This window comes from Cyanistes caeruleus, chromosome 1 (genome assembly GCF_971803275.1).
Source record: "Cyanistes caeruleus chromosome 1, bCyaCae1.hap1.1, whole genome shotgun sequence".
Lineage (NCBI taxonomy): Eukaryota > Metazoa > Chordata > Aves > Passeriformes > Paridae > Cyanistes > Cyanistes caeruleus.
The window spans coordinates 42,941,118-43,155,108 of NC_141701.1; the positions used below are offsets into that span (position 1 = coordinate 42,941,118).

The following is a 213,991-nucleotide window of genomic DNA, read 5'->3' on the forward strand; positions in this document are numbered from 1 at the left end:
CAGGTGGGATTTCTGCAGAAGACACCCGAGGCACAGCACGGGAACCCCGTGGCCCTCTTCATTTCAGCCACCTAAGCCGAAACCGGCACGTGTTTGGGTTGCGGTGGGTTTTGGGCTCCCCTCCCGCCCAGCGAGCGCCGAAGCTGGGGGCGGCTGCCGCTCGCTGCCCGCCGCAGCCGGGGTGCGATGCCGCGGCCACGGCCGGCCGAGCCCCGCCCGCCTGCGCTCCCCGGATCCGGCTTGCGCCCACGGTCCCGGAGGCGACGGGAGATGCGGGGAGCGCTGGAGGAGGGCGCCCCGGGCGAGCGCGGCTCCTCCGCTCCGCCGGGCGGGGGCCGGGCCGCGGGGGAGGCGGCGGAGGGGCTTCGTTCTCCGTTTCCGAAGGAAAGGCCGGCCCGGCAGCGGCCACGTGTCCCGCAGGGATCCCACCGGGCCCGCCGCGGCCCCGCCGGCCGGTGCGGCGCAAAGTGCGCGGTACCGCCGCTCCTGCTCCGCTCCGCGGGCGGGGTGGCGGAGGGGATGTCCGCCGGGGGCGCGGAGGCCGACAGCCCCCCGCCACGGCCCCGCGCGCGTTTCTTGCTCCAATAAGCAATAATTAGGTCCTCGGCTAATGAAATGTCAGCTGATCCCCTCGCTCCGTCTGCGCGCGGGGAGGCGGGGGGGGGCTGCGCCCGGAGACATCGCCATGGAAACGCTGCCCTCGCCTCTCTCCCCCCCGCCGCATCCCCCCCACCCCCCGTGGGCCCGGGCCGGGTGCGCGCCGTCCCCCGCGCCCCGCCGCGCCCGCGGAGGCGGGAGCATCCCGACATGGGACAGCGCTGCCCGTCACCGCGCCGCGCCGCCGTCGCCACAGAAACTTTTGTCCCGGCGGCCAATCAGGGCGCGGGGGGGGGCGCGGAGCGGCGCTGGGCCCGGCCCGGTGCGCCGCCGCCGCCAGCCCGGCGCGGAGCGCAGCGCGGAGCGGCGCGGCCGAGCGGAGCGCAGCGCGGCGGCGGCCCCGGCGCGCATCCCGCGGCCGGGCGCGGGCCGGACTCGTGCCCCAGCCGCGGAGGTGCCGCACGGCTGCGGAGCGGGGGCGCGGAGCCGGGCGCTGGATGGCGGAGGCGCGGGCGGGCGCGGCCGCGGAGAGGCGACGAGAGGAAGCGCCGCGGCGGAGCCTTCCCCCCCCGCGGAGGGGGTGTCCTGCCTGACGCGGCGGGGGAGACCGGGGGGAGCGCGGAGATCTCCGGCGTGAACTGAAGCTGTGGCAAAGGGAGGGGGATAAAAAAAAAAATCAGGATTTTTTTTTTTTTTCTTCTTCTTCCCCCTTTACAAAAAGGGGGTTTGTGCTCAGCATCCGCACGCAAACTTACTTGAATGCCTTGTAGCCAGTTTAGCCCAGAGACCAAAGGATACCCCGCACCCGAGGAGTCCTACATGTGTGAGCACCATCATTACACTGGCAGAGCAACGAGAGCCGCCTCCTTTCCTGTACCAACATCCTCCTGGGACTGATCTCTCCTCTGGTCCAATATCCAAGCCTATCTCATATATATGGGTTTTCCTTTTTTTTTTTTTCTTTTTTTTCTTTTTTTCCCCCTTCCGTCGGCTGGGATTGCTATGTAAATAAATAGAGGAAAATTCCTGAAAGGGCATATGAAAATTCAATGGGACTTAATATAAGGAAGTGAAATTCTCACAGATCATTTTTTAAAAATTAAAAATTATGTACTTTAAACGCGGATCGGATGCATTAGGCTTAGAAAATAGCAGGTAAGAACTTTCTTTCTTTCCAGTACCTTCATGCCCGGAGCGGGGATATCTGAAGCAAAGCCGCCCAGCCTTGGAATAAAGGGGGAGCAAAGAGACCAGTGTGCCCTTCAGTGCTTCCTCCATCCTGCGCGGCGAGGCGGCTTTGGGGAGAGGCACAGCCCGCCAGGACAGAAACAGAAAGCTCAGAAAGCCTTCGGAGAAGACAGCCGAGGGCTGCCGGGGCGGACTAGGGTGGGCTTTTTCTCTTTTTTCCGGTTTTTTTTTTTTTTTTTTTTTTTTTCCTCCACCTGCACTATCCAGGGTGAATCCGGGTGCAGTTGATGTATGGAAAAGAAGAAGGATCCGAGTCAATATTTTCTTTTTTCTTCGCTAAGCCGAGGGATAGGATTTTAATTATTTATCCACCCGAACCCTCTCTGGGTAAGACGCTGCTGGAGCCAGTGGGATAGTCCTGCCTTGCACAATTATTAAAGAGACTGATCACGTACTGTGGAAGGATAAGAGGAACCTCCACCAGATCCGTTTTTCCTCCTGTGAAAAAAAAAAAAAAATGAAGGAGAACATTGCCACACTATTGAATTGATTGCTGAGCCCCCCACCCATCCCCCTCCCGACCCCCTACCCCCCCGAGCCACCACCACCACAACAAAAAAAAAAAAAAAAAAAAGAAAGAAAGAAAAAAAAAAAAAAGAAAAAAAAAATCCGCTGGGATCTGCCTGCACCGGGACCTCCTTCGCTCCGGCTCGGAGGTGGATGCATTTTTCATGAGCGCTGGGTGAACAGGTGCAAAGTGCGGCGGGGCGGCCCGGCCCCGCACCCCGGCCCGCTTCGGGGCGGTGTGTGCGTGTCCGTGTGTCTGCCCGTGTCTGTGTGCGTGTCCGCGAGTGTGTGTGTGTGCGCCCCGGCGTGTGCATGTGTGCGTGTGTGTATTAGGAGATTATGGAGAGCAGCGACCGGGACATGTACCGCCAGTTTCAGGACTGGTGTCTCAGGACTTACGGGGACTCAGGAAAAACCAAGACGGTGACCCGTAAAAAATACGACCGGATCGTCCAGCTCCTGAACGGCTCCGAGTCGAGCTCCACGGATAATGCCAAATTCAAATTCTGGGTCAAATCTAAAGGCTTCCAGCTCGGCAACTCGGACGAGGTCAGTGGTGGTGCTGGAGGAGGGAAGCAAGTGCTGTACGTGCCAGTCAAAACCACGGTTAGTAGAGAATTGTCTTCCTTGTTCTATGTCGGCCGCTGCAGCCCGCTCCGGGAGCGAGAGGCGCAGGGGGAGCCGCAGCCACAGTTGGCTCCTTCCTCCCTCTTCCCCCAAGTCATCATCACCATGTTGCGTTTGCCTGTCACATTATACACCGCCGAGGTCTTTGTGGGTCCTTTTATTTAAAGCGATCGTGCGCACAACGCACCCCGCCGGGTCGGTGTCGTTCTCCTCCTCGTCCTCCTCGTCCTCCTCGTTCCCCCCCGTTCCCCCCGGGCCGCTGCGGCGGGGTTGGGGTGTGCTATTGTCCCGCCGCCGCTCCGGCCATTGTGCCGGGCCCCGCCGCCCCGGGCAGCGGCCCCCGCCGCCGGCGGGGCTGATGGATGGCGCACGGGGGTACCCTGCCTGGCACAAAGCCAGGCGCGGCGCCGGGCGGTGGTTCCCCGGGATATCTGTTGGGGGTTCATTTATTTATTTATTTTTCCATTAGTACTATTTTTATCCTTTTTTCCTTATTGTTATCCCGCAGCCCTGGCGCCGCCGCCGAGCGGCCACGAATGTGCCCGGCTTGGCTTGTGAAGCGCCGGCTGCGCTAGTAAGGGGCGGCGGGAGAGAGAGGATGCTCAACAAAGGGAGGACGGGGTTCCGCATGACCGAGGGAAGGGTGTATTTTGTGACACTTTCTGGGGTCGCAGGAGCCCCTCGGCACTCCGTTCGATGCGCTAGGGTAGCGTGGCATCCCCGGCAGGCGCTGGCGTTACGGGCTCGGCGCAGGTCTGACAGCGGGAGAGCTATTATGCTTGGTGGTGGCAGGAGCGACAGATTTTCCTATTTAAGAAGATGGGGACTGTTGGTTGCAAGTAGGTTTTGCCTATTGAACTCTTAATGTATCATTATTCTTACTTCTTATGCGCTGGGTCACGCAAGCTAAGCTTCTTTTGTCTGTGCGTGGGGCGGGTGTGGAGGGGGAGCCGAGAAAGGAAACCCGGCAATTAAAAATATTCCTGCCTGGGCATTTGGCTTGGATGAGCAATATTCTCTTTTTCTTTTCTTTTTTTTTCTTTTTTTTTTTTTTTTTTTTTTTTTCTGGAGTGGCAGCTTATCCGGACCTAACGGGAAGGCTGCTGGGTGGCGCAGCAAAGGGGGCTTCTTGGAAAGTATTCTGGGTTGGGTTGTGACGTAGGCTGCCGGGGAAATCTGCCTCTCTTTGCCTTGCTGAAGTCATAAACCTGGGCATTCCCAGGGGCTGGCTTGTATTTGCCCCCTTGTCATCAGCGCCGTCATGGCTGTGAGGAGGCAGAAGTGGGAAATTAATTTTAAGGAGATCTTCAATATGGAGATTTGAAGTAAAAGAGAAGCTCTGGACAGTTTTTTTCCTTCTCTATCATTTTTATTCACTGAAGTGTTTCAGGTCTGTCTATAGATTCAGATGATTTGGCAGATCTGTGTTTTACTGTTACAGGATTGATTGCTCATCTCTGAGCCCAGACAGTAACACAGATACAATTTATAACAAAAAGGTTGCCTAAAGCAGAAGTCTCCAATTACCTTAGTATTTTTAAATATCTCTTCTGCTCACTGAAATAATTATTTTGAAGGACCGATGGGCAAGATTGTTTATTCCCAAGACTGTCTTTTTCACTGCGAGTTCAAAACTGTAAGCAAATTCAGTATTTTTAAAAATGACATTGCCGACTTTATTAAATAAAGAGGATAACCTTAATTTTACGTGATGAAATTTAAAAATTAAGTGCTTTTCTGGTCCTCTGAAACACAAGACTCAGTGATGATCAGTTTGTTTATTTTCTCTCACCTTTGCTGGGCCATGAAAGTCGGGAGTTCCACCTTCTATTCTGTTTTCCATTTTAAGAACACAGAATCTATTTTTATTTTTATTTTTTCCCACAAGGGATTTCAGTGAGAGGTCGAGCATCTTGAAGGTCTTATGTACATTTGTGAGAATCCCACCTTTGGCTGTGAATGTCTCTGTTTGTCCATATATATGTATTTATATTCATCTAGGACTAACTCTCTTTAGATAGTTTAGCAACCAAGGAGGAATTCTAATAAAATTAGGACTGCTAATGAAATCAGGAAAGGAAAAGTTTGCATGACCTATCTGTAAACAATTCCTGAATATCTGTATATAACCTGAGCAATAGCATATAAACCTTTTTGGAAGAGGTCCTTTATGGAGGTACAATTTCCTCCTGCTGGCCATTAGAAATTTGCTGTCCAACATAAATGGGAAAAGGGGATGCTCAGCAACATTCGGCTCTGAAAAACAAATGCCAGCCCCTCCTAAACCCTTGAATCTGGTGTCACTATCCCACCACAAAAGGCAGAGGAGTATTTAAGCAGACCCACAGGGTGGCAGTGGTTTGTGTGAGCTACTGCCAGGGCCAGGGCAGCGCTGCCAGGCACTGAAGGCTCAGAAAGAACATGTTTGACAGAACAAGGATGCAGCCCCTGGCGCAGAGAAAGTCAGTGGCAAAGCTCCTATTGACTTCATGAGGTCTAGAATTTCACCCAGATGGCAATGATAAGTTACAGGGGGAAAAATTTGGATTATCATCAGACAATAATTTTTGGTAAGCCTTAAAACCCCATTTTCTCATTTCTTTAATTCTTAATTATTATTTAAGGGTTTATTAATTTGTGATAATTTTTTTTTTCCTCTCCCCTCTCTCATGGTTATCCCATACCTTTGGGCCTGTCCAGTCCTCAGAGAGAGCTCCAAATAGTAGCACAGCCCCAAACTGTGAATTTCTCCTTCATCCTCTCCCTCTTTTTGTCCATAGCTTGATCTCACCACAGGTAAAAGTAGTTTAAATTTAAAATTAATCATTGCATGAGCACTCCCTGTTCAATAACAAGATGGACGAAATTACAAGTTGGACTCTACAGTTACAAGCTGGTCAAAAATAAGCAAATATTCAAATACTTTGTTAGGAATTATTCTCTCCTTGAAGCTTTAAGATTTGCTGCTCAGCTTTGCTGTCAGCCAGAGATTTGCTCCTGATGGTGCTGTAATCCACTGCTGCTGGTAATTAGACATCATTACTGCTGCGTTAAAGGGAAAGAGAGAAGGAGAGAGGACAGGCTGGGGCTAATTAACTACTTGATTCTAATGAAAGAAAGAGAGCCTGATAGCAACTGGGAGGTTGCACCGGAACAGGTTAGATGTACAACACAGACTTAATTGAAGCAGGGTGTCTTGCAGTCTCACAGTAGCTCAGGCTTGGTCTACTTTCATATTCTGTGGGCAGTAGTGCACGAGGTATTATTCTGTTTTACCCTTGCCTGGTTGATAAGTAGCTCAAAATCTCAGGCCTGTCTTCAGTATCAAGTTTAAGCATGCCAGCGAGGAGAATGCATAGATGATTATGTGCTGGCTTAATCTATTTTACGGATATGGTCTCCTCAAGAGCAACAGGAACAAATCAATTTCTGAATGTTCACATCCCTCTGTGGCCTAGGAGATGCACTTTTGGTCACCAGGCAACAACATTCCCTGCAAAACAGCCATTTTAGGTCCAGAGCGGGACAACACACAATAAGGTATTCCTGCATGCTGAAGGTATTCCTGTATTCAACCTAGAAAGTATTTTACTTCTGCAACTTTTCAGATTATTTCTGTCACCACTGTAGGTTTTCTTTCATCAAGCCCAAGCTGCACTTTGTGAAAACAGTGAAATTATGCCTAGCCTAGACACTCTGTATAAATAAAACAGGCCAACAAATATGCCAAATGGTTGACACTGTCAGCTTTTAATAGTTGGTACTCACCAACCATAAGGAGGTATGGAACTGGTATCTCTAGTCAGATATCTTTTCTAGCTGTACACATGATTTTTATGGTGTGTTTTAGGAATTTATTTTCTGCATAATTTCTTTAGCTGGAGCTATTTATTGATTGGCAACTTGAAAACAAATTTGTTCTCGCCACTCTCTCTGGCTTGATGTTGTGCATGGACACAAATATGGACTGTAAAAAATTAGTCTTGATTTAAAAAGAAGTTATAAAATAATGGCCCAAGCTGTATCAGACTTTAAGCAGAATTTTCCATTAAAAAAGAGGGGCCAAGATGACTGCAGGATAGCTCTCAAATATAGAATTTACACAGTATTAGCAAACTAATGGAATATAACCTCAAAGGCCAAGTTCAGATTACTTTTATGTCATTACTAATTTGAAATGACTCCATTGAATTTAATGATAACGCAGACCTAATGTATGAATTTTCCTGTACTTTCTTTTATATTTTCCAACTATAAGAACAGAATGAACTTTCATTCTGAAACCAAATTTTATTTAGCTTAAATCTTTAGATCCTTCAGAAGGATCTGATACCTCATGGGTTGCTGCTAGCTGACCAGCAAGGCTTTCTGCAGGTGCAGGGCTGTACTACTGAACCTGATTACAGGATTTAAGGCTTAAAATTATAGACCAGTCAGCTCTAAGGAGCAGGCTATATCCCAACCCACCTCTTGTTCTGTTGGACATGAAGAATAGTAGATAGATACGTGAATTTATGTTCCTTTTCTTTTTATATAAATTACTTTGTTTATGAGCAATAGAAAAAACAGATCACAACATAAATAGCTTATAGATCAAAATTTATTGCTTTCAACTATCTTACAGTTAAAATTGTTCATTATTTTAGGGAATTTTCTGGCAATTTGAAAATAAGCATCTCCTTTTTTTTGCATTTCTCCCCATTTTTGTACCCACCAGTAGAAAAAAATGGATAGAAGTGTTTGTCAAATGTATATTGGTAGCTCTGTAGCCTACTGAACTGCCAGCAGATAATGGCAGTAAGTACCGCAGAAAGGTGATGCTGAGGGTGAGCTATAATTTACCCCAAGGTACGATGCTGCGGGAGTTTTACAGTCCCATTAAATGCACCTTCCAGGCTCAGGAGTGGTATTCAAACACTGCCTTATCTGCCCTGTTTTAACTGCCCACCACATTTTCCTTAACCCCTGCTCAGGTCTGCAGAGCTCTGTCTCCTCCCTTTACCCGCAGCCTCTGCCCTGCTGTTTGCAGACCTCCCGATGGAGTCAGTGAGGAGGGATGCTGGTGAATCAGAGAGAGAGTGCTGGAAAATGGTCACAGCAGATGGAACAAAACCCGTTTAGTTGGCAACTCTTAATGCAGGCATTCAGGGGAGTGTTCATGAATAAAGAGAATAACTCTGTCCTGGAATTAAAAAATGTTTAAGAGCCCATATGTAAGATGCCATTTCCACATGCATGTGTGAGAGAGGCAAAGGGACAGGAGGAGATGAGATTTCTTAGTAACAATGTTGAGTTGGAATTTTCCAACGAGAGCAGATTTTTATAAATTAAGTGTTTTAAGGTTAGAAAATGTTGACTTTACATTAGAAACATGAAATAGGATGTAGCAGTGTGCAAACAAAACGTAGTACTGATGTATCTATCCTTTATATACACACATAGTGAGAGACAGGATGACAAATTCAGCGCTACCACCTGGGCAAAGGCCAGACTTGCAGCTCAAAAGCCCAAATCTTTTCAATGGTCAGAAGTAAAACCTCACAGTTTGATTTTCATGCTTCTGTGAACCTTTGCTGAGAAGACTGAGGTGATAGTGAACTTGTTTTTTCTTTCTTCCCCTGAGTCTCTTGTCAGTGAAGCTGCATTGGATTTGGTCATGGTGCAGGGACTGTTGCTCAGATGCTCCAGCTCTGATTTTCTTTGGACACACCAAGTGCTGTTTCTGTGGCTACATAGCTATGTGATCAGTGGGAAATAAGTTGGAAGGCTAGGGGTAAAACGAGTTGTTAGGCATTGGTACAGCACGATGAGACTTTTTCGGATCTTTTTATGGAGAAACTTTCTTTCCCTATCCTCTGGGGTGATCACCATTGCTGTTGTTCAACTCTAGACTGAAAGGAGACAGGATCTGGGGAGACTACTCAGAGAGACTGCAGGTAGAGAGGGCTTCCCATGAACATGGGCCCTGGGGGAAGAAAGCTAGTGCCAGTGCTGGATCAGTGTGGGAGTTAATGATTCAAATTTCATTTTACACTACAAAAATAAATTAAAATTGGCTGACACTGAACTGTGAGTTTGTCTGCTGTTGAAAGGATGCAACTAACAGCTGTTAGGTTTGGTCTGAAGGAATCTATTTGGGTCCCAATCTTACCCAGTTATGCAGAATACACCTGTTGAGAGTTTGCTGGTAAAAGAAGAACAAAATAAGCAGGGCGTATAAATGAGGTAGATGTGGAGAAAGATCATGAGACAGCGTGGCAGGAAACACACTCTCCAGGAGGGAGGATCATACCAGATTCTGCAGCCTCCCATGCATCACAGAGCATCACAGGCATCTTCTGTTCCTTGCTGAGTAGGTTGACTGGTCAACACAGTCTCCAAAATTAGTAGAGCTTTACAGGATGTAAAAGATGTTTTTGTCTTGTATATGTAATTTTAAATACCTGCCAGAAGCCTCTCTGACTTTAGAACACTCAGGCAATGTTAGTTGGTGCAATGAGAGTTGTTTCCATTGTCCTGCAAGAGCACTGAAAGTGATCCTGGAGCTTGCTTAAATTACCCTTTTGTTCTCTTTAAATAGATGAGTCTCAAAACTTTACAGTTCCACTAACAAAGTATTTTTTAATGGTTTATTAATGTGCAATATCCAGGTAGGCATTGTCAATATACAGGAAAGACAATGCCACAGGTTATGGCATTGAGCATTTTTTCAGATGCGCATGGATTTTCTTAGTGATGATCAACTTGGTCACAGACAGTTTTACAGGCTTCTAACTGCTTATTCAATAACTCTGCAAGCTGCAAAACTTGACAGTTACTGTGTGCATCTGCTGGGATTACAGCCTAGTTGTTGAAATTGAAATGGGATGTTTGAAACATTTCCTTGTATATGTGGATACTCTTCAACTTAAGGGGCTATCTATAGAGAACAGTTTACTTAATAAAACTGATCTATGTTAGACTTAACCTCAAGAAGAGACTTTTTTTCAGAAACAAACACTCTGCATAGACTTGGAAGGACAATATTTATCAAATGACCTACTGCCTAGGATGAAACTCTTTCAACTTTTTTTTACTTGAGAGCCTGTAGTTGAACTCCTTAGGGAAACGAGAAGTTTTCTGTTTTATATTGATAGTAAAGTCTGTGTGTCTGAAGCTTTTGTACATTTTGTTACCCCAGAGATTTTAATACAAGATATGGATGCTTCAACATTTTGACTGTACTTAGAGAAAATTTATGTGGTGAGATCACTTGCACTTAAATGACTTATGAATCTCACTCACTGTAAAACTTCTAAATGAGTGTGACTTGTGATTGCTCTTTTTTTTGCCTCTGGACTTAGACATACCACTACGAATACTGCCAGGTGGAGTTTGTAGAAAACTTTTGTTCAAGGCAGATCCAGAGCTGAAGTAGCTGCCACTAAATCATGACCTATCTGTAGGGAAAAGCAGCATTGTGCTGGTATATGGGAAATCATGTTTAGCAATGGACTTTCACTACCCTGAGCTGATAGAAGAGGGGTAACAGGCAAGTCATTATACAAAGATTTAGATACAATGAGGGAAGACCAGCTAAGGTATGGCCAGAGGTTTCAGCAGACAGGAAAGGTGAGGACTATAAACATGTTTCCCAAAACTTTATTTTTTGGTGTTTATCTTTTCTGATGTGGGTGATAAAGAAGTATCTATCCTGGGTGATAAAATGGAATAATGGTCAGAAATAGAGAAATAAAAAAAAATAGGGGATATTAAATTGCAGCGCATCACCAGGACTTGCACAAATTCAAAACCATTAAAGAACTTAAGAATGAAGTAACTAAAATACTACTAAAATATACTATTTGCCACTATATATGACAATGATACAGCAGTATGGACAAAAATGTACTAGAAAGGGAAAATCTACTAGAAAGGTTAATAAAGATAGCTCATAGAAATAACAGACTAGCGGACCATATGTCAACACTAGGAAAAAAAAAATCAGTAAGAGTCATTAAAAATTATCTTAAGCGTAAATATGAACTGGACCAGGTTGGTGGAATTAGTTTGGATTTTGTGGCAGCTAATGATGTTCTTCTAACCTGTTGTGTTCAAGAATATTTCAGAAATTTTCAGGTGGAAGCTTTGTTTCTTGCTTCCTTCTGAAATGAAACCATCTGATACAGAATTTATTAAAACAGGGTTGCAGCTTTGGCTATGATGACAAATTAAAACTGATGAAGAACTGGGAAACCATAGCAAGTGTATAGAGCTGTACAATGCAGTTCAGTGTGAGTATGTACACACACACACACACACACACACACACACATATGTTTACATATATGCACCTAAAATTCAGGGAGGAGAAGGGTTTTCAACATTGGATGGAAATTAAAATTAATTAGGTTAAGTCAAAGAAAAATTGGGAGGTAAAATAGAAATAGCGTAACAAAGGGGAAAAAAGGGGAGAAATCAAGGCAGGCAGAATTCCCTACAGACCATTGCCAGATAATTTACATTTTATGCCATCACGATATTAGCTTTTTGAGAGGAAAGGAAGAATTGAAGCTTTTCAATCACATCTAAAATGTAAGGAATTATTGTAATATCTCAAGGGAAATATTTAGGAATGGTTTCAAACAAATCAATAAGTGTACCCAAAATGAGCATGGTAGGTGTAACAAAAATCAGCATTAGAAAAACTATAGAGAATAACACTGAACACTTAGTATTCTCATTAATTAAACAATATGTCCTTGGCTTTAATAGCATGCTTAGTGTATTTATCTAATCTCTAAAAGGTTGGAAGAGATGAAAGCTCCACGGAAGGTAACTAAGCTTATCAAAAAAAGGAGTACTTACATGAGAAGCAGTTTAAATTGTTATATCACCCAAAAAGATAAACATTAAGAGAAAAAATGCACAGCAGAAAACAGACGTGTAGAGAGGTAGAAGGAAAGTGAGAGAAATAGTGTGGTGTAAATTCTGGTGAACAGGAGAGAAAATTCAGTCACCACCCTTATAAATTCTATTTCATGTCCAAAGGCTCTTTTAACAACCATCTCAGAAGGTAAATTCAAAGCTAGGCCATTTTTATAAACCAAAGTGTTGGGAGTGGAGAGTCTGCACTGCTGTCCCTAGAGAAACCCTGACTGATTAATCCAAAATTTCTCCCAAGGATTTTACTGGAGCTCTGTGGCTCTCTTAAGGATGGAGCATGCTCTTTATATGTCAGTTCAGCTTTGCTGGAGGGAGCAGAAGTGAGGACAAGGTCATGTTCATGCCCTTCCTGCTCTGTGCCACTGGGAGGGAGGGCACTGGTGTGATGGCATGAACTGATTGCCTAGCTCTCACCTGGTGTCATGCAGCATCTCCCCAGGTGTTGTCCCACAGAGCCTCTGTCAGGGTTAGTCATGTTCCAGCCCATCCATTCTACACAAGAAAAGATTTGTGGGGCATCTTGAAATCCCAGCATCCTCCCATCCTCTTCCACTTTGTACTGAATTTTAGCACTGCTGGTGGTCTCAGGCTTCATGCTCTTGTTTCATGAATAGCTTAATAAGTTTTAGGTATGTCTTCTTAGGCTGGCTGATGCTATAGCAGTGGAAAATAAATTGGTCATTATTGCAGTAGGCACAGTATTTTGTTTAGGAATTTGTTTATTTACCAGTTACTGAGCTCTGAGACATCTTTTGCAGACTCGTTTGCAGGCTGGTACTGGATGGTTTGTTGGCCAGTTGGACTGTAGCAGTTTCTGTGGCTCCTTGCTGTGGTGATATCACTAGTTTGGAGGAAGGAGGGAGACAATCAAGTTTCTGAGGTCCAGCACTACCCTATGTGGACCAGTGCACGAGATTATTGTGGTTTAGACAGAATATTTGCAATGAGCTACCTCTGGTTCACAATTTAGTGCACTTGTGAGAAGGAATATGCTGCTTTCACCTCTGTATTTTCATTTACCTGTGTCAGCTTTTTGAGTAAGTGTATTTGTCAAAACTATTACCAAACCCTTAGTGTGGTGGGAAGAAAAGAGCACAACATTGCTAGAAAATTAATGACAAACATTAGAGAAATCAGCTCATTCAAATGATGACAATTTCTGAAAGACTTTTCTTTCTGACCAAGGGGACCAGGAAGCATGGCATATATATAATTAGATGACTTGTCCCATTGCATTTCTCAAGAAATAGCAGTGGGAAAGAAAAAAGAATATAGCTCTTTCCTTCCTCCCTAATCTAGACATAGTCATAGTTCTTTTTATGACATCTTTTGATAACCTTTATCTTTTTATATTCTGAGAGTTCAGTAAAGCCCCCCTGGCTATGGTTGCTGTAATACTGAGGTGTTTCATTTGTACTGAGCAAACAGTCAGCATTATTTTAATGAGTTCTATATTTGAATGCCAGCCATCCATCTAAAACCTGTAGTTCAGGCAGATCTCATCTATTTATCCCTTTTTGTGTCAATTTGGCCTTATCCAATGAGGAAATGGAATAGTAAATTCTGTATGAATGCAGCAGCAAAAACCAGAAGACTCAAAAAGACATTAATTGTAAACTTCTTGCACACTGACCCTGTGTTTTTTTGAAAAACTTACACAAATCCTGTGCCACATCTTACTAATGTAGAAGGCCTCATCATCATTGTTTTGGTGTAACTGAGAGTTGAACTGGCATATAGGGAGCTTTCAAATAGTTAAATTTGCATCTAAGCAAATTATAAAGCAATATAAATAAAGCTAGCTTTGGAAGTGAATATAGCTAGTTAAAATAAGACTACTTCTTTTTTAATTGCCCCTCTGTATTTCAAATTTCAGTATTATTCTCTTCATCCCAATTTTGGCAAGATACATCAGACTTCTAGGAAACTGTGGAACTGAAAATACTGTTTTACCTGTATTCCTAATTGAATTTTACATTTTGAACTGGAACCAAAAGGACCACTTTCAAAAGCTGAGTAGGAAAAAGCATTCCTAAACAGGAGAAAGCGGGTCAAATTTTATTAATAAGTAGAACATTTCAATTAATAGAATTTTAATGAGCTATGTATTTTTTTTTCTGCTGCTAATCTTTGAGCTTTAATGAATTTATAGGTAATTACAAGAATTCTTTTTTAATAAATTTCATTTTAATGGATGTAAAGTCAGGAAAATTTTCACATGTGCAGACTTCAAAAAATTCAAGAAATTTGCATTATCATTCTTGCTGTAATTTAAAAGCAGGCAAATAAGTAAAGTACAGTATAGATGATTAATTGATAATATTTTAAAGTAAATTAGTATTTTGTCTAATAGAGCCAAAAAAGTGAACCCACAGACCTACAAAAAAGCTGAAAAACTGTAGCTGAAGGAAGTTGGAAGGAGTTAAGCCAGTAACATTTGTGAGGCTTTGAAGGACCCATCCTATCATCCTAAATCATGCTGGGTGAAATCCCCTCCTGGAATATGACCAGCAGAAGGTCTGTGAATAACTTGTAAAAAAATTTTTGGCACAAAGGTTTTGCCCCTGTTTTGAAGACATATTGCAGCCCCTGACTCATGCTTGGGCTTTGCAATGGTCAGTGCCTGAGGGAGGAGTGCACCCACCAACCACTGCCCTGGGCACTCAATGCCTGATCAGCTGGTGTTGGTTGACTGCATAGCAGTGACTGAACTCTCAGTAGGATGCATTTAGATAATATATTTTTTTTTTTCTATTTGTGAAGAACAATTTATATATAAGTGCTATCTGGTTTTGCCAAGGTAAATTCCATTGTGCTAGAGACCCGTGCTTAACAAGCATATAGAGAAGTTTATAAAATGTGTAAAAATATCTAGAAAGGTTTAGTAACAGCAAGGCCAAATTCAGCTCTAAAATAACACGAGGGGCACCCTGCTTCCACTTCTTTGGTTATAATCTTCTGCAACATCAGAGTGCACTCAATGCAGTGCACTGTGCAGACAGCTCTCTGTGGTAGAAATCCCCAAGTTCCGATTGTTTAAGGAGGAATAAACCAAATCAGAAGAGGAGCTTGATTTCAATCCTTTAAGTCATACATATATTTAAGTCGAATAAAAGAGCATCTCTCACCAGGTAAACACACCCAACACATATATTCACCCTCAATTACACTGTTGAGGTTGGTTGTTTACTTGTTTTAAAGTAATCTCCCTTTTCCTTGGATATTGCATTAGGATATCTGCTATGAGGAGAACTCAGATTTCTTTCTCTTTTTCCTGTCTCTTTGAACTATATTTGCATTAGAGCAATCCTGCTTCTAATAAGACGGGAAGGAAAGTGAGATGAGAGAACAAATGGAGTGAAGTGTTAAAGCCAATCAAGTAAAAACAAACTTTGGCTTAATAGCTTCCTCTGAGCTGATCCTTAAAGCAAGAAAGTCAGCCTTGGAAGAGATGGAAGCTGAGAAAAGTAAAAGAAGCCTGGAGAACACATATTACACATTTCACAGTAATAATAAATAATAATAATAATAATAATAATAAAGCTAATGAAATAAAGCAGGGAAAAGACAGATGCTTTCTGTTAACTGGGTAATTAAACTACTTCTGATCTTCAAAAGTAGTATTTAAGCAGCTAGGCATACATGACAGCTACCTAAAAGCACGGAACAACCTTAAGATATTAACTGCATAACAAAACTGCCTTGAAAATGTGTGGAAGATGAAACAATTATTTTTTTTATTTTTTTTATTTTTTGCTGGGGGAAGGCACAGGGAAAAGCGTTTTCTCAAGGAAATTTGATATCAGTAGAATTTTGGATAAATGTCTATTCCCAACCATTTATCCATTTACTAAAAATTGGAGTCTATTAGTCAATAGTTAGCTCAATGAGTATCACAGCATGATGTAGCAAAAAGTAGCTAAGCAGAACATTGCTAGACACTAAAAAGTTTTAGGCACACAAATATGCAAACAATCAATATAAGTGCTAGATACACCTAGCACTTTGAATTTGGACATGTTTACCATTGTGTCAAAGCCCCAATATCTGTCTGATGCCCACAGTGTGTTTTCCTCAATCCTTGTCATTTGTCTTTACTGCTGCAGTATATTATTTACTAATAGGCAGAGAACATTTTTTTTTCTCCTGTGCTGCCTTTATTTCCAGACCTCAAGGCCTGCTGTTTCTCATTTTGAATTCCAATCCAGTGGCTGGTGCCAAGATTCAGATGTATGTTATCTGTGGCAGGAGGATCAGCCTTTATGTGGCATCAGTTGAACTGAACCACTCCCTGTGCTGGCTGCATTTTAATATTTTTAATCTTGCTTTGGAAGGCATGCTATTTTGGTGAGAAACCAAATGCATTCAAAGCTGCACACAACAGGAGATCTACAAATGTGTTTCTAAATCTAGGCTTCTGTAAAATTAAAAAGCCAAACCAAAACAACAACAACAAAAAAACCCCACTTAAACATACATAACTGGAGAATCTATTAGGTCCAGTCCACCCACAGCCATCTGGAACACTAAGTTATCTGTCGGATTTATCCAAACAAAACTTTGGACAAAACATGAGCAGAAATGAGGTGGAGAAGTTGAGCTGAAGTAATTTTTACGTAAATCTTTTAAAATGTCGAAGGCCAAGAAGGCCAGTTTTAAGAATTGCTGAACGGTATTACCATAATAATGTGAAATAGACCATTTTAAAGGCAAAAAGCTGTTCCCACTGAAGTCAATAGCAAAATCTCACTGACTACAATAGTAGTGGGATTGGTCTGCTAAGTAGAAAACCATGCTTTAAAAAAAATCAATACTTCAATTTTACAAGGTAATATGGATAACAGTATAGTTGCCTATTATCAGACCCCATAGTCTGTGGATTTTATCTCTCTAATAATGGCAAGGTTTAGCACCTATCTTATGAATCATTGAGAGGAAAGACATAAGCCATTTCAAAGCATTTCCCCTGGCCCAGCCGGGAAAGCTCTCCAGAGGCAGGACGCGCTGCACCGAGCGTGCCTCCATCAGCGCCGTGCAGCAAGGATTACTCTGAAATGAATGGCTGCCTCGCTTGGAAAGAAAAAAATAGCATTAATCGCTGTGGATCTCGGGGTAGCGTTTGATGCCCAGGGCTTCCATTCCAGCCCTTCGTACGTGCCAGCCATAGACAGAGATGCCCCGAAATGGGTCAGGTTATCGTCTCAAACCCCACCGAAAAAAATTCCAAACAAATCAGCGGACCTTTTTATTTTGTATTTTCATTTTCACGTTTCAAGCATTGCCGCGTTGTGATCCAAAATAGATCTCTATCCCATACGTTCATTTTTACGCCGAGGATATACATAGATGTTAACAGATCTAGAGACTTCGGGGAAGGGAGTTGAATTTTCCCCCTCCGGCCGCAGCAGGGCAGGCAGACCGCTGTGTGTTTATTCCCTGGAGTCCCCAGCGGGGGCTGCCAGGGTCTCTCGGCCGCGGGGCTGGCCGTGTGCGGGGAGCGGGGTGTCCCCGGGTGCGGCGGAGGCGCGGTGACCGCGGCTCCATGGGACATAATGAGCGCGGCGGCTCGGCAGACATGTCCCTCACCCCTCCCCCTGCAGCCATATGGTGCCGTAAACAGCCGTGCGGGGACGGGGTTTTGTTGTCGTTGTGTGCGTGTCCCCCGCCCCTTCTCCCCGCGGGCGTCCCCGGGGTGCGGCCGGGGCTCCCCAGCGCCTCTCCCCGGGCGCGCCTCGCCGGGGACGGGACGGGGAACGGGGGCGGCTGCGGAGGGACCATCTGCCGGGCCACCCCTCGGGGACCCGCGTCCCGGGGTCCCCCCTGGGGAAGCAGCGCGGCCGCGACGCCAGCTGGGTGCGGGGGCTGCCCCGGGAGGGGGCACAGCCCTCTCCCCTCTCCCAGCCCGCTGCCGGCTCCATTAATTGATGCAGGGCTCGGGCTGGCATTGAGGGCACGGGGGAGGGGGAGCGGGGAGAGGGTGCGGCTGTGCCGCCATCGGCTCCCCCCCGCCTGTTCCTATGGAAACAGAGCAATACCTCCGGGACACACACACACACACACGCACACACACACATATACACACACACATACACACACACACACACACACACACACACACACACACATACACCCGCTCCTCGCTCCTCGCTCCCACTCGCGGGCGGGGGGGCCCGGCCGGGCCCGGCCGCCGCGCCCTCGGCAGCGCCGTTCCCATGGCGACGGGCTGCGGCAGCACCTGTGCGGCCTCCGCCGCCCCTCGGCCCGCGGCCCCCGCCGCATCCCGGGCGGAGGGTTGAGCCAGCCCGCCGGGAAACGCCTGCGGGCCCAGGGCCGGGGGCGGATCTTGTGCCGCCGCGGTGGGCACGGACAGGCCCTGCGCAGCCATCAGCCTGCACCCGAGTGCAGGCAGGGAGTATTGTGAGGTGCAGTAAAACATCGTCTCCAGTGTATTTTCAGTGCGCTGAATGCCCTGTGCCTGCCCCGGCGTAGTGGTTGCTGCGGGCACGGGTAGCATTACACTGGAGATGGATGGGTGATAGAATAATGGAATGTTAAAGAATGTTAGGGAACCTAAAGATCATTTACTCCGAACACCCACCGCCATGGTCAGGGACACTTCCCCATGGACCAGGTTGCTCAAGGCCTTATCCAGACCGGCCTTGAAAACTGCCAGGGTTTGGGTGTCCTCAAACTCCCTGGGCAATCTATTCCCTTGCCTCACCACCCTCACAGTAAAGAATTTCTTGCTAAGACTTAACCTAAATTTCCCCTCTTTCAATTTGTACCCATTGCTTCTCATGCTGTCACTACAGTTCCTGATGGAAAGTCCCTCTCCAGCCTCCCTATAGCCTCCTTCAGGTACTGTGAGGTCTCCATGCAGCCTTCTCTTCTCCAGGCTGAGCAGCCCCAAGTTCCTCAGCCTGTCTTTGTAGGGGAGGTGCTCCAGTCCTCTTGTCAGCTTTGTGACCCTCCTCTGGACTTGCTGGTGATGCCCTCCTCTGTCCGAGGAGCTGTGTGGGCAGCCACGGATGGGTTTCAGCGCCAGCCAGCCCTGTTCCCGTGTTCCTGCGGATGGGTGCCGGGGTGTGTATGCAAGTGATACAGCTGGTACCTATTCCATCGTGGCTGTCTTGCACACCTGCAGTGCACTTGTGCCACGGCTGTGTAGCCTGCGGATAGCACAGGCCTCAGGAGCTATGAGCTTGACTTAAGGAAACCCTTGGCTTTGGAAACAAGCCCCAAATCTAAGAAAACACACTGTGATGCCACACAAGACCCTGCTGGCAGGGCTGCTCAGCAACACCACAGCTACAAATACTTGCTGTAAATAGTGATGTGTTGTGGTTGTGACCTGAGGTGCAGGGAATGGAAATAAAACCTTGTGCCACTGTCACTGCTGGTGTTCACCCCAGCACTTGAGACATGTCTTGCTACCAGCCCTGGTACTCTCTTACCCTGTCAAGGTGGCTGTATAGTATGTAGCATAGGATATAGTTACAGCTGTTGCTGAACATAGTGTTGCTCCATTCTTGGCCGTCAAAGGTATTACACTGGCTATTACAGGCAATAAAAACATTTGCATATGGTTGTGATAGGAAAACATGGACTTTGGCCCTTGATATGCAAATATTAGTATGATATATTTTCAGGCCAGGTCTGTCCCTCTGAGGAAGACTTGTGGGTCCCTTCTGCCATGTAGCTGATAGGGCAGGTCAGAAACTGGGGAGAGTGGGTAGATAGGAGGAATGTCTTTAGTCCCAAGTACTAGAAGAGGTTTCTCTTTTAGCCATAATGAGAAAACTTTTTATCAGCTGCACTAAACGATGGGTTGTGTGGCATAGAATACAGCTGGAGGACTCCTTTTGTCTTTAATAGAATGCTACTAAAAAGTTAGTAAAATATCTGACCAATGGTAATATCACAAACGAAAATAAAAATTTAATTACTTTATGAAAAACTAACCACAAAACTGTATCTGTATCCTAAAGATGCCAATGACAAAAAATATCAGGAATCTTTTTTTTTCTTTATAGATATAAAAAAGTATCTCAGAACTGGAGTCTTATCAGCTGTTACAATTTCATTGTGAGTCCCATGGTGTTTGTAATTTTTTCTTTAAAAATCCCATCTCCAGTCAAATGCTACTTTTGTGTTAAAAAAAACCCCTCATACAAAAATCCTTTAGCAATCCTCCACAGCTGTACAGAAAAGATTGTCTTAGCAACAACTCCCTGTCAGTTCTCAAAATCTCTCAAGGACCATGGGTATTTCATTATCAGCCTTTTGACTGACGGGTATATAAAGTGCAGGTAGTTAGTGTGGTTATGAAGACTTGATTTATTAATGGATAGTCTTGAATGTTTGAGAATGTCCACTTTAAACTCTGCAAATGTCTCAAGTGGACCCTGTAGACTTAGAAACCAGGAAATAAAAAAAAAAAAAGCAGGGATTTTTTTTTTCATAAATAGTAAGATTTTTCAGGGCAATTAAGTGATTTTCCATACCTTATTTAATTAATTCAAATATCAGTTAAGCAATTATCCTTAAAACAAAGTGAGAGAATGAAGGATATAATTTGAGTGGAATCCTTTCAACATAATGCCTAGTAAGCTCTTTGAAAAAAATTCAGAAGGTGCTCAAAATAACAAAACCAGACAAATTTAATTATAGAGATAGGAACACTGAATACATCTTAAATTATATAAAGCTCAGCCTCATAATAGGGGAGTCTAGAAGCTTCAGTTTCTGAAGTTTACGAATCAGGTTGCAAAAGCTTACCTCAAAAAAACTGTGTGAGTATGCTGCACCAGAAAGCAAGATCTGGAGGAGAGCATTCTGGTAAACTTGTTGAAGACCCTATTTCCCAGGTCCCATCTCACTGGGAGACATTCCCTCTGCTCTGCTGCAACACAGCAGCACAGGAGGACCAAATGTGAAAGCAGCATCAATGCCATTACTTTTTGTCCTCTTAATAGTAATAGGTTGACTTCTGGGGGACCAAAAATGCAAAATAAATTGCTACAGTAGCTACAGGATCAATAACTCACAAAGATTATTTCAGAGAATTGATAGAGCTTGAGTTATGGCATCCATTGGGTTGGTCACAATCATCACCCCAGTCTGACCAGCAGGTTGAGGGAGGTGACTCCACCCCTATGCTCTGCTCTCATGAGGCCCCACCTGGAGGGCTGTGTCCAGGACTGCAGTCCACAGCACAGAAAAGATGTGGAACTGTTGGGTGGGTCCAAAGGAGACACACAAAGATGACTGGGGAGCTGGAGCACCTCTCCTACAAAGACAGGCTGAGAGTTGGTGCTGTTCAGTCTGGAGAAGAGAAAGCTCCAGGAAGAGCTTATTGAAACCTTTCAGTAGTTGAAGGGTGCTTACAGGAAAGATGGGCAGTTTTCACCAGGTCTGCTGTGACAGAACAAGGGGCAATCTGTTTAAACTGAAAAAGGGTATATTTGGATTGGACAGAAGAAAGAGGTTTTTCACAATGAGGGTGGTGAGGCACTGGAAGAGATTGCCCAGGGCAGTATGAGTGTCCCATCCCCAGGAATGTTCAGGGCCAGGTTGTATGAGGCTTTGAGCAACTTGATATCTGGTAGAAGTTATCTCCATCCATGGAAGGGGGATTTGAACTAGAGTATCTTTAAGGTCCCTTCCAACACAAACCGTTCTGTGGTTCTGATTCTGTCTCTGTAACTCATGAGGCTCTGCATAACTGAGGTCTGGGAAGGATGAAAACAAACAATAGGATGCTCAACTGGACACTGTTGTCTTAATAGATGTTTTTTTTTTAATTTCAGTGAATATACAGGCTGAAACATACTGTGAATGGAGAAGGAATGTCTATAAACGTTGAGCAGAAACAAGGAGACAAAAAAAAAGGGGGGGAGAGGTAAAAAGTATCATCTGAGCAGAAAATCTAGTAGGAAAAAATGAAATAGAGCAATGCTTTCTGCATCAACATCCAAAATCTGAGTGAAATACAAAAAGATTTTTTTGGGGTATCATCAGAAATCCTAACATGTATTTGTAAAAAAAAAAAAAAAAAAGAGTAAAACAATGTTCCTGACCCCTGGGGGAGAGTGTAATGATGGCATTGTGTTGTGAAGTACTCTCAGATGGCAGGTTGCTGTTTAAAATGACTGAACAAGATGGAAAAAGGGCAGTAGTAGGGAACAGATAGATGGCATAAAACCCCAGATACAGAATGAAACCCCATCCTAAACTCATTGTATCCACTGGTGACAGCTACCTCAAGGGTCTGTTCATTTTCCTAGGCTACATTTAACAGCTTGCCATGTCAGTGAAATACTGTTGAATCAAATTGAATTTAATTTCATGTGTATACCCACATGAAAACCAAGCACACATATTTACCAGACATGCAGCTGTGCCTGTTGTCTCCCCAGAAAACAAATTTCAGGATACATGCAGAATACCCCCAATGAAAAGTTATGCTAGAAATGATTTGATTTGACAGGAAATTACTGTGTCATTTCCTTTTAAAGGCTGTAGCACACAAAATACAGTACTGTAATAGGCTATTTGCACAGAACAGAACAGGGCTTGCCTGTATGGTCTTTTTAAAAATCTTCTTTGTGATCCACACTGGTTTGGCTGTTGTAGACATACAATTTTGAATTTAGAGTTTACCTACAACTGGCCTTGTATGTGGTTTGGCTAGCAGATGTGATTAGTCAATAAAGTAATAACATTTTTCTTAGAACAGGCAAGGCTTGAATTATGTAGATGAAGTACATATTCAGTCCTCATAGATGTCTGTTGGTGCAAGTGCATCAAAGCCTTTTCAATCATTTTGGAGTGAGTGGCTGCTATAAAGTGCAAGCAAATGAGTGGGTGCAATGTATTTACAGAGACATGTGACACAAGAATTTCTACTACACTAGCGTCCTTGGTTTTACTAAATGTTTCACAAAACATGTGAACTCCTGCAGTGTGTCTTGGGAAATGCAGTCCAGGAAGACTCAAACCTGACATAAAGAAATGGTCAAAATTTGAGATAATCAAATTGCAGCTTCTTGTAGGTATAGCAGTATATCAGAAGATGCAGTTTAATGTTGAATCAATGCATAAAGTAACAAAATACACATTTGAAAATTCAGTCCTTGTTAATGTTTTGTTCAGCAGAATAAAAGCATTGTTGTTCAAGTTGTCAGCAAGACGAAAACAGGTGCTTGCTTTCCTTGTGAGATAATTTTGAAGCTTTATAACTGTAGCCATCTCTGATATGTATGTGAAACTCTGATCTCTGCGTTTGCTGAGGAATGAAAAGTGATGATTGTGTGTCCGTAGTCCTTTGCAGGCAAAGCATCATTGTGGAGAGAATAGGACAATTTGGAAGATTGATTCATAGTTTTTTAAAATCAATGTTACTCTGAGATTAGCTGTGTTGTTTAGAGCATGCTGTTAATATCTTCAGGCTTGTGATCCCTGTAGAGGCTTAAGGTCACTTAAGTTCACTTAAGAGTTGAACTTGATGATCCTTGTGGGTGTCTTCCAACTCAGAATATTCTGTGATTCTTCAATGGGATTTAAAATTATGCTATTATTTGTGAAGAAATGTGCTGAACCCCTTGTAAGGGAAGCTATTTTTGGTAGGAGATGAAATTGGGCTTATGGAATTGGGAGATAAGGTGGAAGCACGGCAGTGACATGACAAAGCCTTAGGGAGGTGATCACCTATTTCTCACAGCCACCGAGAGGCCCTTGCTAACTCCTTAGCAGATATGATCTAGTATGACAGAGGAACTTTATTCTCCAGTGAGTCCTAGAGAGGGTTAGTGTCATGCCTGTGCTCCAAGTGAAAATAACTAAGAAGCAGCAGCACACCAGTCTGCAAAGCTTTTGGCAGGCTCTTGGCATAGGCTCAGCCAAAGTTTCTGTGTTTACCTGTAGTAGTTTGCAAAATAGTGTCTCAGAGGCAGTGATGAAACCTACCTCAGATGAGTAATTTATGACAAGACAAGAAATTACATTATGAGCCACAGAAGACAATCCCTTTTTTGTCAGGGGTGACCATTTGATTTTTCTTTCATCTGTCCCTGATTTTCTGTAGTACTTTCCATCTCAAGAGATCCCATATGACAAATTTAAGCTAAACTGTCAATTACAACCAGCTCTGGGTTGGATGGCACACCTGTCTATCAAGCTGTACATCATGTGAATGTCATGAGAGGAAGAGAACTTTATTGTCATTACTGAGGGCATCCAAGTCCTATGTCCCATTGGCTTCATACAGCCAATATATCCAGAGAAGTGAGAAAATGCACAGGTCATTTAATACTGGTGAATTACAGTTTTGATACAGTTTGAACACAGTAGTTTAAACTAAGATATTGGGAGACAGCTCACCAAATTCTTCTGAACTTCACAAATAATGTAGTCATTATACTGTGTTTAAAATATAATTGAATTCTAATCCTATGTTTCAACTCTTCTTCCTGTTCTTATAAACAACTGAGGAACTTAAACTTTATTCTTTAAATAGAGAGAGAAAGTTTAAGTAAGGACGCATGCTCACAGAGAATTGTTAATATAGTGTTTGGTTCATGTTTTGAGCACAGAACTGTACTATTAATTACAAAGCTTTGTATAGTTTGCATATTACCCATTGTAGGTATAACAAAATAAGCATGAATTTTATTAGACAGAACAGACTATTTAATCTGGAGCTTTTCTTTCATCAACTGTACTATATGTATACTAATATTATATATCATATCATATATCATATATCATATATCACATATCACATCATATCTTATATAAACTTATGTGCAAAGCTTAGTGTATGGTAGTAAATTCATGGGCATGCCTGGATTAAGGCAGAGACTTGCAAACATCTCATTAATAGGGAGTCTTCAGCTTGCAAATTCCCTGTCTTTCATCATGCATCAGATGTTGGGCAAATCTGGTTACCTACTTATTCAAAACACCAGTTCTTGCAGAACTGTTGAGGTAATAATGGTCCCCTTGATTATTTGTCTGTTCCCTTAATTCTGTTGGAAATAGAATTGGGGTGGTGGGCAGCATCATTAGTGATCAGAAGTGGGATGTACCTTTTATCTACACTAAAGAGAAATTAGTTATAGAAATAGTATCTATAAAAATTAGGAAGCTGAATTTACTTAACAGACCAGAATTTGCAAAGTCAGTGTTGTAGTTAGCATTGTTTTGAACTGTTTGCTGCTCAGGTGTGCTCCAAATTTGATGCAGGAAAAGTTCTGAGTAAAAGTCATATAACTGGGCATCTAACCTCCTTTTACTATGATTTTACAGTCCAGACATTGTCCGTTTCAGTTTCAGAGCAACATTATAAAGGAAAATGAATCCATTTACTCTCCCATTTAATAATTGATGGTAGATGTGCATATAAGACTGCAAAAGATTTTAAAGAATATTCATACAGCTTTAGATAGAGCCTTTTGAAGAAGGGTGCTGCTATACAATAAAGGCCTGAATGAGGGACCCAACAAACATGAACTCATGGAATTTTACAGCCAGTGGCACAACTGACACAGATTTTGATTTCCAGCCCTCTGATGAGTGTTGGTGCCTGAGCATGCCTGACAGAACATGCACAGAGTCCCTGTGGAAATTGCTAGCCATAAATCTGTTTAAGCCCTGCAAGAAGTGTTTGGACTGCATGAAGAGCTGCAGATGGAATGAGAGTAGAGCTAGGGGTAGAAAAAGTAAAAGTAGCAGGGAAAATGCATTTTATCTTAGTGCTTCTGTAGAAGAACCAATGTCACTCCCACAAGCATTTAAGCAGAGTATTCTAGCTTCTTTAAGAAGGGTGTCAAAAAGGGCAAGGAAGACTTTGGTTCATATAATGCTTATTGCAAGTTTGATATACCTTGTTCAGGGAAAAACTGAGTTAACTGGGTCTTCAAAGAAGTCGAGGGGACTGTTTGAGGTCATTGTATCCTCGTAGTGCATAACCCTACAGGCCAAATAAGAGTTTAGTGGGCTTTCATGGAGGTCCATCATATGTAACATTAGCAAGTGTTTTCTATTATACCAACAGCTTCAATGTAATATCTGATACAGAAGTGTTTTCTTTCTAAAGGAGATTACCAAAACAATTCCCAAGGACTCCCTTTTTCAATCAGTGCCACCATTTTTATCTGAGGTTCTTTTTATATCTATTTCATTTACATCAGTGTAACAAAAATTAGTTGGCAAGGTGAAACTGTAGATGAGTGTTGAAGATTTCTCCTAAGCAAAGTCTGGCTAATATTGACTTCAGTGTACAGTAGCAGCATGTTTGTGCTGAATGGTGGTATGAACTCCCCATCTGCAGATGTCAGCTTCCGAACTATCACGCTGGTCAGGACTGAACATATGGTTGAGCAGTGTTTTTCAAAACTTGGTTCTGCTGGCAAGGATTGGCCTCTTCATGCTGTAGGCTTTGTTTATGGTTGAAGAAGGGAGGAAGAAGAAAAGGAAAAAAAGTGGTGTAAATAATCTGATTCTCTGAAATAGTGCTTCCTCACAGAAACACAAGTTTTTTTTTCCATCTGGCAATTGTTCTTTCCTAGGTTACCCAGGAGAGAAAAGTGTTGCAGGAGTGAAAAAAGTGATAGAATTGAGGAAATGTAATTTAACTAAAGAAAAACTCAACAAATAAGCTATTGAAGAGCCCCACATAAGTCTGCTGAGGTAATTTCATAAAACCTGATCTGTACACACACATACAAATATTAACAAAACTTTACAAAAAAAAAAGGAACATTCATTATTTACCAATTAATTTAGTTTGGTAATACTTTTGAGGGTACAAGCCTTCTCTTAGGTCTGAGGGAGGATGAAAATATTTCTGTTTTTTTCCTGTCTTTTTGGAAAGAAAAGTTTTACATCCCTCCATGAAGAATTTGCCTTAAGAACACAGTTAGATATTTGGCTCATGGCATTGCTAGCTACAGCAAAAACTTATTGCCAATATCTCTCATGATACTTACTGCTTATGTTTCAAACCTGGTAGAGAGATTGTATATCCAACATTTTGCCTGGTTTTTCTGGGTACTGTGCTGCTACATCTGAGAACCAACCCTAACCCCTACAGTTCCTAATTTGCTTATGTTTGTATGTCATCAGGGCTGACACAGAGCTGCCGCTGAGACCCCATACAGGTGGAAGTCAGTGACCCTGCATTCTGCTTGTACTGATATGACCCTGAGTCCCCAGTGGCCTCTGTCCCTGGCCAGCTAACATTACCTGTGCAATTACAGAGAGCCCTTTCATAATCCCTGCTCATTTGTCCTTGCAGAAATCTAGAGGGATCTCTGGTAGAGGTTGTTAATTTGTACTCCAGGAATGTTTAGTCTGGGAAGTACCTCTTTGCTCCCTGCAACAAGCAGCTTGGGAAGTATGTTGGCAGTGCAGTCAGAGAACCAGGCCATGTGTGGAACATGGGTACCCTGGGGACTCCTGTCCCCTTTGGCACTGGAGCTGGGGACAGTTGTCATCATTCTGCACTTGGCCTTGAAAGTGAGGCTCCTGTGCCAGTGCTTAGGCTGTATCAGCACCAAAGCTTTGTACGGGTTGTGCAAAGCCACTGATGTTTTCCATACCTTAAGCAGCCTGTACAGCACCAGTGCAGCTTAAAATCTGATCCCCGGTGTCTTTACTGATGATGTTAATGAGGTTACCAATTAATGGCACCTAATGGGCTGTTGTAGCAGTGGTTTTGGTGATGGAGACAGCTGTCCTCTGGGAGCTGTGCTGAGACCGTGAACTCATTTTGTATAAGCAAGTGAACAGCTGTTGCAGAATCATCGATGGAGAGATTAGATCACACATTTCATCTCCCTGCCACCCCAAGGCTATTCCTTGCCATAGACAGCAGGTTGAAGGAGGAAGTAACTTTAGGGACAAAAGCCCTTGCTGAAGTTGCAGGCAGAAACCTGGACACAAAAACACTATATACCATCAGCAGCCCTCTGATTCATCCTCTTTCCCCGACTTTTTGAAATATTTTACCAGTTAACTTGGATTTTGAAGCAATTTTTTTTATTTAGAAGTTTTGTCACTGTGTGGGGTTGATCTGTGGTGTGGTATGTTTTTGGCATCTCATTGCAGTATGTAACACTTGGCACTTGCACTTCACATTATGTATTAAAAAAGCTCCTTCTGCCAACACCCTTACATCAGAGGCTTACGAGTATTTGGACTATAATTTTGAAATATATATATTTAATATACATAATTTCACAGGCAGCACTTTGGGGTAATGAGTTCTTATTATTTAAGCTTCACTTTAGTGTTAGGTTACTTTTGGTGTACAGTAGTTGCATTTCATCAGTCTGAAAAAAGGTGGCATTATAGATCTACATTGCATTCCCCTAGTGCTTGAATACCTGTAAAGTATAACACACTTTAAATTATAATTGAGCCATTTTTCATTTTTGGAGCATGACAGATTGTTAAGAGTTAACATTTAATTAGTAGCTTGCCCATTTCTTTTTGCTGAGCTGATGACAATACCTGATCTTATAATTTAGGAAAAAAACCCTGAACATACTAAGCAGGCCCACACTAGGATTCACACCCATTCATTTTAAAACCCCCTACAGTAAAAAAAAAAAAATGATGAGAATTAGTTGATTTATCCTTTTACCCTTATTCAGGAAAAGCAAATCTTTTCGTGCTCAGCAGATACAAAGAACTGTCTATCTTGAGACTAAAGTAAAACTAAGTTTTGTATGTATTATAATTGCTACAAACTTTTGGAAACAAAGTTTCATGGAAATCACTGTGCAGTGTGCTGAGCTGTTGGAGTGGGGAGCTGAGGTCCCTTCCTTTTAAAACACTCACCAGGAGTAGCTGACCCTTCCAGATTAGCTGTGAGATTGAAAAGGCAGTTCCCCTGCCAAGCATTTAGCTTGGCATTGCAGTCTTCTCTGGAAAAGTCCTGGAGCAACTGTTTACAGCTTGGCAGACATAATTATCAGATAAAATGTATGAAGAGTAGAAAGACATGAAGAAGACCATGTCATTTCAGTATTCATACACTTAGTGGACACTTGTGCTTCAGTGAGTTGTTATCCTTCAATTTTTTTACTTAGTCTAATGGTGTGTTTACTGTTTTTTCAACAGCTGAAGAAATCTGTACACAGAAAGATTACCTCCAGCCTCAGAATATCTTATTTGAAACTTTTTTAGTGTCGTAGGAGAAATCTTATAGTTATCTTAATACTTATCTCTATATTCAGTTTTACTTTCAGTAAAAGAATAAAATGTTACTTTAATGGGATAAATTTTCACGCGCTTTCATCTTGTGGTAGAACTGAAATGTTGACAGCTTTTTAAGCTTAAAATCTGCAATTTCTTAGAATTCACAGTATTACAGAAAATTCTGGTAGAAAATCCTTATACCTAGATGAATCCTTTAATGAGCCATGAAGAAGGAATACATGCATTAAAACTTTGGTCATGAATGTGAACTTAAACAAAAAAAGTTCATTTATATTTGGCTCTCTGTTCAGTTACCCTTGATGAACAAGCTAGGTTTATTAGGTCTCAGCTGCTTACCAAACAGCGAGTTTGAAGAGGGCAAATGAAGTTTGCTGGATGTTTCCAGACCTGTCAGGAGTATTTAAAAAAAAAATTAACTTCAAAGCCAAAACTTAATTCTTTCTAATAGAATCCTAACCCATTAGAAAAGAGACAGTATCCTTCAAGGAACAGGAAATAATACAATTTGGTTATCAAAAAAAGAAATAGTTATTGCTGCTCTTAAAATATAAGCTTCAGAAAAAACTCTTTTGAAACATCCTAAGATCAGAAATTATTTTGAGGCAATTTTTCAAAATTAAGAATTTGTAAGTAAATTATAGTTAAGTTCAAGTTAATAAAAATTTTAATTCAAGAAATTGCTTTCTTTTACCATTTGCTGATTTTGTTTTTTTATTTCTGTTGTTATTATTACAAATTGACCATAATTTTTCAGCTTTAAAATGCAAACTGCTATTCCCCTGCAGGTGTTATATGTGCTCTTCCTCTGGCTCTGTCCAATTCTAGCTTTGGTTTGGAATTGTCACATACATTTCACTCAATACATGTAGTGCATGTAGTGCCTGGGTTACTTTTCCCCATACTAAAGTCAACAAACTTTTGTAGACAGAATAGAGCATTAATTTGATTTCTCTGTCAAAAAATAAAAGAAAAATGGCCAGCTGATAACAGACTGCATGTAATGATGGAAGCATCATCTGTTGTTTTAACATGATAAGTAGGCAGGAATTTGCTAGAGAGGAACACATGTAGAAGGAGTAATGTGGCAAATAAAGACTCTGAGAATAAGTGTTTGTTCAACTTCTTTTTGATCTCCTGAGTCACACCAGGGCCACATGAGCTAGATAGTTACATATATTTCTCATAATTTTGCATAATGTTCATCACAATATGTTTGTATGAAAAATCCAGTCTTGTTGCCTTATCAAGGAAGCTATGTCTGCCTTTTTATTGGCATTTTAATTTGGAAAATGAGTATGTCTTTGGAACAAAGCTCCTGACCATGCTTGCTGGGCTTTGTTTGACAGTGTAATACTTTTTCAGTATATAAACAGACCCCTTTTAGTGAAAGAAATCTGGAATTTGATAGACATGCACCTACTGGGTTGTGACCAGAACTGTGTCCATTGCAGAGGTCCAGGTTAGAGATATCCTGAAATGCTTATGGTGTGGCATGAGCTCCTTGGTATCATGTGCTTTGCCCCACAGATGTGCTGCTCCTGTGGTGCCCCGCTTGCTGAGGGAGATTCAGCCTGTGGCATTTGGTTAGCTTGCAGCTATGGACTTCACAGTGATGTCTGACCCAGCTTCTGACCCACTTTTGGTCAGAAGGATTGTGTAAATGTTTAAACATCAAAGGAAAAAAAATATCAGGTGCTGAGGGAAAAGTTTATTCAGACCTCAGTTAAGAAGCAACTCTTAACTGGAGTGAACTGCAACCAGGGCTCTGCCTGTCCTGTGTTCCTCACAGGGTTTCCTGCAATTCCTTCAAGGCTCTGAGTGCAGACATCTGTTTGAAATTACCTCTGGTTTCCCATGTCCATGCTTGTTTTTGGTAGGAGATGCAAGAGTCTTTACACGCACTACATTTTTTAGTTCAAGTATCTTTTGCACTCACACTGATCTCCCTTTTGCAGAGCCACAAAGTGGGTCAGACTGGGAGGAACCACTGTGGCCATCTGGTCCAATCTCTCTGCTCAAGCAGGGTCATCCTAAAGCACACAGCACAGGGCTGCATCCAGACGGTTCTTGAGTATCTCCAGTGAGGGAGACTCCACACCCTCTCTGGCCAATCTGTTCATATCATGAATGTGCATGGTCACTGCACAGTAGTTGTTCCTCATATTCAGGTGAAACTTCCTGTGCATCAGTTTCTGCCTCTTGCCATCCATATACACTTCTGAGGAAAGATAAGGAAGAAAAGTTTTTGCCCTTTAATATGTAAAGAGCATTAAATACTTATCTCAGAGACCACTGGCCAGGTTATTATCCTATTCATGCCAAAGGAACTTCTGAAAATACCTTTGAAAATATTTTGTGTATGATGAAATAATCTCTAGGCCTATTTTACCATGATTCAAGGAAGGACAGGTGACAGACCTTCCTTCTACAGGAAGCTGGCAAGTTGAGTTTCACAACTCATTCTCTCTACTTGCTACAGCTTTATTTAATGGTGCGAATGATCCACACCAGATGATGGCCTCACCTGAAACGACTCAGTGGGACAGCCTTTTTGGGTAGGATATTTTAGACTTAAATGGCACCCAGCATTCACCCCTCACTGGTTATGGACAGAGATTTGGCTTTGATGCTTTTCCTCTCATCTTGAACAGTTCAAGAGATAAAGGAGAAGGGGACTTCTGCTCACTATTGATTTTGTGTATTGGCTGTTTTGAACTCACCTATCAAACCAGTCCAGTAAGAGGACTTTCTGGCACCTACAGCTTTCATAACACACCAAAACTTTGTGTCTGTTGTTTAGTTTAATCTCTCATCTCAAAGGGTAAATTAATTTCCCATTTTATTTCACTTTTTTTAATTCTCTTTGTCTTCATGATCTATCTCTACAATTAATTTGACTTATTGCTGCCATGTCCTAGCTTATTTGTTTAGTTCTTGTAGTGTATGTTTTTTCTAAAGGGAGAATTTGTCAGCTGGAAATGGTTCTGGTGTGTATCTGTTTTAATATAACTCTGATTTTTCCTGTCTCCATCTGCTGGTAAAAAATGAGATTTGCTGTTCAAACATGATATAATGTGGAACAGAAACTGTAAATTTCAAATTTTGCTATTATAGACACTTTCCATTTGGAACTGGATAGAAGTGACCAGTTTATTTATTACTTAATAATAGCTTCAAAATACTAATAACTTTTGGTCTTTTGTGGATTTTCACTGTGCTGACAGGAATGAGTCAGATATTCAAATGGATGTACTCATAACCCAGGAGTTCAAATACATGGGCTGATTAAAGTAATTTGGTCATTTCTATGGGAGTAAGAGGCATTCTAAAACACTCATCCCTATTTTTAAATATCAATATTTTTTACAGTTATTGAACAAGCAGATAAAGGAAATAATGTACAATGGGATTTTCAATTGCTTATTTGTTTTCAATTATTTCTGCAGACAGAAATAATCTATAGGGTTCATGTTATACATCAACCACCATTGCTTCCTCCTAACATTTTCCATACAAAATTTTCCTATCTTGAACCCAGGGGGAGTAAAAAATCTACATACAATCATGTCAGGAGCTCATTATGAATGAACTAACAATGCATAGGGCTATGAACTAAACTTTTTGTTCATTAAGGGTACAGTGTTTCAGTCAGCAAAAGACTTTGCTTCTTATCCAGGGGAAATTCAAAATGTGATACAAGTCAGCAGAGGTGTGGGGACATAAATGTGCTTTAACTCTGCTGCTGTCTGAACAGATTATATGAGAAAAATGTTACACATCATATTTCTCCATTCAAAGCAGTCTTAGATTTATATGTGATTTATATGTGATTTATATTATGTAATGAAATATTTAGGTGCATTGTTAGTTGCATCTACTTCTAATGTTTTGTAGGTGCTTCTGGCTTTGATGCTTTTACAACAGAGGTTTTTATAGACCTGAACGTTTTCTATAAAACTACCAACCAAGACTTTCCTTTTATTTTCTATTTCCGTCTATCAAGTCTTTATAGGAATATTTTTCAAACACACAGTCAGGATGCCGATAGTTATATTCATTCACAAAGCAAGAGGGTGTTTTATGAAACCTATTTCCTCCTAGAAATTTCAACAGGAGATGGGGCAGCTATTCTCAAGCAAGCAATTACAAGCACTTTTGTTTCAGTGGCATTAATTTTAAAGGCTTGTATTAAATTTTTTTCTTCTCTGCAAAGTAACTATAAAAACGACAACCTTTTATTTAATAGGTATTTTTGCTGCTTAAGAGTTTTATCTATTCACTTTACTAGCAAACTTTCTTCCTTTCTTTACTCTGAAAAGCCCTGTAGATTCATCCTTAATAAAAGAGACTGCCTGTCTCCCCAACCATCCTGGTTCAAAGGGATCCTTAGCACTTTCTGGGTGGTACACAACTCTGTAAAATTCACTTCTGTTCAGAAATTTATTCTTTGTCTAGATATCTAAAAAACAAAAAAAGGAAACCAATCTCAGAGTACAAATGGATTTTGTAGTGCTGAAAATGAAAAGAAACATTTCTTTATTTGTATCCAAAGAGCATTGGAAGATCTCTGGATATACATAAACACAAAAGTAAACAGGAAAAACTGTAATGCAAAGAATAAAATGAAGTAACATCTCGCTGATAGAGATTGAAACCAGCCCATCAGCTATAAGGATGAATGTAGTCTGTCAGTGTCTGTCACACTGCTGGCCAGAGAGGCATCTGAGACAACTGGTTTAGGCCATGGCACAGCACACGTCAGTGATGGCTGTAAAGAGATGGATGAAATGGCCTGAAAGGTTTGAAAGTCTAAGTCCAATGCTTGAATTGAAGAATTCTGTGAGGCTTCCCTCTTAAGTAATTTTTGATAGTGAGGCTTGGACTTTTTCCATGCTGAATAAAAGTCCTAAAAATACCTCAGTGATTTATAAATATCCTCCTTTCTATTCCAGAGTTGTTACTGCCCATGTCACTTTGAAAGTGGTATTTAAGTTTCCTAGAGCTATCAAGAAGAAACTCAATTAATATCTAGTCTACCCAAGACAGGATTTGCTCATACTATTCCTGACAAATATTTGCCTAACCTGGTCTCAAAATCCTCCTGTGACACACATCCCACAGCCTCCCCAGGCAAACTATTACTGTACTGGACTATCCACATCAATAGTAAGTTTTTCCAAATGTCTGATGTAAATCTCTTGTGCTGTGGTTTAAGCCTATTACTTGTCCTGTCCCTTGTGGACAATTCACAGCCTTTCAGTCATGGGAATAGCATTACAATGCATTCTCTTATTCAGGTTTTTTTAGCCTTAGTTGAGGCTAAAAAACTGTCCCCTTAGGCACTGTGAAAATTTTTATCCAAAGCCAGCTTATAAAGCAGAGCTGCTTTCTTAATGCCTTTATAAAATAACAATTTTGGGATAAAAGTGTAGTATGACATATGGCCATAGAAAGCCTGATACAACTATGTCCACTTCAGAGACTTCATGGTTTAAATGGAGATTTGAGGTTTTATCATTTGCCCAGCTTTTTACCTATTGGGATGTCATCATGGAATATGAAAAGTGTCAGTAAGTAGCTACCTTATTCAAATTACTCATGTGGTGTATTACTTCTGCAGTTGAGGCTTGCAGCTCTGCCCAGCATTGTGTGTTGCTGGATGAACTGAACAGTTCACTCAGCACCTTGGCACCTTCTGCAGCACTGCAGGTGTTCTGAATCAAGGTCTACCTCATTGTCTTAGCACCAAGCAGGATGAAGCCAACTTAGTTATGTCCAATCTCCACTAGATAAAGTTACATATAGATACAATTAGATGTAGATATCGAATTATAGCCCTGCCTTCCTCTGAAGCAGTTTCTACTCTGTTTAAACCATTTCTTTCTTACCCTTTTTGGCTGAAAAGGTTGGGAAAGTTTGTATTAATTTTCTAGCACTTCGATTAGAAATCATGATAATTTGTGCAGACTTTACTTCTGTGTGTTTTTAGAAGTTCTAACAACACCTGTTGATTGAGTCAGCTACATGGAGAAATAACCCTTCAGGAGCACCCCCAGATCATACCTCCCAACCTTTGGGTGTCCATGTCTGAGGAGAGAGGTTGGAGGACCATTAGAGAGAGAGCACTGCACACTATTGCCACCAAAAGCAGAAAAATTAGTTTCATTTCTGAGTTCCTTCTTTAAATGTATTCATAATGTTTGCATGTGTCAGCTCTGCTGAGGTGGCATCTCAGGTTTTAAATTAATATTGGTGTAATGCATTTTTTTCTAATTAAAAAAGAGATCTCCCTCATAGGAAATTTCATAAAACAAAACTCATTAGTAATAAACAGATTAAATCTTTGTCAGTTAATCAACACTATAAACTTCTGAGTATTTGGAAAGCAGTGTGAGATAACACTGTCGTCATAGCGAGAGTGTTTGAAATCATCAGGGATCCCACTGTGCTGTTTGGGTGGTGAGAAAATAATGATTGAAGATGGGCTCCCCTACAGTGCTCACATGTGAATTCCCCTAAAGATTAAAGCTGCAAAGATTTGAATTTGATGTCAGACTTACCTCTAAAGCAATTTTTAAAAAAATAGTAGGCAATGGTGGTGGATAGTACCAAGCAAATTCATAATGATGCTTAAACAAAAACCCATCACAATGCCAGAAAGTTTTTGAGCTGGTGGTCAGTGACTGATCGTGGGCTGGGAGCTTTGCAGGTTTCTCAGAGCAACTGTTCCCAGTGGATCTGAGACTTTAACCTGTGGTGGAGATTGCCCTGCAAATTCCTCATGTTCTTCCATCTTGAAACCTCAACACAGTCATTTCCATCAGAACTGTGGCAGTCCTCTCATCACACATGTGCCAGGGTTCTGCCCAAGTCCAGCTGTCTCCCGGGGATAAAGGACACATTGGAAGAGACCATGTAGCTTTGGGCAGGGAAGTTGAAGAAAGTTGGGCAGAGTAGAGCAGGACAGGGCGTAACCTGTCTGGCTGGTAGTGTATCAACACCTCCTAACCCACTATCACTTGGAATAATGCACATTTAGAAGGTTATGCTCTAAAGGCATTGACTTTTTCTCCATTGCTACTAAGAACGTGTCATAGTTCCTTTATGTCACCCTGGGGGGTTCTTTGGAGCTGTTGGGATTATTTGGGTTCTTTCTTTGAAATATATGAAAAACTGAAGTGGGCTGGAATAAAAATAGGGGGAGTGAGAAAAATGAATCATGTTTGTCCACATACAGCAAACTTAGTGGAGTGGGTTAGCAAGAAGTTAGGATCAGGGGAAGGAAGTGGGAGTGTCATACATAATAACTACATTTTAATTTCTCATCTTTGTCTTTATTTGGTCACTGCAGCCATAATTGCATGTGTTTTGTCATAGAAGTGCCCATGTAAGTCAGTTGTTTTGTGGCATGAATTAAAAGAGCAGTAATGGTATTATAAAGTATACTCAGTTTGGAACACTGTTATTGCTTAAAATGCACAATGAATCTTAGGTTATACTGCTGGCTCCAAAGATCTAAATATGAATACAGTGTTGTAGTACAAGTGATTTGGCCATTCTTATTTTATTCTTCATATACTGGTGTTGTATTGCAAACTGCAACCTGCTTGATAGATGTTTATTCTGGAAAAACAAATGTCCCAGTTCCTGCTCCTTCATTAGAACTGAGTCCATAGGCAGCTGTAAAACAAACAAAACCTCATGTGGATGGTTCTGTTAAAAAGGCAGGAGCTGAACCACATTGGTTAATTTCCGAGATGTTAGGGGTTGCTTCTTTTCAGAAGTCTTTAGCTGCTGTGGCACTATCACTTTTGAAAATCAGATGCTAGGTGTTCTCACTTGTCCAGTTCTTCCCACTGGACATCTGTGTGCAAAAGTAGAAAATATTTAAAACATCCCTTCATTTTTCTCATATTGTAGTATGTCTTCATATAGTATGTCTTCAAGCAATTTTCACAGGGGCAAATTGTTTATAACAACTTCTTTTGTATTCATACTTGCAGTCATCTCTTTGAATTAAAACCTTTTATTAAACACCTTTATGAAATGTTAGGCACAGATTTGGTGGGAAGAGAATGAGAGAATAAAAGGGCTGTTACATCCTTACTAACAACCACATAATGCATTTTTGTGACATGCGTTTGGGACTGCTCCTGCCTTTGAATTGTGTTTGTGCATTTGGAGAAAGAAGCACAGATACTTTTTGTTTTGTTTCTTTAAATACTGGAGTGAAAGATCACTTCCTATCAGGAGGCCAAATGCCCTGGTTTGGAAAAATGGGATGCTTGCAAGGGTCTATGTGACCCTTCTGATCATACAGCTTTCCTACAATACTTTGTCTGTTATTTGCAGGATGGGTGATCTTCAGATATTAATGGGTCTTTAACTTCCTTCTAAAAAAGGACAATGTGTCTCATGATTATTATAATTTATCTATTCATCTTGTCTCCCTTACTTTTTCTGTTCTCTTTCTTTTTCTTTTCAGGATGGAGTAGGGGTAGATGAGAAGCTGTCTCTACGGCGGGTGGCCGTCGTAGAAGATTTCTTTGACATTATCTATTCCATGCATGTTGAAACTGGGCCCAATGGAGAACAAATCAGAAAACATGCTGGACAGAAGAGAACATATAAAGCAGTAAGTAAAAAAAAACAAACAGGTAAAAGTGAACATGCATCTCTGAAAATGTGAGTTATTTGGGTTTAATCACATGGCATGAGATTCGTGGGCATTTTTTTTTTCCAACTAGATTAGTACTGACACCCTCACTCTCAAATTGATTTCAGAGGTCTTTCATTAATGCATGAAACATGTTGTTTAGAAATCACATTTGCTGTGTAATAAGGGCCACATCCACTGACTTCACTAGAGATTCTCTGGTACAAGAAGAGAATTTGCTATTTCTATAATGGTTTCACAATTTTTCTAATAGCTCTGTATTAATTAAGTGCTATTAAATGGACAAAGTGTTAAAGAAGACTTAGAAGGAATTGTCACAACTTGGCTAAATGAATTGCTGTATTTTAGCATATAAATGAAGGTGCCTTATAGTTTATTGCCACAGACTAAGTAATACCTAATGGTTTAATGGTATAGAAACTTGTAAATGTCCTAAATTCAATGGGCTGGAAAACCACTAGGTACAATAAGGAAAGTGGTGAGGGGGCACCTTCCATACCTGCATAAACTGGCTGAGCAGAGAGAAAATATTATTTCTAAAATTTTAATTGCATCAGTACAGTCTTAAAATATCTATAAATAACTTTTGTGATTAGTGACACAAATATAACCCTTTGCTGCCTTATGGAGATCTAATGAAACATTTGCTGCACTTTCCCAAGATGCTTAAAATGCATGGTGTTGCCTGAATTCGGGTGACCAACTCTCCATGTGGGGCTGTGGTTGTGCCAGGCACACTCAGATGTTGATCCTGACCCCCCTGCCCAGCTGCTTCCAGATGCTGAAGCACCAGGGGCTGCCCCAGGGGGCAGAGCAGGGGTGCCCAGCCAGGGCCCATCACACACCCCTGGCCAGACTGCAGGGCATCCAAGGCATCTCTCCCCCAGCTCCCAGTGGGATGGAGCTGTGCAGGGAGCTGTGGACAGGACCCTGAGGTGACCTATCACCCCGAACACAGTTCTTCATCTTAAAAACAGCCTGCAGTTATGTGAGCTGTTTTTCATCAGAGGTCACCAGAACATGGGGAAGCTCTAGGTTTCTGTTTCAATTTTAAGAAACAGCTGTTTTTCCATTACTGTTTTTTTCACCAATATAGCAATCTTTTCTCTGTATCTGTGAATCCCTTCACAGATATTTTATTTATAGGCTATTTCACATGGTTTGTTGTGGGATAAGCTCTTGGCAAAATTTCTTGTAATTTGTTCCCAGAGGTATTGACCTTAAGACAGACATATGAAGACATCTTTCATCTGTGTGCGCTTTTGTAAGGCTTGGAGTGTTATTTCAGAGTGAACTAATGCAAACTCTCTACATTAATTTTCATCTGGCACCTCAGCCATTTTGATACTTTGTCTTCTCTTTCAGAAAGCATTAGAAAAGTGATATTTTCCATTGACCTTTCTCTTTTAATTTTGTTTTACCTCAATAGGCTGCTCAGAGGTATAGGTCACAAATGTCTTAGAAAAATATACAGCTATAAGGAATGTTGCCAGCTATAAATACAGTACTTCAAGTTACCATCCCACAAATGTGTGCCAAGTATAATATTTACTACTGTAAGAATCCCATGATTTCGGGTCAGATAAGAAATTTGTTTATTGTGAATAGCTTGAAAGACTAGTGTATCTTCAGTGAGAAGAACTACACCATAGTTTCATCTATTGTCAACTTTTATTGCAATTGAGACATGAGCCTGTTGCATCATTAGGGATGCCCAAATGTAAGTCTTTGTCATTATCAGTCTGCAATATTTGTGTATGCATTTAATTATATATTAATTTATCAAGGGCATTGAGTTGTCTTTCCCCATGACAGGATTCAGATATATAATTTTGAAAGATTTCCATATATTAAAAAAATGTAAAAAAGACTCCAGAAGAAACAAATTTCAATTCTTGTCCTCTATTCTGATGTAATGGTTAAATCAGGTTAAGTAAACAGGCATCAAACTCTACCAGACCATCCAGGGAAGTGCATGCTCCTTTACTGGACCTGTCCATGAAAATGCCTTTAGTAAAATTAAGAGCTGTAGTGTCAGTCTGTTCCAGGAAGCCACGCAGTATCTACCTCCTCTGTGGCACTGTAAGGAGGAAAAGGGTAATATCTCAGGTAACTGTCTCCCAAAACATTATACTCTAAAAGCTTTATAAATCAAACTGAAGTACTTTGGTGGGGTTTAATTTCATTAAGTGAATCTGGAACAAGATTAATTTAGTCTTGTTTCTTTATTCACATGTCAGAAGTGAATCATCCCTGAGATCTCTGCATGTATTTATCATGCATAAGTATTCACCAAATGGTTTGAGTGAAGAACTTTTATAGGAGATGTGGTTCACAAACTGTATGCTACAATTGCTATTTGTAATTCACCCCTGGCATATGGTCACATTGCTTCTGTTCTCTCACTGGATAACCAAAACCTTTTAACAGAGAAATTACGGGGAGAAAACACCACAATTTTGGCACAAAATTCCTGAACAAGTTCATAAATACTGTCATGGATTTTCAGTACCTACGTATTTCAGAAAAATTAATGGCACAGCCCTTGAGAATTGCAACATATTGATTTTAAGTAATTAATTTTCTTATATCCGTGTGAATCTCACTTTCAATAGTGAACTTGCTCCACTCAAAGTTTTGAATACGCTCAAGAATGATTGGAAGGGTAATTAAATTGTCAAAGGTGACTTAATTAACTACTGTTTGTGTTTACATAGAGTAACAAATGTGGTATAGCTAGAGCCTTTTTAATTTTTGATAGAGTCACCCTGGGTGCTAGAGTGCTAAAATACATCAGAATGTCTCTCTAAAAATGTATTCAGAACACTTGAAAAACTCAGGGAATCTGAACTGCCTTGTTTATGTTAACTGTGTGGAAATGCATGATATTTTTACAACTGATTGATTTATGTGGAACTTCCTACACTGGCGCTGTGCAGGAAGATAAATAGGATGTGGTACTTGAGACCTCTTAAAGAGCAGAGTACTGGAAAGAGCCTTTCTATTTTAATTGGGGCAGCAATTTATGAAGCTCAAACTTTCGGATTTTTGGAACAAACTGTCTAGATAAATTAGGAAAGCATCTGTCCTTCAATATTTAGGTTTAGAATAAGGTCCCGTTCTCTTCTCCTCTACACACTAAAAGACCAGAAGGGAGTTGTATAAACTTTCTGTATATGATGTGGGAGAGTAACCTTGAAAATATGCAGAACAGGAGGAGTGTCCTGTTTAACTGTCAGGTTTTGTGTTCATTTGGGATGCCTGACTTGTTTGCAAGGTACAATTGGTGTGCCGTGTTCCTTGCCAGCATAACTGTAGGTAGATCTATACCAGAAAATAACCCAGATGTGGCTTACATATGTAAAATTAAACCAAGAACTTTAAATCATATCCAAAGTATGCCAGACTGAAGGAATAATTAACATGGTGCTTTAAGTCTCAGGTATTTTCCCAGATCTCAGGGAAGTTTACAAGCAGGGAAAACATTGTAGGTCTTGATCTGAGAGATAATTCTCTCACAAAGACAGGATATGTGACACAAGGCCTGGCCAGGCCGGTGGCCCAGCAGGGGCACAGGTGACTAGGAAGATGCGGAAGGTGAAAAGAGCATGTTCCTCAGGGGAAGGCAACATAGTAATTCCCAAAGAGGTCCATGCTTGTCCTGCATTCCTCTGAGTCCTCTGCTGGGCCTCGCAGGAGGTGGAGTGAAATGCTGATGCAGGCACTGTTGTCAGGAGAAAGTACTGGGATCTCGCAGGGGTATCTGTGCCAGCAGTTGCTGCCACACCTCAGTGTCTAAGAGGAACTGCTTTGCTTTGGGGTAATACTTTTCACTCTGTGTTCTCAGAGAGTTATTTTTGTATAGGCATCCCACTCTGAAAGGAGAACTGTGGCATCAAACTGGGGATGGGGACGCAGGGGAGAGAAGTGTTCAGGAAAAGAACCCATCTGGTAGATTTGGGAAAGGCATGCAATAAGTGCATAGCAGGCTTTCCATGTCTTTGTAGAACTACATTTCTTGATTTAAACTATTCATCTGTGTCTACAACTTAAATACAAGTGCTGAGGGGTATATCAGAAGTGGGAGTAACTGGGAAAAGTTGTGGCTACAGTAGCAGCATGATGCAACAGGTTCAAGCTGTCAGGACAGCTCTGTGATTCAGTGCAAACTAGATAAAAAAAAGCCTTATTACACTTCTCAAGAAGCACAAATGGTCTGTGATGAGGCTGGCGACCTAAAACATCTGCGTTACCTCTCACACCCAGCCTGTAGGTACTGTCTACCCAGATGAAGTGATGAAGCCATATATTTCAGAATAAATTTGATTTTCCTTACTTAGTTTTAATATCCTTAAAAAGGTGTTAGATTTTCATTCATTTAAACAATTGAGGAGGTGCCTCACCTTTCTGTTATATCTGGATAGATTTTCCCACAACTAAGTGCATCATCTATCTGAGAGCTGTGTGTAAGTCTCATAGCTACCTTAAGCACCTTTAATTCTATGTACATATTCTACTTGAATATTTTAACTATGAAAGATGATCTAATATCTCCCTGTTGAGCCTGTGAGTCTCTGTGTAAAACCTTGAAACATTACAGCAGTGAACTTGAATTGTGAGTGAGGGTTGTCATGTCTGAGCAGGTGAAATGGGTTGGTTAATAAGACTCCCAACCCATGAATGAAAAAAGAGCTACTGAGCTGATGAGCTGGAAGAAGCAGGCTTGTAGAACATGGGGGAGGTACTAATGTGTCAAGGGAAAGTAGTTTGAGATAAGACTCTCATCAGATAGGTAGTACATAAATGTCTAACATCTGGGACATTAACAGGAGTCTTTTAGATGTGGGGCAATATCTGGGGTTTTGTGCCTCATCCAGCTGTTTCAGTGTTTAATGTTTCTTGATTTTGGATCAAGATTTTGAGTAGCTTCCCATCTCTCCCGTCAGCCTAATAAGAGTCTTTCTGAGACTGAGAAACAAGGGGTTACTCTTTTTCCCTCCCAAAACAGGAATGTGCTTCTGAGTCCCCTGTGAATATCACAATGAGTGTGTTTTCCTCAGGGAAATTTTTTGACAGGTTTCACTGTGAGATAACATCATCTCCTTCCTGATCAAGCAGCGCTAAAGTAGGTTTGGGGCTTGGCTGGTTTCTGTACAGGACAGACCTTGTCCTTGGGGAAGTGAAAGAACTTGAGCTTTGTGCAGGGCCCTTTAGCATGCTTAAATTCTTGCATCCACACCATTCTTGTGTGCATGACAAAGCAGCCAAGCCCCGTGCACTTTTACTCTATGATCTTGTTCCCGCTTCTTTGCAAAGGGTGACTGTTCAGTGTCCTGGCACTTGTCCCACTGGCAGGTGTTTCCCACCGCTTCCCTCACAGAAAGCAGCTTCTGCTGCATGGGGAGAGAAGGGAAGGGAGCTGTGAAGTGCAAGTTTAGCACATGAGGGAACAGCATTTCCCACAGTGTAGCGAGGTAGTGAGCTCTTGATAAAACTCCCAGCAGTGATAATCTGATTTCCTATGTCAGCCTCTATTTTGACCTCTTGCTGAGGAAAGGAGAGGGCTTCCCTTGGCTGGCTCATCCTCCTGTCATCAAGAAACCAATTTCTGCCACCTGGTTTGATGGCTGTGGGCCCAGGACAGATTATCATCTTCACTCTATCCCTATCTTTCTCTCTCTTTCCCTCCTCTTGGAGTCTTCTTTTGATCATCTTTTTCCCTCTTTACCCTCCTTTATTAAAAAAAAATAAAAACACAAGCAAAATCTCCATTCTGACACATTGTATCTTCCAGACTACACATACATCCCCCATGTTATTCTTTAGAGGTTAATAGGTTCACTTGCAAAATTTCACTCCCTCTCCTCACACTTGTCTTTCCTACTCTGCCATATGTGTCCTAAAATCTGCCTTTCAGTTTAGGACTTGTTAATTTTCCAAGCAAAAATTTAGCTCTGAAAGCTACATCATCACAACATCCCGGACTTAAATCATCTAAGTATGGGAGAGCATAAAGGAAACTTTGCTTGCTTTCTCTGCCTGTAGTGATGCAGTAGGACTGCAATAGGCTTCTCACAGACAATTAGGACAATCATTGCTTAGCTCCAATGTAAATCAGATTACATGCTCAGGTAGAGGATTACTTGCCTGTACTAGTTGTGCTCTTCATGGGATCCGATAAACAAGCCTAGACAGGCTTTCATTGCTGGGTCATGTTTTTGATGTAGTCATATATGTCAAAATATACCAAAGACTTTTTGTTAATGGTGAAGATCATAAAAACTTTGAAGCCACTCAGTTCAACTCATTTTCCTCTCAATTCAGAGTTAAAATCAAATATATGTAGATGTGCATGGGCTGTATTGTTAGGAAATGCTTGCTCCGTATCCTGTAATTTCTGAGGCTGAAACAAAACCTGTGTTTTTGCTTAATTTTTGCAGTTTTTGCTTAATGCTCTGGAAGTTCTGTTTCATCTCCATATATCTTTACAATGTAAAAAAGCATATGGCTATAATAGCTATACCTAGTACATAATGCCTAAACACAAACCTGCTAGAATCTGCTGGTTTTCTTATTTCTCCATGAATACATCCATGAATACATCTAGTTATGAGATAACACATCTCTACAAGCAGCAGAAGATATACTAATGTACAATAAAAACACTAAGAGTAAGGAATCCCATAAGGATATTTCTAGAGCTTATATATTTGAGAAAAATACACTCTTTTTTTTTTTTTTTTTAAATCAATCCAAGTAATTTTATCAGTATGGTAAGTCAGCAATCATTGGTCTTTGATTGGAATGGGCATGTGCATGAGAAGTTTCCTGTAAGTCATGCCCAAAAAATGCCAGTCTGATTTATCAGAATATGGATGTAAATAATGCAATATCCCCCACTTCTTTTTTCTGGCTTATTTTTTTCTTAAAATGTAAAAACATGTGCATCCTTTATTTTTCTTTTTTTTAATGGATTTCCAACAATCAAATATTCTTTTTTATAACACATCACTGAAAAAGATGGTCTGGCTACATTTTTTATTAGCTAATAGCCTTGAGAAGAGGGCTAGGAGCTGGGCTACTTAAGGCAATGAGAGGATACAGCATCAGCAAGGACTGAGTCATTACTTCCTTCTTTTGGATAGAATAAAAAACAGAAACAATTTTTCCTGATGAAATCAGACCACTCAGGTATTTCTGTATAATTACTTAGAAGGTGTCACAGACCTCCAGTTGTGCTCTGAAACACTTGCATGCAAGCCAGCTCTATGAATTATATCAGTCCAGTCTTGTGCACAACCTGGTAAACTATACTGAGAGCTGAACTATAGGATTTTATGTTCAGCCTTGTGCTAATTTGGTTGAGCATTTCTCAGCTACAGCTGGTTCAGAGCTTGGCCAGAACAAGCAAGTGGCTATCTGCATCTTGTAAAGGAGAGATGAAAGGCAAAAAAAGGGTTTGCACTATTGGGGGGGGAGACAATTCATAAGCTTTCTGGCAGTGCAAGCTGGAGAGACCTTTTCTGTATATTCAGGCAGCAAGAATAAGGAATGTTGTGGGTAATGCTCCTTATGAATCTCTTCTAATGTGACTCCTCTTGCGTTATGCCAGTTTATACAGGCTGAAGTCTAGGAATGTCAGTGATTGATTCAAATTATAAAATAAACAGGGGAGGAAGTTGGTGAAATCTGGAGTTATTTAGGGAAGGGCATCCTTAAAACTGTGTTGCAGTGGGAGGTTGGAGACACGAGCATCTGCTCTGTGGACAAATTTAGTCATAAAACCCAGTTCCCTTATAGTCAGTGGAGCATACCTATCAAATCTGGGCCTTAGCTTGCTTTCTCTCCATGGAGGAATTTCATCTTGTTTGAGCAGAACTGGAATTTTGACGGAGATGCTTGATTAGAATAAATGGAGCATTCCTATCAAATGCAGGGGACTAATGAATCCATTGGTAAGCTCCATTAATTTCAACACGGCGCTAAACATGTTAAATGTTATAAGAGAGAGGTTGCTGTGTATGTGCACTTTCCAATTTTTTCAATGCTAAATTCTAGCTGATTTTAGGTTCTTTTTTTAGTTTCCATAAAGCATGAATATAACCAGTGTTTTCATGTTTAGAAAGGTAAATAAGCATCTGTTCTGTGGGTATAAAAAACAGGAAAAAATAATCTAAAAATATATTTTCAGTAGGACCTCCCATTCAAAAGTGGCTTAATTTAGTGCCTTAATTTTCAGAAAAGTTGTTTCAGGCCCAGAAAAAAACCTTTGCCAATTTTCATCACAGAACAATATTTGCTTTTATGCTAATTCTCTTCTCCCTCCACAATAAGATTTCTGTTATATAGGAAAACAACAATAAACAGCCTAAAAACCAATGTTATAAACATGATGGTATATTTTGCATTTTCATTTTATAATGCATCATTTCTGTGTATTGACATGACACACATCACATCAACAAACACTAATTTAAACTCCACCTTGTTTTCAAAAATACTGGCACTAATAAATTTGGTCCATGGAGTTTTAGGAAATGTAAGATTCAAGACAGGTTAAGTAGGTGACAAGCCAAGTGGAAGAGTGTAAGAAAGTTAAAACTGACCATTCCTCCTCTTCTTAGAACCCTTGTGAGGGGCAGAAGTGATTTGGGCAATATGTAATCCCATTTACATCCAGTTAAATAGTGAACTTTCTGTAGCCACACTTTCATATACACCATCTCCATTCTTCTTCAATTCCTACTGAGACTTGTATCTCAGCATAGTGCTTGACAGGAAATCAAGTCCTGCTGTAGGTTTTACAGTAGGGGAGTACAAGCAGATTAACAACTCACCCTCTTAATTTCTCTTGCTGGGAATTGGTCTTTCTTTAGGGATTATCTCCATAGTAAGACAGCCACCATAGCTGGGAAAAAGGGGGCTAGAGATTCATTACAACACTTGCACTGGTCCATGTATATACATAAACATATATAAGGAATCACAGAAAAGCCATGGACTTGCCTTTTACTGGACTGAAAAAATCCAAGTTTGAATGTTTTCATCAAACTCCACCCATCTGATAAAGCTGCTCCACTATACCGGAGTGTAAGAGTTTCTGCTGATGTCTGGTTTGAATGTCCCAAGAGACCACTGTTATTGTCCCTGGTTATACACTATAAAGAGTTTTTCTCTACAGATTTTTATCTACCTTTCAGGCAGTGGTGGGCTACAATTAGATGTTTCTTTCCCTCATAACCTATATGAAAGAAATCTATCTCCCTCAACCTCTCCTTGACGGTTTCCTTTAGGTTCCAGCTGCTATGTTGGCCAGGCACAGAGCCATCTCCTGCTTCATAGTAGCCTTCTTGAAGTGTGGGGGGGAGCTGTGAACTGTGAGGGGAAACCTGGGCACATTATTCCAGCTGCTTTCTTACCAGCACTGAGTAGAGAGATAATTTTTCTTGATCTGCTGTCTATGCACTTAAAGCAGCCAGTAGGAGATGTTTGTCTGTGATCAGAGAGTATGCTGTTGGCTCATTTTCAGCTTGGCACCAACTTCCAGGTTCTTTTCAGCAAGGCAAAATGTCTTTAAAGACAGATGCATCCTTTAGGGTGGGGAGAATGCAATCTTTAAAACCAGTAACAATTGCTTCCTCCTCTCCCTTTCAAAACAGAAAAAAAATCCCTCTGGCGCCTGCTTGTGAGTGTGTGGTTAGAAACAATGATTTTGTTGAACCTGAGAAACAACTAAAATCTGTTGTTTCAAGATATTACCAGGTAAAGCAGAGTCTCTAAAATCAACTGGTTCACAAATTCTTCATTAGTAAAAATAGTGTAGGTTCTCCAAAGTACAAAACCACAAGCTTTTAAAGAATATTTTCACAAAACATTGAAGTACAAAGTTAAAACAGTAAGGCAACCTTCATTGCTGCTAATACATTAAGTCCTATATCTGTCTATGTGTTGCTACAACAGAAAACAAATAGAACACATAGGAAAAGTGCTTTCTTTTTTTTTGGTATTGGCTATTAAAAAAAGGTCTCTTCAACTTTTTTTGATACCATTCCACAGTGGGATAGCTGTTATGTATGAATCTTTTTGCTGGAAGGAATTTGAAATTAATTGTAAACAGGAAACAACCCCCCTTTTGATAAAGTGGAATTTTGTTCAGTACCAGCTGTTAGTAGCCATTAGATGATAAGTAGGCAGATTAGAGAGATGTTTCTTGAAATCCTACATAGTATGCAGAACATGCTTTCATTGTACTACCTGGCATTAAAAGATAATGTGCCTTATTTGGAAATATGATGATCAGGTCTATTAAATCATGCTCAATCAGCTTACATAATAACACCTATATTTTGTTATTAATTTCAGATTTCAGAGACCTATGCCTTCTTACCGAGAGAAGCGGTGACACGATTTCTAATGAGCTGCTCAGAGTGCCAGAAAAGAATGCATTTAAACCCAGATGGAGCAGATCATAAAGGTAGTTTTAGTGTCAAATAGTGGGATGTAAAGTAATTTTATTTCTAATATCCATTTATACTTTCTAAGCTTAAGTGAGGGTTCATATAAATTTGGTAGACTGTAACAGTTCAGTAAGTCAGATCATCTCATTTACTTAAGCTGGAAGGTAGTGAATCTTCTGCTTTCACTTAAGGATGAAGTGTAATGCCATCTACACCCTCAATAGAAAGATGATTTTATCTGGAGGAAATAATTTATTTTGCCATGGAAATATTTGTATGGGAGCTTAAGCATTGGGAACAGATAGGGTATATGGGCTGTATTCATTTAGGGTAGAAGAACTCATCAATTTTCAGGGTTTGATCTTGGTTTTCCATTTTCTTTGGGAGACTTCCATTGTACAGTTTACAAGCGTTTGGAAATGCAAAAGTTAGAGGTAAATGACATAACCATTTGACTTTGACTGCAGAGTAGGCTGACATAGCCTCCACAATTAACATATAATGCATAATAACTTTTTCTTTTGCAGATAATGGAAAACCTCCAACTTTGGTGACCAGTATGATTGATTACAACATGCCCATTACTATGGCTTATATGAAACACATGAAGCTACAGCTACTAAACTCACAGCAAGATGAGGTAAAACCTGAAATCTTTTAAGTTTGTTTTTCTGTTCTCCTGCGTTCATTTGTACTTGTCTTTGAGGGAAGCTGAAGTGAAGATGATTGTTGATCCCATCTTTATAATTTTGTTGTTAAAACAGTCAGTCTGAAGCCAAGGCAGGGTTGTTTTCAAGCAATCAGATTGAGAGAAACTATCATGAGTTTTGGCCCTCCTATGATTGGGGGTAGTGAGCTGTACTTTGAATTGCCTGAAGGTGCTCTTTCACTGGACCAGTGGAAAGAGTGGTGTGGGCAGTGTGTTCACTTCAGACTTGGTTCTGTGCACAGCAGTGACTTCCATTGGCTGCTTTTAGAAGCCAGTACCATCAACAAACAACTGAAATGACTGCCATGGTGTTCTCAAGGCTAGCAACCACTATGCAACACATTTTCCTACAGTGATGAAAGTCCTGGCAACATCTGTTGAAAACTTCAAGACAAAAAGCTTAATAATAAGAGTGGGAGTTGCTTTTTAAATTTTGAATAAAAAGGCAGAAAAAAAAAGGAGGAAAAGTAGACTGAGAATCAAACATCTTCATAGACAATTTGGCTTGAATTTTATTTATTTCTTCTCAAAGATTGTTTGCTTTCTCTGATTTATTCAGTTTTCCCAGATCTCAAGAAATGCTTCATCAGTTGACAGGCATATACCAAATTATTTGTAGTAACCTCATTTTACTAGAAGTTTGTTCATTTACCATTTAAGCTGCCAAAGAGAAACTCAACTATGTGCCAGACAAAAAACAGTTCTTCATTCTTTGTCTTCCTGTCCAGCTACTGGATATTTTTTAATATATTTTTTAATAAAGACAGCCTTCAGAAACAACCTTAGCAGCTGGATTATGTCAAGACCCTGACTGACTTCTTACTTGTACAGAGTCAACCAGATTTTTTTTCCCAATAAGTAGATATGGGCTGCTGGTAGAGATTTCATGAATTATTCAACAGTCCCTGGAATGGGGATTTCACCACTCTTCTAGAAATATCAGGATCCTTGTTTCAGTTCGGCCTTTTTTTTTTAATTGCAGAGGGTGTAGGGAGAGGTCCCCAACTCAAAGTTCTTAATGCATAAATACAGCCTGGTAATCTTTTCTTTCTATTGAGTCTCTTGATTATTTGAGGGATCTGGAAGTAGAGTGTAAAGTAACAGCAGAGAAGAGGCTTTATTCTGCAGTAGCCTTAAGAATTAAAGGACTCCTTGATTTCTACACCTTTTCCCTTTGAAAATTACTACTTCTACAGCAGGGTCAAGCACTCATGCTGGATCAGGACTCCATGCCACAGAGCTTCTGTAGCCTGAATGTTTTGGTGTAGCCTTTTTGGTCTGATGACTAAAATCTTTGTTAAACCAGCTTTTCATCTGACAAGCCAGTGGCAATGATATGGAGGCAGCAGGACTTAACTTTGCTTAGTGCTTCCCTGCCCAGCTCAGTTTTGCAGCTCTTTTATTACATGTTTTGTATATGAGATGTCTGCAGCAGTGGGTTTATGAAAGTGATTTCTTATATGTTTTAGTAATAATAACTTTTTTAGGGTAGAGTGGGCACAAGGAAAGTTCTCAAGACAATCCTTATGTCTTTTCTCAAAGCACAGTTCTGCCAAGGTTTTCTTCTTCCCCCTTGCTGTACATTTGTTGCCCTGAGAGCAAAATGACAGTGAAAATGTTATAGTACAAAGTAGCAAGACATCTGGTTCAAACTATTTCATGCACTTAAAACACAGGCTCGGATTTGTAGGGAAGATGTAATCAATCATATCTGTAGTCTTGTGTGGAACTGAGACAGGAGTAAACTTGAATCCCACTGCTAGCTAGCACAATGAATTCTGAGAGAGAATTTCTGAATTCTCTCCTCTTCAATTCCACATTTTTAAGCTGACACCATTGATGAGAGGGAAAGAGGCTCCATCTAAAATGAGAATCACCACTGTGTGGGAATTTAGAGCTGTACTGCAGAGGTTCTCAGTTTTTGCTCCCATGCCCATGTGTCCATGCAGATTCAGAAAGAGGTTTACACAGTTTGGGAAGTGAAGTGGAGGTATTCTGCAGTGCTGTGGGCAAACAGAGGCTGCCTATGTGTGTTTTCTAACTATGCAAGTGTCAGCCAGAGCTCCCTTCCTGTGAGCCCATCAAATTGCCTAACTTCAGAACTGAAATACGTAAGCTGATGCTTGCTAGTTCCTGCAGGATTCAATGAGAAATATCCCTGCTTTTTAACAGAGACACAGCAATCCAGAAGGTTTGGGGGAGTTTGTTTTCTTGTCTTGCTCTTTGAACAAGCAGAGTGCATTTTCTCTAAACCTCAGACCCATCTGGCTTGTGTCCCAGCCCTGTCTGTCTGGGGCAGGAGGCTGGTGGGCACCAGGGTTCACCTGTGAGGGCAGTGTTTGGGTGTTTGCTGCTGCTGTAACTGGGGTGCTCCTGCCTTATGTAAGGCAAGACAGACAGGTGCCTGTTAGAGAAGCCATCACTCTTCCATTTGTTTTTTAACAAAACCCTGAGAACAAGATGTTTTTTTCCGTGTTTGTTTGTTATTGTCCTGCTGTGGCAGTGCAGAACAGCATCACCTTGTGTGTTGTCCCACTCTTGCTCCTGACTGGCATTTGAAGTACTTCATCCTAATTTAACATGAGTCATTACTGCAGGGAACTTGCTTTCTGAAAACAAGAGAAATGTCCATGCAAGCTGGAAACATTGCTGAGACACAGTGGAGGAACTGATTAAAATGTCTAACACTCAGAAGGAAGCAAGCATCTATATTGATACCTGTAGTATCCACTTCACAACAAGTACACAGTAAATTATATTCTAGAGATTGCTGTTTTTCTAGGTCAGTTCTGGTGAACAACCCAGAAAAATAGTCAGAATCCTGTCTTGTCCTGTTTTGATAAAAAAATGTACAAAAACAATGAATTGGAAAAATATTTCAGACATTTTCAGGATGTACAAAACCATTTGCCATATTTTCCTTTAAGTTCTTTCAAGTACTTTTCCTCTTAACAGGATTAGCCATCTCAGAAAAGTTGTTACTGAAAATATATTGCCTTAGGTTTGTACATTGCCTTATCCATTTCCAGAGCAAGACTTGTGGATACTTAATTTCTAATCCATGAGTGGATGTGTGAACTTCAATGGGACTGAAGCAACTGAAGTCAAATATGTCTTTGAATATTTTCTGGACTACATCTAAAACTGTTTTCTTTCATAAATGGGGATAATGGTCAGGATTTTTACTTTTTGCCCTTTTATCATCCCTGTTAAATGCTCTGTAACTGGACTTGATGGATAAATCATATTAAAGATATAGAATGTAGAATAAAATTGCAGTGATTCTCTTGTGATCATGTTACTTTTATTTGCCTCTGACTGTCATGACCATGCTCAGAACTTTTATAGACTTTCTCCTTTTCATAGATGCTTCTTTTAACACAGTGTGTGACATCTTGTCAAGGGAATTTGATCATGGATTCTTACTAGGTCAGGTTGCCATTTGGAAATATCTTCCTGTGAGTCTTTATGGTTTATCCCCAGCCAGCAACTAAGAACCATGCAGTGGCTTGCTTACTCCTCTACCCACTCTGGTGGGATGGGGGAGAAAAGCAGAAAAAAGTGAAAACCCAGGGCCTGAGATGAGAAAAGTTTAATAATTTAAACAAAGTAAGATATACTACTACTACTACTACTACTACTGCCACTACTGGTACTACTAATTGTAATGAAATGAGAGACAGAGGAGGAATAAAACCCAAGAAAGAGATGTGATGCCAAATATAATTCCTTACCACTCACTGAATGATGCCCAGCCAGTCTTCCTGTAGTCAACTCCTTCCAGTTTATATACAGGGAACAATGCTCTGCAGTATGGAATATCCCTTTGGGCAGGGCAGGTCAGCTGTCCTGGCTGTTCTCTCTCCTGGCTTCTTGTGCACCTGCTCACTGGCAGAGCATGGGAAACTGGAAAGTCCTTGATTTAGAGTAAGCACTGCTTAGCAATCCCATACTAAATCCAAGCACAGCACTATACCTCCTACTAAGAAGAAAATTAACTATCCCAGCCAAAATCAGGACAGTGGTCATTCACAGGGTTACTGACTTCCATGTGGGAAACCTAAAGGATTCAGGCAGGGAATACAGGGATGTCTCCTCAGCCAATTTGAATAACAAGGGCTTGGTATGGGGTCTCTACTTACCAATTCTTTTCTGGAATATACTATGGAACTACTATGTAGTATCCTCATAGTTGAACAAATTACATTTGTCAGATTGTCATACCACATAAACCCTGTATTTTCATTCCTCTTCTTGATGTGCTCCTCATTTTCTCATATACAAAAATATTTAGCATGATTACACTCCACACTGGGTGTGAGTGAAACAAATGGGAAGAGAATGAGCTGCACATATAATGTGAACAGTGTACCATATTTTCTGACATGTCTCTTTTAATTTGCAGGATGAAAGTTCTATAGAAAGTGATGAGTTTGATATGAGCGACTCAACTAGAATGTCAGCTGTGAACTCTGACCTCAGCTCAAATCTGGAGGAGAGAATGCAAAGTCCTCAGAACCTCCAGGGCCAGCAGGATGGTAAGGTTCTCATTTTGTACAGAGAATGTGGCATTGCCTTGTCTTTTTTCCCATTCTGTGCTTTCATTTAGAATTTGCTTTTCTTCACAGAGTGTTTCATTATGTAATTTGAAATACATGTTCCCTATATCTCAGCATGAAAAAGAAATTAGGGTTTTATTTTGCAGGTTAATTTATTTGTTGCTTATGCAACAGGTGAGTTCTTAGATCACTATATGTTAAGTAGTATTGTCTTACTGTTTCTATATATATATATATATATCTGTAGTGTGACCATACACAGGCATAAAAGGAAATGAAACTCAAACCTTTCTGAAGCAACCCAGGAAGCTGAGAAAGTTGTTTTTACAAGGAGGGAGTGTCACCAAAGCTGGATAATTGGGAGATAGGAACAGGAATGTGGTATTCAGGAGAAAGGATGAAAACAAATTCCTACGGAGAAATAGAGGCAAAAGACAAGAAAATAGTGAGCGGCATTGCACATTTGAATGTTAATTGTTTCTTGTTTACAATACCAAACTACTTTTTGGTCAGAGATAAAACTGACTTTTTTTGCATTAAAGGTGCATAATTGTGTTTGATTTCAGCCCTTGTTATATAGCAAGTTAAATGAGTCTGGTTTGGAATGAACTTTCTTCTGGATAACGGAGCTCACAAATAGCCTGTCTACTACAGACTGTGACAGTGGCTCATGAGCAACACAGGAATGCACAACACCCAAAGTGCAGGTGTATTCTATTGCTGTTAGAAACAACACACTGGAGTTCTGTACTTTCTACTTGGGAATTTCCTGATCATGCATGCCAAATTGGAAGTGCTTTCTATATTTTTCTTGACCACTAAATAAATGGGATTTGATAGCTAACCTGGATGCTTTGCACCTGATGCATCATGGTCATTTGCTAGCTGGTAAGACATTTAGGTGACAATGGGTGTAGTGCATAGTGGCTGATAGGACCTGGTGATGGGTTGCATGTTCAGCTGGGTTGCTTTTCAAACAAAGGAAGGAGTAGGATGTCTGTGATAATTTGATAGGCCAGATTCCAACCACAACTGCCTTTTGTCTGAGTGCCCTCAAGCTATCACAATTTTTTTTCAACTTTCAACCTTATTTGTCTATATATGTTCACTAAAGGAGCAATTCTGATGCACATGGTGCAAGAAAATGTAGTTCAGTTTGCTGCTGAAGTTTGACTTTTCACAGGGATAATACATTACAGTAATACTGCTAATTTAGAGGTTTCAGGGATCCTTAGGAAGGTGCCATTTTTTAATGTATCTGGCTTTCACTGCAATATTAGGCTGTAGAAGTTTCACACATATAATTTCTTAATAATAATTGCATGCATGCATATGTCTGAAATAAAAATTATAGCTCAGTACAATAACCTGTGAAGAAATGCCTGTCATACACATCTTAACACCTGCTGCAACCAGACTCATGCCACATCTAATCATATTAGAACCTAAGTATGAATGATGAAATGCTGCAAATGTGTCACTTGCTATTTGAAATGTATGGGAAATAAATCCACTGTGGTCTTTGAACTTCAGACAGTGTGATCTTACAGTATGGCTTTAAATCTCCCAGCTTTCCTTCCCTTCCTCCCAGATGGTACTTGCTTACCTTCCTAAGGCAATCCTATTTTTTGCTGCTAAAGTCTTCTGGCTAAAGCATCTGCTGATAGAGAGGTTTGAAATAGCATCTCTGTTCCTGCTTCATTGTTTTCCTTTGCTAGCTGTTGTCAGGTAGCAAACCTAAGTGTGGCTAGTTATAGCAGCACTGCTGTTTCTGTTGCGGGAGAAGGGGCTGAAGGAGGAGCAGAAAGACATGAGAGAAGTGGGGGGAAGAGGAATGAGACGAGAGGGCAGGAAAAAAAAATTGGAAGAAAATAATCAATATAAGAGGTAGACGAAGGGAAGTTGGAACAGGAAGGGGGAAAAATAAAAGGGAATGTAAATTAATATAGCAGTACAATCTCTTTCGCTGTCACAAGGCTGCATTGTAAAATTTTGCAAATTTAATCCTTAATTATAGTGCACGTACACCAAAATCATCACCAAAGCATGAATCTGTGTCACAAGTGATTCTTGCTCCCTTCCCTCAAACATTCTGTATGTCTGTGAAAGTTTATGTCAGCCACCACATTCAGCCTATAGATAAAGACACTTGGCATTTGCCTCATCTGAGACGTGTTTGCTGCATCCTGGCAGGTGGAAACTTGCTGTTGCATAAGGTTGCCTGCGCACATGCAGTTGGAAATGGGGTCTGGGGGGGAATGGGACAGCACTGGTCTTCTGCTGCCCCAAGCATGCTTTCTTTGGGAAGATAATTTGCTGAAGGGAATCATTAGAAAACTGCTGCCAGGGGTGGGTTAAGGACAGCTCCAGTGTACCTAAAGGTGATGTGTTTAATCACTTTACTTACCTGGTTTTCCATGTGAGGTAGCATAAGAGTATTTTGGCACATCCCCTGTTGTTTTTTTCCTATGGATTTGAACTGATTTGGTACTAGTATGTAAACAGTCTGTGTACCCTAGAGGAATATAATGGTGAACTGGGCCATGCTACTGAGGATGGAGGGTCCTCTTCCAGCTCATTTTATCAGAGCATCAGAATTTTGACACTGTGTAAAATAAATATGATGCTTTCATAGCCTCACCCCTTGGGGCTGTACTTGCATCCTATTTAGACAGGCCTTTTTCTTTGGGAGTCCATTACAGGGCTCACGTTAGAAAATTTGACCTGAGGTTTCCCAATGTCTTCCAGCCCAATACTGTGTCCTGTTTCTTAGGTTGCTTGAACCTAAATAGAATAAAGGCAAGTATGAGAGCAAGTCACAGTGCCAGCTGAAAGCAATAGACTTCTTCACCTAGAAATGCCATGGTAGGTGAGAAAAATGCTGAGGAGGAAGGGCACAGGGACAGAAGGTGCATAATTGCTCAGAGTAGATGGTTGCTGGTACTGCACGAAAGTCCTGGGCTCTGCAAGTGGGCTGAGGCTTCATAATACTTGTACTAAGCTTATTAGGTGGAAAGGGTACAGGGAATTAAGGAAGTAATGAAAAGTGTGGAGAGTTAGTGAATCGTATCTATGGCACTGAACTTGCTGCAATACTACTAAGGACAGTTCCCACTTTAAATTAGCCTTTGTACACTTTTAAATAAGAGGGTCTTGAGTCACACCTGCTGGTGAATGGCTGAAAATAGTATCCTGAGCACCTGCAGGGCTGCTGCAAGATGGGGTAGGAGTTGGAAAAGGGCTGCTGCTCTTCCCTGGGGAGACAGAAAAGGAAAGGAGCTCTAATTTACAATTGGTTCAGTCCCCAGCTGGGAATGGGGTATGGCTCTCTACTTACCAGTGCCTCAGAGGTGCTTTCTCTAGCAGCCAGCTGGATAATAGAGCTGCAAATTGCTCATGTGTTCTGTTCTCTCTTGCTTGCCTCTTGCTTGCCCCTGTTTTCTTGCTTCCCTAGACATGGCACAGTTCTGTGTCCTAAGCTGGTTTTTTGGAGTGAGCACTGTGTGTAACTCATGTGCAGGCAAAGCTCCTACTTGAGAGATATCTTTAATTCTCCTTTATCTTAATAACGCTCTTGGGGCTCTGATGTTGCTGGATCAAACTCTTTTGCCCATCTCAGACCAGAGACAGCAGGGAAGATTTGTGAACTGAGGTGGAAATAAAGGAGGTTTTTTGTTTTTTAAGTTAAAGGTTCCTGTTAAAAAAAAAAAAAAAGATTTTTGTAGTGAAAACTTACCTCTAGGTAGATTTTCAAAGGAGCAGCAATAGTTTCTATCCTGAGTGAAAACAGGACTTTTGTTGCCCTTGCCTGTTAGCTGGAGCCCTGTGCAGAACAGCTGGGTGTGATTTCTGCTCACTGTGGTAGTTCATTAGTTACCAAGGCATGAGATATGTAGGGGGATGCTCTGACTAGTGAAAGTTAAGAACATGTACAACCCTAGAAGTGAGGAGAATTCAGTATAAATTTGACACTGCATTTTTTCTTGTTTGTTTATTTTTTACTATCAAGTGACCTGTCAAGTAAAAGTCAGGAATGAGACTGTTTGACTGTAACTCAGTGAAAGATGCAGGGCTGATTTATTTTCAGTATATCTCGCTGTACTGAGGTATAGCAGAACATATCAGGGATTAGATTTGATTTGGATGAGGGGCTGTATTCTCTTTAATCTAGTTTTTAGAAAATTGTAGTTATATGTTTATACATACATATTTATACACAACTGCCTCTCACAGGCACTGTGTGGAGACATATAGGAGTTTATAGGAGCTAACCATGACAAAATATGTCAGAAATTAATCTTTAATGGGGGTTATGCTGTCATTTTAGATGTAGAGATTAATAGGTTTTTTCTGGTTGTTTTTTTTTTCCCAATTTATAGAAAGCTGAGTAATAATATTGTAATGCAATGGAGGATTATGTCTTCAGTTAGTTTGTGATCACTTGGATGGTGTCAGTTCTCTTTCCTTGGCATGTTCAAATTGCCACATTTTATACAATATAGATGTAGGAAACCTGGCTGTTAACATTAACTGTTCCTTTCACTCATTTGTGTTGGTGACAGATACAAGTATTGGAGTCAGCCATCTAAATACCTGTTTTCTGCATCAAAGCTATAATCTCTACACAATGGCTTCATCTGGAATGAACATTAGCTGATTAAGTTGTCAAAACTGACTGTCTGTGCAGGAGTGCAGACTTGCTGTTGATTTTTCTCTCTGAACAAAGTCCAAGCCAAGAGTTTAATCCATCTTTGCATTCTGAACTTCTTGTACTGTTGTACTCCTTTCTGCTTTTGTCTTTATTCCACTGAAACCTGGACTCCCTGTCTTGAAACACTGACTTTTCTTTCTTCTCAAAGCAATTTAAGTTCAAGATATATGAGTCCAAGCACCAACTGCAGGCCACAGTGAGGACAGATTGGTGAAAGAGAATAATGGAGTAAATTGTCTCTGCTGTTGACAATGGCCCTGCTCTTGATCTTGAGTAAAGTGAGTGGTAGCGAAGCCAACATGAGAGCAGATGACTCCCAGCATTAAGTCCATGGCAGCCTTTTTGCGGGTAATTAAGAGTTTTCAGTGGAAATGTTATTTTTCATTAATTTATAAAATCAATTTACATCAAGAGTTATTGTGCTTTTAATTTTTGTTCAAGCACTGAAAGGTTTTACAAATGTCCTTGTTCTGTATGAGGTCTAAGTCCACTTGACTTCGGTGAAGGTTCACTAAAGGCTAGCCAAACTGTTTGCAGAGTTTAGGTATCTTTTACTAAAAACCTTCACTTCTTTAGACTTCAAAACAAAGCACCTGACATTTCTGTGGTATATGGGATAGACTGAAATTACCATATGAAGTCATAAAGCCTTAATAAAAATATTAAAAATAAAATAAAAATAGTCTGCCAATTTTCCTAGATGCCACCTCATATACTTTTAGAGAGCCTTTTCATTTTAAGGAACTTTTGTGACTTGACTGGTTTTATTTGCCATCTGTAGATCCATATCAACAAAGCTAAGTGCTATTAAAGTTGTTTATAATGTTTATACAAGACACTGAGCATGCAAATTAATAAGCATTTTACTTATGAGAAAAAGGTAATTTTTGCTTAATAAGGAGGGTTTGGGCTGATTAAGAATGTTGGCTTATAAAGAGGATAGGAAAAAACGTTGCTATTTTTTTTTTTTTGGTGAAGTGGCAGACCATTTGAAATTACATTTGTGCTAGGACCAGATGATCTGACAATTTTGTGATATATTCAGACTTTCCAGTCTTGTTCAAGCCACTGAAATTTGCAGCATTTTGTGAAATAATCTCACTTCTTATCACTCAGAGTGAAATGATAAATACTAGTTTTCTGAAGGTGAAAATCTAAGATACCTTCCTGTCTTGGGGCAGTAGAAAAGGAGCACAGATGTGACATACAGAAGCAAAGGTTTCTGTCTCTACAGCTGTTGATCTGCCATCTTTTGCAATCACCAGCTTTCTTACTGACTACAGCAAAAGACAGTGCAGTCACACATACAAGTTTCTGAGTAAGTCTATGGGCTGCACTGAAGTGTGTCACAGATGTCAAAATCACAGAGGTTTCCTTAGACAGGGAGTTAGTTATAATATGTTGCTCTGTCTGAGAAAATCAGTATCATCTTCACCTAAGCAGAGTCAAAGTGTACCTGAGAAGCTGGCATGTGATGCTATTTTGCTTCAGTGGAGCTACACCTGGAGCGATTTAGCTCATCAGATTTGGTTTGATGGATTATTATATGCATAAACCAATGCATTGTAGTTGGAAGGTGTCCCTGCTTGTATAAGGGGTGGTGCAACTAGATGATCTTTAAGGTCCGTTCCACCCAAAACATTCTATGATTCTGAGATTTAAGAAAGACGAGGAAAATGGTGAAACAGGACCAGAAAGTCAGAGAGTTTTGGAAATCTAGTTCCAGTGATGTTTTAATGGCTTATTTAGAAATGATACCCTATCAGTGCAAAAGGCACTACGAGTGACACTAATGACACTTGAGCAGTGCTACAATATCACTGACAGTGAATTTTACTGAGCCTGGGCAAGAGCTTGAAATGTTGCTGCAGCTGCATTAGAAACTTTCAGCCCTTAACATCGTTAAGGAGAACTGGGTGGAAATTTCAGCAAATCAAGTATTTTAATGGACTGGCTGCTGACAAGGCAGCTGCTGTGTGCATTGTCATCAGAATACTGAGCTGGTACATGAGGCACTTCTATTGTGTGAGAGATGAAAATCTTCCTTTGACTCTATACACAATTCAAATTTGTTCAGAATTAATCATCAGCGTTTCTCAATGGAGAGCACTCCTTCCTTCCTCCTGGACCTACCTAATCATACAAGGTCTCAAACTGGGATTGGGACATGAGCACCCATCTCACTGAAGCATAGCAAATGGATTGCTTTTATAACTGACTCTTTTACTACGTAGAGTTACTGTATTTACATTTGCTAGTTGCAAGCATCTTGTGAGGTGGTTTTAGTGAAAATCTTCCCCCTGCTCCATGTTACATCTATGTATCTTATTCCATTTCATAATAACTTGTGGGATTTTTTGTGACATGTCTCTGTTTGTTTCTTATCTTATACTATAATTTGCTTTATAAGAGATAATAAGAGACTGAAATATCATTAAACATGAATTATGCATTGAGCAGACTCTGCTAGAGTCTGAGTGGTCTGTTACAACCAGAGAACAATCTCGTTTCCCGCACCACCCTCCCAGCTGCACAACTGTCACTTTCTATTACGCTTGCCTTGAACAATTGAGTGTGGCTTGTAATGACAATAATTGCCTCAAAATTGTTTGTCATGTTTGCCTTGTTAGCAACAAACTACTAACTGTTGGTTACAATCAGGTTCTCAGCTATTACTCCATAATTACATCAGGGAATACAGCAGCCAATAATAGCTGAGAAATTAGAATTATCTTTTCACAAGTAATGCTAAAATGCTTGCAGACCATTCACTCTATTCACAGCCGCTCATTTTTACATCAGCAATCTAGTGGTAAGTGAAGCCTGCCCCTGTATAAAAGGCTAGCTGCAGACCTGTATCCTTTTGCATCTTCAGAACAGTTGTGTTCATGTTGTACATGTCCTGTAACAATAGGTATTTCACTTTGGCAATATTACTACCCATCAAGTTATCTCTCCCTCATGCACGTACTGAAGGCAGTCTGCTTTTGATTTTGGTGTGCAAATCTTTGTAACTAAGCTTAGCTGGATTTCTGAAAGTGTTGTTTGGTTTGGGTCGATATCCTTTGGTTTTTTCTCCTATCTTAGCATATCTCAGGCTGTTCCCTCCTATTTCTCTTTAGCATCAAATAAAAGGAGGGGCATTCTGCTACAGAGATTTAGTTTTGCTTTCCAGTAAAGGCACTTTATCCATTTTATCCTTTCATATGTACCAACTGACTTTAGCAGAGGCTATGTGCATGGATTTCTTGATTTAATTTGTTTACTTCCTTATAGTAGAAGCAGAGGTTTTTTCATAGTTACTGTTAAAATGCATGCTAGGTATTGACTCACATTTCTTTTTCCTATTACATAAATAATAGAATAATACAATAGACCACTTTTTTCAGGAAAAGGAATGTAAAAGAATGTGCTTTAAAGAAATTTAGTTTAGCCATTGATTCTTCACTGTGTTGTATTTTAATTAAGGAAGCTGTTAATTAATTTTTTTCTGGACAGAAAATTCCCTGGAGACATTGGGCTGTCTTGTGAAAGATATTTTTAATAGATATTTCTTTGAAGCATTTATTGTTTAATAAAATATTTGTAGTGCTGAATGTTTAAAATTAGTATTTTTTAAAACCAAATGCAAATAATTCTATTACAAGAAAAAATGAGTATTTTTTCAGGAGTATAGTGTTTTGTAACATTAAAATACATAGGAAGTGTTATATATTTTCCTAAAATTTGTGAAGAGGTGTTTTCAAGTAATTGGTTTACTGTTACTAGATAGTCACCATATTTCTTGTCCTTCTCTGGTGCTTATTAATAACAGGACAGAAGAAAGGGTGGAATCATCCTGAAAGTTTTGGGACAGGGCTGAACTCCAAGTATTCCTGAACACTGATAGCCTGGTTCATGAGAAAGATAGTAGAGTTTGTTTGTAGGCTGACTGGAGACAGAAAGATACAAGAACGATTAAACTTAGCATCAACACAGATTAGAATATAGCTTGACTCCTTTTACAGGTTTTTTTAGCACTTGGTGACTGGTTAGCAGCCTGCTGGGAGGTGTGTGAGGCTCAGGCAGTCTCTCCACTGCTGCATGCCAGGTGGACACTGAGCATTTCTGACCACTGCAGGAGTAACCTTCCAGACTGACAGACAGACTGACAGACTTCAGTAACTACTCAGACCCACTCTGGGAAAAGATGTGGAGGAGCACACTATTTAATTACTTTTGTAGGTTCTGCTATGTGTGATGCTGAGAAACCAGTCCAGAACCTCAGTTGTAAATGTTGGCATTACTAATAGAATAAATGAAGACAATAGCTAAATGTATGTAATATACAACTTTCAGACTTAAGTGCACAGAACTGAAGAGAAATTGATGCCTTAAGTCAGCTCCAAGAAACTTTGCTCCACTTTCATCAGGACACTGAATGTGGATTTCCAGCAGAAAGATTGCCTTGAGATCAGTCTCTACTGCAGAGGTTCCTGCTTATAGCTCCATCTGTGTGTTTAAAGTCTTCCCTCAATGCTTCAGTTTAACTTCAGTGTTTTACAAGCTTCCTTTGTTGTGACATAAATCAAGGAGTCAGTTTAATGGATCTCTGGAGGACTAGTGACTGCTTCTACTGAACTTCTTGCTGTTCTGATATCCCGTGTGCTTTACTTGATAGAGTTCCCTAAGCAGAAGGCAGAGTGGTCCTTGTTAATAACCATCCAAGATCCCTGCTACAAACTGTTAAATGTTTGTAAAATTAGTAATTCATTCTGACTGGAAGGTGGAGTTCAAACCTCGATGCTTAGCTTTTTGTACTCTGAAATTTGAATTTTGATTAAGCATAAACATTGGGAAGGAGATTTGAACAAGATCATAAACCAGAAAAAAACCATATGATTCACTAGCAGCTTTTAAATAAGGCAATAATAATAGATACTTTGGGGCAATAATGTATTAGAAAATTTTATTTTTTGCCTTAAGAAACTATAATAAAACTATAATATCAGCAGACTAATCTTAGGAGCGATAATTGCTATTACTAGTTTCATAGGAAAAGAAATTAGGAGATGCAAACTGGGAATAGTTTTTTTTCCTCTGCTAAAACAAAATAGAGAGATGACATTTCAGTTACACAAAGTTACTGTTCCAAGGAGAACCAAAAAATGAAGTATAATAAAATTTTAATGACTTAACTGGTGAAGACATACAGTGAGTTTGTTATGTCACACTATTTAAGTGTCTTGTGAATGGTTATTGTGAAGGGAGCTGATGCTGCAAGCTGTCAAAGAGAGAATGACAAGACAGAACTACATGATGTGGGAAATCTTAATGTGAATTACTTGGAGTGGAAGAAATAAGCCCTCTTCAAAAGGAGGTGGTACAGATAGTGAGAGCAGCAGTGTATTCTAGAGAGCAAGAAAGTAAGCAGAACCAACCAGTGCTTTCAATTCAGTTTTAAGCGATCTTGCCTGTGTATAAAGAAGATGTAATTCTTAGTAATAGTCCTTGAATAGTTTACAGGTCATAAATATTTTAGGATTTCTGTCTGTTTAAAACCAATTGGTAAAAAATTTAAAATTTAAAAAATTTAAATCCGTCCATCTTTTAAAAGATGGACTGGTAACTGTCCAAGGATTGTATTTGTATCAGAAGTTTAAAAGAACTTTGACTTTTAGTGACTTGGTTTTCAGATATTTTGTCCAACATGATCATCTCCAAAATACATGGATGCAATGAATATCTAACTGAAATAAATTATGAGAATTCCTATGAACTCCAGTGGAGACAGTTTCACCCTGCATATTTTCATAATAGGTACTTCGTAGCTGAATGAATTCTGAAGTAGTTAATGTGGGCACTGCAATTGCTACTGTCTCTGTAATTAAACCATCAGTGCAATTTATGCAGTGATGATAAACTTTAATTCAGCAAGTTAGCCAAGCTCTGCTCCTGTATCTTCCTTTCTTCTTTCTGCTACATTTCTGAAGTTCTCTACTAGTTATGTGTGCTCTCTAGGAACTGTTCATCAACTGGAGCAGGCTATAATCCCTGGTTATTCCTGTAAGACTGCAGTCATAGATTTGCAGTTGTACATATTATTATATCTTCTGAAAATATGTCCTGCTTTAATTAAAAGCATGGATGTTGTAAAGACTCTTAACAAGGACTGATATTTTTCTCTTCTCTGAACCATCTATTCAGCAGTGTGCTTCCATTCACCCCTGTAAAAAATTGAGCCTAAGATGATTGCTTGCTCTAGAAGTTGAAGAAATGGTGATGACAGCATTAAAAGGCAAGTGACACAGGTAGATTTCAAAGAGTTAAATAGCAGCCTGACCAAGGTTTTAATAATAATTTAAGAAAGAGTGTTCCATGGTGATCCCTGAACTTAATTATCTCTGTTGGCATTGTAGTGTTGATTTCAATAGAAGCTTTCTTAAATGCAGCTTTTCAAAGGAAAGGGTAGACATGGCAAAACTGTTATTTTTCTGAGAAACAATTTTTTGCCACCTAGGAAACTGTGTACACTTCTAGCCTTTTACAGGCAGCTTTGACACTATCATGGCCAGATTGTGCCATGTACTTGCTCCCAAAGAACAGGGATTTTTGAGAAAAATTCTACTACCTAGATAATTTACTTGGGTGGTTAGTGGTGCCCTATTTGTTCAGTTTCTTAAAATCCCTTCCAGTGTAATGCCTGGTTTAGAGTAGTCCAGTCCATAGAATCATCGAATCATGAAGTCATAGAATAAGCTGAGTTGGAAGGGACCCATCAGGATCATCGAGTCCAACTCCTGGCCCTGCACAGGACACCTCAAAGGGCCACATCATGTGCCTGAGAACACTGTTCAAATGCTTCTCAAACTCTGTCAGGCTCTTCCCTGGGGAGCCTGTTCCAGTGCCCAACCACCCTCTGGGGGAAGAACCTTTTCCTGATATGCAGACTAAACCAATCCAACTCAGCTTTGAGTCCTGTCACTGGGCACAAGAGAGAAGAGACCAATGCCTTTCCCTCACAAGGGAATTGTAGACTGCAGTGAGGTCTCCCCTCAGTCTCTTCTCAAGACTGAAAAGACCAAGTGACCTCAGGCACTTCTTATAAGGCTTCCCCTCAAGGTCCTTCACCGTCCTCATGGCTCTCCTTTGAATGTGCTTTAATAGTTTAAAGTCTTTTTTATATTGTGATGCCCAAAACTACACACAGTATTCAAGGTGAGGCCGCCCTAGTGCAGAGCAGAACAGAGCAGGACAATCCCCTCCTTTGCCCAGCTGGCCATGCTGTGCCTGCTGCCCCCCAGGACACGCTTGGCCCTCCTGGCTGCCAGGGCACTGCTGGCTCATCTTCAACTTCCCCCAGGTGCCTTTCTGCAGCCCTGCTTTCCAGCATCTCATTCCCCAGTCTGTACACACAAACAGCATTGCCCCTTCCTAGGTGCAAGTCCATGTGGAAATTCTGTTCAGTTTATGGTTTTTTCTTTCTTTAGGCTAGCTTTGAGGTCTACTAGTGCATCTGCTGTTTATTGTAGATGCTTGATATGAGCCTCTGTGAGTAGAAAAGGACTCTGCAATATGGTTTTGGGGAGAAGGACAACAGGGATGTCCCAAATCTGGTATGTGTCAATTGAGCATGCTGTAATGGAACAGTGGCCCTTTTCTTTTCAGCTGAAATATGTTGTAGGACCCTGTGTTACTTTTGATCTGTCTAATGCTTGGGCATGAGCAGACTGGCCAGAAAGATCCCAGGCCTAACTGATCATCCAGTACACACATACAAGGGGAGAGCAGATGCTAGCAGTACCAGTGTCTATGGTTCTTTTAATGTGTAGGCAGATAGAAGAGAAATAACTGTTTGGTTTTTGAACTCTGACTTATTGAATGCATTTCTCTTAATAAAAAGGAGTTTCTTTAAAGATATTTCTATCTTGTGGGTCCGGAAGAAATATAGTCTCCCATGCTGTCTGACTACTTGGGAATACTGCAATTAACTACTCTTTGAACCTGGATGAAAAAATGAGGAGAAACCACCCTCTGAACTCCTCCATTATTCCTGCTTAGAGAGAAAACTGTCTCACTTCAGCGCCCTTCAAGGCAGGAAAATTTTACTTATTCTACTTTTCTATGTGAGTATGTGATGGACGTCTTTCCATTTGTTTCTCCCTGTCTGTACACACATATGTGAACAGAAATCAGTTCTGACGAAAAATCCAGAGAGTAGAGGATTAGCAAGGCTATGTAGGGAGTAGCCAAGACGGAACTTGCCGAGGTTGTTTTTCCAGCAGCATTTATTAAAAATGAAGTTGGCACCGAGTTTTATGTTGGCCCAGTTTTATATTTTGTTACACAATATGAAATAAATATAAATCTAATTCAAGTTTACACTAACATATCTATTACTATGAATAGATTTTCTATTGGTACATTTTATATCCATATTTATTTATCACATTTATCACATTAATCGTATTTATCACAAATATACATAAATATGTCTTTATATAGATGCCTATTTCTAAATAAAGTGAGCAGATCACTGGAGAGAGGTAGAGCTTGATAGCATGGGAATCTGTTTTTAAGCATGAATTTTCCTGTGCTCTAATTAGAGATGGTCTCTGAGAGCTCAGAAATATCATGGGCCCAAATTTCTAAAGAGGCAATTTTGTGAAGGCTAAATCCAGCCAAAGCACTATATATTCTAATACTTGTGAATCTCTAAGGCAATAAAGCAGAGCTCAGAGAATTGTAAAGTCACAGAATGTCAGTTTGGAAGGGGACCTCAAGGATCATCTGGTCTAATCTTTCTTGACAAGAGCATGGTCTGTACCACATGGTCCAGCACTCTGTCCAGCTGCATCTTAATTATTTCAGTAGCTGGTTGTTCTCATTGTGAAAAATTTTCCTCTTGTATCTAATCAGAAGCAGAAGTAGCTTGTACCCCTCATCTTTTCCATATGATTCCTTGTTAAAAAGAGAGTCCTTATCCTTTTTGTTGCTACCCTTTAAATACTGGAACATGGCAACAAGGTCTACTCTAAACCTTCTTTTCTCAAAACCAAACAATGTTCTTTTAGCCTTTCTTCACACAGCAGGTTTCCCAGTTGTTTGATCATCTTTGTGACCCTTCTCTGTACCTTTTTTAGCCTTTCCATACCTTTGTTTGTACAGCTGGACAGCAGGAACCAAAACTGCACACAATATTCCTGGTGTGGTCTAACAGGCACTGAGAGTGCATCTCTGCTGGTGATACTCTTGTTGGCACGACCCAGCATCCTGCTGGCTTTCTTTGCTGCAGCAGCACAGTGCTCACTCACATTGAGCTTGTTGTCTGCCAGAACTCCCAGGTTATTTTCTACAGAACCCGTCTCTACCCCCTGGGTTGATCCCATACTGTGTTATATTCCTGGATTGTATTTTCCCAGGTGTGAGACCTTGCACTTGTCTTTGTTCAACTTTGTAAGATCTTGTTAGCTCACTCTTCTAACCTATCCAGGTCCTCCTGCAGTCTGTCTCTCTCTTCTGAAATGCCCACTTTCCTACTCAATTTGGTACTGGCAAATTTTGTCAGTGTACACTTGATCCCATCTTCCAAATAATTTGTGATGGTATTAAACAGCTTTGGGCACCATACAGATCCTTGTGGGACCCCACTTGTGACAGGTTCCCATTTAAAAAAGAGCTGTTCACCACCACCCTCTGGGTGCAGCCTGTCAGCCAGATCCCCACCCACCACACCAAGAACCACATGTCTGGATCACACCACATCACTCCAGAAGGAAGCTGTGGGTAACCGTGTCAAAAGCCTTGGAGAAGTCCAGGTAGACAATGCCCACCTCACCCCACATCAAGTGGACAGGTTACTTTGTTTTGGAACGTGACCAAGTTTGTGGAGTACGATGTGCCCTTGGTGAATCTGTACTGGCTTTTCCAAATCAAGTGCTTCATCTGACTTAAGATAGCCCCTTGGAGGATTTGTTCCATAACATTCCCAGGGACTGAAGTAAGACTGATGAGCCTATAACTTCCTGAATCCTCCTTTAAGACCTTCTGGTAGGTGGGAGTGGAATAAGTCTTCTGCCAGTCTCCTGAGACATCTGTGGATCTCCAAGGCTTCTCAAAGATTATGGGAAGGCAACAATGTTAGCCAGGTCTCCTAACAACACCCTTGGGTAGATACTTAGTAGTATCTCCTTTAATAGTTCCCACACCTAATCTACCTCTACAGTCAGTGGGATGGATTTTTGTTCCCAAGAGGTGAGGAAAGTCTTGAGAACCTTGGTTGTTGCAGCATCATTAGTGATTAATTCACCTTTCCTGTTTAACAGAGGGCCAGTATTTTCCTTCTGTTTCTGCTTGTTGTCTATATACTTGAAGAACACTTTCTTGTAGTGGCATGCCATGCTTTCTTGTTTTGGTGTGCATGGAAAAGGTTTTGTTTGAATGTGTTTCAAATGTTTCACAAAATGTGTGCCATCTATACCAGCTTGGTTTTTCCTATTCAGCAGAAGCAGCAGTGAGGAACAGTAGATGTCAGTATTTGTAGCTCCTATCAGATTGTTAGAGGTTATATCTGAGGGACAGCAGTAGCTAAAACAGTTCAACAGCACATTTGTCCTCCAGGGATGCAACAACTTTCCATTACAGGACAGGAATCTTAGGGGCTTCCTCTCAGAGCCATTTGCAATGGTGCTTTGTGGGGCAGGTCAGAGACTGAGTGGAGAGGATTTTTGTTACAGTCCACCTGGAGTGCTGTGTGCAGCTCCAGGATCCTCAGTACAAGAAAGATGAGTACTTGTTCGAATTGCTCCAGAGGACGGTGCAAGAATTGTCAGAGGGATAGAACAACTGTTCTGTGAGGACAAGACAAGAGAGTTGTGGTTGTTCATCCTGGAGAGGAAAAGCTTCTGGAAAGATCTTAATGGAGCCTTTCAATATTTAAAGGTGGCATATAATAAAGAGAGAGAGAGACTTTTTTCCAAGGCCTACAGTGACAGGACAAGGGATAATAGTTTTAAACTGGAGTAGGATAGGTTGGACATAAGGAAGACTTTTGTTTTTTTTTAATGATGTGAAGTGAAGCACTGGAATAGGTTGTCCAGAGAAATTGTGAATGTCCCATCCCTAGAAATGTTCAGGGCCAGATTAGATGGAGCTTTGAGCAACCTGGTCCAGTTGAAGGTATTCATGCTCATGCAGGGGGTTGAAAAACTGGGCTGGTCTCAATGTCTGTTCCAAATCAAACCACACTTTATTTTTCTGATTGCACTAATCAAGGAGAGAACACATACACTCCAGCTTATAAGATCCCTATCAATTAAGAAAGGAGATTTCTATGTCATTTCAGGTGGAAAACTTATTTTTCCTGCCATGCCTTTCTGGGCAGCCAATAAGGTAGCAGCATCATGAAAGGTCCCAAAATTGAAGAGTGGGCTGAATAATTTAAAGCTGGATATTCTTGCTACTGGAATATGATCAGGAGGTGTTTCCTTCCTTCTACCACCTTTCATTTGTCTGCCTTTGTTGTTAAAAGGCTTTTTTCCTCTGCTATCATTTAAACATCAAGACAGTTTGAGAAGGAAATTAATTCTGGAGTAAAAAGCTTTGTGTGCTAGTGTCAGGTGATAAGGAACAATTTTTTTCACAAGTTCATGCAGTTATTGGAGAAGAATGCTGAGGGGTTTTTTTTTTTTTTTGAGGTGTGGATTTTAGTAGGAGAGAAACAGTTTTCATAATAATCCTTAGTTCTCAGTCTAAGGAAGTCTGAAATACTTCTCCTCTATACTTCATCTTTGCTTATTTGCCAGCTGAAACTATGTAATGGGAGAGGAAAATGGTAGTAAAGGAAAGGGTGCTGTGTTTGAAAGGCTTTGAGGAGAATGGACCAGTGTAGAGCAAATGAAAAGGCAACCTATCTTCATGCTTGTTTCTGGCTTGGATTCTGAGTATGAGATGAGAAAATCAGTTTTCCAAAGGGTTGTCTGATGGATAGGAAGAGAGTCGGCAGGCATGGCTTTGGCAGAGGCGTAAGTAGGTAGTTAGACCTCTGACTCCTGCAGAGGGGTGGCAGGAGAGGGAGAACTCTTCTGCCACTGGTGCCTTTTATACTACTGCTATTGGTGAAGTTTTGCTAGTTCTCTTCCAGTTACTCCCTGAAGAAGCTGTTTAAAAAAGAATTACTTGCCAGTGAGTAAAAGGAAAACATCGGTGCAGACAAATTTGGGCATCTTGCATCGTACTTTCAGTGGCCTACACTGGCTTATAGCAAATGAGGTCCTAACCTTTTTTAAAAAGGTGTATTATTTTCTGTTTACAGTACTGATTTCTGTGACAGTTGATAGTTGCCAGTACATCCCAGTAAGCATGAAAAATATGATCTTAACTTTATTAATTATTAGCCCAATATATCAGTCCAAAGTGCAGTGGAAATAAAGCAAACCTATTGATGTCCACCAGCTATCCATTTTCATCTTCAAATGGTGAAGAAACCACATGGATGTTTGTGGTAATCACCTGTGTGATTTCAGTATAACGAAATCTGGTTTGGAATACCGGCAAGTCAGTAACATGGCATATGTGGCATGCCTTATTATATTGTCTGTGTTCCAAAAGAGATGCTGTCACCTCTTCCACCCACCCTCTGCATGTAGAGTGTCTTTTCAAAGCAATCTGAGAGTTTTTGCCTATGCATTTAACCTGAAGGTCTGATTCAGTAGTTTTATTATCTGAAGTAGTAGTACTAAAGGAAGCATTTTTAATTGGGAGCATTTGGAGGCATATTACCATCTTTGTTAAATGTACTTATCCATACAACAAGAGTGACAGCTTTTTCCAGTGACTCAAAGCATCACTAATCCAGAAGGTTTAGAGCTAATAGCAGAGATAGCACAGCCCAGGGAGGTTATTCTCCCATCTCCCTAGATACATTAGAAGGCTAGTGGAGCTGGAGAAATAAGGCAAGACAAGATGGGTCTTCTGTCAGAAGAAGGGACTTGGACAGATGAAGAATATCTGTTGCTTTGTGTCACAGCAATATATATATTATCTGGAGGTATCAGAAGTTGCATCATGACTGAAGAAGCAGTATGACTGAAAGCTAGAACATACCTTGAATCCTCTGAAATAAAGAAAAAAGAAAAGTCCAAGCCATATGGTTTAATAAATTGGGTTTCCAATTTGGTGATGCTGGAATTTATTGATGGCTGTAAGTAACGTGTTCCTGAAACTCTGGTGAATGGGTAAAGAAGAGGGAGAACATTACTGTCATATTCCTTTCATGAGAGTGAAGAGAGATGATGGAGGATTTTTGGCAACTACAGGTTCTGTTGGGAGTAAGCTACAGAATTAGTGAAAAAAATTCCACCTTAAATCTGAACTACACCTTAATGAAATGTGACTAGTTTTTGGAAGGAAAGGATGGAACATTGAAAACTGTTTGTATTTGTTTTGTTTTTTTTCCCCTGGATGTTCATACTGACTCAGCACTGAATATATTTATAATTTTCTTTTCTTTCAAAAATCTACTCCTTTGATATTAAAGAGGAACAGCTTTTACACTAAGCCAGAAATCTGGAGGATATTTTAAGATCCACCTACATCTTGTGAGATAGTCTTTACTACTCTAAATTAGATTCCCTAAACATGCCAAATAGAAGGATGAGTAGAACATATGGATTGGCCAAAGGTATCTGAAGTAGGAGCCTTTTTTTTCTGCCTGCTACAGCTCAGCCTGAAGTGTGACAGGCACTTTTGGTGACACATTTTTGCAGGAAGGATAGGCTAGAAGCTTCCCCTCTGGTAAAAGCTCGCTGACTGCATGACATGATTACATAAAAACCACAGGAAAGCTGTGAGTTGTTAATGTTAATGTTTTCAAGGTAGGGCTGAGGCCTTGCTTTCAGGTTTCTCCTTATACCTATATGGATCTGGTACAGGCAAGCTTTGGCAGATACACAAAAGTCCAGTGAGTTCTTTTGTTCTTTGCTATAAATATGGCCATCAATGAACCCTTTTCAAGTCTTTGTTTAAAAAAAAGTGGTTTAAGCTTGAGCCCCGGCTCTGGGTCTTTATTAGCCAGTGTTGGGGCCTAATGGATTTAACATCCACATCTCTAGCCAAAATGAGTTTTAAATGAATTGAAAAGTGCTGATGAACCCTGCAACATGGAGAAGACTTTGACAGCAGAGATAATATTGGATAGTTTCACCTGTTACTCTGATTCCAGATTTTCAGTTTGCTGCAGGGTCTGCCCTGGAGTCCCCTCAGGATCAGCTGAATGCAGAAAATGCCTCAAACACACAGCATTTCATTATTATCTCTCAAATGGGAGCTGCTGACAGCACTGACCCTTGATCCATTTCAGGACTATTTCAAATACATGTGGAAGTGGGCTCAAAACTCTTCTTGACTTCACACTGAGGTAGAGGCACCTGTGTGCTTAGTTGCACAGTTGAATGAAGCTGTTCCCTGTTGTGTGGGCTCTCACTGCTCTGTTTCCAAAGAGACTGTAACCAGGAACATCCAGGAAGAGCTGAAGGTTGTACAGGAAGGCTGGCTCTCCTCAGCTTCTGGCTCTGAAAAAGGTTGAGAGGAGCAGGGTAAGAATAGGAATTTTACCTGATTTTTAAATTATTGACTCAATGTTGGTCTTGGCAGGATGTGTCAAGAATTCTCTGAGCTGTAAGCACTTCTAATTTATGCACAATATTCTTCCTGGGTTTGGAGGAGAAAGGAACATACTGTTGTAATAGAGGTGAAAAAATGATAAACAGTTCACAGGTTGGTCAGCTAAACTTATCATTAAGAAGTTTGGCAACATCCTTAGGAAGAGCTGATTTGATAATGAAAAGCAATCATTCTATCTGAATAGGCAGCACCTGGACATAAACTACCAAGAGATTGTCTGCTGACCTCTTTGAAAATATGAATGCTTAGTTGCAAATATTTTAAACTCATTCTTTTTGAACTGCCCAGCCTATGATAGTCAGTGAAGAATAGCTTCAATGAGTGTGTACTGGAAGATATTCCTTGAGGGGAGAGATTTTTGCACTGGCACACATATTTTACATCACTGCATTTCCTTGTCTGTGTTCATATCTCTTTGGACTCATTTCCACAGTGTTTGTTTCTTTCATTCAAATAATCTGTGTTTGGTTAAGTAAGCTTTCCATTCTTTTAAAAAACCCTATTGCATTTTAAAGGTTCACCTTTTTGACAGTGTTGCATTTTCTGTCTTAGTGTACACAAATATGTGCAAAGTTATGAATACAATATATTTTCTAGATACTTTTTATATTCTAAACCTACACACGTGGTGCAAAATCATGTTTTTGTGACCATTTTAAGTTGCGGAAGTCACCTTGACACAAAGGTCCATCATAAAGTACTAGATTTCATGCCCAGGGAAACATGATTGTCTTTTAAATAAGAATTGACTTCTCAGATTGTACACATGAACTATCATTTTTTCACCGGCATATGAAGGAGACCACACAGAAATCTGTTGAACAATTTTGACTTAGAGTTTTTTGGATTTAGCGTGAAGGTGTACTGCTATGTGAGGGAGACTGCTACTCTGAATCTAAAGTATATCTGAAAGAAATAGCATGAGAAAACTGACTAAAGTGGAGTCTCTTAAATGGGAAAGTAGGAGGCCTTCAGGCAATGAGAATTTGATTTTCATACTGCTTTCTTACTAATACGGTATGAGTCTAAGTGTTTCTTCTTAGGAGATAAACCCCCTTGATTCCCTGAGAGAAAAAGATAGTTAATACCATCTGCAAAAGCCATTAAGTGTTTGTTAGGCCTAAATATCACAAAAGCCTTTTAACCAGTCACATGGGCAGGGAGGATAAGATGGCTAATATTCAGATACAGTCATAGAGATTGTCCTCTTTGCCTTTCAGGATTTTGTGGAAAATCTGACTCTTTCATATTGGGGAGCATTGGAAAGATAAAAACTGTAAATCTATACCCAAGCTCCTGAACTGCATTTCAGATAATGTAGGGGAATGTAATATCATGACAAAAACTTTAAATAAGCAAATTAAATGAGCAAAAGCTTCAACTTTAGAGCTGAGTGTCCCTTATTCAGGCATCAAATCTGTGTCTTTGAGATTGCATTAATCTAATGTAGACTGACTTTTCAAAGGTCATTGAGGCTTGCCCTTTACTGGTTCTTTACTGAATCACTGCAGGGTATCCTATCTCTTTTACAATTGCTGATAGGCACTGCAATATGACAGTTTAGCCAAAACAAATGAAAAATCATTAAAAAGGGTATTTTACTAAATACTGACAGTGTCTGGCTTTTCATATGACTTGCTTGTAGTCACGGCTAGCTACACCATGTGACCATGTCCTCCTGTCCCACAGCTCCCAGTCCAGACTGGGGATGGTCTCAAGCCTTCTTCAGACCAGTTCTGAGTTGCAGGTCTGAGGTCTCCAAGCAGGATGTGTGGGCAGAATGAGGACTCATGCCGTGGCAGGAGAGCCGTCAAGTGCTTACCTGTCCCTTTTAAGATGATTTCTAAATAGGTCCCTCAGAATGTTTGGCGAATATTTATGTATTCATCTCAAAAAATTTTAAAACATCCACTGCTGATTCAGATTTGGGTTTTGATGACTAAATTTGAAAAGGTATTTCACTGTGTAATTTTTTAAAAATCAATGAGAACCAGGTCTCTACTCACTGTATAAGAGTTGTGAAATTATGCAGGCATTTACTATGGGTTAGTAACTCTAATAACATTTTGCTGCAATTTTTCTTCTGTGGAGTTTCTCCTGTTTTGTTTTCTGAAGAGAATATTTTTATTTTAGAAACATAATGTAACCATCAATTACTGTAATAGCCACTAGAGGTCTACTGATATCAAAATTCCACTAACATCAATTATTTCTGCAAGTATTAGAAATACTTCATCCAAAAGAAAATGCTTCTTATTAAACATAGTTTGCTTTTTGAGGTTTATAATTTAAATTATCTGAATTTTTAACCCCTTAGAGTTGTTTTCAATTAAGTCATATTTAACTGAAGTAGGGAAAAGTTGAAATGTAAAACTCACAACTGCAAAGTGACTTAGAAAATTGCCAACTATATTCACACAAGTAAGTATATTAAAATGTAATTAATGGGATAGAATATATTTCTTTGTGGTTAACCTTGAAGCGAATAATGGTTTAATGAAATTCGCTACAATTAGTGGCTTCTTATGGCATTATTGAATTCTATATGCCTTTGAGGATTATTTTTATTTCTTAAATAAATCAATCTTCAAACCTTCTTTTAAATGACCTTAGTATGATACCTTGTAAATTTCTAACAGCAAGTGGGAAGTAGGTTTTACTGCATTTCCTTTAGGCCTAGTTATTCATCACAAGAAGAGGAATGTACTCAGTGGGACAAAAGAGATAAAAAGTAACATTAATGACTTTTTTCATGTGACTTCCCTATTAAGAGATAAATACTTCTTGTTCAAAACAAACCCAAAACCCAAAACCAAACAAAATGGGTAAATTGCAGTTCCCTGTGATTTATGAGCTCCTAACCTAGAGTTCGTAGGGATTCAAACTGGGGCATGAGAAGATCCCTTTGAGACCTAGCTAATGGTTAGAGTTAAGCATGACTGACTGTTCCTACTCAGCAAAGTGTTTTTTACATCCTTTTTCTTGTGGCCGAGCAAGTCAAGGAAGAGTAGCCTTTGAATCTCAGAGGAAGTGTCAGACTCCTCAGATCTCATCTAATGGTGCTTCCTGTTTGGTGTCTAACAAGTGGAGATTGCTTTTTTGCTTTTTTTTTGAAAGAAGGTGGTATCACAGGCAGTGTCACAAAAGCAGCTTCAAAGGATACAAACAAGGTCTGATTCAGAACATGTGTAAAACTTTCCTGATGCGTACTTAACTGTATTAGTTGAACTGGGATACATCTTAGTGGAAATATTTATTGTATATTGTGTGAGCGTTGGGTCTTGTAGTGAAATATTGTTTGTGTTCTGACTGTATTGTGACTGCTGTTTCCCCCCAGTTCTTAGCCTAGCACTTGTCTCTTACCTTGTGCACAGTTTTCCTCACTCACTAAAGGATGAGGGCTGTGACAGTGTAGTGACTGCAGTTAGTTCTGTGTGTGAAGTCAGTAGCTTATGGTTGGTTTACCTAAGGTGAACGAAAATCTACAGTCTGTCTCTTTTTTCAGAGTATTTATTATAACAGGAAAAAATCTGATGGACACATCTGTCAACCTTAATATTTATGAAGGTATTCAGACCTGCCTCTTACTAGTCAGAGTGCTTGGTATGAGTACATCTCTTTAATAGGAGAGGAAATTGTTAGTGTGATAACAGAACAACTCAGTGTAAATAATTAACTGTTTCCATAAACCTCTGTATAAATGTCCACTGTGTACATAAGTCATGCCCAAGATAGTTCTCACTTATTGCCCTTTGTGGAAATATTTCATTTCTCTCCACCTTCAGTTTAAAGAAGAAATGTCACATGAAGAAGGCAATGCTTTCCTTAAGAAAGACCAGTGAAATTAGTACTTTTAAGAATATCCTTGCTTTCTTTGTTGGACTGTTGGAGAATAAAGTCCTTTGCGTGAAAGGCAAAAGAGCAGATTGATTCAAGGCAGAGGCGAGAAGTGTCTCTGCAGGGGTGAGTGGTGTCTCTGCAGGAGTCTGGAGTCAGCATCCTAACAGGGATTCTCCTGAGAGAGCAGGTGATGCAGCTGCTTTGCTCTTCCTAAGGGTTCAGGGGATGGGTGGTGTGAAGTTGCTGTCAGCGGTCCAAAGAAGTCTTTTCAGTGAAGCTGGTTAGGGCAAAACAGATACAGCCAGAGTAGCTGGCAAAAGGAGGAAAAGGGTGCAATCTCCAGCCACTTGTCAGCATTCATTCTCAACCTCATAGTTCCTGAATCAAAAATTATTTTATCTGTTTTCATCTAGTGTTGAGAGAACTGGTTGAAAAAAATCTACAGATAATTATAACTGTTGTTACTGTTACTAGGGTTATTAGTGTTGTCATCATCATCTCTCTTAATAGAGAAACTGTTCTGGTGCTAGGTCCATGTACAGACTTTGTGATGACTGTAGCTTCTGCACAACCCCAAGTTGTTCTTGAAGTACTGGGCAGCAGGCAAAATGCAGTGACTGTCTGGCTTTCCTCCTGAACATTTCATATTCAAGAGGAATGAATGCTTAAAAATGATTAGTGTGGGGGACAGAAAATATACAAGATATATCATGAGCATGAGATATTCTGTTTTTCATATTTAAGTAAAAGCAGATGTAAGCTATGTGAAACTAATGGGGCATTACTTACAGGGTCTCAGTGTAGCAAAACTAATGGGAACATTTTTCTTCTTAGCTCTAAAATATAGTGTTTAAGTGGAATTATATGGCAGAAAGGGTGGAGCCAGCATGGCATTTTCTCCAGATGTTTGAATTCCTAGTTTTCCTCTTGCCAGAGCTGGTGATTCATCTTTCCAAAACTTTATTCCCTGTGTTTATACCAGCAGTATTGTGAACACCTTCACAGTTTAATTTTTGTTTCTGCAAGTAATGGGTTTGGGAGGAGAAAAGAATATTTGGACTAGGAAAACTCACCTTATTATCCTTTTTCCCTGGGTAGAATGGGGCAAATTTCCATCCTCTGGCTTCCTTTCTCTGCAAGAAGAGGGTGCAGAGTCAAATGGCATTTCATTAGCACTTGCTATGCTTACTGCTATCTCAGCCTGGGACCTCTGCCAGAAACAAAGGCATTAGGAGTAAATGAGAAGAATACTGTTCACTGAAAAAAACCTAACCCTTTCTCAAGCTGGCAGATATAGAATAATATAATTTGTTGGAAATGATCATTGAGTCCAGCACTAACCCAGCACTGCCAAGTCCACCACTAAACCATGTCCCTAAGTACCACATCTATATTTCCTTTAAATACTCAACCATTTTCCTGGACAGCCTGTTCCAATGCTTGACAACCATTTCACTGAAGAAATTGTTCCTCTGTAACTCCCATTGCACAACCTGAGGGCATTTCCTCTTGCCCTGTCATTTGTTACCTGGAAGAAAAGACTGACCTAAACATGGCTACACCTCCTTTTGTGTATCTGTAGAGAGTGATAAGCCTCCTTTTCTCCAAGCTAAACCACCCCAGCTCCTTCAGCCTCACAGGAGTTGTGCTCCAGACCCTTCACCAGTTCTGTCATCCTTCTGTGGATCACTCCAGCACCTCAATGTCTTTCTGGGAGTGAGAGGCCCAAACCAGAACTTAGTACTCGAGGTGTGGCCCCTCAAGTGTGGAGTGGAGAGGCATAATCACTCTCCTGGTCCTGCTGGACCACACTATTGCTGATTCAGGCTGGGATGCCACTGGTCAGCTCATGTCCAGTTGGCTGTTGACCAACACCCCCAAGTTCTTTTTTCTCTGAGCCACTTTTCAGCCACACTTCCCCCAGCCTGTGGCACTGGCTGGGGTTGTTGTGGCTCATGAAGAGGACCTGTCATTTGGCCTTGTTGAACCTCACACCATTGGCCTCAGCCCATTTATCCAGCCCATCCAGATCTCTCTGCAGAGCCTTCCTGCCCTCCAGCTGATCAAAACTCCCACCCAACTTGCTGTCATCTGTGAACATACTGGCACTTGATCCCCTTGTCCAAATTATTGACAAAGATACTAAACAGGACTGGCCCCAGTACTGAGCCCTTGGGAATATCACTGGTGAGTGATTGCCCCATGGATGTATCTCCCTTACCACCACTCTCTAGGCTCTCTGGCCATGAAGCCAGCTCTTTACCCTGTGAGCTGTCTACCCATCCAAGCCACAAGCAGACAGATTTTCTGCAAGAATGCTGTGGGAGCCACAGCTCCATTGAAAGGTTCACAGAGGTCTAGGTGAACAACATCCACAGCCTTTTCTTCATCAGTAAGCACATCACATTATCATAGAAAGATCTCTTGTCAGTCAAACAGCACCTGCCTTTCCTTAATCCATGCTGGCTGGGACTGATCCCTTTGTTGTATGTTCTGTGTCATGATCTCCTCTATGACCTTCCCTGGCTCTGAGGTCAGACTGACAGGTTAGTAGCTCCCCAGATCTTCTTTCTGGCCCTTCACGTAGATGGCTGCCACAATGGCCAACCTCCAGTCACCTAGAACCTCCGTGATTAGCCAGGACTTCTGGTAAATGATGGAAAGCAACTTGCTTAGCACTTCTGCTGGCTCTCTCAGCATACCTTTGGGTGGATTTTATCTGGTTCCAGTTATCACAGCACCCACTAGTCTCTCTCTGTTCACAAACAACAGGTCCAGCTGGGCATTTTCCCCAGCTGGCTCAATCACCAGCTGTGTCAAGGAGTTTTATTCCACATTTTCCAGGAACCCTCCTAGAGTGTCTCCTCCCTGCTGTGTTGTATTTCCATCAGACATCTGGTATGTTGAAGGCCCCCAGGAGAACAACACATAGTGATAGTGAGTCTTCTCCCAGATGCCCTCAGAATATTGCATCTGCCTCTTCATCCTGTTTGGGTGGTCCATAACAGACTCCTACCATCACACCTGCCTTGCTGGCCTTCCCCCTCTTTCTTAGCCAAAACCACTCAGCTGTATCATCACCATCATCAAGCTCCAGTTCTTCCTTCTGCACAGTGGCTTCCAGCCCCTCTTGTTTGTTGCCAACTAGTCGGACTAAATTAGCAAGAAGGGCTTTTTTTTTGTTTGTTTGTTTTGTTTATTTGTTTTTGGGTGGTTTGGTTTGGTTTTTGTTTTGTTGGGTTTTTTTTCCTTTCATTTTTTAATTTCAGTTCTCCAGAAAATGTGGTTGATTTTTAGGAGAGCCATAAGCAGAAATGCTCATTCAAGCAAGACCCAATGAAACACTTAAATGAAATGCAAAAATCCATTTTGCTAAACAATGCACATTTGGGGATTTATTTATACTTATGCATAAATGATTTCTCTAGTAATTTTGAGAATCTTGGACTTCTAATTTGGGGCACTTGATATCATGAAAGGGAAACTTATGGACAAGTAATTCAGGTTCTGAAGTTCTTTTAATTTAATCTGTGAAATCAGAAACTTTGGCAACTTAAATTGGATGCTGTGTTTGTATTAAATGAATTTATTACATACCAGAGACACAGTGAACTGGATATGGATACTGTGCTGGAAAAAGCCATAATTGGTGCTGGTTTTATTGACTGAATCGACATATTGTGTATTTCACTTAAGGCTAGAGTGTCTATAAATTAAATAGCCTCTGGCCTGTGGCTTAGAGACAGGACCTGGGTTTGTGTGCTGCAAGTTGGGTGAAAGAAAGCCTTGGAAAGGGTTTCCCTGTGGTATAAAGTAATATATATATAAATATGTGAAGGGAAAAGATGACTTTTCTATATACTGTAGATTCAGTGACTGGAATACTAATATCCCTGTGTGAAGCCTTTACTTGCTGTGACAGCCTAATGAGACACTGACAGTGGCTGTCTGCTTGTCCTGAGTGAATGTCCTGCATTATGTTGTTTGTGTTGTACTGCAGGATGCTGAAGTGTGGTTGTCTGACTGCTGTCCCCTCGGGAGGCTCAGGGAGAGATGTACTGAATCTCCCAGGAGGCTATCCTCAGAAATAGTTTTCTACCTAAATAAATACCATCTCCTGGGGATCTTCTAGAATAGTAACCAATGCATGACTGCCAATATCTTTTCATACTGTGAAGTTTTAAAGCCTTAACTGTAGAGGCTATAATAGGAAGACACAGGATGCATCCTCTTTTTGATATATTATAATTTACTGACTGAACAGTTTTGGCTTCCTACCTGTTTGCATGTGTAACTTCAGTTTTGTATACACTCCATACTGTTTGGAAATAAGCTCTCTTAAGGAGTTATGTTACCCTTATTTACCATACAAAAGCTGAGGCCATCTGGGATGTGTTCTTTGATATTTCTTAGAGGTGTGTACTAAGCAGAGGAAGGAAGTGTTTAAAGATTTTAAATTTTGCTGTATTCCTGTGTAGGATTTCTTAGCTGGAAATATATATCTGTGTATCCTGTGTATCCTAAAGTTGGTAGCATGAGTCAAGTTCATCAGAGCCACTCATGTGAACTTTAAAAACAGCTTGTATGTTCTTCTGCAGAAGAGTTTGATAACTTTATATGGAAGAGTAGCAGATTTGGACTTCCCAGTCTACAGCTTGTAAATCTTTTATACATAAATTGATCTCATATTTGTACACTTAGGGAGAAATGTTAGCTAAAAAATCTTTTCTGCTTCTTAAGACTGTTTAAACACTGCAAAAAATTTGCATACAGAATATGAATTCATTATCATGTTACATTCTGTGTGCTTCCTTGAATTTAATTGCATTATCACACCTTGAAAACTGATGTTATAAAATAAATACTATCACAAAATGCTCTAGGCCTAGAGAAGACACTGTGAGGAAGGTCTATAATAGAAAGAGCTGTGAAATTAAAAGACATTAAATAAACTCCTGGACATTTCATTTTGGAGCAAAGTATGCCTGAGGGAGTGGTATGACAAAGGATTGTACAGTTGTAAGTGGTGTGTAATGGTAAACATGGTATTCTATACTGTTTCTCATACTGTAAAAATTGGGTCACAATAAAATGATCGAGCACTGAGATCATAAAAATCAAAAGGCATTTTTGCATGCAGGCAATCACTAACTTGAGGTATTAGTGTCACAGAATGTTGCAGAAGCAAAAAAACCCGAAGTGAATGTAGTCCTAAAGCATAGATCAACTGATGGCTATTCAATATATTTTTAAAAAACTTCCCTCAGAGAAGACGATAAAGCTTTGATTGCTGAAAGCTGCAAAGATGTAGTAAGAGAAAAATCATTGTATTTTCCTATTCCTATGGTCTTTTGCCCAACATCTGCTTAAAATTGGCATATTTGGCCAGATGAATCTTTGCTTGACCCACTGTGATTATTTGTGCTTATTTCCAGACATCTAATCTAGATGTCAAATACTTGATGGAATACACTGCATAGTATCAGGGAACTAAGTCCTTCAGACTTGGTGAGTGAGGGGATTCCCTTCACCTAACAGAGCATCAGAGAGACTGTAGCAAAACAGGAAGAAAAGGCAGCGTTCAGTTGCATACTGTATTGCCAGCCTGCTGTTTAATTTTTGGTCTACATTGTCCTGATTATCCTCGTGAACCAACATAAAGACTGAATGTAACTTAAATCTTTGTTTTACCTCTTCTTATTGCTTAATACACTTTCTGCCAGTCAGGGAAGTGGAATTCTTTACTGAAAAGCTTCTGATTATTTTGTGCTAACATGTTTGACTCAACCATCCCGAGGCTTTTTGGAATCTCTAACTGCTGACAATTTGCAACTTTTTTTTTTTTAAACGGAGACTATGTGATTAGATTCGCCACTAGTTACACAGAGAAACAAATGTACCTCTGAAAAAAATTTCACTTTTTGGTGTAGTAGGAAAAAATAGGTTAACAGCAAAAATAGCATTATGGAAGTGACCAGTGTGCAGTCCTTGCTCTGGTCACAAGAGAGGGAGATGTAGATTTAGGGATTCAAAGGGCTTTTATTTCTTTCCTAGTAATCTTTGCCCTGGTCAGGTGTCTTGTTTTTTTTGGTTTTTTTTTGGTCTTGGTTCTTTCTGGATAATGGAAGGGATAATATTGCTTTAAATACATTTATTTTCTCTCTTGTCCTGCTTGATTCAGCAGTAAGCTTTTAGGCCAGGGGTTTTATGGGTACTCACATATATGGGTACAATTCCTGCCATAATGGTGATCTGATACAAGCGGGAGCGTGTAAGTGATAATGCAGGCATATATACCTATATGTTAAGCAGAAATTCTAAAAAAACCCTAATCTGGCCAACCAAGAGATAAACTACTTGAGGACAAAGAATAGGCAGGTCCTTGGCTCTTCACTTCTTTTCCTTTTTTCCTCTGTTTATTTCCTCTCTTGTACACCGCTGACATGCTGACTTTCTTTCCCTTAACCTTTCTAAGATGGCAAGAGAAATCTCTCTAAAACAAAAAGCCTGTCTCTGTTTGATGATGCTCATTAAAAGAAAAACTAAACTGTGAGGAGTCACTGCCTGAACTACATGTGCCTGCCTCCTCCAAACAGGCACTGGAGCGCTTAGGCGTATTCCTCAGGGCTTGCTCCATGCTGCAGCTGGAGCTGCTTGTGCTCACCCTCATCTCCCTCTTTGTGCAGAGTGACAACTCGTACATGCCTTAGAGGCAGAGCTCACTGGAGACGCAGGTGTTGCAGGAAGCCCTGCAAGATGTGCCTACTGGCAATGTCAAACCAGTGTAGCAGCTCTGCAAAAGCAAACCAGAAGCACACATCCAGCCTTCTCATGAGGAACCAGTTCCCCAGGGCACCGGTTCTAGAAAGTGATTCTCTGTGTATCCATGACCTTTTAGCAATTTTGTGGCAGGAAATGTGAACAAAAATTTTTAAAAAGCAAAATCAAAGGGACTTTACTCTGTCAGTGAAAATCTGCAAGTTTGAGATACAGGGCAAAAATATTGCCTTTCTCATTTTGATGTAACCAAAGCCTTTATGTAATGTGAACGTTGGTGGGGAGCAGTCTTCCTGAATCGTGTTTACTAGTGGGAGTTTCAGAACCGATGTGTGGGTGGGAACTAACAGTAACCCCCACCACATCTCACTGCTGCACTGCATGGATGAGACTGGGCTGGTAGCAATAGTCATGGATATTACCCTCATCTATTTGGTCTCACATAGGGGACACCAGGCTTATTGGTGTTTCTGTTTTAGAGGATGCACTACGGATGTGATATCCCTTTCCTCCTCCCATTCCTCCTCCATGGTGAATACTCTTAGGTCAGTTTTATGGCACTATTCCCACTCTGTCCCTATTAGATATTCCTTAACACTGATATCTATCTGTAAGCATTAGCTAGCAGATGGAGTAAGTCCAGATTTTGGCCCAGGTAATACTCTCATGTCTCAACTTCATTTATTTGTCTCTTTTATCTGCAGTACCTAAGTGGTTCACTTCAGGGTAGATGTCCTTGGAATATTTTCTCCATATCATTCTTTGAGTCTAATGCCATCTGTACTGAATCAGTCAACTGCCTTCTCTTCTGGTGATGTAAGATAACAATTTAAATGAGAATTACATCATTCCCCTCTAGAAACTAGTTTAGCTGTTGCACCAACCTGGTCCAAAGAATTATGCTTTCTATACCTGCTGATGAAGCTTAACAGAGCTTTGGAACAAGGGGGAAAAATCAAAAAGTGAATTTTATCCACATTCTTCCTCATGTTCTTTTGACTTCATTTGACTTCATCAATTGCTTCATTACCTCATACACGTTTTCCAGAGGTGCACCTCATAGCAAAGCAAAGAACCAATGCAGGTGTTTGGATATAGACCAGCTGTGCCTAAAAGGTTGTACCTGGTGTTTGTGAACTGTTTTACAGCTTGCACTTTCTTTAGCTTCACTGCACTGTCTTCCTCAGTAGTCATTCAGCCCATTCAGTGGGGTAACATGAGTAAATTTCTTTCAAATGCACTGACATCTAGTGAAGCAGAATGAAAATGTGAATAGTCAATTCTTTTCCCATATTGTGTGTTCCTTGAGTATGATGCTTTGTCAAGCCAGAGCTGGATAGCATATCCTTTTTGCCTCTCTATAGATATGCAAAGAAATAGCACATAAGCTGCTTCACTTTTTATCTCATTCATGACATTATACCAAGTAGTTATCCTTAGATTTTAAAAGATAAATAACTGAGATTATTTTTTGGTCACTTTTCTTGTTCACTAACTCTTTCTATTACCTGATCCTGATTTGTCTGTATGACTGTCATAAATGGCAACTCCATGAGAAACATAATCAGCAAATAAGGTTTGTGTAAACTTTGTTATTTACCGTGATCTTTAAGACAGAAATTGCTTAAAATGTTTTCTCCTGCTCTGAATTCATAATTAATGTAGTGACAGAAAAAGGGGAAATGGCTTTCAGTTGAAAAAGAGTGCATTTAGATTAGATATTAGGAATAAATTATTTCCTGTTGGGCGGTGAGGCACTGAAACAAGTTCTCCAGAGATATCACAGATGCCTCATCCCTGGAAGTGTTCAAGGCTGGGCTGGAGGTGACTTTGACTTCAGCTATCTGGTCTAGTGGGAGGCATCCCTGCCCATGGCAGAGGGGTTAGAATTGGATGATCCTTAAGGTCCCTTCCAAGCCAGACTATTCTATGATTCTGTGAAAGCCGTTCAGGGAGCTTTAAACAGAGCTTCCGGCCTGGCATGATTGGGAAAGGGGCATTTTTGGTCTTTCCAAATAGTTTACAGAAACTTCAGTCATCTCACTATGTGTTGTTGCATCCATTTCTGACTTCTTTAATGTCAGTGTCTTTCTCCTCAACAGTAAGCTAAATTGATATATATGGGAAAAGCTGTACATTTCCAAAAAGACCAAGTATTAAATAATTGAAAACCAGACTTCTTGTTACATTTAAAGGAGACCTAAACACATTCAAACACAGGAATGCACAGGGGGTCATCCATAGTACCATAGTGACATGATTTTGAGTAATAAGAAGGAAATTTGATGCAGCTTCTAAAATTAATTTCATTTGAAATCATGAGCACTACAAAAAGCATTTCTCATACTGATAATTTCCCATAATGTCATAAATATGAGCAATGAAGCAGAAGTTGCTTCAATAATGCTAATCTAGATTAAGTTTTCCTTTCTTAGCTAAAGTTAGTATTTGAATTTCTTTAATGCTCAAACAATAAAATCCTAGATTTCCTGGATTTTTAAAATCAGATGAAAAAGTCAGACTGCAGAGTGTGTCATAGAGATGCTAAATTCTGACGGAAGTGATGAATACTGAAAGAATAAAACAATAAATACTCTGGATGTCTTTTTTTTTTTTTTATCTGAAAACTATTGCATGATTCTTTGCCCATTTGGATGCACAGACATGAGCTTGTAGAGCAAAATTCATAATAATAAGCAGAAATCAATTGGCTTCTTTTACAGCGTTGATGTAAATATAAGAATTTGAGAAAAATAGAATATCTCAAGTTTAAAGAAACACTTAAGGATCATCGAGTCCAACTCCTTGAACTGTCAGAACTCACAGAGCTGTCTAAACCTAAATCATATCACTAAGAGTGTCATCCAGCCTCTCCTTGAACTCTTGGCACATTTCGTGCTATAAATTCAGAGTATACTTCAATACTGTATAACAGCAAGAACACTGAGCTTGCAAAACATGTGTTTGTAAATGAGCTCTGTTATCTCAGAGCGTGAATAGGTTGAACATTTTCATTTGTCCAAATTTACATGGTGCTAAATGCAACCTTTTTGTGATAGTAGCCAGGTAGTATTTAATTTTAATATTTTAAGTACACGTGCCTTGAATTTTCTAACTGGGAATGTAGAATTTAATGCTCACACTTACATTCTAGGTAGACAAAAAATGATCTGACCTTCAAAACATCTTACATTGAAATGGGAGATAGCAGATGTGGATCTTGCAATGCTGCAGCTGGTATCCAGGGAACTGCAGATGAAAAAAATCAGAGATCTGCGCTGGTCACATTGATACAAAGGTGTCCTATGAACAGGGCCTCTCTGCAGGGGAACAGTAACACAATGTACTGTGGAGTGATGAAGTGGCAGGAGCTCAAACATGTTAGGAGTCAAAAGTGTTACTGTGTGAAAGATTCGCTGAGATTATGGCTGGTGTAGGGTACATCTGTGTGCAGTTCAGTAAAGGGTCAGGGTCTGCAAGCTTGAGCACTGGAACACACAGACATCAGGAGGAGTTTCTTCATGGAAAAGGTTTTTAAACATTGGAATGGACTGTCCAGAGAGGTGGTGGAGTCTGTCTCTGGAGGTGTTCAAGAAATGACTGGATTGTGACACTTAGTGGCATGGTTTGCTTGACAAGGTGTTGATTGGTCAAACGTTGGACTCAGTGATTTAGAGATCTTTTTCAACCTAATTCATTCCAGGATTCTGTGACAATGGAGATGGATGGCAGGAGGGTAAGTTAGGGAAACATGCTTCTTCTCCATCATATTTATGGCTGTTGGCTTGTGTCAGGGCTGGGAGAGAGTATCTGTTCTTATCCTCCTCTTTCAGGAGAGTGTTAAGGGCTTTTTGCTGGAAATATTATGTATTTCAAAGTCACTGTTATTTTCTGTATATCCTCTTTTTGAATAAGAATGTCCATCAGGGAAAAATATGGTGTAATCTTTTATTGTTGCTCTCACTCACCAGAGACTGTACTGCCACAGGGTGGTCAGTGTAACTCACAGAATCATGGAATAGGTGAATTTGAAAGGCACCTCTGGAGATTTCTCAGTCCAATCTTGCTGCCTGTTTAGAAAAGTTACGAAATTCTGTTTTTAGAAGCTATATAAACAACAAAGATTTGAAAGAGGGCTTTTATCTCTTCTAGGCCTCTCATTCCTAATCTGATAAATTAATCTTAAAGATCTAGAGAAGATCCTACTGAGACATCTGACCTCATCTTACATTTATGCTTTCAGTGTGGAAATAATTTAATGTTGTTCAGTGTTGTCCATGTCTCACAGTGGGGTAGCTTTATCCCTTCAGCAAGTACTTCCACTTTTGCATTACAGTCATAAAATGCAAAGCATTTGCTTAAGATAAAAGTATATTACAATTTAACAAGTACAGGCTGGTTTAGATTTTCTGTGCAAGTTCTTTTGGCTATTAGAATGAAATCACAGCATTCTTTATCATTTTGCATATTAAAAAATCCTATCTTCTAAAAAGTATCATTACTTACAAAATAATTTGATTCAAAGTTCACAAACACTGATTCTGCTGATACCTACTTCTATTTGTAAACCTTGAGTAAAGTCAGTGAACTGAGAGGAACCACAGGGAGAAAAAAAAAAAGTGAGAGGTACTGGAAATATGTCCTGATTGCCTAAATGATCCAGTGGTAAAATTATAGGTGGGAAACGCTTAATTGTATGACACATTTAAAAAAACCCACAAACCAGATTGTGTTTAAGAACAATTTTGTTACAGTCTTGAAGCAAAGAAGCAAAACCATCTTTTTCATTTACAAACGTAGGAGTGTGCAGGTGATTAGCTCTGTGCCATTAGTTCTGTGCTTAGAATATGAAGTCTGAGTGTTTGCTGTCAGAAGGTGGTGGTACAGCTTGCACTGGGTGTAGGCTGCTGCTTGATGTATCGCTGCACAAGGACTGAAGGTCACTCTCTTCTGTATAACCAATTCATCTGACAAAAGCAGGATCTCAGTTTCCAAGACATATTTTAAAAGAGAAAGGAAAGGGTAGGGAATTAGGGGATTTAAAATGCCAAATCACAGGTTTGATCCTGTAAAGTACTGGGCACTGTTGCTCTATTTCAGCAAGACTTAAATGTGCTTAAATCTTTTGTTCAGGGCTCAGCATTTAGCACTGTTTAATCTCAAATGAATAGTTCTTTAAAAAAAGCGTGATACTTTCTTTCATCTACAGATTTCAAAGGACTCTGTGAACAGTTATGTATAAAAATTATATAATAAAACTCAGAATTCAATTATGATTTACAGTTAAGCATAATAAAGAAAAAGACAGGAAATCAAAACAAAAGCCTTCACTTTCTCATGTCCAGCTTTCAGGTTGAACCTATATATAGTTTTATTTTCCTGTCTTTTTTCTTGCTTATTTTCAGTGTGAAATCCTCAGACTCCTCAGAGGCCAAAGCTGTGAACTCATGCAGAAACACAGGACAGGATGTGTCTTCTGACCTTCCACATCTTGTCTTTAAGCTGTGGGTGTCCTGTTGAGAGCAAAAGGGGCTGTTGTGTATTTGCCACTCATCCTTTTCCAAGCAATAGGGTAAATAAAGAGCAAAATTCAGACTCCAACCTTGATAAAGGTAGATTCTACCTTTGAAAAAGCTAGGAGAGACCTTAGAGAGTGGTGGGGGCATTTTCTGCCAAGGACCTAGAGGTGGTTATTCTATTCAAGCCTTAGAAGTGTGCTGCTTTGTTCCTGGTATGTTACACTTAAGTGCTGTTTCTTAGTTAGAGTAGACCACTTATATATCATCTTTAATTTTGTCTTATGCCCTGTTCTGGCATGTTCCAGCTGGGTTCACTAAAACAGTTGCCCTTTCCTGGATATATCCAGGGATAGATATATGGATGCAATAAGAATACCTGTGAGCCCTTGATTGTTCCAGGCTCCTTTAAATTAGCTCCTTTAAATTGCTTTTGTTACTTCACATCTGTGTAAGAGGGTGTGTTCCTGCTGAGAGAATGATTTGGGTATTCATCTGAAATAAAACACAAGAAATTTTTTGCTAGAAATGAAAAGAATGTGGTCAGGAATAGTTTGGACCCAATTTAGTCACTGGGTGCTACTTGTTTAGGGTGCCAGCAGGGGAATCCATTCCCTGTCCAACAGCTAAATGAACTTATGTTTTGTACTTGGCTGAAAGACTGAATTTCCAGGAACACAGGATACAGTATTGTAAAATGGAAGATCTACACATGAGCACTGAGAAATTAATGTTTGCATTCTAAGGGCAATATTTACTGGTTTCTGCAGTCATAGCTTGTGAAACAAAAAAGAAACAGAACTTACTATCATTAACCATAATAGTAGTTTAGCTATTTTCACAGCATTAATCTTGCTGTTAACTGTTCTTTTCACATTGTGAGGAGACAGCATGTGACAGGAAAAATCTGTAACATCATTCAACATCTGATTATATGTCCCTTTTCCTCAAAACCAATTTGCATACCTACAAATGTCAGTTGTTCCCCTTGGAATTGAAGGTGTAAAATATTGTCTTTCAAGCTGAAAGTTATTTAAGCAAAGATTTTTCAGTATTTGGGAATTCTGGCTGGATGATTTCAAAAACGAAACCATATGTCGCTTACATGATTTGGCATTTCTCCAGTTGGATAGAACTTGAGTGGAAAAGTGGAAAAAAAAAAGCAAAACCTAACACTAATTAGATGATAATAAATACAGGTGCTATACTGTGTGGTGTAATTCATCTTCATAGCAAGCTGTGGGATGAGTCAAAGCCAGCAGATTCTGAGGGATACTGTTTTGTGTATATATATTCCTGACACATGCTAAAATCCAAATTAAGGTTAAACTTTAAAGGATTGTGTAACACTGAGATACTTGTCAAGGTTATGGAAGTGCAATATTGCATAGCCATGGCAAAGGAATTGTAGGGTTTTTTTTTTGGTTGGGTTTTGTCAGAGGGTTTCTCACCATAAATGCAATTAGTACGGTACCAGGATAAAACCAGTGATTTGATGATCATTGAGAGATCCTGGCCCAGGATTCCACATGTACCCATCCTCCCAGACCTCCAAAATATTTCCTTACACATTCCGGTTGTCAAGGTGCCACCTCAACATGGTACTTCCCTCTCCAGCCGAATTCTTGGCCTTATGTGGTTTGCCAAGACAAATTTAGTTGGGACTAACCTGCAACTGTCCTGTATAACCTGCTGCAGAGGGAAAGCTGCTGTACATCTTCTCACTATTTCATCCACCCCACCTTCCCGGCCTACAGGAGTTCTGTCTAAATGCACTCTCTGGGCTCCTTCTCTTTCTTGTGTCAGAGACCTTTATGGAGGTTCTTTTCTTTTAAGATTTCCAGAGAGAGAAATGGATTCAGATGGTGTGGATTTGGCTCATCTACAGCTCTTTTTAATTTGGATAGGTTAAACTTTTACATGTACTGAGGGGACTGGTGTTGCCCTGTGATGGGGCGGTCAGTGTGTGGACATACGTTACACGCTCAAAGGTGTAAAAAGAAGGCATAAAGGAAGCAGGATGCCATCCTGGGAAAACGAGTGGCTTACAATCATGATTAGAAACTGAAGAGTCTCGGTTACTGTGACTTTAAAGTATAAGCTCACTGTGACATGCTTGTTTCTGAAATAACAGGAGAAGACACAGTCATAGTCCAGCCTCCAGGAATTTACCACAATAATGTGTTGTGTGATTTTGCAAAAGAAATTAAAACACAGAGAAAAACACTCTTCATGAAAATTTGATCAAGCAATTAAAAATGTGTAAATAATTGAAATGCAGGAGCTTAAAAAGCTTTCTATTATTCTCATTGAGAAAAAGAAAATCTTTAAAGCGTAGGATTCAGACATTATTCTGGGGCAGAAAATAGCTGATATTTACGGTATAGATTACTCAATTTTCTTTTGCCTGATGAACAGGGCTCCCAAAGCTTATTGTGGCTGTTGTGTCGTTTGTGTAAGACACGTGGCTGCTGTGCCTTGCTTTTCTTGGTGTCCCTTCCCCCACAAGCAGAACCCTTTGAGCTCCAAACACAGATGTTACAGTACGCTCTTTGTGTGCATGTGTGTGTATGAGCATGTGTGTGTATGAGCATAAAAACGTGCCTAATATGCTGGAAAACTGAAGCTGAAGCACGGGACTCAGTTTGTGACTGTATTACAGTGAGATGTTAGTGTGGACCAAGTGCAGGACAAATGTCTATGAACGAGCAGTGGCTTAAAAGCAGCCACGCTTTAATCAGCAATTTAATGTAAGGGGGAATGGCAGTTTCATTAAATAATGCTATGATCTCTCAACCATATTCTTAACTAGTAATCTCCCCACAGCAAAATACATAGCTAATCAGCCTCCTAGCCTGTCAGTACACTTGCAGGGGAATTAAATCCTGGAGGAAGAAGCCCGTAGCCCCGGAGGAAGGCTGAGTGCATGTTTCACTGTCGTCTTTCCAGCTCATCTCAGTGGTCCCACTGCTAGAATGTGCTCTGTTGTCATGGCAACCCCATCTCCTGCTTCCTACAGGAAAGATTAGCTTGTACTGTGCACTGGAGAGAATTTAGGGGAAGTCAAGCTAATCCCTGGGTGCACTGCAAGAGAAAGGTTGGACCTCGCCTGAGGGATGCTGTATCTGCAATGATAGAATTGGCCTGCCACAGACACTGGTATTTAAGTTGAAGAGCAGAATTCACAGTAAGTGTCAGATCCTCCAGAGAGGAATATTGAATGAGGTTTTCTAAGTCTTGGTGAAGACTGTCCCATGCCAGCAGTGGAATGACAGCAGGAGGCTGTGTGTGGAATACCAATACGTTTCACCCGTTCAGGTGGTATTTCAAATATAGATTCAAAGCCTCAGTTCCCTGGAAACTAGGTGATAAAATTTTAAAACATCATTGTGAGATGCGCACCTAGAAACCTGAAGCGTGTCTCATTTGGTGCATAAAGCTGAACAAGTGATGATGGGCATGCCTTACAAATTGTGTGTGCACTGTGCAGCGTGCTTAAGAATTCCTGAGTGCTGAAAAATAAGCGGGAAAGCGTGAGGAAACTGGTCTGTGTCTGCTGCAAACTCAACTGCAAAAGTGCTGAACTATCAAATTAAGCATAAAAATGTACAACTCCTGATGCAGTCTTGTTCTTTCTTCATATAAAAACCCAAACAATGAAAACATGAGCTTTTTAAAGGTATACTCATAATATGAGCTTTCCTTTGAGGAAAACTCATTTTAATATAGCTGAATTAAGGTGGAGTGTGACTTGATGCAGTGTGTAAAAATTGTGTTTGTTTTCTTGCTGGTAGAATTAAACTGAGGATATTCTAGCTTTTATATTTCTGGTTATTTTAATGTTCTGCCTTTCTTTGATATGATCCTGCATTTCATTTTAATAGATGCTCAAGATTCCCAGCTTTACACTAGATTGTTTGCAGTAAGATTTTAACTGTTTGCTTTGTATTACTGTCAGCTTTTCCTAAACTAATTTTTCCACCAGTTTATATGTTCAGCCTACATATTTTTTCATTTTTAGCATGCATGCTTTTTCTGGTTTTAAAAAAACCAAAACCTTTATAATTATTAATTGGTTATTTTCCATATAGCCATATCCTCTAACTTAGATCTTTTGTGCATTTGTGTTTTACATGTATAAAATGCAAACATGCTTGTGTGTTTTTGCAATACATACATGCACATACACATGCAGACAAGTGGGATCTTTGTTCTAATGAGGCCCAGGAGTGATTATTGATACTATAACACTGAGGAAGTTAAAGACCTGTTTTCACTTTGCAGGATAGGTGTTTTCATCCTGTCTAAAAAGCTTATTGCTGAAAAATCCTAGTAAACACACACCTAGTATGCTTAAAGAAACAGCACATATTATATTTCTCCGTGTGTCTATAGAGATAAAAGCATAATCACACTGATATTATAAAAGAGCACTGTGTTACCTTTCCAGAGGTTTGGATCTATGGCATGGGTAGTTAAGGTACAGTGATTGTTTTTTTCTCCTCCCTCCAAGGACAGCTCAGAAAAGTCACACATAAGCTCCAGATTGGTTAGCATAAGAACAGTCTTATCTTATAACTTCTTTTTTTGGGCTGTTTCACCAAAAAGTGAGAACATTGGTAATCAAAGAAACTGTGTCTTTGCAGTTAACAAACTCAGTATCCAGTGTACATTTGTTATGGAGTACTATAGAAATAAACACAAAAGGGTATGGTAGCTTTAAGTCATCATTTAGGCTGACTCTTGAATCTGTGGTGGACATATGGGTAACAGGGATTCCACAGAAATGCCAAGCAAAGTAGGGATCAGGGTAAGAGCAAATTCATCAAATAAATTATTTTAATTAGAAAGAGCACTATGAAATTACTTCTTGATATGTGTCAAATTGAATCAGTGATTAAAAAGTCCCTTCCGTGATAAAAAACACACTGAGAAAGATTTTTCAGAGGTTTCATTGTATATTTTCACCACCTCTGTGAGGATATGTTTCTGGTTGTTTATAGCCTTTAAAATAAGCAAGATCATTAAATGCACAGATTTTCTACCTTGTGTGTTGTTTTATTAAATTAATTAACTGAAAAAAAGTTGGATTTTTTTTTTATTTTTTATTTCAAAGCGGTCTTTTGTTTCCATTTATTTTTCTCCATCATTTACCTTGTCCTAAATGGAGTAATGTTGGCTGGTGAAACATTATCTTATTCTGTCTTCTACAAAGTGTGTGATTTTAGGAAGCTAGTACAAGTTTTATTAGGATCTTTCACAAAGGGACATGAATTTCTTATCTGCATTTCTAGACAAGAGTAAACAGGACTACCTGCATGTTAGGAAGTGCAGTGGGATTCAAAGCATGCATCCAAACCAATAGCCTGTGTTCACATTCTCTTCCAGGGAAAAGGGTGTGAATGCTCCTTGTGGCAGGATTGTATTACACACAGCCAGGTACAGTTGGTAGAGGCTGCTCACACTCCTCAGGAGTCCAGGCCACAAAACTTGAGGAAATTCCTGTATAAACTTTATATCAGTTAAAAAAACTGAAGTTCCTTGAGCTACCAGAAACTAAAAAGCAAAGTTGACTCTACTTGCTTTATACAAAAATGCCAAAGTTTCTAAACTTTTTAAGAAACCAGAACTTGTGCATTCTGCCAGGGCTTCTCTTTGTCATCTCTTGTTCTGAAAGCTGTTGGCTTCCCTACAGCAGTGGGTGAGTCTTTTGCCCAGGCTTTTCATTCCTTTACTGCCCATCTTTCCCACTCCTAACAGGTATTACACTCTTCCTGAACTGCCTTCTCCCTCTTCCACTGTGTCCCAGTGTTCAGGCAGTCTGCTGGCCAGATGTTGAACTGGCTAACATAATGCTTTCTGATGTGTCTTTTCCATGCATGAAACTAAGTAGGATAATCTATATACTGATTCATCAGAACAAGGTTTTGCATTATGGTACCAAACAGAAAAATATTGTCAGTACTGTGTCACTCTATTTCCTTGAAACATTTCTCACTATTGCAAAAATAGCCCCCAAAACTTGTACAGCACAGCATCTGCCTACAACCGCCATTTGGAATTCATGACTAACAATTTGTCTCTCTTTCACTGAGATTCTCATTCAGGGAAAAATAGATAAAATGTTCAGCACTTATTGGGTGCATTGCATTATTGCATTGCACTGCATATATTGCACCTTGCAGAACCTGGCTGTCTTTTAACATCCACAAGTATAAAGCCACAAACTTTATTCTGTCCCAGAATGAGAAAGGAGAATGTCTTGCTGCTGATATTCTCATTAAATCAGTAGCAAAAATTGCCCTTCTATATTAAATATAGATTTCATATGCTATGTGTGTGGGCCCCTCCATATCAGAGAGTTATCCTAAACATTTTAATAAGTAAACAGTAATAGTGATTATATTTTTTTCTTGGTTGCAAGGCATCTTATTTCCTGAGATATCCCTGCCTCTATCTATCTATCTATCTATCTATCTATCTATCTATCTATCTATCTATCTATCTACCTACCTACCTACCTACCTACCTACCTACCTATCTAATGTTTACAAAGAGACTGTAAATGTTCAGTTTGATGGTAGCATAAGAGGACCTCAATGAAAGAAGTGTACATTCACTCGAAACATAAATTTTAAGTCTATTGAGTTTTTTGTCTTTAAGCATGAACTCAAATATTTAGATTTTTTTTATTTATTTTAAACTAACCTGAAATATTTTTAAACATCTTTTGAGTTTAAAGTTTATCCTAATTTGAAACAATAATAGCCATCCACATGGGAGTATTCTGATTATTTTTAAACCTCCTTTTCTTCCTTTTCCCCTCAAAAGTAAAACTCTGAAGCCACTGATTGTATGTAAATTGCATGAATTTAATGGACTCAATTATTTCTCAGACTGCACATGCTGAGTCCTGTTGATTCTAGTGAGATTAAGATCATATGCATCCAAAGGTAGATTTTAGCTCAGTGTGTGATGTTCTTCTGGCCAGCTTTCTAGCAGTAAATTAAAAAATGCTTTTGCAGTGCTGTGCTGCTGGCTTTATGGCTTGCTGCATGGTAGGTCCTTTATATTAGCTGAAGAGCTAAGCAAAACAGCAATGCTAATTTTTAGCAGGATCAAACACAAAGGGGTGGAAACCAAGAATTCCTGGGCAAGTTCTTTTTTCTAACAGTTGTTGAGATACTACATGCAGTCTATCTGGCAGCCCTAATATTGAAAGGAGTGCAATTGTTTTTGTTGCAGCTCCATTATTCTGTTATTTTATGCTGTCAGCCATAGTAATCTGAATATTTTTGTCTTCTCCATAAATTGTTTATCAGGTCATGACAGCAGATGGTTGTGAGAAAGATGAGAGAAACACGTGCATCCTCAATGGCAATGATACATTTTTTGGTTTTTTTTAGCTTCCAAATATCAAAATATCAATACCAATAATACCAAAATTTCAATTGCAGTAGAAAGTTATACACTAGGAATCCAGTGTTTCTCTTGTTCTGATGCCAGAAGAGTCCATTGGAAGTTTTACAGGGTTTGGGAGAATGAACGTGAGCTCATAATGTGAGCAATTGATCTTTTCACATGTAGTGTATTTTATTTTATCTATGCAAAATCATTGTTGAAAATAGATTATTGTGTGGATCTCTTTAATGGTCTTTCTGTAGGTGAATAATCGATAATTTTGAATTTGTCATTTCTCAGTCGTTACGATTGAAATTGTTTTCTGAAACATGCTGAGGAGAAGACAAGTGCTGTATGTGTGGGTTGATGGCAACCACTGATTGCACCTGTGATTTGTGAATGCCTTCGTTCTGCAGCAAACTAAATGGGATCTGATCAAAACTATCATTTGGATATTCAGGTCCAAGACCAAGAGTGCTGTGATATTCACTAATGTCCTTCCATTCTGCTCTTTACTACTATGTAAACTACTGAAGATTGTTTTGAATGGCTTCTATTGTGGTTACCAGCTCATGCATTAACAGTATCAGCCCTTTTTACTGTCTGCAAATGCACTGTCAGCATACGTTCATGTCTGACACAAAAACTCAGACTCTAATCCCTGTATTTTATCCTAATTCCTGCATCACCAGCTGTGGTGTTCACGGGGACTCCTATTGTAGGAATCTTCAGAAATTGCAGATTTCAGTGCTGAAGTTAAAAATAAACGTTTCTTGGGAAAACAGGCCACTTGAGAATTGGCTGATGACATCTACGTAACAGGGGTTTAGTGTTTTCACCAGTTTTCACCACATTATTCAACGGGTTTTGGCATTTTTTGGAAAATATTTCACATTAGAGCTGTTCCAGGTGTTCTTCAGCAAAAGAAGATAATGTTGAAATTAAAGCAGTTCTGAGAAAATTTTCATCTTCAAAGGCTTCTTGAGTGAGCCTAAAAAGGTTTTGGATCAATATTTCAAAAGCTTCCAAGAGCAGTTTTCCTACAGTAACACTGACTGACAGGATCAGGAACTAGAAAATCTGTATTTATCTGTTAGCATAAAGGGGAATACCAAGACTATCTCTCAGGTATTGCAGACTTTTCTAAAGAAGATAGAAAAGGCCTTAGACGACCTTCTAAATGCTCCTGTACTGGAGCCACTATATTTGACACCGGGTAATAAAGAAAGGGTTTTTCTTTTATAAGGCTGTGCTTTGAGTCCTCCAAAAGGTTTTAATTTACATTTTGCAAAATCAAAGTTGATAATTGCTTCTTTGCTTAGACAGGTGAAATTTAAGTATCTGAACTGACATGTATTTTGACCAATCCACCTGTGTCAATAGTTTTCTGTATGCTGGAGCCCATCACACTAACTTAATCAGGGGTGGTAGAGTCATGCTTTCCCCAGATTGTTTTGTAATTTGGGAACCAAAGAAATATCTAGCTCTGAAGTTTCTGATGATTCCTACGTGCAGAATATGGAACAGTCTCAGAAAGCTGCCTTTCCTGGATCACCAGGTGCCATCAGCAACAAACCTTCACAATCAAATTTGTGTTTGAAGTGCAATTAATAGATTTGATTGCAGTGTGTTTACCACTGACAGCTGTCCCTTAGGTTGTTGGTTTTTTGTTGTTTTTGGATGGGTTCTATTGTTTCTTCTGACGGCAGTTATTTGCAGTTGCAGAAAAGGAGAAAGCTGCTTGTGTTCTGTGAAGAACACACTAGGCGTTTCACTCTTTTGAATGTTGGTCCTAATGTTTGCTCTTACATTTGATCTAAAAAGTAAAGCTCTTCCCACAAGATCATAGTAGTTATTAGAAATAGCATTCTATTCATGATCAGGGTTGAAATAGTGTGTCAGCATGCATAACTTTTCTGCTCTCTCCAGTGGTAAAACCTTTCCACCCAGAAGAAATAAGGTTAATCTATTCTCACACCCATCTTCAGATCCGTGTTCTGCTTCTATAAATTTTTGACTTAGCTTTTGAAAAACACAGTTGTCTCAGAAATAGTTTGTAGTTATTATTTAGGAAGGAAGGTGATCAGTTTATGAAGGGGATGTTAGGAATTGGAAAGTAATGATATAGGATTTGAAAGAATTTGTCAGGATTCTGTTATTTTGGGGAACATTTGCAGAAAAGCTAAGTGGAAAAAAGATTATTAGGAGTGTTGTTCATTCTCATCATTGTTTTTTTGCAAACACTGTATTTTCTAAGTTTCTGGAAGCTTGGGAACAGGTCTGCCATACAGCTGTTTTTCATACAGCTGTTTCTGTTTCTAATGTGCATTTCAATTAGATTAAAGTAGCTATACAATGCTGATCCTTTCAAAATATAAAGCATACCATGGGCCAAATAATCTTGTTTACAGAGTGTAAAGGGAAAACAAATTATAGCTCAGGTTCTGAAATAGCTTCATCTTTACTTCTCTATTTAAAATAAGTTTAAGGGTATCTGTGAGTGCTCTTACTCTAGGCTTCCCCTTCTGCTTCAAACTAGCTTTGCCACAGAAAAAATATTCTGTGGACAGAATTCTTGGTTTACCAGGATCAGCCTTGCTGGTTTCCACACATACATCTGTTAGGCCAGCTCAATGGTCCTTGTCTATAATTCCATGCTGCCCTTTCTTTTCAGTCAGGCCCATATCATAAGGAAGCAAGCAGGTATTACAGTTGGACTCTTTGGTAAGATTTTATTCTTTCCCTTTTTAGTGCTCTGACATTTAACAACAATTTGTGCATAAATAGTTGTTGGAATTTTAGTGAGAATAGGACTGATTTGCTGTTATTAAAACATTCTTAAATGTCATTGGCAATGGTGCCTTATCAGTAGTGTAAAGCACAGGAAAAGCAAATGCAACAACTACGCTGTGTGTGGATGCTGTTGCTGAATTTTCTTGGGCTAACAGAAGACCTTAAGTGAATTAGAATCATGGACTAGTTATTTTACTTCCTAAGAAAACTCTCCAGTCTTCAAAGAATAGCAAAACAACTCATGGTTTCTCTCTGAAGGGTGATATTCTGTTTGCCCTATTTTCTGTCCTTTTTGAGTAATCTGTTTTTAGTCTACCTCTCAGTGATGTTTCATCAAGGGCAAACTGCCTTTAATGAGAAGAAAATTTTTGAAAGTTACTAAATAGTATTAAGTTCAAGAATCTGTAGTGTTTTAGTTGTCATTCACTTCCCAGAAAGGAAATGTAAACTTATAGTCTTCATGCAAAAGTTTTCAAGTGCAAGAGGTTTTCAATTTTTTATCTTTCATTTCCAATGCTGTTTGTTACATTCTCTTATATTTGCTCTGTTCCCCACCCAAGCAGAGTCCACTGCATAACACTGGGAGGGAAAGTTTGAAACAAGAGATGCATTGCTTAGTCAGGTGGCTTGTCAGTGAAAATTTCAAGTCCACAGCTCTGGTGAGGATTATCTGTCAGATTCTTTGGGCTTTGTGAAGTTTCTGAGCTCTGAATCATAGTTACTTGACCTGCCAGGAATATTGTGACAAGTGACCCTCAAGCAAAATCATTCTTTACTTTTTTCTGTGTTCAGTTACCTCTTATTCTAGTCACTTTTTAGCTGATGTGTAGCCAAATTCTCATCTACATTTTGGGAATTGTGAAAAAAATTACTGACTTTGATGAAAAAAACAAAAAGGCATGTTTAATTTTGTCAGTCAAATTGGGAGCCAACACATGTAGGATTATGAGGCAAGTTGTGATTTAAAAGTGGTGACTTTAATGAAGGCAGAAGAGATCTCCTGTAGTGTTAATACCTCAAGGGAATTCTGCTATCTTCTGTGCAATACCATCCAATTGGTGTCAAATTCCTCATGTTGTGGACATTTCTGGATAGAGTTTGCAAATCTGCCATTTTTCAACCCAAGTTATATTACATATTTCAGGATTCTTCTGACTTAGACCATACAGTTTTTTAGTGGGAAGAAACATTAACTGTTGTAAACTTCCAAGCAGATTCTAATATCTTGAGTATGATAATGCCTATACATCTCACTTGGCAGTTTTGGCATTCACTACTTGAGACAGATTTTTCAGATCAAAGGGAGGTCAGTCATCAGCACTGCTTATTTTTCTGAGTTATAATTGTAGTCAGCATGCTAGAGAGGCTCCAAATAGGCTTGTGTTCTTTATCTCAGTGGCAATATTTTTGTGTCCAGGTAGCACTGCTGACTTTTTTAGCACTGCTGATTCTCACCACCTTTTGCATTATTTTGGTGGTATTTGGGCTGGCACTTAAACATTGGAGATGCTGAATTTTTTTAACTCACACTTGACACAGTAAAAAATACAGTATGAAAGGCATAATGGGTATAACTATTCAAAAATAATTGCTTGCCAGATGAAGAAAGGACAAGTTTGTTATCAAGTGCTGTCCTATGTGATCAGAATAGCATTTTCATTTAAGCACTGAGGAGACTACTTACTGTTGTTACCCATGGCGCGCTCAAAGCAGGAAACAGAAATGTACTTGCTGCCATGGACATTTATAAGCATTTTAAAGTGGCAGAATCAAAAGCAAACAAAATTGAAAGAGGACATGTAATTTGTATCCCTCAGACATGCTTATTTGCTGAAGTTTGTAATAGCAGCTTTCCAAGCTCTGGAATTCATTGAATTTCTAAACTTACGGTTTATCTGTAGTAGAGTTATGTACTTGACTCACAGGGACTCTGTCTCAGCAAAAACATTAGTTGCATTACAGCCACTAAATAAGGAAAGAGCAATTTATGGAGTCTTACACTTGCATATTTACTGTTCTGGCTTCTCAGATTTGCTAACATCTACTTTCCTAATGTATTCTCAGATTTGCTAACATCTACTTTCCTAATGTATTGAGGAAGTTTTAATTCACTGTTGATAACTGTAGAACTACATAAAAGAACAAAGGCTGTAAGTTCCTACTTCATGTTCCATATACTTATCTTCTACTTCTTCCCAATTGTATGTTTATTCCCTATACTGAATTTCTTTATGTGAATATCAGAGGCACTTGGTTTACTCTCTGTAGAGGAAGGAAATGTTCCTGAAAGCTTCTCTGTTAATGTTGAGTGGAGACAACTGAGTGGAAAGAATCTTACAGAATTTTTGCAGAGTGAAAAACAAATGTTTTGCAAAAAACTGCTTCATTTAACCAACATTCAAAAAAGAAAACTAGCAAATTAAAAAAAAAAAAAAATTAAATGTTTTCACTTTTTTTTTTCACTAATTTTGAGTTTTCATGTCCTAGCTTTTAGTATGCAGTTGTAAGTAGCAATAAAATTGCTTTAAGTAATGCAATTCTTTAGACACTACTTTTCTGTGTAAAAAACTAACCAAATAATAAAATCAGAAATCAGATTGTAATTTTGAAATCCTCAACTACAGAGTGACAAAGATGATCATGAAGAGTCTAATGAGTCTGAACTATTTGTAGAAATATTGTTACTGGGAGTTAAGCTGTCAACTCAATTGAACTATTTTTATTATTATAGAGGTACTCAAAATATTGACTGACAGGGAACTTTGATCTCAGTTTCTCTTTGTTTTATGTGCCTAAATAACAATTGGCAGCTACTGAAAATGTGAATAAATTATGAATATAAAATAAAGACTGCTTGCAAGTCTTCTTCAAAATAGTTCTAAAATAAAACTTGAAATACAATAATAGCAGCAGAACTCAGCAGAGCTCTTGCTTTTTGTGTATCTGGAATGTATTGGTATATTTTCCCAATTCTCTCTTGTTTTTTTTTTTGGTTGAGTAGGTAGGATTTTTCCTTACTTCTACTCTGTTGTGGTCATCTGATGACAAGCACAATATTAACAGACATATGATTTTTCATATTTCAAGAGGAAACTTCTACTAAGCTCTCTGTTTGGAATATAGCAAACAGGCAAATCCAGCAATTTGTACTGAAAAGTTTGGGGGCCCAAGTCAGAATGTGGGTTAAATGTTGTTAAGGACAGAGGAAGCTCAAAGCAGCCATTTCTGTTATTCTTATGGTTTCTCCCTCCTTTCTCTCCCAGTTTTACTGATGAAGGAGGTATAATGAGCCTTTCCATAGCCTCTGCTCTTATGGAAGAGTAGGCAGCAATTTGCTGAGGAGATGCAGCACTGTCAAGAAATTACTTATTTTGCTTGTGCTCAGGGCTTCACCCTTCCAGGAAGAAATACAGACTGACATGACTGTTTGAACCCACTGAACACACTAAAGCTGGTGGGGTATATTTTAAAGGGCTTTATTAAAAATTCCAGGTTCGGGGGCATCCAGTCTGCAGAGAACTTCTTCTACTGACTCCAACTTGATCTCTCCTCTTTGCTTCTGTCTTCTGGCAGATCCTGATGAAGTAAAATTCAATGCTACACACCCACACTAGATCCAAAAGGCAGATAAGTTTAACATAATTCCTTTCAGCCGTATTTGGTTTGAAGTTTTGGCATCAAACATGCACCTACATATTACTCTTTGTCTGCTACTGGCATAGCACCACATTCTTCATGCTGCCAGGAACAGTGGCAGCTGCTGCTTATGCTAAAGCTTAAGCCCCTTCCTGCTGGACAAGAAAGATGAGAGTGCAAGATCTCTTAGGTTACCTCTTTTTTAAAGAAAAGGCTTCACATTTCCCCCTTTCACAATACGTTGCAGTCTAAAACATCTTTGTTGCTGATGTGTTCTGTACAGGGTTGCAATTTTAGTGATCCTCAAACGTAAGAGTCCTATTGCCTGTCTCCCAGCCTCCCTCAGTTCCTAGCTTCTTATCAAAAAACTGCTCTGCTGTCTGGAGTCCTCTTTGGAATGAGCATAAGACAATACCTCTGGCACCACTCGTGTTGTTGGGCTGAGAACTTGTTCCTGCGGTGCTTGCCCAGAGATTGAGCTCTAAGCCATGTTCTTGGTGCCAGATGACATTTTGCTTCTCAAATGTGATCCTGTATGAGTCATAAAAACTTTTAGAAGAGTTGCAGTTTTTCTGCATCGAGAACTGCTTGGTAGAGTCTTTGCCACAGAAAGTGCCCTGAAGGTTTCTCCAGAGTAAGGGGAAAGCCAGGGATTCTTCTCCCCAGAGGCAGTAAGGGCTCTGTGTTCTGAAGTGTAAGTGCCAAAGAGCAAAGATGAGCTAGATACATGGTGGTAATAAGGCTACTGTGCACCCAGTGAGCTTTCAAATTGGTTATTTATGTGTGCAGTACCCTCCTAATAGACATGCTCCTTCATCTCCTTGCTGTGCATATGCAGGGACAGTAGCTCTGCAGGCAAAAAAAGTAAGCGTGCAAGTCAATCATGAAGCTTTATAAATAAGCCCTTCTATAATGCTGTGACTGACAGGGCAGTATTATTTTTCTGATAGCTGTTGATGTCATGGAGTGGCAGTTGTTCACTGCTCTGTTATTTAACATTATAATTGAATAAAATAGCTTCCTGTTTTGTGCCTCCAACAAGAAGAGAAGTTTACCCATGGAAAATTGTGAAGTACTGAAATGTTTGTTTAATAATGAAATAAGATTTACAGCCTGGCTAATGCTGATTCCACTGTGTATGTGCATGTGTCTATCAGATTTACTGTACTCTTGTTGACAAGGCTAAGGATCAGTTTGCTCTGTTCCTTTTTCTTTTCATAAACTCATGCAGTGAGTGATCATATGAAGTAGCTCCTGTCCTGTTTCTCCACCACTGAAAATAACATAAGGAATTTGTTGATAAGCATCACTGAAACTGATGGACATTTCAGATTTAAATTCAATGCAGTGAGTTCCATAGCTGAATTCACAGAAGGCAATGCCATCAGGAAAGCATATATATCAAAAGGAGAAAAATAATTGTTATTGAGGTTAACTGAAGAGGACAATTAATACATATTTTGTAATGGGCCAAATGCAGTCTCACTGAGAATAAAGGGACTGAGATCTGTGTGCATCACCCTGCTCATTCCTCTGGAAAGGTTCTTGCCCACTTCTTAATTCCTGTTCTTTGTTTCCTTGATACAAGACATTGGAAACAGAAAAAGTGGCAGTAATTTTTTGGAGGAGCAGAGAAGGGTGCTTGAGATTTATACAGGTTCAAAGACTGGATACTTGGAAGGTAAAAAATATGTTCAGCATCAGCATGTAACTAGAAGCAACATCCTGCTCAGGAAGATTGTGTTTTGAATTATTAAGGGCTCAGAAATCTACAGGAGGAAAAATTGTATATGCTTGCCTTATTCTCTTTTCTAAACATCTACTAATAACCACTGATTAGGAGATAGGATATTGAACTAAAGAGATTTTTTTTTCGGACCAGCTATGACCATTCCTATTCCTTATGAAATGGGAAGGTCTGAGATCACCTTTGTACCTCCATTGATTCAACCCCTGCTCTATATAACAATGGGAAAGGGAATGGAGATGATGAATAGATAGAGCTGACTTGGAATGGCTTTTAAGTTATGTATTGAAGTTATGCTTCAAACATGACTTGTGATGTAAATGAAGCATAACCAAATACATAACTGTGACAAATTAGTATTAAACAGTCCTTGTGAAAAGTGGTGGGAGTGAAATGTGTCCTTGCCTTTTTATCAGTTCATTTAGAAAAGTCTCTAATATTTTATACTACAGAAGTTCCTGTGAGTCAGCGCTGTACACCACCTTTTGTCTGATTCATGGTGTTCCTCTCCCAAAACTGCCTCCTGTCTGTTGCCACCAGAAGAGTGTTTTCTTCATTAATCCCCATTAGGAAGGTTGCCTTGGTGTTGTGGAATTATGGAAGGAATGTAACTAACTTAGTTTATAATGTTTTCTTATGCAGAATATTATTTTCATTAAAGTTGTATTTTAGCACAGGAAAACAAAGCACATACACTATTGAAGTCAAAGGTTAAGGAAAAGAGCATAGTAACTCAAAATTGATCTTGAACCTGCCACTCTCTGGTCTGCAGTACTGCTTCTTACAAGTGAGGATGTTCAAATGGATTGGAGTCCTAAGAGTGTAAGGTGGTGTTTTTAAGGTCTGGGCTGATGGTATCCAGCCCAACAAGATTAAAGCAAGCTTCATCATCCAAGATTTTGGTAGACAATCTTTAAGAGTGGGTGTTATGACAGCCTGCATTTGCACAGCAAGAAGTTTCAGTCTCACTCATCCCACTCAGCTCATTCACTTCCAATCTCCTCCTTTTAGAAGGAACAGTTACCCATCTTGCTGCTCTCAGAGATGCTCTGTCGACAGGCTGCCCACTCAAAATGTTCATTTAACCTGAGTGCCTGCTACTGTGGAGTTTGCAGGCATCAGTGTCTGTCTGCAGGTGTGGCCCTCTTTTCTTCCACCATTTCCAAATTTCCAAAAGCAGGGAGAAAGTCTAACACAGTGATGACTGCAATGAGCTTGGAAAGTTCACAGCAGGAATCTGGAATTCTCATGTGCTCAAAAATAAAACTGGATGTCACTTTGTATCTTGCTGGTCTGAGTGGGATCTGGAAGGACGAACTGGAAGCTGTAATGCAATGTGATAAGACACTAACTTGAAGTAAAAATATTACTGTAGATCTTGTTTTGATAATTAGAATCATAGAGCTGTAGAGCAGGATTCCACTAGATCAGGTTGCCCAGGGCACCCTCCAAAGTGCCCTTAATCACTCCCAGAGATGGGGCATCTACAGTTTCTCATGGCAACGTTTTACAGTCCCTCGGTAAAGCATTTCTTCCTAATATCTAATTTATACCTATTCTCCTTCAGTTTAAAGCCATTACCCCATGCTCTATCGATAACCTCTGATATGGAGAGTACTTGGACTAAAGGTGTCCAAAGAGTGTTATTCAGACAAGAGCACAGGATCAGTGTGGAGCAGTGTGCAAGGTGGAAGAAGGAAGTGTTGGCATCAAGAGGTTTAGGAAATATTGATCCATGAGTGAGAAGTCTGTGCCTAAGCCTAGAGAATTCCCTATGATTCAGCAAGAAAGTGCCTTCTGCCTGATCCAAAAGTACCTTCCCTCTGCTCTTGGAGTGTTTTGCTGAGGGGTGATGCTCTTTAATCCCTGGAAGAGAATCTCTGCATAGGTGGAGGCCCCAGTTGACTATTTTTAGAAATGAATATGTATTTTGCAGCCAGACTCTCACTTTTCAGGCTTAAGTAAGCCTTAGATGTACTTCCAGTCTTCCAGCATTCTGGGGTAAGGGTTTGAAAGCTGCACAGTTCCCAAAGACATGTCTTGTGCTGAACAAGCAGCATTTGATGGTTGATTTTCTGTCATGGCTGATATTTATGGATAAAAGCTGTCCTGGGCAGTGATGAAGATGTGAGCTCATCCTACAGCCTCTTTTATGACTGCCCCGATACCCAATGCAGGGTATGGGGCCCCTTTACTCCTTCCCTTCTCAGCTCCTGGTGCCTGTGGCAGGCTTCTGTGGAGGTCTTTCCATAAAATTCACCTTGCAGTGGTGATTCAAACAAGATACAGGATTTGAAAATGTGCTACCCTTGCTTCAGTGGAATTTTATACTGCACTCATCAGCCAGCTGTGGGAAAGGAGTGCCCTCTGACTGGCAGTGGGGCCAAGGTGAGCCCAGAGAGGAATGCTGTGGTTTGCTGAGCCTCCTGTGGGAGGGCAGCTCTGCAGTGGGTTCATGGCTGCTGCCCCACGTGTGCCAGGCTGGGGTGGACCTCATCTCTACAGAGTTCCCAACAAGGAGCAGGGGCCACTGGCCATGGCTGGATAATGCACCTTCTTCCCCAAGCTCTCCCCAAGCCACCATGCCTCTGCCTCTGCTGGATGGAGGGGAAAAAATTGTTGGTAAGAGAAGAGGCTTTTGTCATTAGCAGTTCATTGTTGCTGAGGTGATGTGATATTGGAAGGTGAGAAAACTGCAAGCAAGCTGCTGGTCCCAATGCTGTCTCTGCTTTAGGGGCAGCCCCATGCACCAGCTGCACCAGACACAGTGGGGAGATGAGGTCTCACCTGCTGCCCCTGACAGAGGCAATGGCCATTGGGGAACATGGTCTGAGGGACAGGTCTCCACAGATCTGTTCTTGCCTCTTGGCATCCACGAGCAAGCCATGAGTGCTTGTAGGTGGTGTTTGGGCTGTGGTTGCCTGTATCCAAGGATGAACATCACTTTCCTCTCCTGGGCGAGACCCTCTTGCCTTTTCCCCTAAACCCTAAAGTCATTCCAGATGTGTTCTGTGCTTATGATACCTTCTGAGAAACTCTTGCTTTAAAGTAGCCTTATTCTTAGCAAAAATAGATAGCTGCCCAGGGAGCAGCTATCCAAGGTTACTAAACCTTGTAATCTGGTTACCGTGGAAACATCTGTTAAGAAACTATTGCTAAACCACTTTGTGTTTTTTCTTCACCTCTTTTATGGAAATACATATTTCTGTTTACTTGGCAAAAATGTTATTTATACCATACACATTGTAGCCATTCTCTTGACCATTATCTTGTCAAACAAGATCCCATCTCTAACAAGCAAGGTTAAATGATTGTAAAAACAGATATTTGACTTTATAGTGGAAACTGGGATTAGCCATCAAGTAACTAAGCTTTTGCTAAGAAAAGCAAAAATCTTATAAAAACTTTTCTATTGTTTCAGAGTATTATAATGTTTGATCACATTTACTCAATATAGGAATTCTTCTGGTCATGTTTTAGAACAAAGATAAGATTATTTTTTCTTCCGCATTATAGCATTCTCACACATTTTTAAGATTTAATTGTCAACCATACATCACACAGGGCACCAAAAAAAGAATAAAAGCATTATTGCTAGGCAAAACTAACAGCTGTGCTTGAGAGTTGGCTGTTCCTGGATGTAGCTCTCATCATTTCCATCCAGCTGTCTGTGTCCTGGTAGTGGTTCCTCTGCACTGCACGAGTTGGGACCCTTGAGTGCCAGCACACAGAAGTTCCTGAGGGACCAGACTTGTGTGCTGCTGGGTAGGCAGTGGCCCCACCTTTTAGGTGGTTCTTTGTATCCTCTGGTTACTCATTTCTGTCCTTGCGGCCAGGGAATTTTGTGAGCCCTTCAAAGGGAAGAGCATCCCTCACTCAGTGACCCATTCAGTAACTGATTTAATTAATTTGAAACTGTCACTTTTTAAACTGTTAATCAAAAAGCCAATTATCTCTTTACAGTCCTAAATACAACAGTAATCAAAGAGCTCCTCTGTTAAAAACATATCTGGATTTTTTTCTGTTATCTCAGAGCTTTTCAAATAAATTGGAAATGTGTCTATTTTAAAAAAATAAAGACCCTATATTAGAATTCCATTTTATATTTTGGAATATTAAAACTGTTTATTTATTTCTGAAAGTATGTTTAGAATTTTAGCCTTTTTTATGTGTTCTGGCCTTGAAGACATAAGTCTCAAGGTGTTATAGAAGGTTTATTAAGGATAAATCCTGCTCTTCTTATTCACCTACGTACCTTCAATCCTCAAGCAGCATTGCTCTGTTACAAGTTTGTTTGGTACACACATTTGAAAGTCTTATTCTAGGAATGTTATGTCTTTTAGCATAGGGGTCTTTTTTGAATTGTAGCTATTAATTATACAGCTGTTTTAGAACAACAAAACCCAAAAAATGTTCCTTAAGTAAAATTATATAAGTTATGACTCTTAATTTGTATTGTTATGAAATTAGATTTTTTTACAGGTTTACAAAACAAAGAAATTTTTTAAAATATGTTCATGCTACATGCCCAGTCCTGTATATATTTATGGCATAAAAATGTTTTTTGAGTGCAGCAAGTAAGAGAACAATGTATGATAGCTTTCTAAGCTTTCTTCTTTTTGTCTCTGGCTTTCTAAGTATTTAATTGAATTAGATCACTACCCATTTATCCAGTATTTTCTCCTCTTTTAAAAATCTCATCTGAGAGTGGTGAATAGTTGTTTTTTACTGTAATAATGATGGTGAGTCAACAATTTGATTAATCATGTAGTTAAAGCAATGAGTACTTCTGAGCACATCTGCTAAAGGACGTGTCCTGATTTTTTTTTTTTAATTCTTTGTGTGGATAAATGTGTTTGCTTCATTTCCATGGAAGTTGTCTAGAAGGGCCCAAAAAAAGATGGTATATTAATGTGTTAATATATTAAGGTCCATCTCATTCCGTATCTCCAGTTTCAATCTGCATTCCTGACTACTGACTCCCCAGTTTTGTTTCCAGCTTCGTAGTCTGCAATAAGGGAATGCTTGTAGAGCTCTGGGCAGGTGTTTGCACCATTAGCAAAACTCTGCAGATTGCCAAAAAAGAGGTGCTTTAGAGAACAAGAAGAGGGCAAATCGAGTGCCAAATTCTGCTGCCATTTAATCCTTTGAAAAATAAAATGTTGGCCAAAAGATTGTTTAAAAGTAAAGAAGGGCTGAGTGGTATCACAGGTGGTGAATTCCTATACTGACAAGAGCAGGATACACAAATCCATAAGTATGTGAAGAGACATATTTTAATCATACAATCCAGCTGTAAAATCTTAAGGGTAACAATGACACATCCAGGGTTTTTGGATGGAGCTTTCAGGTTTATAGTTTTGGCCACTATTTATCAGTATTTTTGAGTATATTATGACACACAATGAATAAAAGAAGTGAATGGGCACCTGAACAAAATGAAGACAGGATCTTTGTTTCTGGAATCAGCTCTTCTAGTATAATCTCTGCTGCCAGCAGCGAACACATCAGAAGTATTTACCGTATCTCTGCAAGAGGATGTTTATGGATATGACACCTGCTGTTCTGCACACTTAACCTGAGATTCAGATTCTCTCTCAGTACCACGTGCACCTCTGTTGATTTCAGAAATATGTAATAGTGCACTAAGGAGTGTGATATAAGAATCTAAATAGATCCATAGGCATATGGACAGACAGATTGATCAAGACAGACTTTATCAATCACAAAGAATTCTTTTTGATTGTCTTTTATGTACACAGTGGTACTAAAGTGTCAGCCCAGGTAATTTCCCTTTATTTAGTAATTTTTTATGGATTTACTTAAAGCTTTTACTTGAAAACGTGGAGTGTGTGTGTGCTTTTTGCAGAAATGTGCTGGTGCTAGTAATATAAACAGTTTTCATTGTTTTGAAAAAAACATGATGAATAAATAAATTATGTTTAAACTGGACAGAGATGATTATGTGGCATGTGACCAAAAATATATCTTTTTTAATAGATGATTCAGCCGCAGAGAGTTTTAATGGCAATGAGACCGTGGGACACAGTTCCAATGCTTCAGGGGGAACACACTGCAGGGAGATGGCAGAAACCAACAGTAATGGCAAAACAAATCTGGAGCAGGATGAGCAGCCTCTGAACCTGAGTGACAGTCCCCTCTCTGCTCAGCTGACTTCAGAATACAGACTAGATGATCACAGCAGTAATGGAAAGAACAAATACAAGACTCTCCTAATTTCTGATCTCAAGATGGAACGGGAGGCAAGAGAAAATGGAAGCAAGGTAAGATGCTTCCACATCGTCCAGATATGAAGCATGTAGTTCAGAAAAGGAAAAGATTTGTGAGACCCAACTAAAGGTTATTCCCAGCTAAGCGCTTAATGTGGTGTGTCTAATGTTTGTCAGATCATTACTTAAATGCCATACAAAGATTTGTATGCTCTGTTACACATATATGATGCATACATACATAAAGTGTATGTGGATGTACATGGGTGAATACATCTGTATTCAAATTTATTGTGCTGACACACAGGCAAAAACGGTGGAGTTCTCCATCAGACATGAATTATCAATCCATTTATTGAGAACTGTCTACATTACTGACTTAAAAAAAAATTAAAGTATGTATATAATATGATATATATATATGTACATATATATGTATGTATGTATGTATATATATATATATATAAAAATATGGAGATATATACATATGTATGTTTACAGATGGCCATCTCATGACATCTTTTATGTATCTGTAGAATTTTTGTGGTTTAAACCCAGTTGTCAACTAAGTACCTCACAGCCAGTGACTGACTGTCAATTTCTGGCCAGCTCCCCTCAGTTTATATACTGGGCAATATTCTCTGTGGTGCAGAATATCCCTTTGGCCAGTTTGGGTCAGCTGCCCTGGGCTTGCTCCCTTCCAGCCATTTGTGTACCTGCTCGCCAGCAGAGCCTGGGAAACTGAAAAATCATTAACTTGGGGTAAGCACTGCTTAGCATCAACTAAAACATCAGTATAATATCAATACTATTCTCATATTTAATCCAAAACACAGCACTATACCAGCTAGTAGGAAGAAAATTAACTCCTTCTCACCAAAGCTGGGACAAGATTTAATATGTATGAGTGTTAAGTGTGTATGGCCAAGAAAATTCCTACCAGTGAATTATCAACATCTGAAAGGAACTGATTTGCTTTCTTCATGATTGTGTTATGCAGCACCTAACCTGAATTAAAACTGACAAGTTTGCTGTAAGAAGCTGTAATCCCTTGAGGGCTTTTCACTGTAGTTTCTATTATGTGGGTAAGGAGAAGTAAGGGTGTTATTTTGTAGATAAAGACAGATCTTATAGATTAAGTTAGCTAGCTTTCTAGGATGGTGTTTTTTATAAGGGCCTACAGTTGGGAGGGAGGGTGAAGAAATGGCATGTCATAGACTTTACCCATTGATCTTACTGGTCACAAGTCCTTTTTGTTTTTTGTTTGGTTTTTTGTCTTTTTTTAATCTGATGACCAACTGGCTTACCACTTTTACAGCAGTAATAATAGGATGTGAGTCCTGGATCCAAAGACTATTAATGCTAGTCACTAGCTTTCAGTAGCCTGACAACACAGATATACTTTGAATGGGCACATTTTATTACAGGGCTTTGAAACAGGAATGTTAAAATCCTTAGGCATACTTAGAAATGGATAATATGACTGATATCTAGAGAACACCACTTAATCATGCTAAGGTTTTATCTCCTATCTTCATTGCCTGTGGAGTAAAATTAAAATCTTGTAATTTTTTGTAACTTAAGTGTCTAAGTTTTGGTGGGTAGAACAAAGGGAGACTAAATGGGAGATTGTTAGTCTTTCTCATGGTCATTAAGCAAACCGTGTATCCCAGCACCTTCTCCATGAAATCTTTATGAGAAACTTTGTCTGTACTGAATACTTACTTCTCACAAACTTGCATTTTATGGAAAATGTTCTGCCTAGCTGTAGTCTCCTCCTGTGTATGAACCCCAGTGCTGGATTTGCTCAGTACTTTGAGTTGCACAGTGGATCCCAAATTGGCTGATATGAACAGTATCTTCTTTTGCTTCAGGGCAGATTGTTCTAATGAATCCTTTATAGGCCTGTCACCCAAATACTGACAGACACACAGGCTCTTTTGCCTGAGTTAGGTTGTTGCTTTTGCCATCACTCTTGCAAATACACAAATAAGCTTGACAGAGATGGGGAGGAGTCTTAATGTGAAACTCATTTATAGCTAAGACAAGAACATAGCCTAATGTTCAGTTTCCATTTTGAATCAGTTCCAACTCAGATGCAAGAAAAATTTATTGAAAAGTGTTAAAAATCTATAATGAATTGAGATGACAATCAAAGCTGTCTCATTCTATACAAATTTTAAGAGGCCAGAATCTTCCCCCACATCAATACATTCTTTCACACTCACTGTCATCCTGCCCACTCTATATTGCCAACAATATGCAGATTTGTCTTCTCTTTTTGTCCTAGTGAAACTCATGTTGATGTTTAGAGTTCATTTAAGTATATGATTAATTAGATATGCAGTAAAGATTATTAAATATAGAGTAAACACTTCATGAAGAAAACAATCCTGGGATAAACAGAATTTGTTAGAGATTTGTAAGATGTGTTACTGAAGAAAATATCTGATTTCTAAGTGAGGAGAAATATATTTCAATTATTGGGCTAGTACTAGAGGAAGAAATACATTATGCTTCCTCCAACTTCTACGATGTCCCATTTAACCTGCACAAGATGTTATTCTCTTGCTATAGTCAAGACTGTGAAACTCAGAGGCAAAGGAACGGAGCTAAGATCTCTTGGATGATTGATAATTTTGTATCTGCTGCAGAATTTTGATCAGAAGAAGCTGTTGAGATAAAAATGGTAGGTTTTCCATCGTGTTTTCTTTGAAAACATGACAGCTAATAGGGAAATCTTTTCTGAAAATGCTTACTTCTTTGTGGAAGTTAAATTTTCAGAATATTCATCTTGTCAATATCTATTTGAAGCAGCTATATGCTTCTGCTATAGGGAGTTTGCTAAAATAGTGGTATCATTCTGCAAAAAAGCTTGCATGTCAAAACAGGGATACTTACATCAGGCCTATGGGCACAGAGGATGTAATTAGTGATTTGTAAGAAGTATAGAGTTTGTTTTTCTTGCTAATAAATCAAGTTTTCTTGCCTGAAAAGACTGATAAGTAACTAGGGATTAGATAACCCTGTGAAAAACTACAGTATATTATTTAAAGAATGCTTGATTCAGTTACTTCAGAATATGAATTTTAAAACTGGCATTAGTAGCACCCTTAAGACAAGAATGACATTTCAGTGGACAGTGTTACTTTGAATCCTCAGTTCAGGCAGTGAGTATGAGTGGTAATCTCTTTTTACAGAAAGATCAGGAGCTGACTGCAGTGGAGGGAGTTGCCAAATCGTAACAACCATAAAATCTGATCCAAAATGTTTTACTACTCACTGAAAATTTGTTGTGCAAGGGCAAAAGGGGTTTTAATAATGTTAAATGCATATATGTACATGTGTATGTATATGTGTACATATATATATACACTTTATATATATGTTTTTATTAAGCTTATATTAGGGAACAGATCCTCCAGTAAGACCTAGCCATTCACAGTAGCAGAAACTTCTACAACCATTTAGGGCTAAACTGAAGTTTGTGAAATTTTGTGTAGCTGCAAAAGTATATACATAAGTTAAACTTAACTGGGCTGAATACAGAGAGTATTCATCAGCAAATGCACTGCAAAAATGTGGTTTTATGAATTCAAATAGTTATGTGCACACATCAATTATTTTAGATCATTACTTATGTGTGAGCCTGCTGTTTTTGTTTGACCATGGTGAAGTCTCTGTAGCACTGAGATTTTTTTATTGCTGATTCTTTTGTTGTTGCTACTTACTGTACCATATATTTTATTATGAAAAGTTATTATATAGCTTTATCTCTTCTTCATTATTTATTTCATTAAATACAGCTAGCCTACTCCTTTTAAATTATTTTGTCTCTTCTGCATTTGGATAACAAGGTTATCATAATATAGTATGGGAAAACAGGCTTTTGAGCTCACCAGTCATACTTACAGTGCCATTATTTTACCTGGATTAATAAATGGTTTGTTATGTCTGTATTGCAAGAGGCACTCCTAATATGTAGAAACTCCTTTGTGGAATTTCCCAGATAGAAATATATGTTACTGATCATAAATGCCTAGGAGATGCATTAAAATGAGGTAACAAGGACAACCCATGTGCCCATTTTGTCCAGATACCTACTAATTGCGAGCAGTTAGTTTTCTTTCTTTCTACCAGATGAAATTTATGATAGAAAGTTGGACACCTCGAGTCCCTCTGGATGTATGGTAGGCTGAGTTAATATGCATTATGTTTAGCTCAAGTGTGTAATTGTCTTCTTGAAGAATTGCACAAGATAAGAAATTATTCCTTTAAGTCTGAAAAGTAAAGCATAATTTTAAAGGAGAACAGTAAATAATGATTGCTACATACCATGACCTTTAATTATAATAATGCATTCTAATGTGCATGTCATTATAGTTAGAGTTGTTCACCACAAGACAGAGCTTTCATGTAGTCTCCAAAACTAAAATCTTTCTGTCTCTTTAATGCTGGCCTTTTTTCTACAGCCTGATGTACAGAACTGTGTTCTTGTCACGGGCCACTTCCAGGGGCTGTTTGCTTCCAGCCATTGCAACTTCAAACAGTGCTGGATGGATGGATGTATCTACAGTGTGGCAGGTTACCCTGGCACACTGTCTGCTTTTAACACAGGGCCCTGCTCCAAGAAGGTATTTAAAGGCTGTAACCTTGTATGACATGTGAAAGCCAGGACATATATAGGAGGTCCTGGGTGAAGTTTGAAGTTCCTGCACAGTAGTCTAAATTTAGTCTTCAGTGGTTAGTCCAGCTGTAGAACCTTGTAACGTCTGTTTTGCTGGACCTCATCATTACCAAGGGGGAAACCAGGTAAAACTGTCCAAGCGGGCTGACCTGCACATGCAGTTACACTGATATGCCTGATGTCATCTGCTGGTGAATCCATCTGGTTTCCAAAAGTGCATGTGAATTTAGCCACAGATAGACACCATCTACGAGGAGCAAGACGGAGTCTCGATGTATTTCTTCCTCACTCTCTTTCCTTTTAAAAGATGTGATTGCATCTTAGCAAAAGGTGGAAGGTCATTCCTTGAATCCAGTGAACATCATCACATCTGACACTGTTTCTGAGGCATGGGGAGTCACTGCCTGCCTGGTTCCAATCTGCCTGTGTTTCTGTCTGCAGGTTTCCTTGGGGAAATGGCCATGGTCAGAAAATAAGAGAGCATATAGCTTTTTCTAAAGCGAGTGGAATTGCAGTGTGCTTTTATAGGGACTGATAGAGGCCTATTGATAAACTTAGGAAGGAATTTATTAAAAAAAAAATTGTTAATGAAATGTGAAATGGTGTGCATCTGCTTGAAGCAGGAATTAAAATGGAGACTTTGAGAATTTGCATGTTATTAAGAAAAGTGTTGGAGATGCTTTGGTTTGTTTTTTTCTTTCTTTTTTTTTAGTTAATAATTCAAATTTTTTCTCTTCCATCATCACTGATTATTTATATAGTATTTATTTAAGTAGAATAGACAGGTTTCAGCTGAATGGGAGCACTGTTATATGGTACTTATATGAAATGGTTACCTCAGCTCTAAGCAGGAGGGAAGATGGAAAGGGGTAAGATAGAAGTGTCTCCTTCTCTTTTAAAGATACCATCAAACTCTGTGTGTTGTTTTTAGTACAAAGAAAATACCCTTTTCCCCGTCTAGTTTATTTTGCTAAATGCCCAAGTTAAGATGATTAATCTGGATTGAGAATTTAGCATGTCAGAAAGCATCTTTTGATTCCAGCTCATCTCTCCTCAGAACTTTTCATTGTCTCCCTTTCTTGAAGTTGGATCTCACTACCTAGGTACAGCATAAGAAGAAGCTAGCCTTTGTTTGTTTGTTTTCTTTGTTCTAACTGGTACACTTATTTCATTTCCATGGTCAGATAGAAGGTGTTCAAGCAATGCCATATTTTACAGACTGCTGTTTTGTTTATGGAAGTATCTTAAGAGTCTGCGGTCCAGAGATTTGACAGCCTTATTTTATGACTTAATTGTTAGGACTATGAAGAGACTTATCATGAAATACTGTTTGTCACTGTCAAAAATAACTTATGAAGAGTGAAACAAAGTCTGGTGAAAGGTTTAGGCAGGACATGTTACTACAAGTAGTGGCATACTAGATATTGAACAAACAACACCAGGAGTGGGGCAGAAGGCAAAACCAGCATTATAAACTCTCTGGAGCAATGAGATACCAGCACAGAATGAGTCTGCAGCTCCACTAGGTTCCAGTCTGCTTTCATTATTCCAGTTGTGGCACTGAGGAGAAGATGGTGACATCTTCCAGCTTTGCCTTAATTGTTACCCAGTGGGTTCCATCATTGCTGCTTTACACGAAAGCTGTGGAAATAGTTTGTACTGAGATTTAAAAGATGATAAAAGAAGTGAACTGAAGGCAGAATCCACCCCTGCCACCATCATGTGTAGGCGAAATGAGGCTAATCTTTAGTCTTGCATCACACATCTTTGGTGTGTGAAGGCAGGCTCAAGTGTTCTGTTGAAGTAGGTGTCTTCTTTCTCTGCTGTGCTCACGTTTGTGCAAAGGTAACTGCCATGCCTGTGCTTTTCTCTTCTTGGGAGATAGATACACTACAATGGAAGATAAGCCTGTTCTCTTCTCCTGTGCATGGAGAACTTCACTGAAAGGAGAACAAAAAATGTGTGCAAGCACTTTTGTGACTTCCTGATTTTTTCCTGCCCACTCACCCACAAATTAGCCTGTTTTTTTCTCTTACACAGTGAATTGCTGCTTCATGCATAGGGGTTTTAGAAATTGCTCTCATAAAGTCTGAGTCCTTTATGTTTTATTTTACCATTTTACCTGACACCTTGATTTTACTCTTCCCTACTTTTAGAAAACAAGCAAGCTGAGAAAACCACTGTTTTCCAACTCTAAAAGTTAATTTATTTGTTGTTTGGATAAAGAATTTTTGATGAAGGAAAAAATATGTTCTTTCTTGCTGCTCTTTTGTAGGGAATTTGTTAGAGGCCACTGAGAAGCTCTTTGATACAAAAAAAATTTTGATGTTAGTTTAGTGGTTTAATAAGCACTGTTTAATCATGGTTCAAGTGTAACAACTATGTTTTTATAGAGCACTGTTTGTTCCAGGAACCTTCTGATTTTGGGGGTTACCCATAATAAATGGCTAATACATCATTGTTTTGAAGAGTTTGTTTTTCACGCATCATGAAAAAAATCAGTGTTATGTTTGTAAGAAAATATTAATTCTGTAGCATTCTCTAACAGTCACATTAATGAAAGTCCTTTGTTTATGATACCATCAGTTCTGTGTCTAATTCTTCCCATTGGGAGTACATTTATTAGCAGGTTTTCATGTTCAGTCAAAGCTCTTGAAAGTGAAATTGATTTCCTGCAGGACATTCATTACACTGATGTAACTCCAGGTCAGTTAAACAGAAGTTGATGAGGCTACTCCAGATTTACATACCGGTAATGTAGAGCACAATCTGGCTCCAGACGTGTATGAAGTCCCAGCTAATGTAAAACTGGCATGGAAGAGAATGAGTTTTGATGTGACCTTTTATAAATTTTCTCAGAAGGTTTTTTAAAGGAGGAAGAGCACACGGGTCAAGTACCAGAAAGTGGTGCTCTTGGTTCCAGTTTGCATGTGTGTTACTCACAGATCCAGCTGTCAGTCCTCATTTACTTTTGCCTTCGGAGTCTTTGGTCACTCATATCGAAAAAGAAGCACTTGTATGTGAAGGAGATGCAGGACTTTCTCCAACTTGGTTTTAGTGGCTGGACAACTGTTCAGACAAGAGAAAAAGCTATCAAACGCCTCTGCAATCAGTGAGGTAAGGTCTGAAATTAATACTTCCCTCTCTGTTTACAGCCAAGAATGTTCTGTAACTCATCAGTCTTGGAGCACATGTTGGTACCTTTCAGGCAAATTCTTGTTCACTTCAGCCTAGATTTCAGCCTGATAGACAACTTCAAGGCTGGGCTTTGTTATTGTCCCTCTTATTTTTGTGAGGACTTTTTGTTGTTGTTTGTTGGGGTTTTTTTTCTTGATTAGGGAGGTGATTGAATTTGTGTTGAAATCCTACTATGTTGAATTCTTTGCTGCACCTTTTTCTTCTGCTATCACAAATGAAGCCCCTCTGCCACCTAGAAAAAAGCTGAGAGCAAATCTTGATCTTGGAAGATTAAACACTATTTGATGGTAAATTGAGCAAGATATAATGGGGCAGCAGTAATTGCTACCTACTGTGATTATGTTTAGTCTTAATATTATTTACAGTTAATGAGCTGACATTTTTTTTATTTTTCAGATGCTGAGGATGAAGAGCTGATCCTCAACACTAATCTGTGATGAATGGCTTAATATTTGGCTACATTCTATACATTCCACTCATTCAAAACTATATTGTTATTCAAGAAGTTGATAATCACAAATGTTATTCCTAATATTTTATTTCTGGCGTTGAATTCTTTTCTACATGCCAAGACAAGTTCTGAGGAAAGAGAGGAAAGAAGTCAAAAGTTTTTCTTCTTTAATGACATTTATAACAATATATTGACAAGATTTTAAAATAAATGTAATTTTTGTTAATTGTCTTACAAATATCTCATTTTCTAATTTTTTTCTTCTTGAATGAATTGCACTAGTCAAATGTCTTGCTGAATGCTTGATACCTTCAAGCTGTGCTTTTGTGTGCTCTCCATAGCAATTGCTGGGAATAATTAATTACATTACAACACTGAATGTTTTTTTTTGGATACTTATTCATGCAGTTGGATTTGATGGGTGACGTGAGAGAAGTGAACAGATAGAGGAAAGAGGGAAAGAGAAGTAGAATTCAGCTTTTAAAATATTTAACAATTTTGCTCTCTTTCATCTTTCCTTTTGCTGCTTGCCTTTTACTCCTTCAGCTTTTTCTGGTAATTCTTTGTTCTCCTCCATCTGCTTCCAAAGACTCATAGGAACCTATCTTAAATTTCGTTTTTTATGAACAAAATAATAGATATAGATAACAGTATTACTTACCAGAAAATAGGACTGTGAGGAATTAACTTTAATTACTGAGTCTAGTCCTCTGTAAAGGAGAACATAGATGACAGATGTTTACTCCAGGAAGATGTGCAAGAGTTCAATTCACAATGTCCACAAAGTTCTAATTAGTAACTTTCAACCTTTCAGAAAACAAGTGGTGCAGCTGTAATATGCCACAGAAAACAGTGAGGAACTGGAATCATGGTTGATGTCCTAGATCCCTACAACAACAAGGGATTTGCTAGATGGATTTCCCAGATGGTCTCTAACAGTATCTTATTCCCCGCAGAATGGGGAGTGAAAAAGAACAACTGCCAATAATCCCTATCAGTCTGCTTGAGGTTTTGTCTGCCATATGTTTCATCAAAACATCCTGCTTTGTATTTCATCTCTAACAGTGACTGATTTTGAATACTTCAAAGAAACAATTAAAAAAACAGCATCTATATTAGTTATTGAGGCAGGGAGGGGACAGTGGTGTAGGTAGGCATTGAAAGCTGTGAAATGTTTATATTTATTAAACACAGTCAAAAGATGGCAATCAATTTTGCAAAATGCGTGGCAAGGAAAAAACTTACTGGCGGTTACAAATATCACAGAATGGTATTCTTGCACAAACAGTAAAAGATCCTGGAAACTGGTATTTGAGAGCTGTGTAAAAAGTCAACATTTGTGTTTCTGGGAACTGATGAAAGGGTATAAAAATATACAGCCAAAGGTAGGAGTCTGTAACTGATGTGAGTTTCCATTTCACCCATGTAAGTGTGGCATGCCATGAAACATTTTAATACTGGATGAATTCCATATGCATCTCTGGAGTTTTCCCTAAGCTGCTGCTTCTTGGAGCTCACAGTGTTTCTATGAAATACTGCAGCTGTAGCTTGGATCTTGGCATGGTACAACTGAATATCTCCCATAGAGATGCTTCTTCTCGTCAGCTGCTTTGGTCAGACTGTCATTTTCAGTGTCCCTTCACACCTATTCAGTCTGTGTTCTCCTATTCTTTTCATCATGAATATGCCATGAGCTACCTCCAGATCTGATGGGAAATGGTACATACTGTACTCTTGATATACGTGCATACACACACAGTATATGTATATATATATATACATACATACATACATACATATGTATATTTATATATTTTTCCCTCTGCCTGATGAGAACAGTTATATCCAATGGCCATGAACCAAAGTATGGAATCATACAGATGAACCACAAGGAACATACAAGGAGCTCATGTTGTTAAGGCACCTGCAATGATACAAACATAACCTTTGTTTACAGGTGCTTTAGCAGACAGGAGTGTGATTGTTTTTCATGTGCATATTAATTAGTGTTGGGATGAAATCTTGTATCGTGCTTCTGACTCCATTTTATATTTTGGTAGAAGTCATGAAGTAATGTGTTTCCTCCTCTTGTGTTTCCCATGGCATTTGGGAATTGTCTGAATCCACCAGGAAGATTCTTTGCAGAACTGTTCAGAATGTCTTTCCTGTACCTTCTACCATTGAGCTCCTGGCTGCACCCTCTCAGGATTAGTAAAAGAATCTTCATGAAAAACAGAGAAAGGTGAGTTGATTTCCTTAAGGGTTACCATAAATGGCCCCATTATGGCCTGTCCTCAGTCCACAGCCTTATAGTGTGAGCTGTGTATTGGCTCTCAAAAGGACACATGGATATTCTTTGGGCCATTTTACTGTATCAGTCATACATGGTTTTTTGGAATCCCTCTGAATGAATTTATTCTTGTCTCACTTTGTACAGTTACTCATATGCTCTTAAAAAATCTTTTGCAGATGGAGCCCCGTGGGACTGGACCTGTTTCAAAAGCTGTATTAAATGACTAAAATAAAGGTTTTGAAAATTCCTGTTTCCCCCAGTGTGTTGCTTAGCAAGAATAGCTGTGTTTAGTGGAAGTTAGATGAGTCTGTGGCATGTGTGCCATCTCACACCCTCTTTGCTCAGCTGGGAGATGGAGGCATGAAGGAATGACAAACAGGCATGTTTTGGAATATGCTGCTTGTGTCAGTTGCACCTTAAAGATTACAGTCCCACAAGGTTGATGCTTCTCTATGGTTCATTAGAAGCTTTATAAAATCCACCTCTATACATTCAACTAAGTCTCCACACTGCCTTCAGGAAACACATAAAATACAGGTTTATGTAATACTGGAAAAAGATATTGGAATTCCTAGAGGATCTAGATGAGTGACAAAACACTGAGGAGCTGAAAAATTTGCTGCATGAAGATGGAATTACCTTGTTAGAGATAAAGTAGCCATGACTTCATCACAGATCTTAGTATTTATTGCCAATTAATAGATTTTTGTCTCTTTGGAAGTTTAATTTATCAAAAGACTCAGCAGATAAAACTTCTTTTTACAGGTTATGTTGGAATTTAGATAAAACATTTTTACAAAGATTGTAACAAACCATTTATATGAAACTAGTAAATCATTTCACAAAAATGTCTGTGTAAGGCAGGTGTTCTTTTTGTAAGTATATGTACTAATGAATCTGAAAGTATATGAGGCATGATTGTGCAATTTAGGAAAATGTTGACAACTATTGCCTTCTGTTCAAGAGTTGAGTGGTCATGTTCTGTGGTTCTGTGAATCGGTAGAAGTGTCTTGAATGCTTAAAGAGCCAAAAAGGCTTTTAGCATCTCGGCAGACTGGCCAGACTGCCAGTTGCCTGGCCTAAGCTTTTGAGAAACCTGGCCTAAATATCTGTATTTCATAGTCTTAAGTACTTAGCCCTGCATACATCTGGTTTGAGATATAAACTCCAGGACAATATTTATTTTTACTGCACTCACTATGCCAATTCAAAATCATTATTTTTAGTAAAAGAGGTAAGTAGTTTTTAAGACTATATATAAGTTCTGTGGAGGTAATTCTTTACCTTTTTTGTTTGTTTTTCATTTTTTTTTGGTTTTTTTTGGTTGGTTGTGTTTTTTTTGTTTTTTTGTTTTTAAATATTAAATTGGCAGACAGTATGCTGCTTTGCTTTTATCCTGTTTCTCCATTCCTGTGTTGAAATTTTGATTTTACTTGATTTTTTCATATTTAATGCTTATTTTATAACAATGTTTACAGTACCTAGAACTTACATGTAGGGCTATTTATATGAAATAGCAAATTAATCAAAATAGACTGTAAGTCTACTGTTAACTTTGAGACAGTAGAAGTTTTTTCTCCCTGTAATGTAGGCAGTGTCAGTCATGGCAACATCTTCAACTTAATCCACTTTTTACTATTTTATTCCTAGTTGAAATTTTGTCCTTAAAATGTAAAGAATACTGCTGTATTATTTTTTACATTTGTCATTTAACATCTATAATTCATATAGATAATACAAGTTTTAGGTTATTCTGCTTTGAATAAGATAATTCTGCATAATAACTTTATACAACATGAATAATTTGTTTATACCTTCATCAATATTTTAATTGCCAGAGGTTCCTATATCTTAATTCTTTGGATTTACATAGCACGCTTGGGATTCTGAAAACATCAATAAAAATAAATCAGCTTAACATTACATTGGTCCTGTGAGGCAAACATGTTCTACCACTGTCTACTGATTAGTACATACAAGCATGGCATAATTCCTTGACTTTCCCAAAGCAAATCAATCAATTTCTCCAGAAAAACTGGAGAAGCCATTTGTTTCTTGTGTGATATAGCTGAACATTATTCACAGTACAAATCCTTATCTCCAGACATTCCTGTTCAGTTAAGGTAAAGAGGCAGAGTCAACTTCAACTGAGTAGCCATTGGAAAGTTTCTTCTGGTTTTATTAGCACAGCTAAAATTCAAACCAGTGTTTTTAAATGTTTGTTTTAATATGGGCTTTGCTGGAATTGTGAGGAATACATTTTCACTGATGTTCTTGATAAATCTTTCCCAGCCTCATCATAAAAACATGTTTATGTATGCCTGAGAGAGCCTATGGACTACATTATTAGCATTTGTGTGATTAAACCTTAATTGACCTGAAGTTGAATGCTTTACTTAGATTCAGTCATACAGCTTACTTGTATATTGCATTTACATAATACAGAAGCTGGCAGCTGTGGCAGTTCATCCTGGCTTTAAGTAGCAGAATGGGATTCAGTCGCATAGAGATAGTATTTGGTAGCCTTGTACGGACCTCAGGGTAATCTGTGCCCAGCACAACTTCTCAGGAAGGATGTGTCTCTCACACTGGCCTTGTGTGGGCTTTGCCAGTACTGTACAGTGCTCCTAGTGCATCCTAAGATGGCAATGGGGCTCAGCTAACTTTCATCTCATCCTCTTGTTCCATTTCAGGCTGCTTACACATCCATGTAGGCTCTCCTCTCCACATTTGAGTAAGTTTGGAGTACCTTGGTACAAACTGCAGTTAATTCCACCTGCATAAATGCTGTAGTTTCTTTTATATGCCTCAGGATAGAAGACAAGCGTTTAGTCTCTGAACTTCTCTTAATGTGTCTCAGAACATGAGACAACTCTGGCCTTGCAGAGTTGAAATGGGCATCCATTAATTTGTTGATTTAGCTAAGTACTGAGTATGTAGCCCAAAGTGAGAGAACTGCAGGAGGATGAGGCTGTAGAAGTGTTAGAATACTCTAATTGTCTGTAGCTATTTAGTGGCTGGTTTTTTTTTTTTCTTTTTAATTATGAAAATAAGAGTGTCAAAATAAAAATAATAAGTAAAATCACTGAAGCATGGGACTTAAAATCTGGGTTTTCAATTTATCATACACAATATGAGTTTGTCTGTGCATCTGTGTACCTGTATAAAGCAAATTGCTTCACTTCCTCTTTAAATATTTCTTCTTACCATACAATCTTTATTTCACAATACTCTATTTCATAAAGCTTGCCAGGCAGAGCGCTCTCCTGGTTGCTAATAAGCCTCTGTACCTTCTGTGTGTTTCTGGCTTTTAATAGTGTGCTTTTATACACACACCTTCAAATTACAAACTTTTTCCAACAGCCCAATTTCTAAAATCATGTGCTCCACCCATCAAAGCTACACCAAGAGAACCTGCAGTAACACACACCATTGCTGGTGTTACATCAGCTAGGCAAAGAGTTTGCCATTCACTGTGTTTTGGGCAAGTGTTAACTGGAATGTGTAACAGGACACATAGATTTAAAAATTAAGAGCCTCTTTACTTTAAAAAGCAAGGAATATACAGAGGTGAGGGCTAAAATGAACATCTGAGAGTGCTCTAACTCTTGTAGTGCTCTGCAATGTCTGCTGCAGGTCAGAGGTCGGATGTGCAATAGCCCTCCTTCTTCCTTCCTTCTTTGAAAAGGCTTTGTCACCAGGACATGACATTTCCTCTGCCATGCAGCCATTTTAGGCCTTCATTTGCCTGTTTCTCCTAATTGGCACAAACAACTTAATATTATTACCCCCTTTCTCTGTGGTGTTGTGAACTCTAGCTTAATCATTCTTACAAGTTAATCCAAATCAACTATACTGTGCTTTGCTACGCAATTACTTATGGAGAGAATTAAGCTCAAAAAGTGGATCCACTCTGTATTGTGATTTTCTCTTTGTACAGGATTATCCCAACAGATGAGCTCATGACTTTCAATAACTCTTCTTACACTTCTGCCAGAAGTGGATGTTTCCCCTGTTACCTCTACTACAATATATGAGGGCAACAGCTAAGAGAGGAGTCAGAAAAGCTGCCCATTCAAAATTCAGTTCATGGTCTGAGTTTTATGTTACCACCACCTTAGTTCAGTGACCTTTTCTTGTAATTGTTCATTTCAGAAAAAAACCCAAACCACTCAGATAGACAATTTATTGACTAGAAAAAATTGTGAAATTGGCAAGAATAGAAGATATTTCCTGTCTGATCTTCCGAGCATGCATTACAGGTCACTGCTTTACCTTTGATAAATTATCAAAGGGAGGAATAATTCTGAAACTGAGGAAAAAAACAGTATAAGGTTATGGAGACTTGATGTAGCAAATGGAAGGGCAGGGCTGCTGGCAGCAGCAGGTCCCAATGACCAGCAGACACTGGGAGGGGGTGTGAAGGTTGCAGCTCAGTGCAGGAAGGACAGGGAGCAAGCCAGGAGCAGTCTGGAACGTTCTTGGCCCCCACTTGCTCACGGTGAAGCTCAGCTTCACTGGGGGTCCTGGGAAGGGGCACAGAGGTGCGGAAGAACTGGCCAGAAAAAGTAAAGTGGAATAATACAAGGTCCTGATGAGAGTATGGATTAATGACAGAAAGCGTAAGAGCGTTTTAAGTGGTGTTGGTGCAAAATAAAATGTTAACCTCAAAGCCCATTCCTCTCTCACATGGGAGAACTTGTATTTACTCTGCAAGGGCAAATTTCCATGGGCTGTGCTCAAGCCACAGCTGGCTATCTTGCAAAGTAGAGATGTTTTCTTTTGACTTTGATGGAAAAGCAGATACAGGCAAGAAAAAGGACAGCATTTAATTTCAAAAATTAATGTGCCTCACTAATCCTACCCTAGAGCTTTTCATCCTACCAGGAAAAAAAAGCAGACAACATCTTACCTTGAATTAGTTAATTGAGGGCAGTGAAGTTTTCAGCGATCAGATCAAGTGAAGGACCAACCATTTTTGGTGTGCAAAGTTAATGTGTAAATAGTGTTTCCATAGCTCCAATTATTTAAAGCCTATGAAACATGATCTCTGGAAAACATAAGGCAGAAAGCTTGAAGCTGGGTCCTATGATGGGTTGTGTATCTTTCCCCTGAGTTTTTAAAGGATGAGTGGTACACAGTAAAATTTGTTTATTTCAGTTTATAAACCTGGGGGTTTGCAGTTTTAATAACACCCGGGATCATCCTGAAACTCATGGGTGACTTTGATTAAGCATGTGATGCAGAATTTATTAGCAATTAAAAACTACTGGATGGTCCATTTGTTACCCGTGTCTTAGAACAGGGCCTTGGAAGGCAGTGTGTTAAAAGAAATATGTCTGTGCACAGACATTCTGTTCTTATATTAGTTAACCTATTAGTCTCATTGGTTTATTAAATAGAAGCTGTAACTTTTCTCTAAAAAGTCCTTTTTTTGTTTCTTCATTTCTGCTGCATCTCTTCTGTATTTTTCTTTTATTATTGTATTTCTCAGCTACTTGGAAAGTTGAATCTTTTAAAGAACATCACCTTTTCAAAAGTTTTTTTGTGAAAGTGATTTCATGCTTTTAGCACATTTTGTATAATCATATTTTTTTACCTTCAGTCAAGGTGCAAGGTTAAATTATATTAAATAAATAAATAAATGAGATGATCTCTCAAACTTATTCAGTACTTTGAACTTCTTAAATAATGCCACTTGTACATATATCCAGAAAATTAATAGTGTGTTATAGTACATAGTGCTACGGAAATGGCTAATAAATATGGGATTATTCTCTGTATGGATACTTCCCACACACCACTTTGAAATTAATTCTACCTAGAGCCATAATTTGCAAGGTATTTGTTAGATCTTTTCAAAATATAGCTTTCCATAAAAATACATTTACATGCAAAGTGTTATTTAGAGATTTTATGCCAGGCTGTTCCTGTTTTACTTATGTCCCAGGTAAAAAAATGTTTTTTTAAATCTTGGCTGCCAGGAAAGTTTTATACAAAAAAAGTACTCTTTTGCTATCCATATGGTGCAGTTTATTCTATCAGTGTGAGAAGGTGTTTGTTGCTATTTGTTGTCTTGATTTTTTTTCCAAAAGAGGTGCTTTATGCTCTGTCAGTTTTTCTGTCCCTGAATAACCTTTGAAGCTAATTTCACAAGGTAGTAATCTTGACAATGATGAGTTGCTATGAGCTGTGAAAATCTGCATTTGGCTCAAGTAGAAAGATTCAGGTTACTGCCTTCATGAGGGATTTTGACTTTTGAGAAGCAGATACTGCTTGGGCAATGAGTGATCTCCCAGCCCTCAACGAGGCACAGACTCCTGCTGCCCTCTAAAAGTGAGATGGATGTGGAGTGAAATGGAGAATGCATGCTGGTGAGACTTGGGGGTCTAGGACATAGATCTTTAGGAAGTAAGGTTTCTTCAGTTTGACTTAATTGAAGATAAACAGGTTTAAATATAATATACTGGATATCTATGCTTAGGAATCAGTGAGCAGATATTAAAGCTACTCCTTTACAGGACTTGTAGCGGTAAGCTGTGACTGCCAGCATGAGTCATGTCTCTGTATTTTGTTTGTCTCTTATGGCACTGTTTAAAGTATATACTATATAGACAAATTCAGTGTCTTGAACCCATATCATCACATTCATCTAAAAACACTACTACTGGAGTTGCAAAATTTCTTGACAAAACCAAAGAGGTTGTGTTTGCCAGAGAAAACCAGTTTCTAAATGCTTCCACTGCTTGTGTTACTTTTTATAATGGAAAACAAAGCTATTAGCATCCTATGTACACATGAACACATCCTTGTGTTCCAATAAAGCTCCACTATAGGTACACACTAGAGAAAGAAACTTTACTGAAGTTATCCTTGCCTTTCAGTTTTTAAAATTAATCCCTGCTCAGGAATTAATAAAACCTTCTCAGGTTTTCTGATCTGTGACCTGGCTGCACAAGAGAGCAGGACCATTGCCAGTTCCAGTGACAGTGATGGTGGATGCTTACAGAAAACTCTTCTGTCCCTCAGATTCTTTGCCTCTTGTATCTGAGTTTAGCAAAATGCAACAGGTGAGAGTTACATTCCATATTCATGCTCCAGAAAGATCTCAGTCTGTAGATCATGGCACTGCATGCCTTTTCACCTTGACCTCAGGTGAAAGAGGAGACTCATGAGCACACAGTGTAGGCAGTTGCACCACGAGAGGGACGCCACTTTCTAAAAGTAGATATATAGAAGAGTTCCTTTAATTTTTAAAAATATATTCTATTTTGGTTTCCTCTTTGTCCTTTAAATTTCATCTATGGAAGCTAAGGATACAAGAGTAGTCACACAAAATAAGAAAGAAGATAGAAAGGGACAACAACCTATAAAACTTCAGTGGAGCTCAGATCTGGATTTAAAGTTTTCAGCTAGTTCTCTTCATGTAATAAGCTGATTTATCATAGGATCTAATCCCTTTCCCCTGAATTTAGTAGCAGGATGTGGAAGATTAAATAATTTGGGTTGGAGAATGATACAGAGCAGTTTTTATAGCTGTTTAGTTTTCCATAGTCAGGTATTGAGTTATGATATCAATATGAGAATATGCACTGTATGCTCTGATTTATTCAAACTTTTTGGCATAATTCTAGCTGGTTTTCCCCACAGAATACTTCCTCTACAAGAAGGTGGATTGAATGTGGTCATTGGAAAAGGTGGAGTTTTGCCAAATAGAATTTTATACTCAGCTTTATACTCTGCTAAGGGAATGCTCCGTTGCAGGGTGGTGATTCAGTTAGCTAAAGTGAGTGCATGTAACTAAGTGGTCCCAGTATTCACAGTTCAAAATATCTTTCCTAACAGAAGGTAAATATTGTTTATTGTAAATGAGTTTGAGCCTTTACAGACCAAGTCTATTAGATCATCTTGGAAATTTCAGTGCTGCTTGATGGCTGTGTGGTTCCCTCTAACTGAGCTCCAAGTACCAAGTGACAGAACCATTTTGCAGTAAACAAAGTTTATTCAGCTACAAGAAATCATAGAGAGTACTGGGGCATGGAATCAAGTTCATAAGTGCAATTTCCTTTCTAAACAGTTCTGGGAGCTTACCTTATGCCATGCTATATTGGAGGAAACTGGCTGATTCTTTTCTCGCAAGCCTAAGAGTTTAACAGTCACCATATAAAATCTCAGGGCTCATTTATGACCAGACCAACCAAATCAGCTCACTTTTGTATCAAATATGAACTAATGTTTGTACGAGCTCGAAAGTCCTGTACCATCTTGGGCAGGTAAAGTGATGGCTTACAAGGACAGTTTCTGGTTTCTTCAGGAAAGCTACCACCCAATGGAGATATTTAATGATATTGGTAGGGATTTAGAGGGCTACCGTGACCTCTCTGACTCTTCTGGGGAAGAGCATTTGCTCTTCAACACAACTCTGTTGTTTGCTAGAACAGGTTGCCTGAGTAGTTTGAGCAGCAATTGTTGAGCAGCCCTCCTCTGTGTGTCAGGTTTAATGCTTTTTTTATAATATTGTCCTCCATCTCCCACCCCCAAAATGTAAGACCATGTCTTTAACAGAAGATTAACAGAAGTCAGCATAGATTTAGAATGGAAAGATTCTTTTGTTGTTTCTTTTTTTTTTTTTTTTCCTGGTCTTTTTGTATCAGTCCTAAGGATACATTGAACTGGGGAACTGATAGGCAGAAACTGCCTTTGTGAGGAATTGTCCTGCAACATTCTCATGATTGCTGTCCTGTGATAACCTCAAGCAATGCCTCTGGCTTACTCTTGTGATAAATGTCTTATTTATCCTTCCCTAAACAGGGAGGGCCAAATTAGATGCTTTTCCTGCAAGATTTACTTGATTTATGAGATGCATTTCTTTCAGATTTATTTGTGGTAGGTAACTAAGTAGGCAACTAATCAGTAATCTATTCCATCACCTTCAGCTACAGACATCTCAGCTGCTCCTCTCTTTCTCAGAGTTTTGCAGACTAGGAACAGGCCCCACCCTGGTTCAGGAGTTCTGTCTTCATCTATCCCTTCCTGATTGGTCTCAAGTTCCAAATCTTCCCACCTGGTCCTTAAGCAGTAATTAGGGCCATTAACCTCTGTTTCTCAGGGCTAGTTACTGGGACAATCCAGCTGATTTACTGCCAGAGAATTTTTTAAAGCTTGCTGAAGATTGCTGCTATAAGCAGATAGAGGTAAAAAGCCAAAAGGAAAGGCAAGAACAAGCATTCTCAAATTTTGCCCCATACTTCTCACTATGCAACATGCTCCTCTCTTGCATACACAAAAAAATTGTCTTGTGACCCTGTTATGTTCCTAGCTTCCCCCTAGAAAAATCAATTTTTAATATGTCATCTTATTACCATGGTCAGTTGCAAATGGCTGTTCAGTACTGTGCAGGTTCTTTTGGGTTACATTCCTGTCATTAATCAATTGGTTTGCTTTTTTTCCTCAGTTTATCTCTCAGTATGTTACTGTTACTGGGGTTTTTTTTTGTAGGGTTTTTTTTTCCTTTAAACTGTGCCTCTGAAGATGTAAATGAGATGGTCAGAAGCGAAAGAGTGACAAACTGTCTCCTCCCACCTATTCTGGCATAGGAGTGTCATGACTGAACAACACAAACTATAGGAGGGAGGGCCTAAAATTCTCCTAAATGATGGAGACAGATGAGTTGGAGTTCATTCCTTCACTGCTTCCATCAATTGATTTTACTCTCTTTCCCAGTTATTTGCACTTATGCCATGCTCAGACTGGAAAGGAGAAAGGTGTGAGAAATTATGAAATGACACTGTGTAGGAATGAACTAGGAAGAAGAAATCAGCACGTGGAAGAATTTATGATAAATTCAGAAAGAGCACACCAAGAGAGGTCCAGTTTTAAACCATTTTCCTCTCTCATCCTAATCATCACTTCTAGTTCCTTGTTATTTCCTACTTTTGTTGTGTGCACTGTTCTTCCTTTTCATATGAGTTAGGATACAAAATGCTGCACATCCTTCTGTATTAGAAAGTACAGGTGCGCAACTCAACATATAGCTATGTGTTTAGTAAGTCCAGCTGCTGTGTGGCCTTAGGCAGACATTTTAGGGAGTTGCTGAGTTCCTGAATGTCAAATAGCACTCTTTTGCCAGTCTTGACAAGGATGGGACAGAGGAACCCCTCATCTTCATTGCTTTCTTTCTCTTTACCTAGTGAAAACAAGTGGTCCTCTCGTTGTCTGCTATTCTTATGGCACACAAATCCTGAAGTGATGTTGTGTTATTATTTCTGCATCTGCCTCTGCTGACAGTCTCTGGAAGTGTCTTTTGAAATTTTGTACAACCTGGAAGCCTCTTGTGTACTTTCCATCTCTAGCTTTTCTAGGATACAATAGGGACAGGGGAACAAGGTGAGTGTGATAAACCAAAAAATCAGTCTTTTCTTCTGGATTCCTGATATAACTCAAACTCTTTCATTTGTGAATGTGTTTACCCTCTGGGAACATTTTGTTGCTTTAAAGGAGTAGAAAACTGCCATGGTAAGGAGTGTGGGGAAGAAAAAGACAGTGAATTAAAGGGACAAGTACAAAGTCTAAATTCTCTGTGGTCATAGTTCTCTTAGCAAGACTTCACCTGTACTCATAGATTCAAGGGGTGTTGTTTATAAATAAACACAGAGTTTCCAAGAGTAGATTTTTGCTTTGGGTCTTTAGGAGATAGCCTTATTTTTCATAGAATCATGGACTGATTTGGCTTGGAAGGAACCATCTACTTTCAAATGCCCTGCTGTGGACATGAGCACCTTTCACTTGACCAGTCAGAATTCTATCATTCCTGGCCTTGAACATTTCTAGGGATGGGGCATCCACAACTTCTCTTGGAAACATTTTCCAGTGCCTCACCACCCTCAGAGAATTTTTTCCTAATACGTAATCTAAACCTACTTTCTTTCAGTTTTAAATCATTCCCTCTTGTCCTGTCACTACGTGCTCTTGTAAATAGTCTCTCAGTCTTTCTTGTAGGCTCTCTTCAGGTACTGGAAAGCCACAACTGGATCACCCCAAAGTCTTCTCTTTCCAGGCTGAAAAACCCAATTTTTTCAGTCTTTCCACATATGAGAGGTGCTCCATCCCTATGACCAACTTGGTGTCTCTCTTCTGGACTCTCTCCAAATGGTCTACGTCCTTTTGGGATTGAAGAAGAAAACAGGTCATTGAACTCTTTTGATGTCACAGCTTAAATTTATGGCAAGAAGAAGCAGGAAGAAATTTAGGGAGGAAGAAATTAAAGGAATAGTATCAAAGATAAGAGAAGAAATCAAGAAGAGATTGAAGCAAAAATGAACTAAAGGCATAATGAATTCAAAGATAAGAGTGGAAAGATTTAGGATAAAGCAGCATGGAAAAAAATGTCTGAAACTGAACCAAAGGACATGAACACAAATAGCACAGAAAAAAAAAATATTATGGCAGTTTTCTAGTTAATTGTAGATGTCTGACAAATGGCCTATGATGGAACCAGAGAATTGCACATGCTCTGTATTCCCTAGTTTTATTCCTCACTGCTAAAGTTAGGAAAGAGTTTCTTAGGTTTTCCAGCAGCAATATGTTCAAGAATAAAACAGAGCATCCAGTGATGCTCTGCTGATAAGAAACCCTACTCTTCTGTATTTATGACATTCTTTCCCACATACAGATACCCATAAGAAATTAAAATCACAGAAATAAAGCAGTAAGCTTAGCACATTTAAACTACTGCTCAAGAAGTTTTATCACTCCCATATCTATCTTCTGTTTTATGCTGACATTGGCTTCTTACCTAAGTCAGACTTCAGAGGCCATTGCAGTATTCAGTAACTACTTCTGTTTTGAAAGCTGGCAGCAGTTTGAGATATTTTCAAAATCATAGGGGGTAGCACTGTTGGTCAGAAAGTGGGATCTTTAATGGATAGACTGAATTTTGTCAGGGATTCTGCTGTTTCCCTGCTGGAGAGTTAGAGCTTGCCTGTTTTATCCTTGTTGACATATTTATATCTTAAACCTCTGTCAGTTAGATAAGGACAGGCTGCAAAGAGGGGAGTGAGAGTCTTGGGACCTACATTGTAATTGTAATTGTGATATTCAGGTCCTATAAATGTTCTCCATTTTAATTACTTCCTGAATGTGTTGCCTGCATTAGAGGTTTCATTCTCAATTTAAATAGACCAAGAAGAAATTTATAGTCCAGTGTTTTTGCAAAATATTTTGTAGCTCTTACCAGCCAGTTCTCTAACAATTAACCAAAGAATTGCTTGTCAAAAAATGCTCATTACCTGCCTGTAATGTGAACCACAGTAGTCACTTAAATATATTCCATAAGAAAAATTGTTCACTAATCCTCATATAAACTGCTGCTATTTCATTTAAAAAGGAAAAAAAAAACAAAAAACCCAACCCTGACAAAGGGAAAGCTGTAGAATCTAGATGGAAACTGTAAAGATTTTTGGCAATAGGTCAGAATTTCACCAAAAATTGGAAACGATAGTTTTCCAATAGAAGTTTTAGGTTGATGGATTTTTCCAAAAGCACAAGAACTATATGGGGCTCCCTCAGGCTTTTGGCTTCACTGAGATATAATACTATCTGCAAAGTATGCTATTATTGTCCTGAGAAACTCACTGATGAGGTGTTCCTAACTTTGATAATAAAGTAAGGTTGTTTTGGTTTTTAATTTCTTATTTTGTTGTAAGATCTTAAAAGAGTATAAATTAATTCAGACATTCTGATTTGATTTTGGAAAGAAACTATCGAAAACTATAGAAAATGTAGAAAGTGTTTAAATACTCTTTTGGTACACAGTTTGCAGAAATACAGAAATTTGTGATGGAGCTTTCCTATGTGGCAATCTGTGTTTCCAAAATTCTCAGAAACTCTGTCAGATCCTTTTAGATCTTCAAAATAGCAGTGTATGTTGCCAAAAATAATTTTATCTTTTATTTGAGTCTGTCACCATTTTGGATGGACTTTTCCACTCCCACAAAGGATATTGTATTTTTTTTCCAAAGACCCAGCAGCCACATTTTGCAATATGACTAGTTATTGGTGGTTATATAACCAAGTTCTTTTAGTATTTGGTTGAAAAAGTCTGTCTTGCTACATAGTGACAGGAGTTCAAGAAGTTCATTAATAAAACAGCTTCATAAAATGAAAGCTATTTAGTAGCTAAGAAGTAAGCAAGTCTCCTGTTCTGTTAAAGCAGCTCTAGTCTGGTACTCTCAATACTGATGTACTAGGGGATTTGGAGATACTAATTCTGATTGCCCCAAGAATTCTCCTCGTGTAGAATGGCTGAGGAAGGAGCAGGAGCTTTCCTGAAGATGCCCAATAAGGTAATAAGCGATTGCTTGTGGAAAAATTAGAAAGAAGCTCTTTAAACTATAGCCTATAAATGTACTTTATTCTTTTTGACTGAGAATTCTCAGTTGCATCTCTATTTTTATTCTCTACTTAATTTTTGAGGTTATTTCTATTAGGGTAAAGTGATGTATTTTGATGTTGGTCAATACCAGTGGGGATAGACCTAGGACAGACAGTATTTTAGATAAAAGGAGAAAATAGCACAGGAAGATATGTGTTTCAGGAGGTCTTTCAATTATTTCTTATCTTTGAATTATCCAAACTTCTAGTTATCCAGATAAACTCACTGGAATGAAAGTGTCTGGGTAATTTATAGTTTCCTTATGGCTAATGTGCTTCTGTTGAAAGGAATTCCATAAGCAAACATAATATGGCATAGATTGGGAAATTACTGGGAAAGAATGAGCAGATAGTCTTAGTGTTATCTCAGGTACTACTGTAAAAACAATGGCTCTGGAGAGAAGACCGTGTCAAAGATAATTCAGGGCAAAAATCTTTTTAGCTCTTAGCTCCTGTTGTAAATAACTGAACAGTTTGTTTCTAGAAGTTACATTGTTAACACAGAGGGAAAAAAACAAAAAACACTTTTAATGTTTCAGTGTAATACAAGTTTTGTGTAAAAAAGTCCTTTACAACTTAATGTATTAGATAACACTTTTTTTTTAGAGTTAAACCTATGAAACTCTAGCTTTCAGCCCTCCATTCTTCCCGTAAAAATGCTGTTGTCCTCATGCCCCAAATAGCAGAATTGCACACAATGATGCCTTCCCATTATCTAGGGTGAAAATTTATAAAGGAGCTGGAAAAGCCAATTATGGTGTAACAAGGGGAGCAAACTAGTCATAGTCAGATGCAAAGATATGGTTAAGATGAACAAATATGTGAGGAGTTTATAAAAATGAGGTTAATTGGATCTTGAAATAAATGGTGAGATGCTGGAATTGTATTTGGGAATTCAGAGTTTTCCCTGTAATGTGAAAAGATGAGATGGACAGTAACATGTGAAAATGTGAAGGTTATGAAAAAGGATAATAGCAGTAAAGTCTGGAAGGTAGAAAAACATTGGATTTAAGAGAGACTGTGGGAAGAAAATGTCTTGTTAATGCAAAATAATAGAGTTGGACTTCTATCTCTAAAACCTGATAGCAAGTTCCTTAGGATAATAGTTGAACCTGAGTATTCAGTTATGCCTCCTGCCTTCTATTTGAATTGAGGAGAAAAAAAACAGCTTTCAAGTACTCCAGTAACAAAAGGGCATGCATATGCCAAAAGTATTTTATGTTTTCTAATGTGTTATTTATATTACATGTATTATAGATTTAATGAAAAAAATAAAACCAAAGCCAAACACAACTACCTCCTGTAGGAAAGCTCCCTGCTATATGGAGAACTCACAATTTGCACAGGAATGAAGTGGAACTCTAACAATGCAATATTAGTTTCAAATATACTTTCAAGGGAAAGCTGTAGGACGTGAATATTCCCTTAACCGTTCTAGCTTAACTTTTAATTATTTTTTTTTATATCTCAAATAATCTCATACCAGTTTACCAAAATCTAGTTTTTATGCATTTTTCAAAAACTTTTTCATATGTAGAGTCAGTTAAAAATGTAAATGTGAAAAAACATTAAAATAGAGTTCTAATTTAATTGATCATTTTGGAAAAAGGGATCTTCAAAGCAATCCAACCTGTTGTCATCAGGATATTCTAATCCCTTTCTGTGTCAGAGGAATAGTTGCTATAAAAATATGTATACACTATAGCACATGGGAAAATATACAGAAAAGCACATATAATTTGCAAGAGTAATTGCTGAAATTGTAGATTTTTGTGTATTCAGTGGCAGAGAGGGAAATACTGAAATGTAGGAAAAAGAAAGGGCTGGATGTACAGCTGGGGACAAGCCGAATTCTGCCAGCTTTAGAATATGGTTTTATGTATTCATTAAAAAGAGTTAGTAACTTTTAAAGATGTGGAGGCAGATTTCTAGAAGAGAATCATGTATAGCTAGTAGAGTGTATAGTAGAGTGTTTTCATCTCTGCCTGCCTCCAAACCCCTTTCCTTTCCATGCAGCATGGAGACCTGTGCTGCTGTCTTGCCAGCTCTTCAAATGTGCAAGTCTCTCTTGCTCAGAGTTCTGTGTTTTATGAGTGTCTAATGTAACAACTGAAAGAATTCCACACTACTCAAATTCATGTAAAACTCTCTAAGTAAATGTAAATGTAATGTAAATGTGAAAAATGAAGCCTCATTAAAAACTAAAAAGAATTGCCACACATCCATCAGAGGCATCTTTCCCTGAAAAGGTAGAGTCTTTTGATTCATGTTGTCATTTTTAAAGTCAAAAATACATGATTTTTCCAGTTTCTGGTCATTACAAATAGTCACCCTCAGTAATTAGCTTTGTATCACTGAATAACTTTTGGCTGGGTAATGAAGTGCTGTCTGTACTCTCACTGGGGTAGCCAAGAGTCTCTGCTGGGACAAGCTTCCTGCAGTAAGTTCATGTGGCATCATCCTCCAAACCCTGTCCAGTGGCTGTTCATCAGTGTTGAGCCCCAGCAGGCATTGAAGCACTATGGTAGACTTTGTATTTTTGAATGTTATGGGTTACTTCTGCTTTAGTCCTCATAAAATAACAGCATGATTTCTGTTGGCACCTGTGGGGTTTCTGCACTGCTGCCTTTTGCATTTTGGGGTATTCTTCTACACATAAAGGGATAAGGTTTTTCTGCTGTAAGCATGCTAGAAATTGATCAAACATTAAAGAAATGTATTTTTCATAGAAAGGCTGCAAATGGAATACATTCTGGAGTTTTGGGGGTTGCTCTTTGAGAAGGTTTCAAATCAGATAGAAAACATCCAGAGCAGACCAGTAAGAATTATTAGGAATCAGGAAAACATGGGTTTCACAGCATAAATTAATTTATTGGGAAGAGAAGATTGAGGAAAGGGGACATGATAACAGTGCTCAGTTGTTGGAAAGAGTCTCATAAAGAGGGAAAAGGATGCTCTCTTCTCCCAAAACCACACCTTTCCTCCATTGCAATCCATGGTGAATACATGAAAAAGAAATAGGTTTAGTACATTTATGAAAGTCATAGGTCTTAAAAATGTTTGAATAGTTCTGAAGACGGTGAAACTCTGGTGCAGGTTGTCTGGGGGATGCATGGCATCTGTGTCACTGGAAGTCTTAAGATAAAAACTAGGAAAACAGTGGTCAGGATTGGCCATCTGACCTTGTTCTGGGGCAGCAAGATAAAGTAGATGATACTGTGATGTTCTCCCAGGTCTTCTGTTGTATGATATGACTTCAGGTGAATGTTGTTGCTGACTTGTAATGTTTTAAAAAGATGTTGCTATTTCATGTCACGATCTCTTAAAAACAGGATGTTAGGCATGAACCTTTACTTTCATTTTGAAGAAGCAGTACTGCCTAGTTCTTATGATTGCAAGGAAGAGATTAAAATAATGAACTCAAAACCTTCAGGAAAGGGCAAGGATGAAGTGGTCAAAATATAAATATCAGCATTTCAGTATTTTTAAGACAGCTCGATAATCAAACATTTGTTTGGAGATGGAAATAATCTTGTCCTTAGCCTTGGCCTCATTTACTCTGACTGAATAATTTCTCATTGCCATCACTTTTTTCTCCCACCTGAGTTTTTAAGCAAAAAATATTCACCTGTGAAACATCTTACATCTACTAATGCTTCTGCTCCACCAAGATTTAATCTTTCATTGCTATCAACAGAGATGTGTCTGCTCCCTTCCATGCTCATACTTTCCTGTCATCACAAAGGTTTTTGCTTTCAGGTGGTGAACTGGAGCCAAGAACTGATTCTTGTCTTAAGCAGACTAGCAAATATTAGAAAAAACCAAATCCACAAATAAACAAGCAAATCCAAAACATTTTAACCAGGTTCACTTCTTCAGTCCAGTTTACTGCAGTATGATAAAATCCATGTGTCAAGGTCTGTTCGGGAATCTGAATGAGGATGTTCCTGTCTGTTGAGGGTGGAAGCAGCCTTTTGAAAGGACCGTGCATGACCTAAAATTTGGTATCATGTACAAAGTATGAGTTGTCCTCTGCTCTCCAACCCCTTGTTTAGCACTTCAGCTGCTTAATTGAGTAGCAAAAGGAAATCCTTATTGTTTTTTGTACAACTGCAGAGTCAACACAAATGAGGGACGTCTCTTCCTTCTCTGAATCAATATTCATCTGTGTAGAAATACTGAAAGGTAAAAATTTTGCTCTTAACTGAACTTTTGAAAACTCAAAGTTAGCTTTATTTCTTCCTTGGTTTGCTAATGAAACAACTAGGAGAAAAGCATCTTTTTCCTGGTACTGTAAACAGCCTTCCAATTCACAGTGAATAAATATGGATTCCTGACATGCAACTTTCTCAGACTGTTATTCTCCACAGTTTATTTAAGATGCTAAAGTTCTTGTTTAAATAAAAACTTCAGATGTTGGACAAGGCTCTCTATGCAATGCTTACTTTAAAAAACAAACAAAACAAAACAGAACTAAAAACAAAAAAAAACCCCACCCTGACTGTTGCATTTTTGAGAGACACACTTAAGCCATTTTTGCCTGAATTTGTTTCCTTCACAAAAAGAAATCTCAACCCTGGTGCATAATTTATGATCCTGGCATCCAGCCGGAACATATGTACATACTGAAATCAGTTTTGCATCTGTTTAACTTTGTGCACATGAGGAGTCTAATTGGATTTAGTCTGATGAAATGACACATGCGAGATCAAGTGTCTGCACAACAAGGATTTCAGTCAGTAGGTTTCTTTAGGGCACCAGCTTCTATGCTTTATGTGGTGCCTAGTGCATGAAATGGCTCTTTGATTATCTCAAAGCCTTCTTCATGCTATATAGCTGTAGTGATGGGTGAAACAAAGAAATACAGAAGAACAAGTCTTGCAGCATAGGTCAGACCTTCTACTGCATAGCACTGTACAAAAGTAGCAATTGATTCATTGTAACTTTCATTTTAAAAAATGTCTTCTCTTCAGGTTTAAGGAAAATCACTCCTTCCTTTGTAGCAGGCTACCAGGCTGCAGCTGTTGGTCCTCTGGTGACAAACTCTTTTGCTTACATATGCTAAACACTCTGGTAGGATACATCCATCACCTCCTCTAGGATGGAACCTGTACTGATCTGACTGGCCAGCAATGTAGGTACTCACCATCTTCACAAGATAAGCTATCAGTGTATCAAGAACTGGAGCTTTGTTTTTGCTGCTCTTGCAAGCCTTATCTTCCCATGCCATCTTGCATCTGCCATCTTGAGCCCTGGCTAATTTCTTGCCCCAGAAGAGGTGGTGCTGAGTTTATTTATCTAGAGGCTGGCTCTTCTGTTTTGTTCTGATGTTTTCTCACTCTTCCTACATCTGCTGTAAGGGTCTAGGGAAGGAAGAGTGGTCTAGAGAGTGAAGAGAATCATGGAAGGGGATGAGAGTGTCTGCAAGTTCTGATATTAGGAGCATTAGGGATTAAAAACTGGAACTCCAGGGGATTAGTACTGTGAGAGTATAGTCTGGGGAGGATAGGCTTGCAATATGAGTGCTGTTAAGGCAAGGCAAGTGACTCTAAAACTGATGGTGTACCGAGGACCAAAGTCAGATTGAACTGAGAAGAGGAAAAGAGGAAAAAAGAAGCTGAAGTAAGAATATAAAGCAAAAACTATACCTTACAGATGAAAGGTTTTGTTTGTCTTTCCCTTCTACCTCACTGTCCAGATTCATTCTGTGTCTGGCTAAATATCCTGAAATAAAGACAATTTTAGGAAGCTCAGAATGTGGTTCAAGGCATGCCATTTGAAATGTATTTTTGTTTGAGGAATTATGCTCCTAACTTTTGGTGACATTAAGGGAGGAGGCATCTAAAAAAAGTGTGTGTGTGAAATTTGTCATGTAGCACCTGATTCAGACTACAGAATGCTTTGAAGCAAGAGAGGAAAATAGTGAAATATTACAGCATTAAGATTTAGAAGTAAAATTTTGCTCTGTTTGACCTAAATTTGAATCTGATGGCACTGGTGTAGATACTCTGATATGTTTTGTGGCTGGGGAAAAGCTTTGATCTTTAATTTTTGTGTTGTAGAATGTTAATTTGTGAAAGGCTTTCTGTTACTGATGCCTTTTTACGGTCTGCAGTTTGAAGTGTGTGCAGTGGGAACAGTTAACTGAGGGCTTGATATTGCAAGGGAAAATGCACTGTATTAATTTTTGGTAATTGGAAACTTTTTGGTCCTACAAGTGGATACACTTAATTGAGATGGTCATCTTTTTTTTCCAACGAAATTAATTTCTGTCCAGGGGAAAGTTCTAAATGCCGATTTTCAAAGAGAAAATAATTTTACAACATGATTCTTAGAGAGCATTCAAAATGTAAACCTACACATCTCTAATTCATTCTGTGATTTTGCAAATGAAACTAGAACATAATCACTTCCTTATTTTGAATAAATTTTACATCTCTTGGTAATATTTAATATTCATTGGATGAATACCAGTGTTTCCTATTTGAATCCTCTTTGCCTTGAAATATTTAAATTTTAATTCTTTAGAGTTTTGTTCAAATCAGCTATCCCTTATTTCCATCTTGATTAATACAGAGAAGTTAGTATTTATAAGAAAGTTCTTTAGGTAGTACTTACACAAGGCTGTATGGTAAAGATTTCATGTTAACTGTAGACATCATAGGTAACTAATTTGTTAATAGATTTACTGAAATTTGCAGCTGGTCACATTTTTTAAAACACTCAATATAATTGTGCATTGTTTGCTCCTGGAAAGATTAGGAGCACTTTATGTTGAACAAAGTATAAAAAGAATTCATGGAATTCTTGAAATATTTAGCAAGCATTTTTGATAAGTAAGACCTTATTTTTGCTGAGAATGTTTACAAGCATTTTTTTTTTTTCTCTATTTTCAGTCCCCTGCACATAGCTATTCAAGCTATGACTCTGGCAAGAATGAGAGTGTAGGCAGAGGTGCTGAAGATCTGTCTCTGAATCGAGGAGATGAGGATGAGGATGACCATGACGAGCAAGAAGATCCTGAGAAGGTTAATGAATCAGATGGGGTAGAAGCTGAGCGACTGAAAGCTTTTAACGTAAGCCCTCTTGCACTCACCTTGTTTACTTCTTCTGTTCCTTTTGCGTTGTTGTTCTTGGGTAAGTCTGACAATATTAAAGGCACATTAATTTGCAGGATTTTATTTCAATTACTATTTTAATGCACATTAAACTCTTGCCAACAGATGACAGATTTACTGCGTTTCATTTAGAATTTTGAGGCAGAGTGCCATCCTTACCAGTGAGGAAAACAAAGCTTTGTTCTGTATGTGTGCATGTGTGACCGTCTGTGTGGCTGTGTGGATGTGCATGTTCACCCACTGAATGGAAAGAGGCTGTAGCTAGTTTTGTCAGGAGACCATTCTGGTGGTCAGCTGTTCTCTATTGCTTTCCCAATGTATATAATTATGCATGAAAACACAAGCAATTGTTCAAACAAAGAAAAAATGTGAGTCAGTTCAATAAAATGATTAGCAATCACAGCCTATTGTTAATAATGAAACTTAAGTAGTGCCTATTTTCACAATCTGTTCTGGTTTATCTCACAAGTTCTGTATCCTATAGACTATTCTTTTCTTGTCTATTTTTTTAAACCCAACCCACCCCCACCCCAAATAACCCTTTAAAGAACTGTTTGCTTTATATTTCTGGCTTCCCGTTACAAAGCTCTTCAGTGGATAGAAAAAAAAAGTCTTCCTATCAGTAATCAAGCCAGGAAGCTAGGAAGAGAAGAGAGCTGCCCTCCAAACCCATCTCCTCTGTCTCCCTCTTGCCAACAGATGTTTGTCAGGCTGTTTGTAGATGAAAACTTGGACCGAATGGTCCCAATCTCTAAGCAGCCCAAAGAAAAGATCCAGGCTATCATTGACTCATGCAGGCGACAATTCCCTGAGTATCAAGAGCGTGCCAGAAAACGCATACGTACTTACCTCAAGTCCTGCAGGCGGATGAAAAGAAGTGGTTTTGAGATGGTGAGTTTTGACTTAAAACCCAGCACTAGTTTCCATCAAAACCCCATATGTAAATCCATGGCACTATTTTGTTTTCATCTTAGCGTCTTTATTTTTTGTTTGTTTATTTTTTTTGGTAATACCAGGTCAGAGATTTCTTTTTCGCTCCTTCATTCTTCCTGAATTTATTCCCCTTGATTTAAAAGTGCTATAAGACACTAGAGTTCACAAAATGAACTAATATGGATCTATAGGAAAAGAAGAACAAAGCAAGGCATAAGGAAGGAAACTGAACTATGGACTACATAGTGACTTATTTTTTACTTTAAGTAACAGTTAGAGATTTTTGCCTGGAAAAGTCTTGCTGTGAGATGTATTTTTCTCTAAAATGCCTCTGCTAGCTGGATTCCAGTGAACTCTGTGAAATTGATCCTGCTAGAGAAAGGCTATGCTAAAGAAAACACCCAGTGTAGCAACATCATAGTGGCAATGGCTTTGGCTTTGGGTGCTTTCTTGTATGCCTTAGCTAATTCTTTATCAGTGAAAGTTACTCCTTCAAAATCTTTCAGTTGATGTAAAGGTGTGCAAAGCATGTTTAATGGTTGTAAAACACAGATATCAAATCTACCATTTGAGCATCCCAATGGTTTAGTAGTTGTAATGGAACCAAAACTCATGGAGATTATCATGGTATACAACTGACAGTGTTTCAGACATTGTTATTTTAATATTATTCAGTAGCACAAAAATGGGTAAATAAAGTCTTCTCAGTAACTGGGAGCTTCATTATCTCTAGAAAACATTTGTATTTCCAAAATGGAGGAAAGTCAGAAGAAACTAGGTAGCTACACACCTTGTGTTTAATGTCTTAGGTATCTCTCTGGCCTTTAGATGACAACAAAAACACCTCATTGTTACAAATAGATATCATTTAGTGATTAAACATGCCATTTTTTTTTTTAATGAATCATCTGCAAACCCATTGATTACATTAAAAATTATTGGAGATGATTGCATTTTGCTGTTTTTCTCTTTCTCTCTGTCTTTCTTTCCTGCAGATTTTGCAGTGTATTTATGAGTACCATATGTTGTTTAAGATGGTAGCTGACAGTTTTAAGAAAAAAAAATACCAGGCTTATTTGTAGGATAAGACCACTATTTGATTACACAAAAAGCAAAGACAGAAACTAAATTTTTCTGTGTGTTTGGGATTCCAATCAACTGCATGGTTTTATTATTTGAAACATTGGGATAACACTGTTCCTGAACAGTGGAAAGTCAGATGGAGAAAACCAGGTAGAATAAAGGACATCTGTACAGACAGAAGTGCCAAAGATTGACTGGTGTTGTACATGGCAGATTGTTTAGCCCTCCAAAACAACAAAAAAAAGGGAAAACAGAAAATAAATACTTCCTACAATATACAATATATAAGTAGCATTAAATTTCATCTACTCACTCATTTTTGTCATCTGAAAGACTTGGGCAACAACTGTTTTGCAATATAAACAAGGGGCTACAGCCTGACCCATAAGAGCTGGGTTGACTTGACTTCAGTGCACATTTGCAAATGTTCCTTTCATATGAATAAAGGTTGCAGGATCAAATTTATTCCTGGGAGGGGAAAAAGAGAAGAGATTACCAGGAACATGATCCAAATAGGCAATCTTTATAGTTCAGAAAGATTTCCTGGTTTTATAATGTTTTATGACAGTTTATGATGGGCTTTATTTTTTTTTTAAACAAACAAATCACCCTCTAAAACATTCACTTTTTGCCCACGAATGGAAGTGACAAGGCACTGGAACTCATGCCAAAGAGTGCAGCCCTCTTGGGCCTGGAGGGATATCTGTCCTGTGTCCCTGTTTGAAGGTAGGAATACAAGCCAAAGATTATCCAGAGTCTCTGGAGGAACTCCCATCAACTTCTTAAGAAAATAAGTAGCATTTTATGCATATGCCTTGAATAATTCTGAAATTTAATGTGTATCCCTTTGGGTTTTGAAATTATTTTTTGATTTCTAAGTTACTGTATCACCATCTCTTGATTATAGGCATTTTTTTTAAATGCTACCATGGACAGAGACATTCGACTACTTGATTATTTTAAATGTACTTACCATTTTGGTAATGGAGAAGAATCACCTTTCCTGGTTAATATAATTTGTTCAAAACAATTGTGAATGGATACTATGGTGTGGTTTTGAATAAGGGGCTACCCTCAAAAACAGCAACCCAGAGTAATGATCTGCTCAGCAGCAATACCAGTACCATTGTTATATTAAATAGGATATCAGATAATAACCTCCACAGGAGATGTCTTTTGCTATACACATGAAAAATACAAGTTTTTTTCACTTGTTCAGGTTCAAAATGCTACATTTTGAGCATCTAGTTGCATGAGGAAAAGAGAAAATTCTCTTTTATGGCATATGACAGTTCAGACTGTGTGTGGAACTGTACAGCCATCTACAGCGTCATACTGTAAGGTGAAAAGAAAATGTAAACACTGTGTTAAATTAGTGTAAAACTGCATGGTAAAGATGAAAAAGCATGCCTGGAGCCTGATTCTGTCAGTCATTTGCCATCTGTAATTCCAGCGACAGTTCTTACTGCATAACAGGCCAGTTCTAGTTCTGAGGCAATAAAAAAGGCTCAGTCTCATGAGTGTTCATATTTTTAATTAACATGATTCTTAGTATTATTATGTTTAAGAGATTACTTATAGTTATTCTGCTTCTACTTGTGACAGATAGTTGTCTCTGGACTCCAAGGCAACTGGCATAGCTTCTTGTTACAAATATGCCTTTGAGAAACTCCCTTTCTACACTGGAAATGCTCTGCCCATTTGAATGTGCAGCTCTTGTTGTTGTGCAGTTTTCATTCTGACACAAGTGTACACCACAATAAGGCTCACTCAGTTTATCTCAGGAATTGTAAGATTGTTTTTTCTCCTCTCATTGTCTCTTGCTAATGGACTGTTGAGAATGTTCTCAAACTAAATTCTATGATCTCGCTCAGAATCTTTCACTGAGAGGGAATTCGGTCAAATTCCAAAATCACTGGCTTTTGGATAGGATTTCTAGGTTGTGCTTCTGCCTGCATTGTGCTATACTGCTTGGAGAACTTAAAAGTTTCTGATAGTCTTAAAGAAATTATTTATTTTTCTCTTCATTGACCCAAAAACTAACTAAAAAAAATTATTATCCTTATTCTCAAGGACTGACATCAGTGAGAATTCCTGTATATACATTAGGTGTTTTGTGACCTCTATAGGCTATGCAAGAGGAATTTTCTCCCTGAAATAGTCAGATGGCCTGTTTCACTAATGGTTTTCAAATCCTTTGTTTAGACTTCTCCCAGCCTCTGTGATAGAGAACTGCCAATTAAAAAGAGTTAGTAGACAGATGATGGAGATATGTGGTATGCATTTGTTTAGTTTCAGTCCAGAAAAGCTTTAGATGCTAGAAAGAATCAAATGATGTTGAATTGTCTTAATAGTTACGTTTTCTTACTACTCTCTGCTTCCTCCCATCTTCAGGATCTCCTGTGATCAGTCTCACTGCATTCAATTTGAAATTGCACCTTCCAGTATTTTTTTCACAGATGTGCCATTTTCTCTGTGAGCATCCCAATGCAAGAGCAGGATTTTAAACATTAGTTCACTAAGAGATTCTTCCTTTTTTTTTTAAGAAAAAGGAAACCCTCCTTCTAAATACTACTGTAATACAAAACAATAGTATCAAAGAGCAAAGTATTTCGGTATTGGAGAGAAAAGGCTAGTCATAAATGCTTTTCATTGTCCAAAGACAAGTCTTCTTCAGAGAAGAGTCACACTGTGCCTAAAGACAGTTCCTGATTTAGGTGCTGTTGTTATTCATCCCAGCTCCTGTCCTATCATCAGCCTCAAGAACAAATAACTAAGCTCTGTATCTTTCACTGCTGCTGTCACTTGGTTGTGCCAGTTGGCTGAGGGAGGTCTTTTAATAATTTGCAACTGTGCTCATGTTGATCAAGGTGTTTTGAATGTGTCTAGTGGCTTCTCAGGCATCTGTATTGAGACTGAGCAACTTTGGTGGGGACTGGTTTCCAGAAGGGGGATGTTTTCTGAAATATGCCCCATTGAGATTGCTTGAAATAGGTCTCTAGGTTCTGCTTTTACGTTTCAGAAAGAAGAATCTTTCACTATTTACTGAATTTAGTGTTGAAAAGTCCAGCTGCTGTTGCAGTCACATGGCTTTTCAGTCCTCCAGGCTTTTATGTCTGGAAAGGTCATAAGCATTTTCAGGAAAACGAGGATCTGTGGATTCAGGGATGCATATCTAATTGATTAACAAGCTGAGAAGCATTAAGAAAATTATCACAAGAACATTTACATGAAGTTGTACAGATACTAATAGAGTTGTTACTTTGTATTATATTCCAAATTCAGTCAGTTGGACACTTCCTTTGTAAGCATCTCACCCTTGTTTGATAGTGGTTAACTTATTTAAGTCTGATGGGCAACTTGATTGAAAAAATCTAATCTACTCTCTGATAAACTTGGACTTTTGCCATTAGATCTCATATAGTCTTGAGAAACTATTCTAGAAACAGTTTTTCTAAGGCTCTTAGATGTGTTGTTTTGTTTTTTTTTTCACCACAGAACAGTTAAGTGAGTACTCATGTAATTTTTAATAACTTCCTCCTAAATCTTCCTCAGATAGCTTTTGCTTTTAATGACTTTTAAAAGTATAGGCAATTTTGGAAAAGTGAGCAGTGGAAGAAGTAACATTTCTTCCATTAACCTTGCAAAATGTGAACAAGCTAGCTTTAAAAAAGGTATGGTGTTTGGAAAAAGAATTAAAACTAAAAAGTTAAAAATACCTACTAACCTGATAGGACTTTGTCTTCTGCATTCTGTAAGAGAGAAAAATATAGGAATGGTATTTTGGCATTTGTTTCAATTTTTTTTGAATTTAGAATAAAAGTAATCCCCTCTGAAATGGCAGTAAGTTCTAATGTAGAACAAAATCCCCTTTTTATTGAAAAAAAGAAATAGGTTAAATGAATTTTACTCTGTTTATCTGTAAGCTTGAAATCAGAAAAAAATACTAAATATTTCAGTGGTTTTTGATACTGTGATTCTGACTTAGATTGAGAGGTCTTGCTGCAATGTTACTTGATTAACAGGCTTGTGTCAATGGTTTAAGGATAGGGAGCCATTTCAGTGTATTATTTTAGGGAAAACAGTAAATAATGTTAAATCATACTGTTTTCATAAGTCTTCTGGAGTTTTGCTAGTAAAATGCTATCAGTGTTCAATACAATCCTCACCTGACTCTGAAGGAGTTAGGTCAGCAGGATGATTCCTGAAGTTCTCTTTCACTGCTAAACAGCATATAAATCTTGGATAGAGATAATTGTGCCTAGGTTTGTTAGAGAAATTAGGTAACTTTGGCTCCCTCAGCAGTCAGTGAAGTACTTAGATGAATCTGTCTAGAGAGGTTCATCCCCAGCTGTCTCATGAGTCAGCAACGAAACAAAAACCATGCCTGGGTGACTCCTTTAGACCAAATACTTCATTTTTGTGTCAATCAAGTCAGATGGATATTCTGTTGCTCACATAAGTCATTTAAAATTTCCACTAGCCCTGTTGAAATTGCTCAAATAGGCAGAGCCAGACTTGGTCCCAGAGGTAGGCATAGCAGCAGCATCAGCAGCATGGTGGTTGATTGGAAAGAGTCATTTGCTAAGATTTTAGACAGGAATATGGATATGTTTAGATATACTTGGATATTTTTAGGTGCCATCATGATCAAGGTATAATGTTTCAATTCAATGTATTTCAAAGCTGAAAACGTAAAAAAGTGATTTGGACATTGTAGATGTTTCAAAAAGCCTCTTCTGCCATTTAAGAAAATATTTCTAGCCATTTCATTGAATCCTCTAGTGGGTGTTACAATTGGGTATTTATTACAAGACCATGAGACCAAGCAAAATATATCAAACCCTACTGAAATGCAGTGCTACAGGCAATAAATTGCCAGTCCAGTTGTTCATATTCCACTATTCTGTACTAGCAATTCATACAATCATTGAATTAAAAAATGGTTTGGGTTGGAAGTGGCTTTAAAATTGGTCCAGTTCCAATCCCTTTTCCATGGGCAGGGACACCTTTCACTAGACGAGGTTGCTCAAAGCTCCACCCAACCTGATCTTGAAGAGTTTCAGAGGCACACACTGCTTTTCCAGGCAGCCCAATCCAGTGCCCCATCATCCTCACAGTAAGAAATTTATTCCAAATATATAATCTAAATCCCAATTTCTTCCCTATAGCTAATCTCTTCCAGTTTGTGGCCACTATAAAAGTACATCTAATATAGGGCATTTTACTTCATTCAGTCTTTAAATTAAAAAATACTCAATAGGAGGGTTTCTGAGTCCTTTGCAACTGTGCTGTGTAGGACAGTTCTGTCATACATTTCACTGCATTATTCTGATTAAAAACTCTTATTTGAAGATCATGTGTTCCCTGTCCTGTAACGTATTTTGCATAATTTTTATGAAAAAGTGCTATTTAGACATTGCACACTGTTTCAAATATGTTGGACATTTGAGGACATTGTTAGATCTTAATAATTTATTATGAAAGAGTTGTGGCATATTGCAGTATTTAATTTTGGAAATGAATTGGTCTTGCAATACCTGAGGTAAAAGCTGACATGCAGGAGAGCACTAGGCACTGTCTAGGTTTTGGGATCCCAACATGCAAACAAGTACTTAGTGATGCCTTTTCAAAAATTCAGTTACTGTCAATGAGGCATCTTAGGCATTCATCTTCAATTTTGGATGCCAAATCACTTTGGAAAGTTTTAAATCCTATTTTTGCAAGTTTCAGTAATAATTAAATACTACCTCATTCTCACATTTATATTAATCTCCCAAGTAGCAAGCAATAGGAGTAGGGGAAATGGCCTCACCTTGTGCCAGGACTGATTTAGACTGGCTGTTCGGAAAAATTTCTTCATCCAAAGGTGAAGCATTGGAACAGCCTGTCCAGGGAAGTGGTGGAGTTACTGGAGTCCCTGGAGGTATTTAAGAGAAGTGTGGATGCAGCACTTGGAGACATGATTTAGTGATGGAGTTGGGAGTGATGTTTCAATGGTTGGACACAATGATCTTACAGGTCTTTTCCAACCTAAAAGTCTGTGACTCTGGGATTAATATCAGGGTGTATATGAACAAAATGAAGTAACTTGCATGTTTATGCGTTTGCAACTGTCCTATACTGCAAGATGTAATTTTTGGTGCTAATTTGCCTAAACTAGAAGGTAGTATTAATGCACACATCACCTTAGGATATTTGGTATTTCAGCAGGTGTACATGTGTGCCCATTATCTGACTAAACAGATAACTCTATTTTTTCAGAGCTGAGCCAGACTGATGTAATGTGTAAAAGTATGTAGACCAAACTTTTGTATGACAACTTTGGCTTTTATTTATACTGGATCTCAAAAAATATGCCAAGGTAGTAACATTAGAGATGATGGATGTCTAACCATGGGTGGACAGCATGCAGAGTAAACTGTAAAATTCTTTTTAGTGAATATACTGCTCCTAGTGGTTTAGACTGAAATATACTCAGTTATCTAGTATATCAATAATTGTAAATTTATGCCAGAACTGTACAAAAGAAAGTAAAACATAGAAGTTTTTTTAGATCCTGTGTAGAAATAAAGGAATGATGTGACTATGCCAGAAAAGGTATTTGGTGTTTCACATGAAGATACTACAAAGGTACCTCACTTTAAACAGCAGACTTGATGATGCTGCATACAGTTGTTATATTGAAAATGCATATTTTACACCATATTGAACATGCTAGTCTCTCCTTTGTTAAAGAGTCAGAGATTATAGTAAGAGAGTTAATTTCTAGATGAACTGGGCCAAGGATTTCTGATTTCAACTACTAAAAACCAGCAGCCTTGCAGGACTACTCTATAACTCCAGAAAGGCTTATTGCAAGATGCTTCGATTGTTGATACCCAGATCTAAGGAGCATCGAACTCACGAAAGTTCTTCATTAGATTTAGCATACTTTAAGGAAAAACAGCACTTATTAGACTAGAAAGAATTATTGACTAATTTGAATTTCCATTAGGCAGCTTGCAAAAGTATATCTGTCAATGATTTAGAAACTCTTCAGAAAGAGAAAAAGGGATGAGTGTATAAAAAGTTCAAGCCAATCTGAACAAAAAATTGTTTCTCATAAAAACATGTAGAAGTGCATATCCAAAAAGGTAGTTAAGTGTGCATATTGCTTTGTCATCATTGTCATCTATAGGCTCTCTGGTGGTTTCAAAACAGTTTCAAATATGAGAGGACTGAAGGTGGTTGGTCATCTCCCATGGGTTACTGAGGGAATTCCAACCACTTCCTAAATGTCAGTCACTTCAGAAGACATCCGTGTGCACATGCAATCTAGCAGGTTTTCCTTACATTGTTTATCAAAATGCCCTTTACCTATGTTGTGTTAGGGGCTGGATGTTAGTTGTGTGTCAGCTGAGGAGATATAAAAAACCAAAATCGGATGTGTGTTCAAAATGTGATTTTTGCTTTAGTGCAGTCACGAGCACTATCATGTTTCCAAGTAAATACAAAGCAATTCTGTACACTGCTTTTGTGATGGACATACAGCCTTCTCAGAAGGTCTGTATTGCACTATTCACCAGATTTCTTCTTTTATTCATCTTGTCACCTGAGAGTTACTATAAAATTTTCCCGTGTCTCTTCTATCTGTCCTTGGTTCAAAATGACAAAAATGTTATCCTGCCTTGTGATTTGCTACGTTTGGTAGATTAAGTTTACAGGATTTCTTCTTTTCTTTTGTTTTACATATTGGTAGTTCCAGTATAGTTATTTCCTGCTTTACATCACTGTGAAGTGAGAGAAATACCAGACTGGGGCTGCCTCAAACAACACTAGGCACAGTCTAAACCAGCTAAAGCTGGTTGGGAATTTTTTGGTAATGCCTTTTTTTTTTTTTTTTTCTTTAGGAGATGTCAGTTTGTCAAGGGTTTTCTATATTGACATAAAATGAAACCTGGTTTTCTGCTAGTTCAGTGGGCAGGTTGTAGATCCAGGGATTGTGGGGGCAGCCTGGGAATCCTTGGAAGAAGTTCTCCTTGGCTCCCACATTTCCTGCTATAATTCCAAACATGTAGGATCCAGCACTCAGCTCTGCAGAGGGAAGCCTGGGAACCTGAAAAATGTCCATTTTGCTGAGATCTGCAGGCTTTCTTCTGCAAAATTGAATGATATCACTTTTGTCATGTTTTCCAAGGCTTTTGAATGTCATCCTCAGCTTGGGAGTTGAGTGATGTTCAGAACCCAACAGGGTTTTTTGAGCTTCTTACAGAATTAGTTTTACAGCTGTAGTTATGAGAGAGATCATGAATAATCAGAAGTAGGGAGGAAAAGGAAGCTGAACTAAGCCAGAAAGAGGCTTCCGAGCTTAGAAGATGGAGATATTAATTCAGTTTATTTAAAAACAATTTTTTGAAGTGGTTATTTCAAAGTAATTTTTCCTCTTAGGCAAGGCTTTTCAAAACTGATCTTTTTGACACTTTACAGATATGGAATTTTGCGAAGCAGAAAATCTCCTTTTTAACAGCTCTGCTCCTAGTGACAGAGGACTGTGTTCATCTTCTCAGTCAATTCCATACCAGAGCTCTGTTGATAGAGCCTGAACCCTGAACCCTGAGCAGATGATTTTTCTCCTGTGCTTTGTTACAGTACTTTACTCAGGTGACTGGGCCATGTATTCATCATATTTTCCCTAACGTTCACTGTAGGTAGTTCTTGACATGAACATATCAACAGCCAGCTGCAGTGATGATTGAGAGAAATTGTGGGTTAACACGTATTTCAAGAGGAAAATACTCCAGTATCCAGATATTTCCTCTTTTTTGCAGGTGCTAACTTGAGTTCAGTATTTCATTAGGGAGCACATGACCACTACACTCCTTTTCTGAGAAAAGAGAACTGCTTGATTTTTACCATAACAGTTTATTTTTTGTTTTATATAACACTACAATAATCATATTCTCTTCCATAAACAAATAAACTGGGAGACCTGGTGTTCAATTTACTTTTTGGTCAGAACATTAGGTTTTTCGGATCATATATCAGCTTCTAAAAACCCAATGATGTGTAGGTATAGTTACAGGTTTAGCTAAAGACCTGAGCTGGAGGAATTAACCAGGTGTTTGCTCACCATTTATTGAGAGTTTCATTGTGTAAACATCGCTGTTACAGGACCACAGTGAGATTTCCACGCAGCCAACAGAGTCAGTGCACCTTGAACCTGCATAGGCCAGTGGCATGTGCAGTGGTACGTGGCCAGAAAATACAGAGAGGGATCCAGTGGGATGCAGTAACAAATTCAGAGTAACATCACCATTTTAGGGATGCAGTTTATTAAATAGAATGCTTTGCCAGTGAAACCCTTCCACAAGGACTTACTTCATCCCCTGGAGCTCTGAGTAGAGTGTCTGCTTGTACTGCATGTAATGTTAACTTCTGTCATGGCACCAGGGTTTACATCAGTGTCCCTCATCTCCTAGACTGAATTGTTTTCAAACTGGAAACAAGTTCAACAGTTTGTTCTGTCAAATCAATCCAAGTATAATTTATTGAAGTACTGCAGCCTCCGGTTGCCTTTCTTGCACTGCTGCTTTGCTGATGCCACAGACCTTGTTCCCATGTAAGTGGGGGGAAATAAGCCTATTGCACTAGTGAGGAAGACCCATAAATCCCTATTTCTGAAAGCTAGTTCATCTTCTGGTCCCAGACAGACTGTGGTCCCATGCTTTAGAGAAAGTAGAGTGTTAGATTTAAAATTGGCATTCTGCAGAGCATATCCAAAGTCAATAAATGGGCTTTAATTTTTAAAGGTAAAAATCTAATACTGATAATGGCTGGCTCCTCAGTTTCTGGAATGTTATGAAAACAAAAAAATCTGTTGAGCCTTTATAATTTATCTGTTTTAAGGTTGTTTGCTAGGACATGAATGGGAATAACTTCAAAATTTTCTTCCAAAATTAATTGATATTTTGTAGCAGGTTCATATCCGTGTTTCTGTGAGTGGGAAAGTAAAACCCTTAAAAAAAAGAAACAACAACAAAAAAAACCCCCCCAAACCCCCCCACCCCAAACCCCCCCACCCCCACCCCAAACCAAAGCCCTGAAACCCAAAATCCCAAAAACAAAACAAAAAATACTCAACAAGCAAAAACCACACCCAAATCCCCTTACACATGGCCACGTCCACAGTAGGTAAAAATTTACATAGTAAATGTAAAATCAAGTTCAGTAAAGCTTTGAAAATTTGTGGAAGTTCAGAACTGGGCCCAGAAAATTGCAGTCTCTGTAATGGGCTTATATGTACATCATATTATCTCTGTTATTATCCCCACTTTGTTTATTTTCTTGGTAATTCTGATATGCCTTTGTATATTAATGAAGAAGATTATTATGAGCTTCATCTTTCAGGAAGATTGTTTTGTATGTAATCAAGAAAAAAAAAAAAAGCTGCATAAATATGCTTCCTAATGAAATGGTAGGCAAGATCATACTGGAGTTCATAATCAACAATGATGCTAAAAAGATTCAATTATTACCTTTTTGGGGGGGATTCACTGCAACTTTATCCTTAAATGTGTAAAAGCTATGAAATTAGTAATGATAGGATTTGAATGGGAAAAATGAACCATATCTAGTTGAACCACAAAATATCTGGAGTGTTGCAAGGCTGGCATTATCGAAAGAAAAACAAATTTATTTTTTTTTAAAGTCGTTTTAATCACATCAGTCATGTTGTAGCAAGGAATGCAAATATTCATATACTACAGATTGAGGCTGCTCTGAAATGTTCTGACAATCTGTTAGGTTTTGAGTGATGTTTCAACCCTATCACTTGGGTGGTGGTTTTTTTTGTTGTTTTTTTTTTCTTCTTTTTTTTTTTTTTTTTTTGTATGACTATAAAAAACACTACTCATCTCTGTCACATGCTGCACAGGATAAAAAGCCTTTCAGTTTTCTTAACAAGAATCAGACGGCCAGGGTGCTGCTGGAACGCAGAGAATATGCCACTGTCTGTTCAAAGTACAGCTTAATGAGCCAGACTAAACACACTGGACAATAGAGCTGTGGGGGGAAAGGGCTTCTCGTGGATCTGTGGATCAGCTGCGGCTTTAACATCTAACTAGTTTCATTTTTCATCTTTGCAAGTTCCATTTCCCTGTTTTGTTGGTATAAACTGCATTTCAATGAGCGGACTTTCCTGCCTAGGTGATGGTATGGTGTGCTTTGAAAAAGGATGTTGTGGATTACGCTAGGATTAATTTCTGTGTTTCTTTTTCTCTTTCATAGTCACGACCTATTCCCTCACACCTTACTTCAGCAGTTGCAGAGAGTATCCTGGCTTCCGCCTGTGAGAGTGAAAGCAGAAATGCTGCAAAAAGGATGCGGTTGGATAGACAGCAGGTACTGTGTTGTTTGGGGGTCTACCACATCCATATTTATAAATGCACTGGACTCATTTACATAGGATGCCATGCAGAAGGGTGGTGCAGCCCCTTATATGCTTCTTGCTAGCAAGATTAATTAAAATACAAAAGCTGTAGTTTTTTTTAATGATTACACAAGCATGTCTTTGTCTGTATTTACATAAGCTGTGTGAGGTTAATATATTTGTAATGTCCAGCTGGATAAAGCTATTTATTTACTTTTTGATGGCTGTAGATTTTTAGAGCATAATGTATAATCTCTACAGAAGAATTTAAAATAACAGAACATGGAGTGGATATAATGTACATAAACAGCAGAAATGGTGCATGTGTCCATGAATCAGTGTATTTATTTGTGCACATATTCTCTTTCAAAAAGTGTATGCATTTTAAATAGAAGGTGAAATGTTACTGACTGAAAATACCTATTTGCCTGAAACAGAGAAGTTACTGTGCTGTATAACAAATTGCTGTCAATTAACTTGTTAGTGAGTTTTTAAAGCTCATATGTCTTTTCTTATGAGGTTATTCACCTTTGTAGTGGTGTTACAATTTTATTACCTTTAATTTTCTAGAAGTTGCATATTTTCTTTTAGTGTTTTTAAAATCCAACTGGTAGTTCATTCTAGGGTTTGATTATTTACTTACTCCATAGATACAGTGAATGTCTAACATTCTTATTACAAAGACTATTATGCTTTATTTCTCTTCACCATTGTAACAAAGTACAGATTTTGGTGATATCTCATGTGTTCCACAATGTGTTTCTGTCATGGCAGATGAACTTTTATTTCATGGAATAGAAGATTTTTTAAAAGAACATTTTCGTTTTATGCATAGTCCATTGAGTTCCTTCAGGTCATGCCCTAACTATATAAAGGATTACTACTGCTATACTTATAAAATTGACAGTTTAGGATCTGAGAGTGTATGTTGCTATTTCTTTTTGCTGTGATATTTTTTGCTAGTATTTTCATTATTGTGCTACATTTGCCTTAAGATTTAACAAATCACGTGGGATACCAAGCACTGGAATATTAAATATAATTTAGATTAGAAACAGTGCTCATTCAGATTGTGCAGGTTTTATATTCTCTCATTTGCTCTCTGATTTTTCAGTAATAGTAAAAGGAAAAGCTACAAAATCAATGTGCCAAGGGGAACTAGAAATGACTTGCACAAACATCAGTTACTTTCATTGTACAAAACTAATAGCTCAATTCCTTGGTCCAGCCAGGGTGAGGCAGAGTTTTCAAGTGATTTAAATGAGAATCCCATAATGCTGTTCAGGGAGCCAGAGACCTGTTGAAACAAAAAAATCAATATTTAAACTGTAGTCAGAACTCAAAAAAACATATTAATAGGGTTGGTTTTTTTTTCCTTTTATTTGTAGTATTACTATCACAGAAGGATTTGCGAACATCTTTGGGGGGGAGAGGCATTTCTTTACTTTTCATTACAGAATTAAAAATCTGCAGTCAGAATATCTCCCAGCTGATCACCTTAATTGCAACTGTGATCTTAAAGCAGCAAAGCTGCCTATGAACAACAGGTTCTGCTTCCTTCAGCTCTTCCCCCTTTTTCCCAGTGAGTTCTGGGAACACAGTGGAGTTGCAAATAGCACCAGCCATTTGATTCAGCAAGCAGTAAATTAGCTGAGCTGGTGTAGCTTTGCTGCTTGCAAAACTACTTGTGAATTCAGGACAGATATACTGAGTAGATATGCTGAACATGCTGGAAAGAAATATAGCAATGTGTATTAGGTAGCTTCATAAAACTTAGTGAGAAATTTACCCTTCAGGGTGGAATAGATAAATCATTAGAGAAGTAGAAAACCTTGGGTTTAGCCCCAGTTCCATTGAAATTCAATTAGTTATTCCGAGTATGTGAAATTAACTAAGTAGACTGAGAGCAAAGCATTCTGGAATATTTCTGAGTGTGGTAGTTAATGGACAATGGCATGCTCAGTTCCTCTGCTGAGATGGGAATTGGATCTGTATCCTCACATCCAGAGAGTGTGACTAATAGCTAAAAGGGTTCTATTTTGCTTGTCTTCCTATTTTTCCCTCTTAACTTACTATTAAATTTCCTTTATGTTTTTACATATATCTATGTAGGATTCTATATCATATATGTTGTTTTGTCATTCCATAGCTAAAAAAAACACAAAAACAACAGAAAACCAAAAACCCTTGTTTTCCAAAATTTCCAAAAATTGTGTGTTACACCACTGGGTAGACTCAAGCTTTGAGGATGCCAGTGAAAATTTGTGAGGGAGATAAGGGAAACAAGATAAATAAGATTTTGATGATGAAAATTACCACTTCATAAATTATATCAAGAGATTTTCTAATTGAAGACAAGCATTAGGCAGTCCTGGAAAGTAGATAGTCAAGAGGATCTGGCAAGAACACTCATTCAGCACTTCCCCTCAGAGCTGAGTGGAAGCTCTGCGTTAAGGCTGCTTTATTCTTGCATGCAGTACAGTGAAGTTCTGCCTTTTGTGTTCCAGACAGGTAATCTGCCTCAAAGTGAGATGTAGCACTCAGTGCCATGATCTCATTGATGTGGTGATGTTCTTGTGATAGGTTGGACCCAATGATATCAGAGGGCACTTCCAACTTAATTGATTCTGTTGTTCTGTGATTCTGTGATTTATATCCCTGCCACCTCCTTTTTCAGAATATTACCCGCAAACCGTGAATTAATTAATCGCACAGTGTTATGCCCAATCCTGAAGCTAAGGTAAAGCTTTGCAGCCTCCTGAACTCCTTTTCTTGTCTTGTTTATGCTCTTTTCTTTTCTCCTCCATTCTTTCTTCTCTCCCTGACAAAGCCCAGGTCTTAAGCAGGAAGTTCTGAGTATCCTGCATGCATGTCCCTTATGGAAGTATCTATCTGTTAAAATGACATAGATTTCCAAATGAAATAGGGTTTTTTTTGCCTACAGTGTTAATTTTAGCAGTGATTTGATGAAAAACCATCTCAATTATTGCTCAGCAAAAAGAAGCAGCTTAAAAGTCAAAACTAGGACACTTTTAACACCTCTTTTTTTTTTTTTTTTTTTTTTTTTTTAACAGAGTCTTGGCAACACTCATGAGTATTTGTTGTTTCTTTCACAAGTATTAAATGTGAAGGATTGGCTTTATATACCTACTACCCCATGCACCCATTTGTTTTCTCTTTGGAAGAAACCTGTCCTTACATGTTTGTGTCTCTGCATGCACGAATACTTCATCTTATGGATTACTTTCTAGAAGTATTTCTGATGGCTGCAGTGGTTAATATAGTCCTGATGTGGGGACAGTATTAAATGTGATAAAGTTAAGCCTGAATAATGAGGAAACCATCCTTCAACCAGTGTCTTAAATTCCACTTATATGATCTTTGTATTTCCTAACTCAAAGCTGAAAATTTCTGCCAACAAAAATCCAATTTAAAATATAAGTTAATGAAGTCTGGTCTCACTGACTTATTTTCAATATTGGGGTTTTTTTTCATTCCAGAAATTTATTTCTTAATGGGAAAATCAATGTTTTCTTGTCTTTCAGGAAACTAGTAATTTTTCATAGTTGTTGGGTACTGCAACAATAAATGCATTGCCAGTTTTTGAGACTTTTCTTTAGGAAATATGAAAGTATTTACTAGGCTGTGGAAGCTCTGACTGTAATGCTTTGGCTGTCTGACCATGTTAGATGTTACTCAAGTGCTCTCTTAAGCTTCAGTGCATTTTCATTTTCTTGAGATCAAGCACTGGTTGATTGGCCAGAAGCTTTAATGCCAAGAAGTTATATATTTGATACCTATTACCCAACTGAGGAATCCTGTCACTTTCACTTTTAAATTCTGCCTGGTACCAAAAATAATTTATTCTGTTCCACAATTTTTATAGATTTATATGTTGAAATTGTCTAGGTTTACGGGTAGTACTGCTGAGTACATTACACACGAGTGAAATGCTTGTGACACTGGGCTAGATTTGATTGATCTTTCATAGTCCAGATCAGGAATATGGTACAGAGGCAATGCAGAGTTTTTGTGTCTCTCTCCAGATCACCTCTGTTCAGTCTGGATACTGTAGAAGAGTAGCTCTTTTGAATTTTAAAAATGTTTTTGATCACAGTTGATGAAAAATGTAGAAACAATAACTGAATCAACCTTATATGATTTTGCTTCAGTTTGAGATAGAAGAGGCATTATTTGAATCCTTAAGATGTTCTGTGCTTCTTTGGATGTTCTCCTCAGATAATCCTTCATGATCCTTATTACCTCCCTAGCAATATTTGGTCTGAAGCATTTGCATTAAGTGGAGGTTCTGAACTACAACGAACAAGGGAGTCATGAAACAAAATAAGTAGAGGTAAAATACAGCCATATTCACTTGTGTTCATTGCATATGGTGAACAGTATTCTTCTTTTGCCATGCTCTTCCCTTTACAAGCCAAATTGTGTCTTGGTTGGGCAAAAGAAGGATGGTTAAATAAGTAGAAAAACCTGGGAAAAGTCATCCTGTCATTATGTTCTGTGCAGTGAGCAGAGGGGCAAGATGCCTGCTTTGTGTACTCCAGTGACCTCGGTCATATGGTTCAATTTATTGTTCACAGTGATGCCTTGAGAAGGCTGACCTAGGACAGAGGTTAGACAGAGTTAAGAATAAAGTAGATATTTATTGAAAAGCCTTAAAGGATCCACCTGGGGCAGTACAGGGAGTACAGGCTCCCACCTGGGAGCCTGGCCAGGGCTACACCCAAGATGGACCTAGAAATGATCACAAAGTCTCACATTCTTGTAAGTTTTAGTCCATCTGCATATCAGGGTTAGTTGTCCAGTCAGAGCTTCAGATTGTGAAGTCTCATCCTTGTTTTCTCTTCAGTCCACCATTGTTTATGCTTTGGGCCTGAAACTTGTAACGATTGTCCTTGGTATCAGGGTAGAAAAGGAATTGTCCTGTCCACCTACTCTGTGAAGAGAGCTCACTAACACTTACCATGAAGCTCAAAGCTACACACCTAGGCAGCACAGCATCTGAAAAATATGAAAGCTAAAACTTAAGGCATCAACAGAAATGAAAGTTTTGTTTGAAGAGGTGAACCATTGTCAGGCTCTGCTTCTTCCAAACAGATATGTGTGTGCTTTAGTTTTTGTTAAACCTCGACATGAAACCATGTGGAGCAGGGCTGGCCTATGGGACTCTGGAGAAAGTGGAGGTGGATTAGTTTGCTACTGTTCTGTCTGAAATTAAAGCAAAACCAAAAAATCAATGAAAAGTCTTCAAGAGAAGATGTAAGAGTAAATAGTAATTTAAAATAGTAAATAGTAATTTATATAGTAATTTATATAAATCAGTATGCGAGAGGACCTGCCTCTATTTTCCCAAAAGATGATGAACTGGTGGAATCTATCTGTGCAAAAGCACATACAAATCATAGCAGGAAAAAATGCATTCCCCTTCATTTGGACACAAGTGGGTTTTTGTAGAAGCTGCATTTTTTATTTTTTTTGTTAGAATTTAAACTTTTTGTATGCTGTCATGTTGCAAAATTTATGAATGAGCATTTTTCTCCAATTGAAATAAGTAGTTTTGGGAAATTGACAATATGTCAGCACTTGGGAATGAGGAGGGAGGATAAATATGGGAAAGCAGGAAAAGAACTGAATCATAGAGTGATATGACTGTAGAAGTGTATGAACCTTCTCATAGACATGTCATGTATAGTTAGCTTGATCATTTAGAAAATTGATGTTGCTTCATTCACAACATGTTGATTTGTACCAGTTAGGAATCAGTACCTTTGAGAATGCATTGTTTTATTTGTAGATAGAATAGTGGTCACCTATGACTGCAAAGCCAGTGACCTGAATGCTCTCCTGGATTCAATCCATGTCAATTTAGCCATTTGACTCCAGTGACTAATGTCATGGAAAGGCTGCAACAGCCTGCACAATTTTTTGATCAGCCAAAGGAGGGAGCTACATACACTTCTTTCATCCTTATGCCCCAAGTATTGGGACATGCAATGTGTGATTCTATTGTAGACACACACCAAATGACAAGTTGAGCCCAAGAAAAACTTAAGCTCAGAGGAAAATGAAAGTTATTGTTATCTTACATATTTCCCATCCTAACAAAGGCATTTCTCAGTCAGAACTGGTGCTTTTTAAATTAGTAGTCTCTTCACAGAATGCTTGTCTGTCAGTATTTTATAGAATATACATGATAAGAAAAAGTTATTCTGCATTTCATTTTTTAAAAAATACGAGTTTAAAAGGTACAGTTTCCTTCATTCCAGAGATTACATGAAAATAGCAGTAGTCAAACAACTTTATAGTCTGACAAAGGTGTTGTCCTCAGAAATTCACTGTACAGATATCACAATACAACTCACTTGATGTGCTAACCTCTGTTAAAAAAAAGGAAATCTTTGTTTATTTGAGCTTTTCAAATTGACAAGGGCGAGTCTGTTTTCACAGTGTATTATGCACTATGATGCTACGAAGCAGTTCTTTGTGGTAAACACTGAATGCATTTTTTTAAGTGAATCTCTCATTGAGATGATAGCTGTAATTTTTTTCTATTCTGTGACTTGTAACCAGCAAAATCAAATATCAGTAATCATCGTGGTGGAGGGAAAGATAAGAACTAACTCCCAAGGAAGAAAAAATTTAATGATCCCAAAGTGTAGGAGGAGCAGCTGAGATCACTTGGTTTGTTCAGCCTGGAAGAGGAGGCTGAGGGGAGACCTCGTTGCAGTTACAATTTCCTTACAGGAGCAAGAGGAGGGACAGGCACTGACCTCTTCACTGTGTGCCCAGTGACAGGACCCAAGGGAATGGCTTGAAGTTGTGTCAGTGGAGGTTCAGGTTGGATATTAAAAAAAAGTTCTTCACCCAGAGAGTGTTTGGGCACTGGAACAGGCTCCCCAGGGAAATGCTCACAGTTAACAGTTAACTGTCTGAGTTAAAGAAGTGTTTGGACAATACTCTTGGGTACAAGGTGAGATCCTTGGACTCTCAGAGACTGTGCAGGGCCAAGAGTTGAACTTGATGATCCTGATGGGTCCATTGAAACTCAGCTTATTCTGTGATTCTGTGAAAAGTTTGCAGATAGGCACTTTAAACACATCCTTCTCAGCCATTTTTGTTTTGGGGGATAAAAGCAAGGAAAATCTAAAGTTTTCAGTGAATAGGCTGTTAAGGATAATTTAACATTTAGTTATTTTAACAATATTGCTTTTATCTGTTACAGGAGTAGGAAAAGGTGGCTGTTAGGTTTCTGGCAAATGAATTATGGCCTAGACACATATGCTGGGAGTTGACCTAACATTTGACTCTGGATAGTTGTCATAGCAGCAACCTGAATGGAACTACAAGTGTTGGTTGTAGAACTGGATACAGGTTCTGTGCTAATGCAATACATCTGAATATTAATAAAAGTATACATGTACTGTCACTAGCAAATCACTGCTGTGGTGTTTCCTTCTATTTATATCTAATTACTAAATTTTTTAAGAAATTGTAGTTTGTGAGGAGATGTTACTGATCTGCCTCCATACAATTTCTGGTATTGTTTTGCTGCAGGTAATAGGGGGGTTGACATAAAGACTCTTCAAGCGCCGTTCTGTTAACAAAAATAATGCCTGGCTGTTGTAAACCAGGAGCAGTTTGTGTTTTGATTTAGAAGGAGGGAAATTACTGGTGGACAAATTACAAGTAATTGTGAAACTGCTTTGGAAGAAAGGAATTAAAAATCTAAATTGCAGCAAGGGCATGGAACTCTGTTGCAAGATCCTGTATCTGGCTTTCAGCAGTGATGGTTGAGAGACTTTTAAACCTTCATATTTGGAGGACAGAGAGAATTTTGCAATTAATGCCCAGCTTCTAAATCTTGACACTGAGGAGTTTTTTTCATGTATTAACCTTTAGAGAGTAGGAAAGAAGGAAGAAATATATACATTTGTGTCCCTGATTGTATGTTGTTCTCTTTCCTGATCAATACAGCTCCCAGGAGGAAGGAAAAGATTTATGGCTTTAAAATGTTATCTATATTCGGTTATTTATAATGTACAGTGGCAATACAGGGCAATATATTGTATAGGGCAGATTTGGACAGCATTGGTTACAGAAAAAGGGAGCTATGCAAAAATATCTCCCAGCTGATGCTGGAGGATGCCCTGCTGAGGCACTGCTGCTGTGGCAGAAAGCTACAAATGCAGAGGGAGCACAAAGAAGTGGTTTTGTGTCAGGGTGGTGGAGTCCTTGTCACAGCTACTCAGTATGCAGGAAGAGCACATCAACTGTACATCCTTGTAAAAGGTGGAGGACAAAGCATCAGGAGCTCCCTTCCTTTTGGGTTTCACAGGGTCTAATTTGCTCTAGAGGATGGAAAAAAAAGGTACTTCATCCAAGTGGCAGCCGTGCAGAGGGATAGGGCCGTGTCCTATCTCTGTTGTATATTTGCATGAGACCTAAAAATTCCAGCTCAGAGTGGTTTTTGCTTCAGAATGGGAGGCTTGTGGAGTCTTAGAAAAGACCAAAAGGAAGCAGATGGTTCACTTAACGTAAAGCAAACAAATTGAAATTGGAATCCCAAAAGAGGCAAATGTCACTTAATTTGCAAAGAGCTCAATGCCTCTTAAACTACAGAAGCTTTATTAATAATAGCTTTTTGTGTTCAGACGTCTCTTTGTGATTTGGTATTTAATAGGGATCAGAATGACTTCTGTACTTCAGTATTTTATCCTTTTATATCTGTGTTCAAAATCATCACTAAGCTTGACTGTAATGTCCTTGGATACCCACACTCTAGTTTGTGTTTCAGGCCTTGTTCACTTCTATCATTTCCCCACCTGGTGATTATTTTACTTCTAGGTTGGTCTTTGGTTTGTTTTTGTGGTTCCAAATGATATGCCTTAACCACTGAGGCAAAAAAAAAATGTTATGCAGGCACCATTTAGCTGCATGTGGATTATTGTCAGGAGATCAAATTATGTACAAGTATGGGGAAGCTTAGCTTCCTACCCAGAATGCACTGGCCATATTGTCAAGGGGAAGAAAATAAGTGGTATGCATTGTAATTTTAAATCCTGCTGCCTTTCAAGTCAGTGGCAAAATTCCTGGTTTCAGCAGTGCTGGATAGGGTTCTGTCATTAGCAGATGCAGCTGGAGAGGATGCCGAGTATCACAGGGCAGCCCCCCTCCCTCCGCTCTCCAGACCAACCTGCAGTAAATTTGCTACATGCAATGGAAAGGAATAATGTGCAAGCCATGCAATTCCAAATAATTTCATGCCTTGGATTTTCAGTCAGGCCCCAAGGTGAACAGCTAATTTTTCACCTCAACACAAAGATCATTAAATTAGAAAATGCTGTATTTTTCCAGGCTCTTTGTGCCGAGTGTGTGTAGCTGAATTTCAAGCTGCTGATTTCAGAATATACTTTAAGGCACCCTGAGCTGCAATAAGATCTTGTATGTGAGGTAACATTTATGCCAAAGTGAGTTTTCTGATCTGGAGGTTGATAAAGCTGAAGGCTCAAAAATGGAATATTGTGTTGTTTCTTGGACAGGAACTTAAAATCAATTTTATCCCCTTTTCTACCATAGGTGGAATGAAAATGAACAGGGTTGGGAACAGCTTTCTTCCAGGTGTCTTTAACATCCATTTTACATCAAGGAGGCAGAAAAGGAAAGGGCAGTGGAAATATAAGTGTTCTCTATTCAAGTCTGAAGATGGAGCTTTTAGAGTCAGGGCTTCTGTTCCTCCTGCGCCAGCCTTAAAAGCCAGGGACAGAGAAGTGTTTACTTATCCCTTCCTTTCATATGGCAAGAAGGTACTAAATGTGAAACATTTTCTTGCCTGTCAGATGTTTCTATCATAGATAAAAGCATGTCTTTCTTTTCCTGTGTTTAGCTAATGACTTCATTGCACACACCCTCCTGCCCACAGCACAGGCAGGGCATAATGTTTCTGGTGAGTAAATCCCTATTATCACACAGAGTTTGGGCCAGTTTTATGAAATCAACACAAAGCCAGTGTGCATGAGCATAACCTTATTTTTCAAGAGGAAAATTCTGGTTTTGGTTATTGAATTAGTAAGATTTAGAATATTTTAGAGAGACATAAATAATACTCCTAAATTCCAAACATCAGTTGCACAATGGATCCAGAAGTACTCCTCAATTAGAAAGTGCAGTTATGCCCACAGTGTGCACAGACTGCTTATGTTTGGTAGCAGGAACACCAAAGTTGTTTGTGATTCAACAACTGGCTTGATGTCCTAAACTAAATTTAGAAACATATTTTTCTAAGAAAAAATTAAACCTACAATAAGCTGTGGGAGCAGGAGCTGAATGCAGTGCCTGAGAGCAGCACCAGCTGCTAAAGAGGCTAGGCACAGGACAAGGCAGCCAAGCAGGCTGTGGCCAGCAGCCCAGGCATTGTGCCAAAAGAATTCTCCCCTGAAATGAGAATATTTGGGGAACAGATTTGCACTGCAGTACACATATTTCATGCTTATTACTCATGGTATTTCATATTAAGCTTCAGTTTTACTGTCTCCATTAATAAAGCAAACCAGAAAGCACATTCTCCAAAGGCCAGTCAAAGTTCATTTCTTTGTTTCTTCCAATGGCATATGCTACTTTGTTTTGATGATTATGGAGTCAAAAGGCCATGCCCCAAACATCACTTCTTATTTACGTAATCTTTTAAAATGCAGAACCCTCACAGTACTGAAGTTAAAGGATGTGTGCTGAGTTCTATAAAAATTAGAGCAAGTCCTCTTCAGTAGAAAAAACATTCTCTTTCTGCTAAATAGTTGGAGACAGGGTGTGGAGGTCAGGTTTGTTTGGGTTTTTTAAATACCATTTATTTTTAATTTTTTTTTTAAATATTAAGTTTTACCTGAGACAGTGTTCGTAAAGAGACAACCTGTCAGAATTTTGTTTTCCACAAACATGCTGTTCAACTTTTAATGCAGGTTTGAAATAAAATCATTAGCATTTAAATGTATCAAACATAGGGTAAGATATCTTTAAAATATTTGAACCTACCTTTGAAAAGAAGAACCAATCATTAAGTGAATGCAAAAAAGTAATTGCTTACTCTCTAACAGACAAGAAAACTGGGGTTTGTTGTTTTGTTTTTGTTTTTTTAGAAGACCTATAGCTTCCACTGTAATTTGTCTGTGGAAGCAAAAGGATGGAATCTCTAGTGGACTTTTTTCCTTTTCAAAGTAGAACACACAGACATTTTAATTAGTTGAAACTGAGGAAGTTAATTCAGCATTGACCTCAAATGCTTCATGTCTAGGCTGTCATCTGTTTCTAAATGAAGAAGAATTTAATTTGGAATCTAACATAAAGTGCTTTGGTTCATTCCCCCTGCCACACACTCTAATATGTGTAATATTAAAAGAAAGTTTAGAACAGAAGAGAAATAGGAAGGATCAGTCAAAATCCAAATTGTGCCCCATAGTTTTCCATAAAGCCTTTCTCAGTAGTTGCATATCCAAATCCTAGGTCTGGCAGGAGTATGGAAAACTTTTTTGTGACAACAAAATATGCTTGGTGGTGGGAGTGATACCAGTTGTAGTGCAGTAGATGAAGAGACCTATAGTAGGAGGTTTAATTATGTTGACCATGATGATATTGTAGTAATAAATCTGGAAAGCTGGCACAAGCATTGCTCCAGCACTCCCACACGCTTTTCCTTGTGCGCTTCCTAAACATTTGATTCACAGTTTAAAGATTTTCTCTGTTGGTGCTCTGGTGCCACAGTCCTTCTGCACTGAATGGAGGAGTAATGCTGATCTATCCCAGCTGAAAGTACTGCCCATCACAGTCACTGGAAAATAGCATTTTGGCAAGGGGGGAAAGAAACTCCTGCAGGAGTGCCTCACTGAGGTAATTTCTTTAGGACAGTACACATAGGCATGAAAAATACTGAGAAAAATGCTTGATTGTTATCATAAAAGTGAAGCTGCCTGAGGCATAGCAAGGCTTGTTCTGAATGAGAAGAATACGCTGCAAAAGAGGAATTTCTCTCACTTTGCATGTTTCTGGTTCAGATGTAAGTACTGCTATGCCTTTGTCATCACGCTTAAATTTCAGTAATACATTGATTCATTCAGCACCATTACCTGCAGGCAAAGCCACTCTTGGGATGGCAAAAGAAGACATTGTTTTCTTGCAGTTTGTCTTGTTTCTCCTTTGGAAGAAAAGTCAGATATTCAGACTCCTCCATTACTACTGCCTGTCAATAAAGAAGCAGCAAAAATGATCAGTAACTATGATCTTCTGCAAGGTGCTGGCCTCTGCAAAGAAATTGGCTTTGAGAAGGTTTATGTAGAAAGATGAGAATAAACATGACATAACCTCTTCTTCATTTGCCCTGGTTTTACCTTTATTTTCTTCAGATTTTTAGCTACTTGAATTCCAGCAGGGCCATCCCAGGCCCTGGAGTTCATTATGCAGCGTACTGTGGAGTGCATTATTCACTTTTGGGATCAGGCATGTACCAAGTGAAGTCTCTTAGGAAAAAGAGCAGGTTTAGCAGACCTGTGCCCATGGTCCTGTGTCCTGAGTGATCTTAGGCTGTGGAGGTGACAGAGGGAAGGAAAGGATCCTTTAATATTCTCAGTGGCAGAGGCTGAAGGAGTTGGAATCTTCCAAGGATAACTTCCTTTTGTTTAAAGGAAAATGGGGGCTGGGAGTGGATGGGGAGGTGTAAATAGAGGAGATGGGGACTCTCAAATTGACTGCTGAAAAACAGAGCCTCAATAATTAACTTATCATAAGGTCCAAGGCAAGGATCATGCTGTGCTGCTCTTTAGTTCAGAGTAAAAGTCTGCCTTTGTTTTCTGCCTATCCTGAGAGGAAGGAATTCTGTACGAGGCCTAGGCCCTAACAAGTCTCTTCCTTCTGCTGGTACAACAGGGAGGAAAAAAGCTCCACCTGCCCTCTCTCCTTGTTGCAAGAGGAAGTTGTCTTCCTCTGCAAGGCAGACAATGGTGGCTGAAGACTCTTCTGTTCTTCACATGACACCTTTGTCTAGATTTGTACTGCATTCTCCATAGGAAATGTTATGTATATTTTATGAAATACACTGTTACACATAGTAGTTTTGCAAAAATTCAAAGGCATCAACACGATTCCTATATTTAACCAGGCCCAATCCTGCCTCTTACCTGTCTGTAGATGCTTGTAACCTGGTGGCAGTCATTGTTGGACATGTGATTTAAATTTGCACTGAGGAGGTCACTGCTGTGCACACACTGTGGTGCACTGTGCAGTCTTGCACTTTGCATCTGTTTTGTATATTGCAACAACTTTCAATTAGTAGTAGTGGAATACCTAGCTAACTAAATTATTTCATATAATAAAATTCTCTATAAAAATAAAGAGTGTGACCACTATAACTTATAGAATAGTTTATGAATTCTCATAACTCCAACCTAAGACAAGAGCATCAGGAGGTACAGAGAAAATTAACTTGCAAGGATGCTTTCTACCATTAGTCCATGTCAAATGGGATTGCTCCGTTGAGTTATTCTTTTTAATACTCCTTTATTCCTGATGGGAAAAAAAAAAACCCACACAGGGAGAGCACATTCAAAAATCAAGTATCTAGAACCTCACTAAAGAACAGCAAGTTTATCTTAAGGGCCACAGGAAAAGATAAATGCTATCCCTCTCCATTTGGGCAGAGAAACACAGTCCTCTAATAGAACACAGTTTCTCTTTCCCCAGGGACCATGAATCACAGTTAAATAAACTGTAGGAGTAGCTCATTCACATGTCCATGCTCAACCTGCAGCACTGGTGACCTCTGAAAGCTCATGTTGCACTTGTGCTACCACAGTGGATAATGAACTGAAAAGCTGAAACAGTGAGCCCTCTGCTTAGGTACTGCTCAAACAAAAGTGGTTCTCCAACAGCTCCTTGCAATAGCCACACAATACCTCTTCCCAAAGGATGTTTTCTGTACTGCAGGTGTGTGGCAGTGCTGAAAAAACAAGACTCAAATGCTGTAATGTGGAAACACCAACCTTTTATTTAAGGTTTACATACTGATTCCAGTTTATAGATCATGTGTCATTCTATCAGAAGTCTGGGGTTCATTTATCTCTCTTCTACACAATAGCACCTTTTTATTTTGATCTTCTTCTTCCATGTCAGTCTCATGCTTTCATTTCTTGTTGAACACTGGCTGATGTCATTTTTGATGCCTAGTGACAACACTGATGGTGACAGTTCATTTCAGTGTTAATAATCTGAAAGCAAAAAGAACCTACTGCCATTCTAATCTGAAACTGAAGCATGGCTTTCTTTTCTTGGCTCTATACCCTGTGTCAGGAGGACAGTTTGGAGGTCCTTGAAGTGCTGGCAGCTAACTTAACATTTTTATAGGTACTCTTCAAGTTTCCACATCACTGTTGGCATTCCAGGCACTTTAGATGCCTAACTGGACTCTGTATTACACTCAATTTAACTCAATTAGACTCTATCAATATTTCACCACCACCTAAAAAATTCTATTTATAGTTTTCTATCAGAAGTATGGAAACATTTGTACTGGACTTCAAAGCAAAATCATCATTAATACCTAGATTTCTGGCAGTGGCATGTTCATTACAGTTGCCTCTGCAGGCTTGGAGCACTTTTTCATGTAATCCCAGGTTTTTGGGCCAGAAAATTCTACTCTGACACTGATGTGCTCTCCATGTAATGATGAGATGATAGACCTCACAGCTAAAGCGTGAGTGTTCAGCTTGGCTGCAATAGCCAGCTCCAACTGAGCTACAAATTGAGTAGTGTGTCACACTAGAATGGGCTTTCTCATTTTTTATGCACACTTGATTTAAGTAAAAGTGAAGAAAATAATGCAGAGAGAGTGGCAGAGAAAAACAAAGTCTAGATCTGATAATAGAGAGTGGAAAACAATTTAGCAGTCCCCCAGCTGCTCCTTGCAAGAGGAGAAATAGTGTGCAAACCCGAGAACAGCAATTATACCCCTCTTGATTTCACTGCTAAGTCCACTCCTGAATTATCAAAAGATTTCCCAGTCTGAAGAATATCTGGCATGAGTTCTGTGATATTATTTGGACTTTAGATCATGTTTCATTTTAGCCAGCTTGCTCAAATTTATGTTAAGTACTTCTGGATAAAATCTCCAGGGTCTTTCTGCTGGCTGTAAGTAGATGTCAGCCATAAATCTAGTGCCTTTTCCTGCAATGCTGTTTTGGAGGACAACTAAACTTCAAGGGGAAGGAATCTGTCTAAGTATGCAATTATTTTTTTATATCTGTTTGTACTGATGGTTTTGGACACCAGGTTATGTGACTGTCAATAGATGCATCATTTTAAGGAATACTGTGAATAGCCTGAGAGATGGAGAAATACCCTGGAGAGATATTATATGATAAATATAAATATATGTATAAGTCTTGAAACGTTATCAGAGGACTCTTCCCGTTAAATAAAATATTGCTGTGTTATATTTTAAGTATTTTCCTAAAGAGACTATAAGATTTTAGCACTCATTTTTCAGGTTTCAGCTATGGGTCCAGTACAGAAAGTTAAAATTTCCAGTAGGTGTTAATTTTTTATTAATAATCCCTCAACATAAGGACTGGAAATTTCATAGAATTTTATTCAAAATTGTTTTGAGGTAAGAAAGTATGATGCTATATGGCAAACAGGTCACACGGGTTAACACTTCTGTGTGCAAATCCAGAGGCTGTAGCAAATTCTTTGCACTTCTTACTGTGAATACTGAAACTTATGAATGCTGACTTAACTGAACATTTGGCTTTTGTTCATTCCATTGTAAGAGAAATAAGGCTTTCTGGGGAAGGTAGTATCTTTTCTTAGATCAGCTTTTGGGTACAGAAGTTCTCCTGATCTTGCTTTACATTGTCTCCATGCTGAGCTTACAGCTGTAAGACCACATCCTACAATATTAAAGGAAGTCCTTTTACATGACTATAAATATTCAGTACTTTAGATATGAAGGTCAGCCAATGCAAAGGACTACTGAGTAGTTTCATTAGGATTTCAAGCTTAGGAAATTATGTAGGTCTATGACACTATGAATTATGTAGGTATATTTTCTTTTTGTTCAAACCTCACTAGTCTTGAACAGGCTTTATTTAGTGTAGTTTATTTAGTAGTAATCCCAACACTAACCTTAGCAACTGGAGAGGGGAGAAAGAATGTGCAATGAAAACCGAAACTGCAGTGAAAACTCACATCCCTCATTTGCAGAAATACCATTTCCACTATTGCTAAGCACTCTGAGTCAACAACCTTACTGCAGAATTAAGGGAAAATTTAGCCTACTGTGGCATGCCAAAGTAATGTTTAGCTGTCTGGGCTTTCAGGATATTTGCCATAAAATTAAAAGCTGGGTTAAAAACTAGAGAGTTACTTTAATGTAATTAAAACTAATGAAAGATCCAGTGTTCTGTTAGAACAATGTGTGTCATCCAAGCAGCTGGTAGAATCATCACTTATTGAGATTACCTGACATTTCCCATTACAATACTAGGTGTGCAGTTCGATGATAACTTCATGACCTTCAGCCTGCAGGGATAACATTTTCTGTTCTCTATGTCTTCCATCTGCTGAACTCTTTCAGGGATAATTACAGCCATTTTCAAGAACAAGAAAAATTTTATCCTGTAAGGGTATTTTGATCCTCAAGTATATTTACCATTCCTTAAAAAAAAAAAAAAAAAAGCCTCTGTGTTTGCTCTTGGCAATATAGTGGTGTCAGTTTTATACCAAGGATGTGACACTGGATGCACATGCTTATGCAATAAAAGTATTTTTGCTAAATTCTGATCTCAGTGCAGAAAGGAAGGGAAAAGTTTTGAGGCTGGAGCCTGGTGAGGGATGACAGAAGCAGAGAAAACAAGGGACAAGAGGAAAGTGACATTATGAGATGGGGTTGGATGAGGAGCTTGAGGGAGCTGAGGCTGGCAATGTAGTGCAAACTGGCCAGGTGGATTAAAGAGGAAAGTGGTGAAAGAGGATCGGATACTATAAATGAGAAATAATGTGAGTTGAAACCAGGAGCTGCTATGGCTAATAATGGAACCTGGCTTTGCTCCTTGTAGGACAAGATTTTTGGGATTAGGATACTGATAGAAAAATCTCAGATGGAACCATCAGTGGCTTTGACACTGGTTAAATACAAACAAGGAAAGAAAAGCCCTTGAGTTGCTGAAGCTGCTCAGGTATCTGGCATCGAGAGACTTGTTTGGAAAGCAGAGACTGAGATTTGCTAGGCAAGAAGATTGAAACCGAGATGAAGGGTAGAAGATGAGATTGGAGAAGCAAAGAGGATGGAGTGAAGTCTCGGGATTTTGCAAAGACAGAGCACAAAGTGTACACAATCTGGTCCAGGCAACAGCAGATTGGTGTCTAAGAAGGGGCCAGATTCTGGGCCCTTCAGGGGGAGCCAGGTTTCATGTGGCTTATCCTCCTTTATATACCTTGCTCATTGCAGATGATGACGGCTGCTTACCCTGGGAGTCCCTTCTCTGTGCAAAAGCTGAGATGGGAAGAGAACTCCCAGCCCCACAATCCTCTGTGGATACAGCAGGGTGTCTTGTGATATAATTTCTGAGTTTCTTCTGAGTTAAAAACTTCAGAGTTTTTTAAAATTAATTTACACAAAGAGAAGTTCATTTTGTTGTTATGGTTGCAGAACTCAAGTACTTTACATATTAGGAAACTAGCTTAAGGTTACCTTTGTTGCCAGAATCTCACCATCTGAAAAGCACTGATAAAAGTCCTATCTATCAGGAGTATTGTAAAGATTAATTTGGTATGCTTTGGAAAGTGTTATGTGGTTTTATCATATGTTTCTATTTATTTTACTTTTGATTCAAAAATTGTAGAATTAAATTAGTGGTATTCAAATGAGAAAAATATATGAAACATTATCTCCTATCTTCTAAAGCCATATTACAAGCTACTGAGACCTAAAAAAAAAAATTAAAGCCTGATTTGTTTTTTCAAGTGAATGAATTTTTTTCCCATGCTGAAAAAGTGGAAGACCATATGCAAATAGGCTTATTTGTTGTAAGACTTATCTGCATTTGAGTTTTTCTAACCTCAAAGTAGTATTATAAAAGAAGTGTTTATGGACAAGAACAACAAGCAATCCACATTTTTCAGATTAACTTATTAAAAAAGGCAGTATCAAGAAATATGAGGCAAAAATGTGTTTGCCTTTCTGTCTCCTTTCTAATTCTATTCCATTCCATTCTGTTCTCCGTTCTAATGGGGGAAAAAAATCTCACTGACATAGGCGCAGTTAAAAACTTCTTCTCAGAGTCATTGATTTGTCAGTCTGGGAAGTACTGCATTATTAAAAGCAGTAGTCTATGCATGTCACCATCTTGGCATTTTTGGAACATTATAATTTATATTCTTTTTGCAGAAGTTTTGTTAGCTCTGTGGAGAGCTAGCACTGGCCATGTGAGTTGATCTGCACACACCCTCCCTGATGGGATTTACATTAGCAATGCCTGTTGCTAACAGGGAAGCCAAGGCAATAGTACTGCTCTCTCTTAATTGGAGTACACTGAGTTTCTGACACTTGGGCATGTAAGGGATCAAAACTCAATGTAGCACAGATTTGTCAAGGCTTTTTATTTCAACAGTTTATTGCTTTTTTGTGTTATTTTGGAGGTGGTAAAGGAGATGGGCAACATAAGCAATCGATGACACTGCTAAAGATGCCTCCATGAAGACTGTTTGAAATGAGTTGTGTGTGTGCTGTGCCTCTGCTGGCAGGGGAACAAGAGGCTGGGAACTGCCAGTGAGCCTTGCTCTTTGTACCACAGTCCTGACAATCTGCACCAACATCATGTTGCTGGGGATGGGGATTCCTCTGTAAACTATTCATCTGCTGCTCAGAGCATCAGTCAGAGCAGAGAAGGCTTTCTTCAATACACAGATTATGCAACAGCTCATGGAAAATTTTCTTAGGATGTACTGTCCTTAGAGGGTTATTAAATTGCTTCCCTGATTAAAAATAAAATCAAATTAATTTTTTTCTATCTGCTCTTTTGTGGGGGGAAAAAAAAAGTGTTCTCCCAGTACAGACCTTGACATAAAACTGAGACATAAATATCTCTGGTATATATCAACTTGAGGATCAAGTAAGGACCTCATGCTTTCTCTTTTCAAGCCAACAGATAAGTTTTTATTTTAGCATGCTTTTGTACCTAAGAAGTATTTTTCCATATTCTGATTTCAATCATTTTGCAGGTAATATGCTGAAGACTTAAATTGCTTCTCCTCCAAAATAAATTCATAAGAGAAATATAGTTAGAGGGATGATTTATTTCCTTTGGCATATACTAAATTAAGATTGTATGAGTCAAATTCTAGATGAACAAATGTTTTATATGTACCTTGGTCATACTTCTTATTAAAGGTAGATTATAAATAGTTTTAAAATGGTTAGTTAATACTTCAAAAGTTTAGTATATTGTTATGATGACAACAGTGTATGTTCCAGATAGTTAGGTCAAAAATGTCACCAAATGGTTAGTTAATTGCTGATGATTGCCTTGAAATTAAAGTATTTTTTAAATAAGATTTTAAATAAATAACCCTTTTCAGTGTAAACATTATATAGGGAGAAACAGAATGCTGAATAACTAACACTGACTATTTCAAAGATCTCCGTTCTCAGCAGAACAACAATATGTTTAATTTCTACATTACTTTAAAATCAAAGGCATTTCAGGTGAAAAGAATGAGGAGAATGAATCTATGATGAATATCAGGTATACAAAAATAAATATGATACTCATATTCTCCATCCCCAAGAAAAAGAGAGATTGGATTCTTTATCCTTGATATGGCTTCAAGAAAAAATGGCAAAACTTTGCCTTTTGAAGTAGAAAACATTTCCAAAAAAATGCTTAAATCCCAGAGGAATGTATGAGAGGCAACACCTAACCGCCTGGGACCAAGCTAATGGTTCATAATCTTACTAGTAGGGCCGGTGCCTGAGCCTGCTCAGAAAAAGCTTAACAAAACTGCTCTATTTCTGTGTGTAGTTATCATGAAGATGGAGGTAAACATTTAGTTAAGGATCAGATTTAATGTCTGAAATGTATGGCAACTTATTAATCATTTAGGGACAGGTGATCAGTGTGCTCTTTAAAGAGATATGAAATATTTAGAGGAAGCCTCCTTCTGCATGGTGGCCAAGAGATTAGAGTCCATATGCAGAACCAGGAGTCCTGGTCTCAGCACCAGCCTCAACTTTAGCCTCCCTGAGAATGAATGCCTTCCCCACTGGAGTGTCCAAACTCACCTCAAGCCCTGTGCCATGGCATGTCACAGTGTTTGTAGGGCTATGATTAGTTCTTTACAAGGATCCCCCTTCAGTAGCTCAGCTCCAACCTTGGCTTTCTGACCTGGAAGCCTCCTGTGGATTTTGTGTTAGGGCGTAGCTGGAATGGAGCCTCCCAAGGCAGCACTTCTGAGAGAGAACTGAGTCATGCTCCCTTTTCTTGTGCTATCTCTGTAGCCCTGTGAATTGTGCATTCCTTCCCGCACAGTGGCACAGCTTCAGCGCTGACTCCCACCACAGTTTTGCTTGGAGCCTGGTTGCTAGGAGATGGCAGCTCTGAGTTCAGGTCCCCTCCTCACCACAGCCAGCAGAGACCCTGCATCCCAATTTTTTCCGCCTCTTCACCATGTACTGCGACAAGTAGCCAGAACTCTGGTCTCCCACTTCTTGGTCATGTGCTCTGGAACACATGGGCTGGTGTGCACCAAGGTGCACCAAGCATCCTTGCTGCATCCTCCAGCCAGGCTCTGCCTTCTGGGCTTTGCCAGAGCTCAGTGCATCTGCTCTGCAAGAGACTTCCAGTTAGGGCTTCAGTGCCCTCACTAGAGGGGCTCTGGAGGACATGTGAATTCAGGGTGAGGAAATCTGTGGGCTCCAGACAGAGAGGATAAGGAGACCAATCCTGACAATCTCTGCTCAGCTATACAAGTTAGTCCTGTTTGCAATGTGCCCCTTGAACACAGTTTAGTCCTTGATAGCTTGGCAGAAGTTCTACTATTGAGCTCTGTGAAAAAAAATGAGGCTCTGAGTGAGTCTATGGCAGGAAGCATCATTTAGTTTTAGACATAAGGAGGCAGAACATCTGAGTCTTGAGAGTGTTAAAATTTTGGACGATGAGTTAAGCTATGTTGCCAAGATAGAACTTTACTGTGTAGCTTATGAATGTTCTCTGAGAAAATAATATATTTTCTCTCATAAGAGACATCAATGACCTTTGAAGATAAAAGGTAAATGATATTAAATTCCTGATAAAAAATACATTGCAATTCTGGCCATTTATTTAAGATTATTATTACTTAAGAAAATACTTAGGAGAACACTTTGGCCAAGTCTCTTAAAAACATGAAGTTTTGCCTTAGTTTCCAGCTACTCAAATGCATTAAATCTTCTGTTAATGCTTTTCTTTATTTCACCTGTGTCATTAATAAAGTTGCTATCATGGCATTCTGTGTTCATGAGCGGAGGTGAGGTACTCTAAGCAGTAGATACAATAAGTACAGATGGGGAATAGTACACTTTCACCTGTAACATCTCCTTTGAGGGAAAATTGAAGGGCTGTTGTGCTAAATTCTGTTAAATATGCAATCATCAAAGAGGCAAACAGGAAGTGTTGAGGAAAACTCATGGTGTATAAACAAGTACTGTATAAACAGCAACAGTATTTCAAGTCACTCTTGTGGAGGCATCCCTACTTTGTGGCCTGTGTGGGGAAGGACACTCACTCAGACTTCTCCAAACATAAGAATGCAGGTTTTTTCCATTCCTCTATTCCTTCTGTCATTTCTGACACTGATACATTCAAAATAAGTAGATGGTGCATTCTGTATTGGTTTATCTTATCAAGAAATACATGATTCTCTGACTTGTAAGAGTCACTCCAGTACTCAGGAAATGGCTATTTCCTATCCTTTCCCACTATTTCTGTACAAAATTGAGCTTTGGAGAAGGCTGTGAGCTCTTCAGGGTGGGAGGGTACATATACTCCTTTGAGAAACAGTATGGTTGGTTTGTGGAGCACAAATAAATTAATATTCTCAGATTTTTAGGAAATCTGTATTCTTGCTTATTTCCATTGTTTCTTTTATGCTGATATTTGGTCAATCATAAACATATCTGTGCTTGTTTAACATGCATTATACTTTTGTGAAAGCAATAGATGTAGATTCTAATCTTAACAATGGAAAAGACCTTCAGATGCAAGGTGAAATGTAACCATAATTCCAAATCTTTTGTTGATTTTTGCAGGATGAGGCTGCTCCAGCTGACAAGCAGTGCAAACAGGAGCCAGCCCAGGTCACTTACTCAACATCAGCTGTTTCCAGCACGCAGGAGGTGTTGTACATCAACGGCAATGGGACCTACAGTTACCATAGTTACAGAGGGCTGGGAGGTGGGCTGCTAAATCTCAATGATGCTTCTAGCAGTGGTGAGTTTCCTTACAAACTGTGCCTCAGAGATGTGTGTATATGTGCTGATGTGTGTTTCCCCCTGCTGTACAGAAAGCTAGTCCATGGGGGTCAGTATCTATAGGCTATTATCACATAATGAGCAGGAGCACAATCCTGCAAACAGCTACTGCTGAGCAAAATACTTGCTCCCTGCATGCTAGTCTCTTTCCAGTTTCAGGGGACTAATACACAATAGGGCAAGATTGAACCACAAGCCCCTAATAAAGCTGAGTAAAAAAATGCCAGGTTAGATCTTCAGTCAGTTTGCATAACTTTATAGGACCTTATCATTACTGTCCTCTCCTACACTGAACACAAAATGAGGCCATTAGTATATTTTTGGCTCAAGTTTCAAAACACTCAACTCCATATTGTATGACATAAATGAATTGACATAGATTTGTTACATGGAGTCACCAGTTACTTTAATTTACTTCAAGTAAGGATCTGGCATACCAAGTCTTAAATGAGAAATCAGCATATATTTATACCCTACACTAAAAATGATAAGGTAAATATATGTCACCATGAGGTCTTATGTCCCTCTGGAAAAAACAAGTGGTGTAATTTATTTAGGCAACATTCCTTTCTTACACTGGCATGCTTTTCTAACAACAACAACAACAAAAAAGTAAGGAAATTGTAGTATGTGTTTGAAATTATCCCTCATATTGATTTTTTACAAATGCAGAGCAATACCCTTTTGATAAAAAGAGTATTGTCTCTCTGTCAGAAAAATGCAATTGCTCTGGAAGCCTGAGGTTTTATCAACTCCCAGGACTGTATTTAAAGAAATGTCTCAGAGGATGGAGAAATCCCTGGGGTTTTGCCCTGGCTGATCCCTCTCTGGCTGATGAGAGTGCCAGTTCAGGTAGAGGGGCTGACTTAGGCTAGATGATAATTGCTCAGCTACAGCCTCTACATTTGGCATGCTCAGCAATTTTCAAAATGCTATCAGGGCTGCAGCCTGCAAGGAGTTGTTGGAATGTGGTGTGCTGGGGACCTTCAGTCACATCTTCTTCCTCACCCACTGTCTCAAAAATTCTCAAAGGTCTCAAAGGTGGATGATTTGTGTTAAGTTTTCTAAAGTGTTTAAATAGATAATATTTTAGTTGTCAAAAGTCTTTGACTCAGAGTGTATGATGATTACAATTGTTTCCATACACATGAAGAGCACATGTGAGGCACTGAATATGGTCTCTGATCAAATATTTTCATAAGAGTAAGATAAGCCGTGGAAATCTGGGTGTTTTTTTCTGAAAAAGCACAAGAACTTTAAATTTGTCTTTTACATTATGTCCAGAGATGATCTGAAACAGTTCCCACTGAAAACAGTTGGCATTGCCCTTTTACTGAGCTAAGAGTAGGATTAAGCTCCCCATGTGTTATTTGTCAGCAAAAGCCATCAATATTGTCCTGGTTTATATAATCTTAAACTGTGAGGAATCACAACTGTTTTGTGTACTTGTTTTTCCCTTCAAACTTCTAGTAATAGGATACATTTTCATAACTCCTATTTTGCAGTGAATTTAGGCAAAACCCATGCTTCAGCATGCAGTTTTAAAAAATTATGTAGAAGTCAAATGCTATCAGTTGGTCTTGCCTTCTGATTAGAAGCCACATCTTCTTTGTGCCTTTTACATAGAGGACTCCAGTGGTTTTTTTTCACAATTAAAGCTTGAGGCAGGTTTGTATACAGATACATGCTCAAACATTTCTTTTTCCTTGCCTTTCCCTGCTTGCACTGGGCAATTTTGTCTGTATGTCCTTTTACTTTGAAAGGCCAATAAGCCATTGCACTTCTCCCTTATGGCTGTGCACAGCTGGAAGGTTGCACAAAGGTGTCTGTCTTCTCCACAGGGATCCTCCAAGAGCCAAAGTACTTAAGCTCTGGGAACCAAAAGTCTTTTCGTGCCAGGACTTGGAAACCACTTGTTGATGCTGACAGTCTAGTTAGATTTTGCTGATTTGTGATCCACTTGCCATTTTAGGAAGATCATTAGGAAAGTTGTGGAGAGGCAACTTCATCCATTCCTTAGTCTCACTGACACAAAACCAACAAGGAGCCAACCTAATTATCTCTCAGATATTAAGGGTAAATTGCTCTGGCTCTTGTAGCTGGTTTCCCCTCAGGAGAAATGGGAGGACTTGGAGGCCAGTGAGGTCTGTCAGTCCTCTCTGATGTGACCATTGGTGGACAAGAGAAGTGCTTGGAGTTGCAGTTGGCAGGGGTAACCATTGCCCTCCTGACAGAACTCAGAGCAGCCTTGTTTGCAGCTATTAGGCTGTTTCAAGACTCTTGTTCCAAACATATGCAAGGCTGTTAAAATGGTTAATGAGATACTTCTCCAGAGGACAGGATATTTACTTGTGAATTGTTTTCAGGACCTAAGAACTACTTTAAAAATGCAGTTACTTTTCAATATAGTAACCTATCAAATGTTCATGTCACATTTACAGATGTTCTCCTGGTGTAAAAACATACAGGCACCTCAGTCAGAATGTGTGTATAAACAGTCTGGTTTTTTGTATCTGCTAAAACAGAAAAAAAAAAGAAGTTACAATAGCTGCAATAGCTATCTAAAACTCACTGCTTGATTACCTATTTCTGGACCTTCCCCCACAGTAATATAGTAATTAATGTCCAATTAACTCTCTGTCTGGTAGTCCAGCTGATGTATGTATTTTGTATTCTGTGAGTCATTTAATTTGGCTATTTCCTCCATATAAAGTTCATCCCTACTCTGACCTTACACACTTAGCTATCTGTTCACCCAACTGTTTGGTGGCTCTGGCTCAGGGACCTCTCTGTGCCTGCTGTTGCAGTGCTTCCCTCCACATGGGGAGGTCTGTCCTTCCACATGGCTAATTATAGAGCCATAATTAGCTCCTCACACAACTGCATGGGGCAAGCCTTCCTGAAACTGCTCAATATGAGCAAACAGAATGTAGCAGCTTGTGCAATGACCCCTCCTTTATTATGGGCTGGCAAAAAAATCACAGAAGGAAAAGGCTTGGTCTTACAGCACCAAGGTGTCTTTTCCCCCTCCTTTTAAACCTTTTAGGCTAATCCAGCTTGGCTGGAAACATTCACCAAGCAATCTGTGGGTTGACAGAGTCTCTGTCAGCCTGTACGTGGGCTGGGGAGAAGCCTTTGGTCATGTTGCATTTGATTCATTTAGATGGTGAAGGAGAGGTACTTTCTGAGAAGGGTGGATTTCCACCCTTTTTTTTCTCTTTTTTTAAGGCTAATGCAATTCCTGTTACAGAACTGAATGGAGAACCTCCAAGGTGCAATAGCTCAGTGAATGTAAGCAAATTTGCCTTCCAGCTCTCAGCCAGCCACAAAGGCTTCAGCTGTCCCTCCTCTATCATTCCTGGACTGAGCTCAGAAAAATGTCTAGCTTGAGGGTAGAAGGGTGAGGACAGGGGATAATGTTGGGGGCAATATTTCTTGATACAACCAGGAGCTGTTGAAGTCTCTGCATGTTGCCTGAGTGTCTCCTGAGGGAGTGGGATTGGCTAGTCTCCACATGTATTTCAGTCCAGTGGGTTGCTATCTGCCCTCTCCTGATGACTGTCAGCACTCTCTGAAGTCATGTTGGGTTCCTTGGATTCATGATCCTTGCAGCTGTTTCATTTCCTGAAGTCCATTTTCTATAAGAGTTGTGGAATATGTTTCTGCTGCCATATCTGGGTTGCCTAGAGGTGATTTGGGACTGTTTTTTCTGCATCATTGCTTGGTTTTCTAGCCAGAAATGTCAGTCAGTTCCTTTTGTGTGTGTAAAAAGAAGGTGTTTCAGACTCAGTGTTGGGCTGGCCATTCGGGATGTGCCCTCATGTCACAGTAAGAGAAGGTGTTGTGTCTCTGTTTCCCTCCACAGATCTGCAGCCTACCTCCACCACAGCCACAACTCAGCACTGCATCCCAGGCACCACGAACGTCCAGTCCCCTTCCAGCTCAGGTGAGTTCTTTGGCTTAATCCCATTATGTTCACACCACAGCAAATCCTAGCCCTGGTGGGAAGGCCTGCAGACCACGATGGCCTCGGGCGGTAGCTGCGGGACTTTCCCCACACTGCTCCCCACTCCCTGCTGCTCCTTCCACAGGCTATGCCCTCCCAGCTGTTCTCTGCTTTAGCCAGGCCTCTTACCCATGTGCCAGTCAGCCTTCCTGGTCCTTCTGCATCCCAGTCCTCCAGATGGTGCAGCCCTGCTGAAGACAAGGGAGTAGCTGGGGGAATGTCCCAGAGCAGGTGCTGTGACCGGCAAGAATCAGCATGACCCTGCTGATCTGCAGAGAGATCAGAAGAGTAGAGAACTCTTGTCCACTAGTTCATGAGACAGCAGAGAAGGTGCCTCTTTTCCACATCCAAAGATTTGGTCAAGCTGTAACCTTCTGTAAAATCTTGGCACTTGCACGATTGATAGAGGTGATAAACTTGGTGATAAACTCGGTGACATTCTTGGTGACAAACTAGGGGAAAAAAAACTGTCAGATGAGAATATACAATCTGCAGCTCATTTTTAAAGTGCTGAGCGGGTTACTCACAGGTTGGCTAGCCAGGATGGAAGGGTTGAATGAGGTTTTTGCTGTGGTTCTTCTCTCCAGGTCTTCTTTACACCTCTACTCTTGCAGTCTTTTGTGTTCTCAGTGCTACCCTGCTGACATCAAAGTGGAGAGAGGGGAAAGAGAACACAGTTTGTCTCTAAGACAAAACCTGAAGCATGAAGAAACAGATCAAGAGTGATAGAGTTAGGAACCTGGGGCAGTATGTTTAATCCCATTTAAAAACCCAAAAGGTAGGGTTGGGAGAAGTTAAATGGTTTGACCTATATTTTGGCAATGGGGAATTTCTTGCTGGAAAATGCTGTCTGAATTTTCTGTTAAGACCTTTCTCCACCTTCCTCTTTCCTCCTTCCTCATCCTCTTCAAATTGTCAGATGCGTGGCACAGGCAGGTACTACTCTGTTCCCACCGCAGGGATGGAAATGGAATGTCTGTGGATATATCTGACTTTCCTACCTCTGCTCAAAGCTGAGGCAACAACTGTTCAGGCAACACAGTGTACACCACATAATTAATCTCCTGTGGTGGATAGGCAGGATCTCACATAATCATTTAATCACAGACCACTGTGTTTCCTGATCACTGAAAATGAATGATGGCTGTAGGCATTTCTGTGTTTTTCATATCACTTTCCTCAGGCAAGACAGAATTTTTTTCCTGCTGTCTAAAGTAGCAGAAAATGTGTCTTCCAGAGGGAGAGGTGTAGAAGGGAGAAAGAAGCTTAAAAGGTCTAATTCATCAGTCCCTGTTTTCTTGACTTCTCCTGGTACTTGAAACAATACTTTCAGGCACATCTGCTCAGTGTTTGAAGGCAGGAGGAAAAGAAGCATTGACAGATACATAGTATCAAAATAAAGTATTATTGCAATAAATACATCTGATTTGGAAAGAAAAGGTATCATACTTTGATAGTTTCTTTTCTATTTAGTTTTATTGGAGTATGTAAGAATATAGTCCAACCTCTCCTCTAAAGCCACTCATGGGGAAAAAATGGGAGATGAAAATAGGTGCAATAGAAAAGATATACACAAGAGATTTCAAAGCATAAGCAAATGTATTTTTCTCTAAATAAGTGTCACTGTTGAAAAAGGTTGCCTAGCTATTAATGAACATGTAGTTACTTAAGCACATAAAGCTCTTAAAAAATATTTTTTATTCTACATCATTATCTACAATAGTGATAACCGTTTTGAGAGTCACTGACACATTTATTATTCTTTCAGTAGTTGTTAATTATAAGATTGGTAGCTACCCAGTGACAACATACAATTCTTAAGGGAATTTTGCTGAGACGGTTGATAGTGTCTAAGCAATCAGTATCAGCACATCTACATCTGACCCATATTTTGGAATTTGATATAAATCACATTGCTAATGAGTAGTAGTGCATGAAGCAATAACTAGTTCCATTAAAGTCTTGTAATTTACAGAAAAAGCCATTTGTTCCACAGTGTATTAAGTGGCAGACATTTCTAGCAGCTAATTTGATAAATGTTTGTCTAGCACATGAAGAGTGGGTTTTTAGAGTTTTCATATTCAGTCTTATGTGGTTCCAACAAGAACAATTGCACCTCACATGGGAAATTAGGTCAATGTAACTATTCAGAGACAGTAAATCAAAAATATTCCCATGCTAAAGTGTCAATCAGGTGGCCTAAACAAGAAGCAGAAGAACTCTTCTGAAAGAGTTTGAAAGAAAGGGAAAGAGTTTGAAAGAAAGGGTCAGTCTCAGCAATTTGTTTAATCCACTGCTTGTGAGAATGCTGTGCTGTTATAAAATCATGGAAGGTGACAATTTTATGTTATGGCAATATGCACTAAGAGAAAGAAAAGAATCTCTTAATCTCTGTGATATATCCTTAATCTTTGCTTGCTCAGCAGACATTGTGGAACCTGACAATGTTTGCAGTCAAGATTTTAAATAGTCCTGAAGTACTCCATAAGGAAGCAGTATGCTAAAATGTGCAGTAACATCTTGGAGGAACCTGACACTGCAAAATTCATTGCAAAAATATTCAGATTTCCCTCTTTACAAGTATACACTTTCTTGTTCCTGTGAGGACTGGCAGCTTAATAAATAATGTTAAATACACTAAAGAAAAAGTAAAGATAGTTATTAAAAGACATTATGGTGAAGCTGTTCAGCTTTTTGCTAGACTTAGTAACCTGCAGTGATGGCTTCTGGAGATAGATGTACATGAAATGTTTTTAACCAGCTATTTTAAGTTTTCAGAATAGCTCTGATTTATTTTTCTGATTAAAGAGATATGGAAGGTATGAGTAACGTTTAGGTTTCCATGTTTCAGTAGCTGATTTGCATAAAAGTACAAAAATACACTTATAGGTTGGATTTATTCCTTAGTTTTTAAATGACCAGGAATGACTGATGAAGCTACAAATATTTAGTAGCCTGGCCAACCTTTGAGAATCCCTATTACTGCCAGAGAGTGTCTATCATAGCTATTAAAAGCTGAGACCTCTCTGAGTGAGGTGCTCTCCCAGATATAAAGCTTGGGCTGTCATAGGTAAACTTTAGAGGTGAGATGTAGGGGGTCACATAACATAATTAAAAGAGCTAAAATCCTTTCCTCCACATGAAGCATGACTTTTTTTTCCTATTTAGTTCTCTGTCAGCTTCCCTTCCTGAAAAGGCATGGGTGTTCTCACTGTCCCAAAATCATTGCTATGAAACTTTTCTCTGTGTGTGTGTGTATTCCTTTGGTTTTTTTCTTCAGGGGAGTTTTCTTTGAGGGGGAAGGAGGACAGCATTGTGAGTTCTTAAGTACAAGGCAGGAGCAGGGAAATGAAGTAAAATACCATTTTCCTAGTAAATAGAAATAAAAAAATAAACATACCAAGTAGTTTGAAGATGCTGAGTATGTTAAAATTTGAGATATCTTATTTTCTATGTATACAAGATCTCTGATACAACAGAAATCTCCCAGACCAAGAGGATTTCTGGGTTGTAATTGTCCTTTGTGTATGCACACTGCCATCTGGCTTTTTCTAGTACCTTCAGGATGCAAAGATAAATATTCTGCACAATTAAAGAACTTAGTGAAAGTTAATCCAGACATCTAGGAATACAGAGCCAGCCAGATCGTCAGACTATGTAAATAACTGCGACTCTATAGACTTGAAAAGACTTCTTCTGATTTGTGCATTATGGACATTTGGTCTTCCAGTTTTCCTTTCAGTGCAGTGCACCATCAGTTTGTGTAAGGAAAACCTGAGAAGTATTACCAAGAACATTTCCATGTATATTTTACTTATGAGTGACACAAATTGATATCCTATTCTTTCACTTAAAATCTGGATTACCAATGAGAAAAGCCTTTCAGTTACATTTCATACAATGATATGCTCTGCTGCAGAAACTCTGTTCTGCCAGATATTGCTTGTGTGTGTGTGTGTGTGTGTATGTGTGAGTGTTTTTGGCAGTGACATGAATGAAAGTCAAGGAAAGAACATAAAAGTTAAAGTAGGTTCATATGGAGCACAATGCCCTCAATATGTCAGTGGCAGCTTTTTCACTACTGCCTCAATAAATACAGAAGTCTTTAATGGCTTCTTACAAACATCCAGCCCAACTGGCATTATGATTGGTATACAATTCTTCCTTTTGCTGTGTTAAAATTTTATTAAAATATCCTCTCAGCTTCTTCACAGTAATCATTTTCCTGCAGCGTGCGATCACACCGAAACAAATTCACTGAGCTAATTGTGCTTAATTTATCCTTTGTACACTGGAAATAATTTAAAAGTCAGTTCATTTATACCACTGTAAAACCAGATAATACAAATCCTAAGTGCTGCTCGTGCTAGTTATGTAGCAGGAAATCAGATCTAATAGGACCCTTTCTGTTTGAGCAGTTTCTTTTCATAATCCCAGCTCTGCTTTTATTCACTCAATGGGAGATTCTTCATTAACTTTAGTTTTTGTAGGGACATGGAAATCTCCACATTTTTTTGTGGTCACACCTGTGCTGCTGCACAGACATATAAGAAAGAAAATTAAATAAGGTTTATGACCACATTTTCAGCTTCTGGAAATCAGACATCTCTTTCCATTAGTAGTTATGATTGTGACTCTGTGTTTTTGAATCTTAAAAACTTTGTGGGATTATTTAGGAGAACCTCTAGAGTATAAATTAATGTGTTCTGTGTTCTACAATTGAATATGCTAAATTTTAGTATTATTCTAGTCTCTGCTGGAAAACACTGGCATTGACATACATTGTCCTGATCAAATTGGAGACTTGACACTCTTCTTGTAGGAAAGCAAGATACCTTGCTTTGGATAGCTTGATTTCAATTTCCAGGAGAGTATTAAGATTAGGGTCAGGCTACTCTCATCTTCTGCCTGCTGGAAGTACTAATTTGCTACACTGTCAAAATGAGAGACCTGTATTTCCCAGATTTACACAAAATATACTGTTTAATAAGTATAGTTGCCACCTATATTCTTCTATATATGTTAAAAAAAAAGTCCTCAGTCCAATTCTGCCTGTCCAAATTTACACTCCAGGAAGAAGAAAAGAAATGTGTTAAGTGGAAATTACAAACACTTCATTAAAGCTGCATCTTAGCTGGTTAATAACTGATCAAACAGCCAGAGAAATTCCACACAAAGCCAAAGTTCATGATGGCAGATGTTTTGCCAGTCACAGTAACCTGCAGACTGCCCTCAGGAATGCTGTCTTCTTTATGAAGTATTCATGGTCTTGAGAATATTTTTTGAAGAAAAGTGCTAAGCATATTGCTGTGAGCTGCCAGTACAACAGCATGGTGATTGCTTCAGAATCTCTTGTCAGTGTTCTGGCCTTACAAGATCCCTGCAATGTGTTGCCAGCTGTATGCAGCCCTCACAGATGATAGTGCGCTCCTCACTGTGGCAGCCAGATTGTCACCAGCCTAATCTCATTCATGAGCAGCTATTTATGTAAGTGATCAGACAGCGTCAGGCAAGTCATGTGTGTGACCATTTATCTACGTCTGCAAGGGATTCAATCTGGACACATGCTGATTGAAGCATAAAATGTGAAAATAGCTGTCTGGAGAACATAAGTTGGATTTTCTGTGATAAAAATTGCAAGTGTGCATATTGCCATGAAGTCTATGATGGCAGCTGGAGCTGGGGGGAGGCACAGGAGATGAACCTTCTGCCTGATCGCCGTCATCAGATCCCAGGGCAGGGCTTGGGGTGCAAGTGGCTCACACTCTTGGAACATGCCCCTGGAGGGTAATTTTCTGCTGGCAGTGGACTTGCCCCTCATGCTCTGTAAGTGGGGTCTGTGATACATAAATATAAATTGCTGTGCTTCCTGTCAAGGCGACTGGTAACAGTATGCTTATTGCTTATTTCTGCTACTTGCAACTGAGAGCAGGTCCTACTGCTCTTCATTTGTATCTACAGACCTGTGAAACGTCTCTGGCAGCAGATCTGAAGCTTCTTTTCTTTCCCTTTTGCTGTCTGCAGGTCCAACAGATCTCAGTATGAAGAGGCAGTTAGCAACCAGCTCTGGATCCTCCAGTAGTTCCAGCTCCAGACCCCAGCTGAGTCCGACTGAAATCAATGCAGTGAGGCAGCTTGTGGCAGGGTACCGAGAATCAGCCGCGTTTTTATTGCGCTCTGCAGATGAACTTGAAAACCTTATTTTGCAGCAGAACTGAGTCATGTGACCTTCACACCGGCCTGGTCTTATCTCAGAATTTCCACTAATGACATTTTGATTTCCCAGAGCACACACTTCAGTTACTGCACAGTCTTTTAGGAGAGTTAATTACCATAATGCCACACTGTTCTTGATCCATAAAGTGATGTGTTAAGGTGCTTCAAGTGAACTTCGACCTCTGGTATTTCCAAGGTACTTTACTGTGTCCAGCCTATTGCTTTTGTTTTAGTGTGTCAGCATAAATATCGAAAAAGTGGCTAGAAATTAACTCATTCTAACAAGTGGAGGAAACAGAAGATGCTGTGATGTTTTTTTTAAAACAAGTGGTTCAAGATCCAAGTGCAATATTAGTGGAATGTGATACTGACTCATTGGACTTAAAGCTGCAGTATATGGCAAAACATTGCCAAATGTCCTGTTGCTACAGGGCACAATTGCAATTAAAAGGATCTTGTATTTTAAAAAAATGTAATTTTTATAAAAAAAACGAAACAAAAAATTTTTGTTTCCATTCAAGATTTTTCATTTTTACTTTGGTAAACTTTTTCACTGGTCCTGAAAACGTTTTGAGGAGCTATTTTAAGTCCCCCCTTCCTCTCTTGAATCCCTGGCTGTGCCCTTCTCCCCAACTTCATATTCTTTCTACAATGAGTAACTCTTGATGCTGGATAATTTCCTCCCCTGTGTACTGTAAATTGTCATCTATGGAATACCTTCCAAAGGAAGTATGCATTTCCTGCATTCATGCCATTCTCAACTCCATTCTGTAATATATTGCAGCTTTATTAGCAATTAATAAAGAGTTGAGCGTTTTTTAAAAAAGACATATCGTTGAGAAAAAAAAAGATGATTTGATTTCTTACGGTGAGCTCATCTGACTCCATGATCACTGCTGCTGTCTTATACAAGTCCCTCTAGTTGTGATTGGATGTAGATGATGAATGTTAAGAGGTTGCAAGTGACAATCTGAAAATTTGCACTCTTGTGTGTATTTATTTTTTTTCCTTAATTTAAACAAAATTCTTACCAAGGAAGGTCATTGACACTTCTGGTATAATTTGTATAATTCCCAGGCCTAGCTAAAACCTGTACAAAACTGTAAGTGGATGCAGCTGCAACTATAATAATACTCTTCTCTCCCCTTCCCCACTCTTCCCAACCCCTCTATTTCTTATTTTATAATATTGATTACACATTAATGGTGTTTTCTTTGTGCACTATGGCAGGCTTCTTTTTAAGTATATAGGAAAAGATACTTTAGTTTATGCTTATTGTACTATCTGTTCCGTTGTTTAGCTTTTGTTGAATAACAAGTTTCTTGTGCATTCCTAAATTTGCCTTATTTCATGTACAAAATTTTATGTAATTCCGTTTTTGACAATGAGTTTAAGGCATCAGTGATATTTTATATCTACTTGTTACATATAGTTTTCCAAGTAATGACTGTGATTGTGACCAAGTAATGTGCACTTTTTCTTGTAACTGTGGACATTGCTATGCTTTTTCTTTTCTCTAGTGTTTCTAGAATTACTGTTGCTTACAGTTATGTAAAAGAAAAAGAACTTTTGTGATACTGTTGGTGAATATTAATGTGAAAAAGCCTATGAAATATGAGTATTTTGGAGGTACATAGATACACAAACATCTCTAAGTTGTGGACTCATGTTCACATATTTAAATGAGAATTCAAAACCTGAGGGCTGGAATCATTTCCTCTGTTTTGTTTGGGTAAATAAACAGATTTCTGTGTTTAAATACATGATTGTGAAACATTATAACATTTAAATTGATAGCATTTAAAGCTACAACTATTATGGTTTTTAAACAGGGAAAAGGGCCTTCCAGTCCAATTCACTCAGCCCCTCAAACATAGTTTCTCAATATTACTGCGTCAATACAGTAGGATTGAGTAACTAGCGTATATAATTTAAAGTTGACTGGAGGGAAGACCATTTTCCCACTCTACATTTGTTCTTAAAAAACAATTGGATGTCTTTTTAGAGGCCCCTGTTCTTGGATATGAGAATATTGTTGCAAATCCTTACCAGTTGTTGCCCATCACTTGGGAGGTATGTTTGTTTCTAACATCATCTCCCCATGCCCCTGCCAGCCTAATTCTCATCTTTGACCTAGATGTGGGGTTGCCTCAGCTTTTGTCTCACCAGGAATTCAAAAGCCCCTTCAGACCCAAGAGCCTTTTTTCTCTCTTCCACTTTCAAGTATCTACACTCTCTCCAGTCTCCTGCATGTCAGGAGGGAATGAAGCAGGTACCTGGTGCCAGCTCACTGTGTTGTCTTCACACAAAAAAAGCTCTGGTGTAAATGTTCCACAGACAAGACTGGCAGCTCTGCCTAGTTTCCTTGGTCCTGCTGTTCAGGGCAGTGTGCCTTGCACTGCCAACTAAGCAGCAACCAGCAGTTTGTCCAAGAGGCTGTTTGCCAGCCAGGAATCCTTCTCAAATGAGCAGCCTCACCACTTTTCAAGCTCTTTTGCTAAATCCAGGTAAGGACAAGAAGCTAGAGGACAAGGAGGTAAGAAACTTAATTAATTGTTCTGACTCCTCTTTCTTTTCCCTCAGTTACTCTTTCTCTTGAGGGAGAAGTAGGAAAGCTTGGGGTCACGATACAACCTTCAAGGCCCATGACTAGTTTCCCCTTTTTCCAGCTCCATTCCCAGCCTGCTTTGATAGTTCTCATGTCTTCTAATATATGTCTTGTACACGCATCCTCTTCTTCTGGGTGCCTCCTCTGGAATATTTAGGGTCTTCTTCAATCACAGGAGCAATTGATGTCCTCTAAAGTCTCATACAGATACTTAACAGTAACTGTGTCCTCAAGTAGTTTGTCTATACCAATTCCATCAGACAGATAGGAGTTTTTATTCTAGAGCTGTTTCCACCCCTAAATACTGGGTTTATTAATTTTTTCTTTAGAATAATCACAGATTTAATTATAGTTTTAATTTCCTCTTCTAAGAGGGAACTGAAATTCAGACCCATCCTGTGAAGGAGGGTCTGAAAATCTAGATCCAAGCATTGCAACTTAATTTGTCCCCTTGTCCCCTTTGAATCCAGGTCTCGGAGCCACCTACTTTGTGTCTGCTTCAAACCTTCTAAGGCAGTAAAAGTACAAGGGAGAACATCTTGCTCGGGCACCCAGCAACAACCTCAGGGTTATTTCTTTCTCTCATCCACATCTTCTGTAACAAGGGCCTGATTACCTCAGCCTAAATATTGCTGTTAAGATAAGGCCAGTTTCTACCAGTGTGGGTGTGTCCACTGATTGACTGCTTAAGGCTGCCTTCAGAAAAGCATCACCCTTATATCCAATATCTTTATTAAACTAGTGGAAGTTTGGTGCATGTCTCACTACAGAACTTCACCAGTGCAGGTGATGGTCCTTCTTGAGACAGCCTCACATCTTCCCAATTAACTGGAGTTTCTTTGTGAGTGGTCCTGTCAGACCTCTAGCCTCCAGGGGTTTGCCAGGCTGGGAGGGTTGGTGGGGAAATGCCATAATGTCCATAATCTTCCCTACAGAGTTAAGTGCCAAACCTGACCATGGTCTGAGTGTGTTGAGTCTCTTTAGGCTTACATACACACTGGGAAGACAGGCCAGACATCCATTCTTCTTTCCCTGATTTCCAGGGTAGTTTTCATGGACAGCTGTGGGTAATATCTCTAGATGCAACTTTGGGTTGTGAGAATGGACAATCTGGCTAGCTTATCAACTAATCAAAGTGGTTTACTGCTTTCAATGCCTGCTGGGAAACTGGAGTCAGAACATGCAAAAAGAGATCTGGGGTCAAATGTTTTTATCCGAACTGGCACCGTCCTTCCTGTCATTGAAGGATAACACCACCATACCAGCCATGGTGAGTATCAGAAGCTGCAGAAAGAGTACACAGAGGTAAGCAAGTATTTGACACTTGTAAAGCTGTCCATCCTCTACAGAGAATAAATTTTCTGAATGAGGGAAAGCAGGTGAACATGTATGTGACTGTCACTATGAAACTAATTGGAAAACAGAGTTACACTAAGTGACTAGATATTCTTGCTGTAATGGCCCGAGTCCCTGATGAACACAGTATAAGTGGAGATAGGTTTTGTTGGTAAAACTCCACTGAAAATGAGCAATTTCATTTTGTCAAAGTGCCTAGTACTGTGTTAAAAGGCTCTCCATAAATTTGTTGAAGCTCCTCTGAATCTGGCTTTGAAAAGCTTGTGGGGCATTCATAAGGAAGACATGTTTACATGTTTTTCTTTATAAAGAAAAGCTGATCTTCATAGATCCTGAGGCCAGGATCTAGTCCAGGTTCCACCCACTATTAAAAAACACCAATATGTGAAAAAGAATTTTGAAATAATGGGGGAAATCAAGCAACGTAATACGTGTAGTTACTGGATTAAATATGTAAGAACATAAGATGCCTGTGCTGGACAAGATCAGTTGTTCACAGCCTTTTAGTCTGTCTCTGAATCATGTGTAAAGAGATAAAGGTGTACTGGATATAGCAAGCCAGAAGAATAAAGCAAGCCTCTAGCAAGGATGTCTAAACACTCATCCATGGCCTGCAATAGCTTGAGGCTGTGGTGGGCTGTCCCTGGCTGGCAGGTAAGTCCCTACCCACCCTCACACTCCTTCCACACCGTGGCACAGGGGAAAACATCCAAGGAGCAAAAGCGAGGGGAAAAACTGGGTCAAGCTGAGTAAATGAAGAATGAAAAAGGGATGCAGAGGTAATCCTTTATCCCTTCCCACCAGCAGATGTGATGCCCCGCCTATTCCCAGGCAATGGCTACTTAGGACAGGTACCCCATCCCAACTCCCATCCTTTCTGGCCAAGAAATTATGTCATGTTGCATGATATAGCATTAAAAAATATCAGGTGAAAAGAGAAATGAGTTGCTTGAGGCCATGCAACTTGTGAATGGCTGGGTCTGTTGACCCCTTTCCATTGTCAGGACTAAATCAAATGTTGTACAACAGAGTGCAGAAATGGTTTTTTACCTCTACTCAAATTACCTCTTAAATCTCTTTTTCACTACTGAACAAAGGAGCACAAAGGAGCTGGAAAGGCTGTAAAATTACTAACTGCTTTGTGAATAGAAACTTTACATTGTGCAACATAATTCAGGTAATTTCCCCAAGTCTGGGTAAAAATATTCTGTGCAAAATTTTTTGCTCTTTTTTCTAATGATGTCTGGAAACACAGTGTAAGAGTTATAATTATTGTGACTATATGTATAAAACTTCTTTGTAAGTGCATCTTTGCTGTAGTTAGACAGCTATGGCGTAAGGAGAGCTGGGAAAAGGATCCAGCACACAGATATGTTTGTCTTGCTTTTCTTGACTCAGCAGGGAGGTAAATTACAGTAGCTAATTAAAAAGAAGCAGTGTTACTGAATTTTCAAGGTTTTCCAGAAAAGAACTTGAATTAAAGATCTTCCTAATGTTCCCCTGGAAACTTATATCAGATAATTTTTCCTTTTTTCCTGCGAGGCTGCTGTTTTGTTATTGTAGGGTTGCTAATCAGCTCTTGTTGCTGTTTCTTTTTATGCTCACTCATAGCACAGTGAAGTTCTTATAACAGGAAGAAGAGCAGAAAAACTGGAAAATAGGAGGAATAAGTATTATTAATATTTCAAACATGTCTCTGTTTAACTGTTTCAAATTAATTTTATTTGTGGTTCCCAGCTCACAGTGCTTTAGCAACATGAGCTTGACCTATTTATTTCCTCTCATATTTTGTAGTAGGAAGGGAAGGATTTGCTCTGTGGAGAAATAGCTTCTAGCTGAGAAAAAGCTCTTACTGCCCTAGCCAGCGGGCAGCCTTAACAATGTTCATTTGCTGCACCTGATATTTGAAAATTGCAAGCTACAAGGCATGCCTAACTCACAGCGCTAGTCTCTAATAATAAGAGGCACAGGCTATTTTTTAATGCCTCCATCCAATCTAATTAGGCTATACTAAACCATGTATTAATTGATTTAAACAATAAATAAAAGCAGAAATAAAATTAGGGATTTAATATAAATCCTTAATATCTAGCATAGAGTTGGAAAATTTTTCTCAGTGCTACAGTATAAAATCGTATGATTTCTCCTTTTAAAAAAATTACTATTAGTATTGTTTGTTTACAGTGTATAGAGCTGAGATTTCTGCTGCTACTGGGGGGAAATTCTATGGCATAAATCCACTCTCTTGTTTGCACTTTGGTGTCGTGAAGTCAGCATACCCCATTTAGCCACCCTGCCATTCTGCTGCCTTACAAACAATAATGATAAAGGGCTTAAAATCATGGTCAATTAAAAAATTACCATGTAGTTATTGACTAAAGTTTAATATTCAAATACTAAATCATTTACATTACAGTAGAATCATATGATCAATAATGGTTTGGGCTGGGGGGACCTTCAAAGCTCATCTAGTCCAACCTCTCTCCATGGGCAGGGACAACTTTCAAAGCCCAATCCAACTTGGCTTTGAACATTTCCAGAGATGGGGCATCCGCAGCTTCTCAAGGTAATCTATTCCAGTGCCTCACTATCTTCATTGTAAAAAAATGTCTTCCTTATATTCCATGTAAATTTACCCTCTTTCAGTTTAAAATCATTGCTGTCATTGCCCGTTGTCCTGTCACTGCAGACCTTGGTGAAAATCACTTTCCATCCTTCTTATATATCAAAAGGCTGCTCTGGCTGCTCCAGAGCCTTCTTTTCTCCAGGCTGAACAACTCCAACTCCCTAAGCATTTCCTCATAAGTGGGGTATTTCAGCCCTCTGACCATTTTTGTGGCCCTCCTCTGGACCTGCTCCAGCATGTGTTCCTTGTGTGGGAAACTCCAGAGGAGGCCACAATTTTCATTAGGCAGGCAAGGATGTGTCTGTCTTTCTGGCCTGCAAGCACACATTGCTGGCTTGTGTCCTGTTTTTCATCCACCAGTATTCCCAAGTCCTTTTCCAGTCCAAATCTATCCATTCCCCAGTCCATATTGTTATTGAGGGTTGCCTTGACCCAGGTGCAGAACATTGCACTTGACCTTGTTGAGTGTGCTGAGGTTCACACTGGCCTGCTCCATAAGCCTGCTATGTTCCTGCTGGATGGCATCCCAGAGGTTCCAATCTCTTGGCTCACTATTAGCCTAGGAGAGGGCTCTTATGAGTCCTGTATGATGCTACAGAAAAGCTCTCATTCCCAGTGGCCTTTTGGCTGGGCGCTGCATTCCCTATGTTTTTGGGCTAAGAAGTTTTTTGGAAAATCTCTGCAGTATGATGTAGCTTAGGTATTGTGGGCAGCTTGGGGATGCTTCAGTGGTAGCTCAAAACTCTTCCTAAGGCAGCTTGTCCCAGTGTCACTGTCACTGGGACTTCAGGATGATATTTTAGAACCTGAAAGAGAATTCCACTGCCAAGAAATTGAGAGAGAAATGTGGTTACTAGCTGTCTCTCTGTACATTGTGCTAAGATAGTACATTTTTAGGATATAAAGCAGTGAAAATTGATCTTTGCTTAAAAAGGCCCATCTGCCCATCCTTGCTACTATAAAAGGACACTTTTTTATATTCTTCTGTACGGGAAAATGAGAATACTAACAAGGATACTGACTTTATATTAGGCTTCTCTTGCTCCCCACCAATAAGAGGATGCCATTGTTATGGTAATACAGTGTGAATGGCAAAATATGATGACAGAAATCTGTAGGCGGGTGCCTGGATGAGCACCAGGCCCTGAAAGGACTCTGCAGACCCAGATCTGTTTGTCTGAAGTTACTTGAGTCAAGACTCAACTTGACACTTTTTGATATGGCACAATTTTTCTTCACTAAATTTATATTCATGAACTATCAGAAACAGCTACTTACAAATTATGCAGATCTTGTCCTAGACTGTGATAAAAGTTATCTGGGGCCACTCCTGAATGGGGAAGGGAATGGAACCCATTGAACAGAGAGCAGATCTCAGGCTAAGACCTTTGAAAATCCTTTCAAAAATGAGAAGCATTCACCTCAGTCATAGCTTCAGGATTTGGCAAACATCACAAAGAGGGTGCAATTGCCTACCACCCAGTCAGTCCCTGAGCAGTGGTCCTAGCCAGCTGTCCCTCTTTCCTTCCCTCAGGTTTTATGTGGAGCCATATGATGTGTGTTACCCTTCTGTCCAGCTGGGGTCAGCTGTCCTGTTTCTTGTGCCCCTCAGCCTGCTCCCTGCTGGGGTGGGATGAGAGGCTGAAGTATCCCTGGCCACTACAGAGCAACAACTACAACACCAGTGTGTTATCAACATTGTTCTCATTCTAAATCTAACCACAGCACTGCACCAGCTACTGGGAAGAAAATTAACTCTATCCCAGCCAAAAGCTGGACAGTTGATAACACATCTTTAATTATAATAGGTCTTCCAGCAATCACAGCTGAGCTGGGAGGCTTGCACCAAGTACTTTGACCATAAGTTGATTTCTAGAAGGCTGACAGGTCTAGGATGAAGGTAAAAAGCTCATTCATTACTGATTGAGGCTCCTTCAATTCAAAAAAGCGTAAGCATTTGGTTTGGGTGCAACAGACTCTGTGTTCATCCACTGAAACCTGCTAGGTAATTTGGTATGTTCACTTGTAAAATTTAGTTGCCAAGTAGTAGATTCAGCTTGAATGCTAAGAAATGGTAAACCACTCTGAAGTGGGCTAGTTGTGACAAGCAGGCTCACTGTGGTAGCTTTGCTTCATGAATATTTCACTGTTGTTGAATTCAACAGAGACCAGACTTCTTCCCAAAGTATTTTGAGATACCAAAATAATGTAGTGATCTTGTCTCATTTCCTTCAAGAGTGACAGTATGACATGCTGGAGGTGTGCTGTGTAAAACCCACACTTGTCAAAGAGGTTGTATTACCAATTAAGAAGTTTTGGTTCTGTTCTGCAGATGGCAGCGCTTATCAGCCAACGCTCAAGAAAGATTTGGGTGATCAGCTCCTCCAGGTCAGAGGTCCAAAAAGGTTTTTCTGTGGGTGTTGGTGAGTCTGACTAAAAAGTTCCATCAAGTCTTGCCTGACTAGAAGTCACTCACAGGCTCCTTGTGGTTAACCCTGTACCGTGGTACCTTCCTAACCTCCATGCTGTGTTTGTTCTCACACTCCCTCTTTACTGAATTTGCAGGGTTGTAATATGCACTAAAACTAAGAGCAGATTCTTAAATATTTTTATACAGCTTCCATCTGTGCTGAGGAATACTTTTAATGAGCCTCCATTATTTTTTTTCATATTAACCCTTTAAGTATCTAGAAATTAAGTTGTAAACATAAATACCTTAAAAACAAAAGTGTAGTTTCAAAATATGGACTGCAAAAATAATTAAAAACACACAGAATAGATTTACATGATCCCTGAAGTTTAGAGTAAGAACTTTGCTGAGAATATGGAGTACAGGTAGACAAAGGAAGGTTTAGACATTTCTAATAAGACTTTAAACTTCAGTTTTTAATCTCTTACTGAATAGCAACAGACCCTTTCACGTTATGTAATGGGGGTAGGTTTGAGATTATTTTTTGCAACCTTTAAAGGGCTAAGATAACTAAATAAATAAAGCCCCAAACCAACCAACTAAAAACACCTTAAAACTTTTAACAGATGCCTTCATTGGGAGCAGGAGAAGTGTTCAGGAGAAGTCATCAGGCCAGCAATCAGATCAAACTTTAAAACACTGCTGCTTTGCTCTTAACATGCAGTATGCCTGTGCAGGCAAAAGTTTGAAAACTAAACACCCTGTCTGGCATTAGCACCAGGCTTGCTGTTGGCAAGGTGAGAGAAAACTTATGTCACACTGTAATTTGCAGCAGCTCTGAATAGATGTGATCCTTGTTAGTGCAGGCACCTGATGGACTATCTGGCACATCACAGTTCCTTTTAATTGATTTCTCAGAGTAGACAGCCTTTTTTTTTTTTTTTTTCCCAGAAAGATGAATCCAAAGCCATCACAAAAATGGACATGGCTGTGAGTTGTGCTTTGATGTGTGTGACAAAAATATCTAAGTGGACTGCTCTTAGACATAACAAATGTGTGTGGCATTCGTTTTGAACCTCTTTTTTCAAAGGAGAGGTTATCATTAAGTTCTCTAGAGAATGTCACTCGTCAGTCACTTACCCACCCCATTATTAGTGCATCCTGCTGAAGGGCAGGTACCATTCTTGGAATGAGAGAAACTGGTGTATTCCATAGGCATCAAAAAGAAATTTTGGGGGCAATGACAGAGGTTTTCATTTGCAGCACATCCGAAACGGGGAGAGTAATGTCTGTGTGGAAGCCTCTAGCAAAATTAACCACCCTTTTAACCAATGGCATCCAATGATTTAAATAATTTTCTGTAATTATTAGTTTTTATTTAACCACTTTATCTCCCACTTCACCAAGAATTTTCACAGGTTGCTGTATCATGACACCTACTGGTAGAGATAACCAAAATAAATTGATGCAGCTCCTTCTTAATGATGGAATAGATGCATCAGCTAAGAATGGGATCTTTGCTTTCCATTGATTGATGATTACTGATCTGTGTCCATTCACATGGGCAGCACAATCACTGCAGCTTGCAAAAGGAGAGTGTGTGCTCAGACACAACAGTGTCTGCAAGGGGCAGCTGCAGCCTGGATCAGTGTGGCCCAGGGTGGTGTGGCATCCTTGGCTCCTCTGCCCTGGAGTCCAGACAGGCCACTTCATTTTAGCTTTGGCTTGAAGGGATTGTGTAAACGACACCACCCCTGACTGAAAGGTAGAACTGCTGATTAAGGCCAAGGCTTTGGAAAGTTCATCACAGACAAGCAGCTTCCACAGTCATATCCTACAAGGGATATTCTTCACAGACTGCTGAAGTTAAGCCTGAATTTCTTTCATTTGAGGTAATGTAACAGTTGATGGAGTTTTCTGAAGACACCAGGGCTGGATTGAATGTGATGTGAAGAGAAGCAGCAGAACCATGCTTTTAACCTTTTTATATGGTTATCATCATCAGGGAGTTTTGTGGCTTACACACCTTCTCACCTTATATCTATCTGTCCCATCCACACAGAAAACAGATTTGTAGGAACTGTAATCAAGTACTTGTGGATTGAAATTAAAATATCATATTTTACCATATCGCTCCACCAAAGGGTGCAGAATTTTCCAAGGTGTTTCTAAACCAAACAACATCCTGGCATCTTCACAAAAAGCAGGATCTTTCCACTCCTCAGTGCTAGCTCCATTGGACTGTGACTTTTCCAACTCAGACCCATGCTTGTACTTCTATTACTACCAGGAAAGTCGCCTGCTTCCCTAGTGTGTCCTGCTTCATTATTGAACAGACTTTCCCAGTTTGACAGTGCCTCAGCAGTGCTTTCATGTCTCAGGATACGGTTTACCAGCGAGCTATTATCTTCACTCAAGCTTTTGAGATCCAGTCTAGGTTTTCTCCTCTAAATAAATTACCACAACAATGTCACTTATCAAATTGTCATCCCTGTTAAGTTCTTCTGCTGTGCATAAATCCATTTTCACACTGCACAAAACAGAATCAAGAAGCTTTTCCATCAGTTTGCAAAGCTGTATGTCTGCCCAAAACTTCATAAATCATTTTATGTCACTCAAATATGAATGAGAGCTTAGGTATATGGAGAGGGAGGAGCAAAAGGTAGTAAGGATACAGCATCTCTTATTTTTTCTTAGCACACAAAAGGAACTTTTTTCCCTATTGCAGTTTCCAAAGCAGTAAAACAGATGGCACAGGCTCCCAGTGGAAAAAGTACCTTTTGCTTTAACCATTTTTGAAAACTTCTTTGAGATATCAGAGTATTTTTTTTCACATGACTATCCCTTCAAAAGCTGCAGTTGTATCTTGCACACATTCAGCTGAAATTCACCTGGAAGAACTTTTTGGTGTGTTTTTGCATTTGCTCTTAAAAGAAAGGCTCTTAAGCAGATACCCTACAGCTTTGTCAGGGAGGAAAGTGCAGATCTGAATTTTTTGTTAGATCCTTTTTCACTACAGCCACATTGTCTCACTGGCTTGTGTGCAAGGAAAAAAATACCTACAACTTCCTTCACTTATATTTTCTTTTTGCAAATGAGGCTTTGCTTTTGGATGTTCCTTTAAACAGTAAATTACCTCTCACCTGAGATAAGACAAGAAGCAGGAGCCTTCTTAGATCAACCTCTCCTGAGACCTGTAACTGATGTATTTACTGTGCATTGCAGCCAACAGAGCCTGAAGCAGGAACTTTGCCACCTAAAGTCTTGCAGAAAGAGATTGGGCTTTTTTCCATTAATTTACATCAGATAAGGTGGTATCTAAGACATGTTTTTCCCCAAAAAAAAAGCTTAATTGGCTAATTATAGCAGCAACTTCAATTCCACTGTCACCTTTCCTCCTGGATAAAACTTTGTGCCAGTTCACAAAGATAAGTTAGTTAAAAGGCAGTACCTCTTATCAGCTGTTTTGTGGTTATGAGGAATCCTTTCCCAATACCATCCCCTACAGTAGTGCTATTTACAACCTCAAAGGATGGCTTGCAAGTTCAGTGAACAGCCCATTCAACACCATCCATATCCCCATGCACTGGCATTGCATCCATCAGCCTTAACAGAAAAGACAGCTGCCACTTTGGATGTCCTGAAGGTCTTCTGAGCATGGAGCAAAACACCTGCCTGCATTTAGGCATGGAAACAAATCTGGGTATAAACAAACATGGGGGGGGGGGAAAAAAAGGGAAACTAATTCCATTTACACATCTAACTCTGTGTAAAGACTGTGTAGGCTGCATTGTTGTATTTATACTTGATTCATTAATCCTCCCTTTTCCCAGGTTGATGGCTTAGTAGCCCAAATCCAACCAAACACATACTATTACTGTAGTCCCCTTTCTTTGGGGAAAGAGTTTTCCCCAATGTCTGGGGCAAGAGGGAAGAGAACTTAGGAGGAGGCTCAGTTCTGTGCTCCAAAACTCAGAACATCCCCACCTGCTTTTGTTAAGTGTGTGGAGACTTTGCCCTTAGGGATCCCAGGCTCCTGATACAGCAACCAATTTTTCACCTCTGTTCAGGCAATGAAAACCTTAAGCCTATCCTGAACACACGAAATCAGGCATTTCTTTTCTTCATGTGCCATTGTGTGTGCAAGAGGAAAGAGTGTGGATCAACAGATGCCTTTAGTCACCGCAGTCAATCGGCTTAAGAATGTAATCATCTAGAAAAAGGAAGGGAGGCTAAACTGCTGTCACTTGCTGCTAATAAAAGTTACAGCATTAAGCAACAGCAGGAGTCAGGCCTTTGTTCACTCCAAGTGAGTGTTTGGCTCTCTGTGTGCCTTACACTGTGGCAACACCCTACACTGAGAAGGGTCTTACAATGGAAAAAACTTGGAGGAGACATTTCTTTAATGTGCTACTTTGCCATTCATTTCGCGTCCCTGCTACTTTGCTGAACATTAATGCTCAAAAAAAGCTTCCCCGTCCTCCACAGTCTAATTCTGCATTGTTAGGCACAATCCAGTGGTTTTGTTTCTTAGATTTTTGGGGGGTTTCTTTTTTAGACAGCAGCTGGTTGGGTTTGTCACAATAATTACTGTTGTGTCATACATTCAGCTAAATGGCTGCACTGCAGGAGCAAGCAGACAGGCTGTGAGGCAGTGAGTCCTTACTTAAACCAAAGAGAGTTTTGATAAATAGTAATATTGTCCAAGAAGATTATTAAAAAAATTTGCAACAAAGTATAGGCTCAGTTACTTGACAGATACCATATTTTAACCTGCCTACTCCTTTGAATATATCCTCTCCTAGTTTATTTGGGATTGTGGGGTTGAGGGGGTGGTCAGCAGAGTTTAATTCTCACATAGTGAGCACTAGGAGGGATAGTGGAGTCCTGTTGACCCAAAGAAGAGATGAACACTAATTCAGACTTCTGTATTGGCCAATGTTGCTAAAGACTGATATGGGAAATACCTTGGAGGTAGAACTTACCTGATGTTCAGATCCTTGTGTCCTTTCTGAGATCATGCCCACTATGAACTGCAAGGAGGGTATAAAATCATGTTAGCTAGACAGATACTGAAGAGTTACCAGGAAGCAATTCCCTGTTTCAGTGTTGCTAATATTCTGAGATGAAGGATGAAAATCAAGGCTAAAGTGAACTGATCAAGCCATGATAAAAGGAAAGTTCAATATCTAGGTACAAGACATGAAAAACTAAACATAATATCCTAATCAAAACAACAATCCAGTTGATCTACTGGCTATTTCTAGTTGCTTCTATGAGGAATCCCAAATCTGATGGGTTTTCTATGTACCTTACAAACTGGGTAAATATGAAAATATAGCTATAGCTGTCTACATCATAGAAATGATGTTTTCACTGAAGCTATTGAACTGGGAACAAAAAAAGGCTGACTTTCCAACACAGAATGATAAAAAAAGAGATATTTTAGCCTGTCAGTGGACAACGTAACCTTCTGAGACTTTACCATTTATGTTTCTTTTTTTTCTCTTATAGTGTTGTGTAACATCACCAGTATTTGGAGAGCTTGGGATGGCAATCTATGAAGATTCGTTTAAGCATTTTTTTCCTCTGAACCAGCTCCTGTACTCCACTCTGTATACACTGCACTTATTACTGCAAGCATTTACTGCAAGCATTTAACAAGTGCTTAATGTAAGCCAGCATTAAGTGTATCCAAGATGTTGGGACCAGCCCCTTGACAGAAAGCTAAGTGTGACATTTCAGATAATGCCAGACACTTAGAGCACACTTTGCTACCCTTCGTGATGAGAAACTCTTCTCTGTGTGGGTCAGAAACCACAGTATGCCTTGAATGCCTGAAGGGTGAGTCAAAAAACAGCAACCAAAACTTCTACTTTGAGTCATTGCTCTCCATTCAGTGCTGGCCAGGTTAACACTGCCAGAGACCTATCCACCAGTGGAAAAGGACAGGCAAGGTACTGTGAGGTTGTTCTCCCCCATCTCCTAAAAGCTGGCCTTTATTTCCTGCACACCTACTCAAGGGATAACTGCCAGCAGTAGTGTCAATGGATGAATCCAGTCCTGATGGCTGCATCTGACTCCTAATGGATTCAGGGCAGGTGGAAAATAACAATAGCCGAGAAAAATACTCTGACTCTCTCACCATAGACCTGGTCAAAGTTTGACCAAAGCCAACTTTGACAGGAACTAACTTCTGTATTTGATATCCAAATAGAGCTGTAGGTTTTTGCCCTACTCCATAAATTGTGGACAGCCAGGGGCCTATAGAGCTCTCCTGCAGAGTTGTGGGCCACACTCCAGGATCTCCCCTTGAGCAGGGACACTTCTCAAGGTTATTCCTCAAGACTGGGAGATTTCTTGCCACAATGGATTCTCAGTAGTAATTCTCAGATTAATAGGTTACTCACATTTTAAATCTTAGCTAAGTGCTATAAAGGATGGATTGTGTCCATATAATAATTTAGCCATAAATCATTGGTCATTGGTCAGTTTGGACTGGACCAAATCATTGGTCAAGTCTAGATCCAGTTGCATCTAAACTCCCTTCTGAAAAGGAGTTTAGAATAAAAGGACATCTTTTTTGAACCTCATGACTCAATGGGAGGCTCTCCCTGGTACCTTTTTCTGGCCCTGCCTTCCATGCAGTAAATAACCAAGTGTACCTTGCCAACAAATCTTGTTAAGCCACGGTTGCATTTGCTATCAAACTTTGTTAAACTCCTGGTTTATATCAATTAAAAAATGACTACTTTTTTCTTATGAGTGAAGTGCATCACTCTATCCATAGCAGGCACCCACAAATAACACGTGGGGTTCATCCTGTGAGGGACACAGCAAAGCTGATGGCCCAGGGAAGGGGTAACAGCATCACAGTTTTCCTTGAGAAGTCTTAAGCTTTCTCACCTGAGCACTAAGCTGCTGATGCCTCCCTGGGTAAGGTACACAAGCCAAGGGGCTCAGGGACACATCTGACACTCAGAGGTGAGGTGTTGTTCTTCGCTGAAATTTGGCACTTAGCTTGAGATCTTGAACTGGAAGTGACAGCCTGAGTTTTCAGAGCCCTTCAAGGAAGGAAAGAAGAGCAGCCTTTAAGCCTGACAGTTATGTGCCTCCCCGGTGCAGTAATAGCAGAATCACGTCATGGGAAGATTTAAATAGAAAATGTTCCATTTAATGGGATTTTGGTCACAGTACTCTGGCTCTCTTTAGCAGCATAAAATGTACATTTGAAGCACTGCCTCTTTACCATAAACTTCTGGCTCATTTTTCTTTGCTAGTGCTTTAATGGTGGGCAATTTTTTTTTTCAAAGGGAGAAATGTTCTGCAGCACCATAGATGATTTGATGGCTTTACGTATTGCACTGCTGGCTGCTGGAGGCAAAATACTGCCTCTTCAATTTATCTGTGTTATATGCTAATTGTTGTAATTGCAAGAAAAAGGAATTAATTATGGACTGTAGAGATAATTTCATTGAACAAGAGCACTACACAAGACAAACAATATGGCATTCCTTCTTCAATTGAAGTTTTTTTTTTTTCCTCTGGCTTGTATTTCTCTTCTTCAAACCCCTTGTTACTCCACTCTCTTATCACTATATTGATGAACTCAGGTTTTGTGTGTGAAACCTGAGACAGGGACAACAGAAGAGGTGAAACAGATGAGAGAGTAACTGACACAGAAGACAGGGGAAGGGAAGGTTGATGAGAGTGGATGAAGTAAAAGTGTGAAGGTATCTCTCTTGACTTTTCATCAGATCATCCTTTGTTATCATGTGCCCCAGTTCCAAGTGGAAAATAGCACAATTCATGGAGGAGCTGCCAGTCCCACCTGAGACAACCATGTTTCTTCCATTCAACCACCTGCCCTCTTTTCTGAGGCAGGCAGCAACCCCAAGAGTAGCTACTGCTTCCAGCAGTACTGCAATATTTTAATTAAAAATTTAATTCAAATACACAGTTCTACCAGCACCAATACAAAGTTGGTATGTGTCACACTTCTTGATGGAGTCCCACCTTTTAGCTGGAGCTTCCTGGGGACTCTTTCACCCCTCAGGTCAGTGGCAGACTCTCCTTCTTGGAGAAAATCCCAAGACAGAAATCCCCTTCTTGGGCTAGTCATCGTACTTAGAAGAATAAATAAGCCTACATTACCTTATTCCATTGTTATCCTTCAAGACTGAAGCTCTCTTTACCTGCAGAAAACAGTTCCTTAAATCTGCTTACTTCTCTGTCCCCTCAGTTCCCCCAGCCAGTATCTTCTGAAGCCGAGAGCCTCATGGCACCATAGCAAGTCTCCTCTCAACAACCTCCACAACAACCATTACCCACTGCCAACACACTCTTTTTGAAGACCATAAAACCAGTACCTAGTTCTCACTCTGAAAACTTTTCCTGCTGCCACTATGATTTCTGCATATCCTTCAAGCCTTTGCTACTGAACATTCCTGCCATGATCAAAGAGTACATGTTCCAATGATTAAATGGTGATTTTAGTGGTTGTTACTACATGTTCAATATTTGCTTTAAGATGTAACTTATTTGAAATTTTTAAATGCAGGAGGAGCAACTAAGTGGGATTGGTATGCAAATAAGTCATAAAATGCAAATGTGATATGTAAATTGTACTATCTTTAGAAAAATTATGGAATTTCCCCATAAATTATACTTTGCAGAAATACAGAAGTTTGTGTTTAAGGAGAGAGAAAGTAATTCCCAGTTCCAAGTGGTCCATATGGTCTGAAAAGTGCAGCTGCAGCCATAAGATCCCACCTCGCCTTTTCTTCTCCTTTAATTTTCAACATCTTGTTTTTCCTGCTCCTCATGTCCTGTCCATCTCTCTTTCCCTGCTTTCTCCTAGCCCACAGCCACCCAGGCCCCTGTAGATGATCTCCAGCTCAATGCTGTGCTCACCCACACAGCACAAAGCACATTGCATCGCCCACAGCCCATCAGTGACAGAGGCCAGGCCTCGTGTGAATTGTCCACATGCATTTAGTCTGTAGCTCAGAATGGACCTGTAGGGTCCATTGTTTGACCCCTGCTTCTGTCTGTGGCTTACAGATAATCTCAACCTCTTGGTCCTTTTTGTTTTCTTCTCCTTTCTACTTTTCGACTCCTTTCTTGGGAGTCCTGAGCTAGCACTTGCTTCCATCCTCCAGCAAAACAGACAGGCCATTCTGTAAAGGCAGAGTTATCTTTTTATAGGCACAGTGGGCAGAAAAGTAAAAAATCCTGTATTCAAGGGTACTTGTCCTCATATGAAGCTCCTTCTTCCTTGGTTTCTTGGTTCAAATGCCCTGTCCCTGGGAGTGTTCAAGGCCAGGTTGGATAGGCCTCTAAGCAATGTGGTCTACTGAAAGGTGTCCTTGCCCACAACAGGGATATTGGATCTGGGTAATCTTTGGGGTCCCTTTCAGCCCCAGCCATTCTATGACATGGCTCTATGACAATTACGCAACGAAGCTTTTTGCATGTTTGTGATGACCTACCCTAGGTACCTCCTCGTCTCCCCACTGAACTCCCAACACCCTCTTGGTGTTGGCTCCAGGTCCTCTGGTAAGGTCTTGCCTGAAAAAGAGGGTTCCAATAAGCCATGCATGGCTGACCTGTGTGTTCTTCATGTTGGTCAAGATTTTCCAGCTCTTCTTTGTGATCAGAAAGCCCCAGAAGGTGACATGTACCATTTCTAGTGGTGATATTGCTGAGGCACTTTGCAGACTCAGTTTTACCTCTCTTGAAATTTTTGAACTCACTTCAGTGGGAGAAGTTTTTACCATCAGAAAGTGTTGTTTTCTACACAGAAAATGGATAACTACACTACTTACTGATTCAAACATTTCCCTCTCAGCAACATGTAGTTTACCCTCCAACAGCTTTCACTCAAGATATCCTTTGATTACTTTTCCTATTATACTTTAATCTTCTTCCCCATCGACCTCTGTCATGCTTTGCTTTGATGCAATAATCTACTTCCAAAGTTTTCTTTCCTGTTACCTGTTCCATTTTCTGTCTTTTATCTCATGCCAGCAACTGCATTTCCTTGGCCTTTACACAGGACTTCACCTGACGGCTCTACTTCAGAATGCTACTTTGAACTTTGTTTAAAGATAAAAAATAAAAGTCATGATACACAGCATTTGCTAATAGCATTTACTACTATGTGGTACCTAATGTAACACATTTATTTCATCCCTGAAGAAGAACTGTCAGAAATGGACCTCAGCATCCCACTGAGTTGAGACTGAAACACAACCTTCAGCTGAAATCCTGTTTCACTGCCCATCTACAATATACAGCAAACGAAGAGATCATGTGTTAGAGAGCAATTATAGGCATGACTTCTCTTGATCAATAATGAAAAGTGATTAAAAAAAACTTTTTAAGGTTTTAAATATTCTTTTTTAAACTCTAGAAATCTGAATTTCATAGAAATGTGTAGTAATCTGCACATAATCCTGTGATGGTCCTGCAAGTGCTACCTTAGTCACAAATGATGCAGATTAATTAAGGTCTTCACCAGATGAAAGAGAATGTTAAAGAGTAGTTGAAGCTTGATGGATTTAATACACTGACTTTGACTTGTTCTCAGATAGAGTTAAACAGCTTCCAGCTACATTTCTGCAAGAGGGGGAGGGGGAAATCCCAGATGACAGATGCCATGCAGAGCGAAGCCCTCTCTAAAAGAAAAGAATAAATCATTTATGTACAGTATTCACTAAAAACTGCAGGGGGCAAGAGACTGCAGGTTTTCCTTTTGATAAGGAAGAAAAATGCATATATAATAATTGCCGTTGCAAATATAGACAGTGCACAGAAACTGAGTCCAGATTAGAGACATTCACTTCCCTAGGACAGAGCACAGAAAAGTTACTCATGGGTCACTAATCTACTAATATTATCAGGATTGTCTTCTTACAAAGCAGAATAAATCTCTACCATTATCTTTTTAATCTGTGAATTTCTATGATTCAGTGACCAGTCCAAAAGGCACAGTTACCTGTCCATGTGCACACAGTCCATTTCACTGAACACGGGAGAGGTCACAGAGTGCAGGCAGAGTTGGGAACAGGAGTGGTTGGATGAGGTTTGCAGGGAGTGGGGGTAGGTCTCTTTCACTGCTGCTGGACTCATTAATCCGGCAAGGTCAGTGATTTTAGCAACTGTTGCCACAACTACTTTCTGAGCAAGCTTTTTCACTTTTCCTTTTGAAACAAAACACAGTCCATTGACTCTCAAACTTCATAAAGCGGAGCACCCATTTTTGTGCTAAAGCGCACAGGAAAAATAAACTTTAATGGTCTAATTTATGGCAATAAATTGAAAATGTACTGATTTCCCCTCCTGATATCATGACTGCTATCGCTTGTAGGTCTGTAAGATGCAGGACCCTCTTCCCAGATAGAAAAACCTCTATGCCACAGCCAGCCCTTCTGTCTGCTCCTCCATCATCACTCAGGATGGGAGGGCAGGGGCTACATCCCTACAGTCATCCGGCCATTTCTGCCTGGTCAATGGTCCTTTGAAGGCCATTAGCCACAGAACTCTGGGGAGGAGCTCTGGGATTCTGTTCCTGATCTTTGGCTGCATCACCTCAAAGAAGGTGCAGCCTGTAACCATTTTTGGCCTCCTTTCCTAAGTTAGGCTTTCAAAGGACAACTGCAGCAGAATACTTGAGTGTCTCATACACTGAAGTAACAGAAGCACAATGCATTACATGCATTCTCAAAAGTGTACTAATCATTATATGTTTTTAAATATTTCAAAGACATTTTTTTTTTTTCAGTAGTAGCATCTGTTCTTTTCAGGGGAAAGTTTGTGACCACTGATACTAATTGCACCAGTCTCAATTAATGGAACAGAGATCAAGTCCACGCTTGAGAATCAGCTAAGGGGCTAACCTGCCATGCCATGTTTGTGGAGGCAAGAAAGCCCACCCAAATCTGGGTTCCATGAGAAAAAATGACCCCATAGTGAAACATCAGGCTGTGGCTGACAGGTCTGATCCCTGTCAGAGCTTCAGAACATGCATCACACCTTCTTCCTGCCATCACCAGCACAGCACTGATTCACCCCATACAAGGTCTGGGCCCTGTGCATTGAAGAGGGCAAAGCCTGAAGAGGTTATTGGTGTTTCTCAAACATCCTGGCCTGGCATCTGTTGGAGGCAAGGAAACACAGGCATATCTTATCTCTCCAAGCCCTTGCTGCTGTAGCTGGTGTGCATGTGTTGCTGTCAGCTAAACCCACAAACTGCTTAATGGCAGGTACATAATAGCCCATTAGTTCAGGTCTGCCTGGGATGCTGGCAGGTGTTTACATGAAATTTTGCCCTGCTTGTCATAGCATATAGGACAGCCAGCACCTGGCAACCTCCTACCCAACAACACATTCTTTAATTGCTCTGAAGCAGTGGCAGCAGCTGACGCCAACCTTGTTAAATAAACAACAGGTTCTGCACCTGCCTGAGCAAAACCCTGACCTGTCTCCCAGCCAGCCAGTGGGCACACAGGGAGCCCTGCCTTTCCCAAGCACAGCAGCCTCAGGGATTAGTCAGAGCCTCTCAGTATCGATTTGTCCTTCAGAAACAGAGGTTTGCCCTGCCCTTGTCTTGGGAGTATTTTACTGAGCCATGAGACATGAAAAATCTCCCTAATTAGATTTCTAGTTTATGGATAATTCTCATCACACACACTCACACATATAGCCCCACAGACATACAGGCTCAATTATAATGAAAAAAAGTAGCCAAATGCCTGTGCCTTGTAGAGTGCTTTGATACAGTACAAAGTAATTCTGAGTTATTTCTGAGGATCTAAAGGCTTGGTACAAGATACAACTTTTTATTCTGTGAGGAGTGAAGCTGTGCAAAAGGCCTGATTTTTGCTAGGTATAGCCATCAAAGATAAGAGAACTATGTATCCTGACTTGTAACAGGTGAACTGGTGCTCTCAAAGACATACATGATTATTTTATCACTCTCTTGTCCGATTTAATTAAATATTGGCATCTTATTAGATTCTGCAGTAAATACACTTGCCTAGATCCACAAACTTACCAAATCAGGAGGAACAGTGAGGAGAAGGAGTTACTTACCTGCTGCAAGAATATTTCCCCTCAGGTGTTTTTTCTTCCCTCCCCACCATGCTGTTGAAGGTGTGCTCTGAGGGACACCACGGCATCTCTTCCAGCCTCCAGCCAGTGGCAAGTACCTGAGGAGGCTGCACACGAGGCACAAGTGTGTAAAAAAGGAGCAAATGCAGAGAAAGGTCCTTGTTAGTCACGCATAAGACAAAAGACACTGAAAGAGGCCAAGTTATTACAGCAAAGAGAATGGAATTATAGGCAAATGCTAGAAAAAAGCAAGAATATACATCACTAGAACCACCTCCCCCCACCCAAAAAAAGGTGACAAAGATCAATATGGTCCCTTCAGGAGCTTGAAGGGGTTTGGTTTGGGCCAGTACTCCAAGACCAGAGTGCTGTGCTAGTTGGGTTCTCTTCTTTTAACCCATAGAGCAAGATTTCCTCCATTTACATGTTTTCTTTAAAATTAAAAGGCAGAAAATACTTAGTGGCCTTTCTTACACCGCAGTTTTAACACAAAGACACATAAAGGACCATCTGTTGGGTCTCTCAGCTACAAAAGAGATGAAAAGGAAAAGGTGAAGCAGGAGCACCACATCTATTTTGTAGTTGTATACTCACTCAGACATAGGGATATATTAATCATGCTTTAGGAGCATTAAATTCCTGACAGGGCCAAGTTATTTACTACTGATAGCTTACAAAAGCAAATTAGCACAGCAAATACCAATCACACAGTCCTACAGGGCTTCAGGTGTCAATGGTCATCAAGAGACTGTTATTAGCATGTGACTGTTTTTTCCCAATAAATTGTCCTGAGCTGGCATTGCAAACACAGCTGATTATAAATACTGTTATTTATAACAGTAACAGTAATGTTATTTATAACAGTAAATGCTGTTAAAGCACAAGACTGAGTGCCCATGTGCCACCAGTGACCACTGTCCCTTCTCATGTAAATGCTGCAGTTCTGCAACCACTGCCCAAGAAAAGTCCTGTGTTTTTAACTGATCCCTTACTCATGCATGAGACACACAAGTGGCAGAAGTGATTTTATTGAGCAGCAGTGCAGGCTTTGGCTTAAGAAGCTCTGAGGGAATACTGTCTTTGGCTGTTTGTGGGATCATGTTGCCTTCTAGTGGCTGGCCTCAGCTCCCTATTGCAGAAAGGTTTTGGGATACTCTTCCACAAATAAACCAGGAGTGCATGATATTTTCTTAATTCCTTCTAGGAGAGAAACAACTGTCAGATATGAGTCATGCTCTGTATTTCTTTGGATGCAAGAAAAACGTTTATCAAGAAAACTTTTCTTTCTGACACACATTACTGTTTGGGTGTCTTCTAGGATAAATTATGGGTGTGTTTTAAGCTCTCCACAACCTCTAGCAAAACAAAACTATGGAAATTTATCAGTTCATGGTGCTGGATAGGCTTGTCTCTTCTGCATGAGGCCAGAAAAAATAAAAATAAAAATAAAAAAATGAAAGGTGAAGTAATTTCATTTGAAGTACTGATTGTACAACAATCAGAAAAACTGGAGCTGAAGGAGAACTCGGGGACAAGTTCTGCAATTGGACTCTGAGAAGCAGGATGGTCTCCATCCTAGAAAGTAGGGAAAAAGCAGGTACTTCTGAAAAGTATATATTTCTTGGGGAAATAATTAATTCAGCAGATTCAAGAAAACAGAAAGCAGGAGAGAAAGATAAATGACAAAGTCAGATGGGGCAGTGTCCCTCCCAGATTTGTAGAGGAAGAATTCACCAGTGATGCAGTTAACCAAAAGTATTTTTATCTCTTCCACAGTCTGCCTGAAAAACCAATTTCATCTGAAGCAGTTACACTTGAAAGGCGATGGCTGATTCAACCAAATACTCCCAATGGGTTTGATATTGTTGGCCTGTATTACTTGCAGGATCATCAGCAGGGCTGGATCCTAAAATACTTATCTAGAAGTGCAAGAAAAGTCATTAAAAGAAAAAGAATTAGAAATGATGGCAGGAAAATAGTGACTAAGCTGCATCAGTGAAAGAGAGAGACACATGAAAACAGCCAAAGCTGTGAATTATTTAAAGAAACACAAATATAGAAGGCAATTTTTTTCCCTCCTCTGATGTACAAGACCAAGGCTGGGGTGGGAGTGAAATAGGGGTTGGGCACAAAGAACAGACAGAGAGGAAACAGAATTACAGCTGAAAATTAGAAGCAGAAGCCAAATCATTGGAGGAACAAAGATGGGATTGTCAGCTCACAGGGTGAAAGAAAATGTGACGGCAAGTAAAATGCAAGGGGTCTGCTACAAGAGAGCTGAAAAAAATTAAAGCAAAATGTCAATAAACTTGGAAGACAGCCTTTCATTTGCACAGATTATAAAGAGATCAAGGACAGATGTATGGGCCTGGAGAGGAATCCAGTCACTGGTGGCGTGTACAATTTTTCATGATTCAACACCTCAACACCTTCCTCCTGCTCCAGCACATAAGTGTTTTGTTATCTCAGGAGAAATTAGGTCCTTGGTACTGAGGACTACTAAATAACATAGCTAATGAAATAAATGCTTCAATCAAAATGGGATGCTTCCTTTAAATATTTTTACACACGTACAGAAGAACGTGATGTAAGAAGTCAGATTAGACTGTTACAACCCTCCCTCTTGGCTCTGTAATCTATGAATATACTTGCAACACATGGCTGTGTCATCCCCACCTGCTCTCCCAAACTCTTCCCATGCACACATGGTGTACATGGGGGGAAAAAAGCAACGCATACGTGAGTGGTAACCATCTTCACTACAATCTGCACAAGGTAAACATGACAGAGATGAGCTCAACACATGAGTATACCAAGAAAAATCCAAGTCTGTTTCTTCTATTCTGAGTTCCAACTGCTGATTCTTGGGGAACTGCCAGTTTGAAGAAGGCAGCTCATATTCCTTGAATATCTAAGCAGTGGGACTGGTGGAAATACAGGTTGTAGACAACTGTAACTCTGAATCTCCTGCAAAAATAGGAGCATTAACTGGTATAAAGTGGTATACCTCCTCTCTTTTTTAAGCCAAATGATCAAAAATAAAATGTGTCTTGTGACTGTGGCTTTATGCATAGTAGAGATAGAATGGCTTACTAGTATTCTTTTCCAAATAGGCTGCCATCTGAGTAAGTGCTGTGTAGAATATTCCTTTCTGTTGGGCCAGTGACAGAATTGATGCATACAAGTCTGAATTTAGCCTACCAATTGACATTTTCTTTTTTTACCAGAGGCCATCAGCCACCTTTTTCCTGTCTTGTTGAAGTCTTGGGTGATACCACTGTGTACAACAAACCTGAATGATTTGAAACACACAAATAAAGTCTTCCAAACTGTCACCTGCAAACTCAGGTCACAAAAGGAAAGAAGAGGAGAAGAAGAAGGAGAAGGTGTAGAAGAAGGAGAAGGTGAAAGAGAAGGAAAATGAGGTGGAAGGTTAGAAAAATTTTCAAGTAACTTCCTTATTGGTTTGGTACCTTGAGAAGGTCATGGCTTAAAACTTAGCAGTGTTTTCTAATGAAATGTCATCTAAGATGTTTCTAGGGATGCCTCTTAGAAAGAGAAAATACCCCAGACTGCTAGTAATGATTGTGGGCTATCTAATGAGATGATCCTGGGTGTAATATGGACCAACTGCATAAAGCCCATAG

General features: G+C 39.3%; 1 protein-coding gene and 2 long non-coding RNA genes across 21 annotated transcripts; 1 reads left to right on the top strand and 2 right to left on the bottom strand.

Moving 5' to 3' along the window:
* The first annotated feature begins 2,281 nt into the window (after positions 1–2,281).
* On the top strand, positions 2,282–189,990 carry NOL4 (nucleolar protein 4). Of its 18 annotated transcripts, none has more exons than XM_086889165.1 (13): positions 17,161–17,511; positions 21,714–21,805; positions 37,616–37,765; positions 48,170–48,281; positions 48,792–48,904; positions 53,379–53,511; positions 110,615–110,898; positions 141,801–141,980; positions 142,722–142,913; positions 155,307–155,420; positions 177,788–177,968; positions 181,875–181,955; positions 188,040–189,990. In XM_086889165.1, the coding sequence occupies exons 3-13, from the start codon at positions 37,694–37,696 to the stop codon at positions 188,231–188,233; spliced, it is 1,656 nt and encodes a 551-aa protein (XP_086745291.1). In that variant the 5' UTR covers positions 17,161–17,511; positions 21,714–21,805; positions 37,616–37,693; the 3' UTR covers positions 188,234–189,990. The 18 variants fall into 18 exon arrangements, with proteins under 18 accessions (XP_086745249.1, XP_086745232.1, XP_086745239.1 ...); XM_086889168.1 differs by having other exon boundaries at positions 17,454–17,555; XM_086889151.1 differs by lacking the exon at positions 17,161–17,511 and adding an exon at positions 17,623–17,757.
* Positions 63,165–79,218, bottom strand: LOC147655463 (uncharacterized). Its single transcript, XR_015286858.1, has 2 exons — positions 77,818–79,218; positions 63,165–72,792 (listed from the first exon to the last, which is right to left on the bottom strand). It is a non-coding gene; the product is annotated as an uncharacterized LOC147655463 (long non-coding RNA).
* Positions 156,505–176,048, bottom strand: LOC111924891 (uncharacterized). 2 transcript variants are annotated; one of them, XR_002861892.2, is made up of 3 exons: positions 175,784–176,048; positions 167,580–167,692; positions 156,505–156,745 (listed from the first exon to the last, which is right to left on the bottom strand). It is a non-coding gene; the product is annotated as an uncharacterized LOC111924891 (long non-coding RNA). The 2 variants fall into 2 exon arrangements; XR_002861893.2 differs by lacking the exon at positions 156,505–156,745 and adding an exon at positions 160,306–160,467.
* Positions 189,991–213,991: the final 24,001 nt, after the last annotated feature.

Bases quoted from the DNA above. Each gene is read 5' to 3' on its own strand.
- NOL4 (XM_086889106.1), top strand. From the start codon at position 2,692: ATGGAGAGCAGCGACCGGGACATGTACCGCCAGTTTCAGGACTGGTGT. The intron at 48,905-53,378 runs GTAAAACCTGAA...TTTAATTTGCAG, and splicing joins TAAACTCACAGCAAGATGAG to GATGAAAGTTCTATAGAAAG. The intron at 155,421-177,787 runs GTACTGTGTTGT...TGATTTTTGCAG, and splicing joins TGCGGTTGGATAGACAGCAG to GATGAGGCTGCTCCAGCTGA.